At 32.3% G+C, this 282,067-nt stretch overlaps 26 protein-coding genes, 5 long non-coding RNA genes and 1 other non-coding gene across 81 annotated transcripts; 17 read left to right on the top strand and 15 right to left on the bottom strand.

Annotated features, from left to right (window-relative positions):
- Positions 1-6,850: 6,850 nt before the first annotated feature.
- Positions 6,851-8,838, top strand: LOC139987043 (uncharacterized). The gene is made up of 3 exons (XR_011799775.1): positions 6,851-7,066; positions 7,751-7,907; positions 8,227-8,838. It is a non-coding gene; the product is annotated as an uncharacterized lncRNA (long non-coding RNA).
- A 6,951-nt stretch (positions 8,839-15,789) lies between these two features.
- On the top strand, positions 15,790-17,598 carry LOC139987042 (uncharacterized). Of its 2 annotated transcripts, none has more exons than XM_072002877.1 (4): positions 15,790-16,285; positions 16,802-16,928; positions 17,025-17,321; positions 17,416-17,598. In XM_072002877.1, the coding sequence occupies exons 1-4, from the start codon at positions 16,272-16,274 to the stop codon at positions 17,563-17,565; spliced, it is 588 nt and encodes a 195-aa protein (XP_071858978.1). In that variant the 5' UTR covers positions 15,790-16,271; the 3' UTR covers positions 17,566-17,598. The 2 variants fall into 2 exon arrangements, with proteins under 2 accessions (XP_071858978.1, XP_071858977.1); XM_072002876.1 differs by having other exon boundaries at positions 15,790-16,440.
- A 76-nt stretch (positions 17,599-17,674) lies between these two features.
- Positions 17,675-27,220, bottom strand: LOC139987041 (putative inorganic phosphate cotransporter). The gene is made up of 7 exons (XM_072002875.1): positions 26,949-27,220; positions 24,657-24,790; positions 23,763-24,063; positions 22,797-23,035; positions 22,419-22,568; positions 20,024-20,401; positions 17,675-18,038 (listed from the first exon to the last, which is right to left on the bottom strand). The coding sequence occupies exons 1-7, from the start codon at positions 27,028-27,030 to the stop codon at positions 17,811-17,813; spliced, it is 1,512 nt and encodes a 503-aa protein (XP_071858976.1). The 5' UTR covers positions 27,031-27,220; the 3' UTR covers positions 17,675-17,810.
- Positions 27,221-28,529: 1,309 nt separating this feature from the next.
- Positions 28,530-41,840, bottom strand: LOC139987777 (putative inorganic phosphate cotransporter). 4 transcript variants are annotated; one of them, XM_072004408.1, is made up of 8 exons: positions 41,586-41,840; positions 38,135-38,271; positions 35,852-36,152; positions 33,215-33,471; positions 32,058-32,207; positions 30,789-31,163; positions 30,485-30,697; positions 28,530-30,342 (listed from the first exon to the last, which is right to left on the bottom strand). In XM_072004408.1, the coding sequence occupies exons 1-7, from the start codon at positions 41,635-41,637 to the stop codon at positions 30,533-30,535; spliced, it is 1,437 nt and encodes a 478-aa protein (XP_071860509.1). In that variant the 5' UTR covers positions 41,638-41,840; the 3' UTR covers positions 28,530-30,342; positions 30,485-30,532. The 4 variants fall into 4 exon arrangements, with proteins under 4 accessions (XP_071860509.1, XP_071860508.1, XP_071860510.1 ...); XM_072004407.1 differs by having other exon boundaries at positions 41,583-41,835; XM_072004409.1 differs by lacking the exon at positions 41,586-41,840 and adding an exon at positions 38,906-39,047.
- A 509-nt stretch (positions 41,841-42,349) lies between these two features.
- Positions 42,350-48,534, bottom strand: Glu (structural maintenance of chromosomes 4-like protein gluon). The gene is made up of 9 exons (XM_072004406.1): positions 48,316-48,534; positions 47,805-48,090; positions 47,524-47,715; positions 47,271-47,447; positions 46,897-47,189; positions 46,563-46,842; positions 45,860-46,456; positions 43,213-45,374; positions 42,350-42,694 (listed from the first exon to the last, which is right to left on the bottom strand). Exons 2-9 carry the CDS (start codon positions 48,045-48,047, stop codon positions 42,562-42,564), a joined length of 4,077 nt encoding a protein of 1,358 aa, XP_071860507.1. The 5' UTR covers positions 48,048-48,090; positions 48,316-48,534; the 3' UTR covers positions 42,350-42,561.
- A 1,090-nt stretch (positions 48,535-49,624) lies between these two features.
- Trnaw-cca (transfer RNA tryptophan (anticodon CCA)) lies at positions 49,625-49,696 on the top strand. Its single transcript has one exon. It is a non-coding gene; the product is annotated as a tRNA-Trp (tRNA).
- Positions 49,697-49,858: 162 nt separating this feature from the next.
- Thoc5 (THO complex subunit 5) lies at positions 49,859-52,968 on the top strand. 2 transcript variants are annotated; one of them, XM_072003432.1, is made up of 12 exons: positions 49,859-49,958; positions 50,044-50,221; positions 50,284-50,421; positions 50,503-50,717; positions 50,808-50,883; positions 50,947-51,132; positions 51,206-51,338; positions 51,414-51,653; positions 51,723-51,825; positions 51,922-52,123; positions 52,216-52,510; positions 52,603-52,968. In XM_072003432.1, the coding sequence occupies exons 2-12, from the start codon at positions 50,099-50,101 to the stop codon at positions 52,917-52,919; spliced, it is 2,028 nt and encodes a 675-aa protein (XP_071859533.1). In that variant the 5' UTR covers positions 49,859-49,958; positions 50,044-50,098; the 3' UTR covers positions 52,920-52,968. The 2 variants fall into 2 exon arrangements, with proteins under 2 accessions (XP_071859533.1, XP_071859532.1); XM_072003431.1 differs by having other exon boundaries at positions 49,927-50,221.
- A 5-nt stretch (positions 52,969-52,973) lies between these two features.
- On the bottom strand, positions 52,974-57,156 carry LOC139987321 (dynein regulatory complex subunit 2). Of its 5 annotated transcripts, none has more exons than XM_072003440.1 (7): positions 57,032-57,156; positions 55,110-55,358; positions 54,861-55,017; positions 54,548-54,800; positions 54,221-54,438; positions 53,756-54,148; positions 52,974-53,683 (listed from the first exon to the last, which is right to left on the bottom strand). In XM_072003440.1, exons 3-7 carry the CDS (start codon positions 54,999-55,001, stop codon positions 53,291-53,293), a joined length of 1,398 nt encoding a protein of 465 aa, XP_071859541.1. In that variant the 5' UTR covers positions 55,002-55,017; positions 55,110-55,358; positions 57,032-57,156; the 3' UTR covers positions 52,974-53,290. The 5 variants fall into 5 exon arrangements, with proteins under 5 accessions (XP_071859541.1, XP_071859542.1, XP_071859543.1 ...); XM_072003441.1 differs by lacking the exon at positions 57,032-57,156 and adding an exon at positions 56,440-56,632; XM_072003442.1 differs by lacking the exon at positions 57,032-57,156 and having other exon boundaries at positions 52,974-53,479; positions 53,546-53,683; positions 55,110-56,430.
- Positions 57,157-57,555: 399 nt separating this feature from the next.
- LOC139987314 (VPS35 endosomal protein-sorting factor-like) lies at positions 57,556-62,826 on the top strand. Of its 4 annotated transcripts, none has more exons than XM_072003419.1 (18): positions 57,556-57,701; positions 57,782-57,869; positions 58,075-58,287; positions 58,369-58,531; positions 58,623-58,819; positions 58,900-59,030; positions 59,297-59,473; positions 59,555-59,899; positions 59,996-60,096; positions 60,172-60,353; positions 60,418-60,561; positions 60,659-60,822; positions 61,382-61,544; positions 61,639-61,831; positions 61,902-62,041; positions 62,136-62,297; positions 62,377-62,643; positions 62,707-62,826. In XM_072003419.1, the coding sequence occupies exons 1-18, from the start codon at positions 57,685-57,687 to the stop codon at positions 62,791-62,793; spliced, it is 2,934 nt and encodes a 977-aa protein (XP_071859520.1). In that variant the 5' UTR covers positions 57,556-57,684; the 3' UTR covers positions 62,794-62,826. The 4 variants fall into 4 exon arrangements, with proteins under 4 accessions (XP_071859520.1, XP_071859519.1, XP_071859521.1 ...); XM_072003418.1 differs by having other exon boundaries at positions 58,611-58,819; XM_072003420.1 differs by having other exon boundaries at positions 58,611-58,819; positions 62,696-62,826.
- Positions 62,827-63,251: 425 nt separating this feature from the next.
- Gabat (4-aminobutyrate aminotransferase) lies at positions 63,252-68,387 on the bottom strand. Of its 2 annotated transcripts, XM_072003436.1 has the most exons (10): positions 68,003-68,387; positions 65,910-66,034; positions 65,438-65,605; positions 65,141-65,227; positions 64,787-64,982; positions 64,495-64,667; positions 64,245-64,385; positions 63,998-64,155; positions 63,649-63,917; positions 63,252-63,529 (listed from the first exon to the last, which is right to left on the bottom strand). In XM_072003436.1, the coding sequence occupies exons 1-10, from the start codon at positions 68,064-68,066 to the stop codon at positions 63,414-63,416; spliced, it is 1,497 nt and encodes a 498-aa protein (XP_071859537.1). In that variant the 5' UTR covers positions 68,067-68,387; the 3' UTR covers positions 63,252-63,413. The 2 variants fall into 2 exon arrangements, with proteins under 2 accessions (XP_071859537.1, XP_071859538.1); XM_072003437.1 differs by lacking the exon at positions 68,003-68,387 and having other exon boundaries at positions 65,438-65,641; positions 65,910-66,038.
- A 1,850-nt stretch (positions 68,388-70,237) lies between these two features.
- Positions 70,238-84,303, top strand: LOC139987324 (uncharacterized). Of its 4 annotated transcripts, none has more exons than XM_072003446.1 (9): positions 70,238-70,356; positions 77,844-77,909; positions 78,294-78,426; positions 78,723-78,853; positions 78,944-79,053; positions 79,608-79,753; positions 80,078-80,276; positions 80,356-80,472; positions 81,319-84,303. In XM_072003446.1, exons 1-9 carry the CDS (start codon positions 70,276-70,278, stop codon positions 81,434-81,436), a joined length of 1,101 nt encoding a protein of 366 aa, XP_071859547.1. In that variant the 5' UTR covers positions 70,238-70,275; the 3' UTR covers positions 81,437-84,303. The 4 variants fall into 4 exon arrangements, with proteins under 4 accessions (XP_071859547.1, XP_071859548.1, XP_071859550.1 ...); XM_072003447.1 differs by having other exon boundaries at positions 70,296-70,628; XM_072003449.1 differs by lacking the exon at positions 70,238-70,356 and adding an exon at positions 77,423-77,690.
- A 3,641-nt stretch (positions 84,304-87,944) lies between these two features.
- Positions 87,945-130,072, bottom strand: LOC139987316 (uncharacterized). 9 transcript variants are annotated; one of them, XM_072003423.1, is made up of 17 exons: positions 129,680-130,072; positions 128,899-129,207; positions 122,838-123,055; positions 114,325-114,559; positions 109,192-109,301; positions 100,202-100,318; positions 100,008-100,079; positions 99,512-99,706; positions 97,108-97,283; positions 96,884-96,957; positions 96,444-96,573; positions 96,063-96,284; positions 95,596-95,859; positions 93,453-93,509; positions 90,653-90,978; positions 89,791-90,424; positions 87,945-88,056 (listed from the first exon to the last, which is right to left on the bottom strand). In XM_072003423.1, the coding sequence occupies exons 3-17, from the start codon at positions 122,904-122,906 to the stop codon at positions 87,996-87,998; spliced, it is 2,742 nt and encodes a 913-aa protein (XP_071859524.1). In that variant the 5' UTR covers positions 122,907-123,055; positions 128,899-129,207; positions 129,680-130,072; the 3' UTR covers positions 87,945-87,995. The 9 variants fall into 9 exon arrangements, with proteins under 9 accessions (XP_071859524.1, XP_071859526.1, XP_071859523.1 ...); XM_072003425.1 differs by having other exon boundaries at positions 128,899-129,143; XM_072003422.1 differs by having other exon boundaries at positions 128,899-129,399; positions 129,689-130,072.
- A 5,093-nt stretch (positions 130,073-135,165) lies between these two features.
- Mical-like (MICAL-like protein) lies at positions 135,166-175,015 on the top strand. 3 transcript variants are annotated; one of them, XM_072003414.1, is made up of 11 exons: positions 135,166-135,989; positions 145,003-145,253; positions 150,154-150,332; positions 151,635-151,723; positions 169,720-171,431; positions 172,032-172,257; positions 172,387-172,692; positions 173,223-173,358; positions 173,999-174,227; positions 174,318-174,430; positions 174,513-175,015. In XM_072003414.1, exons 2-11 carry the CDS (start codon positions 145,102-145,104, stop codon positions 174,698-174,700), a joined length of 3,330 nt encoding a protein of 1,109 aa, XP_071859515.1. In that variant the 5' UTR covers positions 135,166-135,989; positions 145,003-145,101; the 3' UTR covers positions 174,701-175,015. The 3 variants fall into 3 exon arrangements, with proteins under 3 accessions (XP_071859515.1, XP_071859516.1, XP_071859517.1); XM_072003415.1 differs by having other exon boundaries at positions 135,168-135,989; positions 174,318-174,440; positions 174,513-174,691; XM_072003416.2 differs by lacking the exons at positions 135,166-135,989; positions 145,003-145,253; positions 150,154-150,332 and adding an exon at positions 161,009-161,062 and having other exon boundaries at positions 151,645-151,723.
- On the top strand, positions 146,019-146,751 carry LOC139987325 (uncharacterized). The gene is made up of 2 exons (XR_011799830.1): positions 146,019-146,455; positions 146,619-146,751. It is a non-coding gene; the product is annotated as an uncharacterized lncRNA (long non-coding RNA).
- Positions 175,016-176,648: 1,633 nt separating the features above from the next.
- Positions 176,649-180,236, top strand: Mrpl3 (mitochondrial ribosomal protein L3). Of its 3 annotated transcripts, none has more exons than XM_072003444.1 (8): positions 176,649-176,680; positions 177,224-177,308; positions 177,401-177,494; positions 177,575-177,799; positions 177,887-178,018; positions 178,108-178,268; positions 178,352-178,541; positions 179,952-180,236. In XM_072003444.1, exons 2-8 carry the CDS (start codon positions 177,247-177,249, stop codon positions 180,189-180,191), a joined length of 1,104 nt encoding a protein of 367 aa, XP_071859545.1. In that variant the 5' UTR covers positions 176,649-176,680; positions 177,224-177,246; the 3' UTR covers positions 180,192-180,236. The 3 variants fall into 3 exon arrangements, with proteins under 3 accessions (XP_071859545.1, XP_071859546.1, XP_071859544.1); XM_072003445.1 differs by lacking the exon at positions 176,649-176,680 and adding an exon at positions 176,775-176,904; XM_072003443.1 differs by lacking the exon at positions 176,649-176,680 and adding an exon at positions 176,778-176,922.
- A 162-nt stretch (positions 180,237-180,398) lies between these two features.
- Positions 180,399-184,806, bottom strand: Kap-alpha3 (karyopherin alpha3). 2 transcript variants are annotated; one of them, XM_072003433.1, is made up of 9 exons: positions 184,423-184,806; positions 183,175-183,277; positions 182,901-183,114; positions 182,426-182,586; positions 182,140-182,366; positions 181,697-182,062; positions 181,380-181,614; positions 181,203-181,294; positions 180,399-181,115 (listed from the first exon to the last, which is right to left on the bottom strand). In XM_072003433.1, exons 1-9 carry the CDS (start codon positions 184,486-184,488, stop codon positions 181,023-181,025), a joined length of 1,557 nt encoding a protein of 518 aa, XP_071859534.1. In that variant the 5' UTR covers positions 184,489-184,806; the 3' UTR covers positions 180,399-181,022. The 2 variants fall into 2 exon arrangements, with proteins under 2 accessions (XP_071859534.1, XP_071859535.1); XM_072003434.1 differs by lacking the exon at positions 184,423-184,806 and adding an exon at positions 184,327-184,345.
- Positions 184,807-185,805: 999 nt separating this feature from the next.
- Positions 185,806-191,229, top strand: LOC139987459 (uncharacterized). Of its 3 annotated transcripts, none has more exons than XM_072003737.1 (10): positions 185,806-186,016; positions 186,398-186,721; positions 186,804-187,048; positions 188,545-188,896; positions 188,986-189,201; positions 189,288-189,717; positions 189,787-189,924; positions 190,027-190,467; positions 190,543-190,736; positions 190,844-191,229. In XM_072003737.1, exons 1-10 carry the CDS (start codon positions 185,933-185,935, stop codon positions 191,090-191,092), a joined length of 2,673 nt encoding a protein of 890 aa, XP_071859838.1. In that variant the 5' UTR covers positions 185,806-185,932; the 3' UTR covers positions 191,093-191,229. The 3 variants fall into 3 exon arrangements, with proteins under 3 accessions (XP_071859838.1, XP_071859840.1, XP_071859839.1); XM_072003739.1 differs by having other exon boundaries at positions 185,809-186,016; positions 186,409-186,721; XM_072003738.1 differs by having other exon boundaries at positions 185,809-186,016; positions 188,986-189,189.
- A 147-nt stretch (positions 191,230-191,376) lies between these two features.
- On the top strand, positions 191,377-193,394 carry Dnaaf3 (Dynein axonemal assembly factor 3). Of its 2 annotated transcripts, none has more exons than XM_072003748.1 (6): positions 191,377-191,888; positions 191,975-192,164; positions 192,251-192,421; positions 192,496-192,678; positions 192,755-192,986; positions 193,080-193,394. In XM_072003748.1, the coding sequence occupies exons 1-6, from the start codon at positions 191,642-191,644 to the stop codon at positions 193,374-193,376; spliced, it is 1,320 nt and encodes a 439-aa protein (XP_071859849.1). In that variant the 5' UTR covers positions 191,377-191,641; the 3' UTR covers positions 193,377-193,394. The 2 variants fall into 2 exon arrangements, with proteins under 2 accessions (XP_071859849.1, XP_071859848.1); XM_072003747.1 differs by having other exon boundaries at positions 192,752-192,986.
- A 328-nt stretch (positions 193,395-193,722) lies between these two features.
- Nsd (Nuclear receptor binding SET domain protein) lies at positions 193,723-205,106 on the top strand. 5 transcript variants are annotated; one of them, XR_011799858.1, is made up of 14 exons: positions 193,723-194,386; positions 194,725-195,001; positions 195,309-195,709; positions 195,788-196,511; positions 196,594-196,760; positions 197,026-197,344; positions 197,524-197,746; positions 197,832-198,024; positions 198,127-198,556; positions 198,644-198,926; positions 199,185-199,405; positions 199,493-199,716; positions 200,368-200,819; positions 201,269-201,355. XR_011799858.1 is itself a non-coding variant. In XM_072003736.1 (14 exons), exons 1-13 carry the CDS (start codon positions 194,171-194,173, stop codon positions 200,401-200,403), a joined length of 3,714 nt encoding a protein of 1,237 aa, XP_071859837.1. In that variant the 5' UTR covers positions 193,723-194,170; the 3' UTR covers positions 200,404-200,442; positions 201,269-201,355. The 5 variants fall into 5 exon arrangements, 4 of the variants coding, with proteins under 4 accessions (XP_071859837.1, XP_071859836.1, XP_071859835.1 ...); XM_072003736.1 differs by having other exon boundaries at positions 200,368-200,442; XM_072003735.1 differs by lacking the exon at positions 200,368-200,819 and having other exon boundaries at positions 193,723-194,200; positions 201,269-205,106.
- On the bottom strand, positions 196,378-200,168 carry LOC139987468 (uncharacterized). The gene is made up of 2 exons (XR_011799860.1): positions 199,815-200,168; positions 196,378-197,661 (listed from the first exon to the last, which is right to left on the bottom strand). It is a non-coding gene; the product is annotated as an uncharacterized lncRNA (long non-coding RNA).
- Tmem63 (transmembrane protein 63) lies at positions 203,674-207,929 on the bottom strand. Its single transcript, XM_072003740.1, has 12 exons — positions 207,552-207,929; positions 207,085-207,211; positions 206,742-206,959; positions 206,317-206,593; positions 206,066-206,169; positions 205,792-205,984; positions 205,608-205,722; positions 205,165-205,361; positions 204,766-205,092; positions 204,393-204,668; positions 204,033-204,266; positions 203,674-203,947 (listed from the first exon to the last, which is right to left on the bottom strand). The coding sequence occupies exons 1-12, from the start codon at positions 207,575-207,577 to the stop codon at positions 203,744-203,746; spliced, it is 2,298 nt and encodes a 765-aa protein (XP_071859841.1). The 5' UTR covers positions 207,578-207,929; the 3' UTR covers positions 203,674-203,743.
- Positions 207,930-208,216: 287 nt separating this feature from the next.
- Positions 208,217-210,938, bottom strand: Mcph1 (Microcephalin). Of its 3 annotated transcripts, none has more exons than XM_072003745.1 (4): positions 210,850-210,938; positions 209,066-210,344; positions 208,741-208,978; positions 208,217-208,639 (listed from the first exon to the last, which is right to left on the bottom strand). In XM_072003745.1, the coding sequence occupies exons 2-4, from the start codon at positions 210,271-210,273 to the stop codon at positions 208,376-208,378; spliced, it is 1,710 nt and encodes a 569-aa protein (XP_071859846.1). In that variant the 5' UTR covers positions 210,274-210,344; positions 210,850-210,938; the 3' UTR covers positions 208,217-208,375. The 3 variants fall into 3 exon arrangements, with proteins under 3 accessions (XP_071859846.1, XP_071859845.1, XP_071859847.1); XM_072003744.1 differs by lacking the exon at positions 210,850-210,938 and adding an exon at positions 210,513-210,812; XM_072003746.1 differs by lacking the exon at positions 210,850-210,938 and adding an exon at positions 210,513-210,838 and having other exon boundaries at positions 208,496-208,639; positions 208,884-208,978.
- A 49-nt stretch (positions 210,939-210,987) lies between these two features.
- On the top strand, positions 210,988-214,367 carry Bulli (regulator of MON1-CCZ1 complex protein bulli). Of its 2 annotated transcripts, none has more exons than XM_072003743.1 (11): positions 210,988-211,121; positions 211,488-211,793; positions 211,892-212,066; positions 212,163-212,322; positions 212,411-212,516; positions 212,586-212,739; positions 212,844-212,907; positions 213,032-213,251; positions 213,352-213,521; positions 213,661-213,936; positions 214,106-214,367. In XM_072003743.1, exons 1-11 carry the CDS (start codon positions 211,002-211,004, stop codon positions 214,365-214,367), a joined length of 2,013 nt encoding a protein of 670 aa, XP_071859844.1. In that variant the 5' UTR covers positions 210,988-211,001. The 2 variants fall into 2 exon arrangements, with proteins under 2 accessions (XP_071859844.1, XP_071859843.1); XM_072003742.1 differs by having other exon boundaries at positions 212,408-212,516.
- On the bottom strand, positions 214,179-225,520 carry LOC139987466 (GTP-binding protein Di-Ras2). 2 transcript variants are annotated; one of them, XM_072003756.1, is made up of 5 exons: positions 223,423-225,520; positions 217,844-218,351; positions 217,560-217,705; positions 217,197-217,462; positions 214,179-216,617 (listed from the first exon to the last, which is right to left on the bottom strand). In XM_072003756.1, the coding sequence occupies exons 2-5, from the start codon at positions 218,028-218,030 to the stop codon at positions 216,395-216,397; spliced, it is 822 nt and encodes a 273-aa protein (XP_071859857.1). In that variant the 5' UTR covers positions 218,031-218,351; positions 223,423-225,520; the 3' UTR covers positions 214,179-216,394. The 2 variants fall into 2 exon arrangements, with proteins under 2 accessions (XP_071859857.1, XP_071859858.1); XM_072003757.1 differs by lacking the exon at positions 223,423-225,520 and adding an exon at positions 221,521-221,633.
- Positions 221,781-225,314, top strand: LOC139987467 (uncharacterized). The gene is made up of 2 exons (XR_011799859.1): positions 221,781-221,921; positions 222,798-225,314. It is a non-coding gene; the product is annotated as an uncharacterized lncRNA (long non-coding RNA).
- A 1,687-nt stretch (positions 225,521-227,207) lies between the features above and the next one.
- On the bottom strand, positions 227,208-244,317 carry Ntan1 (N-terminal amidohydrolase 1). 6 transcript variants are annotated; one of them, XM_072003750.1, is made up of 9 exons: positions 244,157-244,317; positions 243,682-243,762; positions 237,456-237,584; positions 229,521-229,708; positions 228,568-228,633; positions 228,254-228,436; positions 227,928-228,136; positions 227,628-227,789; positions 227,208-227,513 (listed from the first exon to the last, which is right to left on the bottom strand). In XM_072003750.1, exons 4-9 carry the CDS (start codon positions 229,705-229,707, stop codon positions 227,388-227,390), a joined length of 933 nt encoding a protein of 310 aa, XP_071859851.1. In that variant the 5' UTR covers position 229,708; positions 237,456-237,584; positions 243,682-243,762; positions 244,157-244,317; the 3' UTR covers positions 227,208-227,387. The 6 variants fall into 6 exon arrangements, with proteins under 6 accessions (XP_071859851.1, XP_071859852.1, XP_071859853.1 ...); XM_072003751.1 differs by lacking the exon at positions 243,682-243,762; XM_072003752.1 differs by lacking the exon at positions 243,682-243,762 and having other exon boundaries at positions 244,271-244,289.
- Positions 244,318-248,360: 4,043 nt separating this feature from the next.
- LOC139987616 (lysosomal alpha-glucosidase) lies at positions 248,361-261,745 on the bottom strand. Of its 4 annotated transcripts, none has more exons than XR_011799894.1 (18): positions 261,246-261,738; positions 260,545-260,951; positions 259,989-260,467; positions 259,194-259,368; positions 259,003-259,093; positions 258,755-258,923; positions 258,617-258,686; positions 258,420-258,524; positions 258,087-258,344; positions 257,789-257,991; positions 257,595-257,702; positions 257,332-257,509; positions 257,087-257,235; positions 256,941-257,025; positions 256,583-256,853; positions 255,838-256,037; positions 255,528-255,684; positions 248,361-249,099 (listed from the first exon to the last, which is right to left on the bottom strand). XR_011799894.1 is itself a non-coding variant. In XM_072004068.1 (18 exons), exons 3-18 carry the CDS (start codon positions 260,887-260,889, stop codon positions 255,586-255,588), a joined length of 2,985 nt encoding a protein of 994 aa, XP_071860169.1. In that variant the 5' UTR covers positions 260,890-260,951; positions 261,246-261,470; positions 261,544-261,738; the 3' UTR covers positions 255,487-255,585. The 4 variants fall into 4 exon arrangements, 2 of the variants coding, with proteins under 2 accessions (XP_071860169.1, XP_071860170.1); XM_072004068.1 differs by lacking the exon at positions 248,361-249,099 and having other exon boundaries at positions 255,487-255,684; positions 261,246-261,470; positions 261,544-261,738; XM_072004069.1 differs by lacking the exons at positions 248,361-249,099; positions 261,246-261,738 and adding an exon at positions 261,101-261,196 and having other exon boundaries at positions 255,487-255,684.
- LOC139987617 (uncharacterized) lies at positions 249,097-255,577 on the top strand. Its single transcript, XM_072004070.1, has one exon. The coding sequence runs from the start codon at positions 249,810-249,812 to the stop codon at positions 252,396-252,398; it is 2,589 nt and encodes an 862-aa protein (XP_071860171.1). The 5' UTR covers positions 249,097-249,809; the 3' UTR covers positions 252,399-255,577.
- A 464-nt stretch (positions 261,746-262,209) lies between the features above and the next one.
- Positions 262,210-265,098, bottom strand: Nubp1 (NUBP iron-sulfur cluster assembly factor 1). Its single transcript, XM_072004073.1, has 7 exons — positions 264,969-265,098; positions 264,360-264,601; positions 263,723-263,824; positions 263,154-263,244; positions 262,750-263,015; positions 262,468-262,654; positions 262,210-262,396 (listed from the first exon to the last, which is right to left on the bottom strand). Exons 1-7 carry the CDS (start codon positions 264,997-264,999, stop codon positions 262,341-262,343), a joined length of 975 nt encoding a protein of 324 aa, XP_071860174.1. The 5' UTR covers positions 265,000-265,098; the 3' UTR covers positions 262,210-262,340.
- Positions 264,144-267,777, top strand: LOC139987619 (tektin-3). Of its 2 annotated transcripts, none has more exons than XM_072004071.1 (9): positions 264,144-264,210; positions 265,299-265,387; positions 265,477-265,713; positions 266,247-266,479; positions 266,608-266,717; positions 266,776-266,924; positions 267,005-267,227; positions 267,283-267,437; positions 267,535-267,777. In XM_072004071.1, the coding sequence occupies exons 1-9, from the start codon at positions 264,166-264,168 to the stop codon at positions 267,743-267,745; spliced, it is 1,452 nt and encodes a 483-aa protein (XP_071860172.1). In that variant the 5' UTR covers positions 264,144-264,165; the 3' UTR covers positions 267,746-267,777. The 2 variants fall into 2 exon arrangements, with proteins under 2 accessions (XP_071860172.1, XP_071860173.1); XM_072004072.1 differs by lacking the exon at positions 264,144-264,210 and adding an exon at positions 265,082-265,222.
- On the bottom strand, positions 267,497-269,092 carry Cox11 (Cytochrome c oxidase copper chaperone COX11). The gene is made up of 4 exons (XM_072004074.1): positions 269,039-269,092; positions 268,532-268,761; positions 268,115-268,438; positions 267,497-268,036 (listed from the first exon to the last, which is right to left on the bottom strand). The coding sequence occupies exons 2-4, from the start codon at positions 268,733-268,735 to the stop codon at positions 267,890-267,892; spliced, it is 675 nt and encodes a 224-aa protein (XP_071860175.1). The 5' UTR covers positions 268,736-268,761; positions 269,039-269,092; the 3' UTR covers positions 267,497-267,889.
- A 4,232-nt stretch (positions 269,093-273,324) lies between these two features.
- Positions 273,325-276,670, top strand: LOC139987542 (uncharacterized). Its single transcript, XR_011799873.1, has 4 exons — positions 273,325-273,438; positions 273,507-273,640; positions 274,952-275,188; positions 275,326-276,670. It is a non-coding gene; the product is annotated as an uncharacterized lncRNA (long non-coding RNA).
- The last annotated feature ends 5,397 nt before the right edge of the window (positions 276,671-282,067 follow it).

The raw sequence follows: 282,067 nt of genomic DNA, 5'->3' as shown, positions 1-282,067 counted from the left end.
AAATAGACTGGTTGCGCAACATGCTTGGTAAATTAAGATTCTGACGCGCATAAATGCCATACCGATGTTTATTGCGAGACTTTTAAAACAACGCCTGTTCATAATGTAAAACTAATATACATATAAGCATAAATATAAAAGACTTTGAAATTTTGTGGATTACATTGCCGATGACTAGCTTCACGCGAGAAAGATATATATTCTATGAAATGGTAGAGTGATTGAGTTTAATTATGATTCGAAAATAAAAATTACGCAGTGTATCGATCGTTATTAACAAATCTATCGCAATAATTTTGCTAAGAAAAAAAGGAGAAAAGGAGGAAAAAAATAAATAAAGTAAAAATAAAAAAAATTATCAGTCGAAATTTCTCGTTGTTAGATCAAAAGGGCGGACACCGGTTAGCTTTTGCTGTATCCTGGGTAACGCTATGCTATATCTAATTTAAGGTTGGAGCACAATATTATTTTCTGTATGTATCGCATCGAAATTATTTTTTATGCCAAAAGAATAATAAAATATTTATTATTTCAAATTTTATTCATTCCCTTCAATGTAGAGAGAAGCTTTTACCACAAAATCTTTTTATACTAGCAACGTATAGTTTATAGATGTATACTAAAGATTTTTGTTTAAAGACAATATCAAGTCTGTATATCATCGGTTTTGCTAGAAGAACGATACATCTGAAAAACGTATCTATTATTACAATTCTTTCGTTTACTTAATCACCTTCGTGAGTTTACCAGTTGTTCGAACTCGAAGGTTATTCGAAGATCAGCATATTGCACGTGACTCAACTTATCGTTTTTATTAATCACCTAATATGCTAACAAAATTATATCTTACGATTAAAAATGTAACGATGATCGACCGAAAGTGTTGAAAGATACGACCTTGAAAAAGAAGGAAAGTATTTTTTTCTGATTTCCTTTCCTTGTTTCATTTCTCTTTTTGAAGAGAACGCCATCTTACTTTTACATCTCTTTATATCGTCTAATAAAGCAACAAAGTGGAAAAACGAATCGGAAGTTTTTGATTGTATATCAAAAGAAAATTTGTATAATTCACTCCAGTACAGAAATTCCAGGATGTGTTTGCTATTACGTTAAAGTCGGTCGCACGAATGCGGACAAACAACGTCGAAAAGGACGAGATAGAGGCAGCGAGGTCTTAGTTAGAAGACAGATAGCGAAGTAAGAGCAGAAGAGGCCGAATCTAAGATTATTTCGGGATTGGCCGGAGATAAACCGGGCCAACGTCGACCGAACCAAGTGAAACGAAGTGAACGGAGCCTTGAGGTTTGAGTCATCTTTCTGAACTCGAATTTGGCTCGTTCGCAAAATTACGCACAACACCGTAATAATCAAGCATTTCTGTATTTCCGTGCGTTATTTCTTTTTCCTTTTGGATTTCATTTTCTTTTCCTATCTACTCCCCCCCCCCCCTACTGCTCGCACAATCCCATCCTATCCTATTCTATTCTATCGTATGTTATTCTATTCTATTCTCTTCTCTTCTATTCTATTCTATTCTATTCTGTTCTATTTTATTCTACTCTGTTCTATTCTATTCTATTCGGCAATCCTTTCTGATCCTATTATTATAACTCATGCACTTCCTTTATTAACGTTTTCTTTCTTACTATATTCGGAAGTTATTATGCTATATAATAAATAGAGGATCGGTTAAACGTTTCATAAATCTTCCATAAAAATTCCTTCTATTATACATACGTTCATCGATATTTTAATTTTTTATAGTTACCTCGAAAAAATTTAATTTTATGTAATAAACACCTTCATACGTGTTCTTTCGAGTCAGATTAATTACTGTCATAAAATGGAAACAACTAAAACCACACAATTTGCTAATATAGAATCAATCCTAACATAATACAAACGTAATACAACCATGAATGTGAATAAACAATATATAATAATTGTATCAATAAATATTTGATGAAAATAAAAACGATACATGTATCGTAGAAAGATTGAAATATACGTAAATCGAAGTAAGAATATTGAGTTTTATACCTTTGATGTTTTATATACTAACTTATAAATACTCATATACTATTTTACATTTTTAATTATCGACAGAGCTTTTTTATGAAAATACATTGAAACGCGTAATAATTTGATTATTTAATACAACGTATTCGTTGATCGAGATATCAACCGAGAAATTGCCATTGAATTTATCTCTTATAACATGGCTTTATGCAAGATTATGGTTCACATGTGTACATATACATATACATAACTAACAAATGCATATGCGTAACATGCATAACTATTAAATAACTAAATAAGAGAAATTTTAGTTTCATACAAGGTCATCGAGGAACGAAGAAGCGAAAGAATGTACGTTTATAATCGTACAGTCGAATTTCTGTGAGCACTAAACGAAAAACAATTTGGCTGTGAGACAAGAGGAACACTGGTGTTGCATTACGTCTGGTCGAAAAGGATGAGCGCCAATCAGTACCGACCCACTTGTTTCAATATCTTGCAGCCAATGCTCCGCGAACTACTATTTCGAAATATTTTTTTATAGATAAAAGAACATCCACCCCGCTTCCTTCGAGGGAAATAATGATACATATCGTTTAACTTCCTTCAATAAAGCTATTCTAGTTTTTATGGGTATAATTTACGACAAAGTTATTTTTATATAGATAATTCACGATAAACTTTGTTTCGAAAAACATTTGCTTAACGGAACTCGTTCGTAAACTATACATCACTTCCGAATCACTTAAACATTTATGTTTATCAAGGCATATTTCTAAAAATATCCATGCAAATGCGCTATAACTCAACAGTTCGTTTTATATCAACCAGAAAGGAAATCGATGGTTAACCAATAAATTTTAAGTACAAGAATCTATCTTATAAAGCAGACTCTTTAGAATCGAGGATGTATCTTAAGTTTGTATATAAAAATTATTTGAGAATGTAAGGATTAGTTCTATAATCTAGTTATTATAAGCGTTATATCTACACTAAGATAGAATCCATAGCATACTGCAGTTGGGAAAATACATTTTTCAACCACCTTCTTCATATGATAATTGGCGTAGGATAATGAAAAGAAAAAATTAATCATTACAAAACAATACTTTAACAAAAAAAAAAAATTAAATTCTATAAAGAAAATTATATTTTTCCTTGTATTATATAAAAGATGCAGTGTGAATGTACTAATCGTTTAAAAAAAAGTCATACATATTATTATTAAATACATATTAGCGAAACTTGATTAGCGAACCTTTATTTCCTCTATGCATACGCGTATGCATATAATAGTATAATAAAATTTAGTAGATACGCAAATGCAAATAGAAACTTAGATTGTAGATGCAAGTCTATCTGATCGATACTTACACTAATAAGTTGTTTAAAATTCTGTAGTTTATGAATTACTTATATAGAAACAAGATAAAAACGAACAAAGATGTAAAAAATTGTTGAAAAATGTCTGTTTAAATGCGGCAATATGCTAATAGAAATTTACGTTCATCGGAAAAGTAATTATATCGATATTCGCTTTAATTCATATCAACTGATCAAGATAATGTCATACATTTGGCGCCAAATATGTGATAGAGTTCCACGTCAGGCGCCAAATGTGACAATACCTAACACTTGGCGCCAAATATGTGACAATATCTAACGTTGTCCGCCAAATATAAAGCGATGTACGTGAAGAAAGCAAAGAGCAATGAATTCACTCCGAATCACATACCAAAAGTTCTAACCGCATAGTTACAATCCTTATAAGCCTATGAAATCTGCCAAATCTTTTCATTTAATTTATCAAATTTTGCTAAGTAATGTTATTAACTTAATATTTCTTTTTATCCAGATCACTCATAGAACTCGATAAGATTTTTTTAAAAACGTCCATTAACTTTGAAGAAGCAAACCTTTTATACATACATAGGTATATAAAATAAATATTACTACGTAAATGTATACACATTATACCAAATTAAATTTACCAATGAATAAAATGATTACAAAATTTCAAATGAGAAAGTTTCATATTAAATCATTTTCTTGCGTGTTTCTAGTATAGAAAACAATGAGTGTTTTGAAAAAAAGTCTAAAGAGAATTACATAATATCTGTTGCAAGTGCCCAATTTCATTCCAGGTTCCGGCAGAGCACCCACCTTCATTCGTTTCATTTCAGCTTTTCTTGTCCCACCTTCATCGCCTTATACTTTAATTCTTGTTTAGCCACCTCCTTCCCTGGGCCTTGCGTTCTGGGGCTAACACTATTTTCGTTTCTTAGCGATAATATGTATAGTAGCTACTGCTTAACTATAGTCTTTTCAAAGCTTCCTTCCCTTCTATTACTGTCACTTTATTTTATTAATCTCTTTATTTCACTTTCCTTTTTTGTTTATATTCCAATGGTATACCAGATTTATTTCTATGTACGTGACATCAAACTCGTTGCAAATAACATATATAGAAAGATGAGAATAATGAGAAAAATAGGAAAATATGTCAAAGAGAGTAAATCGAGTAATTTAGGAAGATCATAATAAAAATGAAATTTAAGGAGAATTCAAATATAAACATACAAAAAGAAGAAAAACAAATATGTATAGCAAGAAGACACATGTATACACACGTACAGAATGTTCGGCTATAGATGTCAGTAAATTTAAGAGGTGATTCTTGAGACCGAAATAAGACAAAAATGAAGAATAAAAAAGTTGCGTTTTCGACTTCACTTTTCAAGTTGTTGACAATTAAAAATCGGCCAAAATACCTCTATACCCGAGCACACCTTTTCGAACGAAAAGAGGTTAGTCTAAGCAGAATAAGCCTAAGGGCGCACAATGACCTTCAATCCAAACGACACATGGGCGGCAGCCTCCCTCGTACAAGTCATAGAGAAGAAGATTATGGTATTCAGAGACGTAAACTGCGATTGTCCCGTCCGCGAATATCGACAGCAAAATCACACAAACACTGCGATTGTCTCGGCCGCGAGTGTTCACAAACAATACAAACAAGTTACAACAGATATTCGATATGTCTTCCATTTTCTTGTAAACAGAGCCTGACTCTTCTCTTAAAATTTTGACGTATTGTGTCTTCGTGTATCCCCAGTAGTAAAAGTCTAGGGGATTTAAATCTGGGGACCGATCAGGTCAAAGCACAGGTCTTCTTCGACCAATCCACCTGTTTCCAAAACAGCTGGTCAACTACTTTTGCAGTGCGTTGGTAGAATACGATAATGCGCCATCCTGTATGAACCATCTCTTAATAGGAAGGATTTTCACGTGCCCAAAAATGTTCATTACGTATATTTGTTATTCCACGTTTATTAAATGTTGCCTCATCAGTAAATAATAGCCTCGCGAGTAAATTGAAATTGCGTTGGATTTTCCGACTCATCCATTTGACAAAATTTTTTCTTCTGAGACAAAATCTTTCTATTTTTAACTACTGAATTTTCCGAAAGCTATACGGTTGTAGATTTTCTCCCTTCGATACAGGCGATACGGTGCTGTTGCTGACACCTTCTTCAGTAGCGACAATCCTTGTACTTAACCTGGGATTTTTTTGAATACGGCGCAGTATTCTATCTCCCAAATCCGGGTCATCGTACTAAATTCGTCCGTAAGATTCCGCAGGTTTTAACGTATCTGTTCCCGCAATTGTTAGCCTATTTTGCAAATTATCTTTGCGCTGGGTATAGTCTTATTAGGATATTTTTCGCCGTATAAACGTTGCGCTTTTGTGTTATTGCTGTCCGCCACACCGTAACAAGACTGCATATCTGAAATTTCTCTAAATGTATACGAAATTTTGTATTAAACAAGGCAACGTATAGTACTGTTACACTGCATACAATACTCACTACGCGCACTGCACACACAATAGATCCAAGTAATGCTCTAATTTAATATTTTCAATTGTCTGAAAGTTTCTCGTCGACTGTCAGAATGATTCTGTTCTTCCAAAACTGTCTTAGCCTTCTGCTTCAAAACGGCGAAAACACGGAAATGCAGTGAGGGACAGTTCATTCAGGAAGAAATAGTTACGATACTCTTTTTACAATACGTATTGGAATATTGTCATTGAAAAAATGGAATTTCTGTTTACTAGATGGGTTTCGGAAATATCTCTATCTTTTTTGTACATTCCCTCAAGCCTTAAATAATATCCAATAAAACAATAAAAACTGAAGACAATATCCTTATTGACAATATCAATATTCTGAATGGCTACAAGTTTGGCTATTGTAGTACATAGTAGCAATAGTAAAGGAACCGTCATCGCTCAACCAGTCATCCGAAATTTTATTAAGCGTATATCAACACTTAGGTATATAAGGAACGTTCGACTCGCGTGCGAACTCATTTTTGCCTGAACTTCCACATGGTGAAGATCAGAAAGGAACTTTTACCTATTTAATAGTAAATCAATTATTAATTTGTAATATTTAAACTATTACTTTATAACATTTAAGCCATTAATTTATAACAATTGAACTAATAATTTATAATAATTACCCTATCCATTTATAACAATTTATTATTCATCTAAACAATTCCTCTCAAATCTAAAACAATTACTCCATTAATTTTTAACAATTATATTATTAATTTGTAACGATATGTTCCTATTAATTAAAAATAATTTTACTCTTAATTTATAATAATTGTACCATTAATCGGAAGGAATTCTTATTATTCATGTAAATCAATACCATCAATTCGTAGCGATTAAATTAATGATCTATTTTGTTTTATTCAATAGTAATGAAATCTTTGGAGCCTTTGAAAGGATATTTTATTTCTATTTAGTTTTATTTTTTAATTTTAAATACAGTATTTAGTTTTTCATTTAACTATTCCATATAAAATCAGTGCCAATGTAAATTGTAACTATTGAGCGTCTATGGATGGAATGTAATTCTTCATCTCCGCTCAAAACCAGGAAATCAAACCGTATTCATAGAATTGGGGAAGCAAGTGCAATTTCATCAAAGATAGCGAGATCTCGTCATCCATCCATCCATGCGTACTACAATTGGTAAGTCGCATGATCAGGTTTTTTCGATGATAAATTCAATGTTTAAATACGATTATATGGATCCACGTACTACACCTATTCTAATTAATAAATTTCAATACGCACTACTTCTTTGCTATAAAATAATTTTACATTTTCTGCTTCTGATGCTTAAAAACTCTTTACGTAAATGGGACCCGAGCGTAGTTACCTCTTCGTGGTAGATCTCGGTAATTGATATCGTTTTCCAAATAATGATACATGACGTACTATTCTGAATATTAGAAAATTAATGTAATATTAATTTTAATATTAAGATTCGATTGATATTGAAAAATATATTAATATTTCCGAGTATTATTATTCGAAAAACGATATCAAGCCAAAAACTACTTTAATATAGTCTAGTCTAGTGTAGATCATCCAAAATTGTTTGGGTATTTCGTACAACGACTCGTATGCCCCTTTTGCACGACACGAAATTATATATACAGTGTCGATAGCTTCATTTTCTTTCATTCGTTGCAGGTTAGACAAATGTGTCTTTGATACCGAATGCTGCCAGCAGGGCTACAAAGTATTGTACGATGTTTATAAAGGTCAATGTAATCATCGTGTGAGATATAGATATTGCGTGATGTATGCTTTGTTTGACATTTGGAAAGATTCATGTAAGCGCAGCGTCAGAAACGAATGTTTTTCCAGATATATACGTTTTTTTTCGTAACTTCCCGTACCTGCTTGTACCACCGGCCCGTACGACTCGTCGCCACTTTGGAAGTTGACCAATGAAACTAAGGTGCTAGGAGTCATGATATAATTGTCTCATTTCGTGCCGATAACGTGGATCGCGTTGCATCAGGTTTGTAACGTATTCTAACCTATTGGTGGCGTGCTTTCAATGGCGTCGTTTTATTATTTTTTTACTATCGCTTATATTTCATTATTATTGTCGTTTAATTAATACTCTTTTATTTAACGATTCATTGAACATTAAGATAATGAAATTAAGTGGTTCTCTAAAATTTTTTGTTTTCATTTTTCTTCAGTCGTCTATTTACTAAATGATACTGTTACCGGTAGCTTCTATCGTAAGCTTTTGTAATAAAATTTGAGTTTAATCGCGCTTTCATTTAATTATTTTATATATTTATTTTAGCCTCCAGTTATTTTTTGTATAGGATATTGATCGATAGCATTGATAATATAGAAGTAACCGAAATCTTAATATAATAGGACGATTAATGATCGATCTGATAAATTTTCATGAAAGTTTGGTGATGTTTAATTTATTTGAACTGAGGCAGCTGTATATGAACAATTCTGTTATCTTTTTAGTCGGGCATGGGTAACATTTGATATACAATTTATATTTATTTTAAAATGTATTTGATACATATTTCATAATAGATAATTTCTTAATCATTTGGAATACTAACATAAAAGTGAATGCGATTAAATAAATCATTGTTCTATTTCAAATATCATTCTCTTATTTCAAACGAATTTTTACCGAATTATCATATTGTTTTAATGTAATCGGCAATATAGAATTCTTGATAATTGAATGATAGCTTCATGTAGACAGAGTTTGAAACATAGAAATCTTAATAACAATAGCTTTAACTTATTTCGATAGGTATTGCAACTTTCATTTATCGAATTCAAACTGTTTTGCTACATTATGTGAATTTCTACAGTTAATGTCATATGCTAGCAACTTTGTAACTTATATTTTTTTCATAGAGGTGGCTGAAATACTTCAAAGCAAGGTCTCGCTCTCATATAGTATTGTTTAAGTATATTTAATTCAGAACTTTTGAATTCTTGCAAATATTTTCGAATATTTATAACACGCGACTATAGTGTATTAGTGGAGTGTATATGTCATATTCTAATAACGGACATTCACAGTATAATTCTTGCAAATGATTACATTGCATTCGCGCTATTCATAAGCATTTATTCAATATCGAGAAATATCTTATAATTTTCAACTAATATCTTTCATATTTATTCCAATTCCTTAACAATAACTTAGAGCAGTATCTTCTAAATAAACGTTCGATAGAGAAAAGAAGAAAAATATTGAAACAATATTTCGTTTCCTTTCCATTCTCCTTCCGCCATTAAACAACTTTATTTTCAGATAATATTTGTAACCGCGTGCAATGCGGCCAGTGTTTGCTTTGCAATCGGTTTTTTCAATATTTTCAAGTCGCGATAGTTCTGGTTAAATTCAATCAAATAATCACACGCGAAAGTAATAAAATTTTATCAAGCAAATTTGTACGCGATATGAGAGTTCTTGTTCGCCGATTATAATTCAAGCGGTCGCGGTAATGTCCTTTTATCCAATAGCCTTTTATCTTACTTTTTTTATATATACATATCTTTTCACATTCGTTTTCGGTATAGAACCAGTGCATCTCTCAAGAGGATAAAGTCTCTTCAGAAGCTCAAGGATATAAGTAGCTTTATATATTGTATTTCAATTTGTTCAATTTTTTGTATTTTGTGTGAATTATTGTTAATTACAAAATAAAAATGAATGATAATTTAAAAAACTATAAATGTTTTTTAATTGAAATAAAGTCTTAATTACATTCAATTATTATAAAACTGTCTGATACGCATCCAAAATCACTGAATTTTCAATTTTTTGATTTCGAACTTTTATATTAGTTTCAATTTACATGCTTATTAGAGTGTATTAGAATTTCAGTTTTTATTATTTTTAAAGTTCCAAGTCTATTATTATGTATTAACAACATTAACGATATTTTATGTTTTGTTATAAACATATCACAGCTTCAACTTCTTCGTTTTCTTCGGGAATGATCTAACGATGGCTCGAAAGCCAAGAACATAAGTAACTTTACATATCGTACTTCAGTTATGTCTATTGCGTATACTTTGCTTCGAATATTATCAATTAAGAAGCACAATTCGATTGAAAATTTGGAAAGTTGAGGTCTTCTAAGGTTATTCTTCTATTAAAATAACAAAAGTGTTAAAGTCTTACTATTGAATTATAAAACGAATGTCTAACATATTTCAAAAATCGTTAAATTCTTAATTTCTAGATTTTTTAATTATTATATTAGAGTTTTAGTTTTTATACTTATTAAAATTTATTAGAATTTCAACCTTTATTATTATCAAAGTTACAAATTTAATAAATTTCCATTTTTCATTATCTGCAACTTCTCAAATAATCAACAATCACTCATCGTATTTTGTTTCGTAACAGATTTTTCATAGCCTCTATTTCCACCATTGGATTTTCAACGGTTCCTGTCTGATGTTAGCCTTCCTGATGATATTCAACTGGGATAGTGCAGTATCGATGGTAACCTTCTCTGTTTCTAATGATCAGTCGCGTGCATTTCTGTTCCTTCGGTCATTCAATCATGTCATAGGATGAAAGGTCCGAATCGGCACGGATGACTGACTGGTTATATTATGTACAACTTATTACGAGCATAGTGACCGCGAGTATTTTTTATGCCAGTGAGTAGTAACATTTCTTTTTCAAATCTTTATTTATCAGTTCAGGATAGGCCTTCTTGCACATCTTGATTATAATAATTAGTTTTTTAACAGTTAGTTTAAACATATATATTTGCGAATATATTCACGGTACTTATAAATATGTATATTAGTATTCAGTCTAAATATTTGTAAAAGGCAAATTGTTCCGTCCCGTGGCTTACTGCACAAAGCGAACTCTATCCATCGAGCAATATGGTTGCCAGATGTCTAAACATCTTCATTGCATACCTTCAACAAGCTTAAGAACTTTCCATAAATCTTAGGATTTCTCTAGTTAAAGTGCTCCAAACCGAACAAATATCTTTTAGTTGTAGCATTCCTTAAATTTATTATCCAGCAACTTTCTTTCGGGGCCGGCTAGCACCCTTCCTCACCCACCAACCTGGTAGATTAACCAATTAACAGCGACGTCCATTTCCCTCACTTTCCTAACGAAAACTTGTCCTTAACGAATCCGCTTATCTCGTGCCCTTAGACCCACCCATCACCAGTTTTCCTTCGCAACATCTTCGTCACAGAAAGTTTAGTTGCTCTACGTTTTTTGACTAGTCACCATCTTAACTTATATTTGCGTACTCTGCTCAGTCGCTATTGTTTATCAGTCGATATCCTAATTATTATCTATAAACTTATATACTACGAGATGAGATTGTTGGAATATGTTATTATATAGTTTTGGGTTTTGATATTTTAGTTGATTCACCCAGATTAGTTTTGTATGCTTTGTATTTCACCACCTTGTACAGCCATTTACAACACACCGGATACTCAGATAAAAAAAAAAAAAAAAAAAAAACGTGGCGAACGGGGAAAAACAGAAGAGAATCGCAAGCAGTGGTACCAACTCTGGATGTAGAAACTAGTGATCATACCAACATGACATTTATCTCAACAGAATAAAGTGTATATTGTAACCTGTTAATCCAGTGTTATAATATATTTAACCACCTCTATTATCCTAAACGAAATAGGGGATCGATCGCATCGATTATATAATCATAAGGGGAATTTGCGACTTTCGTTGGCGCGCTTCATTGCGATCGCGTCTCTCCGCGAACGGTCGAAGATTTTGGTCCTTGGAGCCGTATTACGTGTCAAATGAAAAGTGTACACACCAGTGATACCATACAGTGCCACGTGTATCCATCATAATCCAGCAGCGGAAGCTTTACTACTACAGCAAAGTCAGTGACATCAGGGACCGTCACCTTCGAAGAGGTATATCCCATTGGTCGAGGAACGCAACCACGCAGCTTGACGCCGCAGTTGGACAATCATCAGCGTAGCAAGTTCTAACAACGACGAAATCTCGCAACGACAAGGTAAACTCTTTAAGTGTTTCGTCAATTCCTATTCTTTTCACAAGATCAACGACGAAACGCAATTGTTACGCCACGAGGCTTAATATAAATCGTATTTCTAACCGTCGCTCGCGGTCCTCCAGCGTCGCAGACGGATCTTCTTATCCGCCCGACGAAAAATATACAATGTCTCGACGTGCGCCCAGTTGTCGCCAAGCAGCGAGTTCCAGAAACGTCGATTTCGGTCCCTTATTTCCTTCTCACAAAAAAGTCGGCCTACGTGATCATCGGCACGAGCGGTGGTGTGACCCGAGCGCAGTGAAGGTTGTCTCCCCGAAAGACAAAGAATTGGTCTAAGGGCAATCAGTCCATTTTGAAAAGTCTAACTCCACGCATCGAGAGCTCTGACGAATAAAGTCGCTAAGTCTAACGAATATCGAGAAATATCAAAGGTCGAGTCGAATTTCTGCAAAGCATTAACTGTGAAACAATTTGTGGCGCTTTTATTATTATTTAACTTATTGTTAAAAATACACGCTATAAACATCAAATAAACATTAAATACAGCAATAAACATCTCGACAACATCCATAAAGGAAGATATCGACGATTACCAACAGTCCAACAATCACGACGTTGATCTTTTGAAATCATATCAAGCCCGATTCGAGGAAGTGTAGAAACGGTTCCTACTCGTCCAATAAGAATTAGATGACCTCGTCAAGGAGAACAACACTCAAGAACGCGAAGCGTTAGTAAATTACATTTCCCTGAACGGTCGATGAAGGAATCTCATGGAGGGCAAGCGACCATCAACTCCGTCCACACCCAAATACAGCAGCAACACGTCTAGCAGTTTCCAAGGAAGTAACAATAATTTAGACAACCACCACTTCACGCCCGTACAAAAATTCCAATAGTTTCGGTCCGCCATAACGGGAGCGGACCGCGTGAATGTATTAAGCCTCAATAACGCAAATTACATTGACGCTATAGTCCTTCTCAAGAAGTTCTAGTGTCCACGACACACCGCTTTATGCCACAGCCTCGCAATCATTAATTATCCAAAAGTAACTAAAGAATCTTCAACTGCCTTGAAGCACTTAATCAATACGGTCAAACAAAATCTCCACTCATTGAATAATTTAGGAGATATATACCAATACAAACGCCATGTTTATCAGCCTCATCCTTTCGAAATTATTACCAAATATCATGAAACAGTGGGATCTCACGTTACCTAACAAGGGAGTGCCTCGGTACACTCAACTACTGGATTTACTTGAGAGACTGGCACTCAGCTCCATATCGGCCTCCATGGTCATAGCGACAACAGGACAGGCTCTGTCGACGTGTTAGACCTGCCAAGGAACACACCATTTGGAGATGTGACAGTTTCAAGGCCAAACTTTTTGTCAAGCGCCTTAAGGACGTCAAAAAGACATCCCTATGCATCAATTGCCTGAGGAAAGGGCACTCAGTGCGAGATTGTCACGCCGGATCATGTCGTACGTGCGGAGAACGACATCATACGATGCTGCATAATAAAACCAAACACCACTAACTAAGTCTCGTTCCGCCACATCCAGTCGAAACTCCTCTCCGTCGAGCAGTCGATCCGCGACACCCTCTTCGCAGCACTGCTCGACACCGAATCTAGCACGAACTTCATAACCGAAAAACTGGCAAAATCACTCGGAATAAGGTAAAGGAAATGTTCGGTCCCAATTGGAGCCTCGACACCTTAACGACGATTTCTAAGCGCTACATTACGGCCACGCTCACTTCCATTGACGGTACTTACGAACGCACATTGACGTTCCCCATTATCCCGGCCATATCGACCTTAATCCCAAATCAATCTATCGATCGCTCGACACTTAACATACCCAGGAATCTCCGATTAGCCGATCCACGATTCCAGTTACCAGCCCCGATCGATGTCTTATTAAGATCGGGATCAATACTTGCGTCGATGTGTGTCGGACAAATCAATTTAACGCAGACGGATAAACCCGAACTGCGTCTGCAAAAAGCGCGATTCGGTCGGGTCATCGGAGGGAGCCCAACTTCCCAAACCGCGACAAACACATTTCACGCATCCACGACGGCTCTATGAGCAGAGCTCGCGCGGTTTTGGGAAATCGACGAAGGACCGCCGATTAAACATATTTCAGACGCAGATCGACGATGCGATGAACACTTCCGAACCCACGTCCGACGCTCCAGCGAAGGACAATACATCGTCGCTCTCCCATTCAACGACCAGCTTCAGTCGCTTGGATCCTCCAAAACGCTTGCGATGAAACGATTCGCCTCCCTCAACCGGCGATTCCAACGCGACAAGCGCTTCAAATTGGAATATCGAGTGGTATTACAAGAATACCTGGAGTTGGGACATATGACGATGGTCATCACCAACCACTCCGACGATAACGGATATTATCTACCACATCACAGCGTAATCAAGGCATCGAGACAAACCACCAAACTCCGTGTTGTTCGACGGATCGGCAACAAGCACCACCGGAGTTTCTCTAAATGATACGCTTTATACAGGGCTCAAGTTAGAGGAAGACTTGTTTTACATACTCCTTAGATTCCGCTCTCATCAACACTTCACATCGAAAAGATGTATCGACAATTCCTTGTGCGACCAGAAGACCGAAAAATATCAAAAAATCTTATGGCGCAGAGTGGATGGGGAAACCGAAACGTACCAACTCAACACCGTAACGTTCGGTTTATCCGCAGCCCCGTGTCTAGCCATTTGGTGCCTCAAGCAACTGGCAGAGGACAAGGGACATCGGTTTCCGCGCACAGCGCAGGTCCTGCAGCGGGATTTCTACGTCGACGATGCCCTCACCGAAGCTGAGACCAAGAATGAAGCTCTTACACTGAGAGCAGAACTCGCCGAGTTACTTAAATTAGCCGGTTTAAACATACGGAAATGGATATCAAACGACAAGGAACTATTACAAGGTCTCTCCGAAGAGGATACAAACCACCAACAACATCTAAGCGATTCGCAAACTTTAAAAACACTTGGTGTATTTTAGAATTCTTCTGACGATTCCATCCTTTACTCAGTCGAGATCAGACCCACCAAATCTACGAATCGCTAGGATTACTCGCGCCGGTAATCGTTCGGGCCAAAATACTGCTCCAACGAGTTTGGTCATTGAAGATCGATTGGGATGAGTCACTTCCGGTAGATTTACATTCAGAATGGAACAGGTACTATGCCCAGTTACCACTACTAAACAACATCAGGTTCCAATGCAAAGTAATAATCGAGTCCGCAATGAAGATCGAAATAGACGGCTTCTGCGATGTCAGCGAGAAGGCTTACGGAGCCTGCGTTTATCTCCGAACTATTAACCCTGACGGGCTTGTCTAGACACAGTTTCTACAGCGAAATCAAAGGTAGCCCCGTTCAAATCCTAGACCAGATTCCTCGGCTCGAGCTGAGCGGAGCACTGCTTCTCATGTCCCTGATTTCGGGAATACAGCAAGCCCTATTGAATAATCTTATTCGAACCGTTTATTGAACGGATTCTACCATCGTGCTTCGATATTCATACTTTGCTATTTGTTACTTTATCACATTGCACATACATTTCAATTGTTCTATTTTGTTATCAACTTAATTCTTTTTGTAAATAGTGTTGCGTGGCCTTTCTAATATTTTTGGGAATTCGGCGCAGTTGCAGCACGTGGAGTGCTGAAGCACTTTATTCGCGTAACAACTTCAAAGAATTTGAAAAAACTAATTCGATGTTTAAATGAAGAAATACACAACAACTTAACTTAAACAACAATTTATATTTAAAACTAATAGATTGAATACTTTATCAAAGATTTGCACTGTTATGAAATTTCGTTCTGACGATTCTACATTTTAGGCCGCAGAGTAACCATCGCTGCCTTGGCAATGTTCTTTCCCATGGTAACGAAAGTAAATACGAAATTTGAAAGTGATCATAGTTATTACTGATAAATAATGTTCACATTTAGTCAATATATTTGTTAAATAACTTTTGTTCGTTTGCCTTGACTACGCTACTGTACAATTAAATTTGCAGCGTTAGAATGTATCCTATTATCATACAAGATGTTCACGCTAGAGGGAGCCACATGCCTACTCCAGTTCACAAGTTAGAGACGAGAATTTAGTATTAAAAAGTGTAAAGCATATAAAGTTTGATTGAAATCTGTTGTAAAGTTCGGTTTAACGTTAAAGTGTTAAAGAAGTAATTTAAGATTCTCGTTATAATAAATAAAGTATTTATTGTGTTATAAAAGCTATTGAATCATTAGAATTAACTGTCAAGAGCTTTCAGCTTCGATGAAAGTACAGAAACAAATGCATGATTAAAAAGATGTAATTATAGTCATTTAAAAAATGATATCAAGTTTCGTTAAACAATCTTTTATACAAATTAGCTTATTTTACATACTTATTTTGAAAATTGTAGTAAGTTGTGATAAATTGGATGCTCGTGTTTCACTAAAAGTGGAAGGAGCGGGATTTCATAGGTTAGATTCATGGTATCAAAGTAAAGCAAAAAAGGGGTCTATTATTCAATCCAAACGGGTGAAATTTGATTATACGTTGATAATTTTATTCAAAAAACAAATTATGTATTATATATTATTTATGAGATAAAAACATAGATAATTTCTGTAAGGTTTCTTACCTAATTGAAACCATTATTTTTTATCATGTACAAATGTAGAAATTAAGAATTTTAATCCTAATCGTTCTATTATAGCTAGCTATATATATATATATATTTATCTTGGTAAAATGCTTGAATAACATAGACTGAAATAGCAAAGATTTATCAAAATCATTAAAACATTTTGTTTTATTTTTAACGAAAAATTCCATTTACAGAGATTTAATATATGAAGTACATGTCGATCAATTTATAGAAGAATGTTACGTAGCCATTTATTTACAACTTCCATCTGCTTTATATGCTAATGTTAATGAATTGACTAATTTAAGAAGACTTGGAATTGTAAGTTGATAAAAATACAATTAAAGTATATAATATATATATATATGTGAAATTATCTTAATTCACATATATACAAATCAAATTTCACAATTTCAGAGTACAGTATGTGTTAATGGAGAGACTGACATTGAGTTATTTGCTGAGGAAGCACAGATACAAACTGTAACCATTTGCTCGAGATTGATTCGTACAGGATGTACTTTAAAAGTCCCAATACATCAACGTTATCAATATGCCAATGATAGTAATAAATATGTGAACGTTACTTTACCAAACCCAACGCTATTATTAGGTTGTAAAGAAAGAATCAAGGATTATAGAGTTTCTAAACTTGATTTGTGTTCTCCATGCGTAGAGATTGTACCTAAGTGGAGAGAGATTCCATATATCGTGGTAAAAAATAAACTTTGTTATTTAAGTAATAAAGTTATTTTATCTTTATCTTTATAAATAGAAATGTGTTTTACTTTTTGCATCCATTTTGCAGGATAAGGAAAACGTATGGACAATACCAGTTGGTGAAACAACTATGTCACTTGTAGTAACTGGTACCACATTTTCATTGATTATTATATGTACAATATATCTTATACAAACAATTTGGAAATCTATGTCAACACATTTTAAAATCCAGTAACATGTCTTAAATAAACTTGTTTGCATAATATAATCATTAATCATCATTATATATATATATATAATATATATAATTTTGTAATAAATATTAAATATAATACACATAAATATTCATATACACACAGCACTCACATTTTAAAATATTTTTCACATACACTTGTAAATAAAATAATAATGCACTCTGCAATCACAATATTTACAATACGTTTTATGAATAATGTTATATTCTTTAGTATCAGAGCAATATTACGACTCTTTTCCTAGATCCATCTTTTCAGTATCTTTTTCTCTTTGTGCATTTCCCTTTTCCATCGATGATTCAGTTGCAGAACTTGTAGAGATATCCTTTTTCCCCTTTACAGGGTCATTCCATTCTTGAATTTTACATGTACCAAACACAATAAAAGTGAAATTTCCAAGAAAATATATTATGGATGTTAAAAAGAACATATTTCTCCATTCCTCAACATTATCCTGAAGATTGAAAAATAATAAAACATTAATAAATTCTGCCCGTCATTTAAATTATTTGCGATTATTTGCTTGTTCACATATTATCTTAAATAATTAAAGTACATTAATGAATCATTAATATAAAAACGTTTGTGAGTATCCGACATGAAATATTAATAATTAAGGAACCTGTGACAAGTTTACATTTTTTCCATTTTGCAACCTCAGTTCAGTCTCTCAAATCATTATGACATAGTTAAGCAATAGCAAAGAAGATTACAAGAGAAATATTCCAATTAGCTGACTTTGGTGTTAACGAGCTTTTTGCAAGTTATTAGTATAAATAGTATAAATGAGAATCAGGGCCTAAAACCAATACATTGATAATATTCACGTAGTTATAAGTTACAACAAGCTCCTGTAGCTTCGCATATGCAGCTATGCGCAGGATCTTTAGGTTCATCCGACTTCCGTTTATAAACAGAAGATAGCGAACAGCGGCCGGTAATCAAACTTATGCTACCATAGACCGATAGCTTTTCCCTTTTCGTTTAGCACCCATAGCTTTTCACGAATATCTGGGAAAATAAGTGACTCTATCCTTTATATATATGAAAAAAAGTTGTTCAAAATATCAATTTCTATAACTATATCGAAAAATTATCCGAATTGGAGGGTAGGTAGCTTTTCTACAGTTTCGAAAAGTATTGTCTGAAAGTAATTTTTTTAATAAGATTTCAAGATCGTCATCATTATTTTTAGTAGTACTTATCGACATATTACTCACCTTGCCGATTTCGATAATTTTTAGATACATTGTAGAGATCAACATTTTGAACAACTTTTCTCTCTGTATATATAACCGTCGCTGGGCCCTTAGTTTGCCAAATATTCACAAGGAACTGTTGATATGGCTACAGTGAATTTTGCCTATAATTATGCGTCCGTGATAGGGCACCCGTCACTATTGGTTGTTTGCCGCTTCATGGCGGCCAGATAAAATGACGCCTCAAGCAAACTCAATTCGTATAGTTTATATAGGTTTGGATTAGGCGTCATTTTATCCGGCAGTCGTGAAGTGGCAACCAGTCACCAATACCGATGCATATCCTTTCATGATCGTTCATTAATAGGCAAAATCCACTCTGGTGATACCGATAATTTTTTGCAAAGATTTCAGTAACTGAATGACAGTTATATTTATAGAAAAGAGTTGTTCAAAATGTTGATTTCTAAAATATATCCAAAAATTATCGAAATCAGTAAGATAATTGAGATGTCGATAATTACCAACGTTATCTACCATTACATGTGCCACTCGAAGTTGTCCTCTCTTTTGTCCTATGGAGTTTTTTCTATATGATCATTAAGTAACGGAGATATTTAGGTATTCCGATTTGTATGCCCCACTCTGTATGTAGAAGGTATACATGTATACTACAACTTGCAAACGTTCATTAAAATTGAAGTCGATCACTTGGAATCTTACTCTTGTTAGTATAGAATGTCAAAATTCTACTCGTATCCTATCATGGTGAAGTTAAGGCAATCAATCTTTTGACGACATTTGAAATATCGATTTACTAACAAAAGCTGCAAAGTACAATCCTTTCCGAAAAATCCTTCTAGCTTGTATACGGGTTGGAACGATCAACCCAATTACCGTTTAATTAACTGTTATAAGTGTACATATCATGTAAGTAATAATATGTATATTGTATATAGTATATTGTAAATAAAAATAAGAACGAAAAAAGATGGGATACAAACACAACGACATGAGTATTAATTCGACTTACAAAAGATCAAATTTTTATGATTTCTATTTTCTCTTAATAAAGCATATCTAAAATGTTATTCAACTCGGATATTTCATCAGCTGTATTTATTCTATCTGCCTGAATTTCAAGAGAATGCCAGGAAAAGTGAGCAATAATAGTATAATCTAATTGCATAGAGAAGAGTAAATTATTTTAGAAATAATAAAGAATTATTATTATACATACCGGATGTTTAACGATGACACTGGCAATTAGCGGAGCCAGAATGCTACAAATATTTGCCACGGTATTTGTGATACCCATCAAAGGACCAGCGAAGTTTGGACTAAGATCCATATGATTGACATTATGTCCACAATAAATAGCAACATTACTGGCAACAGCGAATATTAAAAGTGCTCTTGCTATTCCAGGTTGTTCCTTAGTAACATATCCAAGACCGAGTAATGCAATTGCTGGGATCCATTCACCGATCGTATTACAAATTTTTCTCGATGCTTGTACGGTTAAAATATCTCGTTTAATCAGGACATCCGAAATATAGCTAATTGGGAAACTACAAATCCATGCTGTGAGATATGGTAGTGCACTCCATAGACCATTCTAAGATAGATCAAAATAAATATTTAGTGTTAAACTTTTGTTCGAGTATTTATAAAAGTAAATAGCTGTGGTCCTCCAATTGAAGAGTCCAAAGGAAAGGATATTGTATCGTGTCCGCTGTTTTCTTTCCGTTATATATATATAATTTGATGTTTATACGACATAACGCGATTTTGTAATGAAAAGTGAATGTTTATCGAAAAACTTAGTCGGTTTTTCAACAGATGCTACAAAATGTCAAATAAATATTTCATATTATTCCACGAATATAGTCACCATGTTTGCTTCAAAATAAATAATAAACGCGATAGTTGCGCTTCTTTTCTATATTAGAGTTTTCTTCTAAAACACATTACATTCGTAAAAACTAAAGACAATAAGGCTTGAAGAATTGAGATACTTCCGAAACCCATCTGGTAAACATAAGTCCACTTTTTCAATGGCAATCTCTAATAAATCTCCATGTAAAGTTTGAAAATCGTTTTGTCATTCTGACAGTCGACGAGGAACTTTCAAAGAATTGAAAATATTAAGTTAGAATGTCATTTGAGTGTATTATGTGTACAGTGCGCGTGGTGTGTGTACTGTGTGCGCGTAATGAGTGTTATGTATATGCAGTGTAGCAGTATTTATATTGTAGCCATATTTATTACAATATGTATACATTTGAAGAACTTTCGGACATGCACTTTTGCTATATTGCTGCGGACGGCAATAATACAAAAGCGCGAAGTTTATATGCCGAAAAGTATCCCAATAGGACTATACCCAACACAAAAATATTTTGCAAAATAGACCAACGATTGCGGAATACGGGTACGTTAAATCCTGTAAAATATATTCAAGAAAATTCAAGAAGAAAAAATCTTCGCAAATGGATGAGTCGGAAAATCGAACACACCACCACATTCTACCAATTCAATGCAAGGACATTTAAACAGCTGTTTTGAAAACAGGTGGATCGGTCGAAGAAGATCTGTGCTTCGGCCTGCTCGGTCCCCAGATTTAAATCCTTTCGACTTTTACTATTGGGGACACACGAAGACACAATACGTTAAAATTTTAAGAGAAGAGTCAGGCTCTGTTTACAAGAAAACGGAGGACATATGGAACATCTATCGTAATTTGTTTGTATTTTTTTGTGAATACCCGCGGCTGAGACAATCGCGATGCAGGTGTGATTTTGCTGTGAACACTCGCGGAGGCAAAGGATTAGAGGAAACATTAATCCTCTTTTCTTAGAAATTTCATTCGGCGGTTTTCGATATGCTCTTATGGATTTCGACGAGTAAGCAAGTTTAATGTTCGATCTACCATTTCTTTTGCGAAATGTCGCGCAGGGTTGTTTACGTCTTTGAATACCATGGTTTTCTTCTCTACGACTTATGCGAGATAAGCTGTCGTTCACGTGTCGTTCGGATTAAGGATCACTACGTGCTCCGCTGCTTAGACTGACCTCCTTTCGTTCGTGTAAGAAGGTTTGCTCGCGTGTAGGGATATTTTGGTCGGTTTTTAATTGTCAATAACTAAAAAGCAAAGCCGAAAACGCAATTTTTTTATTCTTGATTTTCGTCTTATTTTGACGTCAAGAATCACCCCTTAAATTATGTAGAAATAGTAGCCGAACACCCTGTGTATATACATTATACATATACATGTAGTAACGCAATTTAATAGCCCTCCCTAGTTTCTAATATATGGTAGTAAATATTTAAATTTCGATTTATGTAGAATCAGCAGTTATTTTTCTTCTGGACTCTTCAATTGCGTGAAAAGACTGATGTTATATTCTTCGAAAAGAAAGATTATCACGAGTTTTGTTACATTATATTAATATCTTATTTCAAATTCTGATATCGACAATTTTATTTAAGGATAAGTTGAAAGAGATCTGGTAAAAATAGGAAATAATTAGGTTAATGTAAGGATGCTAAACAATCGGATAAACTTGTCAATATACGCGTAACATGCAAATTAACACGAATATGTCAAAGGATGTATTTTATCTGTTACTTACGTTTTGTATATCGGTATCAAAGACTGATCCAATGTATGAAGGAATTTTTGTTAAAAGCATCCAGAAGCCCCAAGTGTGAGCAGACTGTGTAACCAATAGTGCCCACATTGGAATACTGGTTAATATTTTAATCCAAGGAGTTGGTAATTTCTAGAAAAATATTACAATTTTGTTATAATTTAAACGTTTCTGCTTGTTTCTTTATTCTTTATAAAATGTGATGAGAAATTTTAATACTGAAATTATAACGTGTTTTGCAATCACAATGTTTATGTCGTTTTTTATATTTAATATGAAATATTATAAACTTAGATACCTAGTGTCTATGTTTAGATTAGGAAAGTTTTACCAGGAAGGATGAGGAACAATCGTTCTTACCTCTTCTGTCTCTATCATTCCAAGACTATTTTCAATGTATTCTTTTTCATCTTGTGGTATACTTGGATGTTCAGCCGGTGATTCTTTACCAATGAAAAAGAACAGAATACTGGAAGCAATTGCTATACAACCCCAAACATAATAACAGCTAGGCCATCCCAAACGAGAAGCTGACAGTTGTCCAGTACTCCATAAACAAAGTACGTTTCCAATCCAGCCCCCGGCATAAACGAAGGTCGCTAAATGTTACGTGCAATAAATATGTCAGATACTTTTGATAATTACTGGTGTAAGCGTTCGATTGCTAAAAGTAATTGTATAGTCTATGTTCTTAATTTTGTCATCCACTTTAACATACTGATTGTCAAAAATAAAATATAGAAAAATTTTCACTGCCATCATAAGCATTTTCCATTTGAATAATTTTTAATGACATTATTTTATTGAAATTTTACATCAATTATTAAAACGAAACGCGCATAATTTATATATGTACAAAAGATACGTACTGTAAAGATATATATATACGCTCATATACAGAAAATAATTTATTAAAGACAGTCGAATAACTGAAATAAAATATTAATCTTAATGATTTCTAAGATAATTAAAACAGATCGTTATACGTAGAAATCATGAATAGATGTTAACTGTTGTCTAGATACAGTGAACTGCGATGACTGATACAATTTCTTAAAAAGATTCTTATCGTTGTCAAATTAATAAAATTACTTTGATTATCGACTGGCTTAATAATGGTTCGAAAACAAGAAGAGTCAAAGAACAGCCTTTTTATGACTTTTCGTGTGGAAATTGCTCAAAGACATAGAGGCATAATAACCTAATTTAATTCGTATTGTTGGAATCGAAATAACATTTTAAATGATCATTGCGTATCAATATTCATAATCTACCTCGATGATCAAAATTTTTATTCATTAAATCATTAAAACATTAAATACTTACAGATTCTGCCTCTTTCGTCCATAGGCGCCCATTTCGAAAGTAATGTGTGAAGACACGGTAGAACAGTGCCTTGAAATAAACCGGCGATTACTCTAGTAGCACAAATCGCTTCCCATCCACAGTACTCGGCAAGTACGGGAATTAAAAGCGTTACCAAACCACATGCGAATTGCGCCAATGTAAAAAGTTTATGAGCACCCCAATTTTGTGCCACTATGCTACCAATAATTTGCGTGCACACATATCCCCAGAAGAAAGAACTCTGAATTATATCCTTAATGGCGGCGTTCCATGGAAATTCCTTCAATGAAAAGGATCAAAACTGTAGAGAATAACCTAGAAGTAAATTGTTTCGTAGCTTCTACTTTTAACAAGTATTATTGCAATATTTTGTCAAAATTAATATTTTTTATTTTACTTTTATTTTAATTTGTGCTATATATGTATATGTATAGGAAGCGATACGATTTAAATACATATGTACATAATGTGTATGTAAACGCGTGCTAAATTCCTTCTATACATACACATACACATATCGCACGCGCGGAATTTAGTGCGCGTTTACATATAAATTACGTATATAATATGTACAATCAATAATTAAATTCAAGTAATTAGTCGATGTACCATTTTATACATATTTGTACATTTTATAATTACAATGGACATATAAAATCACAGATACTAATCTGACAATGAGATTTATTCGTTGTAACTATTACGTATTTTGATATTCAAAATATATAATAGCCATCTACATAAATACACCGTCAACTGCAGTTGTTAATTTTCTACGAATCGATATTGCTTTCTGTATATAAATCCATTCTACAAAATGGTCAACAGATGAATAATTAGTAAGTAGATCGAAAGATGGGAAAATAGTCATACTTCGAAATCAGGATTTGCAGATTTGGCATTAGTCATTGCTTCTAACGTCACTGATGTAGTAACCCTAATGGCATAACAACAGAGAAAGCCCAGTGCCATTAGAAGAGCCTGTGTGTGTCTACATCCATATCGTGCTGTAAATTATAAATTAAAGAGTTTCATTAGTGGTAAGAAACAAATGATCGACGTACGCGATATACATGTATAGTTATAGAGAGTATAATGTGAATTTTACTATGAACTTTAAACGCTATAAATAAATAAAGTGTTTATCATTTAAACAGGGTATACCATTAGGTTGAGAAAAAAGTACTGTGTCATCTGTTTCAAGTAGAGATATTAATTAAGAAATAAGTATTCGTGAAACACGTTTTTAGAAAGTGCTGTATTTGAAATTGTTTGCTAATGCTACTATAGAACTCATAGGAAAATCAATTGTTATTTTACTTACAAGGTTAGTTACAACCTTATTATTTCGATAGCTGTAGCAAAAACTTTTAGAAAGCGATAATTCTTTGTAGATCATTTATTCTATGGTAATTGTGAGTATGTCATACTGCTCATTTTATAGCTATTATTTTACTTTATTTACATGTTTGTTAGATATTATAAAATCGTGGTTAAAGCGAAATAAAATTTTATAGATGTATCTGCTTATGAGTAGTATTCATTTACACGTGCCTCTCATGTGATCCATCGTCGCAGACGTGATTGCACTTGAAACATAAGATTTCAATATCGCAAAATTCTGTTTGATTTTCATTTCATTCTCAAATAGTTTCATTTTGTTCTCCCGAAAGAACGAGCTATTTTTTTTTTCTGATACATTACCACTCTTATTTTACACAAATTCATACTTTTAAATACGTAATATTTCATTTAAGGACTCTTAAAGAAATAATAGAAGAAAGTATAATTTAAATAACGTGAATAACGTGACTATAGAAAATAGAACTTAGGTAATAATGTTACATCTTATTTGCACATTCTTTTTTTCTCTTTTCTTCTTTTCAAGGTTTCGATTAAATCAAAATTAATGAACGGATACGATTACCACTTCATAAATAACATTAATCTTTTAATCCGTGATTTATCTTCCTATTACCCGTTTATAAGTTTCGTTGGTTGCTATTCGATAGTATGTTATCGTACGATTAAATGATACTAGTTTAAAATTCTGTTAAAACCCTTGAACGATAATTATCAACCGGTTTGAAATAACTTGTTGCATTCTCTATATTTCTTGCATACCACGATCGCGCAATGCAGAGAATGCGGATGAGTGATTCGTTTATTCCATATTTCTAGGACATCGCGGGAAATCTGACATTGACGAACTGTTGGCGTCATGTCTTGGAATTCAAAGCGATTCGTCACGTATTTATGCTATGCACGTTGAACAAAATACATTGTGTTCTTAAGTACTTTCGCAATTAAACGAATATTTAATGTATACCGTCAAATAGATTTTACCAAGAAAAGATATTTCTATACGAACACATGTATATAATATGTATATAGGTATATTAATTATCATTAATGTATGTAGTAGTATGATAAAAATATTAATATTCGTTACAACTTTAATGGAACACTTAAAATAAATTAATTTATTGACCACTTTAAAGACGGAGAAGCCTAGAAAAAAGGCTTGAAAAGTTGGTAAGAATATGATATTAGATATAAAAAATCATTGCACGAGTGGGAGAATCCAAACACGTGAGAAGCACGATTTTAAATGAGGACAAACGTCACCAATCTTCGCACAAGTCGTGATAAATAAAATTTATCTTTGATCAATGTCACTAAATCAAAATCAGATATTGCTTTCCATGCTTTGATTTTATCTTCTAGAATGAACAATTCCATTATCAAATCTATTTCTTTCGTAGTTTCTATAGAGAGTACCAGACGTACCTAACAATAAAAAGCGTAAACGAACTTTGAAACACTGTTTAATAATACTATCTATTAAATAGTATTATTAGAAATACTATCAAACTACTAGAAATAGTAGACTACTAAATCACTCTATTATAAATGATATTATATATTTTGAAACCTATCTAAGATTTATTTATGAAAAGATCGTGTTTGTTTCGTCAATGACGCTAATTTGATCAGATATTGTTGTTCTTCATGTTGGTGAACTGAGAAGAGAGACACTTGAAAATTGAAGCGAATAAAATTAATATGAAACGAGATGTACGCACACACACATATATATATATATATATATATATACACATATATATGGTAAAATAAGTTTAGTTTTAGATTTTAGTTAAATACCTCTTGGTTTGGATGCCGGTATCTGCATCCGCCCCGAAATAGAAATGATAGAGACCCTTTTCGTTGCATGGGAATGCATCATATTGTTAATAAAAATACTCGAGCGTGCACACAATTTGTTAGGTAGGGTCAAGTTCCGAAGTAAATCGCAAAAAAGACACTACGATCCATCAATCGGTTGATCGTGGCTTTATAGTCCAACACCGAAAAGAGTTTCTCCCACTCTTATTTTTCAAGTTGCACGTTCTGCATGCGTACACACAATAGTACATTATCACTTTTCTCCCTTATCTAATTGGAAAACCAGACGAATACATATATTGTTATAAAATACAATGATACTTTGGAATAGTATTACATAAGAATAGTATTACATACATATATAATGTATCAAACACTACACGCGTATATCTAAAATTTTGATATACATAATTATATTAGCGATATTTTAAATACAATATACAAACCAGACAAAAACAGAATGAATATTACATATACTCTATGTTGGAAGGGAAATACTTTCTAATTAAAGATTAAGATAATTTATAATTCCATCGTCAAACCTTCGATAGAAATCGGTACGATTTCACATCTCGAATTGATAAATCCTTAATGACTGTGCAAAATCTTGCAATATCTACATAATAACTTACATACATACTTTTATATCGAAAATTTAATAAGGCTGGACGACCGTAATAGACAAATAATAATACTGATGTCTAGCTATTAACGCGTTATTTTCAAACCCATTCACTTACCTCCAAATTTATATTTCGAATTTTTTATTATTTTCGATGAACCAAACAGTATTTCAATTATAATTACATTATAATTACCAACAGATTTCGTTTCATTCGATATATTTATACATTGTATAAATGATTGTTAAATTTAACGTAATACATTTAATTATCCAATTGGAAAATCTCTCAACTGTTCGTCATATTTCACCAGTCAGGGAGAAACTTCTCAATTGTTAGCTCGTTAAAGTTTTATCTTTACTCCTATAATTATATCCATATCTCACGAATGATTGTTTTTCATGAAAGTACAACGACCCATCGTTCTAAGCATTTTTAAATAGTAAACTAATTGAACGACTTATTTATAAACGAATATTAATAATAAATCAAAATGAGATTCTGTTAGAATAAGTAAGACTTCGTTTTGTTTTACTTATAAATATCTTTTTGTTTTTACTAAATACATCGATTTAATATTCTAAATATCATATGAAAAGAAAATTCGATAAAAAAGATGCTTTACCTCAGGAATTAAAAAATGACTAAAAAATTGTTTTAAGAATAAATTATAATTACAAAATAAATTAATCTCAGATATTAGAATGTACTTAAAAAACAACAGCTATAATAGTATGCATATAAAATTAGATTCTACGATACATTGTACGTAAAAATAAATATACGTAATAACAAAGAATAGTTTAATAGATATCGTGTAAATCGTTATATTAGTTTGTATCTAATAATTATTTTATTTTTAACAAAAATATGTAAAATTTGTGTTTGTGCAAACGTGCGCGGATTATTATATAAATAAATCGTGTTGTTTGAACAGTTTTACCTATATCTTTTTATTTTCATTTTCATTTTCATTTTAGATACATTATTAAAGTACAATAATTTCTAACAATCACATAGCTACAACTTCTTTTATATTGTACACAATATACAACGTTAGATAATTTCATACATAATTTATTAAAAAAAATATCATACTGCCAATTGATTCTAAGTAACGAAGCAATGTTATTGCTAAAATTCAAATTTTTTTCTAATATCATTTGAAATTTGAAAAAGTGCTACTGACATTGTAAATATTTCCGATATTTATTGCATTTCTTTATTTGAATTCGTGTAACATGTAGTTTTAAGGGAACTCGCAATCGAACTCTATTCATATAGAAAACTGTACAGTTTTATGAAACATTTTCTCCGAAATGAATGTAGTAATATCAATGAAATTTGAATCACGTACTCTGTTATTTTTAATACGTTAATAAATTTAATTGCTAATAGTTCTAAATGAATCGAATACTCGGTTCTTTATATACCTTTTAGCAAAAAAGTTACATGATTTTTAAACTAATAAATTATCATTTTTGTTCTCCGAATGTAGACGTTACATTCCAAATTCCTTCATTCAATACGTTCATTACCTTCATAAGAATCAGTACTAAAAATATGATTAAGAGAAAAATGTTTTTCTGATAAGCGACGATAATTCATTTGTTAAGAAACTTTGCTTAGAACCAGCAAAATGTACAAAAATTATGCAATAATTAGATGGAACTAGGATGAGAAACGCAGGAAGAAAAATAAGAAAAATTTATCAGCAGGCAAGAAAAAGAAAATTGGAATATACATTCCAAGAACAGGAGAAAGATGATCCTGCTTATGGAGCAGAAATTCATTAAAAGAATATAGATTTTTTCCCCACTTTCTCTTTAATCTTACTTCTAGTGTACAAAACTGTATTTTAACACAACCTGCAGAAATATCTATACGTATATTCCGAATCTGTAATAAAAAAAGATTCTTTTTACATTTTTTGGTTACGAGTCCCCTTAAATAAAAAAATATCATTCTATACATGTTAGGTATTTTATTTAGATCAAGAAAACGACTGTCTTTCAAAGAATAAATGTAAGTAAGATATTGATGTTTGTTTAACATAGTAAGTATGATATTGATGTTTATTTAACATGTCATAAAGAAGGATACCTATATTTATGAGATAACCTAATATTTTATTAAATGCTTCACGTTACCTCTTCCATTCAAGCTATTCTAAATTTTGATATGTTACAAGTTAAATTCTTTTTTCAATCTCAGAACTAAATAAAAATTGGTCTCGTTAAACTGTTTGATGAAAGATTTGACTCAAGACTAGAATATAGCAAAAGCAATCTTGTACCTTACGAACGTGGAAACGAACAGTATATTATCGACGCTAATCATCTACATATACATGTACATTTAGTTTTGTAAAGCACAGCCTCTTTTTCATTATCTTAGCTGTTCTGTCGTCTAAACATCCTAAATCGTCTCTGTACAAAGGGATATTGTCTATCCCTTACACTTAAAATTATGTTTAATTACTTTTTTGGTATTTTCTAATATAAATACATATATCACATTGTCGATTATCAACCACGTTGAAGAAGAATATATTTACTGTAAATCATTGATCGCAATCGGCACGAATCATAAATTTAATGTTTGCGGAGGATTAAATACATTTTGTATTCCACCTAGATTCTAGAAATTGTTTAATATATTGATTGTTTGAAAAGAAACTTTATAAATGAAAAAATTAAGGAAACAGTTTCAAGAATTCTTGGATTTTAAAATTGATCGTTCCTCTAAATCTGGAATAATAAAAGTCATTGGTTAGATGTATCGAATTACATATATGAAAATTACTTAGATCCAATTTATATACGTATACGATGTTACAGAGAAACCACATACGGTTCAAGTTTTATTTGAAAAAACATTTTGAAAACGTACATGATGAAACGTACGCTAACGGAACATAACGCAGATATTTCTGCATATTCATATAACTGTTAATTCTTTCTCGCTTTGTCCTTTGACATTCGTAGTTTTAGGATTGTTCCATGGTTGAATATCAGTACTGCCAAAGATAACAAAAATTAAATTTCCTAGAATATAAATAGTAGCAGACAAGTAAAATATTATATTCCACTGGCTCACATCTTTCTGCAAAGAAACAAATTAAGAAAAAAATTAACATTCGTAGTTATCGATGAAAAATATCACAGTTAAGATAAAATTGCTTCGACTCAACTACCTCGTCGTATGCGATTATGCCACAGACTATTGGTGCGATTATTGCAATTATAGATGCTATACAATTTGTAATGGACATTAACGTGCCAGCGAAATTTGGACTTATGTCGATATGATTAATTTGAAATCCTGATAGAGATCCAGCATTTAAACCTACAGCTATCACAAGGATAGTTGTAGCCACGGCGGCATCGTGCACCGACATCGTACCAAGGCAAATCAAAGCTATCGCTGGTCCCCAGTGTGCAATCGAATTGCAAACTTTTCGAATTACTCCTCTTGAGATATTCTTTTTTAAAGCATAATCAGCTAACCAGCATGTTGGAAAGCTTAGTATCCACATCGTTAAATAAGGGAGCGCCGATATCCAACCGTTCTGAAAAATCGAGATATCTATTTTAACGTAAAAATTTCACATTCTGTTAAATATCAACCATACGTTATGAACATGTTTTATAACTTTACCGATCATATGGCAAATACATAATATCGAAAGTTTATTCCATGTGATGTCGTAAATTAAAAAGAATTCAAGAACATCGTAAATTTCGATAACACAATAGGGTATAGTGAGGAATATTTATCAACACGAGTATTCTTATCTCGATACGATTGTCTATGATGTAGTGTATAATTTACTACCGAAGATGTTATCGACCTTTATGTGTGTGATTATCAGAAAAAGAAAAGCTAACAGCAGTCAGTAACAGTAAAAAATTGAGCATACTATTTATCCATTAACTATTATCGTTAAATGAAATAAAAATTACAGTCATGTATGTGTACGCTGAGCAATATCTTGAAGAAAATGAGCCAAATTTCAATTGACATTCGATCGATAATGTCCCTAAACGTAATGAATTACTCTCGAAGAAGAAAATGAAGAAAACGAAGAAAATGAAGAAAATACTGATAATCTCACCGTTAGTCCTATTACAGTGAGTTTACATGCGTAACACAAGTGTAAAATTTTAAAAGACCAGAATAAACCCTTGTATGGTATACAACACAGTTTTGCCCTAACACGGTTTTTACGTAATAGAAAGATCGTTCTATTTTACGACGTGGCATACATGTTAAATTTCAATTTTAATATTTCAGTGTTTAATATTCGTTCGGATTAAGTAGGATTAAGTAACGGTAAAACAATTTTGGAAAAATAAAATTAATTTTTTAAGAATTAATTTCTAATTAAATTCTTAAAGAATTCTCAAAAAATTAAGATTTTAGTGGATAATTTTATTTATTAAAGTATTATATTGTTACGCACCTCCTCCAACTTAAATTTTAAAATATTGTTCATGTAAATTGGTAGTTCTGTGATAAGAGTCCAAAAGCCCCAATTTTGTCCACAATGTACAATTATAAGAGCCCACATCGGTACTGAGGTGAATATAGCTTTCCATGGTGTTTTCATCACCTTTGGAGAATCACAAACATATACAAAACATACATTAATGATCCATAATTTATAATATTAACGTCCATGTTCGATAAAATTGTTTAAAATATGTTATATTTGATAAAATAAGTATACGAATTGACTAATTATTCTGCTGTTTGATACTTAAAAAAAAATTTTATCGATATATACATGTGTACTTTCAAAGCAAAATTGCATAAAACATAGGTATTGTTTGTATAAAAATGACATTTATTTTAGTGTCTATGAGTCATTTATCGTCGCTTACATACGACGATACAACGTATTAACTTTATCATAGATTTTTCTTCTAATGGACATTTCTGCCAAAAATATGTACATATTCGTAGATCATACGATAACGTTGATTTCTAAATAATTTTGCAAATGCATATTATGTTTTATGATTTTTATGTTAACGAAAGGAAAGTTTTCAATTGGTCGATTGATATATACGGATGTATGTATACATATACATACATGTATATGTGTTTACATCTAGTAGATTATATCATAAAATATGATTTCTAGATACATGTTGGGCAATCATTGTATTGTTTCGTTGCATCGTTTTCATCACAACACTGACGCATCATGTTACATGGACACCTAATAATGTTTAGAGTACGTAGTGACGTAGTATTAATATATATTAATGTCCTAACGTAGGATAATATATGTGCGTCACTGAAATAGCATTCACAAATATAAGAGGAAAGTTTACTCATGTGGAAAATCAAATGCAAATGTTATACTAATCTGTAAATTAAAAAATGACTTGTCAATACCGATGACGTTAAATCTATAATTCTCTTGAAATATGTTTCGAGTATTATACGCACGATAAAAGGAAAGTACCTACGTACAGCAAGGTAAACCTTTCGATTTTATTATAGAGAGAAATAAAATATAAAACAGGATATATATCTACTAGACGTAAGAAGGAAAAGTACAAGCAATGTCGTTAGAAAATATAAGTAGCACTGGGAAGAAAATATTTTTACCGTTTTGTTATCTGATTTTTCATTATCCCCGGGAGTTTTTAAGCTATCTTCTATATATCGCCTTTCTTTCTCCGATATCCCCGAGTGCTTAGAAGGACTGTCCGAACCAAAAATGAAAAATACAATGGCCCAAATTATTGCTAAAACGCCAAACGCATAAAAGATAGATGGCCAGCCAACACTTGAAGCTGCTAATTCTCCAGAAATTGGAAAACAAATCACGGTCCCAAATTGTGCCCCAGCGTAAGCAAGTGTACCTAAAATAAATATACGTACTATATTATGATATACACATAACCGTGGAATAATGTTTAAATGTGGAATTTCAGTTAATAGCAATAATGTACTTGACAAAATACGACTTTTAACAAAATGTTTATTGGATTGTTCGTACTAGAAAATGCACAGCGAAATTTAAGAAAAAATTAGAGGATTAATAATTTACTTTAAATTATTTTCCTTAATAATGATCTAAACATATATAATACGATGTGTTCGTTAGATTTCAACGATATAACTAAATTTGACTTTTACTTTATCGCCAATATTAAGTTTGAACAATTGTGCAAACAAGCATAAATCAGGTATTTTATGTGCGTCGTTAAATCGGTTCAAATAAAAATTTAACTGTGTCGGGGACATTGAATGGGAATATTATCGACAAGTTTGTTTATTTAAGGATTGTCGATTAGAAAAACAAGTATTTCTCTATGTTAAATTAGTTAAATTAAATAAATTAATATTGTACATCAATATCGATCAATGTAAATGATTTTAAACGAAAAATACGTAATATAAGAAATCCGCATGTTCATAGCGCTTCCTCAATGTTCTGTATTTTTATAAACAAATATCGTAAAGTATAGAGTAGTAAAGTTCAAATTTAATCTAATAACCTTGCGATTATGCTATCAGAAGTAATTCACTTGAAAACACTTTCTGAGTTATTTCCAATAAGTAACATACACTAATGATATAAGGAGCATAACCGAATCAAGGGCAACGCGTTTTAAAAATGATCATCTATCATGGCATACGATGTATTTCTTTCTCTGTAATAACGAAAATTGAAAAAAAAAAAAACATTTTTGTATCGTATAGTAAGTAGTAGATTGCGAATTTTACAACTACTTTGATGAATATTAAATGAATTAGGATAGCATTATTTAGCACGATTCGGTACAACTTGACGAATTTATAAATTGATAAATACTGAAAAACTTAAATAAAAATGCGAAACAATGCTACGTATGTCAATATAAAAATATTGAATCAGCAGTAATAGAAAGATTAAAAGTAAAATAACCGAATAATTATTAAAGTTATTATACAGGTATCTTAAAAATGTATTACATAAAGAAGGTTAAGAATTCGAATTCTGGACATATACGGCCAATTATATATTTATTGCACGTGTCAAAATAGAGGTCATGAACATTGACCATTCAAGGGTATGTATTGAGTATTCAAGGATTATCCTTCGTCGCTTGTTCTTTAGTGTGTAGTATGCGTATTACAGCATAGTTGATTAAGGAAATATAGGAAGGTCAGGAACCTTCGACTGATACAAAATAAGCTTACGTGATAGAATCGATCAATGTAATGACACATTCTGGGTCATACGCGATATACAAAATGTTTCGCATAACTAGGATAATCTATACTATATTATATTCAATCCAATAATATTTGTTGAATTTAAGTCACAGAATCGTTAAAATTAATGTTCGTTTTTCTAAATACCTTCTTAACAAGGATAAAGTATTTGCTAGTTTATATTTATATGACATTTTCATTTAATTCTTATTCGCAAAATCTTCTACCGCAATTTGGTGTTGCTAAAAATCTGAGACACCCTGTACATTCGCTATTTATTGCTTTTATTAATCGAAAAGTTCTACTATTCTTCATTATTTCTTACCTCCGCTTACTCGATCCTACTTAATTCGCTTTTTTATAGCTGACATTTCAATGGTTAGGATGCACAACACATACGTGTCAACTATCTGTAATTCATAAAAATTCCTGGTAATTATACAGAAAAGAGCACACTTCGCCAATTTCAATGACCTTGAAATATGTTGTCAAGGTCAGCATTTTGAATATCTGTTTCCTATACACGTTACCGCCGTTCGGCTATAGTTTCTAGGTGATATTCGCAAAAAACTTTCATACAATTTATGTTACGATTACGCTTCATTCTGGAGTAAGCGGACGCATTTTTATATAGTCCAATCTAAATTCATCGATGAGAGAGACAACCATTTTTAATATCGTGTAAATAAATATTGTGTAAACAAAGGTTATGGAGCGGCTGAAGTAGTGCCGGCCGACAGTAGGCAATCGGCAATGCAAGCGTGAAATTATTTTCAACGAATCTATTGATTGATACATAAAGTGTTGCACTATACTGCTCGTATATACTAAGAGGTTAGAGTCAACAGATGGTATATACATATAGTGTTCTGTACGTATGTACCAAATTCCTAAATAATCCGCGAGTCAAATTTTCGATCGACCAAATTATATCACGTCCAATTAATGTTATATGCATAACAAATTAGCAATTATCCATTACTTAAGATGTGGTAGTTTGTCTGATAGTTCTGTGAAAGATATTAATAACACAGTTCTCACCAAGTCGTGCTCGTTCGGATGGCGGTGCCCACTTAGAAAGCAGAGTCTGTATACACGGTAAAAGACAACTCTGACACAGTCCCATGCCTACTCTACAAATACAAACACCAATGTAACTCCCATAATGAGCAACGGTCGGTGTCAAAATGTTTAAAATTCCGCAAAGCAGTACTCCAACACTGAGTAATTTTTGTGCACTCCATACTGTAGCTATGTAGCCACTTGGTATTTGCATTATCGTGTAGCCCCAGAAGAAAGAAGAGAGGATCAGTGACTGCTCCGTCGATTTCCAATTGTAGACCTAATTACAATAGTCAAACATGAAACAATCGTTTTACAACAATGGTATGAAATAAAATAAACGTTTAAAATATGCGCGTAATTTCAATTTGAAAGATAGAATAACGATGCCTTGGAAAACTAATTGACCTATAATTAGTACAATTAGTATTATGCTAATCTTAATTGTAGAATTTCAATTTTTATTATATATACATAGTATATCGTTTTCACTACTAGGAAGATAACGTTAATTCTGTTACATGATAAAGATACAATTTGTTTAACGAGCGACAATATCAGTATATTGTACCGCGTAAATCATTCTTTGAAACTTTTCGCCCATTCTGAGTACATTATACATATACATATAAAAGGGACTCTTCTTTTATCCCGTTTTGTTTTAATCGGCTCTCGCCTTAACCGGCCATATATTTTCGTTGTGAAACATAAGGGCATAAATAAGGAAACTTTGCAAAAAAAAGTTCGAGAAAAGGAACGAATATTGTATTTTTCTTAATTTAAGTTTGCTTGAATTTCAAAAGGAAAACGTTAAGATTGTAAAGGATTTAAAACGTGTTCCTTATCTCACATTTTGCATCGAAATTATTAAGTGGTATCGAATTGGTGTGTGTCATTATTTAATTTTTATTGCCTTGATAATATTTACTAGATAATTTTCTTATATCTTGAATTTAAGATCACATACAGAAAAAAAGACTACATAAAATATAAACCTTATTTTCAGGAAAACTCGTTTACTCAATATTTATTACGCTTATTTAATAATATAATACAAAGGGTGTTATTAAATCTTCAATTTCTTGGAGAATTTATCGTTGCATAATAGTATCCTATGTATGATTTGTATGAGACATTTTATTACTTTTTGAGATTATATACAGTCAGAACCATATACATGTATATACAATGTATGATTTGCTGAACTCTTCTTGTTTCCCTTTTCAAACAACAGCATCATTACGTTATATCTCGTGTAACTCTTTTCAAGAAAATATTTTATAACGGATTAAGTGATTCATTCTATGCTATATATGTACATCTAGGACGTTCATAACGTTATATAATGTACGAACGAATAGCAATCCGAAGGCTACTGAATTTATCTCGATATTTTTCTAATGCCATAAAAATAATTATAGCAAATTATATTTATTATAGTATAAATATTATATTTATTTTCATAACTCACCGATTATGAAAAAAATTACTGATATTTATTTTGTATGAAAAGTTTGGAAAATTTTAATCAAGTCGATCATTTGATCGACTATATATAATATAATTGTATAATTATAAGATATTGTTTACACAACTGCTTTCTATATCTACTCCCTGCTTCTATAGATTTTTCAACAAAGATATTTTTTGTATGATCATCACAAAGATCACGTTTTAACGTCGCACAAGACTAAAGGAATATGTATAATATAAACGCGTATCCTTTGTTTTATGACTGAAGGATATAAGATTTTAAAGTAATATAACTAAATACTTAGAATAAATTATATTATCGACACGTATTGCACAGATTTAAATAAAATCCAAGTATTTTATAAAATATATCTAATACATATCAACATTCAGATACAAATTTTCAATATTCTCAATATTCTCAATACTCTCGATATCCTTTAAATATTCGTTTATGTAAGAAATTACTCTTATCAGATTTATATAACTAGTAAGGGAACGTATTTGAATTTCATAAATTCTTCGCTCTTCGTAAATTCAATGTTAATCGTGTGGCAATGATACCGATTATCTTAACAAAAGTCTGCCTTAAACAAAATAAACTACTTCCAATCATGGTTCTAAAAGGATACTATATAATTTGTTAAGGATACTAAATTTTAGAATAAATGAATATTTTATAAAGTGCAATTATAACATATTTTATATATTACTATGTAATTTCAAGATCCTAACTTTACCTATAGACTTAATACAAATTCTATAGCCATGTACATATACATAATTTACCTCGAATGCATGATCAGTGCTTTGATTATTCTGTGTCATTGCCACAATAGCTACCGACATGCTCACTCGAAGACAATATCCAATTACCATTCCAAAGAACTGTAAAAGAATTTGCAGGTGTCTGATGCCGAGTCCACCTGCAAAAATTCAATATTGTATGTTCTAAGATTATAGATAATATATCTATATATATGTATGTTACAAAAATTTATATTTATTTTGTTATGTCCATGATTTCTTGGGTGCAGTCTAAACAAAGAAGAACCGTCTTTTGGACTCGACAGATTGGAACGCTCAGCACTGTTAATTAATTCTAAATTAAAAAATTAAAACACATATATTCGTTTTATAAAAACCTATAGGCTGCATGTACATATTGTACATAGGTACATCGTATATATTACATATATACTATACTATAGTAGAAAATCTATCTATCTCTCTATCTTTGATCTAGCTGATGTGGAATCAATGATATCAACTATCACAGCTATTTTTTATGATATTTACTATATTACAAACATCTGTTTTTGTAACAAATAATTGATACATAAGTTCATAAAACGTGTGTTGTCTTCGTATTACTAATCTGTTATTTTATAAATGTAAAACAAAACCATCGCATCAAATGCGTAATCGATATTCCTAATTGCGTAAGTATAATATTTCTAATAAAATTGACTTCATATATCACACATATCTGTATGAAAAGATTGATTTTTTATATTTATTATGTTATACACAGTGACGGCTCGTGGATTTTATACTTACTACTGGTCTTGATTTCATACGTGCTACATGCACACGTAATTATAAAGAGTCTCAAATTATTATTAAATCAGCTCATCGATATTCTTTAGCTACAAACATATCGATAACCCTGTTATTGTATATAGATCACCTTTTCTTTCCTTGGTTGTTTGAACGACCTCAGACTTTTCCTCAGAAGATCGCGTAGAAAATAGCTGTCTTAACCAAGAATTCTCGGAATTCATATTTAAGGATTGATATACTCGCGTATTAAATTATGATTCGAATTACATTAATACAGCGAATAAAAATGAACCTTTTAAACATTCACATCAAAGATAGCGAGTGAGACGCGCGACACTGACTACAGCACGAAACAAAATATCTTGAACAAAGAAAAGATTAGTGAGAATGTGAGGGAAGATATTAACGATAATAACGACTATAGTATACATTGAACAGTGATAGGCTTTTCTTTAGTTTAGAAGCGATTTTCAAATGCTGTGACCGTATCTGGCAGTGAGTCGCGAAGAAATAACAGCGAAAAACAAAAGTTACAATATCAAGGATTTGATTTCCGAAATATTTTATTTCGTGCTGTAGCGTGATAACACGTATTGAGTAATCGCTCCTGTTCATGCATTATTACAGATTTTCTGTGGTAATTTAATAATTTGGCAATATTTTACGCTATACTTTACACGTACACCATTGAAAACCATTTACAGGATTGAAGAATGCAGATTCAGAATAGAAATTTTCATTCAAATATTAATTTCATTTGTTAGAAACTTGTTATGTTAGAAACTTTCCGTATTGTATGTTCTAGGGCAGATAATAAAAAATAATCTGATAAGTGATAACTTCATCTTAACGAAAACAGTAGGAAATATTCTTAAGCAACGATTATATGTATATACATGTATATTTAAGATTTAATTCAAACGATTCTATTCGGTATAATATAATCGACGTACATATATAAAAATTGAATTCAATAGTATAAACTTGATTTACTATAAGTGATTAAAAAGTCGCTTAGGTCCTACAAATTCCTGCTCAATTTAATTGATAATACGTGTATAGTCTTAAAAAAGTAAATACGTTGTATGTAACAAGAAGATATCGATTTAATTATGAAAGAAATAAACGATAAAAAAATCGTAATATTGCTGATGCATACTGGTCTCACTAATCTCTCCGATTTTTCTGATCTCATTCAAGCATGTAAAACTTAAACGATAATATCAGTTGTTAAGAAAAACAAGATTAATAAAAGAATTGATAAACGTTTACATTACAGAAAAGACGTCATAGATAAAACAGATATTTAACATTGAATGTACCGACCGTTTTCTGTACATATAAAACTTTATTGATAAATATTATTTCAAGCTATTTTTTACGACTATATATTTATAATATGTAAAAAATATTTCAATTATAGTTCTAGTTTTTTTTTTTTCTCATTGTGAACATTTCATAGATCATTTTGTAAACTGTAAACGATAGAATTAGATCTCTATCCCTTTGTTTTCACTAATCTGCTAGCTACAACTGTCTGAAAAATGAAAAATGAAAAGTACGAAAAATGTAAATTCAGAGCAAACAGATTTAAGGCGCTTCCTTTAAAAACTGTTTGGTCAGAAACTATTGGCGCTTATATAAAAAAATACAAGGAATATTTATAATGAAATTTATGGAACTAGATGATATTATTTGCTTAACGCAAAAATTCCGTTCAACTAGCAATTAATTTTAAAATGTATGGAACATTTTAGTTTTATCATCACCACCGCTTTTATCGCTAAACATATTTATTCTATTACAAAACACTAAACTATATATACGAAATTACAAACTATCGATATCAGAATAATTATTAAGTTAATGAAATACAGTTACTCACAACTAACTAATCAAACACTTTTTAAAATGGAATAACTTTTTCAAAAGTGGACCAAATGACTAGGTTTTTTTTTTTTTTTTTTTTTAACTGCGATTGATCGGAATCGTGAAAAAGAAGTAAAGGTCGCATTTAACGACTTTCTTATCTACGCTTATTATGAGAATTTAAATTTCCAACGCATTTTGAAGATTTATGTTAGTCATGTATGTGTATATATATTCTAGATATATATGCTGAAAATTATATCAAAATTATTAAATACGGAATGATTAATACAGAAACAAGCGACAGGCATCGAAAGGTGTAAGAATCTTTAGATTTTAGACCGAAATACTGGGTTTTTCACTCTTAATCGTTTATAACTCATAGAAACGTTAACCAATTTCGATGAAATTTTCAACACGTGTATAACTGACATAAATCTACAAAACGTATTGTTTCATTTCTTTCCAATTTTCATTAGAAGCTCAGATAAGGACCGCAAATTTTTTAAAAGTTTTTTACACGTCATCTAGTAAACTAATCCTTTTACTTCTCAGAAAAACTCAAATCTTTGGTCGAATTTTAAAAAAGTTCTGCTTTAAAGGGTGTTTGATTACCGATCTTATGCAAGTAACGATATTAAATATTGTTTACGACTTGAATTGTTATTTCATAACATGAATTCATAAAGTATCATTGAAATTAGGCGTTATTAAATGTATACTATAGAAATATTATAATTCGTAATTGTTCAAACGTTAGAAATATCTCAAGATTCAGCTTTAAATCAAAACTATATATATTTACCACAAATTGTCGTTGATCCTTTTTCTGTATTTTCTGCAGGTTCCGCGTTCTTCATGGCTGTAATTTCTGGTACTATCAAACACAGACTGTTCAAATTCTAATCTTTTACTAGATGATTATTCATCATACTTATATCATACATGTCTACTCCCCGCCCACTGACATGCAGCCTCTCCTTTTCCTTACACTTCTATCCCACTTCTTTGCAATTAGTTTCGAATGTTTGCTTCACCAGACTTCGAAAGAACACTGAACGTGTTTCAATGACCAAACGTAAAGATGATTATCAATTAGTCTCTTACACTTGACAGGTTATAACAATTGCAGTATTGTACTGATTAGAGAATTTAAGAAAGTAACATTTCTCTTCGAGATACTAATTAATGATAAACTAATACAACAAGAATTAATGTGTTCCTCTTCAAAAACAAAAAAAATAGATAACAATATACAAGTCAATGAACTACTCTTTTATTTTAGTAATATGACGCAAATTAATAAAATAATTTTCATTGTGTCATTATACTCTAATACTATACAAAATGACATTGTTATTTACGTTATTATATTTCAAAAATATTTGACACATTTTCATTTATTTTTCAGATGTTTATTTTTGTTTAAAATTATACTTGATTATTTCAATTTATATAAAACATTACCTTACCATCTTCAAAACAAAAAACGGCATTTTTTCAGCAAATTATTAATGAAATAATATTATATATATATATAATATTTTTGTAATACTTAATTGGAAATCATCTATTTTTCCACCATATTATTATAATTATTATTTTTTCGAAAGAATCGCAATCAATCTTAATTTTTTCATTAAATTGTAAGTAAATACGTGTTTTTTAAAAAAATTTATTTCTAACACATATAATTTATGTCTGTCAGATTTGCATTATATTATGCATATAAAAATATATCTTCTACATACATTGTATATTAACAAACATATATATTTTATATTTTATATCTTGCGCTTCTTTTTTAAAGGTTTGCCGCAAGTATTGCCATCATTTATATTACTATTATTAATATTTGTATGTGTATTTTCACTAGGTGCTTTTTTTGGCGTTGGACATAATCCTAATTCAGGCAATCTGAAAGAAAGTGATGCACTAATATATAACGTACTTATTGGATAAAATTGTAATTTATGCATTTAGTTTTAATTCAAATGAGTGTATCAATAAAATTTTAACAATTATAATGTAATAATTATAACAAACAATACATTTCATAGTCTATTACTTTATATTATTTTGCACTATTTTTTCTGTATTTTTCTATAATTTGCTAATAATATTTTACTATATTATGTTTTACTCATTTTATTAGTAAAAAATAAATAAGAAGGAGAATAGTTTGTTGGAAATATCAAATCTTTAAACTTTTGTTAATCTCTTATTATATGTTAAACATGTTATTTTTATTAATTAGAAATTAGCTTCTTATTTTAGTAATTATAGATAAATTATTGATCAATACCAGAAATTCCGAACTAATTTCTCGATATATTTCTAATATTTCAAACAAAATTAGTAAAAATTAGAAAAAATTCAATCGATATAACTTTAAAACTGAAATATATGAATCTTAAAAAGTTCATTTTACTTACTCAACTGCATTCCCATTCGGTTCTCGAACTTTTTCCGTATTTTGTACAGTATTCATATTTTGTGCTGTACAATTTTCTTTGTGCTGACTTTGCATAGCAAATTGTTGTGTTTGTGTGGAATATAGAGTTTTAGAGGACATTTGTGTCGGTGGAACAATTCCATTTTTTTCGTAATACTTTTTCAAATCAACCGTAACACTCTTTGTACAGTTGTATGTTTTGTATATCCCAACCAGATAATCCGCAAGTTCAAACATATTCGATCTTAAAGATATAATTATAAATTGTGCATTTTTTGTCCTTTCCTTAATATAATTTCCAACGATTGAAACATTTTTAAAATCTAAGGCAGCATCTATCTCATCCATAAAATATAAAGGAGTGGGTTTATAGTGGTGTAGTGCAAATACAAGAGCCAAAGAGCTTAAAGTCTTTTCACCACCACTAAGATTGCAAATATTTTTCCAAGATTTCTTGGGAGGTCTTACGCTAAAAGCAATTCCTTCGCTAAAGGGGTCTAAAGAATCGACCAATTCTAATTCAGCATCACCACCTAATGTAATCATTTGATACATCTCTTTCAATTTATCAGTAATGATAGTAAAACCTGCAAGAAACTCTTGAATTTTTCGACGCCTTGCAATTTCATAAATATCTCGTATTCTATTGCGTTCAGTAGTTATTTTTTCTAAATCAGCAGCACGTTGTAAATATAATGCATCTTTTTCTTTATATTCTGCTATAAGTTGCATATTTGGAACTTCCATAGGTAACTTTTTCTTAGCTTTTTGTAAATTTCCTATAAGAACTTTTTCTTCCAATTCATTAAGTTCCTCTTCTGTTAATTCTTTCAACTCTTCCACATTTTCACCAGGTATTATTTGAAGTTTTAAGTTTGCTATTTTTCTTGTGAAATCTGGTATTTTTTGATTTAAACCCTTAATTGTATTTCTATGCTCTTTTAATTTCTGATCGAGATCTATTTTAATTGCTTTCAGTTTATTCTCCCTAGCCTGCAAAATATCTAATTCTTCTTTAAAAGATGACATCGCTTCGTCTCTTTCTAAAAGAGCTTCCGTAAATTCCTCAAGCTTTTTTAAATATTCTTTTCCTTGTTCTTCTAATTTTTGCTTTTTTTTCTGAATATCACGGAGTCTTTGTTCACAAGTACGTACATCATTTTCTAAGCATTCTATTCGTTGCTCGGTTTTCTTTACATTTCTCTCAGCTGTTTTAATAGCAACTTGCAATCTGCATATTTCAGCTTTAGCTGTATCAATTGCTTTAGATAGGTCAGCTACCTTCTTTTGTTGATTTTTCACAGAACTCCCTGACAATGTATCTATTTCTTTATTAATACGAATTACCTGATTTTCAACAGTTTTTGAATTCTTTTGCACATCTTCCAAAATTTCCTTTGCAGAGTTCATTACTTCCTTTAGCTGTTGCACTTTTTGTGGGTTTGATATTAATTCTACAGCTCTTTTCTCTTGAACTTTAATTTGTGCCAATAACGATGGTTCTTGTTCGCTTAATGTCTTCACTTCGATGTACAACTTTTCCTTATTAACTTTCATTTCCTTTAAACCTACATTTAACATATGAATCTGATTTTCTAAAGATTGAGATCTAGCTTTAAGTTGATTGCACTCTTCACAAGTTTTATTCAAATCTGACTCTAGTGTTTCAATATCTGCTATACATATTTCATTTCTCACAACTTTTTGTCCCATTCTCCCTTTCATTGCAGTTCTTCCACCTCCACTCATTGTTCCTGACAATTCTATTAATTCGCCTTTCAAAGTAACTACTCTGAAACGTTTATAACCATATGCAATACGTGTTGCTTGATCTAAATCATTTGCCACTAACGTATCTTGTAATCCATAATAAAATGCTGGTAATACTCTTTCGTCTTCAACTTGTATAAGATCGAAGAGTCTTGGAACATTCTCAGGAGTTTGTATTCTTTGTTTACATTTTGATACTAAACGCTGTTGCTTTTCTAATGGTATAAACGTTGCACGTCCAATATCGTTTTGCCGAAGAAATGTTATACACGTTTGTGCAGTTGTTACAGTATCGACTACAATGTTATCTAGGGGACCACAGGCTGTTGAAACTGCAATGTCATATTTGCTGTCTATAGCACCAAGATCACCCTACACATATGCAGATACAGAAAATTCTTATTATACATATGTAATACAAAATACTTCTTCTAGAAATAGATATATTTATAATGCACTATATGTTTATTCCAAGCAATCTTCACAGCAATAAAGATGTACGTTATTCTAATTGGATAAAAATACCTTCCACTTTTTCTTGCACTTTCAAACAAACACACAATACCAAGTTACAGGGTATTTCGCTTAAATTAAATATCTAAATTATTTCCATTGCTATTGAAGACAAGAAAAAATGATTAAGAGACATTTAAATTCCCTGAAAGTTACAATTTCCCTTGAAGATTATTCCAAGGTCATTGATATTTATTTACATACCAAATTCGACATATTTTTTATAATTGTGATCGACAGTTGTAGTCGAAATCAAGACAAGTTCAACAACACAATGACCTTGAAATAATTTTAAACGGTATGATAGCAATATTCAGTCATCAAGTCACTATTAATTTACATACCAATCTTCCAAAAACACCAGGAATTTTACCTTCCCTTTTTTCCCTCATTAAACTGTCTATAATTTTGTTCCTTGACTTATTTGCTTGCATAGCAAGTTTCTGTTCTTCAAATGAAATTCTCATTCTTTTCAGCTTTGAAATCATTTCAATTTCCTTTGTTTTCACCTTTTTTAAATCTTGTTGTGCCTTTATTAATTCTCCTTCACTATAAGGAATTTTGTTTTCTAAGCTGTGTAGTTGTTCGTTTCGTGTCATTAAATTATCCATTGTTAATTTTAAAGAATCTTTTAATTTCTCTAATTTTTCTTTCTCTGTTAATTCTATTGAGGTATACAGTTCTAACTCAGATTTAGCAATATCAAATGCTGCTTGTGCTTGATTAACATCCTTTCTTAAAGATATTAGCTCATTCTCAAGTTCGGAACGGTCATTCAACAGTGGTTTAGTCTTCTTACTTAATTCAACCATCAACTTTTCTAATATTACTTCCTCTTTTTCCTTATTTTTCGAGTGTTTTTCAACAAGTTCCTCACATTCTTGGATATCTTTTACACTTTTTTCTGGAACTCTATACAGTTCTTCTAATTTAGATTTTTCCTATAGAGAGTATTTAATTATTTATTTATTATAATTAATAACTAGTAATAAAATTAATAAAATAATTATCCCAATTTTTTTATAAGGATAATAAAATAAATTTTACTGTTTTTAAAGATGCAATGTTAGCTTTTCGTCTTTTATTTGTTTCCACCAATTCTGCGTGAAGTGATTCGTCATATTTTCGAATTTTATCAAATTCTGTTGCAATTTCATCCTTCTGTTTCTGTAAATTGTTCCATGTTGCACTTTTTTCCTTAATCACTTTATTCTTCTGCTCTTTATCATGATAAATTTCTTCCATTTTGTTTACAAGATCTGATAAATCTTTATCCATTTCATTAATTTTATTTTCTTGTTCCACAATTTCTTTTGATGTTTCAAATCTAAAAAAATTTGTTGTAAAACTCAAGCACAGTATAGTTTTCAAAATAGTTTACCTTTGATAACAATAAAGTTGATGCTGTAATTTCGTAATTGCATTTTCTATTTGCAAGTATTGAATAGCTTCTTGCATGGGTTCTTCAAGAGCTGCTTTTTCTTTTTCAACAATTTTGAGGCGGTTTAATTTCTCCACCCTATGTTCTGATAAAAGTTCTATTTTGTTTGATAGTTTTTCTAATGGTTCTTTATAACGAACTGTTCCAATTATATCTTCCAAAAACTCAAGCATACCAGTATCATTTTCATTTTGTGCCTTAGGCTTCATCATTGCTATTTGTTCAACTTCTCCCTAATAATACAATATAATGTAATATAGCGTAAAGTAATAAAAAGTTATATATTCTAAAATAATAAATAATAAAATGCATACCTGTAAAATTAGAAAACGATTATGATCTAAATCTATACCATAAGATCTTAAAAGTTTTGCAATCTCTTTGAACTGTACTTTTTTTTTATTTAGTTCATAATAAGATGAATTATCTTTAAATGCTGTTCGCGATATAACAAATTCACTGTTTGGGACTATATCATAATCCATTTCCAACTGGAAAACAGAGAGAAATAACATTACTAATTCATAAAACTTGGTAAAAGATAATCTTTTCTAATATGTAATATACCTTATCAATTATTTGTTGGAAATATACAGATACTGTACAGCTATTAACATCCTGATATTCATTCGAGTTATGTATTAAAACTGATATCTTTTTTGATCTAATCTTAGATGCTCTATACCCAAATACAAATAACATTGAATCTATAACATTGCTTTTACCACTACCATTTGGCCCAACAATTGCTGAAAAACACTATAAACAAAGAAAATTGGTAAATCGATGCTGTGGCTTCCAATTTATCAATAATTCTTATTGAAGCTTTTTAGTTATCTAATATTTACCTTGTGAAATGGGCCAATAACCTGTGTACCTCCGTAACTTTTGAAATTTTCATTAACAATTTTAGTGATCATTAATCTAGGACCATTAACATCAACTTCATTAATTACTCTAAGAGGTGGTGGTATATATATATCATCATCCACCTTTATTCCACCTTTTTCATCTTCATGTAAAACATTCTCTTCATTAACTTCCATATCGGCTTCAAGAAAACTTTCATTAATACGATTTTCCTCGACCATCCTATTTCTCAATCTATAATATATTTTTCATTCGCAACACAATCTACATTAAAAGATATAAATTCATATTGTAGAATGGTGGAGGTTAGATACATATCGATATTCAAAAGATGAAAAATATGTATGTGTTACTAATTGATTATATATTTTCCACAAATTAGTAATCTAGTCCAAACTAATTAAATAGCTTATTATATAAAAAAACAGGACGAAGAAGGATTTATATCAGTCTTCTATATATACATGTCACATCTTTGTAAAAACTTACGCTTGATATTATCATAGAAACCACAAATACACTTCCCAAATTAAATTTTAGTTCATATTACAATACAATTCACCATGATTTTGTTTCTAAATACATGTATTAACTCTTTTTGTTTAACATAGTAAATAAAATACATTTGAAAGTAACGAATCAAAGGACGCCGTGCTAAATTCAAATTTAAATCGTAACGTACAGATAATCAATTGCAATATTCTTTATGGACAAAATATGAGAGCTATGTATGTTATAAAGAATATGGATGCATATTATAAACGTATATGTACATATATACAAATATATAATATAAATCGAATTTAAAATGCAATTTTAATTACAAAATTATTATACCCATACATGCATTATATGTGTCCATTATGTTAAATCTAGTCACATACATTATGATCTTTAAATAAGTCTTATAAGTTAATATTAAGTAATTATAAACTAGTATAAGTAATATAAGTTATAAGAATACAATATTAGAAGCGCCAACTCAGTAGTTGCATTCACTGATTAATAAGTGTATATATATTTGCTACAAAACATTAGTGAAAGTAGAATTGAGCGTCTGTGGCAGCATATCGTAATTCCCGGCTGACCTACGGCGCGACAGGCGGATAAAATAAGACCTAATCTAAACCTAATTCTCTTGTCTTTTCTTTATAATTCATATAGTTCAAGTTAAGTGTAATTTTATTTGGCTGCATTAATAGTTTTTCTGCAAAAGTCATATATGATTACAGATTTTGTACTTCCATTGAATTTTTTGTGATGCGAAAAAATATTACTTGGATTTGTTTAAAAAACTGCTTATAAAAAATATGTAATATGTAACAACATTTGTAAATAAATAATTCCTCGTTGTAAAATTTAAGTATAGGGTTTGAATGTGTATTGAGGCCCCGTTTTTGAACCCGGCCCCGCAAAAGTCCACGCCGCCCCTATATGTACTTCAGACACAAATGTTTCAAAATTGAATGATAGGAACGATATACTTATTAAGATCGCTGAATTTATTTCTTCGCTCTCCAGAAAGTTATCGGAGAATAAATATAGCGCCCTATTAAAAAAAATTGATTACCTCAAAGTCTCGTAAAAAGAAAATGACCACCAGAAAAACTATTTTCATCGTTGCGTGGAGCCCTTGAAATAGCGTAATTTTATTCTGAAGTTCTTTCACAAAATAATAAATAAAGTCGATATTTAGGTGATTCCATTTAGCTGTTTTTCTATATGTTATATTCTGTTTCATTGTATATAATATTATGTACAAACATGAAATACTAGAAAGAAAGACCGAACTGCAACAGACTCCGTGGCGCAACGGTAGCGCGTCTGACTCCAGATCAGAAGGTTGCGTGTTCAAATCACGTCGGGGTCAATTCATGTTCTTCATTTTTAACTTTTTTCTTTAAAAGAAATTATTTTTTTAAACGCGTTAAGAATCAAGTATGTTTTTACATTAAAAGATATAAGGTCTCATGAAATAATAAGCTAATTAGAATAATTATTATATACTCTATTTGTTTACATTCAATGCTGTGAAGTATGAAATACATCATATATCATTATATCAAACATTATATGTATGCATAGAATGTGTTATATGTAAACACTACAGAATGAGATTGAATTAATTATTGGTGATTATTATTTTTCTACACTTTCAGACATGTTTATAAATTTCTATAAATAACGTAATAAAATAACCTTGATTATTTTAATTAGAATCAAGACGTGAATAAAGCTAAGCATCTTCCGTTTCATCCGTGTAATTTAACGCATGACAAGTTTTACGAAACTGAAAGAAATGGGCAAAGAAAATGATTCTGATAATACAAAAAAAAGGAGAAAATCAGTTAGTGGAAATTCTGGAATATCTCTGAAAGATGGAGATATATATAAGGTAGAATATCACTTTATGTAGGAATTTCTTTGAATTTTCAAGTATCTATTCTTTATATTTAGGTTATAATTAGTTATGAAGAAAAGGAAGCTATAGAACGTTTACCAGAAAATGATTCTGAAAGTTTTCTATCTACCTGTGATAATATACGCGCGGCTATGAATAAAATTGCAAAATTAAAAACCACTGGGGATGTAAACGTTTGTATATCAATCAAGGAGAATCTAAATTTCATTAAAAAAATAAATGCAATTTAATAAGTTTAAATTTCATACTTTTAGGCTAAAGATGAAATACATGAACTTCAGATTCAGACATCATTAGCATTTATTGAACTAAAAAAATTGAATAGAATGGAAAAATTCCGTACAAAATTTGCAAGAGATTCTCTTATATCTTCAAAAAGTTCTGTCGATAGCAGACATTTACATTTACAAAACCTGTTATATGAAGTAATGCATTTAAAGAAAGAAGTTGTTAAATGTCTTCAATTCAAGTAATTGTTGTTTATTTAAAATTCTTTTAATTTAGTGTTAGACTTAATTTAATTGATATATAACGTGTATATGTATGTATTAATGTATAGGTCTAAAGATGAATTGATACAACTTGTATCAGAAGAAGAATTTTACAAGGAAGCACCTGAAAATATTTCCAGGCTGGTATGAAATAAATTTAAATTAAAGTTATCTTTGTTTACATTTCTATATAAGTTGATGTTGCAGGAAATAACAAAACATAATCCTCATCAACTAAGACTAGCACGCCTAGAATGGGAATTAACGCAAAGAAAACAACTAGCCGCTTTGTGTGATGAATTGACAGAGAATAAAAAGGCAGTAGCATTGAGTATCGAGTCGAAACAAACTCGACTTGATAATCTTGCTCCACAACTTCGCACTATATTAGAAGTATTTTTGACATTTTTGTAAAGCATAGTTTTGTTATTCATAATTGAACTAAAATTACCATTAATCTTTCCAGGCAAGCAAGCCATTACAAGAAAGCCTTGGTTTGTTGTTGGATAAAGTTAGACAAGAACATCATAAAGCGACATTACTTGCATCACCACTCTATGTTCTTTATGCAAAGGCATCTGCATACAGAGATGCATATGGTATCACTTTTTTTATTGCCCAAGTATTTTATATTTTATTGCTTTATTTTTGATGATTTTGATTTTTTCTTTCAGATAATTCTATAATAGTAAAAGTAGAAGGTGATGAAGAAGAAGCAAAACGTGCAAATAATCAGGATGGATTACAAGAATCTGATTCAGATGCTGAAACTGTCTCTGAAAATGTTACAGAAGAAACACCTGTACATAAAAAAAGACATCATAGGTTATCTAGAGAAGCTAGGCAAGAAGAGAAAAGAACAAAACTGTTACAAAGGCATCCTTTAAACGTAAAGATAATTATTAAATTGAAAAGTTAGTATTCACAAAAATTGATAGATAATTATAAACTGAAATAGAATATATTAAAACACAAATTTTCAGATGAAACAAAACTGACATTGCAATTTTATTATATGATGTCTCTGAAAGTTGTAACTGTGGAATCAAAATTAAAAACTGATGGTGTTATAGGCATTAGTACAGGGTATATCGTATTTTACACACTACATCATTTATGCAAATATTGTTGTTGCTTTTTTATTATAGTTGGCCATAAATTCTCTTTGTTTTTTTTTAATAGAGATATGCTTATATCAGAATCGATTTTACGGGAGCTATATCCACGAGACTTAGGATTAGAGAGCCCAAATCCTGCTAATTATTATCAGTTGAATCGACATAATTTAGGCCAATTTTCATCACTTGGATTAGGAATCCCATATAAATGGGCACAAAGAATGGCTGGATTACATTTTATTTCACTGGATACGAGAGAGCAAAAAGTATAAAAATTTTAATATAATATATATGTATTGATACATCGCATTTACTACATAAATTGTTTTCGAGTAATACGTATATTAATATTTTACAGTTTACGAGTTGCGAAATAACACAAGATAGTGTTGAATGTGTGTTGAGAGAAATCAAAAGACGTGTAATAGCAAGATTAGAGTTATGTACGGAAATTAGACAATTAGAATGCGGAAATTTCCCAAATTTTACTACTAATAACGATATTTTACCACAAAAACTTAGTACAATTTTACAAAAATTCTCAACAATTTCATGGAGTAATTATTGTAATAGCGTAAATCCCATTTTTCAAGAACAAGGATTAGTATCTTCATTGGACATCTTTTATGAGGCTATACTTCGTCGGGGCAATAGTAAGATATAGAATTATTTAATACATAAATCTTTCTTTTATATTATTCATTGATCCATTCATGATTCATTAAACTTACAATATTTGTTTTAGATGAATTAATTGCAAGAATAGCTATAAAACCAGATTATCCAAAAATAGCACCGGTATTTAATATAAGTATAAATCCTATAGTACCTGCATCTGTGGATATTTTAAGAGATATTGAAAGGGAAGTAAATGTTATGTGGATAAAACCGCCGACATTATCTGCGCAACTTCAGCGATTACGAGCATGTTTCGACATTTATTTGGAATCTGAAACTATTGTACCAAAAGAAAAAATCTTCTTTCACCCTGTAAAAGGTCGTATTCGTGCTAGACCATATAAATATTTAGAACTAGGTGGTGGAATTTTTATTCATCGTTAATGTAATACAATACAACATGATATGTACGAATACATTTTCGCAAAATACATTACATTTTAATGTCTATACAGTAATAGGTACTTAAATGCCAATAGAATCATTCCACTTAAATTCTACTAATTTCCATTGCTCTATGTCTCGAGAGCGCAGCATAACCAAATCTATATATTGTAAATAAAATATTAGACATTAGGTAGTATTTCACATCTTACTAGATTTCTTTTTTTCCTTATCAAAGGGGTCAAAAGTTCATGGCTATTGTTATAAAAAAAATTACAATATGAACTCCCGATTCATTGAAATTTAAGTATTTACTACTGTATTATTTATTTTTTTATTTATGATTATAAAGGATAACTAAACAAAAGATTTCAAGTCAAAGATAGAGTAATTGGATATATTAAGCCAGAATCCACCAAGAAGTATGCTTGCAGTTTATGTTTTAATTTTTTATTCTCTCCACAAAGCTTGTTACTTTCTTTCCTTAACATACTATTATTTACTTTTATATAATTATAATATTCCCAAAAGTTACTGATTTTAGCACATGATTCAGGAATCTGAAATAATTTGTTTGGGATATCATTGCAATAACATAAACATATTTGTTTTATTTTGTTTCTTACATTAGTATCAGCACATTCACTATATACTGTATTTTGTATAAAATATTTCTTCAAGTTAAAAAATAAAGGTTCCAAAGTGGCACATATTTTAATTGTTTCAAGAATTGTGCAACCTTTTTCCATAAGTCTTTGTAAATGCTAAAAATAAAAAGCATTATTATACCATAAAAGTGCAAGAAAATAATTATAATAAAAAACATGTTTTCTTACTTTTAATACTTCATTGCTTTTAATAGCCAATTTTTTTAACTGTACAGAATTTATCACTTGAGTTACAGTTAATTCATATTTAATATTTTTGTATTTTTCCTTTATTTTTATATCTGCTATTTGGAGTTTTGCAAGTTTTTCATTTCTTTTTTGTGATAATATGTGTACATTGCCTTTTAAACTTTCAATAATACTTTGTAACTGTAAGCATACTTTCGGATACCGCAATATACACATTCGATGAATGTTATCTTGTTCTTTTAGATACTCATACTGTGTTCTTTTGTTTTCAATTATTCTTTGATATTCATTTATTATTCTATATAACTGTTCCCAGAATTTTTCTATGTTTGAAAAAGACTGATGCAGAAGATTTGATGTCATATCTTCCTCCTAGCATATTTAATAAAATCATTTATAAAATTTTGATTAATAACTTCCTATATAGTAAATTAATATTATTACCAAGTATAAAATATTAAAAATATTAACAGCATTGTATGTTTTTCTTATAGTTTGTGTATGATTAAAAATTGTACTTTTTCTGCTTATATTATTAGAAATTTCCTTATAGCACTGTTCCATGTGATTTCTCAATTCAGTTAACTCTACCATATTATTTGTTTTAGTATTATTGAATGTACATGTATCATGTAACTCTGTCAATTTTTGTTTGTATTTTCCTATATAATATTAAAAGAAAGATTATGAATTTATATAAATTTGGAAATAAACATAAGAAATAACGATATTATAGATTTATAATTTTTATACAAATAGTTATAAGAATACCAATTATATTATTGATTAATAAAATATGTGTTTCTTGAAGTTTTCTGTGATCTGCATCTGCTATTCTTAATTCATTATATAAATAAGAAATTGTTGAATCCTTAGTTCTTATTGCTCTATCAAAAGTTGTATGGAGATGTTTTACATTTTTATGAAGTTCCTTACATTTTATTTGTCGCAAAACATATCTCCACTTTTCATTAATTTTGGCAATATTTAATTTTGAAAATACCTCTTCGCGTTTTAATTTATTCTGTAATAATTTATACTTAAAATGCTATAATAAGAAAATTTAATAAATTATATTTTATACCTTAGTAAAAATAGCGATTAATTGTTGTTTACGCCTTTTGGCTTCTAACTCAAATTCAAGTCTATGTTGCATATAACGTACACGTTCCTCTTCGTTCATTCGAGCAAATTTACTACTTTTATTTTTTCTTCTTCTTAACATTTTTAACTAATGTTTCCTTCGAAAACATACAGTCATTAATTAATCACTTTATGTATGTAGTACATTCATTATGTAATAAACTAATAACATATAAGTAAATGTACTTACTGCATGTAATACTTTAATAACAAAGGTGTATGTAATTTATACAAGGTAGCCCTTCACTTAAAAAGCACATATAGTAATATGTTTGATCAATAGCAGCATCAAAATCTAGTATCAGAAATGAATAGGCTAGTATCTGTTGTTCGGACATTTCTTGTCTGTTCATTGTGATGATTTTATTACAGGTAATAGTTTCTGTATCTTCTCCAGTAGTAGGCTTCAGTCATTCTCTTTTAAATGGTTTAATACTGCCTGTTTTACAAAATAATTAAAAAATATGGTCGAAACTTTTTTGAGAAGAATGATTTTTCTTAAAATATCTTTCTACTTGAAGTTTTTATAAAGTTTTTTGTAGCCTCACCATGAATTAAATCAATTCATTTTTTTTTTTTTTTTTTTCGTTATTATGGCGTGATAAGAAAAATATCGAATAATGCTTTCCTCCGGCATTGTCCTATCATAAAAAGTGAGGGCGAAACTGTAGAAAAGCTAACTATTCTCCGATTTCGATGTATTTTTGGATATGTTGTAAAACTCAAAACTTTGAACAACGTTTTTTTTATATATGTAAGGAGGTCATTTAGTTTCCAAGATATTCCTGAAAAATTGCTGGTACCATAGCAATGAATTCTACTTAAGTACGCGTCTGTGGTAACGTAAGCATTAGTATTGGTTGCGGCCGCCGGTCGCTTATCTTCGGTTTATAAACAAGGGTTTGAGCAAGCTTAAAGACTCCGTGCACAACGTGCATATGCGAGATTGTTAGAAATGTCCTTAAAACTTAATTAAAAGTCAATATCATTAATATAATTGGGTTAGTTTTTTCAATCCGGCAACCATGAGGAGGCCGGTAATGCTTCCATAAAATGGGAACAATTATTTTTTTATAATACATTGTCAATCTAATCAAGTTTAGAAATAGAATTAGACGGAGGTAGCAACGCATAACGCCTCAGACATCTTAAATAAATGAATAATATCATCACAATTCCCAAGGACTCATCGCCCTGGAAAACAATCTAATCCCTCGAAAAACCGTTCCAACCCATGCCTGTACTCTCCACAAACAACCTTCACAAATAAAGATAAAGCAGAAATACTAGCAAATCAGTTCGGGCAGGTATATACAATAAAAAGCGATCAATGCAACGGTAAAAAACTTCCTTGAAAACACTACCACTGAAAACAACAGTGAATGAATAAATCACATTATCCCTTGTAAAAAGCTCATGTTACACTCGAACACCTGAAATTGCACAAAGCATCTGGTCCCCGACGAAATACATAATATATCGTTTAAAAATCTATCCAGAAAATGCATAGTTTGACTCACATATATCCCAAATGGTATGTTCAAACTGGGATATTTCCCAACGAAATAGAAAACGGCGATAATAACATAACATTGAAACCAGGTAAAGATAAAGCAAAACCTTCAAGCTACAGATAAATTAATTTATTACCCAAACCAAATGAGGTAAAAAGTCCATTTGCAAAAGTATACTTTGCAAGTAAATAAAATTATTCTTCATTCACGAATAAATGATCACTCTGTTTATATACATGTTTTTATATATGTTATTTACATTTACTTTATATACATGTTACTTTATATAAATGTTATTCGTCATTCAAATAAAACTTGTATCTTTCTAAATTAGGATGTTTGGTGATTAAATAGCTACAAACTATTTTTCAAACAGTTGAAAAATAATTAAAAAACGATAAAATGTTTCGAGATGGTTTTAAAATATAAATAAAACCATTAAATTTTAGGTTTCTGTCAAATATTAATAACCAAACATATGTATACTTTTCCATCATTATAATATTAAGTGTAATATTAGTTGTGTATTTATTGTTTTATCTGTCTGAGCCAGACGTCCAACTTAAGCTGATTCAACAGTCAAAAGATATCTGATTACTTTCTTTGGAGCAAGTCATTTTTTCGACATTCAGTAGAAGAGGCAAACCAAATAGTGAGTTACGGTACGTAGAACACCGCCTACATTCGTTATCATAATCCATTGATTGGATAAACAGATCGCAGTAACAGAACGAGGTGCTACTGCACAAATGTGTACTCGAATTTATAAATAAATTGACCCTGTGTTGAACCGCATTATCATTAAAGGAAGTAACGAGTGTCAGTAACGAGATTAAGTAATAAACGTGTATTCAGCCAAACATATTTGACCGAACCCGCCGAAATAGCTGCCACTTAAGTGCAGTCAGTAGCTCCATGAATTCTACTCATTGGACGAAACATGAATAGAAGCCAATATGGCGTCAAAATAACGTGTAAATACCCAAAAAATGTTCAGTTTTACATATCCATAACTTTTGAACTAGTGGATTCCGCAACTTAAAATTTACATTTTCGGATTCCATACATCGAAAATTACAAGATTGCAAATAAAAAAGTCAATAACTTTTGAACCCTTAAAGTGAAGTTCAGCCCCAATTCTAAATATGAAACAATAAACATATACATTTGCGTAATATGTGAAATTCTATAAATTAATGTATATTGTTTTATTGTAACTGAATTATAAAAATATCTTAATGCATTTAAAAAATGACGGAAATAAATTGGTATGCATCGAGTGTTTCTTATGCCATGCATAAGGATTTTGACAGAAATACTTAAAATATTAAATTGCTTGTGCTTGTAGGATTGCCAAACCTATGAATTACAAAACAATACAGTTTGCAACTTTAGAAGAAGTAAGTGACCATCCCTTAAAACCTGTCACAGTGATGGTAAGTATAATTGAACAATATATAGAAAGATATAATATAAAAGATAAGTTTTATCTCCTGAGTTTTAACATTTTATTATAGATAATTCTACATATATAAAATATATTTATTCAATTATTAATGCAGTTGTTTTATTATATACAATTATATATATTGTATTTTAAAGAATATAAAAATGCTAATTTTGTATAAATTATGTCTTTAGTTAATTGATGGTCGTAGTGGGATAAAACGTAATGTTTTACGAAGTACCAGTACTGGTTCTTCAACTGCTACATCAACACCAACTCATACACCTATTCCAGGAAGTTCTTTAGTAGATCCATTATTAAGTCATTGTTCCTTTGATGGTTCAGATCCTCTTTCACAATTTGCTAAAGAAGAACTAGACCCATTATCTAAGATGGCTGCAGATGAGGTTTGTAGACTATATTTTGTTTAACATATGAAAGAGAAAAAATTACATTATGTATCATTTATGTTTTAAAATATAATGCAGTGGGATTACTCTTGTAATACAGTAGTCACTAATAAAAAATCTATGGATACTGCAGAAGAATTAGTAGAACCATGGTTAGCAAGACGTACTACAATATTAAACAAATACACAACATCAGAAAAATTGTCAATAGTTACTAGTTTCTTACCAGGTGGTGAAAAAGGTATTATTTTTTTATTAATTAATAATATTAGTAAAACAAATAAAGCATAAATAAAAATGCAGTCATAAATTTATTATAGTTATTGTTAAAGTTCAACCAAGTGGTGGAGTTGTTGATAAAGTACGAACAAGATTGGAACAGTTAGATGATTTTGAAGAAGGATCTGTTAGACAAATGTTAGATTTATCTCAACAACAATATACTGCGAGAGTTGAACAATTAAATAATGAACTTGTACAAGCCTGGCATTCTGATCAAAGGGTTAAAGCACTTAAAATAGCAATTCAGGTTTTCATTTTAGCTATTTGTTATTGGTTGTATTTAATTACACGAAAAAGAAAATGTAAATTAATCCCAGATTATTTCAGTGTGCCAAGTTATTAGTAGATACATCTGTTATGGCTTTTTATCCTGGCAAGTTTGTTCTTATCACAGATATTTTAGATATATTTGGGAAACTGGTTTATGAAAGATTAAAGGTTAAAGCTGAGTATTACAAGTTAGTATTACCTTATTTTGGTATTGTTTATTACTATATTTTACTCAGTAATGTGATTTGAGGAAGCTTTTTCGATAACTGTCTTCATGTGGTATAAAAAATATAGCTATTGATTCAAAAACATTTATGACCTTGTTAATATCCAAAAGTCTAATATCTAAGTCTAAAAGTCTAAAAATATATTTTTTAATCTTTATCATAGAATGATCTTTATTATTTTTTAAATAGTTGTGTATATATATATATATGTATTATATATCTTTTAGACCAGGAAGTAAAATGCCCACAAGTTTACCTGATAATTTCACACCAGATATGGTACCTGAAAATGCGAAAGAAACTTGTAGAAATTGGTTTTACAAAATAGCATCAATAAGAGAACTAGTTCCACGTCTTTATGTAGAAATGGCAATAATAAAGTCTTATAGCTTTTTAACAACAAGGTAAAAATACAAGTATTTTTTAAACAATTATACATATTTAATTATACGTTTAATGTCAATTAAAAGTTATATTATTTTTAGTGAATTTAACACAGCTTTACTGCGAATAACGCGAATGATAAGAGGTATCGGAAATCCTCTCATAGCTGTATATGCTAGATGTTATTTATGCCGAGTGGGACTAGCTTTAAATAAAACGTCTGATTTTGAGTTTGTGAGGGAGAACTTTTATGATTTCCTCTTTACATACCAACAGCTGTTTGGGCAATTTGTGAAAAGTGAATTAATTGAGCAAAATATGACTTTATATTCTTATTTAAACCTTTATCTACCAGCTTTGGATTGGATTTTGCAAGTATTGGTAGCTACAACCTCTGAAAATTTTTTAGAAGATGTACTTTCTCGGTGTAAAAATCAAGCAAATAGGTGATTATTTATATATTTAATGATTCTATTACTTGCTTATGTCAGAAACGCTAACCTTTGTGAGATTAAAATATGGAAATATGTATCTTTTTTTAGTTCATTATTATTGAACAGTATTTTGACAGCATTTAAACCTACATATATTGGAGAGCGTGCAATGGATTTTGTAAATTTAATAACTACAATCGAGGATGATGGTAATTCAATAATATTGCAATAAATACTTGAATCGATTTAAAATTTGTATATTGTATATGCTTTATTACTTTCAGGTTTTCCACAGTATCTGCTATACCGAAGTTTAGGTGAAAGCCTTGTATTAGAATCACCACCAAAAGAAGACTGTCAATCAATTCTTAATATGGTATGGAAATATATAACAGAGTTAACAAACCCTAACAAATTTATGCATTGCGTTGAAATTTGGATTCAATTTACCGCTATTCATTTTTCCGTAAGTTTAAAATTTTTATTTGAGGACAAAAAGGTATTCGTTTTTTACAATTTTAATATTATAGGTAAATGAATTGAATTTGTTCTTTGGAAAAATAATTGATCGACTTAATCCGAACAAAAGCTTTGAGCATTTTTATCCACAGTTACAAAATATTATTGAAAAAGTAGTATCTCATACACAAGATTTTGAATCATTACTTGCTATGGTAATTTATCTCTTATCTATTACTACTTACAATTTTGATTTCCTTTTTTTTAATTTAAATATTATATAAACATTTAAACAATATAAATATTTTTCAGGATAATTTCTTACCTCTAATAGATTTGTTTCACAAGGAAAGTATTAAGGTTGAAGTGTGTAAAACTGTAATAGAAGGTATAAGTGTTCAAAGCAGCCCTATTACTGATCCTATTTTTATAAATGCTCTTATGTTCATCGCTAGGATAATGCATGATTCTGTAAGGTAATTTTCTTGTTTTATAAATATATACTTACTTTTACATTATATACGTATATAATTGTTTCTGGATAAGTGATCACGAAATGAATGCACTTTAAGATGCCATTTTTTAATCAGATTTTGTGTAAATGTTGATAACGAAAGGGGTGGTCTTATTCTATTGAGAACAAATAAGATAAAAGAATAGTGAATGATGTTTCAATGTTGCAAACCCTAAGCATTAACAGATTAAAGAGAATTTCGCGTGTCTATCAAGTTATATAGCAATGGACTTTTATTCGGAGAACTTCAGCAATCTAGTGGTAATAATTTCATAGAAATCTAAACATAAATAGAAAAATTCAATTTTTTGTTGATAATCCACTATGATCTAGTGTTAAAAGTAATTCTTTTGTTTTATCATCAATTAATTATGCGAAGTTCAAACATTGTCTACCGTTGTTCACACTGATTGATTTATTAAAAATAAGAATGCTGAAGCTGATCACATCCGAGAACTATCGTAATACGTGTATGAATGTATTATGTATATATGTGTAGTCTGATAAGAAGATAATTCCAGTGCTCTAACTGTTGAAGATGAAAAACGGCAAATTGGTCAACTTATATGTGGTTTAGTTCAACGTGTTGATTATGGTCGTGACTTTGAAAAGCAACTTAATTTTTATGCCGAAGCTAGAGCTGCTTTCCCTAATCTCGATAGTGTTCATACACAACTTGTACAGGTAATTAATCTTTAATCATATTTTTAGTATGAAGTGAAGTTTATATTTAAAAATTGTTAATGAACATTTTTCTTAATATATTTAATGTATGTAGTGTGTAAATAGACTATCAGTCGATACTCGAAGGATTGTTCGTGGACATCACACAAGAAGAACATCGGCGTTTGTACGCGCTTGTGCCGCGTTTTGTTTTATTACTATTCCATCATTAACTTTAGTTCATACACGGCTGCAGTTATATTTGCTTTCAGGCCAAGTTGCACTCTTAAATCAATGCTTGGGTCAAGGTAATTAATTATATTCGGTATTTATTATATTCACTGTGATTACATAAGTAACTAAAATCTATTTTGTTAGCTGATGCATGTTTTAAGGCTGCATTAAGCTTAGTTCCGGAAATGCCCAAAACAATAGATATAGATGGAAGACAAAAAAGTTCACAACCTTATTTACTTTCATATTTATCAAACTTTTTATCGACGTTGCTTGTTGTCCCGGTATGTATTTATAATTAAAATTAGGTAAATATGATCTCTTTCTGGATTTATAATATATAAATGAAACGCTATTGAAAATTACAACATTGTACAGGATAGCCCGGAACATGGTGTTTTATATTTAATGCGAGGTTTACTTAATGCTGTTCAACGGTGTTTTGATGAAAATACGTCAATGAAGACATACTTGTATTTACGGGTGCTTGACTTATTGTCAACAATTGTTCAAGAAAACTATCCATATCATGTTGAAAAGGTATGTTAAATAAAAATGAAAATATATCAAAGAAACTTGGAGTATTATATTACGATTAGAGTATTTTATATATATTTAGGTTGATTCTAATGATAAACTATATGGATCTGATCAAAAATTTATAAGCGAAGTGAACAAAATAAGTTCGAAAATTGTAGAAGAAATTTTATCTCATTTGAAATATCTTGGCTCTACCGATCAATTGGAAAAGCAAGTAGCTCTTGCATTAGAACTTTTTAATTGCTTTATTATTAGAGCCGATTTGCGCGATCCACAATTAGCGCACATGGCTGTAAATTTATGGAATTTATCTGTTCGGCATGGTTCGATAGATTCAAAAGTGAAGGTAAGAGATTATAATGTGTTCGCTTTATAAGCGATATTTTAAATAAATAAAGTTTTTTTGCAGATGAAGATGATAGCGTATATAGTACAAAAAGGTCATCACAAAGGATACGAACATTTTGGGGACATTTTAAGAAAAATGTTAAAATAAATAATAGATTAAATGTAATAAGTAATTTATCAAGGATTAAACTTATATGTAAATTGACGGAAAGCATAAATAGATATATGCCGAAGAATGGATTAAATCTGTTTTTAATAATTTTTTTGAGACATATTGATTGTATATTAAATTTTGTTTAATTATGGCAACATTTATTGCGCATTACAGAATAACGCAAATGTGTGTGTGTGTGTGTGTGTGTACACACATATATATATATATATATATATATATAATATACATATATATATATATTTATATAAGCCATAAATCATAATTATAATCAATTTGGCAGAGAATATCATAAAAAATAGTAGTATTGGATTATGTTATGTTATAATATTATCAAGTTTTTTACATAAATGTAAATAATATTTATACATTTATTATATTAGGTGTATTATATGACGCATTAAAATTATTATAAAAATGAATCTACGATGATATAAATATGTATTTCATACATATTTTCTGATATTCTGTATATAAGTATATTAAAATTATACGTATAATCTCTTTTAATGGAAGACTTGATTTTGGAAGCCACAAAGATTTTGCATTCCAGCAGGAAGCATATAGGATCATTTAACAATTTCAGTTTAAATCTATTATTGTTTTAATATAGATCGCAGAGTATCTAAGAATATATTCGCATGATGTTCCGTAAATGTCAAGGCAGGTCTTAATCTTATCGTTGCAGTACCACAGCCACCGGTTTGAATACCTGCTCGTTAAGAGTTAGAAAATTTGTCTATTATATTTGATTTAATGTCTAAGTAAATGATAACGTTTTAGAAAAATTGTCATTGCAATCAATGGGTATTAATTACGTGACTATCATACCTTTGTTTAAAAGTTTCTTAATTATCGTATCTCGTAATTGAGGCGAAGAGCAGTTAAATGCAATGAACGTTCCACGTCCACGTATCGAATTAATCATCGTGGAAAATTCACTTTGCAAACTCGTCAATTGTTTTAGCATATAATCGCCAACAGTCGTAACCCTATGCAAAAGATTTTCCTTCCTTATCGTCTCTAATACTGCTTCGAGTAATATCATTTTGCTGGGATCTCCCATCCAGGTGTTGAATACACGGTAGGATTGCTTAGGTCTGTAAAGTGCATGGACTATGTTGAACGAGCATCTGCGACAAATCTTGTAAAACAACGAATAGCTTTGAAGCAATTTTACTTTAAAGATTCGACATGGTAATAGCCGCCCAATTGCATTTTCTTACTAAAAGTCACCAAATCTGGAGGAGATTCTAAATTGAAATGTTCGTGACACCACATTTTTCCTGTTGGCCCGCCCCCAGTTTGTACTTCATCGATTAATAATGCCGCATCGTGCTGAAATAGTAATAGTAATGGTAATAATATATCTGAAAATTGTAAATATATAATAGATAACGTTTGCTGTATTGAATTTGAACTAATACCTTTTTTGTTATACGCTGTAATTCTTGAAAAAATTCAGGAGATGCGTGATTATCACCTCCTTCCGCCTGAATTGGTTCAACTATCACACCAGCAACTGGAACTTTCTTCTCAGTTTTGTACTTTTCGAATAATTCCTCTACCTGATAATAAAATAACCGGTAATAAAACATATTATGGATACAAACGAAACTAACTAGAGTATTATATTATCGTTGATAATTAATGGAAACAAACGCAAAAGTTAATTACTTCGGCTAGACATCGATTATCTTCTTGCTGATTTTCTCGAATATTTTCATTCAAGGGATATTTATATACAGGAAATGACGCGATGGGCCAATCAAACGCTGGAATATCTATTTTATGAATGTATTTGCTGTGCGTTGTTGAAAGAGATCCCAATGTTCGTCCATGAAATGCACCTATATCGATATTGATATTATTTCCTCGACCGATTTAACACGGAAATCGCTAGATGGTTTATGTAAATAAGAAATTTAACACTCTTTTCTACCTATTTATACGAGTATAAGTTGGTTACCTTTGAACGAAAGTATCGAAAATCGCGGAGCACCAGGTGCTTGATTTATCATACAACTTTCCATTTCCTCTCTCGTGAATGGAGCGTCTTCTCTTTGTTTTTCAGCATACCAAATAAAAATTGTTTTAAATGCATTTTCATTCGAACAAGAGCCACACATCATAGTTGTGATATGAGACAATCCTGGTGGGGCAATCTGTATATTACGTAGTAAATATATTATAAGTTACATAAATTACACAATCATGATCATATACATGCATTAAGATGTTTCCATTTATATATTTGCAAAATATTATTAGGCAATAAGATTAGGTACACTTAAGTATAACTATCGTTAAGGTACTCCCGTACCTCTTTATGTAGCAAAATTTTCCTCAGTTTATCTGGCCAATCCTTTCCAGGAAAAACACCTAACGCAGGCCTATTTGCTATAATTTTCTATTAAAAATGTAAATCAATATATTTTTGTTATTTGATGTGCAATATGTACATACATGTAATATTTTAATAACATTTATTAATTCGTTAACTAAGGTTATTTTTAATTCTATATTTTTTCTACACGTAATGCGTCGAATGTATTAACGTGATAAAGTTACATAGATATTTTAAAATAAAGAACGGATCGTTTAAAGATATTTCGTTTACCTGATTAACCGGATCAGCGAGAACTTTTAACATAGCTGGATGATTGTAGCCCAGAGGCATCGACGAAATTTGCATATAAACATCAAGCAGAATATTCCCATCGACGTCCATTATATAGTTACCTACTGATTTTTCGTAGTCTGCGAAGAATTGTACGGAAGAGGCTTGCTGCAGTCAGATTTCAACATGTAACCCATTTCATCTCTAGTATACATATTTAGAGAAGATTAAACGTTACAAATAATACATGATTCATTTTATTACTCAAATATAATAACTTATTACGTTTGTTTCTAAAAAGTGTTTAAAACATTAGGCTGCAGATATGTATGAATAATAACGTGAATTTCTCTTCAAATGTAAGTAGGTTTCTTTCAACAAGTTAAAGTAGATGATCATCGACATATATATGTCCAATGTTATAAATTAAGTAAAAAAGATATTTGAAATATTTCGATGATTTTGAACGTACTTGCATCGAGGTGAGTTCTTGCAATAAACTACGAGATCGGGGTCCTGGTATTTCTGTTGTTACCATAGGCTTTTTTGGTTCCTCTACGGATACGGTCAAGCATCTCTTCCAAGATATTGCATACCCTAGGTGATTCCATAAACAAGTAATTTTTATTTTCGTTTCAACAAATTCTTGTAGTGTCCTATATTAACTTAGCATTGTTAAGTAAAAAGGATATAAACATAAACTGTGCTCGTTTCATCCTCTAAATATCATAATGAGAACTTTGAATATTTTCAATATTTTTGTATATTTATAAATGTATAAAAATATTCGGTTTATTTATTAGTTTTTCAGGCGAAAATATGGTCATGTTCGATATGTTTTAATTTTTTCTGTTTAGATATCAAATGTAGCATATCATGTAAGATTTCATTGACGATAAGATTTGTTTTAAAGTAGTCTAGGTCTAGCGTAACGTGTAACGTATCGACTTCAATCACGTTATTCACAACCCTCGATTTAATAGATCGAGCGTTTAGTTTTATTGATGTCAGTCGTGGGTAATTGGTTGTCGTATCGACGTGCTTTTGTTCCAACACACTTATACCAGCAAACGGTGTGCCCATCGTTCGTTTAGCTCACAATCATAATCATCTTCGAATAAATCAATTTCTCATCCATAAAAGTTCGTTTGGAGTTTCGAATTGGCCGATATCTCTTCTTTACTTACTTAGGTTATAATACCTACTCTTGGATCGTTGTTATCGCGTACAATTAACTCGTGTCTTTTGCAATTTTTATCATAACTGATAACGATAAATTCTGTATCGCCAAAAATTTCGAAACCATTGTGTACTTTGAGGATTATTTTCCGTACGCTGCTTCGACGAATATGGTATAACATATTATACAAATATTACTTTATTATTACGTTTACCTATACTTATAGCTGTTTTAACACGTAGCGCGAATGTTATATGCCGAAAATATTTTTCAAGTTTTTATTTCTTTTTCTTATCCTTTTAATCAAACGTAAAATCGATGTTTAAATAATCTATACCGCTTCGTACAAGTTTTTATACTTTGTCGACTAATTATACATTGTAATAGCGATCATTCCCGTCTTTGCTATACACAGTGAATTAAAACTAAATATTTGACGATGTCGATTTATTTGCATGAAAATTGCGCATCAAAAGCAATTATTTACACTTGGAATTTATTTCTGAAAGTACAAGGTTGATAAACAAGTTTATAGCTGTTTAAGATGAGTTCAGACATGTAAACATCGACGATTCGTTCAATTGTATGATATTCTCGATTTTGATAAGATAAGAAGTGAAATGGGCGTAGATCCACTACGAAACGCGTATATACATAATAAACGTGATATTTGTTGAAATAATTGTCGAATAAACGATACTCAATTCGACCATCTTTCATGGGCAGAACTCAAGTTTCTACTAGAATAAAATGACTATGAGTAATATATTTCTGCAAAATATATCATAATACCTTACAACGATATGGTACTTGGATTATCATCCTAATCAATGTTTACTTTGAAAGATAAAGCATTTTAACGATAAAATATTCGTATCTCGCAGAAAAGACTCCTTCAAAGATACTTTCTATTTTGGTACTGTTTTTTTTTTTTTTTTTTTGCCTATTTTCATAGTTCATTGAAAAATATTAAACACGTGGTTGTTAAAAGAGGAATCTGGCAAAATGTACATGATTTCAGTTTAACATAAAGTTGTTAAATTAAGTTTTTAATCGATCAGGTTTTCGTATGTACTATGTACTATTTGCGTATACTTTGCGAAGGATTACTATCTCAACGGGCGAAAAAAATGTAACATAATCGTTGTCAGAAAATAATAGAAAAAACTGTAAAAGAAGGAAATTGATGGGGGAGAGCAAGTTATCGATTTTCTAAGTCTATTGGACTGGTTTACAGTCCGAAATGGCTGCTAGCTATTTCTCCCGCATCCTTTCAATTTGGTTGTTAAAGAGCAAAGAAACAAAGAATGAATAAATGATACAAATGGACGTGGAGACAAAGTTATCGGAATGGAGAAAAATATGATCGTAAAAATAGATTGTACCTTTGAATAACTGCCGTGAAAATTTTCGAGTAAAATGCGCAGTTTGACACTTGTTAGCGAGCATCTTGCGTTTGGTATTTTAACACTGGCCTAAAGGTTAAATTTCACGATAAATGGAGAATCACGCCGAATAAAACGTCCCCTTGAAGGGATGGATTCGGACTGGTCACCGATATAACACTCTGTTGATCCTTGCGCAGGAAATGTTTGATCGTTTCCGAGACTGTACGAACATTCACGAACTAGTTTCACTTTAACCGCGAACTTTTAACTAATCGTCGCGCGCGATGTAATATCGTTTGTTTGTTGGATACGAGTTCAATCTTTTCGAGTATTAATTGAAAGATAACAACGAAAATGAAGGAACCAACACGCGACACACGATTCGCGCTCGACATACACCTACAGATCAGTACGTTTAACTATCGACAAATGCTTGCAACGTCCAACTTTCATCCCTGCAGGACGTCTTCGAACGAATACGAACATGTACGAACTTTCACGATTGTTTAAAGCTAATGGCGGGATCCGCGATACTCTCGTGATAGAAACTCGCATTGTATCGCATCACGTTTAGATAATTATAGTTTATGATCGAATGAAACGATCCGAATCGTTTTTGATTTAAATAATTTTGCATCGTTTACTCATTATATCGATAAAGTTTGTCTTAATGGAGATCCGTTTTTTAATGCTGATATCTTTAAAAGTCGACGAAACATATAAGTGTTGGTAATGTGTCAAATTTATTTTCTTTTTAAATGTTTCTCTGCTGCTTGTCTCAAAAGACAAATGGAAGATGGAATAGGTTTCGTTTTATTGCTAAATCGAACAGTATACCGGACTTTTGAACAGTATATTTGTTGTGTTACGTTGATTATGAAAATTAATTAGATAAACGATTCTAAATTAAAAGGTAGATAGACCTAAAGATCCCCACTTACGTATACGATTTTTTACAGGTTCCCTCTATTTTATAACGCCAGATATACATATTATTATGTAGTACTAATATCAACTAGAAAGATGGCTACGTAAATATCCAAGAAGTTGGCTTTCCCTTTGCGCGGTTAGCGTTTGCTTGATTTTAAAATGCCATTGCGTTTCGTGCCACGAATAAAAATGGGTCTGTCAATTGTTGCGAATAACGACTAACCGAATAACGAAAGTGAAAGTAAAATTTCTGTGCTTTTCTTAATGCACCGTGTGTTACTTACGAAACTGGCTTGTTACGAGATGAGGTTAATTTCGATGCAGAGCCAATTTCATCTGTCACACTCGAAAATCTTGTACCAATATTTGCATCGTTCCTGACCTCTTTACCATTACATATTTACTTTATCGTATTACTATCTACCTACTTACTAGAACGCTCATTCTACGATAATTCCTTTTCACGAAGCAATCGGGACTTATACGATTTATATCATACTTATTCTAATCGTTCTATTAATTATTCGTATTAGAGCGATAACTCTATCAATTAGTAACTAGTAACTACTGGAGACGTTAACTGGTTAAAAAAATGGTGTCATTCCTAAACTTTTCTCATAATTCGAAAAGTGTAACAAGTAAATTTTCAAACATCAGCCTGCTTTTAGACTAATTGTTTATATACACGATATATACGAAAAAATTTTTATAAATACAAGTAATTTGTAAGATTTTTACCTATTTAGTAGTTTGGATATCTTCTTATAAAGATTGAATTTGTTAAACAAGTATTACAACTATCGACTTGTAGATACTTGGTACAATAAATATATTGTGCTAAGATAGTTACGATGAAAGTGATTTAATGAAAATCATAAATCGATATACATGCACATGCTATCTACATATACGTAGATCACGTCTCAATAAAAATCAGTATTAATTTTTCCAAAAGAGCATCTACCTGTTTTTGGTAGTTACAAGTACAACAACTTTAAAAGATATTTTGTCAGTTTGGTAGCTCTAGCGTTAAATGAGTTTAGTTTAGTGAGTTTAATTTAACGCATTTTAAATTCGTTCCATATTTCGATCTTATATTAACATGTAAAAAGACTCTGTAAATTTCAAAACTCTGATTGAAAATTCGAAAGTCGACTATTTTTAAGTTGAAAGAAAGTTATTCGATGGTTTTTCGAGGGTTACTTTGTTACATACATTATTCTAATATTATGCGGCTAGAAACTACGCTTGTTAGTCCTTTGCTCCCAAGAGCAAATTTATATTATACCGTTGGTGGTGGTGGTCAAGTTTTTCGGCTATGGCAACCCACGCTGTGTCGTATGAGCACTATTCGTTCGCGCCAACGCATTCGAGTCTGTTCGTTCGACTGCGTTACATCGCGACCACTGTGCTGCCTTTCTGTACGTTTCGTTCAATTATTCAAATTAACACACCTTGCACAAAAAATTCGAACAAGTCGATTTCATTTCGTTTATCATTAAATAGTCTACGTTTCTCTCGTTTCGATGTTTCAACGTTTCAACGTAGTGGATAGTTGAGAAAATTCGAAAGTGATTGTTGAATAGGAAATCTCTTCAAAGAACATCTCCCTTAATTTGGTAAACGAGTGACCTAGACAGTTTTCACCTATAGTTTGGCCATCGATATTAAAATTCCGATCACGCGCCCACCGGTAAGTATCCTCCCGTTCTTGCGGTACCGATTGCACGTTGCTTATTTTACGATCTACACGCGTAATTTCACCCGGAAGAAAATGTCAAAACGGTTCCTCGCTATAAAATTCGAACATTCGAGTCGACGAACATCGATATCACTGGACAACCTGTTCGATGGAAAAGACGGCTCGTACGCGGGAAATACGAAAATTTCAATATCGACCAAGAAAACTTCTTTCGAATATATTATTATTCTGCAAAGTTATCTGATAATTACATCCGATGGTTGTACGTACAAGTATCTATATATCACTTGCTAATAATATTATTTTTTACCAGAAACATTTAACATTCGGTAACGTCCAATATAATGTCGTCTATCCTGTTTAAGAATTGCACGACAGAATAGATTTTTTCTTTCCATTAACAAACTAAAATTCTCCATTAACTAAGAAAGCAATGGTTTTGGATTTCTATTTTATTTCTGACCTTGGCAGAAACCTTGATTGAAACCTTGACTGAAGAGAACCGTCGTTCCTTTCTCTCATTTTTGCTATTTTCGAACAAAAATTATTTTTCTAGAATCATAAGTTTCATATTTAATCGTGAAAATACGTTAATATGTGCTTGAAGTTTTATACATCTGGTATATGATATTAATTTTTCTATGACATACAACTCGGTTATTCGAAGGCGTACCTTACCTTATACCTTTACGAAAGAATCATCGATCGAGCGATTTCAAATTCTCAAAGGATGAGCTGGAATTCATTGTTCGTCTCTATCTTTCGGTATCTTCTATCCACCGTCTATTGTCACCTGAAACAGCTGTTCAACGAGAGTTGCGTTCGATAAATATTCAAAAGTTTCCAGAAAAAGAGGACATTGTTTACAACTTTTTTACGCAATACCAGGATTTTGCAAACGATTATAACAATGTTTTATCATGTGTAATAATTTTGTTAGGTGAGATTTTTTAAGATTATTTGTAACATTGATGAAGCCCTCCAATATTGTTTCCAAAATTGGAAAAAGTAGTTATGTTGATACATACAATGAATTTGATGAACTATGTTATTATGCGATGTGAATACTTATTGGTAAAATCAGTTTCGCGCATGAGAGAAAAGAGGGGCAGCGTAGTAAAGGGTAGGAAGTAGCAATGGTAGTAAAACAAATATCATGATTATCAATGAAACATATATATTATTAATGAAACATTAGCACATAGCCATACAAAATTATATCGGCGATAAATCACATGATTCATGCGTGTATCGAAATTTTAGCCATTATCAATATTCAGCAATGTTTTCAATGCAAAAAGTCAATGCTTCTCTCAACAATCTTCCAACTTTTTCTTTTCTGTTATGTTTCGAACGTGCGAACACGCAAACACTAAGGTTACGAGCGAAGATTTCGAATGTTCTTTCCACGATTCGATTACTATACCATTTCCTCCAATTTCCACAACTCGGATTTATTATCTATCCATACAAAATAACAGGTTTCGACAGTTTATCTTGTAACACTGATCAAATATCTTTTTCTTATTTTTTATTTCCCGGATATCGTAATACTTAAAGAGATCTAGGGAAAGATGTTCTTTTTTATCTACTAGACTTTAAGCTGAAATTTTCTATAATAATTTAAATCGCTTTCGTTTTACATAAGTCGTACGATGGGATAAGGACAACATCCGGGTACTATTCGAGATTTTTAATTCTGTAAAAGTATAACGATATTATCTTTGATTATGACGATGTACATAGATAACGAATATTTAATTTTTATAATTTACTTTATCGTGGATAGAACTTATAGATGTGACAAGTTTGCCAAAGTTTTGTAGCTATTAACGTTGAACGCAATTATCATATTTCTCCTAGTTACAAGACCAAAGGCTAGATTAGTCCATCTTTTCATATATTAAGGTAATTAAGTTTGTTTGTCTATATTTACATTCTTATCCGATATATATATATATATATATGTATGTATGTTATTTGTAACTGTATATGAGATATTTTCAGTTTCTCAAATTTACTACTTAGTTTCGTATCGTATATTTAAATAAAAGTTATAAATGTTTTGATTTCTGAAAAGGTAGCTTTTTTTGTAATATTAAGAAATAAATGTATTTTAGCTACGTTATTCGTTAACTTCTTTAATTCAGGCATCATTCCAAAACCAAAAGATACAAAGATATAATAGCTATATGTAAGTACCTATATACATGGTTTTTCTTACAATTAGGACTTTCAAGCCATTTTATAATATTCCTTATCTTGTATAATGTTTATGAATATAATACAATTGAAAAATAAAATTTAATTATAAATCCTTTTCTAGCCTTAATAAATTCGTCCTTGAAGAAGTCAAATTAAAGTCAAATTCTAGATCGAATGTTGGACGTAACGAAATACCGCAAGACGTTATTTATATGTATGGTTTTTTTCTTACCGAACTCGAAGTTTCGATAATTTCAGTATGTGTGCATACATGTGAAGAAAAAACGAAGAAACCGTTCAACTTGTCTTTTTTCTGAATGTACTTTTTAAATTGCCTGATAGAACTACATAAGTACGTATGTGTATATGTATATATACATATATGTATATACATACATATATGCATGTTCACTCGGATCGATTCTAGTTGTCATGGCTTTCTTGTTTCGATTCATGGTCCTTTTATTTTTCTTTGGTGTTGAAACAGTCATCAACCTGTTTTAACGCGTATATATTTCTTTTTCGTAACCTTACTTTTACCATAATTTACAACGAACTTTGACAAGTTGCTTCCTCGAGATGTTTAAACTTAATTATTATATATCCCTATTATCTAACAACGAATCGTAATTACGTATACTCAGCAATAAAATAAAATTGAAACTTTACAAAGCACACGATTGTAATTACGTCATACTAGCTGTAATCATTCAGTTGCTCTCCGATCCAATCGTCTTTTTTTATCGTTAAAAAAGTTTCTCAAGTTCGAGAAGAAAGGTGAAGAAATCATTGTTTATACGAGTGATTTCTCCTTTCAATTCATATTACTAAGTTTTTCTTACGTGTTTTTGTTTGTTGAAACAAAAACAAGCTTAAATGATACCCGATAGTGTTTAATTAAATAGTGGCATTAAACGACATATCCATTTATCGTGAAATATTTCATTGATGATTTTTTACTATACCGTACGATATGTATACCATTTACTGATATCGATTTGGTTTAAACGGTCGAGTAGAGGATGTTAGGTCCATAATAATATGTATAACAAGATACAGTATCTTTAAAATTATTTTTCAATATACGACGAGATAGGATACATTTTGATTGTCAAACGCGTGATTGTATCGCTTGGTAATCATTCGGAGATCTGAATCATTTACTTCGAAAACTAATTGACTATACAATTTTTTTCATTGCTTTACTTTCTACCAAGACTTTTCGCAAGTTCAACGGTTCGTTGAAACTCTGTTATTCAGATAGTTGGTTACTTTCGAGGGGATGTAATTTCGTTTAAAAAATCGCAATCTTTATTATTATATGTATTAGTAGATGTATATATTATGACGTGATAATACATTATACATATTGCAATTATGCAATAAGAAAATTGACATCTGTACCTAAGTGTCGAACGTTATGGGGTAATTCTATTACTCGAGAGGCTCTGTACCCCCGAATTTTTTCATAGCTTTCAAACTGTTTCATCGGATACCATGGTGATATTAATTAACCGTAATAATCAAACTCGGTGAACTCATCAACGACGCGTTACTGTTTGCACACATAATTAGAATAATAAACGTTATATCGTATCGGCTGAGACATTGTATGCAATGTAGACATTAGAAAAATTTAGCTGATTATTACTAGCAAACTTATAATATCCCTCCTAATTTGTTTTTTCTTTGTGTATTTATCGAAATATTTCCCAACCCTTCGATTATCTTTCGTCAGGAACAAAGAAAAGTACAATCGAGTTGAAAATAGCCAGCGATTTTCTATAACTTACGGAAAATAATTTACAAAGCAGTAACCTTAAATTGTCATTCAGCGACATGAAAAATATCCCAGGGTCCGATAAGAGACACAAGTTCCTTAAAAACGAATAAAAAAAAGGCTGGTTAACCTTCATCGTTTCGGAGAAAGGTGCCACACCGATTTATCTCATGTCATCGAATTCCGTTGATAAAAGACAAACGTAACGATAAATTAATACCGAAGTTGAAAGGCACTTTGCACAATTCCGTGTAAGGGCATCGATTTCATCATATATGGATAGAAAAAGTTTTAATCACCAGTTTTGCCGTTTATCATTATTTTTTTCAAATCGATACGTTTAATTATTTTATGCCAAACCTGTCGTTACTTATAAATCTTAATGAAATCATGGTCTCTAATGTTTTTGAGTATTTTACATTTATTCTATCATTCTATCATTACGTCATATCGTGTTTTCTTTGCATATGATTCGCAAGGAAGAGAACACTGTTGTTCAATAATATAATATCGATGAATGTTAATTGCGCATAAACATGTATGTTTTAACAAAGCTGGCAACACTTTTTACATTATCTCATCTGTCGTCTTGTCTGTTTGAAATTACCATGTTATTACTACGATATTTCCTTATAAAACGATTAAATTACATCCTATAATAGTAACAAAAGTATGCTTGTTCAACATTTATGATGTTTGATTTACCGTACGCTAAAAGATATCGAATTTTAGATACGTGTGTATATAGATTTTAAACTCGACTGTTAATCGTCGACACGTCGACTCACAAAGATATTAACTTTCGATTGGTTTAATGTCAGTCTAAATTTATGTTAATTTCATTCGATATTTTAATTTAATGATCATCATGTGCAATATGTACAAGATGGTAGACATAACTTTGATACCGTGGACATTAAATCTTTGAAATACGTATTTTTCACCTGTACCTATGAGATTATTATTGCGCTGGATTATTATTTCTTATAACGAAATGACAGAATGCGATTAAATTTTCTTTTATAAAAGCACACAAGTTTATATTGTATAGAAATAATGAAATAGACGTTATAGAAGCGAATAAGTGTGTGTGATAAAGTGATAATTAAAATTATTGTAAGGACATTTTGAATAACTTTTGTCTATACGTGTAACCGCCACTTGAGTTTAGTTTTTAAGTTATAGAGCCATTTACGTTTAATGGTACATATATATAAATTTATTTTATAAATTTTTGTTCTGTAAATAACTTCTCAATGACGGTAGATATACTTGCTGCATTTTTCAGCTATTGAAGATTAGAATAATGTGCAATATTTCGTACATCAACCGATTTATAAAAAATTATTTCATTCTATCGTTCCCGGCCGTCACGTTAGGCTGATTAGGCAACCGGAAACCACTCTGTCCTAACGCCCCAATCTACACTGTGTATAACTCACTGATCCTCCTTTTTTACAGTATTAAAAACGGTTGTCTCTCTCATCGATAGATTATATTCAAATCAGGTTATCTAAAAACACGGTTGTCTATTCCAGAATGAAATGTAACGATAACTTAAAAATTGAAGATTTTTGCGAATACTTGGGAAACTAAACCCGAGCGGTAGTTATATATGTATAATTGTTCGGAATGCTGATCTTGATCAAAGTCATTGAAATAAAAATATTCGCAATAATTATCGACAAAACGATTATTAATAAAATCAATTTTTAAAGAAATAAATGAAGGGAATGAGAAAAAGTAGAAATAGCGCAAATGACAAATCTTCGTCTTAAGAAAAGAACAGAAAAATTTATATGCTGCTAAATACGTATTTACAATGAAATATAAATGTTCATAAAGACATAATTCGTTAGAAGCTCGTCTAGACATGATAATTAGAAGCAAGTCTCACGTTTGTTTCCTTATATTTATCTCGTGTACGAGAAAAACCTACCTGCACCAAATTTTTCTATCGATCTCCTTAATTCATAAAACGTTTTTTGACTCAAAAATATCGATATCGCGATACGATAAGCATTTCGTTTCAATTCTAACTCAATCTGATTGGCGCTACTCACTATATACGCATGTGTAGTAATATGCTGTATATTCTTGCGAAAAATTTTTATTGCTACTACCAAATTCAAGGCTTAAACATTATTCACAATCATCTCTACGACATTTATTTTTCCAATGAAACATAAATAATCCCATTGTAAATCAAAACGGAATTTTACGGTATAATTAGAACTATCGTTAACTAATTGTCATATGTAAATAGACCTTCTTTGAAATTTCCCAACAGTTGAAATCTCTGCACCTTCCTGTTTCGATGAACACAGTGCTAAGAACATCTTGCTTGATTCATTAATACGAGTATTACGATCTACTAGCGCGATATCATATTATCGTTACATTAGCATTGTTATCATTGCAATAGAAATTTGATTTTTTCGAAAACGAAATTTCAAAAAAAGAAACTTGGTTCTAGACTTTCGACTTGTTTCTGCATGTAGAATAATCATTTGTCCATGTGATCTGCTACAGTCTGTATATTTTAAGAACTTTGGCTAATTATATTGGTAATTATGGTACATTCTTAACGGGAAGAGAGCCTAAGAAAGAGAGGGGGGAGGGGGGATTAATAACAGAATGATTCATAAATGCATCTAAATACTTCAGGGGATAAGTCTGCACACGAAAATACGGATGAAGTTGTCGATCTTCTCCGCTTTCGATGACTTCGAAATGCGTTATAAAGCTCAATATTTTGAATAATTTTTTCCTATACGTAGGAATAGCAGCGTTGCGTGGCGGTCGACCTTAGTTTTTGAGATATACGCACGCATATCCTGCCGCCTGACCTTAGTTTTCAAGCCAAGTTGGGTTAGTGGTAGTAATAATCCGACCGTCGCGCTGTGCAGATTTAATCCGGATTTAGATCGTGATGGCCATGCGATGGATCCATCTCATCCTATCCATCAGTTTGCAAAAGTGCTATTAAGAAATGTTGTTATCGTAAAAAGAAAAGAAGGCGAAAACTTGGAACATTGCCTTTAATCGCATATAACTCGGAAATTAAAGTACGTAGAACATATGTACTGTGTTCGCACGTCGTTTCTTACTTATTTTTGTATGGAGATTTATTCCCTGAAGTATTGAAATGTATGAATCACCCTGTATGAAATAACGTTCTAAATAATTTTTTATTTTATGACCTGTAAATCTTATTTTAGGTGATCATGATTAACAGATATCGGTATCGCAATATAATTTTTGTACTATCCTGTTTCTTTCTTCAGGTAAGTTCCTTGTTCAGATATTGTTCAAACATTGCTCAGATACACGTGTGTACACATTTGTTCACATACGTATACGTATCTATACATATAATACCTGCCAATTCGTTTCATTCAACTCTTAACAAAATTTAATCAATTAATATAAAAGTTAATACGTTTATTTCAATACGTTTATTTTAATGCATATAAAAATTATGCGATCTTATTGCGCATGTGTTTCATATTTATTTCGCAACTAAATTCAATTCAATTTAATATCATAAAAATAAGTTTGCTTCATTTTGATATTGTATAATATTTTAAATATTTTAATGTTTTATATTCCTCATTTTGTCTGTAATAAAACAGAAATATTTATAGTTATATAAAGTAATGACTTTAAAGGTTCCGAGTTACATTCATGTAAATGGTCATGGACGTTTAATGGACCCACCTGCACGAAATAGTATGTGGCGTTTTGGATATCCGAATCCTGTAAATTACAATGACAATGAACTCTTCTGTGGAGGTTATGCAGGTTCGTCGTATTATAATGATTACCTCGTTCTGATATAGCGAGTTGAGAGAGACCAACAGTATAGAATTCTGTTATACGTACACGATGAACGAATACATTGAAATTTATACCATATTACACAACGTTACGTTTAAGAGAAATTGTAGAGCTCGATATAAAAACCGGTCAGTCGATCGCTTTTCAGAAAGATCGACTTTTCGTGTCGGTTTAATATCGTTGCGACCACGAATTTCTTCTGACAATTCTTTGGCAGGCATTATTAGGTAATAATCAGATTATAAGTATTATCTTTGCAGTGCAATGGGTGGAGAATAAAGGCCAGTGTGGAGTGTGCGGCGACGCTTATCACTTGAAAGAGCCGAGACCACACGAAGCGGGTGGCGAATACGCAAAGGGCACTATCGTTAGACATTACACGGTTGGTCAGGTAATTCCCTCTCTCTATGCCTCGAATTTTCTATTATAATAAAGCTAGATCGATCGATGACAGAGTCGAATATATCGTTCAAATCTATAGGATATCGACGTCGAGATCGAGCTTACAGCCAACCATTTAGGAAGATTTGAAATGTATCTTTGTCCAAATAACAATCCAAGGCACATAGCAAACCAAGAATGCTTTGATAGGTAATCAAATATTGATATTGATCTATCAGTACCAATTTGTAGAATAGGTATGTGAAAATGAATTGGTTAATAATTATCAATAAAATCAGGATATTACAACGATAACAATCGTCTCGTGTGGATAGCTATGATAGGGGTTGAGCAAATTTTCGAAAAACATTTACATATACACGCTATACGAAATACATACATTAATTTTATATTATTTTTACACTTGCATTTTTTACTGTATTCTTTATTATTAATTATACAACTTATAATATGCAATTACAATTAGACTGTAATATATTTAAAACTTACGATGCTCATTTTCCTACATTTTCATATTTTATTTTATCTGCTTGCCGATATGTTTTAGGTATCGTTGCGTTTTATCGATGTACTAGATGCTACTACATTATACTAGATTGGCAACATCTTCATCGATAGTAACTGTTACCAAGTAACAGTAAAGTCTTTACAAATTTTACATTAGGACATAATATCTATAATCATATTACGATTGCCTTCTTTCAAAAATCTGATACTGTATACGAAACATGTTGTTGTTTAAGATATCCGTTATATATATCCGGAACCCGAGACGTCCGATTTGAGATACCTCCAGACACTGAAAGAAAAGCTATATTTCGGTATAAGGTAACTTTACCACCGTATGTTACCTGTACGCAGTGTGTGATACAATGGAACTATTACACTGGTTTGTATTTTTACATTTTACATAAATATTTGCTTACGTCAGTATATAATTAGTTCTATAATTATAATTAGTTCTAGTGCAATTATATACTATCCTCCGAATTTGAGGAAAAACTATCTGAACGTATCTAATGTATAGTGTATATATATATGTATGTATGACAAAAATTAGTATATTTAAAAGTCTCATATGTTTTTAAAATGTAATAGTACTGTGTTCCGGCATTTGAGTAATGTCAAGAACGTAGATTTTTACTCGTTAGCAACCGATTAATTGATTTTGCAATCTATGAATATTACGAATGCTATTATACATACATATTAGGTAATATGTGGGGCACCTGTGAAAATGGAACCGAAGCTAACGGATGTGGAAGACCAGAGACGTTTCGAAATTGCGCTGATGTGAGCATCGTTACTAGCACAGCCGGAGTACCGCCGCTCTTTGTACAGCAGGACAATCCCTTTTTGCTCTATTACAAAGACTATCGTTCTCCAAATAACATATTTCCGCTTGTCGTTAGGTAATTACGGTATTTCTTTAATCGACGAGATCTGCAATTAACAAATGTAAAATTTATTAACCGGTGTTCTCAATTGTAGATCTCAGGTATGCATGTCCACTTTCCTTTATCGGCGTATACCAGGAATGAACGACTGGTGTCAAACCAACTGTCTTCGCTATCCGCCAAATTGCCCAGCAGCTATTTGCCAATGCCCGTAAGTTATCGCGAACGAGCCTCGCACATATAATAATTACACATTTTCTAGTGAAATAATAGTTCGGCATAGTTAAACCAAGAATTTCATCTTAACTAGAGTACCTCGTTGTTTCTAATAATTATGCGACGATCGTGTTTGATAATTTCTCGACAAATGTCCGCAACTTTTTCATTTCCTTACTTATCTCCTTTCCATGTACAGGCTGTAAGCAAATTATTTGTCAAGATCATTATAGCGTTATTCTACATTAGTTTAGATACTGAGTATTACATATTCTGCGTATTGACGTGCATACACATCTGCAAAAAAGCGGCCACTCCTCATAAATTATTGCTCCTCGTGAAGCGAGTAGAATATGACGCAGTAAAAAAAATTTGACTTGGTATTTAAAGATAAAGATCAATTTCGCGGCTACTTCTTTCGGCTCTAGATTCTCACCGATCCAGTGGTGTAAAATAGTGGTCTGACAAATAATTTTTTTACATGTTGCACATACATAGTATGTATCGTCCTGGAATACGTTGCAAACACTGTCGTATAAGAATGTTTTTAACCAAGTATACTATTCAGCTTAAAATATTGAGTCAAACCAATTCAGTCAATGGCATATATATAAATATGCATATTTTTATTATTTTTATATATTGTTATATTTTATTTGTCAATTTAGTATATGATATTTACATTTTCCATTTGTATCAAAGAAATTTATTTTATCTTATACCGTGATGATTCGTGCGTCCGTCGATACTCCCTTGGTTTATTTAACAAAGAACAGTTAGCTTATCGACGTGAAATTTTATTAAAAAATCCATAAAAAATTGCATTCTTTGTTTCTAACAGGGAATTGTGCGATGCGATTGGAGATATTGCTGGCAAAGACGGTGCAAGCGTTTATTGCATGGACAAGTGTTTAGTATACCCATCCAATTGTCCCTCTCAACGTTGTCGCTGTTATTAAACAAATTTCAGTTACGCGCAGACTATTTGGTGCGTAAGGAATTGTATCGCGAAGCTTTAGCTCATATTCGACGATTAACGATTAACAAAATGGTTGTAATTCGATAATGTTTATCAATTTTGGCAGAAATAACTAAAACACCGTTATGTCCATATTTGGCGTTTATCGTCAAATGAGAAACTTAACTAAACAATCGTAAATGATGACGCAGAAATGATACCTATGTTGTAATTTTATCGACTTTGAGAATGCTTTTACATTTGATTATGTACAGAAATATGACTGATATCTATCGAAAAACTGCCACACCGTCCACGGAAGATATTCCATTTACTTTGTAACGATCTAGTGTTAATGCTTGATAATTTTAATAATCTCTTGATAATCTTTCCCACTTGTGTTTCACGCGATAAATAAATATTTACATAATGTTTGGTCCTGTTATATAATATTATTGAAAATATAAATAATATTTATTAGGATAAGGAGTGAAAAAGAAAAATTACTTGCTCCGTTACAATATTGTGCGTTATCATTATCATTAGTATTGTTAGTTTCATTTGTATTTTTATTATTATTCGTTTATTTAGTATTAAATAATTACACTCGTTATGTATGAAATTACAAATATACGATATATCCTATAGGCATGATTAAAAAGACTTGTACGACTATTTTTAAGATTAATCTTTATTTCGAAGAAGAGACGAAAAGCTTGGAAACTCGTCACTACTCTCGATTGTTCTGGATAAAAAAGATAAAAGAGGAGATGTTAGGAATATTCAAGAGAATACAGATTTTAATCTCACTATAGTATATTTAGTATTAGGACATTCTATTGACAGCTTAAAATATTACGCATGTATCACATATTATATATGTAACGAATAACATCCTCTTTGCTTTTATGTATACGTGTGCATATGCGTGTATACGCATATATACCTTCGTACGCGTAAATGCAGTTACATTTAACGAAACGATCATTTATTTAATTACATGTTGCAAATGTTCTCAATGCAACAACTCCCTTCACGCACATTATATGTATATTTGCGCACTTGTGTACGCATCGCATTGTGTCAACTGAATTTCGATTTTACAGTGAAAACTTGTAATTCATATCGGCCTCGATTAATATCAACAATATATTTCGTCGATTCAACACTGTACGTCTTTTTCCAGGTCTATACATTATTAATACTTTACAAAACTACATATATACACTAAAGCCTTTTATATTCTCTATAATACGTCTTCAAGTGTCTAAATATGTAGTAACATGTTTGATCTGTTTCATTCCTTTGCATGTACTTTAATATATATGTTATTGGATTAGTTATTGGATAGTTAATCAGTGAACAATAGTGTGTTCAACGTGTTAATATAACTTTAAAATAAGTTGTGATAGACGGATCGCAAGTCGCTAACACAACTTATTTAATATAAGGGTCGTCATACTTCGTTTTCCATCGTTTACATATACATTCTAATATCGTTTAAGCAACTATCAAACGTCCACGATTGACTTAGAATGCAATGAAACCTGTACTCGGATTCTATCCTCGAGAAACCTTTTTTCATTCTATTCTGCGTTAATATCCACACTTTTTATTATTTCTCAATTGTGTAGAAACTTTCAAAACCAATACGTATATACACAGTTTCATGCTGACATCTATTCGATCGATCCTTCCTTTACCTCTTGTTACTTTTATTTTCATTTTTCATCACGAATCCTTCTAATTCTTAAGACCAGTATAGACAATACACTGTTCGTGAAAGGTTATTTTTAATCTTTCCTTGTCTATACGCGATATACGTATAATTCATTATCAAGTACCACGACACGAAAACAATCCTTAAAATACAAAAACATATTGGAACGCGTTTCGAACGTAATATTATTCGATCTCTTAAAATTTCTCAAAGTTTCACCCATGTTTTGCGTTTCATTGTTAATAATATTTCGAATTAAAATTTCCTTTAAATTATTGTTATAAAAAAAAACGTGTATTCTATCCAATTAAAACGATCTTTTCCTTCGTATCAATGATAAAAGAACAGCATATCGTTGAATAAATGTTATCGGTGCGATGAAAACGTCCCTACGCTAGTTTCTCAATTCTAGTAACAATGTAGTTTACTAGATACACATGTTTAGCACACTTGTTAAAATGACGCGAAGATGGATCGATCTAATACAAAATACAGATGAAACATCTCGGGACATATCGAGGATCGCTGAAATCTTGAATCGATCACCCCTTTTTTCACCTATATCACTTAATTACCTTCTTCGTCCTTGTCGATGTATTCTTTTATTTATTACTTTGCTTTATTCTTTTTATCAAAACGATGAGACACAATACTAGTTATTCTAAAACTTAATTAGTCTTAGAATTCGCAACATGCATTTTCGAAGGAGGGGTGAGTTTCAGGTACATTTTCAGTCTTTTCCTGGTAAACATGGCTCATTCTCATCTAGTTGTCTATCAGATATTAGATAATTGAGAGAGAGAGAGAGATCGTCGCAAACACTTAAACTTGGTAATTTTAATAATCGGCTTTTACTTCCAAATATATATAGTTCCAATAATCGATAATCGATCGAATCGAATCGAATAAATCTCTATTTTCCGGTGAACGCCAATTTCATTTTCTTAAATAACTCATAAAAAATAATTTACTGTTTGGGTCAGGTCTAGATCATATCTGAGTCAGGCTTACCCGTAAATTACGCTATACTTTAAGTTATATTTGTACTATTGGCGAATCTAAAACTGGGGAAGAAACAAAAACCGATGAAACAAACGTGTGATTGTTTCGCTTCGCACGTGATTAAGAAAATCGAATTGTAAGTGAATTTAGATCGACTGGAGATCAAGGTGATTCTTTCACTAGAGACCCTAATAGGAGAAATCGCCATTGTTTCGGCACGATCGCTGTATGTGTGCTGCATGTGTGCTGTATGTGAGAATTGAAAATAAGAGTATGAAAGTAAGAATGATTCCAAACGAATCACACATACGCGATACAGGTGGCATCATCCTTAACGTTCCAACATGTTCGATAAGCGGCTTCTTCCTTTAACGCCTCTCACGAGAGCATCGTGTTAATCAGTGTTAAATAAAACACAACGAGGAACATAATCTATGCAGTATAATCAACTAAAATAGTATTTCTTCTTTTTGATTCTCTGTTTGTAATTTTCTTTGTCCGAAAATTTGACGGTCATTCGGCAATCACCTTATATCGCACCTTACCGTTAGCTTAGAATAGGAAATACATTGGTGAGCTATCATGCTGAAATTTTGAACATGTACAACTGGATTTTGAAATATCTCTTCCGCTATGTCTAAAATATAGATTCTAAATTATTATACGATTAGTGCCTTCAAAAAACAATAACGAATTATACGAAATATTTGGTAAAAATTTACCCAACGATACATATCGATATTTATTTTTAAAATAATAATATCAAAATAATTATCGATCGTTATAGCTTGTTGTACTTTGCTGTCGTTTATGAACACTGTCTTTTCATTCGTAATACTGATATTATCATTGCTACGCGACGCGCGCGTTGCGTTGTGTCGCGTCCTATGTAGTCGCTAATGAAAAAATAATCGCCAACCGATACGCACACCGATTCGTTACCGTGACATTTTTATTTCTCGATTAAATTTTTCATTTGACCAATCAATACAAAAACATACGTTGTTAACATACGTAGAAAAGAAAACGTGAAATCAGATGGCGCTTAGAGATTCAGGACGCACAACGATCCTTTCGATTGCCCCTTATACAATGACGACGACGAGTGAGTTAGTTAAACGATAGCGAGTAGAACTATCTATGATCTGTGATTAAAATTCTAACGACGGAACGATAATGCATTATGTATTATGTGTATAAAATGTCTCTGCAAAAAGAGAACAAAAATAGCTTTTGGTTCGTTTCGAAGCTTATCTGTTATAATAATTGTTGCATGCTTCGCCGAACGAAATTCTTTTACAAGATGGTATATACTTATGTGTAAGTCAAATCGGAATCGTCTCTATTTACGAGTCATTGGAGTTCGTAAATAAGATCCATTGTCAGTCATACGTTAAACCTATCTTTGCAAATTCCGCGACTAACAGAATAATCTCGATACCTATACCGTGTTCATTATGATCCGTATAATATATTCATTTCCACACGGACTGTAACATGTTGTTTTTATCTAACTAATCAACTATGTAGTTTTCATAAGGACCTTTACGGTAGTTAAATTGAGCTCTTGAATTAACAGTACGATCGTCATGAATACGTTGTTATATTTCTTAAAACTAATCTCGAGTGCCCGAACTTTCGTTCGAAATTTATTACTATCGTTTCTAAACGAATGCTCGTCGCTACCTTAAATCTTACTCCATATATTCATGGAGTATGTACTTTCCACATATACGATAGATATAACAAATATCTATTTATCGATAAAAAAAAAACATTCGTTTCAAACATGTAGCAAATAAATTGAAACTTTATATATATATATATATATACATGTAGTATATGCAATAGTGTGTGTGTGTGTTTTTGTTTTAATAGCTGAAATTAATTCATATATTAAGAAATAATAAAATTTTACTATCGTTCGTCTACTATTTTAATTCGTGTTTTCAGTTTCAATGTCTCTTCGATTCAAAAACGGAATTACCGATGGAATTCGCTAATACTTATTAAAAATAGTAGCACGATGTCTCGCATTCTTATGCCTTTATCTCGTATTGTGATTGTTAATCGAGTCTTTTTGTTACGTAATCTACAGACAAATTAATATTTTCACTAATTATATTACGCATTACGTAAAGTACGGGTGTTTTACCAAGTGTGCACTCTGTAAGATTATCTTTCTAAATTTTACGATACAACATTTCCATTATAGTATTTAACAACCAGTCGATTAAGTTCATTAAAGAAGGAAAATTGCGTCATCAAGTTCACGTGCAGTATGTAGTTTTGTTAAATTTTTCTTATATACTTGAGTTTAAGTTAATCGAATTGATCCATGGGATCTGGGTACTAGGGCAGTAACAGTACCCAGAACCCAGTCATAGTATATACTTATAAATGATATTATGTAGACACAATAAATGACTACATTTCGAGAAAACCATTCTCCCTCCACCCTTCTTTCTCAAGAACAAGATTCGATATTCTTTGTGACAAACAAACGAATCGTTATTATTACGCTCTTGTTTTCCCTATTTAATTTTAACTCGATCTAATTACGAACAGCAAATAGTAACGATTTACAAATACACGTCAAGTATCTACGATCGAAGTCGAATAGCTTCGTTTTACCTGTACTTTTCAAAATTTAACCGTTAGCCAGCCGTTATATTGTAATATAAGGCCGTAAGCGGACTAAAGTTACATTAAATACTTGTGATTCGACACTTATTACGTATCGGATAAACGTATGACTAACACTTAGATTAAATGACAATCAACTGTCACAACGTTCGAGTGATTTTATTAAGCGAAGTAATGTGATCTAAACCACTTGGATGTTTTATGGTAAATTTGTCACATTGTACTACTTATTTAATACAATGATACACCACTATTGGAATTCAATTGTACGCGATCGTAAAATTTTTCTTTGGTAAGGAACGTTCGTTTATATAAAATGATTAATCGTCTATAATAAATCAAATAAAGAACTTTCTACGGTTTATTAAGTTATCCGTAAGTAGCATTAAAGAAATTTGCGAGCTAAGGAAGCGGTCAAAGGGCTCATGATTGACTAACTCCCATAGAACGCATCTTTGCATTTAATACTTTTGCGAAATAAATCGTTATAGAGACTTTATCCTTTGTTAAAAAATTCGTGTCATCTCGTCCACTATGTTTATTTTCTTAATTGGCTAACATGTACGTATTAATTATATTTCATTACATTCAGCAAAAAGTGACGTAATTCTATCTGTCACAGCTCTTTAGTCAACAGATCGCACAACTTTCATGTTGATTATCGAATCGGAAACAGAAAATGAAATGGTTCGTTCAAATTTACATAGATTGACAAGAAAATGAAATTGAGAATCTTACTGAATATACTTTTACGTTATGCTATTCCGAAATTATACCGAAATTGTACCGAAATTGTACCGAAATTCCAGACAAAACGGAATTCTTTACACATCACATCGTGCTGAAATCTCTATCATTATTTACGCATTTGAGATTACTCTATTAGATTACTACCATAGAATTATGGTAGCGGTGTTTTATCGTTAGACACACAAGTATCTTTCCTTTTGCTTATTTTCAATATTTTCGTTCTTTCCATTAAGACGATTCCATATCTCGACAAATGTTACAGATAAAAAATAATCCAATTTTCAATCTTTTCGGAATTGAAAATGATAAATCGAAAAATTCAAAAACATAATACTCGATATCTTGAATAGCTCGGGCACTCGAACTTGGCAAAAGTGAAGTAAAATGGAAATTGAAGTTGCGAATGTTTATATGTAAAATGTATGTTTAGTACCATACCGAGTTATAAATAACCTAAAGTTGCATATGTTTTCACATAGGGTGCATCCACTCTACAATTTTCCCTGAAACAAACGTTATAAATTGTATGAATTTTCCAACTACCCTTGATAAGCATAACTGCTTAAGAAAAGAACAAAGATAAATAAATAAGAACACTAATAGTAATAAAGTTGCGAAAAACAAGTCAATTAGTACAGTTAAGGTACGCGATCGATTCGATCAAAAGAGATTATAAGATGCTTTTGTCGTTGTAAAGCGATTGAAGTGGTAGAATTTTATATATAATCTTATTTTCATCTCATTCAACTGCGTGGATTTGCCAAGTCTGCCAATCTTGAAAATCTCAAACAAGCAAAAGAGGAAGAGAAGCAATATCTAAATTTCTCCAAAATATGTAGTATCCAAATAATAAGAAAATTTATGCTTTTGGGTTGGCTACAAAAAACGATATACTATACTTCAGGGTACGGAAAATTATCGAATCTTTTGCAATCTTCTAGCTTCCGACGTGTTTCAACTTAAAAAAATAAATTTGAAGGTGCAAAATCCACTAGTTGAGTAGTTATGTGTATATAGAATAGAGCACTTTTAACATATTTGATAGGTTACTTTGTCGCCTTATCGTTGGCTTCTAGTCATGATTCATTCAAGGAATGGCGTCGCTCACTGTATACAGAAGGAGACGACATATTGTGTTTGATCTTTTAATTTTAATCAGAAAAACATAACTAATATGCTGGTAAAAGTTTCATTGATCTCAGAGTTCCGCTTTCTCTCTCACTTACGTTGCCCTTTTCTACGTTCGACACATCTAACGTCTCGGTTTAGGAACAGAATCGTTTATTTTATCGGAGGTTTTCGTAGATCTCAACACGAATGTATCGAAACCTAAGGAAAAAGGTCCGAAAGTTGAGTCGTGAAATATCAACATGGAAGACAAAAAGGTTTGACGCATGCGTGACACATCTATAAATATCTCAAACAGAGACAGAGACACTCTACTCATTTCTGTCTGTTTCGCAAGAACGAGAGGCTTATTGCCTTCCATATTGATTCTTAGCGATTGAATTCCCAAGCGAGTCTAGACCTGTTATTATAATCGTGACGTAACCGACCACCGCGGGGTCGAGAGTATAGGATAACTCAAACTTAATTCGATATACAAAATCTCGCCGTAAAATGTCCGCCACCATAAAAAAACGAGCATTTATGTACAACCAGCGACTGCACTCATTGGCTTAATAGCGCGTAAGAGCCAACACGGCGTCAAAGTGATGTGTAAAATACGCTGAAAAAGCTGAACTTTAACACGCATAACTTTTAGACCGATAAATCTCTACAGTTAAAACTTGCATTTTTGTATTCTGCGCGTAAGAAACTATTAAATGACAAATAAGGAGGGTAACAATTTTATGTCGAAGAAATCGAGTTTCAATAAAAAATAATTGTTCATCCTCTAAAGTATAGTTTACCTCAAATGATATTCAATATTAACAGGCAGAGAAGAAGGTGGAAATATTTTGTGCGTTTCTTCTTTTTTCGCTCCTATCCTTCTCTATTCTACATATACATATTTTATTCTCTCCTTCAACTTTTCATCTTACATCGCGTAAATGTATCATCTTTAGTGTTCTTTTAAAACTATAACTTAAATGTCTTTGTCACGCTAACGACGATAAACGTAAAACAAGTTTATAAATGTAAAGTTTTTCCAGTAATTGGTACTATTATATTAATTTATTATTTCAACGATAGTTAACCAACTAATTTTCAATACTAAATTTCCAAATACTTACTCGTCTTCCCACGGACATACTTCGTTAACGTTATTGTCACGCTTTTGTTGAGGAGCTGGTTGAGTAACTGGTGCTAATTGATCATCCTGTCTGGTGTCCGGCTCCCAAACAGGAACAACCTGCGCCTCTTCCAGCGACTCTACCGTCTCCGTTTTTACTAGAGCGGAAATTGCCAAACTTTCTTCGGCTATAACTGCCGCCATTGCATCACCTTCGTCAGGCTCCAGCTTTTGCCTTCCTTCCTCAATTTCTATCTCTTCCTTTATTACCGGCGCATGATCGCCATTCGTTTTTTCCTCGACTTCGACCGTAGAATTGTCGCTCGGTAGATCCCCCACGATCGCGCTAATGCTTATTAAGGGAGCCTTGGTTAAAGTTTTCGTCGTCAGTTCCTCCTCGACAGATTTTAACGTCGTACTAGTTTGAGACTCTTCGGTAATACACTTCCCTGTCGTAGACACATCCGATCTGTCAGTTGTCATATGAAAATACTCGAACGAATGTTGTGGAGACGGATAATTACAAGACAAAACTGACGGCCGACCGATCTCTGACAGCTTCGTTCTTCCGCTAGTCGAGCCGATGGAATAATTTCGCGTTGTTATGCCGATTCGTTCGGTAGTCGTCATGCCGGCTGTATTACAAAATAACTATGATAAAAAGCCGTACGATTTAATTAATTATTCGTTCTAACACTTAACAAATATGCATACGTATAGTATTCCTCGCTTTTTATTATATTTAATCTAATTTTATCTTATCTTTAACAGTAACGAAAATTTCGTTGCGGAGAGCGTTGTGAAAAGCGTCGTGGAAAAAATATACGCATAGCATAAACACAAATAGTTTAGAAAATATTTACCTGTGCTACTACTGTGTTGCAAAGTACAAGACTTTCGAAGATGTTCGGAGACCTCCGCTACCACTAAACTGACATCAGACGAGGAACTACAGGAATCTAATTGCGATGAATTTTTCCGAGATGCGCGTGTAACCTCGATAGACTGTGACTGCGCGATCAAATTACTGCCTTCCGCTTGACTTTCAACCGACGACGTTACTCCAGATGATATTGGATGGTGCGATAGTGTGGTATCTATGGCGTGCTCTATACTCGGTCCTGGAACCACGTCCCACGGGCAAACGTCGTCCATAGGGCGAACTACCGCTTCCGATGTGCCAGCATCCCTGACAACATGAACTTTATTATATGATTTAGTTTTTATTTTTTCCTCTCGTTAAAATACCACAGCGTCTTTTCATTTTATTTCGATTCTTCTGATTTCGATATGTCGATAGGCCATGCAAATATATAATTGTACCATCCAACGTACAAGAGGGAAATTACACGCACTTTACAAAATTACATTTCTAAAGAGAAATCGTAATCGTCGTTTCTTTTTCGTTTCGAGCCGAAACACAGTAAAGGTTTCTTTGAGGGAAGAAGGGCCGACTTCTCTCGGTAAGAAGCGGGTAAAATACAATTGATGAGAATTAAGTTGAATTTGAAGTGCATTCCAAATTCCAAATTGTTGTTTGTATATTGCATTATTTTCGATGAACTTGTAGAAAAGCTACTGCCTCTCCGATTTCGATCAGTTTGAAATACGTTGCAACCTATTGAACGACCTTTTCCCATCCATATAATGAACGGTCGGCTTTAGTTTCTGAAATATTCGCAAAAAACTGCCAATATCGCTACAGCAAATTCTGTCTATATTTGTGCATTCGTAACGCATGAGCGTATAATTAACAGCGACTGAACCGAAACTTAACTTCTATCTTTTATTTATAATATGTATACATAAAAAAGAGTTTGACGAGATTGGGTAAAGCTCTGTGCACAACCGTATATGCGAAACTGTAAGAAATGTCTGTTATAATTCAATTAAAAATAGATATTGCCAACGTATTGCGTTTGAGCTTTTATTCGATTAGTTTTTTCAATTCAACCGCCACACCCTGAGACGGCTGACAATGTTTGCATAAAACAATAACAATTTTTTTATTTCGTAAAATAATATCAATTATTCGGCAATCTATTACCTTCTGTAATTAACACTCTGGGAAGCGGTTGCTCTGACAACCATACAGCCCGAATCCCCGCGTGTTTTTCGACCGATTAAAGAGATTCAAAGCGACCAATATTATATCTAATATATTAATAACGATTTCGTATTATTCAAGCATGTAATGTAAAAACACATTTATAATAGTTCGTTTATAGTATCCGTTATTTTTTTTACTGTTTTATTTAACAGTAGTTAACATTTTGTAGAATACCGCTTGAAATGTGTAAGACGCGAATTCACGTCTCCGGTCCTCAAGGTGTTAATTTGTTATTATTTCACGCAACCGTTGCCAGCCGCCTGGCGACGCGGAGAAAATTTTCAGCGGATTGAGAAAACTAACCCATACCGAAACCCGATACATCGATGATACGTATTCATTTTAAACCGAGTTATAACAGACATTAAGAGGTGTCAGCCTCGCATACACAATCGTGGACGGAGTTTCAAGTTCACCCAATTCTCATTTATACGTACTATTAACAGAAGATAAGAGTTAGAGGTAAGTTGGATTTAAGCAGCCGATGCTGACCCAAGCGTTGACACAGACGCGTAACTATAGGCGGAATACACTGTAGTGGTACCGATTGTCTGTTGTGAATATCTCGAAAACTAAGACCGACCGTGTTATGCACGTATATATAAGAAAAAGTTGTTCAAAATGTTGAGCTTCACAACATATTGAAAACTCATCGAAATCGAAGAGAAGCTTAACCTAAATTTAAGTTGTTGCCTATATCTTTGAAAATGTATATCGCTTGGATCGATTACACGAAAAACTGAAAATTCGCTAAATAATGTTTCGATAATTGGTGTTAGCAATGGAATCAAATAAAAACGATCACACGATAATGGTTACACAAGATATTTCGATGCTTATAATAAACAACGTTTCTTAATAAGACAATACGATATCGAATAACAAAATATTTAATTAAAAATGGACAAGATTTCAAATATAGATAAATTCCATTAGTTATTATCACTGACACCGTAAACTTTTGTTATTAATTTGGTATTTTGCATCAAGATCATGCGGAATATTTTGTAACTATTTATTGTTGGCTAAGTGACAAGATGAAACGGTGGTACCGTATTAGTAGATACGATAACAATAAGTAAGAACGAAAATGAGAATGAAAGATGGATATATATAACGTGATAGTGCCATAATAATGATAAAGCGAAAGAGTAGAAAAAGACAATTGAACGATGATAATACATATACATACATTTATATACATACTCGTATATGTATGTATATACTACGTATATGCTATATATATATATATATATATATAGGGAGAGAGAGAGAAAGAGAGAGAGAGAGATGTACTTAAAATACGGTAACGGAAGAAAATTTTAGGGAAAGATAGTCAAACTACGTTAGCCTTAGTACATTGAGAATACGGAATATCGGAGAATGTTAGAAAACATCAACAGTATTGCATACATGAAATGTTTTTCACAAGTGCTAACATCGTAAAATAATACATTGAGTAACAGGGTTTATCATAAAAATTGAAATAAGTTAAGAGATTCGTATTTCGCATACTTATGCAAGGAAACTATCAGGTTATTTCGAGGACTTACTGAACGCTATGCGGGATAGGCCTTGTTGAAATCTTTACGAGTCGAGCCAGATCTCCCCTGAAAACACCGCACCGATAAAACCTATCTTTCTCGCAAATTGATTATTTTTCCGGAAACAGGGATAATTTGTAATTCTTTTTCGATCGTGTCGCGAAGACAAATAGCATACTAATAGTTTAGAAAATAAGATAAAGACAGTGATTTCGATGTGTTTCAAGTTTAAATATACATCGAACACAGGTGGAGCGAATTAACCCCTTAACCTATAGTATTGTGTGAAAGACGTGGTGCGTCGATGTTATTGATTTATTATTTACTTCACGATAATAAATCTTATTTGTGCAATGATCAATTGGTTGTAATTATTTATCAAACATCTTGCAAAATAAAATTAGTTCTACTCAAAAGACATATACGATTTGCACAACTTTGGACGCTCAGCCAAATCGTGAAATGGCTCGACGTGTCACCGACCTTTGTTTATGGCACGCGCTATTGGAACTTAAATCGGAAGGCAAGGGGCTAATTTTTTAAACGTTCTACACGTTTTCTTAACGTGTATTACTGATTTTATTTTACTTGTACGCTCTTTAATAGAAGCTACTAAGAGAAGAGCTTTCTTAAACTTCGATTCCATTATATTTCTCTTCATACATATTTACTTTCGCATATTTACTTTGACAAATTTTATCCGCGAGACAAGCGGCTTTGTTATAGGATGGCTATAATTTGTAAGTTATAAGTTATAAGTTGAAATAAGATATGTATTTAAATTTGACATGATCTTTATTACATAAACATAATGTATGCTTATGCCAGTAGTGTGATACTCAGTGAGGATTTGAAATGATTTAACACGAGGAAACTAACGCAAAGAAAATCCAAAAAATTTACTTTCCTATAAATCTTTTATACATAGTATTGCACGTATACTGCTATATATGTATAGGGTGTATGTAAAAATTATGTGCAACGACCACCTTAGCGGGATTCTATATTTTTGTATTGGTGGGACATTTGAAAACAAAAATACGTGCAATGTTGTCCTTGGCTTTGAATTTCAAGGCCGAACTTCTTTTCCCTTGTATGTTGTTTCGTCTCACAAATTCTTCGATAAAAGCACGCATGTAACGTTACAGTTAAATCTGTTTCGTACTTCGTATCATTTTAGATATATCATAGAGCAACAGTAGTTATTTTAGTAATATATTATTTCTATTAAAATATTTCCGGAACTAATGGTTTTCAACATGAACAACTTAATACCTTTCTATATGGAATAACGAAATGCATCAATCGGTACATTAAAAAATGTAATTCCATTTAAAGAAACACAATTGACTTTCATATATCCTTTACGTGGACATACGTGGACCACCTGCAATAACATAAAATCGTCTTTTCTTCGCGTCATTCAACTTCTGTTTCGGAAACGTTCTTCATAATACGTAATTCGAAATTAAGAAGTTAGATGCTTCGTTCTATTTAAGGTAAGCTATGTCAGTTAAGATGCTAAAGAATAATTTCCCGTTTTTCCATCAATATCATGATTTATTTATTTATTTCCTATCTGACTGCAAAGTGTAAACATATCGTAAATAATGTCAATTTACGAACCAATAGAGCTCTAAAATCACTTTCTTAGGAGAGCGATCGAGTTATGAGCCGTGACTCTTATGACAAATTTGAACCTTATGAGAATACGATGCAAGCAAAAAGAACTGGATCTTGAAATTCAAAGTGAACGATAATTTTGCACATACTATTTTTTTTACAAATACCCACCGATCCAAAAGTGTAGAAGCCAGCTGTAGCGGTTTTAATATATGAATAATTTTTACACATCTCATACATTTTTTCACATTTTATAGTTTTGGTTTCTCTAGTTTCGACGAAATCCAACCATCGTTATCATCGTAACGAATATATTTCTCACATTTATTTAATTATTTGTAACGAAAGAATTAAACAAAAAATTAATCGAAGAATTTATGAACCACCGTTATTTTTAAATTTAAAAATAGCAACATAGAGACGAAAATAAAGATAAGATTAATAGAGAATAAAGAGCGCAACAAAGGCAATATAGAGAGAAGAGCATGTATATTATCGTTCTTCAAAAAATATTAAATCTGTCGTTTACCTATATGGAATATCGGTGAGATTCGACTGACTGTGAGAATGTGGCACTCTAGGCATCGAAGTTGTATCTCGAACACCACAGACGGCTAACTCGTGAGCAGATCCAGATAGACTCCGATCGCTTCCCCTTCGTTTACTGCCGCTTGCTGCACTACCTGCAGCATGGTGCTGCAAAGTGCTGGTCGTTGGAGTCGGAGTTGAAGTCGAAATCGAAGTCGAAGTCGAAGAAATTTTCTTCTTTGTTTGTCCACCAAAGCTAAAAAACCTACGGAATACCATTGAATAAACGAAATTGTAATATATCGATAACACACAACCATATATATAATACTATTTAATAGCAGTCAGTAGTAATTGAAAGATATCGCAGATGACGAACTTCGATCAAGTCTTGAGTAGAGGTCAAGAAGAAAAAATAGGAAATATATAGAGAATAGAATCGCTACTAAAATTACTACTAAATCGTACCATTTTTTTTGCAAAGGTTGCACACCGGCAGCTAATGTATTTCGATATTGATCCGAACGAATAAATCTAGGATAGCAATCCTTTTTCAGAAGCAGCGTATACACATGTTCAGCGGCGGAATCAAATATAAATCGATTTGGATTTTTCATTTCTTGATGTACTTTTTCCATTGTCTTTCCATCTATGTTTATTTCGCAAGGTGCTCCGGGTGCCAGGAATTCTCTAGAATATATTCCATTCATCATTTCCTTGCTATATATATATATCATTATACGTCTATATATTGTACATACGAGTATGCCATTCAATGAAATTTTCGCTTTTCGCGAATCGACTAAGAGAAAATATTTGATAATATATAATATAATATATGATACATACTTGAAGATTTCGTTGACTTTGTCGGATATTTGTGCTTGGAAACTATGTCTCAAATCTTTAACTGCTAACCAAAATCGTATATTTTCATGACTATATTCTTTCCTCAAATAATTTGTGAACTCTTGCAAACCTACGATAGAACGTGTAAAATCAAAACGCAATTTTCAAACATTGATCATTCGATTACTTATGATTAATATTTTTCAGGCTTTCCTACCATTGCTGACTAACATTCTTACTTATGTTTGTTGCTATTGTCATACATTTTGTATATCGAGTTCTACATACGTAAAAAAATTAAAAGCTACAAAAAAATTTCAAAATAGTCGTTGATAATTGACACAAGTTATTTTTGTTATTACGTACAAACGCATCTGCAATATACATATATCGTAGGTATGAATACGTATCTATTCAACGAAAAAATTCCAAATATTCACCAGTTGGGTCAGACATTAACTCTTCCATCGATAATGCCCAGCGCTTGACGCGTTTTTCCGTAGGAAGATCCACCCTGCGCATAACAAATTACACAAATAGGAAGGAATTTAAATCGTGTTTTGCGGCACAACAAGCATCTTCGCTACGATGATCGCACGCTTTACCGTGAAACGTATATATACGTGTGTATATTTGTATGAGAAATTTTGTTTAGAATACCAACACAGGACTGTTTAGCTGCCAAAATGTTTGATCGTCGGTGATCCATGGGTTTGAAGGTTGTGGCTGTATAAACATCGGATCGTATTCCACGTACGTTTCAAAGTATGATTTTAAATTTTCGATCGCAGCCGAAACCTTTATCCTTGTACGCGTTAAACTGTTCTTCAAAAGGGCCACCTAGTATTAAAAGAAAAGAAAAGAAAAGAATACATGTGTACCGTTACTAAAATATACGTGTAATATATTTGCAGTATTATAATTGATTACTAGATTTTAAAATTAGGTGAGACAAAGTGTCATCTCATCCACCTGGATTCATTGAAAATCACCCTTTGTTTCTCTCTGTATATACACAGCATACTCGTAGTCATATTTCAGAGTCCAAATAAATACGTGTAGTGGAATAGCGAACATGGTAAATATCTATAAAATTCCTCGGCCAGCAATTTACACCAATGGTATCGACGCGCGACATGACGAATCGTCTACGGGTTGCGGTCCGAGTTTTTTCGTGCGTCGGTGTCTCCCGAATGGGACAGAGTTGCGCTACCTTGTTTCCATTCTATTCACTTCCGGGGACTAATATTCGTTATTTACTAAAATTACTTAATACAAATTTGAAAAGAGTTGACAGCCGGTTCCGGCCGGGGGCAGATTCTTTATACGTCTAAACCAATATCGATACTTCGTTTCAAAAGGAACGATATCGCTGACAAGCGACACTACCAAATGCCACTCGCCGATTCTTCTAAAACCGCGCATATACGTATATAATACATCGAAAAACGTTAAACACGAGCGTTTTTATTTCGGCTCATAAAGCTTTCGACGGTTAGAAAAAGCCTGCAGGATGTCGACATTACGCAAAGCAATTTTCTCTGTTTATATTATCTTTGATTTTAACGTATCGTTTCACAATCTTGGCAATAAACCCATAAACCCAAACCTCGCAAATCCGAAACTCACAAACCTAAAGTCGATAAACCCAAAACATTTTTGGTTTTTTATTTTTATGTATTTTTTTAGGGTAGTGAGGAGTAATTGGGGTGAAAAAGTATTTTATATAAATAGAATCAGTGCACCAAGCACATCTGATAATGGCAACATCATTATAAAACTTACTTTGCGTAGCACAATTTTTCAAACAACATTCTACACGCAATATTCTCACATTTATTTGGTTTTTCTGTAATATATTCGCCCTTTCATCAGGCGTACTTAGAAACACGTTCATAAATCCTGGCGATGTAAATTTGATATGAATCGATGATTGAATTTTTAGAACATTATTTCTCACTTGTAAGTTGCAGCATCATAGTTGTGCAGAAGGATGAAATCTGAAAGTTTTTTAAAAAATTGTTTCATGGTCTGATGAATATAAACACAAAGTGACAGCTTGATAGATATTTTTCTCTAAGATGGGTTCAAACTTGTCACTTGTCTCTTGCAACATTACCAGTAAAGGAAATTTCAAGATCCCAACTACTGCTACGATACTTCAACGCTTCAGAGATCGGGCTAAATATTCGACAGTTTCGGGGTAAGTTGGATTGAAAAGAAGAGCGAATAAGAAAAAATTGCTTAAAAACTATGTTGACATCTCGGAGCCGTTTTCGAACCATCAAACAGTTTATGAGCCGAAATAACAAAACACGTGTCTAATGCTTTTTAATATATTACAAGCGTGCGCAGTTTTAGAAAAATCGGAGAGTGGCACTTTGATAGTGTAACTTGCGAGATGAATAAAACTGGGACAACTTAGCGCGGTGCTGCTCACATCATTTCATCACAATGCCCAATTCAAACCTGGCCAAGTTCGCAGTCGTAAATAATATCGATTTTGCTCGTACTATGCGTACCGAACCATGTTCGGTATTCGACTATCTCTTTGGACTTTGTCCGGACAAAAACGACAGCGTGCGTCCTGCAGCTACGCTCGTAACACATACACAAGTTCTATTATATAGGTATAAATGAAATATGAAATATTTTTAATAGATTTTAAGACTAGGACAGACGGGCGTTTTATACGTGTGCCGCGTGTCGCACGTCGTGTTTTGCAATTGATTACGCGGATGTAAAACACGCTCTGACACGGTCGCAAAACGCCACCTTATCACGGAAAACGAAACATGCTGACCAGGCGATACAATTTTTAATATCGGGATCTAACAAGCAACGTGTAAAACGCCCGTTTAATCGTAATCTAAGAACGCTGCGCTGACTTGAACGCGTCGGACAATATGAATTAACGTATATAGTAATCGTTTATATTGTATTAGCAGAAATTCGAAAATACATGGCACAGGACACAAACACAACGCGCAAGAAGGTGATTAAAACCGTGTAGCTGTTTAATTACATATATCTAAAATAAGATAACGGGATTAAAAGAGAGTATTTACCTCGCGTTGCAGATCGGTTAAAGTGCGTTTACGTGATGGAGGACGTGAAAGTCCAGGACGAAAACGTGTAGGTACGGGTGCTACTTCAAGACTACTTAGACAACCGGGTGGTGGCCTGTAAACTCTCCAAAATGCTCGTTCTTGAGAATCGCTTACTATTTTATCCCCCTTTTTTCGCTCCTTCGCTAAGCGGACCTGAATACACAATGTTATATCTCAACGAGTCACACGCTCAAACGTATAATGTTTTGATTACGTCGAAGGAAAATATAAGTAATGAAATACAGAAATATAAAAATGTAGAAAAGTGCTAAGATTAATCCAACTAACAAAATCGAATTTTTGCTGCTTTGCGATAAATCAAAGATTATCGTGTTCCAATATGAGTATAATTTGTGTAATATTAACGCGATACAATATCAAATTGTTACAACTGTTTGTTAAATTTCAGTGAATCAGCGAGAAAAGATAAATTACGACGACGATAATTATTCACCTGTTCTTCGGCTTGTAGTTGTATAATATCCCATTTGTTTTGCAAATTCCTACGTAGGCTGTTCAAAGCTTCCTAAGAAGATGTGATAAGTTAGATATTTGCCAAAACTATAGAATGTATAGAATATATGTAATATATGTAATACAGATTACGTATCAACTATTTACGGAATAAAATCATAAAAATTTACATACAATTTCATAATCTTCAAGGGCATGTCGCTGCTTGTTTCTTAGAGTTCTTTTAGCCAGATAAATAGCATATTCCACATTATCGGGGATTCTATGTTGCCATGGCCAATAGCATGGTGTCTATTTATTAAATAAAAAAAGTGATATATTAATGATTTGGAAAATGAATATACACAAAAGCTATACTATTTTTCTGCGTAACTTATTACTATTGCTACTTATTCTCAAGAATATTACTTAAACGTCTACTTGAATTTAATATAACGTGGATACTCGGTGACAATTTCATTAATGCTATCGCACGATTGAAAAGAAAAGCCGAAAAGTGCAAAGTAGTATCTAAGACTTCGATGCAACTGTAGAAAAGCTACTTCTCCTCTCCGATTTCGATAATTTTCGAATGTGTTGTAAAACTCAATATTTTGGACAACCTTTTCCTGTACATGCAACTGTCCCTCGACCATAATTTCCAAGATATTCGCAAAATGCTATCTATACCACTGCAGTGAATTTTTTCTATAATAATTGAGCGTCCGTGACAACGTATGCGTCTATATTAGTTGTCAGCGGTCGGATAGAATGATTTGGTCGAAACTTAAAATTCGTCCACTGTTATACAAACGAGGATGGGTCGAGCTTGAGTAAAGCTGTGTGCGCAACAACATATGCGAGGCTATAAGAATTGTATTATAATTCAATTAAAAACGAATATCGTCAATATATCGAGTTTAGGTTAATTTTTTAATTTTCATTCTTTTATTACGTAAAATAATATCAATTATTGACTCGCTTATTACATATTTTTGCAATTACGAGGCTTCCAAATTGAAAATACTAATCCAAACCTAAATTCGATATATCAATGGAATTCATTATTGATTCAGTTATTGCAGATATTTTTTATAGCCTCGTTCGTGCAATTGTGTAGGGGGCTTTAAGTTTGCGAAACTTATACTATACATATGTATATATCATTGTATAAAAAAAAGATAAGCGGCCGGCAACCACTACTAACGCGCATAACTGTTACAGAAGCACAATTGTAAGCAGAATTCAATTTTGTAGTGGTATCGATACGAAGTGCGAGTACCTGAAAAACTATAGCCGACCAACAGTTACCATAGCAATCAGAGAGCTAGTAACTTTTCTACCGTTTCACGAAACATTATTGCATGTCATTCTGAATTAAAAGCCATGTATGCATTAGTAATTTAGATTTATCGAATTTATCGAAAATATCACTACACACAGTGACTTTCAAAAATATTTCAAAAATATAAACACTTCGGTATGACTATACTGTACTAATTTATGGCTCGATATGTCGATTGTTTATAGAGCAATCGCCCTGGTCATTTTTTAAATAATAGGTCGTATATATCAATATTAGTAAAAACATATAATTTATGTGAAAAATTCACGTATGTTAGATAATAAAAATTATTAACAGAAATAATACCGTATTTTCGCCTTGCAAAATATACAAACACGTTTCGTATTTCTCCGTTTATCTCCTTCTGGTAGCTCAATATTCCAAGAAAAGAGAACCGTTAATACCGTTTACAAACAGAATTTGGAAATGCGTTATACATCCATACCTTCTCACTACTCTTTGCTAACGACTGTTATTTTGTCCGAAATGAGTCGCAAATGAAAAATACGACATTTCATACGCGGCAACTTGTAATTTTTCACCGAGAAAAGCAGAACATCTACGATGAAATGGGTGCTATGCTTGGTATGAGCAGTTACTGCCGCGGATATCGTTCAACGCATTGAATCTACTCAGCAAACTGAAAGATTAAGTTTTAAGTACGAGAGATAATTATTCGAAAAGCGAAAGAAAATCAGCGAATAAGTACTCTGAAAATAGTTAGCGAACTATTAGATGAAAGATCCAAATAAATTTCGAACGAAACAGTTGGGACAACGTTAAGGCAAGCTGGTTATAATGGAAGAATAGCGAGAAAAGATCGTTCATCAAGGAGACTAATAGTTTTCTTTTAAACACCTTTACAATCCCGGCGGAAGAGCTATAGCGTTGCGAAAATCGAATAAAGAATAAAGAAAAAAGGATATGGAGTTGGAAATTTGGTGTTCAATGACAACATTATAGATAAAAATCTTTACTTAAGCATACTTAAGAACAATTTAGATTAGAATGCCGTAAAAAAGGGAGTAAATAATAGTTTTAAGTTTTATCAAGACAACGGCCCCAAGCATAAGGCACGCATTGACCAAGAGCGTTCATATAAATGTAATCGTATAAATGCCCCAAAATTCTTCATCCCCTATCACAATCATCGGACTTTAATCTTATCGAGAATTCATGGGATGGACTAGGTAGAAAAATTCGGGAAACTCCAATTTCTTCGATAGCCGAATTAAAACAAAGACACGAAATTGAATGGCCGTGTATAATTAGAATATTAAAAAAGAAATTATAAATGACATTTCAAACAGATTAAAACATGTTCCAAAACAAAATTATTTTTACTCAATTAACTAAATTATACTAAATTATACTAAATAAGGTTAACTAAATGTATTAAGTTGATAGAAGTAAACAGTAACAAAAGTACGGAATTATTCCTTTCAATAATCTTTATTATATAATGTACGTAAATTTTTTAAATAAATTATATGTTTTTACTAATATTAATATACGATCCATCATTTAAAAAATAACAGGGCCGCCTGCTTTATAAACAACCGAAACATCGAGCCATAAAGCCAGTCCTATCATAATGCTGAATATTTTTGAAAGTCATTATACCTATAGATACGTAGAAAAATACAATCCTGTTCTTGATATTTGTAACGTTAAGATATCTGTTCGTACATTACGTTAGCGTTCCGTATTGAGTTTTTAGATACAAAGAGTTTTATACGTAGGAATACATGTTTAGAAACACGTATACGATAAAATGAATGGTAATTGGTGGTAATATGCTGGTAATTATCGATATTTTATCGATCTCATCGGTTTCGATGATTTTTGAGAATGTGAAAATCAAACATTTTGCACAACATTTTGCCGTATATTAAACCGTTCCTAAGGCCCCAGTTTCCGAGATAATCGCATGAAACTGTTGCATAAAACTACTATAATGAATACTCGCAATTGTGCATCCGTTACAACGTATGAGTATGTACGAGATAGTGTTGTCAACCGTCATACGGCGGCAGGATAGAATGACGCCTACCCCAAACCTAATTCTTATCTTTTGTTTGTATTCTATATAAACGAAGGCTGAACAAAGCAGCAAACACGCCGGCCGTACTGGTGACTGTGTCACAGATAAACGTACTATTGACATATCTTCTTGTTATGTTTGGGTCAGATGCTATTTTATATTTTATAAACGAAGATATATTTTTAAAATAGAAGTATTTAATAAAAGTTCATTCGGCTGCTACAGTCGGATCGTGTTACGTTTGGCACTGGATTGCTTAGTTAGACCGAAACAGTCGATCATGAAACGCGATTGACACAAATGGAAGACGGCCGATGCCGTGTCGATCTGGGATGAGACTGCTTCAGGCGCAGCCGCGTACGGCGGTACGGCCCTGGAGATCCCGTCTCAAGGCGGCCGGCAAACTGACGTATATGCTGCAACGGATGCACGATTATAAACAAAATTCTCTGTAGCTGTATCGACGATACTTTATGAAATTTTGTGGCAAGGCTTAGCGGCGGCTATACATATGTATGAGAAAAGTTATTTAAAATGTTGATTTCTACAGCATACTCAAAAATCATCGAAATCGGCCAGCTGGATGAGATATCGATAGTTATATATAAAAAACTTTATCATTTAAAGCATGCCTTTTCGTTGACGTTTACCTCGAAGCATCCTGTCAAACTAAGTTTTACGCAATGCAAGCTGAGTCTCATCAAACCTACTTCTAAGAGCAGTATAAACATCTACCAGACAATGAAATATCATTTCTATGCGGAAAAAATTTGTAAACGTTTAGGTATCTGTGATAAAAGATGGCCATCTCAAAGAATTAGCTGATTACCAGTATTATAATATCGTGCTTGGGCTCATTTTAATCAGGAAAATGTTAACAATGTGTTAATGATAATTAAAAAAAATGTTTAATAAAAATACGAAGGCGAGACGAGCGGCCTCGTCGTGCGACCGCTTCAAGAGGTCGAGATAAGGTCACGCGAACAGGGATGACAGAACGATGGTGAAGATTGATTATATGCATAAACAAAGCAGTCTCACCGTTCCCGCTTTTGACGAGAGACCAGAAGCGGACACGAGACCAGCCAAGGTATTTCGCCGACGAATAAACGAAAGGCACCTGCCGAAACACAACCCGTCGCCGACCTTATTTCGGGCACTTGAGACATTGAAAATTTCATTAACGCATTGTTAACGTTTTCCCGATCGAAATGAAACCAAACACAATATTATTATATCGTTAATTTTTTATTAGCCAATTTTTTCATAACGTTTTCTTTGTTCACGTGGTGTTTCTTGCTTTTCAATACACCCATCTACTGCTATACTTAACAATTGCAACTTTCTTTTCGCATAGAAACGTTTTATCGCTTGAAAACTATCCATACTACTCGTTATATAGTTTGGAAGCGTGATTGATGGCGAATTTTATTCTTTAGGGCCTGCTTTATGCGTGAATGCATTATCGCTATATACCGATTTATCAGTGCAATGTGAATGCTTTTAATCTGTATATCGACATATGTATAGCTATAACATATAGCAGCGGTATATACGAATAAAATTCAGTCGTCGTTAAATATTTTGTTCTCCACCAGTAGTAATACGATGCAACTATATTTTACAACATACCATATTAATATCACAACATCTAGATCTAGATCTAGATATATATGAATTCTCTTTGTTTAGAAAAAGAGAAAAGGAAAAAGGGTTATAATGTACCGTAAAAATATATTCTTCAAAATCGTATTTGAAATATTTGTCAAGATTGTCAATCAGTGTGCGCGAGATGCCTTTTCGTAAGAAAGCAATTGTGTATTATGTTTTTTCGTCGCATCTTCACAACTGGCAAGAAAAGCTGTTAATCTATTACCAGATGTAATGGAAGTTTTAATAGAACAATGCAGTTCCGATGCAGGTCCATCTGACTGATATCGATGATTTTTTAGTATGTTTTATTACGTTATATTTGAGTAACCTTTGTATACGTGTAAAAGAAAAACCTCGCGAGTTTATATGAATAAACTTATCGCGGTACAAGCTGGTAATATAATCACGCCTGTAGATAAACCTAACCGTACACGGTAAAAGTCACACACACACACACACACACACACACACACACACACACACACACACACACACAATACCTTTGCGCTCGAGGCTTTTTCATTCAGACGAAGTAGCAACTCCAGATGATTTAGCACATATGTGACGCGTGATAGCGTAAAATGATTGTACTAATTAACTTACGAAAACATTATATTCTAATAATTTATCTATATTTACATCTTTGGAAATATGACTTTGTAATATTAATTTCTGTACTTTTTGTATGATAATTTACAAAGCATTCACCAAGATGCATTCTTGAATACAATTGACTGCATTTTTCAACAGTTCAAGATCAAGTTCATCTTCATTTGAGCTAATTTCACTTCCGAAAACCATTTTTTCAGAACTTCTGAACTATAATACTTTTGCCATCATCGTCGAATCCGAACTAACGTCGGTGACATTTTCAAAACCATAGTTTCGGAGAGATTTGAGATTAAATATTTCATCTCCATTTTAAAGTGTAACACTTTACACCTCCTAACAAAGAACATAAAGAGCTAAAGAACCTATTTACGAACCAATACTGCGCTGTCTTCAATTGGAGATGTCGAAATCTAGCATAGGGGACTGTCGTCTCTCACTCGCCACTCGATTTGCCGCATAAAACGCCGTGGCGACTGAGTCGCCTCTTGGGTGCGAAGGGTTTTGTGTGTGTGTGTGTGTGTGTGTGTACACATATTTATAATATAGTATAAGTTTATATTTATAACACACACACACACACGCGCGCGCGCGCGTATATATATATATGTTTATAATAGTGCAAATTGCATCAACAATAATTTTTTTAGTCAAGATATGAAAGTAGCTAAAATTTTATGCGTATTGTATACCGTAGTAGGTAAAAGTCAGACACACATTTTCACTCGTAAAATGGGAATCATGAACATTTCGAGCCCTATTACGTCCTTGTATTGAGTGACTTGCATAGGTAGTCTACAGTAAAAAGTCAATCCGTTTATGGTCTGTCGGGCAGTGGAAGCGAGTTGAGGTCTGACACACTAAGATATTTTATTACGAATTGCACTCGATAGTACGACGCAATTAAATTTCTTGTACACCGTGACGTACGAATAAAGTCGTAAAGACTGATCGAAATTTGCTGTATTTAAGTATATAACGGCAGCTTGTGTTCGGACAGAACGGGCTGTGTTTATTTGTCAGTGAGATATTATCTGGCCTCGTGGCCATTTTTAGTTTCCTGTCTTCGGCGGGGCACGGTGAGACTGCTTTGTTTATATCATCAGACTTCGTCGCCATTTTATCATCCTTGTTCCCGTAACTCGGGCATTCGAGAAGGTCGCGCAGCGGAGCCGCACATTTCGCCTTCGCGTCGATGAGATAAAACTAACGCAACGCAATAAAAGTCCTTTATTTCAGATTTCTTGTTAATAAAAGTTCGTTAAGAGTATTAGTCAAACTTTTCCGAGTAAAATAAGACCAAAATAAATATTATTATAAATTTTATTATATTGGCAATCAGCTAATTTTTTGACACCATTTTCTTTTTCACACGTTAGTTTTTACTCTCCGATACATGTGCAGTTAAGAACATAGTACTGGCACACGTTTTAGAACAGAATACACTTCAATATTGAAGCAAACGACGTGATTTTTTTTTCTTTAAAGAAAAGTATTAGTTTACTAGATAACGCGTGAAAGATTTTTGCGATAAATGCAATTGATCGAAATTGCAAAGAAAAAGTACAGCTCACTTTTTACAATTTTTTCATCTGGGCCTATAATGACAATTTAAATAACATATTTTGAATATGTTATATCAGCTATATGCATGTCGGAAATTTCATCGAAATCCGTTGATGCGGAAAGGCAATAGGCATCGAAAGATGAACAAAACTGTAAATTTATTGCAATTTTAGGCCGAATGTCGTAGAAAACTGCGATTTTTATCACTTTTAACCGTTTATAGCTCGTGTAGCAACGTAGATCATCCTCAACATGTGTATAACTAATATAAATCTACAAAACGTATTTTTTAAATTCTCGTTACAGCGCAGATAAAAGAGTTGGGTAATTATTTACCAAGGCACCTACCTCTTCCGAATTCGATGATTTTTGGATACGTTGCAGAAATCAACATTTTGAGCAACATTTTCCTGCACGTATAACAATCGATCTCTAAGATATTCGTAAAAAACTATCGGTACCACCGCAGTGAATTCTACTTATAATTGTGCGTTTATAACGACCGAACCGGAACCTAGCTCTTATTTTTTGTTTATAATAAATATAAACAAGAGAGGTGAGCTTGGGTGAAGCTAAACGACTGCATACGCAAGACTGCAAGAAATGTCTGTCATAATTTATAATTCAATAAAAAATGAATATAATATGAATGAGTCGATGTATTGGGTTCGGGTTAATCTGTCCGATCCGGCCGTCTAGAGGCTTGAATACCATGATAACAATTACTGTTTTCGCAAAATAATATCAATTATTCGTGCGGTTACTATTTTTATAAGTAATTTGTTGTAACTTAAACAAGCGTCGCCGATCGGTTCACGGCGTGGCGCTTGGCTTGAGAATACTAACCGATACCCAAACTCGATACATTTAACTCGACGATGTTCATTTTTAATCGAGTTATAAGTTATAACAGACATTTCTAGCAGCTTCGCACATACAATTGTGCATGGAACCTTTAATCTCGCCTGATCCCCGTTTATAAACAGAAGATAAGTGGCCGGCAGCTTGCCAGCAGCAACCAATACAGATGCGTATACGCCCAATTCTGGGCAAATTTCACTATAGCGGTACCGACAGTTCTTTGCGAATATCTCGGAAACTAAGGCCCAGTGTCATACGTATAAGAGAAAGTTGTGCAAAATGTTGATTTCTGCTACATCAAAAATGAACGAAATCGGTGAGCTTAGTCTTCTTGTAAATACTACAAAAGGTTTTAAAAATGATATTTACTATTTTCTTCGCGATTCCGATCAAGCACGATTTGTAAAATTTCGTTTCATGTCATCTAATAAACTGATCGATCCTTGTAAAAAGATTTAAGTCGTTTAGTACCAATTTTAAACAAATTATTATGTGCTAAAGAGTAACTGTATTTACTGCTATACCTAAACAATTTCAATTTTTTTTCGTATATAATCACATATAATTGGCATTCAGTGCTTGGGAGAGTCCATACTACTCTTACGAGTATGCCAAATCCAGCTCGCTTTACAAGAAACCGGGTCTGGAAGCCCGGAATTGGAATTTGCCTCGAGGCAAATCTTATCGTCTAGGGCATACTAAACCTAAGCGGCACGTAGGCCCACTTCAAAGTCAAAATGTCAAAAGTTTTTTCATAAATATCTCGATAACTAAAGCGAGCGAGGATTATATCGTGTACAGAAAAAAAATTGTTCAAAATCGTGATACTGATAACATATTTGAAAATCATCGAAATCGGTAAGTTGGATCCTTATCTGTATAATAGTATATAATTAGCCTTTTTCAACAAGGTACCCTACACACAAAGGCACTGATTCAGAATGACTTCTTAAAAAAATTGGATCAACATCGCATTTTGCAAGTATTAAATACAATACATACATATATAGCATATAAATATATATATACTACGTATATATGGCGCATAATGAATCCGAGTTCAAAAGATACTCGATTCTGAAGCATGTAGTATGACAAATACGGTACCTGAAATCTATACAGAGAACTATCATCCCTTACGGTGAGTGTCTTGGAGTCATTCACCGGGAAGAAGTAGCCATACTGGCAGAGCTGATTGGCAATATGGACCGCCTCTACTGTCAACATAACAATTTACTTTCACAGCTGCCGGAATCGTTGAATGCATTTAATTGAACGGAATGCATTAAGTGATACCTAATCACGTGCAACTTATCTAGTCTTTGCCGTATTGCGCGTACATCGCGTGATGAGTAGCAATTAACACGGCCAGCCATTGATTCGGAGCGAATATTTAGAGCGACGCATGCTGTTTAATCATAAGAAAGCCACATCACTGAAAAAAAACTAATTTTTTCTCTTTGTTTCAAAAACATAAACAAATTCACCACTACACAACCGAAATTCTCTATTCAACATATTTTTTTCACAAGCAATTTCTCAGCTCAAGCGAATGTGTGTATCTTTAATTATATTTTGTTTAAATAATCCTTTATTCTATTAAATTCAATGAAAAGACAATGCACATACACGACTGATCAGAACAAAACTAAACTAATGAAAACTAAATTAAAGGGGCCAATGAAAAGTAACGAAGTGCAATACAAGAAACTTGTAACTAAAAATAAGGTAATAACGATAGGTACGAATTCATACGAATTATAGAATCTTCGAACACTGATAGTTGAATCCAGAATAATATATAGTATATTATATAAAAAAATACGCCTACGAATATTTATTCGTTGAATGAAAGCGAAATACTTAATACTTTTACGGCATTAGAAGAAAATTGTTCGAAACAAGTGAGTTTATGCAATGATATATGAGAATATTTGTACTAAAGTATACTTCACATTTTCTATGATATTTTTGTACTACCGGTATTGAATTGTTTAAATCATTTTTCTACGTTACTCGAAAATTCTTCTTTCATCGCGACCAAATTTTGAATTTTTCATAAATATCAACATTATCGACATCGTATCTCGTTTTCAACTATGTATCATTATTATAATAATATTAGAAATATTTTAACACAGATATATTATATACTATATCTAAACTAAAACAGTGCAGTGTAATATGTCACCAAGTGAAATGGAAGGTGTATTACGATCCATCGGTCAGCAATGCGTTCAACTAGATCGATAGAAAAGATGGTTGTGGTATTCGATAGATGAAGTAGCTCTATTTCATAGCTGCCATAGTCAATTTATGCGTTTAGATAGCTTTTTAACAAATCTTATTAAAGATCAAATCATGATTATATTTCCAACAAGGACAATAAATACGGTGAAAAGAATTTTCGAAGCTTGTACATCCTTCGCGATAGAAACATTCTTTTATTTTTATCAACACGATATTCAATTTTCTTTTGTAGAAAAAAGGTATCACGATAAATCTATCATGATCTATTTAAAACTACAAACCTTGAATAAGAACGAGCAAAGGGTGGTGGTTCTTGAACTTTCTATGAAAATCAACAGTGATAGCTATCTAGGATACCTTACCTTCTTGTCTATCCTGTCAAGAAGAACCCATTAAACTGTAATAACTATAGAAATAAACAACAAAAAAATACATGTATATCGCATTATGCGATACGTCTAAAATATTAATCCGCGCGCGCGTGTGTATGTGTTTGTGGTTAAAATAAGTATCATAAAATCTCCCTGCTTTAGTTATATATACTGAAGCAGATTCTTTCACAGCAGCGGGCTGAAAAGTATGTTCGATCAACATATGCTCACCGGGAACAGTTTAAACACGCAACGCATAAATGTGCGCGCTATGACACATGTACACATAATATGTGTATGTTTATCAATAAGAAAATTAATCGAATTGAAATCAGATTCGATTAATTATGAGAATCAACAGAAAGTGCCGATCAGTGTCATCGATACGTCATTTAACAATTTCATTGCAATTCAGGACGCCTGTAGAACGAATCTGTTACATCGTTTTCCTATTGCTTCTAATCGCATAATTGTGTTTTAGAGGCCACTTTATGCTCTTACCTTTTATACGATATAATTATTTACTTCCAAATTTAACAATCACTTTATTCGTTGCAAGCCATAAACCGAAAAAGCTTATGCTTCAAGAACACGTATCATAAAGAAGCATCTCTCACCAAATGAAAGTTATAATTGTATAATAATACAAGTGTCTTGAAAAATGTTTTTAATTGAAAAAAATGTTTTTAATTAAAGATGAAATTAATGGGTTATATTTTAAGTTTAGCTAGTACATACTTCCTATTTCCTTACTATCAAATCTTGATATTTATAAATCAATTACAGTCCATTGTGTCCTCACTGCTGTTGTTATTTTTATATTAGATTATCAGTCAAGGTAAAGAGTAAAGGGTCACATTTACCGACAAAAGTAAATTGAATCGTCGTAAGTCGAACGAAATAACCCAGAGGCATTGTATCGATGACAAATGAAATAAAAAATGCTTTAAATTTCTTGTTCGAGTGTTCGTTTAGGTGTCATTCGTCGATCTATATCATTTTTTTTTCTTTTTATTTCAACATCATCAAAAATGCTTTTTGCAGTTTATCAAAGAATGTTGTTTGGTTTAGATTAGTCAGATTCTTTTTTTAATTATACAAATGTACAAAGTCAAAGACACGAAGACCGAAGATGAATACGTAACTACAAACACGCAAAGAATTACTAAGAAAAGTTGACGTATGCCATTATAACTCTAGAACTGTAACTTAAATATGATTATATAATCGTAAAATGCGTTATAGGACGGCCGATATTACGTCGATAAATGTAAGATTAATAACAACTAGTTGTTCAGGAACAAAGCATTATTAGCAGTAAACTTAATAAAAAAATAAAAGCAGATTAAACGAAATACATTGGAGTTATTATTTTATTACTTATAATATTATCAAGTTTATAGTATATGCATGACATTTTTTGTTCAGAATGACCTGCCGGATACGTTGGTAAAATTTATCCAACACCTCGATTGACACCTTGTATCTATATATACAGGGTGAGGCAATAAGAATATTTCCGTTATTTATAATATTATGAAAATATATTAATACGTAGAACAAAACTTGCAGAGTATAGAGGGGAACGTACTGTGATGAAAATGCTTTTTGTATGGACGGTATAAAGAAAATTTTAAGGTCATATATATTTTTTTTAAGCTAAATACTATTTTTTTACCTTGGTGTAATAATTAGCCGGTGTTGAGACAACTGGCATTACAATATGTCCCCCTCTATATCGTACCAGTTTCGTATATAGAAATTTTTTACAACATTACAAATAATGGAAATATTCAGGGTGGATATAGATATTGCCCTCTCTCTCTCTCTCTCTCTCTCTCTCTCTCTCTCTCTCTCTCTCTCTCTCTCCCTCCCTATATATATATAATATATAAATAATTATATATATAATTATTTATATAATATTATATATATATATATATATATATATATATATATATATATATATATATATATATATATATATATATATATATATATATAATAAAATTTCAACATATATATATATATATATGCCGGAGATGAAAGAACAACGGGGTCACCCGTTGGAATTGCTTGGAAAAGTCTCAATAGCATTCACGAAATAACCCAGACACAGTCATTCGAAACTTGAGACAATGAGCTTAGGCTCGAGGCGACAACCGGTCGCCGAGCGTAGCCGCGGTCACGGGATGAACGTTCCACCTAACAGAAAAGTACCAATATTATGAGACACACGTTGTATTAACAATCAAACCCTGGGCAAGAGCAATGTCGCAGTTATGCGAGTCTGCCTAGCAACGGTAGCAGTTTGTTGGTATCCCAGGCCAACGTTAAACAAAGCTAACGCAATCGTAAGGAGAAGAAAGTTTCCATTACTCAGTTATTCTTGTGATCTCCTTGGTGAGTGACACATCGTCTAGAGAGCAATATAAAGAGCGTCATAGCGAGCGATACTTTTGTGCATAGAAATTCTATTCTGAGTTTAATAAAGAGTGAGCCCGTGGACCGTGGATTCGCTATATCGAACCTAAGGTCATTGCCATTAGCGTCTAGTTACCGCGGTCACTGGTCGATCTTATTTCATCTGTATTCGTGTTAATAAACGTTATCTTGATTGTGAGACAAGAATGAACAACCCAGGCGAAGATTCTTTACACGCCCATAATTCAAGCTCAAACAACTCAACTCCGACATATATATATATATATGTTGAAATTTTTTAATAAATGTATCGCCGATTGCAGTAGTTTTGTATTGTATAGTCAATTCTGTAACCGGATTTCATGCCCTATATATTTCTTTCTATAATAATATCGGATTACATAAAATAAAAAATAATTAGGAAATTAATTAGGCTGATATTCTTAATCTCATTTTTATTAACGCAGAAAAATGACAGATTGACTGGCATAGCTTGGACAAAGTTAGTAATAATAAGAAATTTGAAGAATTTTAATTTAATTATTGAAATTGGAAACATTTGGAATAAAGTCCCGTTACGTTGCTACCGATATCTAAGTACTCGCTTGCCAGAAAGACAGAACGAACAGGGAACGAAAAAATGACTTGATGAAAGAGAGTCTTATTTAAATGCTAAAGGATAGGAAGTTTACAAAGTTTCGATGTTACAAAGATTTCAAGGCTTTGTCTTCTGAAACTATTTAGTTCCAGATGTAGATACATTAAAAATCAGTAAAAATATATAATTAACAATTACTATCAAGCGTTAATAGCAGTTACACGATGCACTCGCGTCAAATTTTCACATAGTAAAAGCTAAATCTCTTCTATTGGCATGATACAAATAAAGATCACAGGGACGCTACGAGTAGAGAAGAAAGGGCAACAGAAGAAATAGAAAAACGATACGATACCTTTGGCCTTAGGTTATCTAGGATGGTAATAATATATGTATATTCGACGATTTAGGGAAATAAACTCAATTAGCAGTTAACAATTCCATGGAACGCAACAGGCACAATAGAAATATAGAATTACGACATAAGAAACGTGTGATGAGAAACACTTTAGCACGAAACGTAAGTGAGTCAACAAGACACTAATTCGCGGAAAAATCTAGATAAGCAACAATCCATTCCATATACGAATTTCATACCTGATTCCTCGATAGAAAGCCGCTCTATCAGCCACTCGATGAGATCGTAACCTGCAACACGCAGGCAGCCTACTGTAGTGTCCTGGCCGTGATGGCCGCTTACGTTTACTCCACAACGTAGATACCGATGGCACTCACCCATGAAAGCTGAGGGAATTGAGGTGAGAAATTGTTTTTGGCTGCGCACGGGTACCCCGTTCTCAGGGTCTTGCATCTCCCGCACCAGCCCCTCCATCTGTAATAAATATAGTCAAACGATTAATAACAGTGGTATACTTCGTATTCAAGATGGTTCTATCCATCTCGTTTTCCTCTTTCTTTTCTTTGCAGCGTAATTGTTTTTTTTTTTTTCTTTTACTTTAAAACATTTCGAGAATTAATCTAGATAACGATTAAAACTATTTCATACATAAATATATATTATCTATCGATTTCATTGTGAAATTCATCCAAGTCAATAATCGAACAAAATTAAATTTGTTGCTTTAATTATATGGTGATATACATATTTCAACCCCATATTTCTGTTACAATAATATCGACGCATTTGTGTATAATAATTAGGTAAATGAAATAAAGTTAAAAGAAGTTGTCAATTGTACGATTAGGATTGTTAACCAGTTTCGTTGGAAAATAAAATGACTGATTTTCCATCGTATAACCACATCGGTTCAGGAAAATGAATTCTACCTAATTATTCATAATGCACATTAAATTTTAATAAATTTGATGAAGTATTTTAGATATTTTACTCGAAGAAACGTAATGATTTAAATATCTTGAAAGGAACATAACTTTGAACATTTTCATAATCAGCGGCACATAAATGTAAATACTAGAGACGCGCAAGTACACGTATGTTCGAAATTGGGGCGGTATTAAGTGGCGTACGACCTAACCACGCCATGCTACGCCACGCCATCCCAGGTAAAGAGATAAATGGTGCCGTTTGACTTAAAGGAAAAATGTGGTACCGAGCAATCTATCTGTACTCTATCTAGACAATGCTATCCCAGATAAAAGAATAATTGACGTCGTCAATTTGGTGTTGGGAATGCAGATGGCTTGAGCAGCCGTCTTCTCTTCGCCAGTTGTTTCTCACCTACGAGCGATTCGCATCACTTTTGGGAGACAATAGAAGTATAAATAGGGGATTCAAAAGAACTCGAAGCCAGAAGTCAACCTACGAGATCTTTTCTTCTTTATTATTTAATTTGTTCTTTACAATTTGTCCTGCTAGACATTTGGTAAATCTTTCTAGCTTAATTGTTAAATAACATGTGAATGACTACCCCCAGCGGAATACCACCTTCGAGTTTGACTATTTTATTTCTTTAGTGGGGTCAGTGGGCTGTTTTTCTAAGTCTTCTTTCTATGAGAGTTTTGCTCGTTTCAGCAGCCAATTGGTTTGGATGCGTTCTTTCCTTGTATTTTTCTGCGTACCTGCCGATTTCTTCTTTGACCGTTAGTATTTTTAATTCTTTGCGTATATCCTCGTTTCTGACATAACATGGGCCGTTGACTATTGTTCTCAGTATCTCCAATTGTGGCGACTCTAGTTTATTTATGTGACTCATTGCTGCTGTCCCCCATAGTGGTATTCCGTACGTCCAAATTGCTTTTATTATCGTTTTCTACATTTTTAGTTTATTTTCTAACCTACGAGTGCCGAGGCTACGTATCACCGGTACCCGTAAATTTCTGAATGTACCACAAATCTTGTAATAAACATGTTATAACAAGCACACGAGCATATATCATTTTATAACAACGGACCAAAAAACGTTCGGACGGGATCTCGATACACCCGTATTGTTCGGGTTCTCAAAAGTTTCGTGATTCCATTTCAACTCGAATATAAGCATGAACGGGCAGTATAAACATTATTAACCATTGATTAAAAACGGGATAGAAGTGACGCTAAATGGGACTTTGTGTCTCAGATTCTGAAATACCGATCGGGAAAAGCTCAGAATGTTTCTTATGACATAGTTACATCAGTTGAACAAATTCCCGTTCGCGCCGCACTCTAGTAAAATCAAAAAGGTGAAAGGGGCAACCTCTATGCCGTTATCCAAAACCATAAATTAACAACAAGAAAACAGTAACAGCATGTCCACCTCTGACCTGGGTCCCAGCGACACCCCCTCCATAAGAATCAAACCTATAGTGATTAAACCTTCCTAAAATCAGCTCTCGAGACACTCTGTTCTAACATTCTTAACCGTCACTCTGTTGAATTCACGTAATAAACTCTGCCACCATATCTAAAGTCTAAATTTTTCTTGCCTCGTTCGTAAAACGTTTAAACCTGTGCGAAATCATTCGGACGACGCGAGAAAACGACCAGTGATTTCTTAATTTCATCACTCCCCGCGTCTTCAACGTGACACGTACATGCTTTTATGACGTACGCATATGTTAGCGTCAACAGTTTCAGGGCTATAATTTTTCAAAAAGGTAAGTTACGGAAGCGAAGTTTAGTTGGCGATTAGCAAAGGAGAGACAAGGAAAAAATGAAAAAAGCAAACGCATTAATAACATTCAGAGCGTTAAACGAGTCGGACATAGAATTTTCTGGTTGCAAAAGAAATTATTAAACAGTTTGAAATGTTGATCTTGAATATAACTTCTATCGTTAGAAATGGGCTTGCTTGATCTAGTCCCAATATGAGTTAGAATAGTGGACGAAGAAAAATTCAAGATATACAGTTTGAAATAGACGCGGTATCTGCCTATTTTCGATCCATTACTGGCATCTGCAGGAAATATTGAAATGGAGTGATGTAGTGTATTAATAAAAAATAGCTAACAGAAATTGGATGATGAAAGCCAGGTAGAAAAAATGTTGACGATTTTTGGCAAGGTCGGCAAAACGACTATACGAAAAATGGACGCCAGTGGTTAAATTGTCGCATAATTTAGAGATTGTGCTATTAGCCACGTTTCCGAGGTATCTGAATTTGGGTACCGATTTTTTGAAAGCTGCATCGTTGATCAGTCAAGAATATGATACGTATGCAGAATACACGATGGAAAAATTTAAAAAAAATAAAAAAAATAAAAAATATGCGAAGAGCAAATTGTTGAAATTATAATCCGGCTCAGCGAAACGCTTTCTTGTTATAGATGTAGAAGATTATAGATAGAAGGGAATGCCGCACGTACAGTCAAATAGCCTGATAGTGTCAAACAAAAAAAAAGATGACTTCGAAGTTAGAAAATTGCAACGGTGTTATGACTGCAACAAAATTGGCCATAATGATAAAAGCTGTCGATATAAACAGCAAGCTATGAAAAAAGAGAGAAATCAAGGTAGCTCAGACAGGTGGTCTGCACGTTACGCGATTAACTACACGAGACTACGTTGTTTCAACTGTAGCGGCACAAGGCCTTTGTAACCGTCATCTTGCTAAAATTACGACTAACGACGAACGCGACGCGTTTCGCGGCCCTGGCACAATGATTCTCTTTCCAGCGACTTCTTTGCTCCTTATTATAGTATCGCGGAAAGGCCGATGAAATATATAGTGTTGCGATATAGCGTAAGTGCCAACAGGTCGAAAGGGTCGGAAATTTCAATAGGCCTAACGGCCCATCAACATGCCTTCAATACCTCAGTTGGTAGTTAGTCAGTCGAGTCAAGAGTCAAGTTACAAGGAAGTTAGTCGTTGATCGGTAAATTCGACAGCGAGTTCGAGATAATATCAATAAACGCACTATTTTGAAGTAATACGCCGAGTAGTCCCTTGGCACCCTTCACGCCCTACATCTCACAACCTTGATAGATTCAGCCACATCATATTTCTTGTTGAAGTAATTACTTCAAGAAAAACTCTACACCTTTTCTTTTGTATGTGGATACCACTGTTACGATGAAAATAGAATTTAGTGAAACAAACAATTCGAAATAAAGAGAGATCCATATTATTGTGCCCTTGGATATAAATTTTGTTTGGGGTTACAAGATCTAGAAACAAAAGAGACACAAGTAGATTTCTATTGCTGTTTCTTGTAGCCTTCAGCTAGAGCTACAAAATTAACTTTTTGGTAATGTTCTTTGCTATAAATATATGAACGTGCTCCCTATCATTCTTCTTCCTATTGTATTATAATACTGTAAGAGTGAAGATTTGGATCAGCATACACTATACCTGTACTTATAATTATACTTATACCTTTACTTATTTCAATATATTTTTTTATTACAAATTCATCCACTCGTTCCTCTATCAGTCAACCTCAACAATTTTCACCGAGGGAAGGAAGTGTTGAAAGAATGGAGGGTGTTATGAACAATGCACATTAATGTTATGTGGAATTACTGGAGGTATAATTTGCAAAAACCGAAACAACATTGATTGTACATAGTGCAAAATCTATACTTCGAATATTCTATATTGTACCGAATAGAGAATTATTGTACGAAGCTATACTACAAGTAACATCACCTCTGGTACGGATTTAATTTTCAAAATTTCAGTAATACGGAACGCGAATTGTTTGACGTTCGTTTAAACAAAAATAGGAAATACATCCAGAAATGTATTTGGATATATTTATGTGGATTGGATTAGAAAACTATTTAACTTTGTTCAAACGTCCCATCAAAAATGAAAGAAGAATTGTATTACGTTTTGATGGAATATTAGTAATTAGTAATATTAATAATTACAGATGACAAGATTCGCATGGTAAATACCGGAGAAATATATTAGAACAACCACAGAGATACCAATAACTTATCCCAACATGAGATGGTACGTAAAATAATCAAGGATCGAAGAATATTAGAAAAGAAAATTATTCGTCAATTCATCACAGACAATCGCCGTATACGAGCTCAATTATATCAGTAAAGAAAAATGATGAAAATGATAGATTATGCGTGGATTACTGAGGTTTAAATCCTACTACAGTAAGGGATCGGTATACTTCATCACGGATCGATGATTAACTTGATCGTCTAGGACAAGGTAAATACCTTCTATATTGGATGTGGTGCCGGGAGTCCACCATATACCAATACATGAAAATTCAAGAAAGCGGTTTCGCTTTCATCACCTCTGATGGGCATTATGAATATTTAGAATGCCGTGGCTTCACTTCACAGTCATACGACTACAAAATCCATTATCGAATATTTTTTTTTCTGTCGAAAGAATTTTACAATCAATTCTCATTGAGAATTATAAGTAAATTATTCTGGCGTGGTATAATACGTAGTATAAACGTAAATAATAAGTGATTATCGTATGTTTGATTCTAACTGAATCTAATGTTTAAATCTAGAGGGTAATGTCTTTTTAGCCTGCGGATCTGATCCGTCGTGTCAAGTAGTTGAGTAACTAATTTTTGGGTTTTGGTGATTGTTAACTCTTATGTTATATTTATTACTGAATTTGGATATTTCTTCTTTAACTGTAAGTAGCTTAAGGTCGCGATGTATTGTTTCGTTAGTAACGTACCAAGGTGCATCTATTAAGGATCTTAGAGTTTTGATTGGAATCGTTGAAGAATTTTCATGTTGGAATTACTCGCTGTTCCCCATAGTTGGATCCCCATTATCGAATATGGCACCATTTTCATTCGCATTGCCGCGACTACGAATCGCACCCGACTGTCAAGTCAAGGCGCGAGTCACTACGATAGTACGGTACACACGCTCAGAAGCAGTTACAGCGTAGATAAAACATCCTGCATACCAGCATAGCCATCGAAACAATAACCAGATAGTAACAGAATAGCCGCGTCTGATATACACCCAATGATAACCCCTTCACAGGAACCAAACTTTAGTATAAGAATCCACTCAAACCAACACTCAACACTTTTTTTGTTCTAACACACTGAACCGTCACTCTGTTGGATTCGTACAACAAATTTTATTACCATATCTAAAATTCAAATTTTTTTACTTGTGAAACGTTCGAACTACGACGCGAGGAGACCACTGATGATCTGTCAATTTCATGATTTCTTGTGTCTCCTACGTGACAACAGACTAATCGCGCGCGATTATGAAATACGAATATGGAATATATACATGCTATGCCCACGTGCAGAACAGTCATACGCGACTGAACGTCATTTTGTTGTTAGAATGTGAGTCCTCACTGAGGATGTGTTAATATATAACACTATCAACTTATAATGCTATATCACATTATTATATAATAATACATAATGCTACGATCTATAATATCTTTAATAGAAATAATTAATATCACAATGATGAAGAATTTTCTACTGTAATACTATACATATGTCTGCTTGTTAATATTTGACAGAAATCCAGAATTAAATAATTTTGTATCTGCTTTTCAACTTACCTAAAAATTTTTCTTATTTACTACCAATAGTTTTTCGACATAAATATATATATAGGTTAAAAGCTTTTTATAAGGGGTGTCAAGATAGGCCAATTAATGTGTTAAAAATAGATGGTCCCGTTGAAAAAAAATTAAGTTGATCTTTGTTCGATTTCATTCATTCATGAAGATTCAAAATAACACGTGATTTACGGCTCGATCGGAGACCATTGGTTACTTTTGATAGAAAGATTTAACTTTTTACCATTTGGCTAGCAACACGCAAATGATACACAACCTCGTAATAATTTCGACAAACAACGTGCATTTTGAAATTTTCCAAACGCGGTAAAAGTTTGCTTACAACAGTGTTTCCATAATCAAAAAATTTGTCTGTCAGAACCTTCGACGCAGCAAATGGAAAAGAGACCTAACTCGAACATGATTCTTGTCTTTTGTTTTTATAATTTATATAGGTTTAGACTATATACCATTTTATTCAGCTGCCATAAGGCGACCGGAAACCAATATCGATGCATATGCTATTATACAGTATATACAGACGCACAATTATAAGCAGAGTACACTGTAGCGGTAGTAACAGTTCTTTATGAATATCTTGCAAACCTAGCAGCAGTTATATGTACAGAAAAAAGTTGTTCACAATGTTGAGTTCTACGCAAATATACAAAAATCGAAATTAGCGAGGTAAATGAGATATCAACAATTACACACTTTCCTATACATATAACCAGATGTCTCACGTAGCCGATCTTTCAGAAATATTTGTAAGAAACTACGTACCGCTACAGTGAATCCTGCTTATAATTGTATGTCTAGTATTGATTGCCGGTTGCCGGTCGCTTATCTTCTGTCTATAAACGAGGTCAGGCGAGATTAAAGATCTCACGTACAACGTTCATATGCTAGGCTGTAAAAGACGTCTGTTACAATTTATAACTGAATTTAAAGTGAATATCATCAATGCATATATTGAGTTTGGATTCGGGTTAGTTTTTTCAAGTTCAGTTGCCTCACGGCATCCAGCAACGCTTTCGTTAAACAATGACAAATTATGTCGTTGTTTATTACTTAAACCTGTAACCGGTTTCCTCACGGCGTCCGAGTCAGGAATACGAGCAACACGCGTATATGTACATATGTACCAAGATCCCGCACAAACTTTTCTCCAACCGTTGCAATTCCGATACGTATATTCGCACACCTCTAATGTATTAAAATCCCGCCAGACCCTGCCCGAACTGTTTTCGGCCCACTCCGAAACTCAGAATCTCGATATATAATCGGGACGAACCGTACACCTCTAGTAACTTCGTGTGTGTGTGTGTGCGCGCGCGCGCATCTATGTATCCTATGTATATCCGTAAGCATAGAGTCTCTTAAAATTTTCCAACTTAATTATTAACACTTAGCCAATCGCGCGCGCCACAGCGAGCTATACGTTTCTCATCACGCTCGGACAAGCAAACCAACCTATAACGCTGTTCACCGCGTATTTTTTCAAGTATCAAGGACTAATATTCACTACTTAAAAAACAAAGAAGTCTAAAAATTATTTAGGTGGTCAATTATTATGGTAATGATTTTATTTAACGATTTCACATATTGTTTATACAAAACGTCAAATAGAAATATATATTAAAAGCATAAAAAAATATAGATAAGATTAAAAACATAAAAAATGACTGAAGATAAATAACACGACTTGAACGTGGAATTAAAAATTCATAATGCATTTTAATATCTTTTTACAATGTGGTATCGATCGATTATAACTTTACTTAATTATAACTGATAGTGTAACTTTGTAATTAATTTTAACATCACTAAATTGGTGTATTTTATTATATACTGTACTTTATAAAAGCAGAAAAAGTGGTGCAATTAATTGGGAACAATTCCAGGTAAACAATAACTGATAATAAAAAATAAAAATAAAAAAGAGAAAACGCGTTGCAAAAGTCAAAAAGGGGGATCTGCCCGTTCGATCACGCAGCGATGTACTTTACAGAGGGGAGATCTCCCTATTAGATTGGCTAGGTGTTAGGTCGTAAAATGATGTTTGATAAAATGAAAAATGACTGGAAATTTTGTAGCAATATCAATATGCGAACTCTGAATCAAATTTAAATAATGCAACTAATACTCTATCCATAATGTGTAAATAAGAAATTGATAAACCTTGTCGAAGGCGTAAGGCCTGTGAACGCGTGGCTCCTTCTTCTGTTGTTGATTATTAGAGGCCTCCATCGCGATCGAGGCGGCCCTCTGCGACGCTGACAGGAGCTGTGGCGATATCGATGGCGGAGGGGGCTGGGGAGTTGGGCTGGAGACGGGTCTACCCGAACTCCATGGGGCTCTAGCCCCATCCCATCACTCCAGTCACCCCCGCACGCCCACTGAAATTTGTAACAAATTATTCATTTCACATTGTGCATATACATAATTTTCATATTTTAAGCTTAATTATAATCCTACTTATAACAGAGTTAATTAATATTTCAACTTTATCGGCATGCGCTGGCTGATGATTCTAACAAATTAGGCAAGATGTGTGTAGTTTTTCATTTTAAGTAATACAATGATTAGAAACAAATCGTACAAAAAAACTTTTCACTGTTTAACGAACACTATGTATATGGCACAATTTTCTTTTACCAATACATACATCGTCTTATCGTTAAATTCAAAACATTTATATATGCTTGATTATTCTCTTAGTTGTCACGATACAAGAAAATGTTTCGAGAGGAAGCTATTGCATTTCAGAGAAAAAATTAAGTTATAAGAGTGAATGTCATCTGAAGGTCGTATCTTCTGAGAGCTTTTAAGTAGAGTGAATTAACTCTGTTTATATTAGAAAAGTGAAATCAATACGCATCCTAACCCCAATCATGTCCCATATTACGGCCCTGAAAAGATCTGAGTTGAAAATTTGACAAGAAATTGATTGAGACGAAAGTTCGCACAAAATTAATTGCAGAAACAAAATAAACATCTTAATTGCATTGTTTCACCGTACGCTGAAAATTTTGTCTTCCAAATTCAATACACTTACTATGGCGTAAAACTAATACATAACTAGCTAGCTCTTTTTGTTGTATCCGAAAATATACTGCACATTGCACATGTGTTGGAAATACGGATTTTTATGCCTGCAGTCGTTATCGGAAAGTTGAGCACATATTAAACTAATAAATAGTATGATTAAAGTGTTTATTTTGTTTCTGTAATTCATTTTTCGTTTCCACCTCAGTCATTTACTTCCGAAGTTTTCAGCGACAGGTTTCAAGATCATGGGACATGGTTGGATGAGTTTTGATCTCACCTTTTTAGTAGTAAACGAAAAAAAAGGATATTCCATTTAAAAAAACCTTACTATTATTAAAATCCTAGAAGATTTAACCTTGAGATGATCTTCACACTGATAATCTAATTTCCCCCTTGAAATACAATAACTTTCTCTCGTAACATTTCTTTATCGTGACAAATACGGAGGTAATTAAGAATGACAGAGTTAGATAGGACACACTGCATAAATTTTTTATCGAAATTATCCGATCTACATATTGTTCAATTCAGTAAATTAGATTTATTTACGTAAATTAGAAATTAAATTTTTGGTGTACTGAGCGAGTTACCTTCTCACCAATTTCAGTGGTCTTGAAATATGTTGTCAAAGTCACCATTTTTAAAAGCTTTTTCCTATACATATATAGGATGGTCGATTTTAGTTTCCGAATTATACAGGAAACTATGTTTGGTACCATATACACAGTGTCTTCGAAATCATAGTACAAATGGTCGCGAGCGGTGATTCCACGTGCAAAAATAACATCTTTTCGTTTAAGGTTTTGTTTTCGAGAAAAATGAGTCTGAAAACCTATCAGGTACCACCCCTATATTAACTCTTTACGGACAAGTGCCGGCAAATAGCCTCCCAAGTTTTTTTTACCGTTGCAGACGCGTGTCGGCATATAGCCACCCGAATCTGTTCACAGTTCCGGACATTTATTCTGAAGTGGCTGGCGTACGTCTATTTTTCTGAGCGATAATCTTATGCGTATTTACACATGGGTATAGTAAACTAAACAGTATTATGTTATGAAAATTATAGATCTTTAGAAATCTTATCTTTCGTTTAACGTAAAATCGTGATGCAGGATGATGGTCGAGTCAGAATAAATTTCAATCTTTCAATGACATTATCAGATGAATCAGAAAGCTTATTATATACTTTATATATTTTTTATAATACCTTATACACGATGCCTAAAAGTTCCAGAAAGAACATGTTCGATAGCGATAGTAGTGATGACGAACATTATTTTGAACCTGACAAGATAGAGGACGACGACAATGCTTCAGACAGTGGAAACGGACTCCGTTCAACAATGAATCGGCTCAGACGTTTCAGCGTTTCTAGTAATATTAACAATGATAATGAACTAAATATTGATGAAAATAATACAAGTCTCGACAACGAATAACGCAAACGTTCAACGTGTATATTTTTTCAACTGCGCGCGCCAATACCTCTCGTCTACAGCGACGCTCGCTCGCCGAGCGGCCTTGTCCGCAAAGGGTTAACTGGAAACTTCGAATCATGAAATTTTTGTTTCTGTTCGTGTCTGTGTTATTAAACATGAACAATATCACGATTTGCTTCCTTATTGTTGTTATCTTATCCGCGACATCGATTATTATTTTCCTTTATTCTGTATTTAATTTAAATGGTTTTATAAATGAGAATAACGTTAATACTTTTTAAGTATCCTTTTATTAATCAGGAAAAGAAGAAAAAAATTAATAAGTTAAAACACGGGTACCAGATGGGTTTTCAGACTCGTTTTTCTCAAAAACGAAGTCTTAAAGGAAAAAATTTTATTCTCTTTTCACTTATTTTTGTATGTAGAATCACCACACGGTCGCTTGTATCATAATTTCGGAAACACCTTGTACGTATCTTCTTTCTATATTTTGTACAAAATTGTAAATTAGATATTATAATTATTGCTTATGTATGTATATATGTGTATAAATTATAACTGTGTTAATGTAGACGCACCATTATCGGTATTGCCCACGGGCCGTCACTGCTTAAATAGCTTAATCCTACCTACTCCTTTGCATTTGAAATTCAGCAACTGAAATTTTTGTTATTTTTTTCACTGCTTATACGTCACTATGAAAATACGAAAATATTCATTCTATATTCAAAATTCATGAGAAGGTAAAACATCGACAACTTTACGCGGCATACATGATACCAAAAATACCTTTGTGTATGATTTAAAAACTAGAACCGACCACTCATATATGTAGGAAGAAGTTGTTCAGAATGATGATCTTGACAACATACTTTAAGGGCTTCGAAATCGGTGAAAAGGTAAGGTCAGTAATTTGATTAAATTTTTTAATTTATTAAAAATATTGATAAAAAATAAACAATTCTTACGTCTAATCATTCCTCCGAACTTAATCATTTTTTGATTCCATAGTGCATATGTTTTCTAAATACTGTACTTCTTGTATGTTTCATAACACATAGTAATAATGAGAAATAACTAGCAGAAAACTGTAGCTTTATGCGGTAAATAAAAGAAAGTGACTTGAGTGAGACAGGTTTAATAAAATCTCCAAAATTCGATACATATTCTACAAAAAGAAACATATTACTAAAGGTCAGAAACATTATTTTATATGCAAACAATATACACGTATGTATCCACTTCGTAATCAATACATTTAGGAATTACCATAGACTGAACATTACACATTATTTTTTTATTTTACTGCATACCCTTAATATACGAACGTCAACATTTACTTCTCTTTTAACTATACAAAAAATGCAGCTATTCAATTTACGAATAGTATAATTTTATTCTTAAGATTTATACCATTAAATACTTCGGCTTCTCGATGTTTACGACAAGTTTTTAGTAGTGCTAAATATATATATGTAATAGAGAAGGCACCCTAACAGATTAACATTTATTTCAACTCATCAATAACTTTTGCAATATCTTATTTTCCTATTTTCCTTACAAAAATTTGTTATTTTTCTGTGCCCTATTTTTATACATATGTATACTATCGTGCATAAGTATTTGGATTCGCAAATGATTGCAAATGTATAAAATATACTTTAAATGAAGCTCTTCGATTTAATTTTTGCCTCTAATCCTATCTCAGGCAAGCATATATAATTAAGACGTATTGATAAAAACATATTAATTATTGATATTGATTATTAATTAATAGAAATAAATACAGCAATAATTGTATGTAAATGAAAACTGCTTCTACAGAAACACCTCAGCTAAAAGTGACTTAAAGTGTCTTCAACCACATTCTAAAAGTCTATATAAACTTTTCTAATGCCAGCGGTTTATTAGAAATAAATATAGAATTTAATTGACTCAAATACAAATGTATTCCTTGTTTTAGTTTCATTTTAACAGAATATTTGACCACTATTATGGCAAAAAGCAAAGCATTAATAGTAGAGATAAGAATATAAATATTTTGATCGGATTGTATCCAGTGCCCAAATACTTATGCACGATAATGTAGGTATAAGAATTTTGTTGATAGTATCATTAAAATATTTGCGATAGAAACGTAATGCGGTAATTAGAATTCATTTAATTGATAAATATGAGATTTTACTCCTTATTGTATCTTGATTTGTTATACATTTAAATTAATCTATTTTTATTTATATTAAAAATCTTGGAAACCAAAGTGGGATAGAAAACAATATTGAACACCGAGAAGGAATTGATTACCAGGAAGAACAATATGATGGAAAGAGAGGGCAAAGGAAAGATTTAAGTAGTAGCGTTATGTTATATATAAACACTGAAATTTTAAAATAGTCTATAGGCAGAATGCATATGATATGAATGAAATCGTAGATGAAGGAGGATGAATGAGGAGGGCGTGAGTGAGTGAGATAACATAGGAAGTAAGAGATGTATTAAATAAAATATTTTCAAACTTGAACTTTTGCAAGACATGCGTTTCGCACGCAATATACATGACACCATAAACGTAAATTTAAATATTATTCTAAACTTGTTTATTTTAAACCACGAGGCAAAAGCAACACTAAACACATCTCAATAATATTTTTATCATACTGATATTGTTTGCATATTGCGTATTATGTACAGATCATAAATAATAGATAGCAGTAATGAAGAGGGATACAAAATCGCAGACAATCATGTAGCTGAATAATACGGAAGTACATTCGCATCGTTTGACTTTCGTTGAATCGTTACTATAGCAATGACGATATCAAATACAGACCGGTAATAATAACAATGCTTACAATCTTGAAATGTGTGCTAATAAGAAACCTTAAGAATAATTTATTCTTTATATTAGTATTAGTACCATGAATTAACAACCATAAATAGTTGGATTTCGAAATAGTCAAAAGTATTATTGTGCATATTATGTGCCCAAAATCGGTAAAATGCAAATGCGTAATATCGATGAAAATCTGGCGTCAATTTTTTATTAATAATGTTTTGCGATCAACATTACGCTTTACAAATTTTTCCATATTCTATCCATTTTCGAAATGCGCGTCGAGAAACTGCGTCGTGACCCGGTTCACTTTCTTTAAGCTTTCGTTCATCGTCAGAATATGTGGTCGATATTTATTGCAGCTGCTTCGTACGATATTTTCCGACTCATTTTTCCACCTTTCCTCTTGAGAGAAAAGTTTTCCAGAGAAAAAAAAGTCACGCGATATATCTACATAATTGCAACATATTAATCGTAATACTGCGGGTAAAAATCACATTTCGGTAAATTTATAATATATTCGATTTAATGATTTCACGGACTAATTGATGCGGGCAGCTGACAGTTGATCGCAAAACAAAACATAATAAAAAGAAAAAAGAGATTGAAAGAGAAAAAAGAGAATATCGAAGAAGTAACAAACATGGAAAGCACATATATCGATGATACTAATTGTTAAATACGATGAAAATTGATCGATGGAGACGCGTAATGATTGCGACATCCTTGACACAGACATGTAATACGCGTGGAAACTTACGGAATTCTTATCGACAAGGACGAATGTAATATAGACAGTGTTGAAAGGGGAAGGAGGAAAAACAAAAGTTCTGACAAGGATCGAGTTTGGTTAAAGCTTGATCATTAAGTTTGATTTAAGTCAAAAATCCATTGACACAATGATAATTAAAGTACTCACTCGACGAGTCAGGGCAGTGTAGCTTCATATACGCGTCTCGTAGTGTATATCAGGCCATCGGAGCAGGGCCGAGTTCGCGGCCTTTCTTCCGCAGCTTCGAATCTAAAGCCACCGTTCGCACTGTGTCGAGATAGCACCCGCGCGCGCACACCCGCGCTAGACCATTCTCAACACCAGCACTAGCACCACCAGCAGTACCAACGCTAGCACCAGTACCAACCACGACACTGATGCCGCTAACGCTTCTATGCCAAGCATATTTTCAACGGGACCGTCAACGGCACCGACGCGACGCCGCGACGGCGGTCACTGTCGGCCAGACGAATATCAGGAGATATTCGCAGTTATAAAGTGTAGGGGGGGGACAGATACAGAGGGATATAGGCTATGTAGTAGGAAAAAAAGGAAGAAAAGGAAATGACTGTTGTGAAACTGGTCAGCGGTCGGAAAACGATTTGCCAGCCTCTACACACCTTCGCTACGTTTCTTCCTATTATATATCTGTGTATACGAGCGCGCGCGCGTTGTGTGTGTATGTGTACCTATAAAGCTCTTACGCGCGATAAACACATACACACACACACGTATACACTGCATGTACGCACACACGCACGCACGCACGTTTCTCTACAGCTGCATGCATATATAAATCGCCCACGTTTCTCTCGAGATATAACACGTTATAGTACACATAAACGCACGCGCGCGCGCGCGCTCACACACACACATACACACGCTCTCTCACTCACTCACTCACTCACTCACTCACTCACTCACTCACTCTGCTCACCACTGACTGATTTTCCAAATGATTTGTCACGTCACGTTTCACTACATATTATGATGTATCATTGTCAGCTAACGATACAGAATATCGCTTATTAATCACGCTGATCTATTAGCAACAATATCGTATTCAAATCTCGATGTCAATTTCGTAGAGGTCGAATCCCGCAAACATGTCGTCGTCGTCACTCTACAACTCTGCTCATCGTCAGTTTAGCTTCGGATATTCTCGTACTTATTCGTCGAGCGTTGTCGCGCACTTTCGGCCAAGGATCGGTTACTCGGCACCCTTTCAGAGCTTTCAGCTTCCGCAGCCTCCTCGTCTGCTAGATCCGTCACTCGTTCAGCGAACGAGAAGTCCGCGCGCCCGAGTTATTCCGAACTTTATCGATGATGAACGCATATACAGAGAATCCTAGTTTATATATGTACATACACATACTCATGTTATTATATAATATGTAAGTACGTTGAACAGTACAGAGGTCGCCTGTGTTCCAACTTCCAAGCAGTATCAGTTGTATCCACTGATTGTTCCAACAAAAGTGTATTTCACGTTTCCTTGTAATATTATTCTTCTTATCAAGAATGATTGCCAAATGTTTTAAGATAAAACTGTACCATCTAAGTCAAGAATCAGATATTAAGCATATCGTGTAAAATAAAAGACCGGGATTTAAATAATTTAAGTAAAATGACAAATCGGAAAACGAAAGCTTTCTTTTGTCCATACATTTCAATCATAATAATAATAATTATGTGTAGAAGTTAAGTTATATCGTATTATGTCGAAAAATGATAATAGTAGAATTTAATGTACAATTATATTATTATCACGATACATGGTCTATTGTCATATTTAAGATAATTAGTATCTAAAAAATCAATTCCTGTATTAGTATATAAGATAACGAAGATAATTTTAAGAAACCTAAGACACTAAATAAAAAAAATAATAAAAACAGGTAATGTAAGTGCAGGAACAAAATATATGGAACATTTCGAAATATTACGGAAGTCAAACGTATAGCAAACATTCTAATTAAAATCTATTCAATAACTGCAGTGGGTGAAGTAAGCTTTTGAAAAGAAAATTTATAGTTACACATCGGTGTTTATTATAGTTAAACTGAAAACTACAGAGAACTGGAAAGAGATAATATACTCATAAAAAGTAGCATATTAATATAACAGGAAGTATCCTATTAGTAAATAACGGTTGCATTTGAAATATCAAAATCACTAGTACTATATAATGTCATTTTTTATGATATTTTATGATTCATATGCATTGTTTATTGCAAATTATTTAATTAATTATGTGCCTGCATAGCAAGTTTTTCAAGGATGAAATAATATTTTTATATTTTATTCCTCTTGAGGCGAAGGGGGGGGGGTGATAGGTCTGAATCCGTCATTGAATTTAATATAAATATCTATTTGAAAAAAAGACAAAGATATTAAAGGTAAAGGAATAAATAACATACCAACATATACAATTTTTTCTGTTTTCTTTTTTGAAAGCAACATTGAAAGTAAGGTTAACAATGAATAATTTGACATCGGCGCACCAATGGCATCATGGAGGCTAGGAAACTATAACAAAACATTTTGCACATGTGCAGAAATATCCTGAAGCAGTGACGTACAGATTACTTGTAATTACTTTCTGTGTAAGTACATAGCTGTATTGATGTCGATTCTCTTCTTCTTTCATGGTAGTCCCTATTTATGCAAATTAATATTTTCATGAAAATAAAAGTTTTATAAAAGACGACTATCTTTTTTATAGATTTATTTATTTATACATCTAATTCTCAATGTTTTTCAATCATCATCAAACAATCGTCCCACATTTGATGTGACATTTTAGATTGTATAATATTTATTGATGTGATCATATTCAAATTAGTGGTTAATATAATACATCACTGTAAATATTTCATTGAAAATAATTTAGAACGTTATATAAACAGTTCTATTGTTTGTATAGTAATTATTTCTAATTTTTATTTTTTGCGTTCATTTATAAAAGTTCATGTTTAAATATTTATATTTGATATTGTAGTGAAAAAGAATAATTTCGAAGTAAGTGAGCGATTCTAAATAACTTAAAAGAATAGTAAATAGTGAATAATGATAGCTCTATGTCTGAAACCTCTGCGTTACGTTATATTACTCTCATACGCTACTGTTCGAGTTTGTAAGTACGTTCTGCAGACTTATTGATCAACGATCAGTATATATTATGTACCGAAGTTTTCCAACCACCACAAATGGTCTGTGTCTTGATGGTTTATCTTTCGTCTCTTAACCAGACGATATAATCGAATGTTTTGTAGCATTATATAATTTTAAGCTTAATTAATAAATGAATTTTTAAATATATTCTAAATTCAACTCAGTTTGTCGATTTATCAATGTTATTGATCAGTAATTATAAGTAATCGGCCTAAATATATTTAGCAATGAAAAATTCATACAGTTGCTTACTAGTTCATTCATATCGGTGTGTTGTATCTGCCTTGTTCGTCATAACTACTTTAAACTTTATAATAGTTTATTGCTTAGTTAAAACAAAATGTATTTATTATTCCTTTTACAATTATTATTATTGTATATTATTATTATTTATTTGTATAAACATTGATATACAGTAAACTACTTAATATTTTCATAATGCTTAAGAACTAACGACATTGTCGTGATTATACGGTAACAATGAATATTTGTATTGCACAAAGCATACATATTTCACAATAAGAAAGCAGTAAAGCTGATTGGTCGATGTATACATATTTAAGGTAACGCTTGGTCAACTAATAAATGCTATAAGAGAAATAATGATAAAATGGAAAACAAAAGCATTATATATTCTACTTTTAGTATAGAATCAATTTCTTTCTCAAAGCTTTTGTTTCAAGTTAAATGTTGCAGCATAACAAATTTAACAGGTTTCATAACAAATTTTCTAGTATAGAAACTAAGAAATTATGTATAAACAATCTGAGCTATTAATTTTATATCAATAACTCAATAAACATATTATTTTCTCTTTTTCTGTATAGTTTTTCTTAAATAACATTAAATAATATTAATATTAGTTTTATTAGTTATTGAAATATTTTATATCAATTGTAATAATTTTCCTCCAAAAACTAAAAAATGTTATGAAACAAGCTGGTAAAATTTCACTCATAAGTAGAAACTGTGCAACTGAAAAATCCTACTCGACATCTTTTATGACTACCAGAATGCTTCCAATTTCTGTTTTCAAAATTGCAAACATGAATTACAAAACGAGCATGAGAACCATATTAACAGTTTAACTCTGAACATTAGTATGCTATTCATTACTATGAATGTTTTTACCCAGAACATATCTGCTTTAGACTAGTTGTAACATCCAATGAAATAAAGTATTAAAAGTAGTTAAAGAACTTTCCTTTGACCTCTAGCTTTTTTAAATGGCAATGGTTAGTTTTAAATAGTCAATATTTCTGTTCGCAATTACAAGAATCTTGATTTGCACTTTGCTTTCTTCACTATTATAAACACAGTAATTAAGTTAATAAAACATTTTGAGTTAACCTTCCGATTATTCTAACATTCTGCTAACTTTGCAAAAACTGAACATTCTTCGGACAAATCAGTGCCTTTTCATGATTATAAATTAAAGTAGGTTTATGTTACGCCAATCATTCCTGAGGATTAGAAGTAAATGCAAGGCTTGAAATCTTATTAAAAATATTCAATTTTTTTGTTAATATATAAATATGTACACGTACAATAGACTCGCATCTTTTTCTATTTTTTAATTCAATTGTTAATTCTATCACTAAACATTTTAAAAATTACCTTTTATTTATTCTATCATTATTAAAATTCTTAATATATGTCATATTCAAATCAAATATAGTATTACTAAAAACAGGACCAATGTACAGTCTTTCTCACTGAAATGGTTTCCCATCATTGAAAAGTCATGGTAAATAGACTTTTACTTCAGAAGCTATACTCCTCTACATTGACTTCAACTTTGTACTGTTCAGATGTTATCTCATATTTTCTTAGCATACTTATCTGAATTTTATGCCAGTGTTAGTACAAACATCTTTTATGGAGTAAAGATAATCATGCAAATTGTATACGTATATAAACAGTCATTTATTTATATAGGAAACTCTGCTGTGGTCATGGAAGATCCTAATGTCCCATTGTAGATATATATAATTAAGAAAATGTTATATTTTTATATATGTGCTAATTTTTAAAAATTTGTCAAAAATAATTTAAAACTGCATATCAGAAATCAATAAAATATTAGCTTTATTTATTTCTTTTATGTTCCATAATCCTGATGTATGAAAATGTCAGTAATTTTAAAGATATAAAATATATTAAAATTGTCTTTTCAACTTGATCTATTATGAAACATAAATATTCAGTACATGTATGTATATGTATAATATATTTATAACATACAGAAGAATCTCTTTTCAAGTTATCATATATTCAGAGATTCATGAAAGGCTAAAAAGCTTAAGTAATTTAAGATATCAACAAGTATATAAATATTAATATTCTTTCTCCATGATAATATAGTGATCTATATATTATGATTTAATTATTATTTAATTATGACTATTCTTCAAATTACTATCTCATTCCTTTCTAATGATATACACAGAGCAACAAATCTTTGTCTATACATATCTATAGTTCAAGAAATGACTTTCCTTTTATTGAGGCCCATGCACACATATCAGTAACAATACGTATCACCATACAACAGGTACAATAAGTAAAAAATTCTCTTATATATTTGTAATATCCAACAATATTGTATTCAGGAGATAAATTGCAATACCTGTTACTGTAAAGTTACTCATTAGGTAAGTAATGTTTGTACATTACATGTTGTATAATGATGTACGCAGAAAAGTGAACTAATTTACATGATAATAATTCATATATTATTGTTATCGATTGGAAGGAGATTTCAAAATTATAACAGTTACAAAACTATTGTAAACGTAATAAACACGAACAAAAATGCAATATAGATATTACCATACTAATATTGTAAGTTTTTCATAACTAATATAAGTTGTTCATCTGTCCATTAGAAAGAAATTAAAATATTAATATGGTTGCTATCATAATATAGAACCTATCTCATATCTATATTGCATATATGGTAAATATACATTTAACAGTCCAAAAGTAATGATTAAAATTAATATTTAGTTTCAGAAAATAAAGTAAAATCTTACATACAGTATTTTTGGAAATAATTTCGTAAGTAGTATTATTTTCACCTATATTTAGGTATTAGAAATTAATCAGCTTTTTATATATGATTTCTTAACAGTATTATATTAAAAAGATTAAAAAGAATTCATGTATACTAAGCTGGGGAAGTTTATTTTAGATAAGAAAAATATATATAGTTTATTAGAAAAATTTTAACACGTTCAAATACACTTTACATTATATATAATATCATATTATATATATTTAAGAGAAAATATAAAGTAAAGCATGTTGGACATAATTCAAATGTCAGTAATCGTATGTACTTAACCTATATTAAAAGATAGATTTAAAACTAACTGTAATATGTACATATATTAGGTAACATTTATAAAAAAAAGAAAGAAACAAGCTTCTTGATTAAAGAATGAAAAAAAGATAATGAAAAATGAATTATTAAGAAGTTTAAGAAGAAGGGAAAGTAAAACAGGCGGAGCTTAGAATGTACGAGGAAGATAGCCAACAAAACAATAAGAAAAGAAAGAGAGAGCAAGGGGTGGTGGCGTGAAATTAAACGCATGCTACTTCGGCTACTCGTTGCGTTTCAGTCACTGGATTGCAGGCACAGTGTGAATGTTGTTTCGGAGTGCCTTCGACCGGTCTTGACTAGTGTTAATCAATGCTTTCCATATGAAAGTGAAGATATATAAACAAAGCTCCTAAAGTATTGCTAGTTCGCTTTTGGTTTAAAAAATTTATTTAGTTAAAATTTTCTTTATTTCTTTGGGATATATATTTATTGTACTTATACATTAAGGTTAGAAAAATTATTGGATAAGTTGATGTATCAGAGTGTACACAAAAAACAGTAAATACATAGAATAGGATCATTTATCGAAATGAAGTGAATTAAGACAAGTGAATTAAGAAAACATGATGTCATTTTTTGTTCGTTGAAGAATTCAGATTGCAGTCTTAGAGTGCCGACATTGCCAACAGAAGGATTGAAGCTGGTGGCAAGCAGAAACAGGTCATGCGAATGACGTAAGGTAACGGATTTCCGTATGGATAAATAATTTGTAGAAAAGAACAAATGAGGCGACTGAAAAAAAGAAAAAAAAAAGCTCTTAGCACGGGTAAAGTGAAGTTTACATATATACTGCTGCACGCATGTTATCGCTCATATTCTAAGATTTGTTTTGTTTAACATTACAAAACGATAATACTTTAGTCTTTGTATTTATTTGAATATTATTTCTTTTTATCACATTTAATTGATGTAATTTTAAGTACAACTTACATGATTCCCAGTAAATGCACGCACGCACGTACGCACACACGCACGCGCGCGCGCGCACACACACACACACACACACACATTTTACGCTTGATACTTTTCCATGTTTGTAGATACTCTTAAAATATTTACAAAGTCGTATAAGTATATACAACTATTACAGATTATATGAAATAATGTTCTAAAGATGCTAACCTTTTATTTAACTTTATATCTAAATAAAGTATAGTATCCGGACTGTGAAATTTTAGTTCTGAATGTGTCTTCGGGCCTATTCTAGGTCGCTAAAGCCGAAAATAAGGGTTATTTTTGACGGAAGAGAACAATTTTTGAAAATTCGGCTTTATACACATTTGGCCAACAAAGGTCTTAAATTTTAACTGTAAAAATTGGCGTAAGTCTGCGATCATATAGAGCGGTAAGCAATAAACAGCAAAACACGTGATGGCACAGTCAATGCCAATGTTCCAAATGTTCTCTGTATGATTTTTGTATGATCACTGTAAGCCGCTTCACGGCGCGGCGGCTGGAAGATAAAATATAATCCAAACCTAATCCGATACTCACGATTCAACATATACCGAGTAATCCATACAATAGTTTAAGAGTGCCAAGTTTTAAAGAAGGTACCATCAAAATTCACAATGTCATACATTAATGGGTTGATCGAAATCTTTTAGGCCTTATTTTCGTGAACAACGACCCCCTTTTTGGGCTTCGACGACCTCAAAAACTCCTAAACGGTGTCACTCTAGCCGAATATTTTGCAGTCCAAATACTACACGAGAGTCTCAAATTTGTTGGTTTACTAACTTATAAATTAAAATATGATCCTTTTTTTATGTATTATGTGCAAACATTATAACCGTTATAAGACAAATTTAAAAAATTATAGTATAAAAGTTAATATCTTTAATTAATAAATTTTTGTTACGAATAATCGTTATGAATGATTTTTTTGATTACCGATAATTATTATCAATGACGAGAATTTTATTTTGATTACCGATAAACATTTTCGATGGCAAACAAAATTTGTTTGTTTATATTCAGTTATTGTCAATTGTTATTAACATTACTAACAGTTATGATAGTTAGTTATTCATTGACAACATAAAAAAATTAATTATAAACATATTTTTTTAAGCAAAAAGGAACGGTATAAAAATATATGAAACTAAGAACAGAATAAAAGATATTGATGTATAGGTAAAGAAAGTAAGTGTGAGGAGGTTCGTAGCGTAATTTTATATTTTCGGATCGGTGGACACTTGTAAAAAAAGAAGTTTGTGCAAAAACGACCTTGACCCTGAAATTCAAGGTCAAATTTTTTGTTTATTGCAACGTATTCTGTTCATCATAAGGAGGAAAAGTCTCAACATAACCATGGTGTCGCAAATGATCCCTTCTCTTGGAAAAATTGTTAATTTTACTAATCCCCAAATTGGCTTTATTGACAGTGTGTTTACGTTTTGCAGTTAGATGCAAGAAAAATGGCAGCTATTGATACAGGTTGATACTCCAAATCTATCGTTGTATATTGCATATCTTCTTTCTTTGCTTTTTCCTTTCTTTTTTTCTGGCTATTCAAACAATTCCGAACTCGCACATTTCATGTCGGTCAAATTTCTCCTCAAAATTACACATAATTTTTTACTTCAGATAATAAAAATCACGTTCAATTCGATGTTTTATTTGTGCAACGGATGTTGAACTATAAGCAACGTAGGCACATAATTCCTGCTCATTCTTGATTAAATCTCTAAAATCATTGCATATGATTTTTCGCAAGCCCAAATCTTAACATTTGTTAATTGCGAATGCTACTGCATTCACAAGCACGGTCCAAAAAGCATAGTTGCAGCTTACATTGCATCCAATGGCCAAAGTTTCGTCGAGTGACATAGCTCTTTGCTTTTATAAAATTGTGATTTTTCTCGTATTCGCCGATGATTGTTCAACGATCTATTTTATGTAAGCTGATTAGTAAATATGCATAAGCAAGGGTGATAATTAACCAGGTCTTCTTTATAAATGCATTCTTGATCATCAAATTGTTAACTTAACTGCTGAAAATCTTATTGTCGCGGAAAATTTTCTACCTGTAAAGGTCTTCCATCGTTCCTGTATTCTGATATATCACGCTATTTCTCTTATTAGACGTAAATGTAAATGCGAATACAAATGTAAACATAAACATATAAATGTAAATATATTTTCAGTAAAGCCAGTTTAGGAATCATTAAAACTTTAACATTTTTTTTCCGGAAGATGGGGTCATTTGCAACCCACGGTTTCTTCGATACTGTTCTTCCCCGTGATGAGTAGAATATGTTACAATAACAAAAAGTTGTCCTTAAATTTCAAGGTCACAAACTTTTTTTTACAAATCTTCATCTATCTGAAAGTGCAGAATCAAGCTACGATCCTCTTTACACTTACATTCTTTACACTCTGTACAATATTAATACAAATGTTAATAAAAATACTGTGCTACAATATCTTTTATCCTATTCTTTTTTTTACATATTTTTTAATATATTTTTATATCGTTTTCTTGTTCGATAAAATATATAGGTCTTATAATTAAGTCTTTTTATGCGTTGTTAACGAATAATAATTATCAGTAATGTTAATAAGAAGTGACAATAGTCATATGTAACGAAAAGAAACCCTGTCGCAGATATTGGTTTGCGTTAATCAAAGAAACTTTCGCCATTTAAATGATTTCTTTGAGATTTATTAATAATTGGTTTCTACTTAAATAAAAATTAATTTTTATCCAATGATCTTATCCAAAAAAATGTTTAAAATAATTAATTATATTGGGTCTCTGATTATGCATAATATATAATTATAAATAGTATTATTAATTAATATTTAGTAATGTTGTTGTTATCAGTGAGGTATTCGCTTCTAAACAGCAACAAAAATATATAATTCTTTTGTAACTTTAAATAGATTATCTGTTGATTATCATATTGATTATTAGGTTAAGTTACTATGCAAAAATATTTGTTAAGCCTTCTTAGTGTGTTCTCAGGCTATCAATATATATTGTTAATAATTCAAGGTTCGTAACTAAAAGGATCAACAAAGACTAATGTACGATCGTGATGCTAATAGCTGAAAGCTATTCAAAGCCGAAATATAGAAATTAAATAAATAATAAAAAATAACTAAAAGGATCAAATAACTAAAATCAATACAATATTGTCAATATTTATTGACAAATTGCATATTCGTTGACATCTTTGAAATATTGATAATATTATTAATTACCTGAGGACACCTTTAAGTAGGAGCTTTCTTTGTCTCTGTCCTTGTTCATGTATCTGCGTGGTAATAAGCCTTAATTTATTTCTTATGTACATTTTCTATAAAAGAACACAGCATGTTTATATATTTTGTATATCTTTGTAGATAATATTTGTTTTACGAATTTTAAATTGTACTCTGATTTCCTTGTACACAGTAGGTATACACACAGAATGTAATTGTGTCAAGTATTTTTATCATGCTATATTAAATGTTCTATAAACTTGTAATGTTAATTTTGTTGTATTAAATTTTATATTCCTATGATAGATGATATTCCGAAATTAGAGATTATAAATGTATGTAATAAATTATATTATCGATCGTAACTATCTGAAACATAAATTGTAGAATACAATTGATTTAAATTTTCTTTTTCATGATGAAAGCTTTACTATATCGTAGTGCATTTATTTTTGTATTAATGATATATAAATTTATTTTAAATGTTATATTACATTTTGTCATATTCATCATATCGGATAATTTTTAAAAAGTATAAATATTATTGTTGTTATAAATTTTTAAATAAGTACGACTAGTTAAAACTAGTTGGCACTTTATAGCTTAGTAGTGTGTTTATATAAGAAGGTTAACAATCTATATTTTTCTATTTTACATTTTGGATCGATAGTTATTAATGTTAAGTATAGTTCAATAATATTCGTTACTGTGAATTAAGTAAGTATGTCATGAAGCATGCTTATAAATTTTACAGCGCAATAGTGAAAGGGAACATAATGGAAACTCGGACTTGACCTAAACGTGGCGAAAGGGGGGGGGGGTATATCCGTTTAGGTGACTAGTAATGTTTGGCTAAAATTGAAGCGTTTATGTATACATACTCAAAATAAGTATAACTAACATCTAAGAATGCGTATTATATACATATATGGATAATACGAGGTTATTTTATATTTCTCTGTTCAACGCAAATATTCGATAATATAATATAATACAATATAAGCGAGGGTAATAGTGAAATTAAATTTTATTAACTCGAGTGACTTTAATAGCCCGGGAGCGACAGAAACTTTAGGTTTCTAAACTAAACTACTATTTCTGTACCGCATGTAGGGAAAATAGAAGTCTGCCTGGATAGGTGCGGGACAAAGTTCGACAGAAGTCTCTCAATTATGTAAAAAAAATAGTATCGTCAACTTAAATCATTAACGCTGTTATTTTTTGTGAATTGTGGACATCGTAAAATGCCTAAGAAGCTAGTCTGCTATTTTACCTGTGGAATAGAACGCCTCTGTCATTTGAGCAAGTATGACAAAGAAGGGAAGTATTGTTTGACTTAAATCATTAACGTTGCTATTTTTTTTTATTAATAGTTTATAATATAGTATAGGTTTATAGTACAGGTAGATGTAAGAAAAACATAATCTGTCAATCTTCCAATGGAACAAGACAAATGACGTCTACCAGAAGTAGAGTGATCTATCCGACATCCGACAGACGAATGTATAGGCGCGCGGCGAACCCGAGCTCTACTCATCGGTAAGGCTGCTGCATGATCGTAAAAGATGGCCATTTTTGGAATCTTAGGAAATATTAAGAGAGTAATAAACATCATGTTCTTTAAAATTCACATTTTTACGCATTCGATATCCAAATCCTTCTTATCCATGAATATCGTGGCAAAATAATACAGGAATATTCAGTACGTATCAAAGATAATCGTACATGCATAGACACGACCGTACATACAAAATACGTTTTTCCAACATCTTATGAAGTAAATTTCATATACAAGTTAATATACATGACAAAAAATTAGATTATTTGGCTAAGAGGGAGAAAGAATTTGCTGCGCTCTTGGCGTTCGTGGTTCGCGGGGCGCGTGCCAGTGCATTCGCCCCTTTAGATTTCGGACGGCAGTATTTATCCCGCTGGAAGACTGGCAAACTACGTTTTTCTTACATTTTATACTGTAACCTATTTTCTGACATGCTGGTTCAAGTGGCAAGCGTATTTTGTTTTGCAGCTAAGAGGGCTGATCGGCTTTTTTGAACAATTTATGATATCTATAATTCATAAAAGAATTTCAGCTTTGTATAATTTCGATCAAAGATATTATTATCCTGAAGCGCCTCTCGCCATGGCAGACTCGCCAATTAGGAGAATCTAGGAGACCTTCTCTGAAATGTCTTAAGTATAACAATACAAATAGCAACACCTTACAAAAATTAATACTTTGAAAAGTATAACAAACAAAAATATACTTGTGTACAGGGTGCATAAAAGGTAAGTATAAAAACCACCGTAGCGTGGTTCTATACCTCTGGATCAGTAGAAATTTGTAGAAAAAAGTTTGTGGAAAATTTATCTCGAGCATAATTTTCAAGATCAAATTTTATTTTATTGCATCGTACTCTAAATTTACTTTTTGGGACTCGATATCTTTCGAGATGAATTTTTTGGAACTATGTTGGAGAAACGTAGAACAACTTGGAATTAAAAAAAAAAAAGAAAAGAAAGAAAAAAATAGGGGATTTAGAAAGTGGGAGATTAAGTTCATACAAGCGCGTCTCGGTTTGTTGTTAACCCCTTGCCATACCATTTAACTTGGAAGAATCCGGGCCCAAACGTTGTGCCCGAATGGTCAGGAAAAGAGCCGAAGTGACGGAGACAGAGTGTCGGAACTTGAAACATGAGATCGTGCAACTGAGTGCGTAGATAGCCGCGCCCGTGTTTAGAAAAAAGACACCATTCGATACATTCATACTTGGCCCGAGATTAAGACTACGAGCGAGACTCGTGATATTCACGTTTGGCATGAAATTAAACCGTGAATCTAACTCGTGATATTGAGATTTGCCTCAAAATTCCCATCACGACTCAGACTTGTAAAAGTATAGCAAAGGGTTAAGTCAGAGCAAACCTTATTATTCGAATGCTGAGAAGTTCCGTGTAAAACTCAATTCTTTGTCGAAAACAAATATCTGCATCCGCAAAAATATTGCATCCGCGTTAGCGTATTACTATTTATATTAGTGTTTTTAAACAGCCGCCGACCGTTATTGATATTTATGCGCTTAGAATAGTGCTGTCCAGAATGACAACGTAGGTTGCAACGAGTAGGGATATGTCCACTGTATTGCCCGCTAAGGAACTATGGAGGGGAAAAATTCGTTATTTCAACGACAGGCCATTGTTTTAGCATTAATGTGTCGGACAGAGATACCGTGGCTTCCTGGAACACAAGCACACGCCTGGATGAACCCGATCGCGTACAGGAAGCGAGGTGCGTGGAAGCACTCACAGCAGTCACTGCCACCCGAAACTACGCTATGTTTGCGCAGGCCTAGCTCGAGCGTTGATTTGCTATTGACGATGATCGCCGATTATCGCTAGCTATAAATGCCCGACGACCGGTCTGAAACAAAGGATCGTTATCAGTCGCAAGAAAAGAGCAGAGTCCGAGAAAATTCACCGTTGCTGTTTGAGATCAGTCTGCGATCAGAATACTATCAATACCGCCGCTGCCTAAATTCGTTCATTCATCAGCATTCATTCGCAACTAGGTTTTATTCGAAATATAAATCAAAGCGATCATCTGTACGTATTCATCACTTTGTAACATCAAGTTTCATTTAATATCATGGGTTGTAAGTTTAGCAAAATGTTGTTGGCGAATAACAAGATTGCTATTCAAATTTTATAAAATCCTCGCACAGATCTCCGGACTCTTTTCGAGACAAAAGACTCCAATCTACCATATAGTCCACTACGTAAATTAAATATCTTGTGAAGATAATGATTTCAGGGAAGAATTTCTTTGTTGCCTTGATTTATCTGGACAAAATACCAGCTCGAAAATATTTTGTCCTCTGAATGAATATTTTTAAGCACAGGGTTAACAGATTGGAGCAAATGTATGGGAGTATGAAATGTTGTCCACCCACTATATAGTTCACCGACAGTATTTAATTACAAAAAGCTTTCTTCCGAACTGGACCTGTTGACGAATGGCACGGTGAAAATCATAAATAAAATTTGTAGTCGAGCGTTGAACTCAAAGCTGTTTACGACGCTGTGTCACAGTATGGACTCGCAACATCTCAGCATCTTCTTCTCTATGCGGAAGCGAGGTGGCTATCGAAACGAAAGGTTCTTTTATGTTTTTTCGAACTGGGAGAAGAAGTAAAACAGTTTCGGAGAGAACGAAATTCCGCATTAGCAAAAGCTTGCATATTGCATTTCAGCCAACTTGATATTTTTCTTCAAGCATTTTGTACAAATATTTTTACATTGAGAAATAAGACGGATGCGTTCAAGAAGAAACTGGCTCCTTGGGATAGTCGTGTACAAGAAGAAGATATAGGAGTGTTTTCATCGTTGCAAGATCTTTCGACAGCTATTAGACATCAGCCGGAAGTTCATATTTAATATAATAATAAGCAAACATTTAAGGCCGTTCAAAATTTTGACTATTATTATTCTGAAAATGAGGATACTCATAAAGGAAGTAATGGATTGGCAACCCTTTCATGGGATATATTTACGCGAGAAAATTTTTTTAGCTTATAAAAACGAAAGAAAGAGACAGAATGGATGTCAATGCAGTATTTTGTTTTTCGGAACAGCACTCGAGTTGCGGTTATCAAATATTCTTGCAAAGGAGCAACAGAAACTTTCGCATTAGTTCCGCTTAAATCAAATATTATTTTCTAAAAATTTCAATCCTATTATATTCAATTTTAATTTTTAATTCTTTTATCAATACCTTCTTCATTGATCGGTTTCTAATTATTTTAGGAAATTTTCATTAAATATAATGCTTTGTAATACTTATTTAAATATAATGCTTAAGAACAAATAAACAAAGAACTGTTATAAAATTACTGTTATACAAAAGTCATTATAATAAGAAATTAAAAAATTTTAAATAAAGAATTTAAGATAGAAGTTATTACATATGTACTATAAATAAAGTTTTTATTTCTGCTCTGTAATAATTACCCATGAAATAATTCTCCTATCTTGACCGGTTCGTTATACGAAAAGGTTGAAAAGCACCGATTTAAATCACGTTGGCAGTTATGTATCTTTCGTAGACATTTATATAAAAAGTGAATTTTTTTGTGACCACTCATCATTTGTATGAATTTTCCTGGTAATTATTTGCCATGTACTTACTTTCAACTCATGGCTATTTTTCGTTATTCTTCGGAGTGCGTTTTTCGCAATTCGTGGGCATTTTTACGCGTTTATGACATTATTAAAACAAAATCTTAAACGCAATTATATTATTTTTTATTCTCATCTTATTTTATCTCGCAGAATCACCGATTGAATATTATCATTATATCTACTGTATGAAACATTTTCTTTCAAAGAGCACCACAGTTCATATCTAGAAGTTTCGAATAAGAAACAAGATTGTGGTTTATCAACGCGATAAAAAGTATTGTTATATTTTCGTTTATGATTCGTTACAGAGTTCTCGTGCTAGAGTTCAAGGACAGACTATTGCCATCTCGTCCATACAAGGATAAAAGAAGATTTGAAAGATTATAAAGTATAATCAAAAGTTTAAGATGGGCGAAAGGCGAGGTACAAAGGCATTAGAATTTTGGTGTCGGCGAATAACTGAGGGTTATCCTGATGTAAACGTGCAGAATATGACAACTTCTTGGAGAGATGGCCTCGCTTTTTGTGCAATGATTCATCACTTCCGACCTGATCTCATGTAAGTAAAACCATAATTTATTAGCGTGAATGCTACATTCTAAGGGTTTGTTAATCCTTTGCTAGTCCGATACATTTTTACGATATTATAATCCATTTGCATTTGATAGCGGTATAATTTCCGTGTTATTATTTTAATATTTATAATTGTAACCGATATAATAACATTGTTTAATACACTATAATTTATAATTTATTATAGTACGGTATCGTTTAAAACACAACATTCTGCGACATGCAGATCAGATATACTTTTATACAATCACATCTCTTTTCATCTTTTTTTTATTAACGGACTGTAAAATCCGTTTTCCCTTGGACCTAATACATATACACGGATTTTTTCTTCCGTTTGTCTCATTTAGTTTATGTTATAGATTAAACCTTTTTATGTAAGTATGGACAATGTTGTGAAATGTTACAATAAGTAATATGTTTATAACAATATTTGAAATACAACAAATTAATTGTAATTTCGATTTTTTTCAAAATAAATAATTCTTATTTTCTATTTCTTTTACATCTATTACATCTGATACATAGATATCATGGAAAAGTTAAAGAGATGTAATAGGCAACATAAAGATGTAAAAACTGTCGTGTTTAGTGACTGTTTGAATAGGCGTAAGCCAGCCTGAATATCACACGTGTTTCCCACGGTATATGAGCTTGAAACAAGAATTCTGCACAATTAACAAGCCAAAAGAGAGGAAAATCTATATAGATATAGAAAGTGTATACTTTTACTTCTAAACAGTTAAATACATGCATATAGTATATTTTTCGGTATTTACTTTTAGTTTGCTCTTTTATTTTCTGAGAAAAATTTGTACTTTGCTTTGCCTACCGTGAGCGGACATTTTGACCGCTCGACAAAATATTTTAGTTATTCTTAAAATAGATGCAATCAGTACAAAGAAAAGGCTATCTCAAGATCAAATGACAAACAAAATCAGTAATAACAAATAATAACAGCTGTTATACCCGTAATCTTGTCATAAAACATAATCCATCCCTCGATCAAGATAGCCACCAGCTGTCAAGACATATCAACTCAGGCCTATAATAATCCTAAGGAATCGCCACAAAATTTAGCATTTTTTACAGTCCATTGTTACAGACATTTTAAAAGTCGAGACGTTTCTTAAGGTTATTGCTTATTGCGATGAAACACGGAAAAAGCTTTCCCAACTCCACCCTCGAGTAACCGTTGGTGGAGAACAGTCGATACTCATCAATATTTTCGTATAAATATCGTCGTCACAGACCATATTCTTACTTGCTATTATCCTTTCGACTAGAATACATCTCAGTTTGTTAGTCAATCAGTCGACATCTAAACTTGTCATCTCTAAAACTCAGACAGAAAGCATCTCAGAGCGTTTTGTGTTAAGTTGTTATAAAAGGAAAAGTAAAGCATATCAAATTTGACAATAATTTTGTATTCCGTACATGGTATTATTCTGTGATAGATATTTACTTTAGAAATGTCAAGACTTTTTAAAAAAAAAAGTATAAAAAGAAATAACGGACATAGAAGACTGTTCAGTGTGCGATGAACAAGAAACTTCAGCAACTGAAAACGGTATGGAAACACACGAAAAGCTATTTACAACCGAATCAGAGTTGAATATTATAAATAAGCGTTTAGAGTGAGACTGGGCCCGATGGAACAGTTTGGAAAGAAATAGATGCAAGTCCCAAACCTGGCAGGACATCAGTTCATAATATTTTTAAGAATATGCTAAACGGTATATAATGAAAGGACAAGTAAAGACGGCATTTTATCTTATCATTGATCATCGTATATGGGATCATATAATAAAATGTACGGAAGAGGAAGCATCTATAGTATTGAAGACTAAGATGGAGCTAGATGCAACGAAACTAGATGCATTTATTGCTCTGCTATATGCCTGCAGTGCATATCAGGCAAAACATTTAGATGTCTCATATTTGTGGAATAAAATTTGAAGACCTGCATTTTTTTCAAAAACAATGAACAGGAATGACTTTGTTGAAATTATGAAGTTTACACGATTTGATAAGAAGAGCGAAAGAAGCCAACGTTTACGAACCAATAAATTTGCAATGGTATCTACAGTATGAGGCCAATTTACAGAGAATTCACAAAATTGTTATAAACCTGGTGCATACATTACTTATATATAAAGAATCACGGGAAAAAAAACATGCAATAAAACTATCAACAAGTTCAGATTGATTACTACAAAAAACTTGTCAAGTAAAAAATTGTAAAGATTACAAAATTACGAAAATTTGTTTAAGATGCGGGAAATATTTATACGACAAATGTACATTTGATAATAAGATAATTTGTAAAAAATGCAGCGAAGTTGAATAAGATATATATCTATATAAATAAAAGTGTAATTCTATTTAAGTCTATAATTGAAATTAAACAAAAGTAAATTTGGACGAAATTTTATGAAAGTTCATTATTTTATATACATTTAGTTATAAATTAACCATTATTTAAGTTAAATCATAAAAACTATTACTTCTTTAATTACCGGTTATTTTGACCGCACACGGTAGGAATAGGTATACACGAAGTGTCGATAGGTTTAGTGTTAAGAAAAGACGGGGACAATATCTTTGAACGTATGCGGCCACTTCTGCGTTCACCGCATTAATGAGAAATAGAAATTTATTTCTAAAACCTTTGATATCCATTGCATTCTATATATCTTAAACTACTTTGCTACGTAGCTTTTACCTTTATTGAGATTCTAGTTTTTGTATTCCTGCTTCATAGAACGGTGCCTCCTAAGATGGCGTCCAGCGTGAATATAACCTCGGACACACTTTCATGGAAACGTGGCCGTAAAATTTATGGGGTATGAATGGAAAGTGACGAAATTGTGTCACATCGATTGAAACTTGAAAAGATATGCTTACGCTGAGTGTCACCTTACTTTAGGACCTAGCTGCACGTTTCATTGCAGAAACTGGACTCCTTAATAAGGATAAAAATTACGTAGCAAAGTAGTTTAATACGCGTAGAATGCAATGGACGTCAAAGGATTTGAAAATAAATTTCTGCTTGTTTTTAGTAGCCAATCAGATTTTACTTTCTGGATACACCTCGCACATATACAGACATACGTTTTCCTTTCTCAGGTACTTCCCGAACAACACTATAAAATACGGACGGAGATTTATCATTTCATCGATATTGTTATTTTTCTACCTACATATTAGTTTTCCTTGGTCTTAAATTTATCTCATCGACGAGTAGGTATTTATTATACCCCATCTGAATTTTACAATTTCAGCTCCATCGAGCGTGTATTAAGGGAATTTCGATTCAATTTCGAACAACGACAATCAAAATACATCTACTCTCGTAATCTTATTTTCAGTGTGACACTCGTTCTAACAATAAACAAACCGAGTTTTGTCATTATTATTTAAAGTTTATGGACGTCAGAAATTATAATTGAATTTTTTCTATCGCAATTCACGTTTGTAGAATTATTTAATACGATATAACTTACACGATAGCACTTGTCTTATTAGAAAATTATTTGTAGCATCTTGTATATAACTTCTTTTAAACGTCAAATACAATTTCGAAGATATTCGCATAATATAACAATTTTTCAATTTTTTAAAGCAGACATTTCCATTCTTAGATTCGTTTCATCGACAATGAGAAATGTACTTACGTAACATTGGATCTACTTAATATACATTTCCGCAACGTTACAAATTTTGATGAATTTCCAAGATATCGTACTTCCTTTATTAGTAAGTTACATCTCCGTGAAAGGTTTTAATCAATTAACAATTTTAGTTAGTACAGTTTTGAAAAATGCTTCGATTATTATAGGTCTTTTCTATTAGTATATGTAACTATTGCAATTGTTTGTTGTTGCTTTTTGCTATTTTACTGTAAGAATGATTGAATTTTTGTATCAATGGAGTGTATTTGGAACACCGTAACTGGCTGGACGTGAGCTTTTTTATACCGTAAATGTTTACGGAATCGAGAGACAAAGGAAGTTTAGGAATGCACATGACGATCCGGTTATATACGATATGGTTGATAGCGAGACATGTGTCAGGCGTGTATGATCTATCTAGTATTTAGTGCTCAATAATATAAAAATACATTATGTATAAGTTTAGTTTCCCTTTTTCAATACTTATTAGTTTTTTGAACATATTATTACAATTATTCACTACTATTCGTAGTATATTGTATTAGTGCTGTACAGAGTGTAACGGAACATGTAAGAGCTATTTCTCGAGCTGATTGTACATTTAAAAATAATGGGAAAAGTTCATATAAACGTGTGCTCAGTCTTTGTATACGAGATATAATGAATTTATTGTGTACGCACCACCTGTTGCAATAGGTTAAAATGCTGAAGTTCAAAATAGAATACCCATTTCAACAAATTTAGGAAAGATTAGCGGCCATTTAAGTACAACTAAATCCATGACAAGACGTCTATAGATTTAACTTGACATGCAATTGAAATGCTTGAAATGGTCATCTTCAGCAGCGTCTATAAAGACAATCAGATAATGCATAATCAAAACAGAAAATTCGTTATATCTCATAAAAGAAGGCAGGGAGAGCATACGTTTGTGTGAAATTTTTTCGCTGTTTTTAGGTGTAACTAGCTTTCGAAGTGGGGCCCATGTGTTCTATAATATCCTGTGTATGAAATAATGCCCAAAATATATGTATTTATCATAAGCTTTTTTATCACTTGACTATTTCCATAGATATTTTATTTGTTAGTACTTAATTATTAACACTGAGATTGTATAGTACTGAAATTGCGCTATGATAATGTTGCTGAATTTACAATAGCGATATGCTAGAATAATCAATAAAAATAATCTATTCTTTATATTGGTTGCAGTGATTTTGACAGTTTAGACAAGAACGATATATATGGGAACAATGAACTGGCTTTCAGAATTGCAGAGCAACATCTTGGAATACCAGCACTTTTGGATGCAGAAGATATGGCTTCCTGTGCTGTACCTGATCGTTTATCGATCCTTACTTATCTTTCACAGTTCTATCAAACTTTCAGTGGTAAGTACGTACAAACAACGACACATATACACAATCACAGTTGTACAAAATGAGGTATCTATACCAGCCTATCTAAATACTTGACTCGGTTGCATCAGGGAAGCAAATTTATTTGGTTTCAAGGGAAGTTTTTTAATAATTCCATCGTAGACAGAATGTTTAACTTTCCATAAATTAGAAATTTGTGATATTTTCTTAGTTAACGGTAAGTCCAGTATAGACGATAGAGACAAAAGTTTACATTAAATATTTGCAACCTTGACATTTATAAATAAGTACTTTGGAAGCAGTATAATTTTTACACTGACGTTTTTTTCCTTTCAAGAAGGCCTCTGTCACGAAAAGCTCTGTATTCTTTGTCAATAAATGGAAATAGTTAGAATATTTTTCGGAAAAAAACGGATTCTATCGATTTTTTGAAATAAAACAATAATTAAAAAAGATGACAATTCTTTTTGCAATCGATAACATAGATGACAATTCGTTTATAAAGTGAACGCTAAAACACTATCTGATACAAAATGTAACTATACAGGCTGTTCGGCTATAGCTGTAAAAAAGTTAAAGAGATGATTCTTAAAGACAAAATAATACCAAAATCAAGGATAAAAAATTATGTTTTCGGCTTTGTTTGTAATTATTGTCAATTAAAAATCGGCTGAAATATCCCAGTGTGCGGGCAAACCTCCTTACGTGAGCGAAAGTAGGGCAGTTCAAGCAGGGGGGAACACAGTGGTCCTCAAATCGAACGAAAAACGGAACAATAACAGTGCGTTTCTGGACTTTGTATAAACATTGTTAACACGTGCTGTTGTTTACTAATTATTTATATAGGCAAAGGACTAGAAAAAACGTTACTTTCTCTCTCGAAAATGCCAGAGAGTAGTCACCGATATTTAACGATATATCGTTAGGATTTCTATGAGTAAGCAGGTTTAATGTTATATGTGCGATTTGTTTTTTTATAAAACGTATTTTTTATAAATCGTTTACTTTTTCTTTGAGTTGTATGAGGCAAGCTGCCATCCATTTTTCGTTCCATTTGAGAACCACTGAGTTCCCCGCTGCTTCAACTGCTCTACTTTCGTTCGCGTAAATCGCACACAGATATTACAGCCGATTTTTAATTTATAATAATCAAAAACAAAGCCGAAAATGCAATTTTTTATTTTTGATTTTCATATTATTTTCAAGAATCGCACCTTAAACCTTTTTACACCTACAGTCGAACGCTCTGTATACATACATACTTATGTATATCAATGCGTGTATGGCTAAATGTTCTTTTTTTGAACGTTGTAGGTTCATCTCCAGCACGAATTCCAGCGAGTAGAACGACTGAAACCGTAGAGGAAAGAATCACACAAGTGTCTGAATCTCCGAAAGAAAAGGTACAGAAGCCTTTGTTGTACGAAACGTAGAAAATTATTGGATATTTTTTAAATTAATTCGGATTAGATTAGAAGTTTAGCTGTAGGTTTACAAACTCATTTTTCTTATATGTACAGTAATGAAGTACTTTTACTAATGAATATACAAATATAGGGCATTTATTATGATATTATAGAACAAACTAATATATCAATTTTATCGATACGAAAATACTTTATCTAGGAAAAAGAAGATAGGTTTACATTTATAAAAATAACTGGAAATCTCATGAAAATTCTAAAACCTATTTCTGCTCTCTGTTTATGTTCTGCTGTGTAAAATAGTTTCCTATGTTATAGGCAATATAATTATTGTAAAGTTCATTGCTAACGAGTCTCGCGAGCACTTGAAATGACATTTAAACGTTTGTTTTATATCTTTTTTAAGTTAAGTATTATTTTATTACTCATGTTGTTAATTTAATAAATATTGATATTTCGTATTTAATTCTCAGTTTATTCGTATTAAGTTTAATTAATTTATATTTAAAACATTACACACATATTCGAAATTGTCTTAACACTTGATGGTTTTATACAGGAGCAAAAAGTTTCGTTATCGTATGCACGTTTCAACATTTTATAACTGTAGTAAGTCTTTTACTTATAACATTTTAACGAACAAATGTTAAGCAGTAGAACTCAAGTACTACTCAAATAGTAGAACTTTATGATTTTGGTTTAACGCGTATGGTGTGTTACGCGACCAGCGCATCAGAGTTCGCCGAAAGTCGTACGTCTACAGAAAATGTTTGCCGTAACTTTGTTTAACGTCGATAGACGGTCATCGCGTGGTATAGACGTAGAGACAACGTGCTTCTACGTACGTACATTCATAAAGAAACTCTAGAACGCCCTTAAGGATTCAGAAGCGGGGTGCATCTTTACGGTCGTAATTAGTGCGATTAAGTGTTTTATTCCTTTGTGTGCCATTTATGAATTTACAATTGTGAATCGTATGCTTAAATAGATTTGACTTTATGTAATTTTATGTTATTTTATGGAACGTTATGTGACTTTATGTGATCAAATTTGTGTTTGAAAATGTGCGTTTATTTGTAGTATTTAAATACCTTATGACTCTGGATTTTCTATACTTTTTGTCATTATATAAAGTTATGTTCATGAGACTGAATACTGCAACGGATTTTACAATCAACAAATTATGAGAAATTCTTCGCTATATGGAGTTACAAACATCTTACATCAAGATCATCGTGGATTCATTCTAATCGTGGACGAACACAAGAATAATCGACCAGAGAAGGAAGCATTAAATTTAGGAGAAGCAGCGAATGATACAGATGAAAATCAGTATGATCATAATGAATTTAATCTCTATTCTGACTTATAGGGAGAAATAGAACTATTATGAGAAATAAAACTATAATGCAAATAGATAAAGAGAGAGAGAAAGAGAGAGACAGAGAGACAGAGGGAGAAAGAAACATGATGAAGCAAAAATTAAAATTACTTCACAGTGAAAATGATATCTTATACAGAAAAACGCCCCTTCAAGCGCCAGTTGGGAATATGCGGATTTAACGATAAGTATCAACGGTTTTGCTGATCTATCGAAAGGATTTCATGAAAATTCTAATTCATTCAAGGCATTAGAGAAACAACTCACCACCTGAGTGAATGTATGATTAAGATAAAAATTCGATAACAAATTAATAGAATATTCAAAGCTAAAAGGGAGAACAACGACAGAAGAATTATCAACGAAATTGAAAAATATGTTTTATCAATGGGAAAGCAAACCTGCGTTGAAAAAGACATTCGACTTGATACAAACGATATACAGAAATCTAATGGGGAGCTTCCAGTGGGAAGCAACATCAATCACGACAATTGTACATGTAAGGAAACTACTAATTAATCTCATAGGAAGATTAGATTGTAGTTAAAAGTATTTAGGCAAAAGAACAAATGTGACGCAGTGATGAAACGTTCGGTGATTACAATCAGGAAAAAATTATTTTGCAGTACCGCACATCCCCTGTGACCCCAGAAGACAAAGCAATCGATTATAGGATCAGATCAACTTACGAACCGAAGTACGGGTATAAAGCATTAATTCAAGAATAAACTCTTGAATTTAAATGATAAATCGATGAATTAACTAATAAATTCTTGAATTATCTAGAATAATCACAGAATAATCAACTTCTAATCCTTTTGTTCAATCACTACGGTCATAACTACATTTGCCTGGAAGTTATTTTTTTGAGTTTGTTACTAAGTAGAAGATTAAAGAAACCTCAAAGATGGTCACTAGAAAATTCTGTTCTAAAGTGAGGTGGCAATAGTATACTCAGTCGTGATAGTGCTGCTCTCTGCTGCTGGTGTAGATGTCGCTGCTAGGGTACTACTGCGGTTTTTCTTCTCATTTTTGTATCTTGGAAGAAAAATCGGACTCCGGTCGCCGGGATTTGAGAAACTCGGGTCCCGAACGTTCGTAACCTACGGCGCTAACCATTGCGCTGCCGTCATCCGACATTAGTTGGTGTCGAGTGCCGTCACAGAAGATTATTTTTTCTACAATGATAATTATATTTTTTTGTCATTTTGTCATCATCGGTCACTCAACCGAGTTAAGCGAAATTATGCATTTAAATGTTACTGTTGTCTCAAAGAGTGCAATTATACAATAGAATCTTCATTATCTGAATACCTATTATCCGAGCATTCTGCTATCAAAATGTATCTGCTATCCATATCAGATAATAATTTGAATATAAAATTTCTCCTGGTTTAAGCAAATTAGTTGTTGTTCATAACGCTAAAATTTTGAACAGCAATAATTTAGTCATTTTTCACCCAAGTCTTCGTTAATTAATTTAATCAGTTTAATACTAACATCATCGTCAAAAATATGAGAGTGCAGAAACATAATTTCACTTAGAGTGTTAAAATGGCTAGTGTCAGTCCTTCCGAATGATAAGTCAGATAAAGGTTCTTATTATACCCTACCTACATGCGACGTGGTGTATGCGACATGACGTCGTATCATGAATCATATGTGCGAATTTCCTGCGTATTAATTAAGAAAATATCAGGCTCCTTATTGTCACCCGAATCTATGAATCAGCCAATTCGTCAGCTGAAACTATAACATTCTCGATTCTTGATTCTTAGAATTCGTTGCCAAGTTTGAACTAGTGGCTAACGGCTTGATATAGACCGATGCCTCTTGAGAAACCTTGATGATGCTTGTCGTAACCTCTATAAAACACGTAACGCTAACAAATATTTACCGAAATTGAGAAAATTTATGAACAGGAAACTCAATAATACCATTATATTATATTACATAGAATAGCCGATCGTGGAAAATACAAACTAACGATACAGAGTAACTTTAATCACGTGAAAACGAAAGTCAAATTTTAAATGCCAAACAAAGATCAAAAACCTTTCCGAGGTTAATGCTGAGTGTATCGGCTGAAGGTGGAGAGAGATCGCTATCTGAACATCTCCTTTCTTCTTCATGACATGAAAAATGTTTATGGCACAATTTTTTAAATTCCTGTATCAATAGAGCAATATCCTAGGAGACATATTTTCACAAGATTCCTTTCATTTAGTTTTTTAAAGGTCATTGGTATTTTTTATCTGGGGAACGTGCATTTTTTTGTCTATTGCATCTTGTTGCCACAGTCTTAGATTCGCGATGATGGAAGTGTCTCTTAGCGTGTATCACGGTCACACCCCTCTTTTTGTTGTAGAGATCACGTCGAGGTCACCAATTTGAGGTGGATAGTAGTATAGTTGCGCTAGCCGGTATAGTTGTGTGGTGATAGTAAGTGCGCGCTACTGCTAAGTGTGTAAGGGTGAGATAGTGTGAGGTTCTGCTGCGGGTGTAGATGTCGCTGTTGCGGTACTGCTGCTTTTCTTCTCATTTTTGTGTTGCAGAATAAAAAAGCGGACTCCGGTCGCCGGGATTTGAAACCCGGGTCCCGAACGTTCGTAACCTAAGGCGCTAACCACTACACTACTGTCATCCGACACTAGTTGGTGACCAGTGGTGGTATTTGCTGTCGAGTGCCGCCACAACCTTGAAAACTAAAAATGTGATGAACTTGCAAGACAATGTTAGGGTAGTACGTAAACTTACTGCTTATGTTATAACTGTCTAAAGTGATGTCCGTCGGCAGCTACAAATTTTCTCACACGAATAAGTAGTGCTTTTGATGGAATATGAGCACAAGTACTAATTATGCAATTCGCCATGTTCTCTGTTCTCTCTCTGATTCACAAAGTTTACAGAAGAAATCTTGATTTCCAAATATATAGGAATTCTATAAGTTCGCGCAATAAAATTTTAGCTATCATTATTTACTGCTTGACTTTTTTAAGGCTATTTTGACTGGGGATTATGAATTGAAAATTCTCAAATCGTTGAATTGGACATAATGGGACTGCTGCCATTGGACAGCTGGTCAATAATTTCGCCAGACCTGGATACATTAGATTTTTTCTTTAGGGAAAACTAAAGGAAGGAATTTACTAACAGCACCCTACCACTCCAGAGAACATGATGAATCGCATAATTAATGCTTGTGCTGCTATTCTACTAGAAACAATAGATCACAATCTCTAATTGTTCGTGTTACAAAGTATCACTGCCGACGAACATCTGTTTTGGACATTTATAACGTAAGCAATAAATTTACATATCACTCTAGCATAGCCGGACAAGTTCCAGGTCATGATGCAGACATAACAGACATACTTAAGTATATTTTTGGCGAAGTTGCCGAATAGTTGACGCTTCAATGATTTCTATGCCTTAAAAATATCTTGTCAAGGTCATTATCCTGAATAATTTTTTCATGTACGTATATAAGGTGATCGATTTTAGTTTCCCAGTTATCCATAAAAGTATGTTAAATAATGTCATGTTGCGTATTTTCTTTCTATATTTTATAAAGTTAATATAATAAAAAAATAAATAATAAATAATATCTATGTTGATGTCATCGCAACATTATCGATATTCTTATATAACACTTCTTCAAATTTGTCTATTTCTTCAAAAAATACATCAATTCATTTACAAATTCATTTACACTGCCACCACTTCAATAGACTAAGCCTATATACTGCTTTTCATTTGAAATTCAGAGACTGGAATATTTGTTATTTTTTCCATCCTTATGTATCATTATGGCATACTTCTGTATATAACTCGAAAGCTAAAACCGACCACCTCATATATGCTTAGGAAGAAGTTCAGAATGATGTTGTCCTTGATAACATATTTAAAGGGCATCGAATTTGGTGTGATGGTAACTATTCGGTAACTTGACTTTTGGTATTTTTCCGTCCATTATAAGATGCAATAGAACAAAATCTACGCTTCCAGATAAACGGTATCAATGACTTTGAAAAAATGTTAATGACCCGACAAAGAAATTTGTCTTCTAGGGTACTTTTCTATTGGAATCATTTAAATTGTGCTGTAAACATTTTTCATGTCCTGAGAAACAAAGGAGATATTTAGGTGGCGACGTCTTTCACCTGTATATTACTTTATTATCTTGAATTTCTATTTATACTTTTATTTATTACAATAATAATAATTCATTTTTTTACATACATAGTTTATACATCATTATTAAAAAGATTATGTATATTTAGGTAAAGTGTTTCTCTAGAAAGTCGTGAATTGCAATTTACTTATGCATTGCATTGGAATATTAAAATAGGAATTTTGATGCTTGCAAATGTGGTGTTGCCACTGTTTATTACCATTCGGTTCATTGTTGCGTACGAATCATTTAAATGCAAAAAAGAGTCCTTCATATTTTTAGACATGATACATGTATATGCAGCTTTAGTCTTATTCTTATTCAGTGTTGTTTTTAATTGTAGAAGAATAAGTTGACGTCAACGACCAAATAATCGTCGCTGGTATGAGCACGGTAACTTTACCGTCTCATTAACGCAATCTGTAGTACAGTACATTATTAATATATTCTGATTTAGGAAATAGCTAAACGATCGAACATGCAGATTGAATAATGTCCATTTCAACTGCATTCATATTTTACGAACGATAATTAATGTTAAGAGATCATCAAGAACTGAACATTGTTCATACAATATATAATTAATAGCGATTTATTATAAGTTTGAACGAATCCAGAAATAATTTCAAGTAAATTTTTGTAAGACTTATCAAGACTATAGTAGGTTACCTTTAAATCCTCACTTTAATTCGTTTTCATAGACAGAATTTCACTAACGCCGTGTTCGCCGACAATGTTCATTTACCGATACGTTGAAATCACCGACGATCATTTCACGAGTCTACAAGTTCTTGTTTCCGAGATGGTTCTTTACAGAGCTTAAAGTATTGTTTGTACAGAAAAAATTTGCACATCAAGCCTGTATGCAGACTAACGATATGAGTTAATATGAGAGATTTTAATTTTTTTAACCTTAGATCTGAATGTAAACGCTGCGGTATGAATGATTAGCCCGCTTACCTCCGTGTTATTGAAAATACCTTGCCGGCAAACCCAAAGTCATTCTGCAAATTTGTTAATTTGTACTGATTTAACTAACCTATCCTTGCATGTATGAATTAGCAAGATGAATTGCAACTGTCGACTTTGACTAGGCTGTTGTAGATTCTTTTGTCTAATTTTTTGAATCAATGTATTCTATTCCCTGTTGATTTTCACAATATCATGATATTTCAATAAGCTCCATCGAGCTCCATTTAACTGATTCGATGATCAGTATAGGCAATGTTTTTGCTACTAATTAGTTACTAATAAAAGACGTAAACGAAGGTCTTGGTGATGACGGTATCCCCCCTGCTTTAGTCAGAAATCTATTAGCACTAAAATCTTTCTGCCAAAATGAATGTTCAGCCTAATTACTCCCATACTTGAATCACGTGACAAAAAAACTAGGGTTATCAACTTGAGACCAATATCCATAATTAATAAATTTTATACATTCGCTAAGGTTTTTGAGAAAATTATCTCCATTAAATTAACATCGATCATCAAGAATCACATATCTATTCAACAGCTTATGTTTATTACGGACAAGTTCACGGTTACCAACCTCAACATTTCCAGTAGTTATACAATGCATACATATCGTAATAACAGTAAACAACGTATAAATGTGGTGTACACTGACTTCAGGAAGGCATCCCTCAGGGCTCTTTTAGGCCCTCATTTAACCCCATTATTATTTATAATCTTCATTATCGATTATTTTACATTGTTTATGAGGATAAAAGGCTTCTCAGACACTGCAGTACCGCAACCGAATCTTAATATTTATAACAAATCTTGTGTACCTTAGTACACCCAAATATTGAAAAATTACCATATACTGGCGCATTGTGTCGTACCAACGATATAATAAGCGATATAATTCTCCGTCCTGAGAGACGCCATCCTGTCATCGGTCAACAGTGACCTTTGCATTTATTATAATGGTTAGTTATCATACACTAAACATATTACAAATATCACCATTGATGCAAACTAATTACTTGGTTTTATCTTCAGATTTTGTAAGGACTTGAGGAACCCTCTAACGCTGAAAACTCTGTACAATTGTTAGGTTAGACCCCATGTAGAGTACGCTAGCGTTATATGGTTCCTGCATCATAAACGTTAAATTAAATTAAATATGTTCAGCTTATTAAAAGATCACGACTTAGATTCCTACGTTCTGTGTCACGTTTCCTAGTTTATTTTTATTCACAGCTGTGATTACAACTAACACACTGTTTGTATTCCATAGACACTACAGTTGACACTCGAGGACCGCAGAAAGTTGGCTGACATCTTAATTCTTTTCAAAATTATGAATGACTTAGTAGTCTGTTCCTCGCTACATCAACTGGTCAATCTCAATGCACAAGCAATCTGCTTTACGCAATACATCTGTTTTCCGTATTGAAATGTTTAATAATGATATTAGATTTGAGGTGGAGATATAGTTGTGGGGTGATAGTGTTACTGCTGGTGTAGAAGGCCGAGATAGGTTCTGCTGCTGGTGTAGATGTCGCTACTGCTGCTTTTCTTCTTAATTAGATGCCGTGGAAAGAAAAATCGGACTACGGTCGCCGAGATTTGAACCCAAGTCTCGAAACATTCGTAACCTAAGGCGCTAACCACTGCGCTGCCGTCGTCCGACACTAGTTGGTGTCGAGTGCCGCCACAGATTTATCGATCCGATCACCAAAATATACAGTTATGCGAATAATATCACTGACAGAGTTGATCTCATTTCTGGATCAATCAATAAATGTAAATGAGCGACTATGAAATTGATCTACCCTTAATTCCTTAACCTACTATATCATGTGAGAGACGTGGTACGTCGATGTTATTGATTCATTATTTACTTCAAGATAATAAATTTTTCTTGTTCAATGATTAATTGGTACTAAATATTTATCAAACATCTTGCAAAATAAAATTAGTTGTATCTTACACATGCATTTACATATCAAAAGACATGTGCAATTTGCACAACTTGGAAGGCTCAGCCAAACAATGAAATGGCTCGACGTATGACTAACCTCGTTGCTGTTTATGGCACGCGCTATTGGAACTTAAATCGTAAGACAAAGGGTTAAAGATACTGTGCTCACTCTTCAGCCTGTACTTTTATATCTATATATTCCTGAATTAGTTTTCTCCCCTTCTGTATCTGCTTTGTAACACAGATCTCTGGAACTTTAGGTTCTGTTAACTAAATAAATAATATAAAATGAAGTTGAAATTTTAATGACAATTATTTCGAGAAACAACGTTCGACATTTCAAGATGATCATATTCTACATCTTTATCCACGTATTCATTTTCGTGCATAAAAGACAAAGATATATAATAATTTTCGGCAAAAGACCATGTCGGCGAAATGGTAGTCGATGGAACGATCGTCGGTGACTTCGAATCGTCGGAGTATCGGTGAACTTGGTGTAGGTGAAATGGTACCGATGAAATTATTGCCGATGATTTAAGGGTAACCTTATATAACCCAACTATACATACAGAATAGGACTAAAAAAGGATTCACAACTTCTAGGGTAGATAGTACTTGCCAAATGATGTAAAAAAGTTCGAATAAATATGGGTCGAAAAATTAACAGTAAAGATTAGTAACGTGAATACATTCATCAAGTTTGAGTTTACAGATGAAATTTTTTATTATGTCATGAATACATTTTTACTTGCCTTACTATATATTTTTATTCTCCAGGAGGAAAGCTTGGACTTAATGGGACAATATAAACCTGAAATATTCTGCTAGAAGGTAATTTTGTTTCGTCGTTTATCGTTATGCATGTGTTTATTTTCTTCTCTAGATAGATATTTTCAAATCCTTACATTTCTTTGCATGAAAGCAATTTATGTTATACAATTTCTATATTTGAGACTAAAGTTCTTGGAGAATTTGAAATTGTAATAACATTCTTACTCCCCTGCTATCTTTTTAATTAAGATTTATAAAACGATAATAGATACTTTGATTCTAGAAAATAATATCACCTCAACGTCCTTCATTTTCTGTCTCGCAAAGACGGGCTCTTTTTATTATAACTAAATATCCATTTATTTCTCATTCGAGCGGCTGACGGAATATAAATAATTGCATCGTATAACGGATGTCCACTACTATTTCATTTTGTTTAAATTTTGAGATTTGCGCTGACATTGGAACGGTCTCGGTCCTCTCTTCACTGTTAGAGGCTAGAGGCCATCCTTTTTATTGAGGTTACGTCGATCGTCTCATACGCTTTGTATTCTTATTCACGCATGACGTTGTTTAAGCAGCTGCCTACAAACCCCAAACTTTCTTCCTGCGTAGATGACGCCACTTCAAATAAGAGATGATTGGCGTCGTCCCACCTAGGAATGCAGCTATGATAACCTAAAGCATTCGGCATTCGGCATTCGGCATTAGACTTTCTACACCGACTTTGCGTCGGCTTATTGTTTCCCAACGGTTGGTTCCCATCAATTTTGGCAAACAATAGCAGTATATATACTTCCAAGGAACGTTAAAATGAAACTCAACTTGTGACAATCGAGTCAATGTATATATGTAGCCGTACTATTCTAATTAATCTATTCGAAACTTGCTAAATAAAATTGCTCTACGAAATACAACGAGTGTCTTTCACTTAATAACAATGTGTCGTATTAAATGCATGTCACTTCAAAAACGATGTGTGACGGATGAGATATTATTTATAAGCAAAAGATACAAATAAAAATATTGACAATTGAGGGATATTCGCTATCTAATTTATTCCAAATATATACTAATATTGTCACGACTAATAATGTACCAAGGAAGTAAGAGGTCACGCAAAGCAATAATTCGTGAAGATCGAATTCTGTATCATATTTTGAAAGCTGATCATCACGAAATTCTTGAACAAATTCGTAGTATCGAAGTTGAGCTGTATAAACATTACGGAGAATATTAAATTTATTCGACTTACTACATTATAAATTTAATTTAACTACATTTTTCAAACTGAAAATTGATCGATAATCGTTTTCCTACGTGAAACGAAATTCAATGTTCGACAATAATGGAATTTTCTACAAAATCTATACAATAAAAAAACCAATTATAAGTGGTTCGAAAGACTCGATAAGACAGCAAAATAGAATTATACAGGGCATCCTGGAGTTTAGTGTACAGATTTTACCAGTGTGTTCTATAGAGATGAAAGTAAGAATAAAATGTCACGTAGTAAAAAGTCCAAAAATGCTTCATTAAATACCTACAAAGAAAATATAAAACGTAAAGCTAAATGTCTATAAGTACTTATTTATTTATTTAATTATTATTATTTACTTATTGTATATTTATGGATACAACTCCTATGGTATAAAGAAGAAAGGAGTTACGATAATGAAGAATGGATGTACAACAAAGAAAAAAAAACGAAAATGAAAAAATATAAATAAGAAAAAAGACGGACGAAGAGAATTAAACTGTAACACACGTTTAGAATTAAATAATTGTAACTGATCTCCTTAACTTATAGCAAAAGCCAGAGAAGAGATCAACTCGTTCGGAGATACTATTTGCATAGTTGCATATTGTGGTGACGAGGTCACAAAATCAGAGATCACGCGAGAAAAAGTCAACTCGTAAGGCTAGAGTATTGCAAGAGTAATTGTTAGAGTAAAGAACATGAGGAAGTATTGAAATTAATAAGTTGAAGTAACAGAGGATGTCAATGTGATTATTAAAGATAATAAATGAAGAAAGGGTTGGATCTTATTTTAGGGAAGCAAAACTTATTGACTTTTCTATGTTCAATTTTGTAGTTTTCGATGCATAAAATCTGAAAGTCTAATTCTGAGTTGAAGAGTCCCACGCTTCGTCCAATGACACCGCACATATAACATCTGATTGATCTGCACAGATGGGCAATCACATAACTTCCGCTTACTTTATTCAAGTGTACTGTCTTCGGATTTTCCCATTAACGATGCCATTAAATCGATGTTGTTATGACGGGAAAAACGCCACCATAGTGTGGGAATCGCTGTGAGAATCCACAGGCGATCAGTAAATTTCATCGTCTTGGAAGAATTCTCTCGCCCTCGTCCAATCTTTAGCTGGCCGTCAATTGGATTCTATTTTCTGTGTATGCGTATCATCAGGAGCTACGATTAAACTCACCAAAAACTAGTTTGTACTAACGTAACAATTTGTAGTAACATTACAGTAAATACTAGCCTAAAGTAAAACCAATTTCGTTAACCTACAAATTACACGATATGATTGATTGTTTTACGTTGGTATCCCTCTGCAGCCAGTATAGCGATGAAGAAAGTACAAGTGAGAATACTCCGGCCATATTGGAAAAGCTATTAGCTGTAGGCCTTGAATGGTGTCACAGCGAAATTGCGAACACGTGTAAAACACATCTGACTCAACCGCCACCCATGCGCACAACCAGTAACTCCACCAACTCGACTCACTGGAGGAAGCATGGATTGCTGCCATTTGGCTTCTGTCAATACCCTATATAAAATAAAATACCCTAAAAATGCTCAGTTTTACATATTCATCATTTTTTAACCACTGGTCTCCGCAACTCCAAACCTGCATTTTCGGATTTTACGCATCAAAAACTACAGGATTACACATAAAAAAGTTAATAATTTTTGGTTCCCTAAAGCAAAGTTCAGCCAAAAAAAGAATATCAGCAACTTTTCTCCGGTCCTACCGGTGTTAACATATTCAATGTGCAGAGTGCGGAGTCATAATCGTAGTTTCGACTCTGGATTCAACAACTAAATACACGTAATACAAATGACAGGAATTTATGTTTTCTTCTTTCGATAAGTTGAATATATTTGAACTGATAAAGAGATCATATGATGTAAGCATATTCCAAGTGAGGTATAACTAATGAATCATAGAGAGTATTCAGTGTAAAGGCGTTTCGGAAATCCTTACAGAATCGAAAGATAAATCCAAGGGACCTGTTTGCCCTGTTGATAATATTAGCGGTATGCTTGGTGTAAGACAATCGCTTATCATAGACGACGCTCAGATCTCTCGCACAATTTATCGTAGATAGCTGAGAATCATTAAGTACGTATGGATACAGAATTTTATTTTTATTACGCGACTTTCTCATCGCGTGACAGTTTGGTATATGTAAATACAGTTTGTTGCAAGTGGACCAATTAGAATATAAAGCTTATAAAGGCCGTCTCGTAATTCAAGTGAGTCGGAGTGATAGATAATTACCTATCCTCATAAACAATTTAAGGTTGTCCACAAATGGCAGAGGTTTAGCCTCATAAATTAGATCAGGTAGGTGATTGATAACAATGATACAAAGTACTTGGTCTAGATGAGAGTCTTTCTGATCAGGCAAGAACTTATGTGCATTTCGAAGTCTCGCCCGCCTTTATCAATGGAGACTTGATATCGATGTGCTATTTAATTTATTACACGTATATATATATAGACCGATTCCTATAACAATTTTGTCTCATTTCTGAATCTGAAAAGAAATAGTGTATGATTGCCGTCGAATAATAGAATCATGCACGAAAGCAGTAAATATATCAACGTGTGTTGTGAATAGTAGCACGTTCCATTCGTTCTTAGAAAGATTCAAACGAAGATAGTATGAAAGTGAACATTTTGAAACGGTATTAAAGCAAGATATTATGAAATATAGATTACAAAATGTCTATGATACTAAGTCAACACATACCAATGAACATTATGTACAATATCTTGTTCCATATTAAACTAATTTTAAGAGAAAGAATATTGACGTAGTTACGTGTTTGTCGCAATTCAAATTTTGTTACAACTTTTTATATAATATAATATATATATGCATATAATGCACAAGTCACTGATACGGTTATCAATGTCCAGCACAAACCGTTGTACCTAGAAATGTGAAATTTGGATGGCATACTTCTTTTATGATTAGGCATGGGATAAGAAAGGAATTTTGGAAATACGGACCCTAAAGGAGTAGAAAGGAGGTAAATTCATTTTTCAAGGATACCCATATTCCACAAATTGCTAACATCAGAGACTTGAATTTCGGCATAGAAGCTTCTCATTAAAGATAAATAAACACGTGTTTGTGTGTTTTTCGAAATTCAATCCTTACTGAAATGAAAAAGGGGTAAGCTGTATATATATATACCGTATATAATAGCCGTATCTGTATATCCAAAAGCTGGAGATTTGAGATTTGGCAAACATACCCCTTATTAAAAATAAACAAACACATATTTAAACGTTTTTGGAAACTCAAATTCTAAATGGCGTTGAAACAGAGGATAATAAATATAAATTGCCTTAAAACTAAATACTGTGCAGGTAAAATGGCGATCGGGCGGCTAGTACATAAATATATTAAGTCAAGTTTTCTTACCATTTGCAGACACTAAAATGCTAAACATTTCAGAAGCATATAAACGAACGAGCTGTTATTCTATGCAATTGGCTTCACCATGGCATTCTCTCTTCGTCAGTTTCCAGATCTTAGTCCAATCAAAATATTATGAATTGATGTAAATGAACATATTAAAGATAAAAGAAATAAAAGATTTAAATACAGTTGACACCGTTATTGAGGAAAAACGAAATGTTTAATTGATCGTTATTAACGTTTAATCGAATTCAAATCACGTCGTTACGATAAGATTGCATTTGCCAAAAAGGAAGAGCAATTCGATGTTATTAAAACGTTTACTGCGGTGACTTTTTGAAAGAATTTTCCTATTTAGCGGTACGAGACTATTGTAATCCCATTCGCATTTCGACATATACTTCGTATTGCACTTTTGTATTTAAAAAATTTATGTAGTAGTATCTGTTGATAACGAGAAGCATTGTTCCATTCTTAGTGATACGGGATAAATAATCGCCGTACAACAGCCCGGTACGTCTTTTGCACTATGTTACAACTAAGTTCCGTAGAATTTTTCATTATATTATGTTACTTTTCAATCCACAGGTTCAATTATTATTTATTAGTATTTATATCGTTGCGAAGTGTAGAAAAATGACTGAAATATTAGCTTCGCAAATAGGGGAAGTTCACTGAAAAAGAAGCCGCCCAGGAGGTAGGTTCGTTACGGGGCCTATATGTCCCATATCCGCAGTGAACGTATTAACAACATTTTGTATTCAATTATTTAATTAATTTACCCTATATTAAATAGTATTTCTGTGGTTTTAAGCAGCTGTCGACCATTCCAAAAACGCGATGCGACGAAATATTGCAAATATTTGTCGTTTACTAGTAAGCACGATAAAGTTACGTTAATATTATATTACAAAAAGTCTAATACATGCTACTAATATTATGTTATACGATGTTTAACACGTATGAATTTACTATGTTAAAAATGATGTTTACGAAACAACAATTATATATATTTTCTAAATTAAAAAAATACTACGCGGAGGTAATGACCCCTCCCCTGCCGCCAAGTTGGAGTTCTGTGAAATATTATACAGGTATATTGTATATTACAGAATAGTTATCGTTGTTTCACAAGCTTTAACTTGAAGTGTCGTCCAGTGTTCACTATTATTGCTCTTCAGATTCCGTTGCTGTATTGATACCTATATTTTTAAACAAGATTATCTGTAACGTAAAATTATGAATGTACGAAAGTGTATATTTGAAGGACGTAGTTGATATTGGTCGAGAATTTTACAGTTTTATTAGCGCAAAGTGGAAACACGGTTCATCGTTCATAATTACTTTGTAAGTAAAATTTATTTCTTCCTATTTGTTATTTCTTAAATTCAAATAAAAAATTGTAGGCATAGCTAATAACTCAATTGTTTCAATTTTTGCACTACTTGAACTTCATAAGTATATAAGAATAAGTATTTTATTTAAATACCAATAACGTCTTGAGCATCTCAGATTGGCCAGAGTATTCCCTTTATTCTATCGTACATATCTATATCCTCGGAATCGCTCTTCTTTTTACTTTAGCCTTAGGTATCTCATCTCTTTCGTTCGATCCTCAATCACTTGTTATTCACGTTTATCACATGTTAACTGTACCCTTACTCATGATATCACGAAGCATTAACTTACTTTTAATAAGATGACGTTACGAAACCTCTGTTGTTTGGATAATAATCATAAGCAATAACGTATATGTATCCGGCTTTCGGATACAACACTCAAGTAAGAGAGAGTTCGGTAATGAAGCATTAGAATGAGTGATCGAATAAGGAAGAAAAGCTTTACTTGATTTTTATTTTATTTCGAGCAATAAAACATCCTAACCACCTCCAGATTTCATTGGTACTACGATTTACAGCCTTTGGTACAGTCTGCCAATTCATTATAAGTATCTCTTAATTAATCAAATTAAATTTTAAACACCTGGTACTGATTACAGTTAGGATAATAGTGCTTTTTTTGGAATAGCTAAAAAATTATTATATTAGTGTTAGTATCCGCTGCATTGGATTACTAGTAGATTTAAAATAATCTATGATTACTTTTATTTACGATTACTTAGTTTACTTTTATTTGAAAAGGAAATCTTAAGTTATATATACATATGTTGGCGCCATGTAAGTGATATAGTCACATTTCTTAGTCATATTTTCACAAAAAAACAAAACAAAAAATGAATTTCGAAAATTATCTTACCTTCGTCTTATCTGATTGTTAGTCGTCTAATCGATTTTTGTCTACTGGTTTGCCCACATAATGGTTGATAACGAAATTAAGTAGGTATTTGAACGAAAACGGTGTAAATATTGTTAATTACATGGTAGACAAAAAGACACACAAAGACGCTTGTAAGAATTCTCAGGCAGGATATTGTCTTGGAAATTGTTTGAAAAAACTTCATTACGATATGCGATGATTTAAAAATTTACATATCTAATATTTAATAATTAATTAAGTTAAATAATAAAAAATAATTAATAATTAATTTTATTCACCTTAATATTTTATAGAGCTTCATCCGTTTTATATATTTTTTATTACAACAAAATAATAACCTCATATGTGAAACAAATATACATTACTTTCGGACGCATATATTGCGTCATCTTCCACTGTATGAAAGTAAATAAATTAATTATTAACCGACGATACTGCTGACGCACCATATGCATTTAAACGGTACATAGTAGAACGATAAATAAAATAGTGACCAGCGATGTTGATAATTAAAGAACGAGATTTTTAATAACGAAAAAAGTATACGATATTAAACAAAATAGAAAATACATAATATAGAATAATTATTGCTACGTATATACGTATCTATGTGTGTATATCCGTAGATCTGATAATCAATATTTGTAATTGTACTAACAAGTTATCTAACCACATATTCATAATACGATTTTTTGTTTTAATTAAAATCGGATAGTATAGAATATCCTTTTATATTTAACTGATAATTAATGTAATTTTGCAAACTGCACAAATATGATTAAAACGAGGTAATACAAAAAAGTATTATTTCGCAATTTAATTATTTGCATTATTACATTACAATTCGACGCAAAAGGTATTCACGAAATTGTAGAGGAAATCGAGAGTAATAACGAGAATGATCGAAAGTACACTAGAGTCCCTCTTATCCGGACACAACCATTATCCGAATAGTCTAATATCTGAACGTTCTACAATACCTACCTGTACGCACAATACCTACAATGTATTTATCCGAACATAATATTTCAGATTACCTTGTTTCGGATACCCTTTTCTGTTTTAAATGTGTCCATATTTTATTAGCAGTGACATATAATGTATTCTTTCCTTTATTCGATTGAGTGAATTCTGATTATAAGAGTTTGGTATGGAACTTGAATTTCGATTGAAAAATTCGAAAGTGGTGTAAGTGGAATAGAAATAGCAAAAATGTATGCAAAAAAGAATGTAACCCTATGCAGTTACTTATGTTGAAAAAATTATGTGACTCAGCGGCAAAAACGATATGGGACACATAAGTATTTAAAGAAACTACCAAGTAATCTTAATCTGTATTTGAATAAATGAGAAATTTCATATTGGAAAATTGATTGTTCTATCACTCGAAATTCCATTATCCGAACAATTCTGTCTGCCTATTAATTCGGATAGGGGAAGCTCAACCGTAACAATAAGCTTCAATGATATATCTTCGTTAATCGATTTTCATACAATGACTTGTACTAATTTTAGAGTGAGTTGAAACTTTTCACACAAGCTGCGAAATATAGAAAATAGGATATAAGTTATGAAAGATCAAGTATAGCCGTGTTTTGAATGTATGGAGTTTGTTATATAACGATATCGTTATATTAAATTTTCATATTAATTATTCTATAATATTTGAATCCGTTGTACAGCGGTAATTGCAATAACAAACAAATACGCTATATAAAGGAAGAAACTAAAATATTTGTTTAAAATTCTGCAGGGAGCAACGTGTCTGGGTAGTATGCGAAAGGATGTCTGCGTTGTGTGTGGATTTCCAATTTTCCTCGCGGAAAAACTGGTCCTCGCCCATGTTGCTTATCATCGTACTTGCTTTCGCTGCGCTCGATGCAATAATCAGTTAACTATTGGTAATTATTATGAAACCGAAGAAGGGCAATATTGCTGTGAAACCTGTCCGGATGAAGATATTCCAGTACAAATAACGCAAAGTTATGACTATCCTACATTTAGCGAAATTGAAAAGAATAACATTGATTCTAGTTGTCAGCAATTTTTTAGCAATGACGAAAACGTAGATAAAAAACCGTTTAGTCGTAATTCTATCGAGCGGATGGATCACGAATCGATCACGGATCGCGTTGTTATTCCTGATTTAATAGCGCAAACTTCTCGATTACGGCTCAATTTCATATCGAATCAACTATTTTCGGAAAATGATGAACAGATTTCTCTTGATAATATGCATATAAGTGAAAATCGAAGTAGCATCGAGGGAGATGATACAAATTTAAAGACAGAAAGCAGAAATTTAGTATACCCATTTAATACTGAGTACGAAAAACAAAGTAAACTCGAAGAAGAAAATAAACTCAATCGTATTGTCACTTGTTTAAAACTAGAACCTGATAATGACGGGCTGTTGTTAAACACAGACGTCCATGATTACGTTCATGACGTCCATGATGTGCATGACGTCCATGAACGATTAAACATTGATAAACACGAACAGGACCAAATAACAATAACTTCTGTAGCTTCGCTTCATAGCGTAATTAAGGAAACAAGAGCATCTCATAGCAACGACAAAGAATTATCGGATGAGACTAGTTCTGAGAGCAGTTATTCTATAGTTGAAAAAAGATGTAGAATGTTTGAAAAGAAAAAAGATGATATCGAAAGGAGTAAGCTTAAAAATCATGATACCGAAGCATTAAGATTCAAGATACAAACTAAAAGGCATAGGACTAAAAGTATAGGAAACAATGAAAGTCCGATAATAAATCCAGATACGACAATGCAGGAAACAGGCATCGGTGAAGATAACGCTCGAAAATATAATGCAGAAAGCTTCAATAAAGACAGTTCGACACAGATTACTCCTTCCGAGTTATTATCATCGTGTGCATCGAAAGTTAATAAAACTTTACCAATTCCTTTACAGAATTCCAATACAAAAAGTATCGAACATCATACATCTACGATTGCGAACGATATTAATGCAACAAACGTAATATGCTCTAATTTTAATGAAGATTATCCTGAAGATTTAAACCCGTTTAAAAGTGACGAAGAACAGGAGGAGCCGGAGGAGGTGGAGGAGGTGGAGGAGGTGGAAGAAGAAAAAGAAAAAGAAGAAGAAGAAGAAGAGGAAGATGACGAAGAAGGAATTACTGATAAATCCGTGACAACTATGAACAGTTTAGTAACTACCAGAGATCTAACAAATCCTTTTGAAAATATAGAAGAAACAGAAAAGAAGGAAGTTATTCTGCCGATACCAGCTACGAGAAGTAATTTTAAAAGTGGTAAAGCTAACCAACATTTCGTAGAAGGATCAACAAAACGACGTTTAGCCGCACCACAGATTAATCTAAATCCCTTTTGGAGCGACGAAGAAGATCACGATAGCGATTTGGAGTTCAAGGAGAGAACATCTGAGATTATGCCTACTCCTAAACCACGCACAATTAAGTATGTATAAAAATTAAAAATTTGCTAAATTATACTTTTTATTGTTGCAGCGTGCTAACAATGTTGAATTGCAAAAATAATAGACAAATTTCATTAGTTTACCCAGCACAAATTCGATATAGGTAAATATCTAGACAGATACATTACGCGTTAATCATTTTGTAACCATAGCAAGACGGAAACGTGCTTGCTCCTAATACAAATCTATATTTTTACAATGAATCATGAAATTATATTGCAATACCGTATATCAAGTATAACGTATGAGAAGTATAAATATATAACGTATGTTTCCTTTCACTTTTATCATTGTTATAGCATATATTAGATAATATTTGTTTCTAGTTGCGAAACTTCATAACGTCGAACACAATTTCGTACTCAATTCGATCCTACTCGTTTTTGCCCAAAAAAATATTACCAAGTCCCTGGAATACAATTCATATATGTCTAAATAAATAAAATATGAATAAAATAGTTATTGTCGCGTTATACAAATTTCTACAAAACCGAAACACTTCAAGATGTTGATGTTTTTTAAACTTTGTTTAGTCTCAAAAGGTAGTTTATATACGGGATATGTATTTTGTTTTGTTGTAGGCACAACGAGCAAAGCCCAAGTAAAAATGGACGAAAAACGAGCGACACTCGTGATTATTTGTACATATCAAATAATTGCTTAGGAAGCCCAGAATCCGGGATACGTACAGGAGGAGCTTATAGGAAAAAGAAACCAGCACCGTTACCACCAAATAAGAAGGAATGTGTTTCCGACCAGCGCACATCTTCAATGTCTAAACTACAATGCAGTTCTGCCGAATATCGCGTAACTTATGACCACAATCTTTTACAATTTACAATACTCGCGTAAAAATTTATTCCATCGTTACAACAATACAACGTACAACATCGTACAACGAACGATAGCTAAAAATACCGAATTTTTTGTTATTAGGATTCACCTTCGCATAAAACATTTAAAACACGTAAGCCTAGACCAGCTCCACCACCACCAATTCCAGTGGCAAGTGGTTTTCAAGAGTGTCCTATGAATAAATCACACGATACCAATGTAGAATATAACATATGGGAAGATGAAAAGACTAATAAAGATGAAACAAATAGAAACAGACAGAGTTTTCCACACATAACATGCGAGGAAACTTTTCATTGCAGATCATATTTAGACAAAAGTATGGAAGGAAAATGGAAAAGGAAGAAAGGCCCTGCTCCACCTTGTCCAATACCACATAGAAGAAAGGTAAGTAGAAACTTATTCATTTATTTTACATCTGTTGTGGCATCCGTTACATCGGACGACCACAACTGTAAATTGCGTCGTACCTGTAATCCTAAGCGCGAGTCACGTAATTCCGCGAATTTGAAAATACCCAAGTTCGCCTAACTCTTGCGACAATTCCATTTAGAGAGATTAAGATCCATTTACATCCTGACGCAGTGTACGCAATTGTACATATATTCGAGGCCACTTTGTTTTCCTTAAAACCGATCCCGCCGTTCCGCGTCTCGACCGTTCTGTATACCGAACATGGTTCTCACATACGCTTCAACACACTTCAAACAACCAAGAAATGCATATTATATATAGTTGTATAACAGTAGTATAGTTGATAGTTATAAATCTTCGTGTCGCGTATCGCGTATTGTGCCCATCGTATTATAAAAAATCTTGTTACCTGAACCTACGCCAGTCCTGCCAACGTTTCTTTTCTCACCGTTTGAAACAACATCAACATAATTGAATAAAAATAAGCTTTTTGGCCATTTTAGATAAAAGTAATGTCTCTTAAGGATGTTAAGTTGGAGTTAGACGAAATAGAACTGCAACAACAAGGCTTAGAAAAGCAAGGTGTCCGATTGGAACAATTGATAAGAAGTAAATGTGAATCTGGATCACAGATTAGCGGTAAATATGTTTATTGTACCCAAATCTCTCTATTAAGGAAAGGAAAAATAATTTCGATGAATAATCCAATTTGAATGTCAACATTTCGGAAGCGTATAAGAAACCGGTAAATGAAAAAAAAATGTCCCTTCTATAAATTTGCACGCATATGCTCTATTTTGGAGGAAATCACGAAAAAAGAAACAAATAAGTCTTCGCTTCTTCACTTATTTATACTTATTTATACTTCTTTATTCGTGCTATCGTCCATTTAATGAAGATATTGTTCAAAATGGTACCCTCTTGCAGCAATGCACGCGATACATCTAACATTAACAGTTCTAAATTGTAGCTAGACATCGCTTTAGTAATATTTGGTGCACTGCAGTTACGATTCGCTTTCTCAGAACAAATCAGCCTAAATAAATAAGTGAAAAAACTAAACCTTCTTCGTTTCTTTTCTCACTCTTGCGATTTTCTTCAAAATCTAGAGAGAACATAAACGAGCAAATCTGTAAAGGACGTTTTTTCTTAGTTTGTCGATCCTCTGCATGGTATCCTTATCCTATAAGTATCCTTGTACTTTGTATAAAATATAATATCTTATATATTTAGAATTTTCTTCTACAATAATACATACATAATATTGTACACACTACAGATATTTCTCTTGGAACAGATGTAGAAGAATTAGTCTTAGAGTTATTTACTTTAGTAAATGAAAAGAACGAGTTATTTAGACGACAAGCCGAATTAATGTTACTCCGAAGACAGCAGAGATTAGAAGAAGAACATGCTGAAGTGGAATACCAAATTCGGTGCTTAATGGCACAAAATGAATCAACTAAAACGGATTTTGATAAACAAAGAGAAGAAGCGTTGATACAAAGGTTTAAGTTTGGCCTTCTTTCTTTTTTTTTTAACAGCTATTCGTAAATGATAAAAGAAGTGCAATGAAAGTTTAATATTTTTATCGACAGATTGATAGAAATTGTTGAAAGACGAAATGAAATTGTTGACTGCTTGGAGATGGATCGTCGCAGAGAAATAGAAGAAGATCGGAGTATACATCGTCACATGGACTTATTTGCTGGCAAGTACAAGTATAATGAAATGAAAGTACCTATTGCTGATCTATCTTAATAAAGAAAATTACATTCTTCATTGTTTAATAGCTAAAAATAAAAACGATTTATCATGCAATGATATGGATACAAGTGAAAAGAAGAAAAGAAAACAAAACAAATTAAAGGAGAAAATAAAAGAGAAGAGACTGAAAAGAATATTGAAGAAGGATGTTGATAAGGATGTAGATGAAATGGAGTTGACACTAAAACGTCATACTAAGCGAAAATGGTTTTAATTTATTTCGATTCTTTACTTTTAATTACTTTAATATTTCAATCGAATACTTTAAGTAAACATTACTGTGTAACTCGCTAGAAAATGCTACCTCGAATTTCTCATTCAAAGGGTCTTTAAAATAACGTTTCAAATGAAAGTACGTGCCTATGATTGCACACGGAGCGATATCTCGAAATGTTTGATCTAACAAATTTTTATTTAGATAAGATTGTATATTCTTCATGTATATCGTCATGTATACCGTTTGTATAAAATTATCAATCTAAATAAAATTATCAAACAATCTGAAAAATGAAAACATGGTCGAATGAAACAGCAGCTGTTATTATTAAACGACTCGACTTTGGCATCGTTTGGATGCAGCCAAAAACTGTTTGAAGTGAAATAGATTATTGTATTTAAGGGGTCTGGTCAAACGAATATATTTTGTTTTTTTAACATTATATTTTCTAAAATATTAAAGTGACCTTGAGCTTTTTAAATGGTACCGCATATTTTTTACAACATTAATCGATCCAGTTGGATATTCTCTACAAAAAGATATTAAACTATTTATACCGAAAAACTATTAGTTTAGCAGATATTTTAACTTTAATTTCTCAGAATTAGTATATGAAAGATAAGGAAGAACGCGAAGCGGTATTCTTGTACAATATTTATCTTGTCTTGATCTTTCATACGTTAATTTTGATAGCATCTTGGTCAGGTATAAAAAAAAAATTCACAAATTTTTAACACTTCTGTATGAAATTCAAGATTTGATTTAAAATATTCTACCTATTTGAGAGAGGAAATAAAAATTTTAAAGCTTCCTATATTAAGCTCTTTTCCTAAAAATACCTTTAAATTGTAAAATTGATCAAAATATCTTACATCATCCACAAATATATTTTTAAAAGCAAGAAATGCTAGAATTTTCAATTTCTTCACAGACCGGAGGCTACATAGCCCCCCATACTATTTTAGTATCACATGCGACATTATCGGTTCAGTATAGAATAAGATACCAGCGCTACATACGAAGGAATGGTAGGAATAATAATTAAATCAGTGATCGGGTATACATCAGAGAGGAAATGAGGAAATGCTCGCGTCCGTGCTTCTAGTTGTTTCATAGTACAGGTGCTGCACCATACAGCCAAGTGCTGAGTTTAAGTAAAATTAGCATGTGCAAGAACCTATAAAATTAGGGATTGTATATATGTATATATAAAACTAGGAAAAGTAAATATGAACTTTTCCATAGAACCGTACAATTAAATAGGTTCTTGTAGCGTGGAACTCAATAAGTTCATATCCGTACTAGTATTCAATCAAACAGGGCAGATCCCTAATGTTATAGGTTCTTATAAATGCTAATGTCAAGTAAACTCAGCATTTGGTCGCATGGTGCAATATCTATACGATGATACAACACTAGAAGTATCGGCGTAAGCACTCTCATTTCCTCTGTTATTTTTAATCTCATCGCATGCGTATCTGTGCCTTTAGGACAACGATGTCTCTAACGATGGCCAACCGTCGTCCAATCATTTATGACCTTTATGTCATAGGACATAAGGACATTTAAAACATTCTAGAACATGTTAAGTTACAAATTTTTATTAAATTGTGAGCGAAAACTTGAATAAGTCATTAAATCAATTTCAAATAATAGAATATCATTTTTCATTTTTAAAAATGCTTTCATTAAAGAATTGGATATAAAATAAAAATTTATTTGTAATACTTGGATTATATAAATAGCCTTTTGTACTTAAAAAATGATTATTTAAGAATTATTATTTGTATTTAAATTTATAGTTTAAAAATGTTAGGAATCGGGAAATAAAATAAAGAATCAAATTTTATTCCCCACTAATGAATAAATAGTACGCAATCTGCAACATACTTTGATATTTCCTTTCAATCCTACTATTTATTACTTTGTGTATAATTCAAAGCTTTTTCATAAGTTACAACAATTTGAGATGTTAATGTATGTATTTTTTCTTCCGCTTCGTTTGTTTCTTTATATACATTTTCATTCACCTTTAACGTATTTATCTCAAGGCGAAGTTTGTCGCGTTCTTTCAAAATTTCTCTATTACTTGTAAATTAGATAATTCATTATTATTCTCTTATATCAACTCTAACACATATCAGAGAACTTACTGTCTCATGAACAGTGTTGGGACCCGGGGAGTAGGATTAAACTCAGACGTACCCTCGTTTGTGGATGTACTTAGTTATCGGCTCCACTAAATATTAAAATTAATACGATAATAATAAAAATATACACGTTTTAAGTTTATCTTATAATTTATAATTTTTCCATCTCGTCTGTGCTAACTCTAACAGTAAACTGCCAATAGATTAAATTTGTTACCTGTAAAGCATAATTTGTAAAATTATGAAAATAAGAATTAATTATAATAAACTTTTCTGTTCCATATTACATAAATGCATTATTAATATTTTACGTTTTATAAACAGATCTTATAACATATTCAATATTAATTTACAATCTAACCTCTTTCAGAATTTTTATGATATTTCGCAAACATGACATCGCTTTTAAAAAGCCTTAATGGATTTCAACTGTTTAATAAACACTTAAAACAAAGGTATTAAGTTAGAATAATATGTTTATACTTGTAATAACTTACTTTAATGTTTTTGTAAAATAAATTAATTTTTACTAGTACAATTATTTTAGCCTCAACATGATATCTGTTCCTGCTCGTGGTAAATTACAAAATCCTCCACCAAAGAAACGTCACCCAGAGTGGCTACCAAAACCAACACGTGTAGTATGTATTTGAAATAGATAAATAACATTTTTATTTTTTACTCTTTCACAAATACTCTATATTGTTATTTTTCATATTAGCATTATAATGAAGAACTTTCTCCAGAAAACAAAGAATTTCTCTCTGAATTTGTATCAGCCAATAATGGTCTGCTCGGTGTACAAAAATCTCCATTAAATACAGAACTTGTTCAGTCAGCAACATGGACTCCAGGCTCTAAACGTACTGGTTTAATTGGGAAAAAGATAGGAGTATATCCAATGTGGTTGAAAAATGGTAAAAAAGTAACGACAACGCTAATACAGGTATTTTCTAATATAGTAAATATACTATAATAATAAATGAAATACATTTTGATTTCATATAAACTCATATATCTAATTTCTTAATAGATTGTAGATAATGAAGTTGTAAAATACATGCCACCTGAAGAATTCAATCCAGTTAAACGCACTAAACATTTACAACCTAAAGTAAAAAATGGTTGCCTTGTATTAGGTGCTGTAAATATTGACCCGCAGCTAGTATGTTATATTTCCTACATCTCTTAATATTTATCTAAGTTTCCTGAATATAATGTTTGTATTATCATTTGAATATAATATTTGTACAGCTTACTAAGGAATATTATGGAATATTTAATGCAGCTGGAGTTACACCAAAAAAAACACTAATGAGATTTGTAGTTTCACCAAATGCTGCTCTTCAACCGGGAACTCCTTTGTGTGCAGCTCATTTTAAACCAGGAGAATTTATTGATATTCGAGGAAAAACGTAAATCTCATTTACTAGTATTCTCTTTTTTATACATGATGTGTATAATATGTAATCCATTGCATTGTTCTTTAAAAACATAGTATAGATCGTGGTTTTCAAGGTGTCATGAAAAGGTGGGGCTTTAAAGGTATGCCTGCTTCTCATGGTGTAACCAAAACGCATAGAAGACCAGGCAATATAGGCTCAGGAGGAACAAAGGCTAGGGTAATGCCAGGTACTAAAATGCCTGGACATATGGGAAATCGTTGGCGTATTCTCAAAGGTGTAAAGGTAATTCATCATTTTTACTTAGCACACATCTATTACATTTATGATCTATTATTCGTCTTTCTTTTGGTTGCAAATACAGTCATTTAAAAAGACTTTTTTTTATATATTTATTAGTTTTTGTTATTATGAAATATCATATATGATACAAGTAAAACAACAATTCAAAATATGGTATAATCTTTTTTTTCTTATTATTTTTTTTTTTTTTTTTTTTGTTTTATGTATCACAATATATTAAACAGTACAATTGAATCTTTATTTTTCCATCGAACCACATAATTTGTTTTGTTTTCAATTGTAAAATTAGAGTGAATGATCAAGATGATCTATCAGTATAATAGCTATATCAAATTATTGTTTATACATATACTTTATATATGAACACTATTTGTTGTAAATATTTTTTCCAAGTTTTATACAAAGATAGTGCATATTTATTTTTCTTTGTAATTTTACAAAAAAAATATTCGTGAAGTTGAAAATCTATAACTACAAGAATGTACTCAATTTTTTCATTTATCTTAAATAAAATTAGTTAAAAATTATGCATAGCATTTCAGCTCAATCTTTTGTAACTCTCATGTAAGGAATCCAGAATTGCTTCCCATATAAAATGTGTTTAGTATAGAAGTAAGATACATTGAATTCTGAAATGTTTATATGAAATATTTGAGAATGTAGATATTTATGATGAAACATTTGAAGATTATCTCCTTACATCATTCAGTAGTTACAAAACGTCAATTCTTTAAAACTATATTACTTTTGAAAGGAAGATACATTATACAGCAGTGGCACTTTAAAATTATTTTACAACAGCTAGTGAAAAACATATATTCACAATTAGTCAAACTTATATAATTCATTTATCATTTATTTTAAAATTATAGTTTGTAATGTAAATAATATAGAAAATTTGCAAGAATGATAAATTGTGCTAGGAATATACCAAAGAATATACCAACATCATAATGTTACACAATGTGTAATAACTTTTTCCCTTAACACTCTGGTATTAGAGCGTATGAAAGATATTAACAAAAAATGAAAGAACTATTAATTATTAATAATAGTTATTAATCTAATGGAAACTCTCAAACATAGAATTAAAAAATTTAATTAATTCCCTTATAGCATTATTTAAAGACATGCCTCAGTTATATGACTATACACAAAAATTATTTTAGATCAGCAAATGAAAAGAATTATAAATAATAAAATAATATTGATCTGTCACAATTGCAATAGCAATAATTGTAAATAAATTTTTTGTTAAGATCCATTTTTTAAAAAGAATCCATCAGAATTAGATTAATAAATAATTACAACAATGTAAATATGTTGAAAGATTATTAACAATTATATGTAATGGCTTCAGATCACTGTTAAACTTTTGTGTGTATGTTGCAGATACTACGAATAAACACTAAATATAATGTAATTTGGGTATTAGGTCATAACGTCCCAGGAGAGGTAAATACCATGTGTTATTTGTATGATACGATTTTACCTACTAAAAAAAGTACGTCACCACATTTTCCTACATATTTACCGAATAATGAAAACACGAATGTACTTCCTGAAGAACTTTATGCGGATGATGTTCACCCATTTAGTGATCCCACTATTGAATATCAACCAAAGTCGTAATTGTAATAACGTAGTAAATAAAAAAAGTACTTTATAATAAGAGGACATATTTTATGAAAATATTTAAATCTCTTCAAATTTCTAGATAACCTGCTTATTCACGCAATCGAAAGTCTAGGCAAAGATTAGCAATTAACGTTGCCGCGTTTATTAGACAGTTTTATTGTTTATCCTCTTCCCCTTACAGAAATAATTCATAGACGTGAATTAAGCTAATAAAGAGTAGTCAATTGACTTATTTATTTAGTAATCAATATTATTATAAATTTAACATGCCTAAAATATACACGAACTATTTTATAAATGTAACATCACTAACCAAGACTTATCTCAAGTTAGAGTGGAGAGCAGCATGATCAAACAATAAAAAGGATCTTTTCCTCGTTGCTCTTCAATTTAGAGAGCAATTAATTTACTAGAATAGTTTAGTCAATATGATGCATGTCATTAGCTGCATTCGGTTAAGTACCGCTCCACCAATGATTTTAATATGCGCAATCAGAAAGGGGAAAAAGCTAACATATAGTTCGTTAAAAGAATCAAAAAGAAAAGAACACAGATTCTTATCCCAATAAGAAACTCTTTTGCTCCACGGCTTTATCCTTGTTTTGTTCTAATTTCTCTTTTTCGGGGGCGGGGGGGGAGAGGAAGAGGGTAAAACATTGGCCAGTCATAATTACAGTTTTAAATTTGCAAAACCAAACATGATCCTTGATTCGGTAACGGCATATTGAAATTGCCACATAAGAATATAAAAGGGTAAGTAGAATGACTCCATAACAGAGTTTGTCGGGGGACGGCACAATCAGATAAGAAATAATAGAGGCCCTCTCAGAACTTAAAACCTTCGTTTGAAATGCTCGTCGTCTGATCGAATTCGAATGTTGATTCCACAACTTGTGGCTCCAGATTCGTATCATTTGTCTAAAAGAATCATAAATTATTTTTTCTGTGTTAGAAACATCACAATAAAATCTAATCATTAATTATGAAAATAGAATAAGTACATACTTCTTCTGAAAAGTATTGCTCAATAATTTCGTACGCTAATTTATAAATATCTATGTTGTCGTGATTTTGCAATGATTCAATCTTATCCAAACCTACAAAAACACACAAATTTCATAATACAAATTAATATACTTTAAAATAATGTTGTACATGGCACTAAATGCTACAAAGGCTAACCTGAACATTCTTCAATCATATTGGCCAACTGTTCAACTTGTGGTCCAGCAAGTTTGAGCATATTGTGTATACCGTCTAAAACAACTTGTACAACTTGAGTATCTTTACAGTCAAGGAGATTACAGAAAGGTGCGATAACGCCTTCTTGTATCATCCGCGCAACCTGTTCTTCATTGCCACTTATTGTTAAATTGCTGATTGCCCACGCTGCTTCCTTCTGTGTTTGGAATTCACCCTGATAAAAAAGGTAAATATATAATGGTAACATCGATAAAAGTTAACAAATTTCGATCATTTTAACAAAAATATCTTCTTACATTCATTAAATTATGAATAATGAGAGGCAGTAATCCAGCATCTATAACTGCTTGAACCTGAGATTGATTGCCAGCAGTTACATTTGAAAGGAACCAAACTGCTTCTTTACAAATCTTCTCCCTCTGATGAGTTAATAAATTGGGAAAATATGAAAGTGCATCACAATTTAATACAATTTGCGTTTGTTCGTCTGTACCCGTTACAATATTGCCAACTGCTCTCAAAGCAGCCGTTTGCACCTTAACTTCTTTGTGCGAGAGAAGTGGTATAAGACGAGGCACTACACCACTATCTATAACCATTTGAATTTGTTCATTACCACCATCAGTCAAATAGCTCACTGCCCAAATTGTGTCGACAAGAATCTACAATTTATTTTGAATATAATAAATTGTTTATAATAACTACATGCAATTATTAATGTATTAAATGTCTAACTTACGTTGATATCTGTGTGATGAATAAGTACGTTAAGAGCAGGTAAAATTTCCTCAATAGTTTTAACAGGTGGCGGTGGATCTTTATTCCTACATAAATTTACGATTACCCAAGTTACATTACGTAAAAAAGTAATTGGTATATCTGGTTTAATAAACGTTAACAATGGCTGTACAACACCAAGCTTGATAACATAATCCCTAGATAGAGGACCATCTCCAATAATATTTCCTACAACAAAAAAGATCATCAATACCACATGACAGTATTGTTTACTTTAATTTACCTACCTAAAGCCCATACAGCTTGTTCACAGACATTCTGTTGACTTGAAAGTAACAAATGCAAGAAGTGTGGAACTGCACCAGCAGCTACAACTGCTTGCGTCTGAGGTGAAGTTCCACTTGCAATGTTTGTTAAAGCCCATGCTGCTTCAAATTGCAGTGACGGACTGGAAAGAAAATTATATTAATATTTAATAACAATAAAGATGCAAACGATAAAACCAAGTATTTATTGCCATTGGAAACTTAATATCATAAACGAGCTTTTAAGAAAAACTATTATGTATGTATTTCATTCTATTCCTATCTTAAAAGCAAAAGACAATTAATGAAATTTCTAGACCTATAAAATCTTATACAACTAGTAAATATAATTTTACTCTCACAAAAAGTAATATACTAAAGTAATATTATAAATTTGGATTATAATCAAGGTCATAATTAACACTTTGTTTATATACAAAGTCATTCACTATCATACCTATTGTGCTGTTGAAGACATTTAACTAAAATTGGTAAAATGCCACTTTCAATTAATCGATCAATCGGTGGATTACGATCTGATGATAGTAACTTTCTTGCTTGTTGTACAGCTTGTAATTTAACAGCTGGATCTGAATTATCAGCTTTCGATACTAGTTCCTTTAAATCGATTTTTGATAAATCAATGTTATTTTTATCAATATCTTCTTCATCTGAAAAAGGATGTCGTTACATCACCCGACACTTAATATTCTTTCTTTTGAAAACTTTACCTATTAAATCCGTAACAGGCACATTTCTTCGTTTCTGTAAAGTCTCATCACGTTTGTTTTTACGTAACTCCACTGTTGCCTCATTTCTTCTTCTTCTCATTTCCTGAAATATATGATACATTGCCATTTAAAAGTTATTAAATCAACTGCAACGTGTTGCATTCCAATATCTTTAAAATGCAAATGTACTTTAAAAAGAAGATATAGATTAAGTACATTTTCATTATAGAAAAATAGCATAATTACTGTAATATTGTGTTTTATGCTTTAAAAATTAAGAAATATGTATTATGATGATTTTATCAATCTCTATTGAAATAAAATTGAAATATTAGATAATGAAAATGTTTCTGTTTTGTACAATGTAATAAAACATGTAACAATCATACAATACATATAAACATTTTGTGTTTTTTAATTATAATGTATGAATTTCTGGAAGTGATATTTATTTGACAATTTTTGAAGTTTTAATATATATTTAGTATCATAATTGAAAATACTTTAATAGTAATTTCAAAATCTTGTATAAAAAAAAATGTACTATAAAGAACAAAGTACAAATACAACAATAATAGAAAATGTATCTTACAATAGAATTTTTTTAAACCAATACAATTTTGTTAAAAAATTTTGTGACAAATTTAGTTGAATTTCAAAACATTTTCACTATTTGGAAATAGTCCAATATACTAATTTCTTTTAAATAAGGTAAACTAAAATATCATGTACATTCTACAGAACCTCAATATTTCTAATTGCAATGAAAAGATACATAAAAGCATTATTTATCTCAAGGATATAATGAGATTACATAGTAAGTTATTAATAACTTACTCATAAGGATTTAAACAAATGATCAAAATAAAATAACTCGACTTTATATTTCTCATAATATATTTTCTATAATAATTTGTTCAGGTCTATCTCTGATAGTGCTATATTTGACGTTAATGTAACGATATTGTCTACTTGTTTCGGAATAGTACGATTCTATTCAAAATACGATACTGCGGTATTTGATAAAGTTACATTAACAATATTGATGCATCTTATGCTAGCTGAATATACAGAAACATGCAGAGATCCATCCATTATATGGGACAACAAAGTATGCAAATACATTGCAGAAATTTGAAAAAAAAACAGCACCTATAATAATCTTGGATTTATTCGGTCAGTACGACAGCCGAAGTTTCCAGACGCACAACCTAACTGCGCACAATGATGAACACACCGGATACTCACTTCTTGATCTTTGCCTTTGTACTTAAAAACCATCATTCGATTCTTGCTTAGCATTTCCGCCGCCATTTTTTCAATAACTAAATCGTTCGTATTCGCTTATATTGATATGTGCCGGCACCCGGATACCCGTGATCACGGACTACTGCGAAAAATTCTGTATCCGTGTTACTGTGGTCGATTTACTTCGACAGCTGCATACCGTTGCGCGACAGCCTTAATGGACATCAATATGCAATGGAATAATAATATATAACACTCGTTCTCTCTTGGATTTCGATCGACCATCAAATATTCTTTATTCTTAGTCACGTTTTCTCAGCACAAACGCAACGTTTCTGCCATTTCCGAAAAGAACATCGGAAATGAGCAAGGTGGCGCTTCGGAAGACGCGTGTGTTTTCACCACGGTTTTCACTATATAACCTGCTAGTGATTTATTTTCTTTAAAAGCGTTTCGTAATATTGCAGGTTTAATATGGTTATCATCAGCTAAGATGCGAGTAACGCAGTAACTTTTCTATATTTTTTCAAACATATATGTACATATATGTAATTGAAAAATCATTAAACATTTTATATATACATGTATAAACATAGAGATTTTTCAAATTCGCTCTTAGAGATAACAAGTAGTTTTAACATGAACAGATATGAATTAAAGTTTTTTTTGCCAATTTATTTTTCAATAGATTATTTTATGTGTAATATTAGTTTATAAAACATAGACCTATATATATAATATAAGTTCTCTTAAAGAGAATATTTTTATAACTTCTGTTAAGAAATAATGATCATTTGTTGTGAAAAATAAAATCATACACATGTTTCATTATTTTGAATTAATCTATTAATATTTGTTTTGAATTTTCGCATAGTTATGTGAATAATAATTTAAAATTGCAAATGAAAGAAGTTCTTACATAATGTGTATGAAAAAATATACTCGTATTCTTTTATTCAATTACAGAGGAGAGAAACAGAAAGAGAGAGAGAGTTAATTTAGTTTATTGAATAATTTAGTTTATTATGGTTATAATATAAAGAAAATTAAATAAATATTCAAATTAAAAAGAAATGTCTTCAATAAATAGTGAGCACTATTTACTTTATTGTTACCGTAATTTAACCAACTTTATATTCAGAATAAAAATCACTAACTATTTTTAATAGTGATTTTCTTTACGGAGATATTACTCACTGTTTTTATAGTAAATGTATTTACAATATATTATATTTTGATATAAATAATGTCCTTTAAATTACTATATTCTACTATTTATTCAAGTTTTCATAATTATATATTTATTTCCATTTAAAATTGTTTGATTAAATGAAATGTTCCTCTCAAGTGAAGAATGTAGTAAATGCATAGAACATTTATTTGGCTAATAACAATCTACTTGCACTGTATTGTGCTTGCTGTTTGTGCTTACACTAGGCGCTATAAACTTCTATAGTGATAAGAAAACTGCTGTTTGGGGTGTAAAATGTTTTTTTTTTGAAAAGCATCAATGAAACGGAAGAATTTTAAGAATGTCATATGTGTACGTTTAAGTAAATCGGTAATGATCTTACTGCGTTATGTTTTTATAAAGGTATGCGTACTTTTATCATTATATATTCCCCCCAAAAAATACTGCTTACTGTCAGTTTCAAAGATAAAAAAATACATTCATTTTTTACAATACTCAACATTATTTTATATTTTAATGCCGTACTCTCGTTATAACATTGTTTTATATATATTATTTTTGTTATTGCTGTTAAATTATTAGAAAAGTAGGTAACCTTCAAATGTATTTAAAAAACTTGACATTCTCCAACAGTATTGACTATTTTATGTATAAAATAATTTTTAATTTCTATAAAGTTTAGAAGATGAAAAAAACCTATAATAAAGGATAATAAACAAAATATAAAATTTAGAGACTAATTAGATTATGTGTAAAATATATATATAATAAATATATATATAGATAATTTTTAGAGATATAGATATGAACACAACATTAAGTTCAGTCGAGAGTGGCGGTGATAAACATCTACCAGAGACAACTGTACAAAGCATAGCGCAGAATTTAACTACTATGCAAAGTATACAAAATGTGCAAAGTGTTGTTCAAAGTAACATACAAAATATTCAGTCAACACAAACTATAGTGGGATCAGTTGGTGGTACATCTACTAGTCTTACAGGAAAATCAATATCAATGGATACAAACTCAAAATTACCTGTAATGAAACCTGTAGTTCCCTGCGGTACCACTTCAACTTCAGAAACAAACAAGATAACAACGACGGTAGAGAAAACTTTTTATTTACATTTAAATACGTTATTTTGTTTTAAAGTCTTAATAGATATCATTGATCATGGTTTTGTAGATCTGCTCAGTGGGCTCCACGGTAAGGATAATTTCTCCAGGTATGTTAAGTACAGTGGAACGTCAAAACCAACCACAGGCTCAACAACTATTACAACAGACACAACAGGTTACAAATATGCCAGCAACTTATCATGTACCACGAGGGCCAGCTGCAGTTGCCAATATTTCTGCCCCAAGATCGACAGTGGCTACCCCGATTGTTAGAGCAAATACAGGACAAGCTATACCTACCACAAGATCAGGGTATATATGCATATATATGTTTATATATATATGTAAGGGTTGTTCGGAAAGTTCGTGTCGATTTTTGGCAGGTGGTATTAGGACAGGTCTAAATATATATCAGAATGATTAAAAACAAATAATGTGTACATATCCTAAAAAGTGATATTTCGGGCATCTTTAGAAAAAAGTTCAGTTAGGATACATTCATTTTTATTAGTTTTATAAGCTCTTAAATATGGAAGGAAACAAAGTGCTTTATAGGCATTTGATGCTTTTCTTTTACCGGAAAGGAAAAGTACCACACAAGAAGCGAACAAGATATGTGTTGTTTATGGTGATGGTGCTATAGCTGAAAGAATTGTGGAAGTGGATTTCAACCTTGAAGATCAAGAACGTCCAGGTAGGCCCCCCACCACTGATGAAGATTAGATCAAATCACTGATCAAGGATAAACCACACTATATAACACATGAATTAGCAGAAATGCTAAAAACATCAAAATCCAGAATTTAACAGAGAAAAAACTGATAAATCACATTTCCATTTGCGACTCGCTGTATAAACGCAAAGAGACATCATTTTTGATGATGGGGAATGAAAAATGTATTATTTATAATAATATTGAGTGGAAAAGATCTTGAGGAAATTGAAATGAATCTTTAGCCATCCCAAAAGCCAGTCTTAATACTGTATTATGAGCTTCTACCCAAAGAACCAAACGATAAATTTGGGAAAGTAATTAGACAAATTAAAAACGGCAATTGAAAAAAAAACGTCCAGAAGTAGCGAATCGGAAGGGCGTCGTGTTTTATCATGACAATGCGCGGCCTAATGTGTCTTTGACTGCTCGACAAAGCTGTTGGAGCTTAGTTGGGACGTGCTACTTCACCTACCGTATTCACGAGACATTCCACCCTCAAATTTTTATCTATTTAGGTCATTACAAAATTCCATTAACACGTTGATGCCGGCGTGCACCATTGGTGGGTCACACGTGTCTGTCCCGTGAGGCGGCGTGCATTATCGATGGGTCACATGAGTTTGTTCCATGAGGCGGCATGCATTTGGCACCGCCTCACAGAGAAAACCCTGAATATCGGCGCTGGCGTCAACGTGTTAATGGCAAAAACTTTAATCCTTTGGTTGACATAAAAAATCGAAAAACCTGAGAGATTCTGAAAGGTTGAAATATCCAAGTTGCGTGAAAGATGGAGAAAAGTTGTGGGACAAAATGGCACCTATATCATTCAATAAATGTATATCGAAAGTTATTGCCGCGTTTGAATTTTCCTTAAAAATCGAAATGAACTTTTCGGACAACCGAAAATTTATGTTATAAAAATTTATATCCTTTAATTATATAACTAAACATTAAATATTTCAGAGTAAGTATAACAGGTAAATAGAATTTACTTTAAGTATTTAGTAAAATACTAAACTGATAATCATATATACCATGAAATAATACAACATGAAATAATACAAAAACCCATACCATCTTTTGTATTTCCTAGAATAAATACAGCTATTTCAAGTTCTCAGTGGCAACCTAAAACAACATCAGTGGTATATGCGCAACCACAAAGGCATCCCATACCTCCAGTTAGCCGAATTTCAAGACCACCATCAACAGTGTATGCCAGTCAACAGCCTCGTTTAATTACACCTTCAGGCCAAGGAAGATCTGTACAAGCCACAATGGTCACTGGAGTTTCTGGTACTCCGTCCAGATTAATAGCACCAGTTCTTCAAGCGAACAATAGTATTACAAGATTGCCGGTTACGCAAAGCAGACCAGCTGCTCCTCAAATATCAAATATAACACAAACTACACAACCTAGCAGACCTTCGACTCAAACTATTCAAGTAAGTTATTACTCATTGTAATCAATAAAATGAAGTTGTAAAATAATATTGGTAAAATAAATAATGTTCATTTTGTATTCATATTATAGCCTAATCAGTCAAATAGACCTCTAAGTACCACAGGTATTGTAAATCGTATAGCTGTATCAGCACCTGTAGTTGGAGCTACAAATAGAGTAACTGCTTCAGCTTCAGTGCCTGTTCAGCCCACAGTTGGAAGGCAATTATCAATTAATACTGTTGCTACTCCATCAACTGGAACTGTTAGTAGAATTGTAATTCCTTCTCAACAAGTAAGTGCAAAGGTATTTACACATTACACATATCACATATGATGTAAGATATATTTTATTAGTGCTATGGATATTGATCGGAATTGATTATATAATAGGTGCAACAACAGCAGCAGCAACAGCAACAGCAGCCACAATCACAGTCACAAACAATACCACGTGTTGTTCAAACAGTAACTTCTTTGTCAAGCCTTAACACAGTATCACGTGTAATTGCTACAACAGCAAGTACATCAAATACAACAAGAATATCACAGCCTACATCGACTACTGTTGCTAGAATTACTGGAATGTCTTTGCATCCTTTACCTTTAGCATCAGCAAGAGTTACATCAGCACCTGCTAAAACAGTACAGGCACAAAGCATTGGACAAACTGTGCAAATCAAACCCAATCAACAATCTGGATTTCGGGTTTCTTCCGCTAGTAATGCAAATAATAACTCAAATTCAACGCCTTCTCAATCGGCTCAAGGGCAATATTTGCATCCGCCACATACTGCAACCTACTATTCTTTTGAACCCGCAGGTAATTTTCATTGTCTGTTGATGTGTTTTAATGTTTTCAAAGCAATGTTTATTGAATAATATTGTGCAGGAACATATACCCAATACCGCCAAACTCCAGTAAGATTACTCGTCGAACCTGGATACGATGAACCTCACACTAAAACAAATGCATCTCCAAGACCAAGTATACTTCGAAAGAGAGATCATGACAATTCACCTATCAAAGGTATGAACAAAATAAGTTAAATAATGTTATATATATGATGTTTTTTGATTTCTTGTTCTTGTATTTGATAAAAAAATTGATGAAATAGTTCCGAATTTTTAGGTGCAGCTAAGAATTTAGTTCCTGTACTGACATCTTTACCTCCTGTTACAACATCCAGTCCACCGTGTTCGCCGAGAGGAGATCAAGATGGTGGAGGTTGTCAAAGTTCAGGATCTACTACAGTTTCAGCAACTTCATCACCTATACCTGATGAGGAACCTGAACAATCCAGGATTACCATAAATCCAACAGTAGAAATGTCTCCCAGAAAAAAGCCTCGAAAACAACAACTTACCGGAGTAGAATTAACAGAATCAAGGTGTACTGAAGAAGAAATGCAGTTTATTACAGAAGAAAGGATGAAAAAAGAGTTTAAAGAAGAATCGAAAGAAAAATTATCAGAAAAGAGACAAACTTCAAACACGCAATGTGATGTTATCAAATCTCCTACACAACAACCAACAGTTGCAATACGAACACGGCCTACACCTAGTTTATTAGGTTTGTGGAAGGAATGTCCAGCAAAAATCACTATGAATATATGTTAAAAGAAGATAATTATTTTTGGTTTTACAGGGCCTTCATGGAAAAATAGATGCGGCAGTAGATTTCATCATTATAGAAGACCAAGCGAGGTTAGACCTCGTGAAGAAAGACGACCTACTGTTGCAGAAATAGCCCAACAGAAACATGTATTACAGAAATTAAATGGTTGGAAAGTATATCATCTTACAGCACAAATGGAAGATATTGCTGATCTTGAGAAACAAGTAAGTTTATAGTAGATTATGTTAATATTTATTTATGATAATAAAATATATATTTTATGTAAATAATAACGTTCAAACAGTAATATCATAAACTGAAATTTGTATAGGTACATGAAAAGCTGAAAACAACATTAACCATGCTTGAATCACAACAAAATGTCAGGAATAGACAAGATGATGGTCTTGAACGTGTAAATGAATTAATTAAAGGAAATATGCAACGTAGTAGCTTAATTAGCGAAGGAATGACCGAAGCACGCACGCAGCTTATTGCTATATTTCAACATAAAGGACCTATTACAGATATCTTACAACGGTGTGGCAATAAACGGGCTCAAAAAAAACGAGATAAATGAGTTACTGTCCAAATCGAGTTAACGTAAATATGTTCATAAGAAATTCTTGCATGAGCAAGATTTAAGAGGACGTTATTTTTATCTGTGTCACAGAATCTATATATTATAGGAACAAAATAAATGGTTTTATAAGTCTATGAGAGGACTATTATTAACTGTTTATAATTTTTCATTATATAAATTTATGACTTTAACTTTAATATAATACGCACATATTATTCCTTTATTTTGTTTTATATATATAGGTATATTCGGGCGTGCGCATATTCCTATATAGGTACACATTTATTTTTAACAAATATCTTAATACAACAACTCAAATATATAGTTACAAAGAATCGAATAAATAAATACTTCATGAAATATGAAATATATCATTAAACTATTTTGCCATATGGTAAAAACTTATATGTAAACATATATGAATGTATGGATGTTACCATGGAAATAATCTATCCTAAAGTCTTTACTTACCAACGATAATATCGGTATTTAGCTGTTTTTAATGATTATATAATTTAATAAGTTAAAGATTATAGTTTTAACAACATGTGGTGGGGATATAGCCCAGCATTAGACATACAGTTCGAAATTAATAAACATGAAACCAATTATCCAAGTGAATATATCGAGATATTAATTGTAGGTGCTAATGATGCAAGACATATTTTGAAAACATTAGCATCATCGTATTTGTACAATGATCGTATTATTATATATAATGTAGTCGAATCAACATTGGAACAAGTTGCTAGATCTATTCTCTTATTAAGTACTTGTTTAGAAACAAATTTGGGTATGTATATTTAGTCTCAAAATATACAGAGTAATTGTTTTGGTAATAGTAATAAAATTTTGTTTGTTTTAATACAAACACCAAAGGATTGCAAGAGGCAACTCGTTATTATTTAGAGATATTTGGAAATACATTGATAAGGCCTGCAACAGCTAAATATTTGATAAAATCATGCAATCAGTTGTCAAATATACCAACGAATACAATTGATTGTCCTTGGTTAAGCTTGGAACAGTTCAAGCATAAGGATAGAGATCAATTGCAAGCAATTTTTAAGTGAGTTTAAATAATAAACTTTAATACTGGTTTTTCTTCATATTTTATAACTTTCCATTGTTAATTATATGTATATATTTTATAAGATTCTGGGCACATGCAACATGTGACAATGTTCCTATTATGAAGTATTGGGATCAAAGAGTTAGAAAATCATTAAAAACAAGATATGATTATCGGGAAGGTGTTTTTGATTGGGATTATCATATGATTTTAAAATCTAGAGGTATTTCAAACCTAACATTGCAAGAATATAGGTATGTTTATTAACTATTGGGAAATTTCGTCATATCAGCATACTTTTATAACTTATTTCTTATTTTAATATTAGATTTTGGAGAAATAATGGAATTGCATTCACTTGGTTAGAAGGTGAACCTGTTAGAAGTAATCCAACATTGTTAAACAATATTATACAATATGGTCCTGGGTTTGTACATTATACTTACTTAGGAGACATTACAAATGGTCCTTTCTTCACTTGGGCTTTACAGGAGAAAAGGGATGATAATATGTAAGCTGCATTCTAAATTTGTATTTTGTTGTGATACTATTGATATTGAAAGTAATATAATACAATAATATAGTAGATATAGAGCAACTGATATAGCTGAGAGAGAAATTATGAAGCATATGTATGAAATTAGAACTGGAGAATCAATATGCCAAGAACTTATTGCATCGCATAGAGATTCTTCTATCCTAAATGGAACATTAGTAATTGAAACACCAAATAAAGAAATGGAGCAAGAATCATGGGAAAAAGAGAAAAATAAATATAAGTGGAATGATATATCTTGGATAAATGTTAAAAATCATAAAGTATCATAGAGAATTATAAAATTATCACTTATTTGCGAACCATAAAATACTGTGCAAAATTAATAAATTTAACAATCTACATTATACTTTCAGATAATCTTCCATCCTATTACATTTTTATCAACTTCTAAACATAAAATGGCATATATTGGTAGATTTGATTTCATTTGGATAGCTCATAACATGGTGGAACAATTACCTAATCTTGTACCATTACTAAAAAAAAAAGGAATCATGTTGGTGGAACTACCAAAATTCCTGGTAGACGTACGAAATGAAAACTTACAAAATTTTGTAAAGGAATTAAAAAGCATGATGCACCATAATGGATTACATGAAATTAATGATATAAATTCTAATGAACATTATATTGTTGGATTTTCCAAATAAACAATTGAAGTTACGTTACTCTTTCTCCTGGTATCCGAAATCAATTAAAATAGTACTTCTTTAATATAATTTGTTTGAAGTTTTCAATGAAGTTAAATGCATATATATAAATATATGTATACGTATACATATTTACAGATGTAATTACGATTTGATTCAATAACAAATTTTCACGTAGTTTCTAATTTAAAATATAGATATAAATATATGATTTAATCAGTACTTCATAGAGCATTAACAAAATATCCATTATTAGATCCGTAACAAGTAACATGAAACGTAACATACAACGATACAATTATACGTATGTATAAGTTGATATGAGCTTTTATACAATTGAAAACTGAAGTAACCCATAAAAGAAAAATCACCAAACGTTACGTATAGTGAAAAATTAAACTAAGCATGGTTATGAGAATCACCTAAAATCGCGGGAAACGCGTCTGTCCCTATTTAGAGACCCGCAGGATTCAGTTACAATTTGTTAACATTAGGATAAGAAATTGTTTATGGAACACCCAATAAATTGTTTTAAAAGTTTGCGCATAATATGCGTTGATTTCTGTGGACTGATAAAAAATAAGTGTCGTTTCTGTAAGAAACAAGGTACCGCTTGAAAATCGGCCATCGCAGCTATTTTCAGCGATAATGAAAATTGTTTTCTGTACATGAGCCCTTTATACACAAGTTCTAAAGTTTATATTGTGTAAAACGCTGAAGAGGTATATGAGGTTTCATGTCATCGAATTACTGTCTCCTTCGATAGACGAAGATGCTAAATTAGTTGGAAAACAATGAATACTATCAACAGAGTAAATAGCAAGGTGGGCATAACAATTGAATCAAGATTTGGCGAATTGGACAGAAATTTGGGAACAACCTGCAGTAACTTTAAAAATGACCCAAAGGACTTCAGTACCAATTTTAGTAAAACTTCACCTGGTAGAAGTCGGTATGGCAGAACAATAAAACCCAAGTCTCCTAAGAATGAGGTTGCCACTTCCTCAAAGGCATGTTATGCCTCTTAAGATCAATTACAATCTTTCTGATTAAAGATCAATACTATTCTTAACAAACTATGGTACTATATGTAGCTTTCATTAATGTTTTACTGTATAATTCTTATTCGTATGTGTATTTATTTATTATATGGTATAATAAACAATAATTGTTTATTATACCATATAATAAATAAATGTATGCATATTTATAATCTTATATAGTTATGTACATTAATTGTTTTCTTTTTCAATTGCCATCATATTTCTTTTAATCAAATATATTAATAGAAATATGTATATATGTATTTAGTAGCATATGATATAACATTAATATATGTAACTTGTAGAATTCTAAAATGCCAAGGAATCGTAAATATCAAAATTCACCAGATAGTAGCAACGATAGTACAGATGAAAATAATACAGTTAACGATATGGATGATACAAGTGATTCTTCTACTAGTTTAAGTATTATGGAGGACACTACTCCAAAATTGGTTGATTCTCCTATACAGTGTAATTGGATATTAGGTCAATTAGCATGGGCCAGAGTTGGTAATTTTCCTTTTTGGCCTTGTGTTATAACACTTGATCCAGTTCTAATGGTATATCATAGATTAAAAGGTAAGTTTTTATTTACAAATTTATTAAAATAATTAAAAAGATTTCTCATAAACATATGTTTTGCTCAATAGTATCTTGTTCTGTTTTATGTTCTACTCTATCATTTAAATATAATCTTTAATTAAATATTGAGCATTATCATTTTCTATGTATTATTTGTAACAAGTTACCTACAAAAAATGTTTTCTCTTTAAATCGTCTTTGCTAGTATTTTAAATGTAGCAATTTTATGGTAACTGGTATAATTCATGTGAAATATATTTATATATATATATATATATGTATATACGTATATTTGTTTGACCAGCTACTGCCAGATCACAAACGCTAATGATACATGTCCAATACTTTGGCGATAAAGGACGTCACAGTTGGGTTTCATCAAACTCTATGATTCCATTTACAAATCTTGCAGACTTTAAAAAATTATCAGAATCAATAACTGCAGAAGTAAAGAAGAGAGATGCTAAATATGCCGCAGCATTTATTGTTAAGCCTGGTATAAAGTCAAAATGGGAAAGTGCGATCGAAGAAGCTATGGAAGTTGAATCAATGAGTAATGATGATAGAGCACATGTTTTTAAACCAAAGGAAAAGAGTATAAGAAATAAGTCATCTAAAATATCAGAGGAAAAGGATAAAGCTAATAAAAGAAAAAACTCAAGTGATTCAAATGGTCCTGATTTTAAACGTGCTAGACAAGATAATGTATGTATATGTGAATAAAACAATTACATATTATTAATATTATAGTTTCATAAATATTTATATTGAATAATTCCGCAGGTATATGAAGTAGATAAAGAGAAAACAGATGGAACTAAACAAAAAATGCTTAAATACATTGAGAATGGTAAAAATCATTCGAAACTTAATTCAGATACTCCTCCGTTATCTCCCTTAAGTCAAAGAGATTCCAATGACGAAATCTCTCTCGTGCAAAAGGTTGAATTTCGTACTGAAGAGGATGTAGATGGTGTCTTTGAAGTTTATTACGAACGGAATCGAGATATGTTAGAAGACGAATATCCGGATGCGTCGGAACACGATATTAAGAAATATTTAAAAAAGACTTGGGATAATATGAATTCTTCTTTTCGCAAAAAATATCGATCATATGTAACATCAGACACTACTAGTGCTCATACAAAAGAAAATTCATTAAACAACGAAGACGACTTATTATTAGAAATGAATGGAAGTGCTAAAGATAATAAAAGGTCAAGAATTAAAGTTGAAAAGGAAGAGATAAGTGTTTCAGAAACGAAAAGAAATAGACCTTATAATCTTTTCAAAGGAACAAAGCAAGAGAAAGTTTGTCAAATATGTGAAAAAACTGGGAAATTAACTAGGTGTAAAGGTCCTTGCTATTCATATTTTCACCTTTCTTGTGTGAAACCAGGAGAATCTAGTCCAGAGCATTCTGTTGATGAGAATATAATGGATGATAAAATTCTCGATGATATAAATGAAATTAAACAAAGCAATACTGATAATGATGAGAATAATGGTACAGTGAATTATCAATTACACCTTTGATATTTTGCATGATGTTAACATTTACTCAAACTGAATATTATTCTTAATTTCAGGTAAATCAGAAGAGCAAGAGGACGAGTTCTTTAAATGTATTGATTGCTTATCAGGTGTAGCACCTGCTTGCTTTATATGTAACGAAAGAGAAGGAGATAGAATAAGATGTTCTGTGTTAGCTTGTGGAAAACATTATCATTCGTCTTGCTTGAAATCGTGGCCACAGGTAGATTAAAATGGATGCGTGTTTTGACGAACTGTCGTACTGACAAACTCAGTATGACATAGTAATCAAATATATAAGTATGTGTACATATATATATAGATTCTTATGAGCGTATATATTTTTCTCTCGCCTTCAGGAGTTTCATTCATCAGAATACGCATCCACTGTAATCATAGCTTAATGTTCAATAACAGATATTTAACATCATATATAACGTTATTATATATTACTTATAAATATATTACTTATTTTATTTTCTCATTAGTCTCATTGGCAAGGAGGCCGCTTAACTTGCCCATATCATGTATGTCATACATGCAGTTCAGACAATCCTCAGGATAGTCATTCGAGAGCTCCAAACGAGAAATTAGCACGATGCGTTCGTTGTCCTTCATCCTACCATACATCTACATCTTGTTTACCTGCTGGTTCGGTAATTTTAACTGGCAGCCAGATAGTTTGTCCGAAGCATTACCAAGCCCCACAACCTCCAGTAAACGCGGCATGGTGCTTTTTATGTACAAGAGGCGGAAGTCTTATCTGTTGCGATACATGTCCAACGTCATTTCATTTGGAATGTTTAGGTAACTATTTTTAAAGCGAATACAATAGTTATTCTATAATATAATTATTAATAGCAAGTCGCAGATCTGTATATAATTATTGTATGTAAATATTGATATTAGTAGAGTGAGATAGTGAAAACAGTTAAAAGAATAATTGAGATATAATAAATGGATTTTATATTTAATGATGATTTTAGGTATTGATGCTCCAGATGGTGCATTTATTTGTGAAGATTGTGAAACAGGCAGATTGCCTCTGTATGGAGAAGTTGTATGGGTTAAACTTGGTAATTACCGTTGGTGGCCATCTCGTATTTGTTATCCTCATGAAATTCCTGAAAACATAGAAGCTATACCTCACAGTCCTGGTAAATTTTGCGTAATGTTTTTAGGATCAAATAATTATCATTGGATTCATAGGTAAGTAATATACTTAATTACTGTTTGAATTTGATTAAATATGAAGAAAAATATTTAACAAAGGTAGTTGTCTTTTTATTTATAGAGGACGCGCTTTTCTTTATCAAGATGGTGATGCAAACATAAAACCACCAATTGGTAAAAAAAATAGGGATGATACTTATCGTAAAGCATTAGAAGAAGCTAATGAGATTCATCAGCGTTTAAAGATCGAAAGAGCTGCAGCTAAAGACCATGGACCAAGAGGATTGAAACCTCCACATTATGTCAAATTAAAGGTATTTCATGTGTACGCAGGCGTACTTTGTGCGTATGTAAACACTAGTGCATGAATACTATCAGATATAATGTATAAATCTATGACTTATATCTATTTCTAGATGAATAAACCGGTTGGCAACGTAAAGCCAGCAGAGGTTGAAAGCATCGTTGCGTGCGATTGTGATGCAGAATGGGAAAATCCATGTGCTCCAGGCACAGATTGTCTTAATCGAATATTATTAGTTGAATGTAGCCCTGGTATTTGCCCAGCTGGTGCCAAATGTAAAAATCAAGCATTTGTACAAAGACAATATCCAGCTATGGAACCATTTCATACTGTAGGACGTGGTTGGGGTCTTAGAAGTTTAGAACATATTAAAGCTGGTCAGTTTGTTATAGAATATGTAGGTGAAGTTATAGATGAAGCTGAATACAAACGAAGACTACATAGGAAGAAGGAATTAAAGAACGAGAATTTTTATTTTTTAACTATAGATAATAATAGAATGATCGACGCTGAACCAAAAGGCAATTTAAGTCGGTTTATGAGTAAGTATTTCTTATTTCATAATAAGTGAAGACCAAAAATAAATAAATCGTCATTTATTTCAAAATCCTATTCTTGAAACGTGGTAGATCATTCGTGTTCACCAAATTGCGAAACGCAAAAATGGACAGTTAATGGAGATACGCGTATAGGTCTGTTTGCATTATGCGATATCGAGCGCGGCGAAGAATTGACCTTTAATTATAATTTAGCTTGTGATGGAGAAACTCGAAAGCCCTGCCTTTGTGGAGCGCCAAATTGTAGTGGTTTTATAGGTTTAAAAGTACAGAAACCACAAGTAACTACACCTTCAACAACAGGAATTCAACAGAAAAAATTTGATAAAATCGATAAAATGAAACGTCAAAAAAGGTAAATGATGACACAAAATGTACATATCGCACATAATTTGTCTAACACAAATAGTGGAATATTGTATAGTTTTGCACTATCGTATGCAGTAGATATGTCTAGAAGAAACAGATCAGTATTTTTAATTTTTTTTTTTGTATCTCTAATATTATATTCTTATCTAATATCTTGGATAAATCATTTTTTCTTCTAATAATTCATTATTTTAATATGCAAATAATGTGTAATAATTTGTAATAATGACTATAAAATAATTAGGTTGAGGAAGCATGTACTGTGTTGGAGTTGTGGGCAGGAAATTGAAAAGTTGACAGAGTTTGTCGTTTGCGATCAAAAGACATGCAATAAAAAGTATCATAAATCTTGCGTGATCATTGATGATACAGATTCGAGATTCAGTTGTCCTTGGCATCATTGTGCAGAGTGTCGTCGTAGAACATCTGCACATTGTTCGTTTTGCAGTGCTGCTTTTTGTCAAGGTAAATGATTTTTTCAATATAATTGTTAAGTTTATTGTTTATCAGTATTATTGCATTTACTGTAAAATTAATCACATTTATCAATAGTACATCTGGATGGGAATTTATTTGAGTACAGTGAAAAAGCTGGTTTTGTCTGTAAGTTGCATGAAAGTATGGATATGCAAAGATCTGCTGAAGATGAAAAAGATTATTCGGATAATGATACTGAAACAGACAAAGAACACTCTTCTACAGGTTCCAATAGTCCATTGATCATAATGGAAAAATCAGTACCGCGTGAACCCTCACCAAGAGTTTCCATAATAGAGGTAAGGTAAAGTCTTACAGATATATTCATTGTTGTAAATTGTCGATGAAAATGAGCATTCTTCTATGCATTTTAAACTTTCATCCAAGAATATCTTACGTTTCAAGTGTTGTTATAATTCTCGTTCGTTTGTGTTATTTATATAACAAAAAGTAGGCAAATATAGTTGACAATTGGTGGTGGTAAGCATGAGAAGAAAATGTTGTATGTAGAGTAAAATGCGTTTTCTCAAGGGATGAAAAATGTTCATTGCCAATTTGATCGAACAGTTATAGACCTATGACAAAAACGTATCATTCTTTGTCTTCCAATGCTTTTATTTTAATTAATATCATATATATTATATTTCTATCTCCCTAATTCGTACTTATGGAATCTTTTCTGTAGAGATATAATTTTTCATGTTTGCAAAAATGTCAATTATTATTTTCAATTTCATTAATATCTCTATCTGTACACAAAAAGTTATGTCAAAAGTACTTACATAGTTAATTTGCTTTGGAATTTTGTGCAAGTAAATACAATTGTTTTATTCATGTAACATTTACTAGTAAGATAATTCCAAAAGTAGAAAGAAAAAGATTAACAACAATTAACCTTTCTTGTTCTTTTTTTTTTCTTTTTTTTTTTAATTGTTTTTCACTGTTCCCAGCATCCTCTCCCTGACATTGGCAGTAGTGAGAAGTAGTAGCAAACAAACATGTTCTGTTTAAGTTTATACGTTCAAGTGAGTGCATATTTTTGGTATTATCTCTTCGGACCTCTGATCCATTGTATCACAATAAGAAAGAACTATCCTGTAATTAACAAATAGCTTGTAATAAGTAGTTCAGTTATCTTTGTTCTTAATTACTTATGAAATTTAAAATATTAATTGGTGAGTAAATTTCTTGTGAACGTAACAGACATTTAAATACCATCATACTACACATAACTTATATTGTGAGCATTTACTTTACTTGTAGCACTTTAAGACACGCAGTTGCTTTTAAGCTTAAGGAGGGAAGACACTGTAATAGTCAGAATAGGGATATCTTTAGAAGATTTAATTTTTTTCAAACAAAAATATAAAGAAGTCAACTTATTGCTTATTATGATTAACATGTACATACTAAGGAGTATAATAGTATATTTGGAACCAATTTCGTCCACGTTCGTTTTTAATAAATAAATTATTCTTCAAGATGTTTTGCTAGCTATGACAAAATTGGTAATTCTTCTATAGCTAGAGATTACGTCATGCGGTGAATACGAAATAAAACAAAAAATAAAAAAAAGATTAGAAACTAAAAAGTTACGTCTGTCAAATTATGTAGGAAAGCATTGGAAAAAATTCAAAAATTAAAAATTGATTTTTTCGATCATTTACAGTGTGTTACCCTTTAGGTCAATTTTCTAAGTTATATTTAAATATCATGCTTCTGAAGTATTGATCAACAGTAGTGTTATTTTTCGAAAATCATAGGAATAATTCATTTTGTCCAATACATTGCATATTGTTAAAATGCATAGTTTCTTTTTATGAAAAACATAGAACAAAATATGATTTATAGGTTCATCCGAGTAGTGAGGAAAGTGAAGAATCTCAAAAAGAAGATGATGAAGAAGCAACGCAGTCTACAAATTTTATGCCTTGTGAATACAGCTCGAAAAGTATGAAAAGAAAAGAATTGCACCGATTATCTTTAAGATTGAAAGGAGAAAAAGATCAGGTAGAAAAATTTAGTAATCTTACATCTAGTCAATTGGAGGCTATAATCGGTGGCAGTTTATTTGAATGAACCATTTATCCTCATTAATTAGGATCGAACGATAAAATATATTTTAATGTGCATAGTTCCAAATCTTCACGATTGATAAATCACAAATTATGTAATAAGAAATGCGATACAACTGTGAACGTCAATATGAGTTAGTAGTATTTGTAATTATATGTATACATTGTTTGTAAAACACCCATTCCATGTCAAAGGGATCAGTTGAATAACAAATTTTAATAAATTCCAATTCTGCTAGCGAAACAATGAACTTTTATTCTTAATATGATAATTTTTCTGTATACACCTATATTACGTAAGTTAATAAGCTTTCTGCATATATGTGTCTATACATTGCATTTATGAACCTTATGCGTATACATATATGTATATGCACGCACGCTCGTGCATACGCGACATACGTACACGCATTCATCTAATCGGGTTGACATGGAATGTTTTTCTTAATTTACAAGTAAAATAGTATAGAATTAAAAGTAGAATTAAAGTTCGTGCATATACATATTATATTTCTTAATTTTGCTTTGATATATAATTAAATATCTATAATTATATATACTAATTCAATATTTTGAATTATATATATATATTATATATATAATTTCAATGTTCGTGTAAATAAGTTTTTGAGGTCCCATAATGGCTATTTTGTAAGATATATGTACACATTAGTTAAAAATTTTCTTTTAATCTTTTTTACATTGTAGTTTTAAATGTTTATCCGTTACGTCATCGTATCCATAAAATAGTCATTATTTGTTAAATTGTGACAACTGTCATCACACTGCCTTGTGAATTTTTGAAAGTTTGTATTACACAATGTGTTATTTTCAAAAATATTTGCTATTACAAAATACTAGTTGTGATATCTTTACCGTATATTCCATAATGTTCCGCAAATTCCGTGTTCTTAATTAATTTATTTCACACGTTTAAATCATTTTATTGAATTGAAATTCTTGTGCCTCTTTAATTCAGTTCGATTTGATTCAGTTAAAATTTTATAATATATATTAGAAAAAATATACATTATAAAATTTCAATTAAATCTCTAATTGTATATTCAGAGAATTCAATATAAGTTTGTTAATAGCGTTTTTATGTATTTTAAATTGTATATACATTAAATAAGCACACTGTTAGAAGAAACTACAACAAATTATTAGATACAAAACAGTTTTTTTGCAATACAAATTATTCCAATTATTTCCGAATTTATAACGTATTTTTAAATTTGATAACGATAAATATAAGTACATAATCAATGAAAAATAAAGGAAGAGAAAAGAAAAGAATACCTTTCTTGTGGGATGAGCGTAATATAATACCTGATAATACCATATAGATGTAAATATAAAATGCATGAATGAGCTGAAAAGACGATATAAGAATAGGAAGAGAACGCTGCATAGAGGCCACTTGTGTCATTCTGTAATAACGGATGCACACGCGTAAATATACGTACAGTAAATATATATGTAAGTGTAACACCTATTAACAAACGGCGTCAGTGTGCATGCATGATCAAACAAGGATAAAAGGGGCCTCTGTGCAGCGTTCCTTTTCTAATTCCATATTACATCCACTTACACAGTAACACACGGTTTAATATAAACGATAACATATAACTCGCGTACTTTTTATCTCTCTATGTATAGATACTCATGACATTTTTTGTTTCACTGAAGTGAATACTTAAAACTGTTATAAAACTTTATTGGACTATGATGATCATACACAAAGTTTAAAATTATAAACACATAGATGTTATTAATAATTAACAATTGTTTATAGAGAATGTGTATGATCGAAAATTTCTTATTAAAAGAAGAAAACAAAACGAACCAGATAAATAATACCGATTATTATTTTTATTATTATTATTATCGTTATTTTTTGCATTATTACTAAAATATAACAATTAACTTTTACTTTGTTTGTAATTATTATATGCAAATGAAACAGTACTAAATGCTTCTCTTCTTATAGCGGATGATCACATATTAACATTTTTATGGGCTTTTAAAGTGAAAAATTACATTTATAAACTTGTTTTATAACTTTAACTTTAAATTTTTTCTACTTGTTAAGAATAAATTTTTCCTTTTTCAAAAACATATTATTGTCGTATTTAGTAATACGACACAACGACATAATGTTTCAATAATCAATTCGACCACTGTGTTTTCATTAAATTGTTTTAATACATCACTTATATGACTAATATCCAATATTGTAATCCAAAAGTTATCAAGCTTGTGATTCTTTACCATAGTCTTGATAAAGTTTCGGACTATCTTGTATTGAAGAAGCACTAGTGCTCCTTAAGCTTGGTGGACTGAGATCAGAATTCGTACCGATGGATATAGTTTCTTCTAATGATGTTTGTTTCTTTCGTAATACGGGTGCAATAAAATTCTGACCAGCTGATAGATCTCTTTTTTGCATTTGTGCCTATGAACATTGTTTTCAATTATTTAGATATTTTTAAATATAATAAGGCAAATTGCGCTCAATATATCAAAAAATACAACTGTACTTTAAATTTTGATGTGGATAAAGTAGCACCGGTAACAAGACCTAAAATACTCGCAGCAAGACCACTGAGTTGTACCGCAGCTAATGGTGATAAACCTCTCCTTACCAAACCTAGAGCTAACAGTGCAGCTTGTGCCAAAATCGGTGCGGCTCCAGTAGCACTTGCTGCCGCACCCGCTAATTGGCCACCGCCTATACTTGGTCCATAGGCAAAACATAAGTTATGTCTATCCACCTACAATACACAATTTTATTATTATAAACATAGCATATTTTCAATTAATTCAGTTCATTCAATTTTCATATATTATTCTTATATATTATTTATATATTACTAACATAAAATATTCAAATATCATACCAAATGTTTCACTACGAGATATAGCAGTCCAAAGGGTGTAATTAATGGACAGGCCAAACTATACACTGTTGTCATAGTAAAGACTAAGAGTAACCAGGCATAATGAGCACCTAGGGGAAATTCCCATAATACTGCCTTTCTAACATGTATTCTTTCAGCCCTACTACGTGCTATACACAATCTGAAGGTATATAAAGCTAATTCGGGAAACCTGACTAACTCCAATCCACTTCCAAGTAAAGCTGCAGTAATTACGTAATTTACAAATAAAGCACCCTAAAAAAACATAACAATTTTACACATTTGCATAGATTATACTTGTGTCGTAATTGTAAAATAGATTATATTTCATTAATTTCATTGTACTAGGTACCTGATCAGGTAAAAACACACAGTCCCATCGCCCTGTGTCATTTGCTGCGTTTACCGTCCACTCTAAAAACGCTTGTGCACTGGTTAAACCTAAGCTAGGTAATATAAGAACCATCAGTAATAAAAGAAGTAATGTTTTTGTCATTACTGCTCGATTTAGGCTGCTTCTAGTCCAATGTCTGACTAATGATTCACTTCTTGCTACTAATACTGGCATTAAAGCAGCCACGCTAACTAACAATACAGTTGGAAGAAAAGATGAAACTATTGGACTCAGATTCATAATTTCTCCTGTGATTGGTAGTTTGTTTAAAGCGGTTACTATTACCTGGAAAAATAAAATATGTTTCAACTTATTTTCACTATTTCATCTTTACTACTTTAACTACAAATAACTTACAGCTGGTGTAGTAAGAAAAAATAATACAATGCCCAGTGAAAAATTTATTAAAACAGCATTCAGATACCAACATGGCCTTGGTATACTTAAATTTTCCCAGAAGATATCAGATGGCATAGGTGCATAATCCACAACCCATTTCGTACTTGGCAAAGAACATAAGTACTTCCGCATAGCCTTAGCTGCACCAGATGTACCTTATTGTTATAATTATTGTTATGATTATTTAGTTATATTATATAATTATTTCATATAATTATTGTTAATGTGTATGTTTACTGCTTGAATAATTTAGTTTGAATAATTGAATAATAATATAATAATTTATGTAATAATTTAGAATTGATTATTATAGTTGCTTATAAATAAAACTTAATATAATAGAACTTAACATAATTATAACTTACATAATTATAAGAAATTATAATAAAGTAGTAACTTACCTAAAGTTACGAAAGCTACTCCAAGAGGCCTGCTTAGTGCCACTTTCTTCTCTTCTTCGACTAATGCAGTCAATCGCATTTCTTCATTTGTATAAAATTCTTGAGCATCAACTTGCTACATAAAAGAATATGAATAGGTTTTATACTGTAACGGTTGCAATAATTTTTTGAAAAAATTACATACATTTTTACAACAACAACCTATCACTTGGCCACATGGATATGGATACATTTTCAATGGCTCCCTTCTCCTTGCATAGTTTTCACAGTATAAACGTGCCTGTTCGGCACAATCTTTTTCTACATTTAATGCAGAAAGCTGTCTGATATCATAAGCCAGTGTGACATCTTCCACTGTTAATGTGGGAAATACTTGTCTACAGAGAACCATAATATAAGGAAAGTACAATAAATAAAATAATAAATGTTACTATGTTTGTAAACACAAATTTGCATACTTGAAATAATCAATAAGACTTTGTACATCACACTGTTGTTTTGGTATTTCTGTAATTAATAATGTCCTAGCTGCCAATTCACCACCATGCTTCGAATCTCGTACCTATGTATTATGTATCTTTTATAGCTTTATCATTTTTTTATGTATTTTCATTGCTTCTTTTGCCATTGTTATTATTTCGATCAAACTTCAGGCTTTAATCATAATCTTATAATTTAACTTCATCTATGTGTAATTAATGGAACATACCTTCTTCAAAAAATGTTTCATGACGTATCCACCAATTGGTAAGTAGGATAAAATTAAAATTGTATGCACCCAAACCCATGTAGACATTGGGTCCAAGTTTGATATTGTTGTATGACCAAATGTTGCATCATCACCTTGCATATTACCATGAAAGTTAATTGGTAAAGCAATACATAACGATGCAATAACCATTAAGCACGTTAAGATGATCAAATGACGTTCAAATGAAATATACAGTAAACCATCTGGTCCGGCTCGTTTTAATAGTTCCTCATCTCTAAGATTGAAATTATAAAACATTATTTAAAGTTTCACTAAATTGTTTGCTAACACATCGACATTAGATTAAATTATTCAACTGTTACATATTTAATAAATATGCAGCAAATTATCAAATAAGAAATTAATATGTTTATTGTACTTACGTAACTTTGAACGCAGTAACAATCCAAGATAAGAAACCTCTATCAACTTGTGAAAGTTGAGAATTAACAGAAGTTTCTATGCACAGTGCTTCTGTATCTCTACCCTCGTTATCTCCATAAAATAATTCCATCCATCGCTCATCAGTTTTATTTAATAATGCGAGACGTCCATAGTTCCATGCTTTTTTACGTAATAGACCAAACAAGATAACAAGGAACTGTTAAGATACATCATAATATTAAACGAGAATATTAAACAAATATAATACATATAAAATACATTATCTACATCTAAAAACTTATGTAATTTATAGCAATATAATTCTTCAAAAAGAGTTTTTACCAAAAATCCAAAAAAATTTAGCAATAAATTTTCAGGAATGCCCGCATAAACATCTGTTATTATAGTTGTATTGTGCCTTGGGATTGGAATGCATGTTTCTGAGGATGGAGCTTCACGTACAGTTGAACTGTAATTTAAACAATAATAATCTTTTACATGAAATTTGTTTGTAAACGTTTAATTTTAGGCGCGAATCCAATTAAATATATAACAAATATATTTTCCATAATGAAATTTCTACATAGAACATACAAATCTATTTGCAAAAATAAAATAATTATATCATTCAATAGTAAATAATTGTGTTTGTATATGTACTGTATATATACATATTATCTCTGTGTCATAGGCAATGGTGTTAAAGGGTTAAACACCTTTCAATTAACAACTGAAATTATTAACTTACGCAATGACAAAGAAGCAATAATCTAATCGAAATACATAAGGAATTATATTTTACTACTTACTGAAAATGTAGGTAATCCATATTCATTGATATATATATATTTATATATGATTAAACAAATACAAAGATGCATATCAATAAATGTATGTCAATTTGACACATTGTATTAATTCCGTTATGAATAGCAGCAAGTATACAAGTTAACATAACCTAATCTGAATACAATGGTTACATATGGATAATATGTTCCCACTTTGACTCCCACTTTCCTCTTTATCAAGTTTTTCCTTTGTTCATATTGGCTTATATTAATTAATGGAGATATAATGTTTTTTTTTATTACAATATTATTCAAATATCAATAAATTTGATTTGGACCACTTAAATAAGAAACATTTTCAGCAAGTGTTAAATAAAAAATTAAAAAGAGAAAAAATAAACTTTTCATAATTAAATATAAAACTTCGTTCTTTTTCTCTTCCTATTGTTTTTGTTACCGTGATAGTTATTCGTCTACAATCCTGTACATATTCTATACATATATTCTTATTGACTGACTGAAGTATTATTTCAGCTATAATTTAAGTCTCCTTTTTTAATCTATATACCAAAATTTGTATGTACTAAAATATTTATGTATTGTAATGTTGAGAAAAAATAATTATATATAGATATATGTAGATATAAATTGTTTTATTTTTGATATACATAAATAATTTATATATGTAGTGTATGTAGCATATAAATAAATAATTTATTAATAATGACTTTAATAATGACAATTTGTACATAATATTACACACACATACACGTGCGCGCGCGCGCAGCATACGCATATGATTTGTATTTTTATTATCATTTTTAAAATATCATATAAATGAATATTTATGATCGTTTGTATTGATTGTGTGGCTGTAATTCACCTGATGTGATGCAATCTAAGATCCAAGTTTCTTTTAAACCACCTACACCAATCAGAATTCTTGCTGTTTCTGGACATTCTGTAATACAACCACCAGCAGCTTTTATGAGATCTTTTAATACATTACAAGATGGTGTTGTATTTTTTTGAACATATATATATCCACAAGCAGTAAATAATTCTGGAACATACGATCTTCCAAATAGTTGCCTGTCTTTACGATTTTCCTAAAAATTATATAGTATAAATAAGTATAATATTGTATACAATAATTCTTGCATATACTATATATGATACATATACGTTTATGATTGTATATTTTATTTACCAAAGCTGCTTTTGAACAATGCACTATTTCATATTTTTCTGGATTTAACCAAGCTTTATTTTCTAAAGATTTTGAAACCCATTCAAAAGTAACTAACCAACAGCCTCGTATGATACCATGTAATAAATTTATTGTACGTATACCTGTAGTCACGATATGTGTTGTATTTTTTGTAACGTTTGATTCAATCTTTGCTAAACCAAGAGTTCTAACAACATCTTTAACTATATCCTTATTTCTAAAATAAAATGATTGTAATGAAATATTCAATTAAAAAATATAATTTGTAATTTTATTACTTATGCAGGATGAATATTTCACATACTCATTAGATAAACCAGTTGTAACAATATTTAATTTGTACATTTTGTTTTTTTTTTTTAAATGTACAATAGGTGAATTTTTCAAGAGTTGAAAATCATCTGATGAATTTCTTTCTGGAGTATAAACATTTGCTGCTTTTACTTTATTAAGATTCTCTTGATTTTTATTTAATCTCCTTAAAATATCTTCATTAACAATTTTCTTAACAACAATCTTTTTACTGATTACTTTCTTTGTTCTTTTTTGTGCTTTCCCATCATGATTTTTATTATTTTTTTTAACAATACATTCTAGATTATTGACATTAACTGTCTTATTAGGTTTACTTTTTTTCTTTTTGTGTATTTTTTTAAATATTAAGCATGGAGGTGGTGAGTATTCCTTATCCTGTACTGGAGAAAATGATAGTAATTGGGAATGTTCATGTAGTGGTAATAACTTTCTCTTAGATTTTCTATCAGACAATGAATATTTCATATTTTGATCTATTTCTATGTCACATTTACCAGTTGATTCTTTGATAATTGTAGACATTTCCAAGTTACTATGTGACACAGCTATTGTATTACTTACAATGCCATTATATTCACTGTCATGATTATTTTGTAGTATTACATCATTTTGACGTTGTGCCTTGTAAATGTTGCTATATTCATCATCAAAATTGTTCCTTGTTGCATTCATTGGAAAATCATCAATTGTATTATTATCATTTTGCACTTTATTTAAAATATCTAATGATGTATACATTTGTAAGGAAGTAGTATTTATATTTTCCTGCATAGTTTCAAAACTTATTACAAACATATCTGTTTGTTTATTTTCAGAACTGTCATATTTTTCCTCTTCACAATTCTCCCATCTATATTTATTTTCACATATGTTATTGTCATTTATACAATCAACAGATGTGTTAACATTTAAGGATGTTTTCACTGTATTTATATTATCCATTTCAATTAAATCTATGCTTTTATCACTCCCTTTTATCTTAGAATGCTTATGTTTGCTTAGATTTTTCAATGGAGTATCATAAGAAACTGTATTCTCTATATCAGAATGAACATCTATTTGTTCAAGTGAATCATTACCAGAATCTGTTAGATTCGATGCACAACTTAAATTGACTTTCAGAGAACTATGTTGATGTTTGAAGCTATTTCTACCACGTGATATTGCTTTAATTCTCTTATTTTTATTTACTTCCATAGTGCTTTAGGTATTTGTTGTCGATTAAATCTATATGATTTGTAAGCCTTTTTAAAGTAAAGATTTATTATCTGAAATTAAACATCACAAATCGTGTAACATTTTTAATAACTTAATAATTTTAATTACAACAAATGAAATATTTATTATAATAGTCAAGATTGCTATTACTAACTAATTTTAACAAAGAATATTTTCAAACTACCTTCAAACATACTATATTTAATACAATATTTAACCTGTTTAAATGCATTGATACTTCTGAAGTTATCTGATATTATATCTATATATCTATTACGATTGTATATACGATCGTGGCATATGTATATATATTTTATATTTAAATTTTAGGACTTTTAGACTATTTAAATAAATGAGAAAAATAAAATTTTCAACATTTCGAAGAATATTATATAATCGATTTAGTAGTAACAGTTGAAGTAGTTTAGTAGTAGTAAATCGAAGATGCTAGTTAGAAAAATATACTTCACTGTAAGATGTTAAAAGGATTTTCAATTTTGCTAAACGAAACAATATGTTTGGACTTTGTAAATATGTATGTATGTATACTTATACGTATATATGTGGGTGACAATGACGGTGTACAATGTACTGTAGTCAGAGACGTCAGAGTCAGATGTACATTGTACATTGGTCACTCGTGGTCCTTTACGTCTGTTAAACCTTAAACATAGCATTGATTATAATTAATTGAGCAATTGAAGAACATGGAAGCCGCTGATCAAGATGCTCATGATGATTATTATCTAGAACTATCTTCAGATCCAATTAGGTTTGAATCAGTCAGCTGTCTGACAAACGTTTTCTTTGATGACTCAAAACAACAGGTTAGAAGTGGATTTTCTTCGTTTATGTACAATCAGTCATAAAAGGATTCGAACACAGTATAATTTTAATTTCTAAGCTCTATATCTTCAGTAAATGTACAAGAACCAACCAACCAATGTATTATGTTATACTATGCTAATAGTAGAAAAATACTTTTGAGTTATTATTTATTATTGTCTAAATATTAAAAGAAATACTGAAAAAGCGCAAATTTACCCTTTTTCAGTATTTCTTTTAATATTTAGACAATAATAAATAATAACTTAAAAGTTTTCCTTCTTCTTATACAGTGCCAGAATCTCTTTATGATCGATTGTATCTTAGAATGAAGTTTGGTCAGTGAATAAAACTTATTTGTGATTCAGGTATTTGCTGTTCGATCTGGAGGTGTAACAGGTGTATTAGTTAAAGGACCAAATCAAAATTTAAGTTTCCGAATGGAAGATAAAGGTCCAGTGATCTCTATCAAATTTTCTCCTGATATGAATATACTGGCGGTGCAACATAATAATTCTTCAGTCGAATTTATAAATTATTCACCAGTAGCTGGACTAGATAACATAGAATATTCGCAATCGTGTAAAGGAAAAAATGCAACTATATTGGGATTTGTTTGGACACATGGAAATGAAATATTGTTTGTTACTGATTATGGTGTTGAGTTATTTCAAGTAAAAAAGAAAAAGATTTAAATAAATATTTATATATAATCTATGATTAGTATTTACAGTATACATACACAATAATTAAAGGCATTTAATTATTTTAGGTAAATCCCGAAAAACGTAATGTCAGATTTTTGAAATGTTTAAGCTTAGGTGTTAATTGGTTTGTATTTTGTCCGCGAAGTTATTTAGTATTATTGTCATCAGGGACAGTGGGAAATCAAATGCAGACATTGCATGTAACACCTGGAAATCTTCATAAATTAACTAAATTCGAAGGTAAGGAACCCATTTGATATATGAAGAAATATTGTGGTAAATCTAACATTGTCTAGGAATAACCTAATAGAGTTGTCCCTATTAAAATCATTTTAGTGGAAGTTGGTACAGCAAAACCAGGAAAATTGGCCGTTTATGAGAGAGACGTGGCATTGACAGTTTTATATGGGATACCTTGCATTATTTTGCTACGTCATCAACCAGGTACTAATCGTTCTACTGGGGCTGCTTCTGTATATGTATATACTGTGCATAAGTATGTTTTTTATAGTCATTAATTGATTTAAAGTCAACTTTATATCTGTTATTTTATATCTCATATCCCTTTTACGTTTTTCAAGTAGAATGACAACAATCAAAAGAAGTCATATCTTGAAACTCGATGTTAGTGGTAAATTTGCCATTAATGTTGTAGATAACCTTATTATTGTTCATCATCAAACCACAAAAGTAAGTAAACCAATGCACATTGAAACATGAAATGTATAGGAAACGATAAATATGCATATGCTTCTATAGACTTCCATGATTTTTGATATTATGTTATCGGGCATAAGCGATGGTACTGTAATGCATCATACTAGCATAGCACCAGCAAAACCAATCAAACCATATAGTTTAAAAGTTCCAGGAACAACCTTGTCAAATGAAACATATCAGCCTTGCCAACTATGTATCCTTAACAAAAATGAGATAGAAACATTGAAATATAAAATAATATTTCTGTTGTTTCTGTATCTTTTATGTATTTCCTTAATAGTAGTGTTCTACCAACAGATTCGCCAAATTGGGTTGTCTTTCAACCAAACATAATAATTGATGCAAAATTAGGTTGCCTCTGGTGCGTAATGACCTATCTTTGTTGCACAATACCTTTTTTCCCTTCTATATATATACAGTAAAAACCAAATGTAAAAATATTTATTGTAATACTGTTGACGATTGTGCTTCATATATACGTATAGGTATATTGAATTAAAATTGGAATCTTTGGCAAGACTTATCACAGACAAAGTGTTGCTCGTCGAATTTTTAATGCAGCGGACAAATACAAAGTACATTTTGATACATGTATTACAAAATTTTATGATGCAGCTGCCTATAAGTTTAATGGATATGCCAATCATATTCAACAAGTTAAATTCCGTCTATAGGAATTACTTAGAAAACGAAATACAAAATCAGGTAATTATGTAATTTTGTTTTTCTTTACTATTCGTTTATTTATTTAGTTGACTAGTTCATTTATTCTGATTTTCATTGATAATATATAATGCTTATCCAGATGGGTACTCCATTGCAAAATAATGCAAAATGCTTAAGCACGACAACAGAAAATTACAAGTATAAATTGCTGCTGGATCAAAGTGATGTATATAGTTATATATTATCGAAATTTCCTGAAAATACCATTGAACCAAAAATGATTGTATGGGTTCTTTTAGAATATATCAGGTATTTCTTTCTCTCCCATTCCCCCTCATCTCTCTCTCTCTCTCTCTCTCTCTCTTATAAAAAAGCAAAAATTTGCATGTTTTTCTGATCGCATAGCGAATAATATTATAACTAAATTTTTCTGTGTTATTCATTTTAGATCATTAGCGGAACACAGTATACCCGTACAGCATTATTTACACGAATTAGTTATTACAACATTAGTTCAACGTAAAGCATACTACCAACTTCACCAGTTACTACAGTATCATGTAGTTGCCGATTCGAAACCTCTTGCGTGCCTATTACTCTCTTTAGAGAATCTGTATCCAGCTGCTCATCAGCTTGCATTGGATATGCTGAAACGTTTAGGAAATGCTCATGAAGAAATAATCGAAGTTCTTTTATCGAAAGGATACATTTTACCAGCGCTACGGTAAATATTAAGCATTTTTGTTATACATGTATCCGTAATAAGATAACATACAGCATACAGAACATGAATGACATAAGACGTAGTTTATGAGATAAATTAGTCGATCCTCTCGAATCTCGATCTGCAGATCGATTCATCATTTTGTTATTCATTTGTTTGTTAATTTTAGTTACGTTCGATCAGTTGGAATGGTGGATCAGGTGTCTGATAGAAAATTTCTGGAAGCAGCAAAGGCAACTGAGGACGCAACGCTCTTTTATTCGGTTTTCAAATTTTTTAAACAGCGTAATTTATATTTATACAATGCTACAGGCTTTACAAAAGGGGAACGCTATCAGCCTTACATCCAACATTACAAGTATTTATTTGAAGGAATTGATAATGGTTGTAATTCGGACACAAATTCCAATGTTACTACAATTTCATCGTGAGCTTTTGCTCTTTTCTCTAACTGTATTCTTCAAATAGTAACACAATTCGATTCCATTGCAATATGAAACAACACCAACTATATATTTAAAAGTTACAATGTTACAATTAGAATGTTGTTTAGCTGTTTTCATATTTATTCATTTTATATATTTTCATTTGTAAAATATTTTTGTATTGTACATATATTATACATACACACATACACCCGCGCGCATTTAATTATATTTAGATATATAATTATATTAGGAATATAATATATGTATCTGTAGTACTTACAACAACTTTTGTGTAACTAATATAGCCTGTTAAAAAATTGTACATGTCGTATTTATATTTCGTGTTTTTTCCAAACACATCTAGTTTCGATATGTGATGAGCTATTTGTCCTTTAACTCGTGTTGTTTGTATCGTTATGACAATAATTTTCTTTTTAATGCAAAACATGATATGCAATACACGATTCACGGCCACACTTCTGCCATAGTTAAATTTATATATGTTTCAACTCATGAAAGTAGCCCTCAGAACATTTAATAGAAAAAATATTCTTCTGTTCATTATTCGTCGACATTGCTGAAATATTTAGTAAATACAATTTTTGCATGCTTGGTGAAAGAATTGAAGCAGGATCACTTAAAAAGATCGACTTGATATAAATATTGAAAGTTTTGTTTTATATACCATACGTAATAGTCCCACGCTTTCCATATACCGATATCGGACTGTCTTCATGGTGTATACACATTTCTAAATTTAACACACATGGTATTCAATATGTAGCGTACGCGCAGTAGTATACGTATTCATGCGTACGTACACGCAGAATGATATAAAGTGCCTCAGACAATTTTTGACGAACAAACAATTGTTACACATTTTAAGATGTGAAAATATTAACGTATAAACGGACGGACTGGATTAAAATAGATAAAAAATATGAATAAATGAAAATCCTTTAGTAGAGGAAGGAGAAGAGGGAGAGTGGGATGAGCTTTGATTGGTCCATTGGTTTTTACTTTTTTCTAAGGATAAAAAAATTGAGGAAAGAAAACGTGAAATATTGTTTTTAAGTACATTATAATTATTAAAACTGGAAAATTTGGTCCTTTCTTTATAATTGCTGTATACGACCAAGAGCGGCAAAATCTTTTATCGACATTAGTATATTTTTTTGTTGCTATCTTATGAGATGCTATCGCATATGAGATGAGTGTGCTTTTACGTATCGTATCAGATTCGTGCTATTTATTCAATGCGAAAACGAAAATGATCGAACGTACACGATTCGCAGTACATACTATGATATCGTTTCATTAGCGAATCTTGCGACAAGATATACACAAAGAGTTAAACAATTACACGTAAAAAGTGAGTAAAATAGAGAATGGGTGGAGAAAGATAGAGATAGATAAATAGATGGTTACAGTATTGGATAAAATTACAAGACATTTCATATATTTAAAAGAAGGGAATATACATACACCCTACATGCTGCATATTATCTCCCAAGTAAGCACACAAAACCAGTTCATATAATATGATATATGTACTTATAACATAAGACTGAGGGAAAGAGGTACAAATTTGAGAATTGCTTTTTCTTTTAAATAATATTATAACAAATTCTAATATTATAATTAGATGATGAAATTTCATTTTTGTGTCTGTTTACAGTCGGATAAAATACTGAAAAAAATCGTCAAATGAAAAATATGCCAAGTATCTTATAATTTTGTCTGACCAAAATTATAATCTAAATTCACATTTCTTTCCCTAATTTTTACGTTGTATATCATATTACGAATTTAAGATTTTATGTATGCACTCTGGAGATGGTATGCAACATTTAGGATGTATAAAGTGTACATTTTCTTCTCTTAAATATACGAAATATTCAAATATGCAAAATGTTTTGTAATCTTGTTCGGTACTGTAGATAGATAAAAGGGGGAGAGAGGGGGGGAAGGGAAAGAGCGCGAGCAAGCGAAAGAGAGAGAGAGAGAGAGAAGTGGAGAGAGGGTGAAAATTACGAGATATTGCAGTCATCCGTATAAGTGTCTCTAATTTGTTGTTTGGTTTTTCGCGAAGTGCGTCGAATCAAGCTACGACTGCGCGGTTTGCTCTTCGCTTCCTCATTGACAGTGACGACATTTGAACTTTGTGCTGCGACCAGTTGCTGAGAATTGCCAACAGAGCCGGCGCTTCCGGTTCTGCCATGTGGACTTCCAGACCTACCGACTCGATCGCTTCTGTAATACGCGAAATCGATCAAGTAACGATCGAGCACTACATATGTATATGTTGGGAAAGGGTTCGTAACATTATAAAAGCGTTACGCGACGCGTTAAACTTAATCTTCTTTACCTTTATTCACCGAGATATCGAGCTACAATTTTTAGTTTGTTTGAAAAACGCTTCAGTAAAGCCGAGGGATACTTAATTTTGGCGTTTGTAACAATACTACGATTGACAATATATTCAATTTAAAGTAAATGATATTGTAATATTTTTCAAATATAAGGACCGTACGTTTATATGTTACTTCCAATCTCCTTAACTGTATTGTAACACACGTGTGTTTTACATACTTACACGTATACTATACGAACATGTGGCATAACATATTACATTTTTGGAAATTTGTTGTTTATAATTAGTCGGAAAGTCACGAGTAACGAAAAGAAAGCGATATGTATGCTGCGAAGTTAATCGGCATGCCGAACAGATAAAGTACCGTAATAAGAATGTACGATAATGATTGAAGGAGAAATGAGAAAAGGTAAGAAACGAAGAGAAAAGAAAGGGGAGAGGGGAAAAAGAGAGAGTACCTGCGCGATCCGTACGCCGAACATCTTCGTCGAAGGGCCGATTCGTCTGACTCGCCAACATGATTCTTTGGCACTATCTTGGATAAAGTGACGAAACATCGGAAAATATCTTTGACATTATAATCGTCCTTAGCTGAACATTCCATTACTTTGGCACGAAGTTTCGGCAATTCACAAAATAACCATTCACTCACGTCTTCGATTGGTACTTCTCTTCGCATCGTTGCAAGATCCACTTTGTTTCCCGCAACGACTATCGGTACTTCCTGCCGCACAGTCAAATAAGTAAATACGAATAATACTTTATATTTTCATAAATGATATTCTCACTTTATTAAATCAATATTATTTTCAGTATGGTACCTGAAAATCTGGTCGTTGTTCTCTGACTTCTTCGAAACATCGCTTTACGCATTCGAAGCTTGGTAACGATGTTGTGGCATAAACAAGAAGAAACGCATGTGCCGTAGCTATGCTCAACCTTCTCATAGCTGGAAACTGCAAATCTCCTGAAATCGTATGAAATGCATGTTATCTATATTGGTCCTTATCATTTTTATAATACATATAATACGTATGTATTATATATATATATATATATATATTATAATGCAATGCTGGATGGCGAAAGAAAAGGAAACATTTACCAGCGGTATCCAGAAGATCGACTTTGAGAGTGAGCGTACCGAGAACGCATTCCCTCGAATAGAGGTCTTCGACGGTAGGCCTGTACCTTTCGCTGAATCCTTGCCCAAGTAAACGACGTATAATTGCGCTTTTCCCAACACCGGCACCACCTAATACCACCAATCTGATTCTTTCATGATCGGCCATTTTATAAAATTTCTTTAACTTGCTGTAATTTGATTCCGAGATCGCAAATGCGAATACGAATATGAATAGGAATACAATGCGAATACGAATAAAGTAGTAGATAAATGCTAATTCAAGGAGCCATTGGTAAATGTGTAATATTCTTGTTTCTGCTTGCTTTCCCTTCTCGACAGCTCTTTTCCGCTTTTTTTTTTCTTTTTTGTTTTGTTTTGAGCAATTTATGCGCCACGTTAGATACAATTTAAATTAATTTCACAATTTTCCTTCATCTTGGCATCGTAAAAGTATGTTTTTTACACAGCATTCCAATCTCATTGTCAGCTAAAAACAAAATTTGTATTTTATTCGATCAGCGAAATTGTATTTATTTCATTCGATTAAAACAATTGAAAAAAAAAAAAAATCAAGACGAATATCGATCGGATGAAACTTCAATAAACACAGAATGTATATTTAAATTTCATCGACAATTTAATAAACACAAAATGTGTGGTATATGGTTTATATGAGAAAACATCTAATTTTCGTATAAGTAAGTGTAAGTAAAGCGATACATTTATTGCTGCATAGAAGTTATTCGACTCACGACGATGCAAACTTGAACAGCAAACAAAAGAGACATTTTCAACGTCTCGCAAGCTGTATGATCGATCGAAACGCGTTTTACCTAATGTCAGAGAATTAAAACAGACATATATAATACATATGCATGTAATATATTATATGAATAAGGATCTGGTTGTGAGTTAAGAAACTGAAACTTACGTATAATACGCTATCAATTGAAACTAATTTTGCGACACTGTTTCTCGTTATGTTTGTCAAAGCTAGTCCGAACACGCTGCAATACCTAACAACTTGTTTGCACCTTTTCTTTCCCTTTATATCAACGAAAAATCTTTGTTATTAGTTATATATATGAAAAATTGGCTTAAATACGTATTACCATATTAAATATTCGGTTAATCAAATCATTTACATATTTTTGGTGCTTTTTTTATGCTTCATGGTTTATCGCTCGTGATCACTGTACGATACTCTGATGTATATCTTTTAATTAATGTAATTTCAACGGAAACTTTTGGTATGAAAAACGTTCCGTTGTTTGGATGATTTCAAAATAAAAACGAAAAGATAAAAATGGATTAAATGGAAAAATTAGTGGATTCTCGTTAATAGGCTCAATTCATTCTTATTATTATCTATCAGTACGTTAAAATTAATTAGTGTTGCAATCCTAAAAGTTGCAAACTGTGCAATTGCAAGCAATATCAGTTGTATTATTCTATATCGTTGAGATGATTTGCGTCTCGCGGTTTATCGGTGTTCAATTATTTATTTATTTATTTATTTTTTAAATTATTTACTATTTAATTATTTTAGATTATCGAAAAGATCATTGACTTTTTCTCTTGAAGCATATGTTTCACAGTAAGTAGATCAGTTATCAGAATACATATTATTATTTGATGAATTGCAAAATGTTAAACATTCCCAAAATTTTCCAATCGCTAAAAAATCGACGTTGCGCGATCTGTAAATTGATACAGAGAGGATAATGCATGCAATATGGTATAAAACTGGTATACAATAGTACGTATACGTATATACATACATTGTATGCACACGGCATAGGTATATACACTTATATGTATACTCATATGATACAGAATATACGATACATTTATAGATTTATATGTACATATAATACAGCAAATACTAATGTGAGAAAGTTGTGGCCACATCGTGAAAGCTAAGGAACTATAATAAATCAGAGTATAGTACTTTATTTGTCGAGAGTACATCTTGATTTGATCCGAATGTATAACTTGGTTAATCGTAGTTAAGCAGTAGCACCAGGTAAAGTACGAGTGCAAGTATAAAGTATAAGTAAATATATAAATAAAATGGGATGTTGGCGTTTCGTATCATCGCGATAGATATTCAAGTGGACGACTCCGCTGTGCCGCGCCACGCCTCGCCGTTCACGAGTTGTTCGCGCGCAAACTTTGCAGAGACCAAATGCATCTTATTTCCGCTCGCTACATGCTTACCCTATTTGTTCATCGATTTTCTCCTTGATTCAAGAACAAGCAAATCTCACGAAATTTTGTCGATAAATTAAGAATGATGTATCAAATAGTTCGCTCATCTCGTTCTTATCCATTCTCGAAACAAATTCAATTTTATCGCCGTTATCGTTAATAGAGCTATACATGCGAATACTCATTGTCAGCATTTATCGAGAAAGTAATATTTTGAGTCAAAAGTTCATAGCTGCGTCGAAGTGCATAATGATCGAATAAACGCTGCAAATCATTTTTCGCATAAAATGAAGTATACATACGAATAGAATACCAAGCCGAAATAGTATGTACATATTGTATATCCTTCCAACAATTGATATTTGCATACTACCTTTTATTTTTCCATATTGCCGATTAATGGCAACTTCGAAACACAAATTCCCATTATGTGTTTATTGAGTTCAGTGTCTGCATTTGCTACGTGTACCGTTACTTGTTCACAACAGAAACGTGAGTGAAATACAGATTTGTGACCATTTCGCGTGAGTCGTTTGACTCAAGCGCTAAAAATACACGTGTATAACAGAGATTTAAGGGCATACTCTTCATATATTGAAGTTGATCTACCGTGAAACGATCAAAGGCAGGATACGCGCGCTGCTAGCCGATCTATTTCTATGCCAAGCACCCTTCTCTGTTCTTCTATCTCGAACGGTTTAATCTTTCTCTCTTTTTGTTGCTTCCAAAACGATCCCATTTATCGGAAAAATTGTCGTGTATTGTGTCGAATTTTCTACTCGATCCTTGTTAACATCGATTGGTTTACTTAGGACCAGATTTCTGTTTCAAAAGACAAACTATTTCCTTCCCTATTTCTTCCTTTTTTTCGACCAATGTACCGAGTAAATGAGTTAAAATCGAAAACAATCTGAAGCACGTTTTGTTAATATATGAATTTACGTTAACATTACGTCTTCTATAAAGGTAACGACGATACGTGTTAAGGACTCTCAAAAGCCACGAGTTTAGCTTCTACGAGTCGCAGATGTGCTGTAGTTTCGGATGTCGATAAGGAGCCCGATATTCTCCTAATTGGTCGTTAGCAAATACGCACGTATGACCAATGACCTAACGCGACGCAGCGACATTATCCGCGGTGTCTCACAACGCATATAGTGTGTAGTGACACATAAGGATATCTTACAGTTAGAAGGATCTGTTTATGGAGCGAGGAAAGTAATGAACTTTTTGACAAGACGACAGACGACTGACGATGGGTTGAATAACTCGGCGCTCGGTACTCGGCCCTTATCCCAAAATCTCGAAAGAGCAACGTCATTCAGGGAAAATTTTTACATACACATATGTATGTATGTATGTATATATGTATGTGCATATATATGCAGTTAATGAGTAAAATAGCATAATATTAATGTTTTTGAAATACTTGTTCTAAAGATTACTTTTATCTCTTTTTTTCAATATCAATTCCTGCGCAAGGCAACCGGAAACAATTATCGGCCCTGCGTTAATGTCAAAGGTCGAACCTCCGTCCACCCTATGACGTAATAATTAGAACTTGTTTTTTAAAACATTTATTTTATGCACGTCGCCTGTTCCGTGTCGCGTAACGATTTAAGGTTAACGAACACATCGGGTGGTCTCACATTCGATTTTCGATGTAGATGAGCCCATTATTTACTGAACATGATCAGGAATAACCGTGATTCCTTAATAAAGTGGGAAGGACAGGTAAAGTAAGGGAAAGGCACGAAAAAAGTGTGTGCTTGCCAGAAAAGGTGGCAATATGTATATAAAAAAATAACGAATTCTTCTAGAAGGATAGTATCATTAAAAGCGATAGGTACGTATAATACACTAACTAATATGATAAACTTTCAAGATTAAGGTTAAGGTTAATATATAATTACACATATACTATGTACATATATACAAGAAAATTCTAGAATACAAGAATATTCTAAACCATATTTTGTTTTATACATTATTGTTGTTTTGTTGTATATATATTTTTTTATTATATATATACACATTATCGCAAAAGCTTCTAATAATTCATAATTTTCTTTGCTTTCTGTAGTTTTTTCTTCTCATTTTACAATTAATTGTTTTTTCTTTCCAGCGAATGTATAATATTTATTAAATAAAAAGACAGTTTTTCGTTAACTTTTTTCTGTTGAATAAAAGAAACAACTTAACTCGAACAACGTTCGGACAATTGAATTTAACTAATTCAAAAGCTGATATTTGCTGATTGATAAAGCGAATGAAACATGAGAAATATAGATACGAAAAACAGATTACTTCGCTGTGTATTCGCCAAGAAAAGAATTCTATACAACCAATCTTTCATTTTAAAAATTAAATTTATTTTAGTTTTATTATCTCTAAAATATTAGTTGCACTGATCTACGAACTGGAACGAAGCAATTATAATAAGTATTTGTTTCATTCAATTGGAATATCTTGCAACTTAAAATAATGATTATCTAATTTTCTTTTAATCAAGGTTAATTATATTATAATTCCCACTGATTTTTTATGTCATGTAGTTTCCCAAAAAAATATCTGAAATCCAGTTAACTTTGTGTTTTGTATTACTCGTATATTGTCGATACAAAACATGCATACATACTATGTATGCGACTATATTTATATATAATGCACATATAGTTGAAAAAAACGTACATAACCTTAAAAATCTCTAATTTTTTTATAGGTTCAAAACTGAAACACTTATTTATATTTTTGAAAAGGAATATATAGAATTAGAAAAAAGCATTTTAAAGAAGAAAGTACACATATTAAAACAAAATTAAAACGTAATAGTAACGAAATCGTAGAATGCAATTTTGATATTATCCACGTTGAATAATAAAGTGTACTAAAATATGGAAAATGGATATATGTAACAGTTTTATGAAATAAAAGTAAAGATTAGTTATCATTGTATGAACCCAGACGAAGAAACTGAAGATACATATCTGTTGATGTCCCCTCGATTTATCGCTAAATGCTATGTACATGTATATATATATAGGTAATTTAAAAAAAATTTTTTTTTCATTGCATCGGACAATCATAATTTATATGTATTTATATGTATGTTTAACGTTGCAATGATATTGTACAAAAACTTTTGGTTCCACTAAATTTCGGTCCCTTCTATTTTTCTATTTTTATCAAAGTAGGATAAAATTAATGAATAAAGTGAAAATTAAATACAGAACACATATATATTGAATTCGATCAAACACGTGAATGTGTATACTTGTGCCAAAAATAATCAGTATCGAAGAATATTATTTGTAAATTATTCGAAAAATATGAAAAACATTACTTACCAGAAGAAATATATAATCAGTAGTAGATTTTAATCTAAGATGTATAATAGAGCAGATTGTTGGTTAAGCTGTTAGACAACGCGCATGAATACGATAGAAGAAAAACAGATCCAACTCCAACTCCGGCTGCTGTCAAGGCGACACTGAACAACCCCCTCGCAGCGTTCTGTTATGGTTATGACTTGCGTTAGCTGCCGGGTACTATGAAAATCAACTTCCCTTTAAGGAGCGTGCGCAGCATTATTTATTTTCCGATAATGCGGTCGATTGTGCTTGTATAATGGACATTCATTTTCTTCCTTTCATTACGGTTTCATGCGTGCAATTTGACAAATATAATATAAAGAAGTATAGGAAAATCAATTATTATTAATATTCAATAATATTATTGTATATCACACGCTCTGTAATCACAATACAATTTATAAATAATATGTACATATGTATGATAAAGTAATGTTGTGATAATATCCTTCCTATATGAAACCAGATACAATTTGAACATGTCAGTGTTTGATGAAAAGCATATTTCGCCACCTATCTATGTGCGTATGTAATGCATTAACGTTTCTCTTAAATCATTCAATAATTTCGAATAACTATATTTAGTGCAAGATCGAGTATTTTCACAACATTGAATTATCATTTATCGATGATTAAAGTCCTTACATAACTCTCTGGTATTTCTCCAGATTAAATTAATTAAAAATCGCTTGGGACACATAATACAATGAGATAGAATTAATTTTCCATAACACGAAATAAACAATTATGTGTGAATAATAAGTATAAAAGACAAGTTTACATCTGCATCGATAATTGCAAAATCATACTGATAATTTCAAATCCATTTTTAGACAATAATTAAATTAAAGATTATCAATAATAGACGTTAAATAAATTTTCTATCTACAAAGGAATAATACATCCTGTTTTACCTACGTTTCATCATTTAACTTTAACCCATACGTACCTATACATACATAAATACAAAATTCTTACGGTTCGTGTCCCTTGGTCTCTTTTCTTCCGCTTTTTCTTTGTATACTCCATGTATACTCTTACAGATTTTATTATTATTATTATATCGTGTTAACTGCTTTTTATGAATATTGTATTATACATATTGTTACATATACTTGTGTCATCTACTTTGAAATTTGTAAACGCATTGGAAAAAATTCTACAGACACGCATTAAAGCTGCTCTTGATAGATTATCAGCATTGAATGCTCTCACAAGAGTTTTGCATAAGTATGCTGAGCAATGATAAATTTGTTAATGTTAATGTGTAATTCATAATTTCAGGTTCATTTAGTTTGCTTAAAAAATCGAAACATTAATCTGTGATGTATCTGTGATGGAATTATGAACCGATCGTACACAGGTAGAAAAAGAAAGCGAATCGGTGGTAACTATTCGGGTACGAAACAAGCATAGAAGTATTGATAGAAGTATTTCTTTCTAATAATTCAACAGATTCCTAGCCTTTTGACGTTTGATAGAGTAAATCGTGAGTACAAAATAAAAATTGCAGCATATTATAAAGGAATAGACTTGTATTACAAATGTATTAATCATTTGGAATTCGTTTTTTTAAAAAAAATTGATTCTTTAGTGGAATGATATGCAATTATTAGGAAAATGTTTAATTCATTTTTTATTGTATAAATATATTACCACAAAATATTACTAGAAAATCATTTTTGCAATTTGTAACAAGAGAAAATAAAAAGACAGAAACTGAATGAAAAGAAAATTTTAACATAAAGAGATGAAAGATGAGAGAATAAAATCAATGTAAATAAAAGGTTGTAACTACATCATGAAGAAAGTTGTACAGTGTAAACATGAAAGCGATTAATTGTCAGCAAAATATTATTAATTGGAACGGCGAACAATTATTACACAGTTTTCCCTAGCAAACATTTTTTCTCTAAGCGTTTCTCGCTTTACATCGTAATATATATCAACATTAACGACGTCAATGGCATCACCAATGTCACTGCTATGTATGTAGTTGTTGCTACCTCAAGTATCGCAAAGCTAAGCGACTTTACGCCGCTGTTTATGTGATGCAGTAAAAAATATATATATCTTTTCGATTTTTCTACAATTTCTTTACAGTTACTGTTTTACTTCTCTCAGTTACTGTTTCACCATCATTAAAATAATGAAGATTGGCGAAGATAGTTTGCTATTGTTATATGAAACTGAATTATTATTTTCTTATTCAGTCATAGCACACCATAGCGAAGAATAAGCGTAATTGTTTTCATTTATTTCTTTCCCAACATAACCGACAATCTATACATTAAATCGCCTCAAGTCCTAAGCGCTTACATAAGGAAATTATTCGAACTGAATATTTAAATGAATTTTACCTAATATTATTACCGCGAAATACCTATTCTGAGCTTGTTTGAAAAAGTGAATAGTGAATAGAGAATAGTAATATGAAAGAGTCGTGTGTAAATATATACGCGCGCGCGCATTCAAATAACGGATTGTGAGATCTTTTTTCTTTTCTTCCTCCTCTTCCTCCCTTTATCTTTTTCCCCGCTAATAAGGTATTTCTTTTGCGCGCAACATCAATATATGCGATTTCTCCGGCTTGTTGACAAGTATGTTTCGCTTTTATGAAAAATACTGAATGTTCATTTCAGTAACTTGTCTATTTTGCATCGGAAGGAAGAAAGAGAGCCCGTGTACATATGTGAATGTGCACATAAATCGAGGCAACAGCCACATACAAATTACGTGCAAATATAAACAAATTTTTTAATCATTTCAATCTTGCGATGCTTTTTTATGTTTTCTTGAAATGCATATTGTAAGTAAAATATCCGGTCATGATTGTGTACTAATATTAAGATGAAGAATCACCAAAGAAAATATATATGTATATCTGAAAGTACGGTAGCGCTTCGAATTGAAATTGTTGTACATATATAACCACAGTTTGCTAGTGTAGTTAACATAAAAAGTTCTTGGAAAAGAAAATAAAAGTTAAAAGAGCAAAAGTCAACAACAACCACATTTCTCTCACTCACTCACTCAACAGTCAATCGCTTAATCACTCAATCACTCTCTTGTCTTTCTGTTTGTTTGTCTGTCTCCTCTCTCTCTCTCTCTCTCTCTCTCTCTCTCTCTCTTTCGAAAAGTACAAACTCTTAAGTTACCGCGCTTAATAATAATCGTTCGAAAGTATTATTCTAAGGAAAGTTGTCTCATTACCCCTTTCTTTTTTTCTCATTATTGCGCTTTCAAATCAGTGGCGAATATCGCTAAATCTGTCGTGGTATGTCTTATCGTTAACCCCTTAACCTACAACGTCGAGCTAGATTCGTGGTGCGTCTTTCGGGCCAAACATAAGAAACACGAGTTAGACTCGTGGTACGTTCTTCGGGCAACATTTTTTTTTCTTGATCGCATTTGGACGCGCAGATATATTTTCTTGAAAAATATTAAAAGGATACCCTTAAAAATCTTGTTCCATGATCAATTGGTAGTAATTATTTATGAAACATCTTGCAGCAGACCGTCAAATAGCTCGACGTTTGACCAATCCTGCCGATGGTTATGACATGCGCTGTTGGAACTTAAATCGTAGGGCAAGGGGCTAAATATAGCAAATAATGAAATAGAACTATAAATCATGCACAAATATAAATCACGTTATATCACATTCAGCGATATCGGACCCCCATTTTGAAAAAAAATAAGCACGAAAGACATGTTTCATCAGCAATACCAAATAAGGTAAAACATAAGATATAAATCAATCATTGTACCATCCATATTATTATGCAGATTTTTCATAATAAAAATTCTTCATTTCGTTACTCTTGAATTATTTGAATTATTTGAACCCTATAGGAATCTTGTATTATCATAAAAATTTCACTAATCGTCATTTTAATATCTTTCATATAAGCCTTCACGTATAACTCGAATACTCGGTATCAATATCGTATAGGTTGCCAAACACCGGTGGTTTCATCCCGGCGATAATAATGGGGCCGATTATCACGGAAGACGGTGACAGCCGGAAACTGATTGTCCTGTATGTACTTGAGTGTTGCGCGTACCTAAGGCAGAACATTTCGAAGAGCATGAATAAAAAAGAATCAGGTATAATGACAGATTAGAAACATTTATCCAATGTTGATCTTGTGATCGTTCGATCGATCGCATCGCATTACCTGTGATACAAAATGTGGCAGTTCAACTTCCGGCGCAGTCGAAAGATGTTGTAGAATAAACTGATCGGATTGGGCTAACCAGAGATCGACCCCTCTTAAAGGATCATAGTTGAACGGTCCGATTCTAAGTAAACCAAGCGTACAGTCGTAAACATCCAGAACCTATACAACAATAGACAATCCTTTATGGGTTATCAACAATACGTTGCAAGTAATTCAGGTTAAAGGTGCACGTAATAAAATCGTATTTAGAATTGAGATTTACATATTGCGACTCCTTCGAAATACTTGCGTACCCACCTGTTGACCTCCGGTTAAATGCCTAGCGCATCTCAGCGCCTGGTCGGGTCCCTTGTCGGGGAAAGTTGCAGGGAAAATCTCGCCTGTTTTTACATTCAATCCAATACCATATATTACCGGCCAATGAGTGCTACCTCTTATTGTAGTGTTCAATTCGCCTACACAGCAGATAGTTAGATCGATCTCCACTGGCTGCTTGTGAAATGCCGCTAAAAGTAATGCAACTTTTTTATACTTTATCTAAACAGAAATGATAAAAAAAGAATGACCGGGGGGAGGGGAAGAGGAGTTGTGTTGGTGGTGGTAGCGGTAGAGAAAAAACTTACAAAGAATATTGCAAAACAATTCTTCGGAATAATTTCTTGGATCGGAATAACCACCAACGAGTTGTAGCTCCAGACGACCCTCTGGAAATCCAAGGGCGAGTTCTGTTACCCTCTGGATCATTGCTGCTGCTGCATCTTCTGTGCCAGCACCATCCAGGTGCGCTAACGCGGCAGCACCGGAACCTAAATCGCATATTGATTCACAAACGTATTCAATGAATGTGCGTGCGTTTGCACGCCCGCGCGTATCGAACTGTTGTCATCGTTTATTGGCGCAATTAAGCGATAATCGAAATCCTTATGGTAGGGCTTACCGGAATGCCTCACAACGACAATTATACAGGTAGTCATATCATCCGAGCCAATGATGCTCACATTTTCTGAAACAAAAGAATAAGGAGATAAAAGGCTAAACTTAATTACTTCCAGGACTTATAGATTACTGTTTTCTTTCTGCAATTCGTTTGCCTCTGAATGAGATTGGAGTTAAAGAAAAAAGCAATGACTGCGAATGAGATACGGAGAAAGTTAAAACTGATGACTTTTTCTAGTAACGGCTTGTTTCATTCACATGAGAGCTAAAGTATCGCTAAATCTACTCGGTTCTTTCTTGATCTAACTGGCTATCGGTCTCTCTCTTGATGGTATATTAGTTCGCATAGCATATACATGTATTTGTGTTATTTTTCAATACTGAAATGCGTAGTGTGTTCTTTCGGAAGATTCTCGAATAAGCCAAACTGGAGACGGCATCTAGTCCAGTAGAAATCGCTGCAACTAATATTATGTAGCTGCAGGCATTACTGCAGGGTAATTTCCTCGTTAGTTAGATCAAAGACAAAATAGTACGCAAGGATTACGCTGTTTAATTATACACGTGATTTGTCATCAGAGGCGACAATATTGGCTTTCTGTTAAACTAGGGCCGGTTGTATGAGTACATACATATGCATGCATGATCCACGGTGTGATTGACGGCACTGTCTTTAAGTCAACTAACAAATATGGAATTACAAATGAAACATAAACATTTCTATTGTAAATTTATGTTAACAGTTTCTGATTTCCAGAATTAGTAACTTATGGTGGCAATGATACAGTGTACGTAGAAATGCAATACTTTTATATTTTATTTAAATATTCCCTTTTTCCCTCTATTATCTTTTTTCTTACGCACGCACGTACGTGCATAAAGGTATATGTACCCGCAGAAAAATCGGGGTCAATTACATGAGTTGTACAAATGAATGAAATGGCTCATATTTACTGTCGTGTGGCAAAGTAGCGGCCATTTCCCTTTGACGTACGTAAAGAAGTCCCATCGGTCCCACTAATTTTGCTGGCATCGAATGAAGTTGGGCTGCAGTTTCACGATATACCGGATGAGCTACGTACAGCGATCTGCTATCCGTTGGGATGTCCTCTTGTAGGACTCCGTTTACCACCAGCACCATTCTGTGTAACAAATTATGCAAGCTTCGTTAAAAATCAGAATGATAGTAGTAAGCAGTAAATCATATACAATTCTCTAGTAAGTCGGAATAGAAATAATATTACGACAGGACATTCTATAACGTAACTCGTAACCATAACGTATTAAAGAGCGACACTGATTCATATATGTTCAATTCCGAGTAAACAAGCGTAACACGTACAGGTAAATCGCATTAATATTACTTCCTTTATCGATATTCTTATGGAAGAAAGAAATGGGATAGATCTTTAGATCGTTGAATAATCTACTAAAAATAAATATCGCGATAGAAATGAACAGAACGTATATGGAGCGCTGTCGAGAAAATTTGGCCATACATACATACATGTTAGATGCATCTTTTTAATAGGGTATTTTTCTACGTATCTAGGTTTACGATCTAAAAAGTATTACGACAAAGCTGTTTATGAGATCGATGGGTCGAAGATCATCGGCAAGCATTGTTGGCACTCAGGCTCTGCCGTTTGCGTTAATCGTATTAACGATAAAACCTCAGGATAATCGTGCCAACCAGCCAGCCAGCCGGTCAGCTAGTCAGTCAGCCAATCAGCTAGTCAGTCAGCCAGCCAGCTAGTCAGCCAGCTAGTCAGCCAGCCAGCCAGCCAGCAAGTCAGCCAGCTAGTCAGCCAGCCAGTCAGCCAATCGGTCAGCCAATCGGTCAGCCAGTCGGTCAGCTAGTCGGTCAGCCAGTCAGTCAGTCAGCCAGTCAGCCAGTCAGCCAGTCAGCCAGTCAGCCAGCCAGTCAGCTAGCCAGCCAGTCAGCCAGCCAGTCAGCTAGCCAGCCAGCCAGCCAGCCAGTCAACTAACCAGTCAGCCTCTCCTCCTAATTTACTTGAAAGGTTAAGGTCATTTGCCCCGAATGACATTCTGTGTTTAACCTTTCGTTTGTTTAACGAGATTACTAACAAACCGAGAAGCGAAACTAAAGCGAGCTTTCTTGAGATGTACCACCTCGTTGCTCATTCCTAAAATGATTTCCTATCAGTACGTTTTTTCGATTCTGATAAAGATCAGAAGATAAAAGTATCTAAATGTAATTAATTTGGCGATCGGTCTTTTCCCTTGAAATTAATATCGACACGATTAATAAGTGGAAACAGGAAACGCAAAAGTGAGAAACGGGAAACGCAAAAATAAGAAACGGGAAATGAACAGTTTTCTGATCAATGAATAGCCTGTGTGCCTATATGTACATATTCTGAAACATATACATATAATACTTACGTATGATATAAATATATTTTATATAAAACCAAAATGTTTTGATTTGAGTCGACTTTCACCGTTTATGTATATTTTTATCATATTTCGATCGTAATTTCGTCAAACTTTCGAATAAAACACACTGCTACATTTTAAGCATAACATACAAATGAGAGAAAGAGAAAGAGAAAGAGAGAAAGAGAAAGAGAGAGAGAGGGAAAGAGAGAGACAGAGAGAGTGAGAGTGAGTGAGAGAGAGAGAGTGAGAGGGGAGCAGGAAATGTAGCTCAATGTGAGAAACGTTTTCATTTGACTTCTTTTCATCTTTTTAAAAAGCTCACCTTTTAAAAAGAACTACGAGGTGGTTACAATTTTCCAAATAGAAGAAACTTTTCTTGATAGAAATGATATTGTCGAAGAGCCAATTTGAAAGGTTGAAAATTTGAAAATCCTTAGTGTTTCTTCGCTAACTAGTCGATTTTTGATTTGCCGAATTCGTAGCTCTGTAATATACTCGGTTAGTTTCGATTGATACTGGATTTATTAAAATTGTCTACACATTTCCATCGATGACGTTCAAAGCAACACAGCAGACAGAGCAACATCGGGAAATTTTCGAGCAGAAGTTTGATTCATATTTCATAGGTGAAACGAATAATTTGTAAAATAACACAGATATACACAAAGTCAGAGCGCGATTAATCGTAGTATTTAATGCACACAATGTCTACGTAATAGAAGAATGAATCGCGATTCGATCGCGAAGAAATATTTGAAAGAACATGAATCCCAAATCAAGCACACGACTACGACTAAGCATTCACAACAACGTTTCATTCAATCGTCGTCTCGGTTAGGCTGAACTCATTAACAAATCGTGCTAATTATGGCTTCTATTATCGGTTAAAATGCCGATTGGTTGATCGGTGCGATCCATACACGGGTAGTGGGATGGGTTAAAATCCAGTCGGGACCAATCGAAGCGGGTGGTACCGATCAGATATCAAGTCGCCGCCGCTGCCGTTGCCGCCGCTGCCACCGCCGCCGCGCAGCCGACATCACCATCACCACCACGAATAACAAAATAACATGTTTGCTTCGCTTTTATACCTCCTCTCTTATTCTCCGTACCTCGAAAAGTGCTTTAAAATCAAAATCTTCTTTGCACAATGCTTTTTTCTTTCACTTATCTTGTAGCTGGTGTACCGCTTACAGATGATCGAAGCTATTACTAGAATAGTGGTAACATACTACTCTGCGTCTAGTTCGATACACTATAGGTGTGTATGTAGGTTTATCAAAATTCATTAAGATACTAAATTAGTTTATACTTTATATATATACTTATTTATATATATATATTAATTATACTTTATTATATATATATATATATAGTCATTTGAATCAAAACATAACAAAGTAACAAAACAAAATTTTAAAACTGAGATTTGATTTCTTACGTTTGAAAAAGTTATTCGCGAAATGAATTGTCCATACTCTGACAATAATTATTTATGTACCTATCTCAAATTAAATACATGATAAGTTATGGAGGAAGATGGTAAAAATCGTGAACGGCAGATAAACATCAGAATAAAGATGCGTTGAGATTATGCTTGATTATATAAACTGTATTTTAATGACCTTTATCTCGATCGGTCGACATAATATATGTATGTATTCTCTTTTTGATATCCCTAACCTTTCTTATCTTCTACAGAAAATCTCTTCTTCCCCAAAACATTCTTCAGCTATCGTATAATATAATAAATCTGAGAAAATGAAATTTCATAAAATTTCTTAAATGCGATCTTTAGTCACTCGTCAGAGTCATTTGTTTAACATTGTGTTTATTCTATGCGAGTATTTGTAATTTGTATTATAATTTTTTTTCATTTTGCAAACGTATCGTTTGTGTCGTACGTATATGTTTATACAGGTGGGTTAACAATATTCTTGATTTCATAGGGTATATCCTTCTTTTTCGCACAACGATCTTTTGTATATAACACATGGAACACGAATCAGATACAAACTTCTGTAAGATATAGAAAATGAAAATGACGTTCGCAGTAAATAAAGATTAGTGTATCGTTATACACCAAAGAACTGTCGTATTCGTATTTGTCGACAACGTAGCATATAAATAGTCTTTCTATTCCTGTTCTTTGCGATTTCTCTGTAAGTCATTATATCCGACTTATAAATATAAAAATATCGTTTCGATACCTACCGACAGAACACTATTTACTCATGGGAGAATGAATAATGAAAAAAATGCAGATTGCAAGTATATAGCCATCCTTGTCATCCTGTATGATTTTTATCATCAAAGTTAGTCAGATAAATAGATAGCAAGAATTAAATTTAGCTGAACGAAGAATTATCGACGAAATTATCGAGGAAAGACAAAAAGAAAGGAACAAATGTTAAATCGAAAGTGAAAAATGATCAGTCGTAAAAAAGGGAAAGAAAAAGGATCAAAGGAAAAGCGGTGGAAGGGCAAAAGAGAGAGAAGGAATGGAACGAAACATCTTGGTTGTTCGTGACCATAACCGGCGAAGAGGTTAGTAATAGGTTGGTTGGTTGGTTGGTTGGTTGGTTGGTTGGTTGGTTGGTTGGTTGGTTGGTTGGTTGGTTGGTTGGTTGGTTGGTTGGCTGGTTGGTTGGTTGGTTGGTTGGTTGGTTGGTTGGTTGGTTGGTTGGTTGGTTGGATGGCTGACTAGCTGACTGTGCAGATCGAGCCACACGGAAATCCACTTGAAAAGTAGCCATTACCTTAATTATTGGTCTTTCGTAGAGAGACTATGTGCACGTTAGCCAGAATACGATGCGAAGTGTGTTGGTCGGTTCTCCTGTCCTGTACAATTGGTTGAGAATTCCTTTCCACGACATTTTGCTCAGAATCTATCGTTAACTTCACAAGCTACTTGTAAGGATAATAAAAACGCAAAGAAACAAAAACGTTATATCGTCTAACGAAAGTATTTCGAAATCGTAAAAAAGCAATCGTAAAGAGTGATTAAAATAAAAGCATATTAGTAAAGGAAAGATATTCGCTAATAAAGTTAATATTCATAATAAAATTAGAAATAAAATAAAATTTGCATAGCATTTGAAGGAACGTTCGAATGGCAACATGCGAGAAATTGGCCAAGTATGTACCTAAATCTCTCTCGATCAGATTTTTTCACATTTACACGATCCTTGCTGTTTTCGAGGGTATAATTTCGGAACGGCATACCAGAAACTTGGTATCTGCTCCCCCTCGCTCGCCCGCTCTTCCTTCTTTCTACCGATTACTCGCATAATGCACGCCAACTACGTAGTTACACTCGCGCCACGTTACATGTACACCTATATACGGCTGAGTGTAATTACACAGCTAGGATGCGGCCACGCAGTTATTTATTTAACCGTGCAAAGGGCCGTAGCCATTAACGGGTGCCTTTCCTCGAATCACCTTCTCTGTGGGGCTGGTATTCTAATGACTGGTGATTTCACTGAGAATCTCTACCAAGTAAATCTAAATGACTACGCGCGACTTTGCCCGAGCAAAACGAGCATTTTTAATCGAACAATTTTCCTCTTTCTATCGTCCACTACCATGTGGTATACCATATACACCCATCATTCACTTTTCTCCGCTTTATCTTCTCCTTAACCGATCATGATTTATTCTGTTAAATCAATTCAATTCGCTTGATTAAATTAACCAATTAACAAATTACCGTTATCATTATCGTTATCAGATATAGATATAGATTTTGTTGGGTAATTGAATCTTCAAATCTAAAATACAACGATATCAATGCCATAGCTGATTAACTTCATCCTACTACTACAGTCCGCGGTATTCGCAAGGATATGCGGGTGCAATGCAATGAATATTTGTGTTAGCGTTATTATGCTATAGGAAAATGGAAGAATGATCGAAATGCGTGTTACGAAAGCCCCCCCTCCCCACACACAATTCCATACTGTTTGTATACGATATACTGTACTTGTAGTATACAACGTCTGGTAAGCGGGGACAGCGCGAAAGACCAATGGAAAATTTCACACTGTGCCGCCGTCGCGTCGGTTCGATTGCAGACGTCACGAGTGAAATGATAAATTATTATTACCAACAGAGAATTGTTTACGCGAAATAAGGAGGAAGCAAAACGAGAAATCAAGTAACGAAATCGAATCATTCTGTGATAACAACACGAAAAAAGGAGGTCGACATCATTTAGTAACGCGTTTTATCTTGGGTGGAATTGACTTGCGAGTGCGACCAACTTGTGTCGTAACTTGTAACGACAATTCGATAATTTCACTGTAAAAATTTTCATTTATTTCTTTTCTTTCTGGTTGTTCGTGCACAGCGAATCCAATTGCAATGATAATTTGATCGTTTTTTCCTCCAAGAAAATTGTTACGATTTATATACAAAGAAGCAAATTATTAGTGCAAAATTTCAACTGACTTTCATTTGTAGCCAAGCGTTTTATCTAGTCATGCACCTCATCGTCGATATCAATGGATAACTGAATTTATTTTGAATTTGGCGGGATCTACGAATCGAAGAATTCCGATTTTAACAGATAGCGCGAATAACGAAGAGTGAATGTTACCGTTACCATCTATCGGTATTTATCAATAGTTATAGCAAATATTGTTTATTAAAGATATGAAACATCGCGATTAAATATCTATGCAATAATATTTAACAACAATCGTGCTCCTTTATTTGCTTTTATTCGGTTGGATATGATTTTCTTCGTTCTTTTTTCGATTATTCGATTCAATAGATTAACGTTATACGGGGAATGAATATCTACTACTACTAAAGAATATCTAATCACTACTACTACTACTACTACTACTGCTACTACTCCTACTACTCCTACTACTACTACTACTACTACTACTGCTACTACTACTACTACTACTACTACTGCTACTACTCCTACTACTCCTACTACTACTACTACTACTACTACTACTACTACTACTACAGATTAAAGTAATCGTCGCATCGCAAATGGTTTCTCTGCATGTTCAATGTAACAATAAGAATCTGCAGCACGTTCAATGTACAATAAGTTTTCGTTAATAACGGTACGTTTGTCGATGAATTAAAATTCTCGTTGAATCACTAGTCCATGTATGTAATTGTACATGTATAATCCAAGATACAAAATTTATCGAAAAGGTTATCAACGGAAACCGAGCAAAAGACATTCTAACTCATCGATTTGCTTTTTTTTATATACATATGTACGCACGATGGACATGAATAATTACCATTTACAATTCAAAGGGATTCTACGCGGTTGGTTTTTTCCTCTTTCTAGATTACAACTAAAACATCTTGGAGAAATAAATGACTAAACCGTTTTACGATAAGATTAGTAGAGAACACGATCATCCTACATAGTACGCCGAGAGAGAACCGACAATGAATTGAAAATAGAAAAATTCACTACGTTTGAGTGACGAAGCAATTTGACGATGCAATCCGTTTTTTTTTCCCAATACGCGAATATCCCGATTAATTTTATGGTCGTACATAATAATCATGAATATTCCAATACGGTATGATTAAAGAATAACCGATATATGTATTATTCTAATTATCTGAATGAACAAACATTGAAACATCAAAACAGAAAATATGTATGTATTTAGTTAGATAAGTAAGAAATAAGTGAAATCATGAATACAGTAAAGGGACGTATGTAAGTATTTATAAGTGGTCACCGTGATCAGTCAAACTTTTACATCTTCGTCTTATGCCCAGTTCTTTATCTGAAACCGAAAAGAGCCAGTCTGAACTAAATCGAATCGAATCGAATCAAAAATTTGTACAATAAAAAAAAACACGGACAGCAACCTGTTCGGTTTTAGCAGTTAGAATTATTGAATTTATAGTTTTTCCGTAGTTGGAACGGGAGACGATAACGCACATAATAAACGTGCTCAGATAACGAGTAGCCGTTTGAGCTAACGTAGTCCGATAAACGGTGCCCAAATACCATATGTATATACGTACATAAAAGCGACCATCATCTAAAGCGGACCAACCACAAACAACTATTTACCAGATCGATTATCGAACATTCAAGTCTATCGATATCCTGACACTTTATCTCGACGTGTTCGTTATACGTACAATGTTTGTTATCTAACGATTTCTAAAATGATTTTGTTTCAATGCAATGTTCTTCTCTTACCGAAACACTAATAATTCAAAGGATAAATATGTATCAAGACTTTATATATATACTTGACATAAAAGAAAATAGCGATTACAATATGATTACATTTGAAATGTAGATTTTAAAAAAAACCAAACAGCTGAAAATGTAATATAATGTAAAATCGCAAGTTCGCCCAAACCCGAAAGAGGAAGACTAAGTAAAATAAATAATATGGTTAAATTTTTAGTCGTTTCGATTCGTTATCGATATGGGAGTGTAATCGAAATATTGGATCGCAAGCGTTTTTTCATACTCACTTTACGATTCTTCGGATTTTTCTTCAAACTAATCGACACGTTCCTGCCGCCATTTTTGAAAAATATGCTGCGTTTGGTATTGCTTACGTTCCTTTTTTGCTTTTCCTCCTTCAAATTTTCACGATCTTTCTGCAATATTAAAAAAGGAAAAGTTTTGAAAACGAAGCTTGAAAACCAGCTCCAAATTTATGATTTGAACATTCATTCAATTCAAACGTTTTTATCGTGCTTTTCCTCTTTAAACTTGGTCCGTTGGTATTCCTTGAAACACTCATAAGTCATATTGGTTAAATACGCGCATGTATTTGTTGCGTGATATGTATTTCCTATTCGAGTGAAATAAAACGAGACATTTTTTACGTTTAAGTCTAAACACTTTTCCATCTCACTCCACTTGTTACATCCACAGGAAAGTTCTAACAATTGGAATGACTCATCGCGGGTAACGGTAAATTATACCTACGTTCATTCGCTCTAACTTAGATATTACAAACATCATAAAAACGCATTTACGTTGATGCGAGGTTTACTTGGATCATACGAATCGATTAAACAATAGGAAATAAAGCTGTTGGTATCCAAATCTTTCTAAAATTAAAAAAAAATTTTGGACAGGTCGTTTGTTGGTTGTGTCGTGAATTGCACTCCACCCTGCTTACGCCACGTTACAGGAAACCAAATCCAGCGATTCTTATTTTCTTTTCAATACTTTCTGGTTCCCCCACTGTCTAGCGTTCATAGAAAGAAGAAAACACACACAAAAAAAGAGAGAAAGGAAGAAAGGAAGAAAGGAAGAAAGGAAGGAAGGAACCAAGTACATATGCCGTATGCTCTCAACTAACATAACTATAGTACCTATACATACGTACAATCGTAGTAAGTGAATTTGCATACAGTAGCCCAGCAAGCCTGCAATCGTCTGATTCCCTACATATTTATGCGCTACGACTTCCTCCGATTGTTTATAAACGTATTCGTTTATACTGGATGTACAATGTGACGAACTTATATCCTTTTTCTTTTTCCTTTTTTCATATACTCTTGCGCGTACAATATGCAGTCGACTTTAATCGAAACACTATTAAAACGCGTTCTATATTTCTGTATTTGATACGAAATTATCAATTTGTCGACAGTTAAATATCGAAAAATTAGTAACTACGTTTACCTGCAAACGGTAATGACAATTATAATTCCATAATCACGCTGATCTATTATCAAAATGTGTGATTACGCGCATCTAAACCTTGCACGCACGCAATTGTATAGGTGAAAAGAATACGGATAGGATTCACGGCGTGAACGGCGCGTGCGTGGACACGGACGTAAGTATATGTGCACGTACACCACAAGCTAGTCCGCATTCCACGAGTGGAACAACCGGTACACGGTCCAGTGACTCTCAAGTTGCATCTCTCCAAGTTGTGTTCAAATGGGATGGAATCGTTATGCAACAGACAACAGAAGACGAGAGTCAGTGGCCCGTTGGATTCACGGAAGGTGAACTGTTCTTCCGGGTCCTCTTCTCTTCTTTTCCTATCTCACTACCTTTCTCCCCTCTTTTTCCTCTTTACTCATTTCATTCGTTTAGTTTCGTCACTTTCACAGCGAACACGCGCTTATAGTTTGCGGATGGATTGAAATCGAAAGTCGTACTGTCCGTAACACAAAAGAAAAATGACGCACACCTGTTTCTTACAGATAGTCGTCACTTTTTTCCCTCTTTCTCTTTGGTTTCTTGATTTTCTACTTTTCACGTGTATCTGTGTCCTAATTTTACGAGATAGCATGCTCTTCCACATCCGCGTTCATACAGCTACAGTTAAAATGCACTTGTCTTATCGATCCGAACAGAACGCACTTATCTAACGACTCGCTTAACCGTGGTATTTTCTTTATTTATTTAAAAAATGTTCTTCTGTAAAACAACGATAATCGATTTGATAGAATAATAAATTACTACGACTCTATCTTTCCCTGGAATACGTCTGAGTCTGAGGATATCAGTGCCAAAATATCGGGTCGAAAAGTATTAGTAGGACAATCGTGGTGTAACTCGATACCCTCAACGCTAAGTTTTGGCAACAATTAATATTTTGCAGGACAGTAATAATACGTTCGTAAATCTCTGTGAGCGATAATTATCTAGGGAGCTAGAGTGAATCTAAATTTCTAATCTCCCCCTCCTTCCTACCCTTTCTCTCTCTCACTCTCTCTCTCTTCCTCTCTCTCCCTCCTTCATGCTTCGAGCTAACAATAAGCTTAAATCTGAGTTTCTGATTTATGTAGACCCCGTAGGGAGTGCAGTTACCAGGCCTCTCTACACTCTACACACTACACACACCTTCTTTACCCTCAACGCGCATACGTAGATACGCTTCTATACATATATCCACATACGTAGCGTATATACTATATACGTAACTACATCCATATGCTTACATCTATTCCCGGTGCGATGTTGCAACGATACGCATGTACGCAAGACACATTATCCTATTAGTCGTACTTACCTATACGTGTCGATGAAACGCATCACAACATATTCCTATGAATATAAACACCGAGTGTGTGTATCTGTTTAACCGTAGTGCGAATGAATTTGTCCAGACGCATACGTAACGATGCGTCAACGAAACACATATATGCACTTAAGATCAACTTTTATACAACTGTTGTCAAATTTTAATTGGACTTTATTGAAGTAAAAAGTAATCTACGGTAATAATATTTTTATGTAAAAGTTTTTTTTAAAGGGAATGATCTCTTATTTCCAAAAATTTCTACGCACATGTACTTAAAAGCAACTTAAAAGAAAAGGCGTCGGCGAACAAATATATAAAATATAAAAGAATAAAAAAATTAAAAATTCGTTCAAAATATCTCATGTCCGATCCGATCGATACAATATTTCGTTTCGTGTTTAAATTCTGCGTCTAATTTGATAGGATGTTAAAACGTCAATGATACTGCATTGAAATATAATAAATTTAACAATAATATCAAATTGCATTCAAAATCACCAACAATCGATAAATATGAAGATCTAAAAACAACTAGAACAAAAAAACACCACTCGTATAAAGATGTATGCGATGCGAATTAACGTTAGAAAGAGGAAACCGAGTCGTATCGAATCATATCGAGTCATTGAGTCGTGCATAACATTGAAACGTTACGGAAAATGATGGTATATCGTTGGATGGCAACTGGTAAGTAAGTAGCTGTCACAAATGAACTAGCGGAAGAGTAAAAGGTTAACACCCTCTACTAGCCTTAAGAGCATCTTAACTCAGTTTAGTCCGTGACTTAAGAGAGTTTCGAGAGCCGAGAGACTCGTGTATCCACCACTACTATTATCACCAGCTCTACTCTTAAATACACATACAGTATACGTCCATATTCTCATCTCCCTGCCGCCGCACTGCCTTTATCATCATTTGAAAAGACTCAAAATCTTATATTTCCAATCAAGATACCTCTGTTTAATCATGTTACTGTTTCCAATTTCTTCTAACCTTCTTGATGATTACTCTTAATAGAATTTTGCAAAAAATACAAAAGAGCGAAATATCTACCGTATATACTTTAGTCTGGCATATTTGTTTTCTTCTCCTTCATTGGAACGTTTAAAAATTTAATAATTATTAAAGTACCAAAAAAGATTAAGGTTAAGATTAAGTCCGTGAGATTTTAAAACTGTGGCAGTTTATGGCTCGAGTTTGTGCGAATACCGGGGATTAGTTACAATTTCATACTACGAATCACTTTAATATTTTCCTATTAAGCCAGTAAGTACGTGGTTACGTTGCACGAGTTCCTATTATAGTTGCAGAGGAATATATAATATGATCTAAGTATATACTATCCTGTAATATATATGTCCATACATAAAGTACATTGGTGTATATATTAAACATGTACACGAAGGAATACTTAAATTCTTTTCAATCATATATGAGTATGTGCGACGAGTCTAATAATAATTACGCGTATCTAATGTTCAAGAATAAAAGTAAAAACTGCGAGATTTCGGATCGCTACATATATACATATGCACTATATTTCAATCTCCATTGAACATATAGAGCTATTGAAATCAAATTGCTACTTTTTTTCTCCTTAAGAACTATAGAGATCGTTTAATTAAAGGATTGCTCAAAATAGAATTAGTAAGAGCAATCATAAACGATGGATGAATTTTTGTAAAATTCTCTTTAAAAAAAAAGGAAATAAGTAAATTGCATGAAATTAACCGTATTTCATTAAAAGAAGATAAAACAACAGTTTCAAGAACGCAAAATAAAAATATACAAATTTTCCATAAAAATCGTAGAAATAATTGAAAGAGCGAAGAAAAAGGAAAAAGAAAAGGTAGAAAAAGATGGACAATATAAGATTGAAGAATGGCAAAATATTAGGAAAGAGAAATGAACTTGGACATACAGAGTATATAGTAGGGCGAGTAAAGAGAATAGAAGAAATAAATATAAAATAAATGAAAAAAAAATGAAATGTACAAACGGTAAAGTAAGTAAAAAATTAGACGCGTGAATATATCAAAAAAATGGGTCGACGATTCTGGTTAGTGGTTAATAGTTATGGACCATGCATAACTATTCTAATCTAAATGTAGCTATGTAGCTATGTGATCTAACTTAATATTATTATATAATAATATAATAAATCATGTAATCTGAACGTAAACTAATCTAAATGTAACACCTATAGCAAGTATTGTATACACACGTGGTGTTCAAGAAAATGCTTGATACCAAGAACACACGTAGACAAGATACAACACCGAAGCCTCATGGCTTCAGGGTCCCAGCCACGGCCAGATTAATGAAGTTCATTCGCACAGTGACTCTCAATCGTTAATCGGTATTTCATAAAGCTATTTTAGTTTTCGCTATACCCAACAATTCTTCTTCTTTTTTCAGGCTTTAATTATAAAAAAATTCCGGTAATATTACAATTAATAAAACAACTGATAGTAATATACCACTTCTTATAACGAATATTTCTTCAAATTTTGCCATTATATAGTCATATAGTTTTATCATTAATACAATCTCATCAAAAAATCAACTTGTCGGCTAGCTTCAAGTATTATATATATATATAATTATTCGCATTAAGCATATATGTCTGTATGAACGCACGGTCTTTTCGCGAACAATTAAGTTTCATCGTCCATCTATTTTACGAGTCAATTTTGTTCTGTGCCTAATAATTCAAGAATAACAGGAACGCAAAAGAGTATCTTCCAATCGATGTTTAAGTGGTCTTACTTTTCAATATTCTTCATTTCTAAGTAGTTTTCAAACAAGTTTCAGTTCAAACGTTAATGTAATATTTAAATTAAGTAATTTCACTTATATAATATTAGGCAAGCACAATAAAATATTGTTTCTTTCTTTCATCAACAAATGAGATAATTTATGTCATCTAAACATTTTATAGAAAAGTTAAATCCAGGTTTACGGTACGATATACTGATATATCTATCGACCGATTAATCTACAAGAAAGCAACATTAAAAGAACGAAAGATGAAAAAACAAAACAGAAATTGATTGATCGACGAAAGGACTTATTCCACATTCAAATAGCATTACAATACGAGTACACTGTATACGACGCGCCGATTCCCTGTATGCCTGTATGTAATGCGACACTCGGCTTCGATAGTGTACACGTTGTCGCTTGTAAATTGTGCAAGTTGTTCTACGACGCAATTTTCCTACATACATATGTATACAGATATGTGCACCTTTTCACTTGATATCGCTTGTATACCTCCACCTTTGCATACTTTACAATGCGTATGAAAATTGGAGAACGTAGCGTTTATATGCTCTGTTTCATTTTATCTCAATTACCTTAGTAGATGTTAGAAATTAAATAAATTATGCTCATCTTTGTTTTTTAGATGCGAGTATTATCATATCTGCATTACTTGTATGTGTAAAATTATAAAGCAATTCTAACGGCAACTACACTATTCTATTAGACCATTTGCAAGTCGCAAAAAATTGTTTACAAACACATTGTCTTGACGATTGACCCCTAACGTTTACAAATACGTCAGAAACATTTGTGCACCGTGGCGTACTGAATACAAAATTATAAGAATTTGTCAGAAATTAAAAATCTGTGAAAACCAACATTTTTTGTGTAATATACTTTTAATAAGTTTCAACATCGACGATGACAGCACTTACCACGTTACGGCAGCTGATTGAACAAATGTTGTCCGATTTTGCAAATAGGTGATGAAAATGTAATGTCTAGTAATGTTGAACCTGCATTCGACAGGGCAACGAGGAGATTGTTATCGTAAAATAGTAGTTACGCAACAAGCAACTGGTTGTATGTATACACACGCGTTGTAGTCGATCCGAAACGAAACGTCAGTGGTCACACTGTCATCGTCACCGTCACCGTCACCGTCACTGTCACCGTCACCGTCACCGTCACGGCCACCGTCGCCGTCCTCGTCACCGTTACCGTTATTGTCGATATTGTCGTTCACATTGCTAGCACATAATGTTATCGAGCACACGCGACGTAATAACTAACCAACTCGGACTCGTTTAAAGCTTGAGAGCGAACGAAACGATGGAATGACGAGAGAAAAAAACTGTAAAGATATAGATAGAAGAGATACGATCTGATCGTGGTAGTCGTGTCACTTACGATTGCCAGTTTCACACAATCCAAACAGAAAAAGTGAGGCGCTTCGAGTGACAGTTAAACAAAAATTCAATAAGACTGAACCGACACGTTTTCTTTTTCATTACAATTACTCACACAACATCTACATCGTCCGCACTAGCACTCGCGTCTGCACTCGACCTCATCGTCAGAGTCGCCTCCTCTCCTATAATCTAGCTTCGTTTGTTTCCGTCATTCTTCGACTTTCGCGGCAACAATGGCGCCTTTTGCGATTCGAAATTATGTTTCAACTAGTTCTAATTACAAAACCAATTGATATTCTATAGTCTAAGCTTTCTTTTTTCGACAAATGATAATTATTATTTATTGCTTGTTACTTATTGTGTAGTATTCTGAATGAACAAGAAACAAGACAGGTATAAAGCATTATAAAGCATTTCACTTTAATATGTGTATTTATTTTCATGCTTATTGCATATGTATCATATATAACTAAAAATATATATCAATAAAAAGATCGTTATCAAATCTTTTCACAATATCCATTAAGGGAAGTAATTCTATAATTTACTTTAGAATTTCATAGAATCTTCAAAGTAAATTAAAAGTAAAATATATAACTACGTTCGAATATAATCAATTTTTATATACTTATATATATTTATAATTTCTATCAGTGACACAATGTACCGATGTAATATATTTTTTTAAATACAAATACTGTCATATTATATATTCTCACAATGTGTTTCCTAACTTTTATGTTTCGTGAAAACGTTGTGTAATATGTTATTGCCTAATATGTTATATTAAAGATGAGATACCTTGTTTATCCTTATATATATATGTCGGAGTTGAGTTGTTTGAGCTCCAACGGGTGACCCCGTTGTCCTTTCATCTCCGACATATATATATATATATATATATCATTGTACATATTAGGGGCGTGGTTGTAAGGTTGTTACTGGGGAATCTACTATATCGACATATGGCACTCTTTAATATCCGTTGAATCACAGTTGAATTTGGATGATTCATACGACGTAGCACAACTATAAAGATACATACATATAAAAACAGAATGCGTGAGTGAGCTGAAAAAGCGATATAGGAATAGGAAGAGAACCCTGCATAGAAATCCCTTGTGTCCTTCTCTGATAAAGTATGCACATTCGTACAATAAATATGCAAGTGAAACACCGATCAACGAGCGGCGCCAGTGTGTATGGCCGATTAGAGACGAGTAGAAAGAGACCTCTATGCAGCGTTCTCTTCTTATTCTTATATCGTATCTACTTGCACTGTTTTACACGGTAATATATGACTGGCATACTTTACCTTTGTATCTCTATGGATACAATCGCACAATGTATGTACATACCACAGACGAATATACATCCCATTCTTAATTAATGTACATACATACAATGTAATATAATACAATGAAAAATATTTATTACTGATTAGACATTTAATATGAAAGTAACTTCAATGATTAAACTTTTTCAAATATATAACAGTTACTAGGCAAATCTCAGATATATAATTACATATCAGGTAATCAAGACAGTTCATAGGTTTTCCGTTTTTAGGTTATTAAGTATAACTTTTGTGAAAGCTTGTAAACAAAACGATAAATGAACGAAATAGAAAAACGCGATACATGTTAATTTTCAAAAATATCGTTTCGAAAAGGAACACAAAGAGAGAGAGAAAGAGAGAGAGAGAGAGAGAGAGAGAGGGAAAGCGGGGAAAAGCAAAAATACAGACATTTAATCAGGTATACATAATATTGCGTATGCACATGTGTACATATTTACACGCCACGTTACATATGCTTATATTCATAAGCGCATATCTGTCATATACAATGTACACTGTACATTATATTTATAATATACACATTTGCTCAAGTCTTGCGCACCATCTATCGGAAGAAGATGGTACAGTATTTCATTAGAATTGTTTCGCCCCTCTATTCAGCTTTTGTGAATTTCATCGGCAGAGTCGAATGTGATTTGAAGATGGCGATACAGGAGTAGGGTTGAGCGGACGCTTCGTAAGGAAGCTTTTTTAGCAGTAATAGCTGAAATTTCGATCGCCGTTGTGTCTGGTGAGTAAAAAGTGATATCGAAGGAATTTTAAACAAATTTCGAGTGAGATTTGAGTAGAACATGAATGGGACAGAAGTCGGAGATTTCCATCGGTTGAGCAACGAAATCTCGGGATACATACTTACACAAGTACATATGTACATACGTATGTATAAACCGTTCCTCTTTCCAGACTGGGAAGTTCAATGCGGAGCACAAGCATGTGTCACGTCGCGATCAAACGAGAGCATGAGTTCTCTAGCGACCGTCTGTATGCGAACAAGAATATTTATGAGCATATGATACACATGATCATACCAATTTGTATTTGTGTACTCGCGCGAGATCATAAAGCTGATTCAAATCAGAGACACGAAAATGGGCAAGAACTTGAGGCGTAACGGTATCATCGATTCATCTCGCTTTTAATCTAGTAAATACAATATAGACTCTTTAATTAATTTCCTTAGTAAATAATTAGTTTCGTTGCAATTTTTTGTTTAAAATGAATTTATAATATGCAAATTGATTATAACGTTAATCGATTGAGAATTGAATAAGTAAATATAAATTATTTAATTTAATACGTAGAAGGTCTGTAATTTATAATTAGTGAAACAGCGAAGTAACAGTGAAAACGATAAAGTGGAAAGTAAACGTTGACATCAATCGATGATACATATCTATAGTATGGTATAACAATTGGTTCATGTGCTTATTCTAAATGACAATAATACATACATACTGATAGATTAAAGATAGCAAAGAAATACCTGCGGTATTTCTCTTGGTTTCTTTCAGATGGTGGCGGGTTCTTTGCTTTTCGTGCTAATGAGGGGAACAATTCAAAAGGGGAGAGGCCTAAAACTACTAACACAATTTACTAATTGAGGTGGAAATGGATTATCTTTGTACATATGTGTATATATACATGATATATATATATCTGCAATTGCCAAGTAAAAAAGAGAGCAAGCGATTATGGAATACCAAATGACCAAGCAGTACTCTCGTTTGCGTAAGGTTAATACGCACGCGATCTAGTCAAGAAAAGAAGACTTAAGCTTACTCCTTAAAGAAGAAATTATAACGTTTCGTCATATAATAGAAGACGATGCAGTCAATCCAGAACATGCGAGCTTAAATATAGAAGAAACATAATAACAAAATTGAATTGCGAATGTTGTTCCAATCGTACCTTCAAAGTATTACAAAGACCGTATCTCTGGAAAACCGAGGATCGTGCATCGGATACCGCATATGAATAACAACACACAGGTAACTCCATCGTAATGAAATATCAATAACCTACCGATTCCGTTAGAATTTTATTACCAAAGGGAATATGTTACCAAAGAAACCGTTAATCGAGCACTTGAGAAGCATCGGTGATAGAACGCGCGTAAACGCATAAGTATATGATTTAATCTTATAGTAATGTGTCCTACTACATATATATAGCTGTGTTATTAACAGCAGTAATACCAAATTGGTCTCTGTTGAAAGATAAAGAATAGATGACCAACTTAAGGGGGTGTTGGTTATGATCGATTATATAATGAAGAATGTACTGCATGTTAATAATTTTTATGCAAAATGTAATGTACTATAGTTAAGTAACAAATATCGAAGTAAAAGTGACACTCGCCACCATGAAAAGGAGTTATTAACCCATGGAAAATTACGATGCCTTTATCGACATACTTTCGTTCGTTGGTGTCAGCATAATACCAAAAAAAAAGAGAAAAATACGAATTTTCTAATTATAATTTTAAAGATTTATATTTCGTGACAAACGATAGATTTAAGTGTAAAAGAAGAACAATCTCTTTTGTTCATATCGAATGCGGTCAACACGGTTGATTTGATGTATGTTATCATCGAACGAACAATCGAAAACGAAAGATTAAGTGAGAGAGAGAGAGAGAGAGAGAGAGAGAGAGAGAGAGAGAGAGAGAGAAAGGAAGGGAGGTGAATCTATCATATACCGCGAGCGAGTAGGCAAATGAAAGGGTGGGGTTTAGAACAATTAGTATATCGTGATGGAGAAGATGAGGGGTAGAAGAGGCATAAAAGAGGGAGAAGAGATATAAAGTTCTCGAAAGATTCACGTATAGCAAAGCTGGTAACTCTATCTGAATAAATAACTATTTTATTGACAACAACTTTACTGACATATCGATGAGTATTGAATTCTCCTTCGAAGAAACGTAATCTCTGAAGATAATGGGGAATTATCGTAGTAACAGTAGTCGCAATGGGATTCTGTTAGTTGAAAGAAAGTACAGCGAATGACCGAGTTGGAGGAAAGAAAGACGAAAGATTGTAGACGAGAAAATCGAAAAAGGAGGGTTGAAGGAACGAAAAAGCTATGGAAAGAGTCTGAAGCAGGGTGGAGAGGGTGTCTGGCTGGGCTGAGGGGTAAAATCCAGAGCGATATCGACCGTGAATTGCGCTTGCGTGGAAAAAGGCGCGCAATCGCTGTTGAGGAAGCAGCGTACCGCCGCGAGGAACAAGCAGTCAGTCGATCGTCGCGACGACCATCACCGACGAACAATAACCCTGTTGTTCTGCCGTACTTTCTTTATATGGCCGCCGTTATTTCGCAGCTACTATTCCCTCTTGTACTGATATCAATCATTTTGTCGGTCAGAAGAAAAAGCTCCGTGTATTCTCATTCTCAGTACGTTGGTCTATTTCATCACGTAACCATTCGGCTGAATTCTTTGATTCTTCCGTGAAAATTGGGTAAATTGTTTTTCTTCGACTATCGGTTTTATCGTTATTCCATTTCTTCCGGTATCCTTGTATCCTTGTAACAGCCTCGGTGATTCCAATGCGCGCACGGACGAAACGCGCATTTGCGGAAAGCTACCACGTGAAAAGAGAAGTTGTCATTAGTAAGTATGCACCGAAGGAATTGTAAGTAAGAAGGGGAAAAAAACGCACCTAGTTATTTCCATGATATTGGCTTTTTTCGTATTTCTTTCATTAGCCGACTTTTAATTTCTGGATTTCGATTACGAGTATAGGATTGGTAAACGATTATGACTATGATTTAAGATATTCACGACGACACGTAAACTTCAGGCAAGAATCCGTTTAAATGTATCACGCGACGCACGCTTGTTTGATACAATAAATAAAAAGTTAGTGCAATAGACTGTGGACGAAGGAAAAACAGAAAGAAAAAAGGAGTTAAAGAACTAAAGAGAGGAGAAACGCGAACAAAAGTGGGAAAGCGAAATAGAAGGAAGTAAGAGGGGGAGAAGAGAGGAAATATCGAAACGATAAGAATACGATAACCAACTATAGTTACTTTGAACACAAGCGTATTGCCTCGTTAAGCCTAACTCCGTTGCTCCTAGTTCTTGCTACAACAAATAAATAACAAATTTTCCTTCAAGACCAAAGTAGAGCCGATGATGAACGCATTGTACGATTTTAATATTGGTTGTGAAAGTAAAAACAATCACGATTGACGTGTGTTTTGATAAAAAAGGAAAAAGAAAGAGAAAGACAAAGGGTGCATCGCAAGTTGCGAATGTAATTGCGTAGGATTAAAAAAAATAAAAAGTTAAATGGTCAAAGTCGATATGCAACAAAACGTTTTAAGTCAAGTAGCTGGAAGCGAACAACCGCAACAAGAGGAAGTTCAGCTGACCGAATTATTACCAGTGAAGCAATCGCGAATAAGGGAGAATGAAATTTTTAAACATATGAACACAAATGCTGATGCGACCGATGCTTTGAAGATACTCCGAAGTTTCACAACTGCCGATAGTTGCTATAACAACGATGAACATGAACTTTGCTCGCGAAATTTGTCTCTTTGCCGAAAAATCGAGCAAATTGAACAAGAGAAACAAGAGAAGGACAAACAGTGGCGAGAAGATAAATTGCGAAAGGGAATTGCTGAGTACGATAAACAAGTGATCGATAGCACCGAAATCAGAAAAGAAAAAGAAAGAAACAATGTTCGAAGATTCGAAAATGAATCGAGGACAAAGAACAGAAAATACAAACATTTCGATAAAAAGTCGATGATTGGTTGTGTAATAAAATCTACGAAGAAAAGAACGATCGTTCGTACGGTAGAGAATACTAAAGATCAAAGAGACGAAGGAAATGGCAACGATGGGATGAAACACCGTTATAAATTAGGAGAAAACGCATTTCTCGAAAATGAGAGGGGAAATTTGTTATCGGAGAATAACGAACAGGTAGAGTCAACGATTTATTTGGATTTAGACAAGAATAGTGAGTTAAATGATGACGTTTACATGTTTCGTCGTGAGTTGATAGATGGGGAACAAGGACGGAAGGTAAACTTAAGAAACGTGGAAGAAACATACGAAAACGAGAAGTCTGCGAAGACTACCGATGGAACGTTATTCAATCGAATAGCGATTCCTTGTGGGACGTCGATTGAAAATAACATTGATGTAGCAGAAAAACGATTTATTACCACTGCTGAGAAAAATAGCATATTTGATACGAAAGTATCAAACCCAAAATTGTTACTGGAAGATTCGACAAACGTATCAAATGCCAATTTTCATATAACAACGATGAGTTACCTTGCGGAGAATAAAGATAATAATAATAAGGTTCAAGATGAAGAGAATCCTACAAATCCATTATTCAGACCAGAAGCAACAAGTATAGTGGCTACCAAATCGACGTCGTCAACGACAATATCAACATCAACGTCATCGTTGTCGTCATCGTTGTCGTCGTCATTGTTGTCATCATCAACGCCGCCGCCGCCGTATTCGAAGGAAGAGAATACAAACGGCAGCGAGCGCGACCGCGGCAAGGATCAAAGTACCGCTTTGCACGGTATGAAAACTAAACAAGAGAATCAGCAAAAAAGATATTGTTGCGTAGTGTGCGAGGCGCGATTTAAAGGTAGCGGAGGTCTTCGTAACCACTATAAGATCGTACACGGTGCGGGGCCAATCTTCAAGTGTGACGAGTGTGGGAAAGAGTTCCCTTTAAAAGAAAGATTAAAACTGCACGTAAGAACACATACTGGCTTCAAGCCATATAAATGTCCAGAATGCGACAAGAGTTTCGCCAGAGGAGGACAACTGGTGCAGCATCGACGTACTCACAGCCAGGTAAAACCGTATCGTTGCGGTTTGTGTTCTGGCACGTTCACCTGCGCTGCGAATTTGGCGTTACATGTAAAACGACACAACGGACAAAAGGATCACAAGTGTGAAATCTGTGGTCGTGCGTTCGTTCGGCGAGACGCTCTCAAGAAACATTTAGAATGTCTTCACAGAGACGTTAAATCTTTTCTCTGTGTAATCTGCAACAAGACGTTCAAGGGCCACCTACCTCAACACATGAGAACGCATGCACGTGATCGGCCACACGGTTGTGCCACATGTGGTCAAAGATTTGCTCAAAAATCTCAATTGACTGTCCACCAGAGAACGCATTCTGGACAAAGACCGTTTAGGTGTTTGGTTTGCTGGCAGGCATTTGCGCACTCGACGGCACTTAAACTTCACACAAGAAGACACACTGGCGAAAGACCGTTCAAGTGTGCCGAATGTAACGCTGGTTTCACGCAACTACCCCATTGGAAAAAACACATGAAATGTATCCATGGCAGAAATGAGCCGTACGCTTGCAAAAAGTGTACGAGTTTCTTTAGAATTAAAAATGATCTGGAATGTCACGAGAAAACTTGTCATCCTGAATCCGAGACTGAACACGACGTTCCGAGTACTCAAACCTCAGATTTAATCACAAACACGATCATGCCAGCATCTATTTCCATGGCCTTACAACCGACAGCGACCCTGCTTTCCAATGAAATAAACAACGATAAACCCTCGCCGTCGCCCTCCAAATATAGAATAATGACTGTCGAGAGGATGAGATTGTTGCTCGCTGTACTTCTTAAAAGAATCAGCAAGCAAGAAAGACTGGACGAACTAGGCTTTGGTAAACGACTGATCGACCAAGTTCTTTACGATTCTCTGATATCCGCTGGCAAAGATCCAGTGGCAAGCAACGGTTTATCCGAACTTGAAACACTCACCAAGAATCTCGAGATATTCCTCAAATGGACTGTACCTAAAGAACATTGGGAACATTTTCGCAAATTGAATAAAACTCCCGAAGATATTTTGGAAACATTGACTGCTACTTAAATTAAAATCCTACTCGTTTTAACATTATCTACGTGGCAATCGCTGGTATATATTTACCAAAGACTAACAAAAATACCGGTCGATACCCTCAAATCCCTTCGAAATTACGATCTGATCCTGATTCTAAAGCAGAGGCTTTTTAAATCCAAGACTGCCTTTCTTCAATCGCAGGCGATCTTTGTACCAAGTCCTATATTATTATATTTTCCTTCGAAAATGATTATATAGATGGACAGTGGGTAGATATAGGTACAGGTGAACAAATAACAGAAGATTTCAAGTAACTAAGCGAAACGATACGTATCTGTCAGTGAACAGGCTACCTAGTAATAATAATCTAATTTTAAGAGACGAAACCATTAGTGATTACTTATTAGAATTTCGATGCACAGACGTTCTTTCATATAGTATAAAATTAGTTCTTGCTAGTCCAAAGTGCAAACGTAATATTCCTAATAATAGGCAAGCGACTCGTTATAATCACCGTTTCTGCTTCTGCCGTTTTATTCTTCTTTCCGTATTATGAAAAATCAAATATAAAATCGATTTACGACATAGCATGCATTTTAATGATATTCAGAATATTCATAAAGTTTTACACTGACTACGTTTTGTAAAAGTAATACCGAGTTGTGTAAAAACTAATAGACTTGATAAATACTTTAATATCTCGTCATCTAAAATTTGAAAAGTCTGTATTCAATTTGCTTTGTGATAAGTTAGTTATATGTACATCGCGTGCCATGTTGTTTGTTTGTACTGCAAAAACTCGTACGAACAATATGAAAATACGTAGATTTTAGACTTTTACGCAAAGTATAAAGCGATAATATAAACGATATATAATTTTCGTTGTGATTTATGTGATTCTAAGTGATATGATACTTCAATTTCACTAGTTGTTCCTCGTTAACGAATATTTAAGTATATTTGCTACCTTACAGATATTTTTAACAGTCAACGGGCTACGTTTTCTTCAGGGTGCCATGCGTCATTCTATTTCTTGCCCATGGTAATATTAATAACTTTTTTTTTATTTATTATATAATATCGTCCAGATGGGTGTACTACGTGCTGCTCATTTTCATCGCTTGTATAAAAATAAAAATATATGATGATATTATGCATGCTACGATGATGGCTAATATTATCGATTACGAACAACAAATTAAAAGGTGAAAACAAATGGCAATAAATTGAGAATGCATTTGTATTTGCCGTAACGGGAGATATATTTTGTTAATGATGATGATGATGATAAGTAAACAAGAAGGGAGAACGGGAGGAGACACAGAGAAAATCAATTAGAAAATTTGTTGTTTTGTAAATTAATATGTAGATATGTCTGAATGATGAGACGAGTATCGTAGTTCAAGTTTTTGGGTAATTTCTTACTTAATTCGAAGAGGCTAAATACCAACGTAGACTACTGTATGCGTTTGTAGCAATACATATATTCCATGAATTAGACGTAAGCATTTTATATTTATACATACATTCATTGTTGTGTGCAAGTTACCGCACAAGTATAACGTTCAAGTTAAATGTATATAAACTTTATTGATTTTCCTTTGTGATATCTTTCTTGCCATTATTTTATCTGTTTGTTTCTTTTTCCTAGATTATACGACACGTTATTTTCATTTGAATAGAAAATTTGTGAAAAGAGCAACATTTTCGATCTTTTCATAGAATCTTTTTCAAATCTAAAAAAAGACGTTCGGTGCTACATGGAACTCTGTTGTGTTCGTGGCCCCCTTGTCAAACGGGAGCCTTCCAATACCTAAAAGCCTTATAGTCGTTATTTCCTTTTCTCATATGTACGTTGTGTAATTCTCGTTAACGTATATTTGTTCGTTTCGGTGCGTAAATCGTGCATATTAACGTTAATATGTTTAATAAATATGCTCGTACGCATAACACGCAAGTTCATCTTTTAAATAGGCATAAGTAAATGTGAGCAGACAATAATGATTAAAGTTACAAGATTAATATAGTTGAGGAGAATAAAAAATATGTATACACGTATATTACTAATATTACATACGATTAAATATGTTATTTTGTTTTATTAGTATGCAATACAAATAGAAAAATATATAATTAATTATACAATTGTGTATATTATGTAGTGCGATAATATTATACCGAATAATAATTATCAATTTGTTAGACTTTCCCAATATCTACAATAACCATATGCGAAAAGGTACCACGTACTAGATTAATATTTTATATTTTGTAAATGTTTCAAGCATTTTCTACATATAATTACATCATGTTGATTTCATAGTTTTACGAGTTTTAGTTTATGAAAACCGATAAAATCAAATGTTTATATAGGTCATTTCGTACGACAAAATGATCCGATAAAAATAATTATTTTATAATAGATGATGTTTGAAAATTTGAAACAAAGATCTCAACGATATCATCCATCATTTATTCGATACGTGTCTACGTATTCGTCTTATAAAAATTCAAGCAAGCGTATGTAAGTACGATAAGTTACTTACACGACGTATATATGTATATTGACAAGGACTACAGTCGGTTTGGGCTAGTCGCATTGAAATTTATTCCAAAGATGAGAATCTACTTTCTGCTATAGAAATGCAAATAAAGGTCATAGAAGACACTGAATATAGATCGAGGTCGTAAAGCACACTTACATGATTGTAAATACGCATATAGAATTCGAAGAAGGACTTCAATGTTTCAATGATGGTGCTGTTTAAGTGCTCGAATTGCTTTATTTTATATACGTTAAACGGTGCCAAAGTGAAATTTTTCATTCAACATTATCTATTGTGTGATGATCGATTACCTGTGTTGTTATATTTTCCATTGCTTTCAATTATGAACGAACTATGTATGTAAAATTACGTTCTAATTAACGCGCGGAGAATGGATTATTTCGAAACATTTCGAATTATTATTTTTATTCGTTCTAGTGCCATAACGTATCCTACTTTATTGTATAGTCAATTGTACAGTTATTTCAATAAAATGCTTTTCTTCTTTATTCAAAAAATATGTGCTTTAACATGTAGGAATATATGTATACAAATAGAGTATTATAGTAAAATTAATACTAAAAACGATTGAAATATATTTTGTATATCATACCTGTAGCAACAATATTATATGTAATACAAGTGAACATATATTTTGAGCAAGATTACTGTCATTTGTTACTATCATCATGTTGTTTAAAATCATCGTATTCCCAAAAAAGCAAGAAGTTCTCTCTTAAGTCTATTTGTAAGTTGCTTATGTTCAAACACTGAAAAATTAATTTAGGTAATTCGTATTTTTACATGTCGAATATGCAAAAAAAGATAAAAGTTATAAAATCAGAACAATTTCATTAGAATTTGAAAATAGTTGTCACGCTTTCACCATTATAATAATATAATTATAAGAATAGAAAACTCACATCTTCTTTGTTGTCATATTTAAACTGTATTTCGTGATTGTTTAAAGATACTCGTGAAATATTAGATGTTATTCCCCATATTTGTATTCCTCCTAAGATAATTTTCTCATTAAAAGAACTCTTTGTTGCTTTGGCAGTGGATAGAGTATTATTCTCAATGGTGAAAACTGACCACACAAATTGTTCCTTCTCCAGCGAATCTGTAAATACACATCCACTTATTAAAACAAACTTATGCAAAATTTAAGTAATTATATTAGAAAGAGCAATAATTTCATCATTCTTATTGATCTTGATATATGTTGTTGAGGTCAGCATTCTGAGTAATTTCACTTTTACGTGCATATGACCACCGCTCAACTTCAGTTTCCGAGAGTATTTTGATTATGAGGCAATGAATAAAAAAAATAATTACAGTTTTATTTTTTGAGACTGTCGTAATCGTGTTACCGATGAGACAAAAATTCTGTTATAGACCCAGCATAATGTTCCATGTGAACATTATGTTCAATGAAATCAATTAGATGGTCTCCTATATTATTATCATAAATTCCACATACATTTATTGTTTAACCTAAATATTACCTGAAGCAGCTCAAACCAACAGTCGAACCGAAATCTAGTCCTAAAAGGATCATATATATTTTGCAGAACTAAAGCCGAACGGCGGTCAATGATATCAGTAAGGTGTATCCTTTTCTATAGAAATTAATACTACTAACTATGGAATCAATGCAATATATACCTAAACTATCGCCATCATCCCAATATAGTTCGCCTTTTGCCTTTTTCACATGATCCAAAGTAATCAATAATTCGAAATTATTCTTTCTACTACTAGTTGTAGTATCAGCTGGTTTCTGTACTGGCAAAATGGATCCTCCGCGAATCATCAATGGTATAGTATCGAGTGGCGCATTCATCGTGTAATATTTACCCAGCGCGAAGACGGATTCTTTTGTATAAAAATTATACCACACTCCATGTGGTAAATAAGCTGATACTTTCGTTTTGTGCTAATAATCAGGAGCGCATCAAAGAAAAAAAATTACTGTTTTAACTATTTAAATATTAGTGATTTATTAACATGGACCTTAACTTACTTCTTCTAAAACTGGAATTATCATCAAAGAACTACCCCATAAGAACTGAGTGTCGATATCGTATGTGGCCGAATCGTTTGAGTATCTAAAAAAATGTTAAATCTTACAAGCACTCTAAACAGGTCGTATATGGTCAATACGCTTACTCAAAGAATAATGGTCGCGCTACAGTTTCTCCAAATTTATGTGCTCGAAATAATAACGTATATAAATAGGGTAACAACCAGTAACGTATCGTAAGGGCACGCTTTGATGATTTTATTACTAAATCGCCCATAGCAACTGGATCTTGTTCCTATAAATGATATATGATAACAATATTAAGCATATCGTTTGAAAGAAATAATTGAATTTAATGGTCTTCATGCAGTAAGGATTCATAAATACAAACGATTGTATCGTCGGAATTATGATTACGAGAAAAAGGATAAAATGCACCAAGTTGCATCCAACGATTACATAATGCCGCTGTTGTATTTCCATTAAATCCACAAATGTCAGCACCAACCATTGGTATTTGGTAAAAATTCATCAACAATATTGCTGGAATACTCATTTTTAAATCGTGCCTAACGTATGTCCAATATATTACGTAAAATGCGAGTATTTAATAAATATTTATGAATATTTATAAACACTAGGCGCAACAATTACCATGAGGAATAAACATCTCCTGTCCAATGACCAGCATAGTGTCCATGACCCACCCAAGTTGAACGCGATATTATAAAAGGTCTTTTTCGTCGAATATTGGTCAGTGCACTGTGTACATTGCCAATGTTACGTAATTTAACAATGCGTGCTTCTACTTCACTTATAAATTCTTTTATGATTAATAGTGTACTTACTAATTCGTTGCTATTGCTTGACTTGTGCCATAAGTATTATGAAGATCATAATGAACACCTAAGTAATGCTTAGCGTTCATGCACAAAGTTTTTGTTGCGAGTATGTCTCCTATAACGTTCGGTACATATTTCGGATAATCCAATTTACCTTTTGGACATCCATTTTTATGTCCATCGTAAAAATTAGATGGCTCATTCATATCCTAGCAATAGATAAAAACACAAAGCAAAGATGAATATTATTAATGTAAGACATTTTTATTTTCACTAATAGATAATAGAAAATATGTATGCATACGATCCAAGCACCGTCGTATGCAAAACTATCATGCATGTTGCTCATCATATGGAAATAATAGTTTTGCGTTTTGGGATTCGTAAAATCAGGCCACACAGTAGAAACAAAATTCCACGTCTTGCCAACAAATGGCTGATCAGTTGCTCCATCCTTTATAAATATATCTTCTTTCATACCTTCATCATATGGCAAATAAGTTCCGTGCTTTTCAGAACCAGATATTCCCGCATCGATCAAGGGAATATAATGCATTCCTCTCTACAATATATAGAATGTTATGCATTATATTAAATTTTTATATTTTTTACATGTATATACAACTTCAAATCATACCGAATGTATTTCATTCACAAATTGCGGTAACTCCTTAAATGTTTTTGGATTATACGTGAAATCGTTATTTTTATCCATGTAATCTAAATCATTCCATTGGGTATCCTAAAAATAAAATGAATGAAAATGATTAAACTTCGTCTATTACATATTCGATTAAAGAATATGAATTTAATGATTTATGTAAAACATGTTACAAATGGAATTCCCGCCGCTATGGTTCTATTCCATATTTCCTTTGTTTTTTCTAAAGTTCCATATCCGTATCTGCACAATTTTGGAAAATATAATAAGAATATAATAACAATTATTTTGCAATGAGATAACTTTCCTACCTGCATAAATGAAAACCAAGGGACCAATATGGGGGGAGAAATGGTTTACCTATTATCTCAGAATACTGTTTTATGACATCTGCAGGGGTTGGACCCAGAAAGAAATATATATCAAAAACACCGCCAATAGTTCGAAAGGTAATAGCAGGCGACGGTTGTAATATCACATCTACAAATAGCAGACGTTATGGACACATATTTCAGTGAATTATATAATATAAGAAAAGATTACTTTTAACATCATTTACCCATTGCATTACTATTGAGAAATAGAAACCCGTGAGACCTTCCGGAATTTTCAATTATGAGATAGAAGGGATGAGATCCATATAAATTTGCCTAGATTTTGAAAGCTTGTCTTTATAAATATATATGTTAAAAAATGTCAAGTAGAAACAAAGTGTAAATTTAAATAGTGTCTTAAAATGAATCAACATACATTTTCTATTGGTGGTTGATCTTTGTTCAATAATGTAAACATTTGCCAATTAGTATTTAATTTTAGCTTCGTTTTATGTTCGCCAATACCATAAATATTATGGCTCGGCAAAAGAGCGCTTATCTGTAAAAACTGATCGGCAAATATGAAACCTCCTGTATTAATAGAGTCAAATCTGGATATGAAAAAAAATAAAAATAGTTGTATTGTATATACATATATATATATACGTATACAGATAGCTGTCCAGTTTATCTGTGAACAGTTAAATATTTCCAGAAATATAAAAGATATGTAAAAATGATTCAGGCAAAGATTAGAATATTAAGAGTCTCATACGTTGGTATTTATATCACCTTGAAATTATCCTGAAATGCCCTGTGAACATTACATTAAAGTTTTTAAATGCATCTCTATATTTTTTATTATATATTTTTATAGCTGACACCAAAACATTTTGAGAACTTTACACACATGTGTATTTCGTCTAACATAATTTCAAAATATAAAACAATAAAATTACCAAAATACTGCCAACATTGTAATAAAAAATGTAGAAGAAACTTCAATGCAATATTTTTAGGTCATTTCAAGATCACTCTTCAAGACGATATACCAAAAATATCAGCTCGTATGTACCCCTAATATGCTCAAACTTTTGTCTGTATAAATCTCTAGTATCTTTCATATTTTTTTGAGATATTTAACTGTTTATAGATAAACTGGACACACTATATGCATATATGTTCATACACATATAAGATAAAAGTGTCACAAAATTCAAATTTTACTCACATTACTGTATCATCTAAGGTTCTGTATACTTTAAAACCAGGTTTAGTATTATCAATCTCTAATTTATATTTTGCATTAACGTTTTTTTGAAGGAATGGTTTGGGATCTGCTCTGAGAGGCCATGGTGGTTCATATCGTTTCTTAACAGGATCATATATTTTTATACGTAGAATAGAATCATCTATAGTGTTGGTTTCTACTTTTACCAGTGGTATGTCATTTTCATAAAAGGAGCTTTTTATTTGTTTGAGGAATCCAAAAAAGTTGTTTCCTTCTTTACTAAAATTCTGATACCTATATATGCTCCAATCACTTGGATAATAACAATATGGGAGATTCAAAGGAACAGGTCCTGTCGTTGATATTTTTTCGTTAAGAGAATTCCAGCAACAACCTCTATTTCTACAGGATAATTCGGATGCTCCATCTTCAGGATGACAATCAAAGCGTAATGTAGCAGGAATGTTGTTGCACTGTCTCTAATGAATAAAAGTTATAAAACAATGATTATTATAACCTGCAATCATGCTTTTTAATTATAATATTTGAAACTCACTTGTACAATTCTAGGAAATCTCGATATTGTGTCATGAGATTCTATATCATATTCAAAATTTTCTTTCTTAGATAATATCATAGAATCATTAACCAGTTTATAATTCGTATTCTGTAGAATTTCGTCATTTCTAGAGATTATATCCATTTCATATTCTTCTGTAATAATGCATTTGCTTTGTTGTAAAAACACTATTGTTACACCAAGCAGAATAATGAACATGATCAATTTCAGAAAATTATATGTTAATATATATTTGGAATATCTATTTAAAACGTTATTTTTTGGTACAAATTGTTGTATATCTTTCACATTCATTTCTATTGTTTTAATAAATTTCTTCATTCGTTAATTCGTTAATTAACTTGAGTATTTTGTATCCCTTTGAGTATTGAATAGGCCACTACCTTTAATAAGAAAATTAAATAGAATTAGGTTTAAAATAAGAAAATTGATAAAAAACAATTAAAAGGACTGAAATTTACGCAACTATCCAGTAAAAAGTAATCTAAGATATCAATTTCTATACAAATATATCTATGAAGTAATACATAACCTTAAGAGCCACGTACAAAAGATAACCATATACATATTACTAAACATATAAGAAACAAGAATTTTCGTTATTTTTATACACTTATGCATGCTTTAATACGTCAAACATGATTATCTTCTACAATAATATATTTAACTAAATTTACCATTATATGTATTTTATTAGTATTGAAATGTTCTCTTATATACGACATGAAAATTCCACTTATCATCGAGCATTATTTTGTACAGAGAGGAAATGAGAATGCTCACTGCTCACGCTACTGATACTATGTAGACACTTAAGTACATGATACATAGCATTTGGGGCGACCGTTTTATGACGGACTCTAATAATAAACGGCTCGCACTAGCTTCACATATCTTCATATCTGTAAGACAACACTAATGTAACGATGAAGCTTATCTATTTTTAATATTTTGTTAATTAAAAATTTCATTAACGCAGTGAAATTTTTCCGATTAAAATGAGACCACGATATTGTTATATAATTCGATCATATTGATTGGCCTTATGAATTTTCCTTTTTCGATCGTCAATCGGTCGGTATGATTTGTAGCTGCACAATATCCAACCAGTTTTTAGCATGATCGATCTGTTTTGCACGTGAATTAAGAATATTCCCAGTAATGTTTTGTTGTCCTTTCCTAATTTCCTTGTGTATATATATATATATTACAAATTAGTTTTTAACACCTTGTGTGTATATGCATTGCGCATATATACGTTTCAAAATTAAGCGATAAATGTAAGAGTTTGAATAATTCTATGGTTAGTAGTAGTAATAGTAGTAGTATTTGTTTACTGCGTTGGGTTTTCGTCCATTACAATCTTAAAATTAGATGAACATGTAGTGATAATTATACTTATTTCTACTTTATATTATGCTTATTGACATATTATTTACTTATAATTAGTGCTTATAGTAGTGCTGTAGTGCATAGTGGTCTAGTTCTTATTGTATTCATCATGAAGTAATTCAAATTTCTAACAGTTATAAATGGTTAAATATGTTTACTTTATTCTGCATTCTATACAAATATATCATTACAAAATTTTAAACACATCTTATCGCGCATTATCATACTTATATAGACTGCACAGTATACTAAAAGGAATGGACATTTATTAAATGTATAAAATATATTAAGAAAGAAAAGAAAACAATATTTTACATTTTTTACACAAACTTAATACACGCATACATGTTCTTGTAATATAAATATCACATTCTTTTCTTTTAAGTTATATCAATCTCATAGTTGTTTTTTATTTTTTCACATTGTTCAATAATTTCTGAAATAAAAAAGATTAATTTGCACAATACAAAGGCCACACAAAAATATGCGTCACTTAGAAAAACTTACTTTGAACAATCGTCTGTAATGTTAAAATAGTTGGTGATTCTGGTAGTTCCATTAAAAAATTTTTTCCCTCATCACAACACTTTGCCAAAAGCGGATCCAATGGTAGAGAACCCAAAAATTCTATATTCAATTCTTTAGCCATTGCATAACCACCACCTGTTAATGCTGGGAATATTTCTACGGAATTCTACATAAGAAAAAGGTCCTCATAAAAATAACAATAACACTTCAAATTACAGTAACATTATTTCATCAACTTAATATTATCTTTTTCATACTTACTTTACAATTAGGACACATGAAGATACTCATATTTTCAATTACGCCTAAAATTGGTATATTCACTTTTCTACAAAAATCAATTTCTTTTCTCACATCTAATAAAGCAACTTGTTGTGGAGTTGTTACTATTATTACTCCTGTAATGCCAGCATCTTTAAGATATGAAGTTGCTGATAAATGCTCATCTGATGTACCAGGGGGTGTATCCAAAATAAGATAATCCAATGATCCCCAATCTACTTCTGATAAAAATTGTCTAATCATTCCTAAAAATAATAAAATGAACAAGAATGTATATGAATAATAGTAATAATAATAATTATTATTCAATAATAATAATAAATATTATTATTGATAAAAATGTGTACATATATGGAAAACAGAAGTAGCTATAAATCAAATACCATTTTTTTTGGGTCCTCTCCATATCACTGCGTCACTTGGACTTGTAAGTAAAAATCCAATAGACATTAATGACAAATTGTCTTCTATATACTACAAAAAGAGAAGCGAAATTAATAAACAAGTTCTATTAACTTTATATAGATTCATATTTGAAAACGCAAGTTCGAAATTAATGATATTTCCATTCACATTTATTAGTATTTTTGTTTATTTTAATGAATGTTACATACTCCTAAAGTTTGATTTCAACTTTCTAACAAGAACTTTGAAAGGAAGTAAAATATGCTGAAAAATGTTGAGTTTTCTATGACTTTTCCCTATACCATTTTGGAATGCCATTAAAAAGAAATTGCACTTTGCAACTACACTAGTGCAACTATGACAAAAGTTATATAGTGTTATTTATAATAGAGTGTGTTAAACAATAAATTTTACTTTACTATTTTATCCTAACTTTACCTAGAACAGTATTACAACCTAACTATTAAAAGCACCCTGTATAACATTACTATATCCAAATATGGTACTACATATTTATCTGAATTTATTTTTCTCTACAAAAACTTACCACTGGCGACCATCCTGATCCACTTTGATGAACTTGTTCTCCTATCACACCTAATACTCTTGGTTGAGATGGTCCACAAATATCAATATCTAGTATCGCAACCTGCAAAATTTGTTATTTTAAATTATCGTTCATACGAATAAAAAATCTATAAAATTGAGCTTTATATATGTTATAAACAATTTCTTTACTTATACTTAAGGTTACAAGTACATCATATAGAATATTAAAGGCTTCATATATAATCAATAATCAAATAAGAAACTGCTATAGGATAATATAATAAATGTATGATATATATATATATTTTATTTTATATATAAAATATTTTTTATTATATATATATATATATATATATATATAATTAGGAGAGTGTAAGTATATTCTTTAGCATGAACTGTATACTATAAACTGTAACTATTGCTAGAAATTGCTTTGTTGATATGTACATAGAAAACAATATGGATGTTCTTGCTACAAGAAGGAAGGTAAGCATTTTGAATATAATATTAACTAAGATAACATTTAGTCTATATCGTAAAACATATGGCATAAAAATGTACAGACAACAATACTTCATAAAATAAATGTTTAAAATAATTATTTCTTACAATTTTTATGTTAGAAAGATACATACATTTATATCAGCATTGCTTGCTGCCAAGAATCTGGATATTAATGACGTTATAGTACTTTTACCAACTCCCCCTTTACCAGATAACACCAATATTTTATTTTTAACCGTGGAAAGCCTTTCTTTAACAAGATCTATAGTTGGATCTGGTTGTCTGGTAATACCAGATGCGCATATCACTTGATTTGGACAACCAGCGCATATTGATATCTTCCCTGCATCTTTATTTGCAGTACCAGGGCAATCTATAAAAATGTTATTACTTATCCACTATATAACAAATAAGGTTTTACTAATATGTTACATTCATGCTAGATGTATAGAATTATTATATTAGTTTCTATAAAAACCATTATTACAACAATTATAATAATTCAAATAATTCAAGCAGGTACATTTGAAGATGTTGCTTATCTTTTAAATCATTGAAACAAATATTGAAATTGAAAACACAATATAATATAACCTTACATATAAATACAAACGTATTACTAAATTAAAAGTGATTCTTCGCACACTTAAATTAGTTATCGTATGTAATAATTATAATACCAAATTATAAATGATATATTCAATATTTTGTGAAATATTTTTTGCTGCATATATACTTACGTTGTGGTATATCACCACGTATATCTGCCATGTTGGATAATAACCAACTAAACTAACTGTGACTAATAATTGTTCAAGTAACCGATAAAAAGATAACGTCTAAAATCTATCTAAAAATGTTTTATATTTTTTAAAAAAAGTTTAGTGATTTCTCAATTCCCATTTTATGCTAACTAAGGATTAAATCTCAAATTCATCATCCTTAAAAAATTTAAATGAGATGCGATTTAAAATTTTCTCTTTATTTTACCATTGTTAGTTTTTGACCTTAGTTAAAATAAGTGCAATATTTTTCCCTTTTGATATATTTTATTTATGTAAAATTTGAAGCAGTTGCAATTGTGGAGTAATTTTGGCGGTGGTTATAATTTGTCTTGGCGTCCCAGTATGGAATATAGAAAAGTTAAAATTCTACCCTTGTAAGTTTTCGATAGATTAGTATTGCTTCATTTAATTCATGTCTCACAAAAAATATTTTTAAATAATTATCAATCATATTTTTTTGTAGAATCACACAATCAACATCTAATTATGCATCAGATACTGCAAATAAAACAAATTCATTAAGATTTCCTAATTTAGTGACGGGATATAAATGTGATTCACTGCATGCTTCAAAAACTGTTCTACATACGCGATATACACCAAATGAATGGTTTCAGAAACAAATCAAATATTACAACGAAGCGGATGCATGTAGATATTCATCAGAGAGAGTGAGAAACGAAACTTTGCGAATTATTAGGTAAACGCCATGTCAGATTCTACACTAATAGAACATTATTTTTCGCTAGTATTGTTTTATTATGAATTCTATATGAATGTTCTATATGAACTTCTATACTATGAATGTACTTTTACGAATTTTAGAATCAAGTATATCTCAAATTCTATATGGGATTTAGGTTTGAAAATTGAGGTAATGAATGCAAAATGTGGAATAAACAAAATATATAATTTGTGGAATTTTGTGTCTATAATGCAAATAATACTTACTTTTACATGTCCAAATATTTTTGTTACGGAATAATTGAATATGATTTTGATTAATTTATATTATTGTAAAATATATGTATAAAAATGTGTGTTAAATTAACGATATACAATTTTATAGTACAATAGATAGTGTTTCATAGAAAAAAGAGGGGAAAGGATATATCACACTATATATAGTCAAATTTTGTTACTGTCTGAATACTTTTGGAAGCAACTTTAGTAAGTTAAATTGCATGTATATGTTATAATGTACATAACAATAATAAACAAATACTGTAATAGAGATGCTGAAGAGAAAGTGCAATCTGGACAATACAATACCAGCAGAAGACTTGGTGAAAGAATAAATGATGTCAATTTTTGGAGGAATGAAATAACATTGGAATTAGAAAGGTTACTTCAGGAAATTGAAAAATTGCAAGATTGTCATTCTGCTTTAGATAAAGCTATCAAAGACATTGAAGATCCATTACATATAGCAGAGGAGTGTCTCTATCATAGAGAAGCTAGGAAAGGTATGGCAAATAAGTTTAATAGTAAATAAATATCATTGCTGTGAATAATAATATTATTGGTTGCTATTGCTATTGTTGTCATTAGAGTATATAATCTAGTAATACTGTTCCATCTCCCTGTTATACAGATACAGAACTTGTACATGACGATTTGGAGAAATGTTTATTTAGGGAAATAGAAATCTTAAATAAAAATAAAATAAAATTGGGAACTTACTTAGATAAATGCAAGGATCAGGTAATATTGAATTAAGTGATTAAACTTTAGTGTGATCACAGATCAATTTTACTTGTAGCTACGGAACTGCAGAATCTCTCAATGTCAATTAGAATTGGACCTAAAGAATAAAGAAAATGCATTAGAAATAGATACAACGTGTCATCACTTGAACAATTACAGTCACGGACTGCAATATTATAATGGAATTGAAAAATATGATGCATGGTATATAAAATTTTGTAAATAAATTCAATTTGTATTAACAGGTTGCTTTATGTAAAAATTAAATTTATCTATCTCATTAGCTTTGTTGAACAAGATACATGGATACATACTGCTAATCAGATAGTTCAGAAATCACAGACAGAGAGGAATAAATCTTGCCAATTAAAGACAAATGCAGAAGCTCTTATGATTAAAATTACGCAAGAAATGTGGGATGCATGGAATAATACGAACAATGCTTTAGCACATAGATCTTCTGAATTACTTGAAGCTAAAAATAAACTTCAACAACATTTACAAATGGTACAAATAATTATATTCTATATATTGAAATAACAGTGTAACATACTATTTTTAGATACAACAAGAAATCTTTGATGTTGAGAAAAACATGGAGTTGATGCATAAAGCTATTGCAGATAAGAGTTACATACTGAAGGTAGCACATACTAGATTTGAAGGTAGAATGCATCGCCCGGACATAGAGCTTTGTTGTGATTATGCGCATATAAGGTTCATTTTAATGTGTTTATTTTCATGATTATGAAGGATAATAGGAAATAAAAAAAGAAAACTTTTAATATCTTTTTAATGTATTTTGCTTTGACAGCCTTCAGAAGGAAATTGGAGAAATAAATCATCAAATAGAAAGAATGCACAGAACATTGAAAGAACTAGAGAATCAACATCAGAAATTATTAAAAACACGAGCAATGCTGGAGCACGATCTTATATTAAAGATTGACGCGATACATATTGATCGAGAAAAAGTCTCTGGTCTTAGACGTGCTTATCCAATTAATATTCTTTTTAAATGTTAATGCTTACCAATAAATACATAATTATTATTATATATTATTACATTGTCCTCCCCAAAAATTTAAACAATGTAATGTAATTAACAACATATTAGGTACTGAACATATATTTGTCAAAACACTAACATCCTTTTTTTACAATTTTTACTATTTTTTCATGAAACTCGGTATAGGAAATGTCATTCCTTCTTTGGCTTCAAAGAATGTATAGGAAAGTACAATTTCTTCAACATTTTCCATTTTTGGATCATCAACAAACTCTGGGTCAATGTAAAAAAATACTGGCATGTCAACCTTTAACAATACACATTAGATAACATAATTAAATGACTTCCTATCTCTATAATAGTGCAATTATTTTATTAAACCTACTTCTTCATGTGGATTAAGTTGCTGTTCCTCAAAACAAAAACACTGAATTTTATTAAAATATTGTGCAGCTTCATATGGTACTACGTTATAAGTAGATATACCAGTGACTGGGACATTTAATGGATTTTTTGCTGTGTAAAATGCTAAGGCAGTTTCTCCAGGAACAACTTTTATAAAATTTTGTTGTGGTTTGAAATTCCATTGCATCATGGCTGCTGTATCAGCATTAAATTTTATTTTTATCACTCTATCCTTAATAGGTTTCATTGAATGCACTTTGCTGTTATCATGATTGGTTGATACAGTCCCACCATAATTATATGACTATTAAGGAAATTTATTCTCAAACATCATAATGTCAAACGTAAGGTACATGTTAAAATATGGATAGCATATTTTAAAAACAACGATGATTACCTGACAAAATATTCTATATAAAGGCACGGAAGCATAAGTAAAACCAATGACTAAAATACCAAATCCGCTCCAATATAAACGCGAAGAACGCATTCGTCTTTTGTGAGTCGCATCGTAATATTGATTAAACAAAACTCGAGACACATTCGTATGTACTTGTCTTCTGTAGCAATTTAATATATTTTGATAGATTTTCGTGTGCATTTTATTTTCTCCTTTATTAATTTAACCTAAAAGTTTATGAAAACTTTTCAAGATCTACCATAAATACCATAGATTTACCAAATGCAATATACAATTTGGTGAAAAAAGATTAATTTCATAACATAATTTGGTTATATTTATGAAAATTCGATTTAGTTTATCATATTTGTATCACAAATTTATAGACAATTGCTTGTTTAAAATGATAACCAAGTCTCTCATGCGCGAACAATGCCATCACTATCAGGCGCAGGACTAGCAACCATAGAAATATAAAGATAGAATACGGAAATTATATGTTACCGTTTAAGTGGATACGATATGACAATAGGAACAAATCACTGCGTAGAAATCGCTTCTGCCCTTGTCTATTCGCGCATGCACCACATGCACACTACCGCCGCTCATTGATAGGTGTTAAGAGAGAGGGAGGAAATGAAGCTCGCTTACGCTCATTGTTCTTGTTGTTCCCGGACTGGGGCTGCACCTTGCGGCTAAGCGCTGGAAGCAGTTCTACGCTACCATATAACAAGAATCTACAGCCAGAAATAAGTAGTCAATGCTAATTATCGCTAATATTCGGAACAAATTCCTCCTTCTCCAAATCCAGGAGGAAAAAAGTTTTAAAGAAAAGATTGAAATATGACAAGATGCGGTAAGCGAATACAACATGTTTAGAGATACTTTCTTATCTATAGTAGGAAAACCAATAGAAAAAAATAATAATCCGAGTAAAATTGACCGCAATCCACTCTGGAGAAACAATGGAATGGATGCAAACCCTGATGAAGCAAATAACAGATCCAGAAAAGAAGAAAGACAGATCTGATAAAACAAAGAATGTGAGATGGCCAGGGAATAAAGAAATTAAAACCTGATTAAATTAAGGAAAAATTCCACTATACAAAAATGGAAGGTATGAAAAATTAAACAAAATTACCTGACCTAAGAATATCGAAATCAAAGAACAATGAGAGGTCCGCGACATGCACCGTCTTGCGCGGGTTCTGTTCATCACAATACTCAGTACGATAAACAAGCAACTGCAACGCTCCAAGGGATCAAGTATCGGCATCAGGAAAGGTAATTACGCTTCAAGGAGAGTACGACTTATCATCAGCAGAAACTAACTGTAAGAGGAATGCAGCAGCAAGGACTTCTCAAACGGGAAAACTTCAACAACACGTCTACGAAAAGCACATCAGCGGAGAGAAGAAACCCTAATAATTTCGGAAGGACATCAGCAGAAACGAAGATTATAACACCCGCAGAAATAATTAGCATAAATAAATAAATGTAGCCACATAGAGCAAAGTTTAGTTGAGTGAAAAATTGATCAAGAGTTAATATCAAGTTGAGTGAAGAATCGGGCAAGAGTTAATATCAAGTTTAGTAAAGATGTTAATTGAGTTGAAATTTAGTTGAGTGGAGTTGAGTTGAGTTAAGAGTTAAGAGTTGAGTTGAGTTTTTCAGAGAATTAGTTAAGAGTGAACATCAGGAAGTAAATCTGATGTTTATTAGATCGTTAGTCGTTAATCAGGAGTTGAAAACATACAGTACACGAGTTGAAATCAGTCAGTCTTCAAACAGTTATACTTAAACAATTTAATCAACATATCACTTAGTGCGATATTTCCAAAGTGCGATCGACAGTATGTACAAGCAAGGTAAGAATTTTATACATTGTAACACTCTTTTTTCTAAAATTTCGGACTTGTAATACATTTATCGTTTGAATAAATTAGGCGTTGACCATTACTCTTAACAATCAAGAATTATTATTGTATATTTAATCAGACCTTCTTTAAGACTATTAGACATTTAAAACGACCGTTCGCTGTGATAACTTGTGATCCCGTCGTGACTGAAAGAATCGCGCAGATTATGCTGCCTTCAATAACTGAAGACGCCTACGGACTTTTTGCATTTCTCTTCCCACTGTGAGCAGAAATATCTGCTCGTCTTTGGGCAAGATGTGCGAAGTCACATTGGTTGGTCACAGAGAGTATTATTGTTACAAATAGTCTTGGTTCATGCTAAATGCCAAAAGCAAGAAGGAATCATAGAACCGAAAACCATAATAGTAAAAAACGCGCAGAACATTGGTTTAAACGTTTGTTAGCTGCCAAAATTAAAAGAGAAGAAGAGAGGAATCGAAAGAATTAGGATTAACCGTAGATCAAATAGAAATTAGTTTTTCGCCGTCAATCTAGAGCTCCGTCGCCAGTAGTTTACGATAGCGATAATTATCCCTAGTAGGTTTTATAACCTACATAGAGAATTATATCAGAACTTTGTTAATAAACATACAACTAAATGAATCGAATAAATTACCAATTAAGAAGATATTGAAAATCTTTATTTATTCCAAGAAAACTTTAATCCTTCCCGTGCTAGTGCTCCTGCATATAGCAGGTAAGCCGAAATGGAGTTTATTTACCAGTCGCATTGATACGCTAGTTAATGTTATTCCTATTGTCATGTTAACGAATTAGAATACCAAGAATACAATAGTTTGGATAGGATAGATTTAAAAACTTGTTGCGTCTTTTTAAAGCGCTGCACTATTTTGAATTTCCAATCATTTGCCTTGTTTCGAAATAACGAACGAAAGTCGAACTAATCGAAATAGTTTAACGACTATTTCTGGTGGCAGTAATTGCGCAAAATCAGTCACTGTGATAACAAACGAAACAAACACTTAAAGACTAAAAAATAGCGTTCTTACTTAAACCAGTCAGCAAATTCTTATTAGTACTTTTTGTAAATAAAAAGACTGTAAATCTGATACAGGATCTGTTTTATTCAGTTATGTTAGCAGACTATCAGCAGAAATACGACAGAACCTGTTGGAACTGATCAGTAACAGAAATCGAGTAGAGTTTGTACTACTTTGTATGGTGTCACGTTGGTGGCCGAAACAAAACAGACTGTGCAATGCAATTGGGCGACGAAAAGACAGCAGAAATCGAGCAGATTCTGCACTTTCGGTTATTTAAACTTTAAATGGAATGGTGCATGCTGACTTTTGAAAATCTAATTATTAATCTTTTCCATAGTATGATAGTTTAGAGTATAATAACTTCAATTGTGCATTAGTATCTCATCTCACCTCGCATTAGATTTCATATTTTATTTTAATGGCATTTTGTCATTACCACCTAATGACAAAATCCGCAATCACTTAGTTGCCAACCCAATAAATGATCTGTGGTTGGTTAACCATTGCTTCTCGGGTGTACAAACGCGTAAACTACATCCATAAATCAATAGAAAGACGTGGTATGTAGATAGTTCAAACGTGACCCAAACGTAATCATTTCCGTTGTGTTTTCATTGGTTTGTAATGGGATTGTAATAACTCAAAAAGCGAGGATACCTCTGCTCTTTTATTATATGGACGGACTCCATTTATTCTTTACGGTTGCATACCGTTGAACACCGTTGAACACCGTTCATATCGCCGTGAACATCGTGGGATGCGTGCTTTTTAGCTCTAGATTGATAAGTGCGAATTACAGGGGGCGTAACAATCACTCTATTTCAGAAAATGAGACAAGAGATTCCACATATTGTCAGATATGTCTTATGCTTAATCAATAATAAAAGTAAAGTTAATGTTGCTATTGTTATCGTTATCGTTGATAAAAAGTGGTGTCATAGAAAGTTTATATGCAATATTTCTATATATTATTTTATATGTATATATATATGTCGGAGATGAAAGGACAACGGGGTCACCCGTTGGAATTACTTGGAAAAACCTAAATAGCATTCACAAAATAACCCAGACACAGTCATTCGAAACTTGAGACAATGAGCTTAGGCTCGAGGCGACAACCGGTCGCCGAGCGTAGCCGCGGTCACGGCATGAACGTTCCACCTAACAGAAAAGTACCAATATTATGAGACACACGTTGTATTAACAATCAAACCCCGGGCAAGAGCAATGTCGCAGCTACGCGGGTCTGCCTAGCAACGGTAGCAGTTTTGTTGGTATTCCGGGCCAACGTTAAACAAAGCTAACGCAATCGTAAGGAGAGGAAAGTTTCCATCAGTCAATTATTCTTGTGATCTCCTTGGTGAGTGACACATCGTAGCAAACGTTACTTTTGTGCATAGAATTCTATTCTGAGTCTAACAAAGAGTGAGCTCGTGGATTCGCTATATCGAACCTAAGGTCATTGCTATTAGCGTCTAGTTACCGCGGTCACTGGTCGATCTTATTTCATCTGTATCCGTGATAATAAACGCTATCTTGATTGTGCAACAACAATGAACAACCCAGGCGAAGATTCTTTACACGCCCATAATCCAAGCCCCAACAACTCAAACCCGACATATATATATATAGTATTTATATAGTACATAGTATATAGTATAGTATATGGTATATTATATATATATTATATAGGTTTTATATAGTATTATATATCACTTTCTTAAACAATATCAGAGATTTTGGAAATTTGCTTTCTGATAAGATGATACTAAAACGATATAGAAAACAGGAAAAGTTTATTCGAAAGTACTAGAATAGCTTATTGGACGGAGTCGTTGATCTGAACTTTACGTAGTTCATGACCGACATCTTGCCCGTCTCGGTGATTCGGCCGTCTGGCGTGTGTATGTTTGATAGTTACAGAGTTTTACATGATGGGAGTTGTGTAAGATATTTTTGTATCTGGAAGTTTAATGCAAAGGTATCTTAATCGCGAATTAAGGTAAATTATAACGCGAAGAGTAATTCTAGTTCTTATATCGGTTATAGGATATACCAGGTTGTTTATTTTAGTATAAATTGCCGACGAGCATAGATGGTGCAGCTGGAGAAGTGGACTGTGGTGAATAAGGAGGAGCAGCAGGAAGATTAACCAGAAGAAGGAAAAGAGCGTTTAATCGCTGGTAATGAGAGAATGTATTATTGTTGTTGCGTGTAAGCGCGGAAGGAAAGTGTGAAATAAAGGAATGATAGGGAGAAGTAGCGCGTGAATGTATAAATAAGATGTATAAATAAAAGTGTTTTGCGTAAAGCAGGTAGTGATAAAAATATAAAAGTATAAGGTGAGAAGGTGTGCAATAAAGATGTTTATAGATATAAATAAAATAAGGGCGTACCTAATCTGGATGTATGGTGAAGGAAACATAATAGCGATGTTGATTCATGGTGGGAGTTTGTGGAAACATGGATTAATTTTGTGAAAATTGTACAACATGTAAAAAGATTGTAGGTTAGACGCGTAGAAGTTGACATAAGTAAAAAAGGAATGAAAAGAGAGTATATACAATGATAATAGGTAATATGTAAGGCAATATAATTTTGTGGATGACAGAATGGATTTGTTTGGATTTTAGGAGATTAAAGAATAAATGAAGATACATTTAGAAGATATATATGTGTCGTTTATTTGACTATTGACCATAAATTGTGAAATTAGTGTTGAAATATAAATCACATATAGAATAGTTTTAAAAGGTTAAGGATATTGTTGGGTTAAGAAACGTGCGAGAGAAGAAATTGTGAAATGTATGGGTAGTGGAATAGAATTCTATTATGAAAGGTAGTAACTATAATCTAGTAATATATTAGTAAGGAATATCATTGTTGGAATTTTGCAATTAAACAGATATTATATGGAAAGTGATTAACATTAAATTAGTTTTATTTAAAGGAATGAAAGGTACTAGTAATAAAATAGAATGTTATTATTAAAGGTAGTAATTATATAGAATTATAGGAAATATAGTGGTAATTACTGTAGATTATAAGTTTAGATGAGATTTATGGCACGATACGGAGACAGACATGAAAGGAAAATGAATCCATTGGATAAGATTGAGTGGGAGGAAATGCAGAAAGGAAATTGTGGAACAGCTTAATTTTATTTGAGAAAGGCAAGTTGGGGCAAAAAGAAAAAAGCAATGTGAAAAATAAGAAAAATGAAAGAGGACATGGCAATTTAATAGGTGATAAATAGGTGGTAAATGGATAAAAGGATACAGAATAATAGGAGATTCTCTAAAATATTTTTTTTTATGAAGAGATAGAAGAAAAAAAAGATCCGTGGTTCTGGGAATAATAGATTAAGTATAAATGTAGATTTAAGTAGGCGACACGTAAAAAGCCTGGTTAGCTCTGTAGTAAGTTGTCGGACTCGTAACCTTTTGCTAGTGTGTTCAGTTCTCGAGATTGTGGATCCTTGCTGTTGTTTGCAGGGAGGCCACTGGTTTTTTCATCCGAGGGTCTTTTCCCTGCGGTGGCGTGTTCAAACCAGCTCAAGCTAGTGAAAGGTATCTGATTTTGCTTCTGTAAACAATTTTTATTATACATTTGTTAGATGGATAAAGAAGAGAGTACTGGCGCCGTTTGGTATGGTTACCCATATAGGGATGCATGAATATTTGTTAAAGCGTTTTGAGAAAGAGAGAAGAGAAATTAACATGTAAGGACTGGTAAGTAAAAATAATAAAAATATAAATGAAAGGATGTGAATTATTAAATTAATGCATGAATGAGGGAGAGAAATGTGGATGCGCTGCGATATATAAATTAATAAAATATAAATAAAATGATGAAAATGATTAAATAGATGCAAATAATAAAAACAACAACAACAATAATAATAATAATAATAAATATGAAGGAGATAGAGAGGAGGATGGAATATGCGTGAATAATATGTAAGTAATATAGAAGTACTGGATGGAGTAAAAATAATAAAAAATAAAGGAAGTGAAGAGAATGATGAAAGATGTATGTGTGATAAATATATGAAATGTGGATGACTGTATGTTTATATAAGGTAAAAATAACTTGAATGTACTTGTTATATGTATATGTAATAATTATAAATAAAGTGTAGATAGCGGCGATGTAATAAATATGAAATAAATATATTTAAAACAGAAAGAAGGACAGAATATGTATGAATAATATGAAATATAAATAGTGGTGATGTAATATATATGTAATAATGATAAGAAATGCATTAGAAGTAACAGAAAACAATTTTTTATGTAGAAAATTAGCGACGTGTTTACTCTATAGGAAAATGGTGAATGTACGATTATGTTATCTTACTCCACATACATTCTGGGATACTATACATGCGAAATATAAATGAGAGAAATACAAATATAAATAAAATAAAATAGATGCAGATAAAATAAATATACATAAGAGAAATGCAGATATAAATAAAATAAATATAAATGTAAATAAGGAAATAGAAATACAAGAAGTATAGGTATAAATATACGTAGAAGAAATATTGATAAAAGATCTCAGATAGTGAAGAATACATTATTTGTATTATTACTTAGCAGTGACGAAGACGTAATAGAGAAATGATTTTAGTATCGTTTGTTTTTGAAATATGTTTGAGAATGAAAGAAATGTGTTAAGACGAGGTTAGCAGAATATACATATAATAAATATAAATAAGGTGGAGAGAAGGAGAGACGATGGGCGAATAAAATGAAATTAAGATTGTGATTATAATGTATATGCGTATATGTTCGGGATTTGGAGTAGCCGTCAGTTTATGACTGGGACAATACATCTCACTCTTTTGGGAAAGATCGGATTGCCTCCCCCCCCCCCCCCAAACTGTAAACCTTACGATACTGACCTCATTAAGAGGTTAAAAAACACCCTAAGTGCCCGATTGATCAGGGTAAAGGTAAACAGTTGGCAATACCAGAGGATATACGCCCACGAGAGGACAATAAACTATGGAAAACCCGGGGACGGAAAGTCAGCATATAAGGACGAGACGAAGCTTCTGGGGAGAGTAGCAATAACATCCTACCACAGTCTTCATCAGAGCGTCGTACCGTTCGTGTTATACTACACCGTATTCAGTCTCAATAATATCATATAACCGTCGTGATCAGAACGTCAAACTTTTCATGTATACTAAAAGTGCAAATAAATTACCAACCATATTAATACTTGATATATTTAATTTACCTCCATCTTGCGCGTTAACTTGTTCAAGGTTCGCGATTTCAACCGATCGGTTGAACCTGATCGATCGTTATTTAGTTGAGAATTCGCATCAGTATATATGTGTAATAAAGACAATTAAAATGTAGAAAGGACTGAATATATATAAAAATGATATTTATATAAAAGTATTTAAATGAAATGAAATTTAGATTGTGGTTGTATTATCGACCTTTCGCGAAGAGACGCGATCTCAAGTGAGGTGGATAGGTCGTGATATGTGCTGAAGAAAAACTAGAGTATAGTTAACAATATATTTGTCGAGTTCTCATTAGGGTTAGGGGCGTGTAACGAATCTTTATTTGGATTAGCCATCGTTGTTATACAATAGAGATAATATTTATTGGTACAATTTGGTTATTACAGAATTTGATTGACAGCAATCAATCGTACTGGGAATATGGCAAGGGCACGCAAACTGTCAAGGCTAGCAGCTCCAGACTTCCCACCTGACCACCCCGACATCGAACAACCCGAGGTGGAAGAGAGAGGCTGTTCCATCCGCTCCTCTTACTGTGCAAGCTAAGGACGCAATACGTTACATCTCAACGCCCAACGGAGACGATGACGTAGGAGTTGAAGACTTCATCAAAGAAATGAGAAGTATGAAGGGTCGTTGTACGGAACAAGACCTATTGTTAAAAGCAGTAAATGTGGGAAAGATCATATGAAAAGCAGCCCAAAGTATTCACAACATTCCCATTGAGTGCTACAGTGATCTATACGACGCATTAAGAAATAATTTAGCAGCTCAAGTGAATTCAGATGAATACCAGGAGCAATTACGAGAATTGAGACATGGTCGCAAAAAATCAGTGCAAAGTTTCAATATTCGCTTTAGAAGAATACTCAACCGTTTGCTATATGCAGTAAACCAACGAGCATCCGCACTAACACGCAAGATCATGACTGAAAAGATCACAAAGACTGTTCGTGTCTATCTAAAGGGACTCAGATGTGACATAGGCCGAATATTACTAAGCAGTGAACCTTTGAATCTTGCGGAAACTGAAAAGAAAGCAGCCGATGTAGAACGCTACTTACGAGAAGAACGGCAACCCAATTGGTCAAGTAATCGCTTATCTTCAGCTAGTAACCACCCCAACAACCAATCAATGCAGGTAAGACGAACTAACATACTATTAAGATCGTCTAACACGTCAGTAGCTCAGAAACCTGCTATATTTACTCAAGTAGAAAATAGGCCACCTGCTGAACGTACTCAGATGAAGTGCTTCAAATGCGGAAATTTGGGACATATTGCCAACAAATGTCAAAATTTTCTACCACCGAGCCAGCGCAACAGACCACCCATAAGAATTTAGGTAGTCCACGAAAAGGACGAAATACAAGAAGCAACATTGAACCAGGATATGGACGAACCGTACAAAACATACAAGTCAACATCATCACAGGAAGACTATTCACAATACCTTTGTCAACCTGAACCGCAGAGCGAGTATTTCTGGTCGGCACAGGAGCAGGAATAAACTTAGTGAAACGTAATAAAACTGTCAACGCGATACAAATAGGGCCTAAACAAAAATTTTCTGTGGGCAAGAAAAATACGAAACGAACGAATACGTAACGAAACGAATTTTTGGACAAAATCAAATTTTTCACATAGTACCGAACAACTTGCCTATTATCGAAGACGGAATCATTGGGCTACCATGTTTAGAGAAGTATAACTATTGAATATCCAATGACAAAGTCCGACTAAACGACAAAATCACTTTATTTCAGAAACCAATACACTTGACTCCTGGAGAAAATCGAGTTCAAACAATCTATCTGGAAGGCAAATTAACTAAAGTATGCTTTATCAACATTGGTGAGCAAAACATTGAAATTTCTAACAATATACAAAATTCTCATGATGTATCCAACGTATCAAAACTAAAAAGCCTAGTGAGAACAGATCACATTGAGAAACCAATCCGTGAATCCATCGAAAAAATTATTCTTCACTACATTGACATTTTTAATTTGGAAACCGACCTTTCGCCTTGTACTAATTTAACTCAGCACACAATTTCGTTAACCAAAGACAAGATTATTAACATACGATTGTATAGACCACCGAAATGTCATCGAGACGAGATTTCGCGACAAATAGGGAACATGTTGAAGAAAATATAGAAGAATCCGAATCCCCTTATAACTCTTCGGCATTCCTAGTTCTGAAAAAATTAGACACCGCAGAAAAACAAAAATGGAGGATAGTTATTGATTTTAGAGAACTAAACGAACTCACAGAACAAGACGCTTACTCTTCACTTGATATAGACGACATTTTAACACAATTAGGAGACGCAAATTTCTTTTCGGCACTTGATTCTACCAAATTCCAATGAACGAGAACTCTAAGAAATATATCGCTTTCTCGACACCACAAGGACACTTTTAATTCAATCGAATGCCATTCGGACTTAAAGCGTCCGCTACCTTTCGAAGATTAATGGACAGAGCCTTAACTGGACTTGTAGGAAAATATTGCTTTGTTTATTTGGACGACATAGTGATATTCGGCAAAACGATTCAAGAACATAACGAAAACCTCGCGATAGTATTCCAGAGACTCAGAGAATTAGAACTTAAGTTACAACTGGATAAATGTGAATTCGTAAAACCAGAGCTAGAATACTTAGGCCATGTAGTTTCAGCCGAAGGAGTTAAACCAAACACCAAGAAATTAGACGCTGTAAAAAACTTTCGATTACCCCGCAATGCCACGGACATGAAATCATTCTTAGGTTTAGCAGGTTATAATTCATTCGAAACTTTTCTAAAATCGCGAAAAGCCTCACAGACTTAACAAAAAAGGACACACCATTCCACTGGACTAACAAACACCAGACTAGTTTTGATACTTTAAAAGACAAACTCTGTAATTCCTCAATATTAACTTAGCCAGACTTTAACAAGACCTTTACCTTAACTACCGACGCAAGTAACGAAGGACTAGGAGCAATACTGTCACAAGACGGTCATCCCTGTTGTTACATTTCAAGAACTCTGAATCCACTTGAACGAAACTATACCACGATGGAAAAAGGACTTTTAGCCATCGTATGGGCCGTGAAAAGACTTAGACAATACTTGTTAGGACGACGCTTCATTATTCGAACCGACCACCAAGCTCTTAAATGGCTACACAATTGCAAAGACCCTTCTAGCAGACTGATTCGTTGGAGATTTAAACTCGAAGAATACGACTACGAAATCGAATATACAAAGAGTAAAGATAACACAGCTGCAGACGCTTTATCTAGAGTTCACGTGATAACTCGCGACGAAGTATTTAATCCCGATCTAGTAATTGATCACACTAACTCATTCGACGACAGGAAAGACAACAACGAGACTCCGAAACTCTTAGAAATTAAATCATGATAAATAAAGAATGACCAAACATTTTACCAATTAATTCGAAACGAGGAAGAAAATTTTAGGAGAATACGACGAGACGCTTTAGATCAGAAGATTTTACAAAATTCTTAAAGATACAACAAAAATCGTTATAGGAAATAATGACTTCACTAAATTAGAGAAAACGCAGATTAAACTCATGCTAATATATTTTAACGACACATACAAGAAAATTACTTATGCGCCCAACCCCATCTTATAACTAGACGAAAAAGAAACAAACAATAAAGGAAAACCATAACGACACCGTAGGACATTTAGGGATACAGAAAACGTATCAACGGATCAAGGATAAATTCAAAATCTCCGGACTTCTAGAAAGAGTAAAAAACTTTGTGAAAACATGCGACACATGACACAGAAACTAATACGTATCAGACCCAAAGAATCCGCACAAATCTCTGACACACCGCTTAACCCTTAACGACAAGATCGTTATGGACATCATAGGACCGATGACGAAAACCAAACGCGGAGATCGATACATACTTTCAATTCACGATGAACTTATGAAATATCTGATACTAGTCCCCCTTAAAACACAATGAACTGAATCTATAATTAACACGCTCATTGAACATTATATTTCCATATTTTCGGCACCAAAGACGATCCTAACAGATCAGGGACAAAATTTTGTTAGCGATTTAATGACGAAATGTGAAGAAACCTTTAAAATCAAACATATCAAAACAGCTTCGTTTCATCCACAGAGTAACGGATTCCTCGAAATAACGCATGTCTCAATTAAAGACTTAATTCGTACTGCATTACACGACAATGAAAAAGAATTGGACGAAGTACTTAATTTCATTTGTTTAGAGTACAACACCGCGAAACATGAAGGAACAGGATTCTCTCTCTTTGAATTGACCTTTGGACGAAAAGCTAACTTACCTTCCGCAATATCCGAATTCCACACACTTACCTATGATGATATGTACTCACTTTGGCAAAAACAGTTGAATAAATATTGGGAAACAGCTTACAAAACACTTATTCAGAATAAGCAACGATACAAGCTAGACCAAGAGAGAAAGATAGTTAAAATCCAGACCGTGTTTAGGAAAGGAAACTTTGTTTTAATTCACAACGACCATAAAAGAGATAAGTTGGACTTTGAATGGTTAGGACCAACGATTCAATGGTTAGATTCAACGATGTGAAAACCCCTTATTACATTATTTTCATTGACAATGTTAAGAAGAAGATACATGGTAATCGATTGAAAACGTACTTTTTTCAGGATAATGCTGACCCTAGCACTAGTAATATCCTTAATTAGTTGCCTTAAACTCACGGAATTAAGAGAAAGTAGCGTAGATAGGAGAAGCACACTTATATAGCGAGAAAGTTAATATTATTATTGGTTTAGAACTTAGCAGCTTGCGTAAGGAGGTGAATTCGCTTAAGATTGAACTTTATAATATTCAAACGCATTGTAACAATTGTATACTTAAAATCGAAATAGAATTGCTAATCTCGCATCCGTAGAAACCTTTTGACTAAACGATTATACTGAAATTCCCACAACAAGCCGGGAACCCCCAAAAGCTGTTACGTTCGGTATCACACTGCATCGCCCGAAGTTCCATAGATCCCAACGGTCCTTACGCCGAATGTTCGAAAAGATGGCGTGCGTGGCAACGGTCGCGACGCTTAATAAACGCGTGGATAGTAGGGATATCGAGGAGCGACAAAGGAAAAAGAATCGAATCCGATCGAAAGTCGAGTTGTAAGAGCTTCAGTCTTAGAAAATCACGGCTGGAGTTCGGAACTAAACTGTCATTAGTGTAATCAAGATATTAGCAAATAAATTCTCTCTTTTTTTTATTTTCACTCCCGATCTCTTTTTTTTATTTTACGTGACACTGTCGCAGAGGAAAACTCTT

Source organism: Bombus fervidus, chromosome 5 (assembly GCF_041682495.2).
Source record: "Bombus fervidus isolate BK054 chromosome 5, iyBomFerv1, whole genome shotgun sequence".
Lineage (NCBI taxonomy): Eukaryota > Metazoa > Arthropoda > Insecta > Hymenoptera > Apidae > Bombus > Bombus fervidus.
The sequence above is the reverse complement of the archived record's forward strand: the minus strand, read 5'-3'. Positions and strand labels throughout refer to the sequence as shown.

Bases quoted from the DNA above. Each gene is read 5' to 3' on its own strand.
- LOC139987042 (XM_072002876.1), top strand. From the start codon at position 16,307: ATGATATCAAGTTTCGTTAAACAATCTTTTATACAAATTAGCTTATTT. The intron at 16,441-16,801 runs GTTAGATTCATG...TTCCATTTACAG, and splicing joins GAAGGAGCGGGATTTCATAG to AGATTTAATATATGAAGTAC. The intron at 16,929-17,024 runs GTAAGTTGATAA...TCACAATTTCAG, and splicing joins ATTTAAGAAGACTTGGAATT to AGTACAGTATGTGTTAATGG.
- LOC139987041 (XM_072002875.1), bottom strand. From the start codon at position 27,030: ATGATGCATTCCCATGCAACGAAAAGGGTCTCTATCATTTCTATTTCG. The intron at 20,402-22,418 runs GTAAGTAACAGA...GATCTATCTTAG, and splicing joins TTGATACCGATATACAAAAC to AATGGTCTATGGAGTGCACT. The intron at 18,039-20,023 runs GTATGTATAATA...TTCAATCTTCAG, and splicing joins GTGTCATCGTTAAACATCCG to GATAATGTTGAGGAATGGAG.
- LOC139987777 (XM_072004407.1), bottom strand. From the start codon at position 41,637: ATGAAGAACGCGGAACCTGCAGAAAATACAGAAAAAGGATCAACGACA. The intron at 38,272-41,582 runs GTAAATATATAT...GAATTTTTGCAG, and splicing joins AGGATCAACGACAATTTGTG to GTGGACTCGGCATCAGACAC. The intron at 33,472-35,851 runs GTGAGAACTGTG...TATTTATTTTAG, and splicing joins ATCCGAACGAGCACGACTTG to GTACACTTGCTTACGCTGGG.
- Glu (XM_072004406.1), bottom strand. From the start codon at position 48,047: ATGGTCGAGGAAAATCGTATTAATGAAAGTTTTCTTGAAGCCGATATG. The intron at 47,190-47,270 runs GTATGCATTTTA...TTGTATTATTAG, and splicing joins ATCGTTTTCTAATTTTACAG to GGAGAAGTTGAACAAATAGC. The intron at 46,457-46,562 runs GTAAAATTTATT...TACTCTCTATAG, and splicing joins ACATTGCATCTTTAAAAACA to GAAAAATCTAAATTAGAAGA.
- Thoc5 (XM_072003432.1), top strand. From the start codon at position 50,099: ATGACAAGTTTTACGAAACTGAAAGAAATGGGCAAAGAAAATGATTCT. The intron at 50,884-50,946 runs GTATGAAATAAA...TTGATGTTGCAG, and splicing joins CTGAAAATATTTCCAGGCTG to GAAATAACAAAACATAATCC. The intron at 52,511-52,602 runs GTAAGATATAGA...TATTTGTTTTAG, and splicing joins TATACTTCGTCGGGGCAATA to ATGAATTAATTGCAAGAATA.
- LOC139987321 (XM_072003440.1), bottom strand. From the start codon at position 55,001: ATGTTAAGAAGAAGAAAAAATAAAAGTAGTAAATTTGCTCGAATGAAC. The intron at 54,801-54,860 runs GTATAAAATATA...AAATTATTACAG, and splicing joins TAATCGCTATTTTTACTAAG to AATAAATTAAAACGCGAAGA. The intron at 53,684-53,755 runs GTAAGAAAACAT...TTTTATTTTTAG, and splicing joins AAAGCAATGAAGTATTAAAA to CATTTACAAAGACTTATGGA.
- LOC139987314 (XM_072003418.1), top strand. The intron at 61,545-61,638 runs GTAATTAATCTT...TAATGTATGTAG, and splicing joins TTCATACACAACTTGTACAG to TGTGTAAATAGACTATCAGT. The intron at 62,298-62,376 runs GTATGTTAAATA...ATATATATTTAG, and splicing joins ATCCATATCATGTTGAAAAG to GTTGATTCTAATGATAAACT.
- Gabat (XM_072003436.1), bottom strand. From the start codon at position 68,066: ATGCTCGCTAACAAGTGTCAAACTGCGCATTTTACTCGAAAATTTTCA. The intron at 64,983-65,140 runs GTACGGGAGTAC...CGTAATATACAG, and splicing joins AAATTTTGCTACATAAAGAG to ATTGCCCCACCAGGATTGTC. The intron at 64,668-64,786 runs GTAACCAACTTA...ATATCGATATAG, and splicing joins TTCGATACTTTCGTTCAAAG to GTGCATTTCATGGACGAACA.
- LOC139987324 (XM_072003446.1), top strand. From the start codon at position 70,276: ATGAGCACTATTCGTTCGCGCCAACGCATTCGAGTCTGTTCGTTCGAC. The intron at 78,854-78,943 runs GTAATTCCCTCT...TCAAATCTATAG, and splicing joins GACATTACACGGTTGGTCAG to GATATCGACGTCGAGATCGA. The intron at 79,754-80,077 runs GTTTGTATTTTT...CATACATATTAG, and splicing joins ACAATGGAACTATTACACTG to GTAATATGTGGGGCACCTGT.
- LOC139987316 (XM_072003423.1), bottom strand. From the start codon at position 122,906: ATGGAGGCCTCTAATAATCAACAACAGAAGAAGGAGCCACGCGTTCAC. The intron at 93,510-95,595 runs GTAAACGACAGA...CGGTGTTTTCAG, and splicing joins CTCACCGATATTCCATATAG to GGGAGATCTGGCTCGACTCG. The intron at 90,979-93,452 runs GTAAGTCCTCGA...TCATGTTGTCAG, and splicing joins CCTATCCCGCATAGCGTTCA to GGATGCTGGCACATCGGAAG.
- Mical-like (XM_072003414.1), top strand. From the start codon at position 145,102: ATGGGCGAAAGGCGAGGTACAAAGGCATTAGAATTTTGGTGTCGGCGA. The intron at 150,333-151,634 runs GTAAGTACGTAC...TGAACGTTGTAG, and splicing joins GTTCTATCAAACTTTCAGTG to GTTCATCTCCAGCACGAATT. The intron at 151,724-169,719 runs GTACAGAAGCCT...AAAATTCTGCAG, and splicing joins CTGAATCTCCGAAAGAAAAG to GGAGCAACGTGTCTGGGTAG.
- Mrpl3 (XM_072003444.1), top strand. From the start codon at position 177,247: ATGACATCGCTTTTAAAAAGCCTTAATGGATTTCAACTGTTTAATAAA. The intron at 177,495-177,574 runs GTATGTATTTGA...TTTTCATATTAG, and splicing joins TACCAAAACCAACACGTGTA to CATTATAATGAAGAACTTTC. The intron at 178,269-178,351 runs GTAAATCTCATT...TTAAAAACATAG, and splicing joins ATTGATATTCGAGGAAAAAC to TATAGATCGTGGTTTTCAAG.
- Kap-alpha3 (XM_072003433.1), bottom strand. From the start codon at position 184,488: ATGGCGGCGGAAATGCTAAGCAAGAATCGAATGATGGTTTTTAAGTAC. The intron at 182,587-182,900 runs GTATGATAGTGA...TTTTCTTTCCAG, and splicing joins TGTCTTCAACAGCACAATAG to TCCGTCACTGCAATTTGAAG. The intron at 182,063-182,139 runs GTAAGTTAGACA...AATAAATTGTAG, and splicing joins TTCATCACACAGATATCAAC to ATTCTTGTCGACACAATTTG.
- LOC139987459 (XM_072003737.1), top strand. From the start codon at position 185,933: ATGAAACGGAAGAATTTTAAGAATGTCATATGTGTACGTTTAAGTAAA. The intron at 186,722-186,803 runs GTAGAGAAAACT...ATGGTTTTGTAG, and splicing joins CAAACAAGATAACAACGACG to ATCTGCTCAGTGGGCTCCAC. The intron at 190,468-190,542 runs GTTTGTGGAAGG...TTGGTTTTACAG, and splicing joins GCCTACACCTAGTTTATTAG to GGCCTTCATGGAAAAATAGA.
- Dnaaf3 (XM_072003747.1), top strand. From the start codon at position 191,642: ATGTGGTGGGGATATAGCCCAGCATTAGACATACAGTTCGAAATTAAT. The intron at 191,889-191,974 runs GTATGTATATTT...CAAACACCAAAG, and splicing joins TTGTTTAGAAACAAATTTGG to GATTGCAAGAGGCAACTCGT. The intron at 192,987-193,079 runs GTATCATAGAGA...TTATACTTTCAG, and splicing joins TAAATGTTAAAAATCATAAA to ATAATCTTCCATCCTATTAC.
- Nsd (XM_072003733.1), top strand. From the start codon at position 194,171: ATGAATACTATCAACAGAGTAAATAGCAAGGTGGGCATAACAATTGAA. The intron at 198,927-199,184 runs GTAAATGATGAC...TAAAATAATTAG, and splicing joins AAAATGAAACGTCAAAAAAG to GTTGAGGAAGCATGTACTGT. The intron at 199,406-199,492 runs GTAAATGATTTT...ATTTATCAATAG, and splicing joins CAGTGCTGCTTTTTGTCAAG to TACATCTGGATGGGAATTTA.
- Tmem63 (XM_072003740.1), bottom strand. From the start codon at position 207,577: ATGAATATGGATTACCTACATTTTCA. The intron at 206,960-207,084 runs GTAAAAACTCTT...GTATCTTAACAG, and splicing joins TAAATTTTTTTGGATTTTTG to TTCCTTGTTATCTTGTTTGG. The intron at 204,267-204,392 runs GTATGATATTTG...TGTGTATTGTAG, and splicing joins ATCTCGTAGTGAAACATTTG to GTGGATAGACATAACTTATG.
- Mcph1 (XM_072003745.1), bottom strand. From the start codon at position 210,273: ATGGAAGTAAATAAAAATAAGAGAATTAAAGCAATATCACGTGGTAGA. The intron at 208,979-209,065 runs GTATGTGAAATA...ATTTTATTTTAG, and splicing joins ACAACTGGTTTATCTAATGA to AAATAAGGATATAGTTAAAG. The intron at 208,640-208,740 runs GTAAATAAAATA...TATAATTTTTAG, and splicing joins ATTGTTCAAAAGCAGCTTTG to GAAAATCGTAAAGACAGGCA.
- Bulli (XM_072003742.1), top strand. From the start codon at position 211,002: ATGGAAGCCGCTGATCAAGATGCTCATGATGATTATTATCTAGAACTA. The intron at 213,522-213,660 runs GTATTTCTTTCT...TATTCATTTTAG, and splicing joins GTTCTTTTAGAATATATCAG to ATCATTAGCGGAACACAGTA. The intron at 213,937-214,105 runs GTAAATATTAAG...TGTTAATTTTAG, and splicing joins TACATTTTACCAGCGCTACG to TTACGTTCGATCAGTTGGAA.
- LOC139987466 (XM_072003756.1), bottom strand. From the start codon at position 218,030: ATGGCCGATCATGAAAGAATCAGATTGGTGGTATTAGGTGGTGCCGGT. The intron at 217,706-217,843 runs GTAAATGTTTCC...ATACGATTTCAG, and splicing joins CGATCTTCTGGATACCGCTG to GAGATTTGCAGTTTCCAGCT. The intron at 217,463-217,559 runs GTACCATACTGA...ACTGTGCGGCAG, and splicing joins AACAACGACCAGATTTTCAG to GAAGTACCGATAGTCGTTGC.
- Ntan1 (XM_072003750.1), bottom strand. From the start codon at position 229,707: ATGGTGCTGGTGGTAAACGGAGTCCTACAAGAGGACATCCCAACGGAT. The intron at 228,634-229,520 runs GTAAATATGAGC...CTTTTGTTTCAG, and splicing joins CGCTACTTTGCCACACGACA to AAAATGTGAGCATCATTGGC. The intron at 228,437-228,567 runs GTAAGCCCTACC...TATGCGATTTAG, and splicing joins TGTCGTTGTGAGGCATTCCG to GTTCCGGTGCTGCCGCGTTA.
- LOC139987617 (XM_072004070.1), top strand. From the start codon at position 249,810: ATGGTCAAAGTCGATATGCAACAAAACGTTTTAAGTCAAGTAGCTGGA.
- LOC139987616 (XM_072004068.1), bottom strand. From the start codon at position 260,889: ATGAAGAAATTTATTAAAACAATAGAAATGAATGTGAAAGATATACAA. The intron at 258,924-259,002 runs GTAAATGATGTT...TGCTATTTGTAG, and splicing joins TCTCAATAGTAATGCAATGG to ATGTGATATTACAACCGTCG. The intron at 257,026-257,086 runs GTAAGCGTATTG...ACATTTTTTTAG, and splicing joins GCGCGACCATTATTCTTTGA to ATACTCAAACGATTCGGCCA.
- LOC139987619 (XM_072004071.1), top strand. From the start codon at position 264,166: ATGTACATAGAAAACAATATGGATGTTCTTGCTACAAGAAGGAAG. The intron at 264,211-265,298 runs GTAAGCATTTTG...TAAAATTTGAAG, and splicing joins TTCTTGCTACAAGAAGGAAG to CAGTTGCAATTGTGGAGTAA. The intron at 266,718-266,775 runs GTAATATTGAAT...TTTTACTTGTAG, and splicing joins TAGATAAATGCAAGGATCAG to CTACGGAACTGCAGAATCTC.
- Nubp1 (XM_072004073.1), bottom strand. From the start codon at position 264,999: ATGGCAGATATACGTGGTGATATACCACAAC. The intron at 264,602-264,968 runs GTAAGTATATAT...ACATTTTTATAG, and splicing joins ACGTGGTGATATACCACAAC to ATTGCCCTGGTACTGCAAAT. The intron at 262,397-262,467 runs GTAAGTTTTTCT...TTTTTATTTCAG, and splicing joins ATTACAGACGATTGTTCAAA to AAATTATTGAACAATGTGAA.
- Cox11 (XM_072004074.1), bottom strand. From the start codon at position 268,735: ATGCACACGAAAATCTATCAAAATATATTAAATTGCTACAGAAGACAA. The intron at 268,439-268,531 runs GTAATCATCGTT...TTTCCTTAATAG, and splicing joins TATATAGAATATTTTGTCAG to TCATATAATTATGGTGGGAC. The intron at 268,037-268,114 runs GTAGGTTTAATA...GTATTGTTAAAG, and splicing joins AACTTAATCCACATGAAGAA to GTTGACATGCCAGTATTTTT.